Source organism: Microcaecilia unicolor, chromosome 4 (assembly GCF_901765095.1).
Source record: "Microcaecilia unicolor chromosome 4, aMicUni1.1, whole genome shotgun sequence".
Taxonomy (NCBI): domain Eukaryota; kingdom Metazoa; phylum Chordata; class Amphibia; order Gymnophiona; family Siphonopidae; genus Microcaecilia; species Microcaecilia unicolor.
The window spans coordinates 25159988-25448345 of record NC_044034.1 but is presented as its reverse complement, the minus strand read 5'-3'; the positions used below and the strand labels follow the sequence as shown (position 1 = coordinate 25448345).

Genomic DNA, 288358 nt, shown 5'->3' with positions numbered 1-288358 from the left:
AGAAAGAGGCAAAATGGAGGATGGGGAGAGAAAGAGGGAAAACAGATGGGAGGATGGCAGAGAGAAAGAGGGAAAATGGAAGGATGGGGAGAGAAAGAGGGGAAAACAGATGGCAGGATGGGGAGAAAGAGGGAAAATGGAAGGATGGCGAGAGAAAGAGGGAGAAAACAGATGGCAGGATGGCAGAGAAAGAGGGGAAAACGGAAGGATGGGGAGAGAAAGAGGGAAAACAGATGGGAGGATGGCAGAGAAAGAGGGGAAACGGAAAGGATGGGGAGAGAAAGAGGGAAAACAGATGGGAGGATGGCAGAGAAAGAGGGAAAATGGAAAGGATGGGGAGGGAAAGAGGGAAAACAGATGGCAGGATGGGGAGAAAGAGGGAAAATGGAAGGATGGGGAGAGAAAGAGGGAAAACAGATGGCAGGAGGGGGAGAAAGAGGGGAAAATGGAAGGATGGGGAGAGAAAGAGGGAAAACAGATGGGAGGATGGCAGAGAAGGGGGGAAAATGGAAGGATGGGGAGAGAAAGAGGGAAAACAGGATGGCAGGATGGGGAGAAAGAGGGAAAATGGAAGGATGTGGAGAGAAGAGGGAAAATGGAAGGATGTGGAGAGAAAGAGGGAAAACAGATGGGAGGATGGCAGAGAAAGAGGAAAGCGGAGGATGGAGAGGAAAGAGGGAAAACAGATGGGAGGATGGCAAGAGAAAGAGGGAAAATGGAAGGATGAGGAGAGAAAGAGGGAAAACAGATGGGAGGATGGCAGAGAAAGAGGGAAAATGGAAGGATGGGGGAGAGAAGGAGGGAAAACAGATGGCAGGATGGGGAGGTGGAAAGAGGGAAATGGAAGGATGGGGAGAGAAGAGGGGAAATGGAAGGATGTGGAGAGGAAAGAGGGAAAACAGATGGGAGGATGGCAGAGAAAGAGGGAAGCGGAGGATGGGGAGAGAGAGAGGGAAAACAGATGGGAGGATGGCGAAGAAAGAGGGAAATGGAAGGATGGAGAGGAGAAAGAGGGAAAACAGATGGGAGGAGGGGGAGAAAGAGGAAAAATGGAAGGATGGGGAGAGAAAGAGGGAAAACAGATAGGAGGATGGCAGAGAAAGAGGGAAAATGGAAAGGATGGGGAAAGAAAGAGGGAAAACAGATGGCAGGATGGGGAGAAAGAGGGAAAATGGAAAGGATGGGGAGAGAAAGAGGGAAAACAGATGGGAGGATGGCAGAGAAAGAGGGAAAATGGAAGGATGGGGAGAGAAGAGGGAAAAAGATGGGAGGATGGCAGAGAAGAGGGAAAGCGGAGGATGGGGACGAGAAAGAGGGAAAACAGATGGGAGGATGGCAGAGAAAGAGGGAAATGGAAGGATGGGAGGGAAAGAGGGAAAACAGATGGCAGGATGGGGAGAAAGAGGGAAAATGGAAGGATGGGGAGGAGAAGAGGAGGAAAACAGATAGGAGGATGGCAGAGAAAAGCGGGAAATGGGAAGGCTGGGAAAGAAGAGGGAAAACAGATGGCAGGATGGGGAGAAAGAGGGAAAATGGCAAGGATGGGGGAGTAGAAAGAGGGAAAACAGATGGGAGGATGGCAGAGAAAGAGGGAAATGGAAGGATGGGGAGAGGAAAGGAGGGCAAACAGATGGGAGAGAGGCAGGAGAGAAAGAGGGACAGCGCGGAGGATGGGGAGAGAAAGAGGGAAAACAGATGGGAGGATGGCAGAGAAAGAGGGAAAATGGAAGGATGGGAGAGAAATGAGAAGAGGGAACAAATGGCAGGGCTGGTGAGAAAGAAGAAAGCGAAATGAAGGAGGGGAGACAAAGGAGGGAACATGGTAAAGGATGTGGACGAGAAGAGGGAAAACAGATGGGAGGATGGCAAGAGAGAAGAGGAAACCGGAGGATGGGATGAAGAGGGAAACAGATGGCGACAGGATGGCAGAGAAAGAGGGGAGATGATTGAAAGGATGCAGAGAAAAAGGGGAGAGTGGAAGGATGTGAGAGAGAAGGACACTGAACAGAAAGGGTATGAGAGATAGACACTGGTTAGAAGGATGGGAGAGAGACCTTAGATGGAAGGATCCAGGAGACGAGGGTAGATGGGTGGAAGGATGGTCGAGGCGAAAGAGGAAGACGCTGGGATGAAGGGTAAGGCGAAAGGTGACATGGATGGAAGGATGCAGAAAGAAAGAGGGGAGGCCTATTGGAAGGATGGGGAGAGAGAGGGGGACACTGGAAGGATGGGGAGAGAAAGAGGAGAGCTGCTGCATGGAAAGGGGGAGTAGTGCAAGATTGGAGAATAAGAGGAAGGGGCATGGGGAGAACAAGGGTGAGAAAAAGATGAAAAGCCATAAGTAGATGAAGGAAATTAAAGAATGGATAGTAAGAATGAATTAAATCTGGACACAGAGAGAGGCAGAAAAATATTGAAGAAAAGCAAAGAAAAAGGAGAGAAAAATGACAAATGGCCAGGAAACCCTGGCAGAAGAGTCAAGCGAAAACGAAGGAAAGCAGAATCTAGAGACTGGGAGCAACACAATGAGAAAAAGTAAATGGCCATACAACAAAGGTAAAGAAAATAATTTTATTTTTAATTTAGGATAAAGTAATATGGTACCTGTGTTAATGAAGTTTCAGAGACCAATACTTCCTTCCTTAGGTCAGGCGAGGATACCGTAACAGCATTATACTGACCTGAGGCAGGAGGTTTTGGCCTCTGAAAGCTCATTGAAAAGGGTGTTAGGCTATTAAATAAATTGTCTGAAATCTGATGCACTGAAAAGCAGCACTTTACCCTGTGTGACAAATGCATCTGAGTGTGACTACATTTTGCTGGGGGGGGGGGGGGGGGTAGAGAGAAAATTTTGTGCCACCCACTTTGGGTTCAGGCCACCCAAAATTGGCAGTCTGGCTACGCCACTGCTCTGTCTAATACCATTCAACCAATTTTAACCAAATCAGTTACTCTAGGTCCTATACCGAGGGCACTCAATTTATTTATCAGTTGCCTTTGTGGAACCGTGTCAAAGGCTTTGCTGAAATCCAAGTATACCACATCAAGCGCCCCTCCCACATTCAACTGTATGGTCACCCAGTCGAAGAAGACAGTCAGATTCGTCTGACACAACCTGCCACTAGTGAAGCCATGCTGCCTTGGGTCCCGCATTCCATGTAGTTCAAGAAATGTCACAATTCTCCTCTTTAGAAGCGTTTCCATTAGCTTACTCACCACCGAGGTCAGACTGACAAGTCTGTAATTCCCAACCTCTTCCTTACTTCCACTCTTGTGCAAAGGAACCACATCCGCCTTTCTCCAGTCCACCGGGACCACTCCAGTTTCTAAGGAAGCATTGAAGAGGTCCGTTAGCGGAGCCGACAGAACTTCTCCGAGTTCCTTAAGCACCCTCGGGTGTATCCCATCTGGCCCCATCGCTCTGTCTATTTTTAGTTTGGCAAGCTCCTCACCGAACACAGTCCTCCGTAAACGGGTCTTGGTCTACCATCCATCCATCCCCTTTAGCTTTTGTTTTCTGCAGTCCTACCCCCGATGCATCAGTACCCATCCTGAGTACTGATGGGTTCATCTTAATTGTGTTGTAATCTGCCATGGAAAGCCTGGTGTTATAAAGATTGGAAGTGAAATTAAACTCTCCTTTCATTGGGGCACATGGAATCACATCTTCACCTCATCTCTTTTGTACAAATGGATTATTCTGTTTTGAGCATATTTCAGGGACATGTGGTTTTCATATGTCAAAATAATGAAAATAAATATTTTCTTTCATGCAGATCTCTCATTTGTTTAAACATATCTAAATGGGCTAACAAGTGGTCTTTGATAACCAGACGACCCCGTAGACCTACAGTTTCCCCTGAAGAAGCCTGCATTGGTGAAACGGGTCCCCGTTGGGATCGGGTCGTATATAAGCACATGAAAGCTAAGTGCTGTCCTTTTGCTCTATTTTGTTGCTGTGCTTTTGGACTTCAGTAATTAAGCATTTAAAATTCACGTTTGCTGCAAGTATGGTGAAAAGAAACTGAAAAATTAATCGGGAGGTTTTTGCCAATGATTAGTCCGAGTCAGTAGGCAGCTGTGGAATGGACTTGGGTATGGAACAGAGACTTCTTGTGCCCCTTTTTGATAATCTGCACAGAAACCACGACAGGGGATCTGCCTCGATACTAGTGTTGCTGGATTTCGCAGCAGCCTTAGATACTGTGCTGGCAGTACACAGGTGTCAGTGGCCCAGTATTTACATGGTTCAAATCCATTTGTCAGACAGACAATAATCAGTTCTGTTCAGCAATAGCGAATCATTTCTTGGGTGCCTTGAAAGGGATCCATACTGTCTTCCATTTTATTTAATATCTACCTCAAGCCTCTGGCTGAGCTGCTTCAGTTGATGGCACAAAATTCTCTATCTATGCTGAATGATCTGAAACCACTTATACCCGTTGAAACCGGATCTACTTACAGCTTGAGTAAACTGATTGCCTGTCTAACCGCAACTCAGGAATGGGCAAACAACAACTAACTCTGCCTGAACCCAAGCAAAACAGAGGTTCTTTGGATACCTAACACAAGTAGACAAATACCTGTCTTCAAGAATACCTTTTGGAAAGTATGAACTCCCTGTAACATCACAGGTCAGGAATCTTGGGATGGCCGCTAGACTGATCTCGCAAATTCAAAAAGACTTTAAAAATTGTATCTATCACCTGCAGCAGCTACAAAATCTCTCTCCATATATTGAAAAAACTGAGCTTGACCAAAGTGGTCCTGCCACGATTAAAGAACACACAAGGGTGGAAGATGCCAAAAATCCAAAAATGACCACTTCTGAAACCACGGTAGTAAAAGCACCAAATGAAAGTTTATTAGGACCCTACACGGGCTGGTGTTTCCGGCTAAAACACCCTTCATCAGGGGTCATCAACGACGTATACAGATATGCTTACACGATCTCTCAAGCTGAAGAAAATGTCACTTGTAGTAAGTAGTGACGAGGAGGGAATAGCACTGTCTTATCTACATGTGACATTTTCCACCCTTGTGTGTTCTTTGTTCTGTTTGTTGTGGAAGCATTGGACCTCCGTTTTTTCATGTCCATGCCATGATAACATCACGACTAGACTACTGTATGCCCTGTACACTGGTCACAACCAAAAAGACTTTGCATCAGCTCCAGCTAATTCAGAATGCTGCAGCACAACTGATAGAAAGATGCAAGTGGCGTGACCACATCACACCCTTCCTGCAAAAGCTACACTGGCTACCACTACCTTACAGGGCTAAATTTAAAACTTTATATTTGATTTTCAAGGTTATCCTATATAATAAAACACACCTCCAACATTCTGAAGCTGACTGCATGGCTGAGGCATTCCTGCTCTCTGTATCCATCTCCTGAATTGACATCACGTACTTCCAGGTTCATCACAAGCAGAAGTGACCAACCACACGAGGTTTCTCGGCTTCAGAATGTTGGAGGTGCATTCTATTAAATAGGATTGGTCAGTTCCTTGAAGCACAGCCAGAGCTCAGCGTCCTGCACAGTAACGCTCAGACACCAGAGAGAGAGAGGGGGGGGGGGGCTGACACCAGAGAGGGGGGGGGGGAGGTATCTCTGTCATACACATACTCTCTCTCTCTCACAGTCAATGTCTTTCTCTCTCTCACTCTCACACACTGTCTCTCACACACTCTATGTCTCACAATGTATCACATTCACTCTCTATGTGTCACACAGTCACTCACACACTCTCTTGGTCTCATACACTCAGTCTCACAGAGAGTCTGTGTCTCACACACACTCTCTCCTCGCACACACTGTATCTGTGTGAAACACACTCTCTCTCACATTGTGTCTCACATACGCACTTGCACACACTCTCATTCTCACACACACACTCTCTCACAGACACACTTGCAGCCAGACTCACTCTTTCTCTCACACACACACACACTCGCACATTCACTCTCTCTCTCTCGCACACAGTCACTCTCACATACACTCTCTCAAACATACACACTCCGAGGAAAACCTTGCTAGCGCCCGTTTCATTTGTGTCAGAAACGGGCCTTTTTTTTTTACTAGTAATGTTATAAATATGCTAGCTGAAGCAGAATACTATTCAAAAATGGCTAATACAAAAATAAATGAGGAGAGAGAGAGAATAGTGCTCTGCCTCTCCCTTTGGCTTTCTAATAACGTCAATATAAGTTTGCTAAAATTGTTTCACCTTTTGTGGGTTTCTATGCCTAAATACACAGCTGAGAATGCAACAAGACCAAAGATTACCAGGAAATAGGAGATTAAACAGTTTATTTTGATTGGTTCATGGGAAAGAGTTCAAATGCGTATCAATGCATTTTGTAACCATTAGGTGGAAATGGGAGTTAACAGATGACATCAATAACCAGCAATGTCTCCTTCACATCTGTTGGATGGAACCCAGCGGCATCTAAACCTTGGGAAGATGGAAAATATGTTTCTTATTTGATTGCATCGTTCTGTTATTGTTTTTCCGCTACACACAATTACATATTGAGTAAGAGGCTGTTCCCCTTTCACTGCCCATGTGGTGGCCAAGATTTTCTTATGATGGGGTCGTACAGGACTCCATGGACATTCCTGGAAAAAATAAATCACAATGAATAATAAATACCATATTGCTTATGACCGTTTGCTTTTCTAAATGTGTTCTGGTGTATTGGGTTTTCTGATGTGCCAGGCTGACTATGATAAAAACATGTTTTCAGATACAGCCCTCCTATAGAGCTCGTGTAATACTCTTAGCCAAAGTACAGGCCTCCATGGAAAAGAGTTCGCTTGTAATTTTTGTTTTTTTTAGTTGCTTTTTAGTTCTGCTCTTAGAAGGAAAGCTTTCTGGGCTAACCATTTTTCTTGGAAAAAATGGGTTTGTCCTAATTATTTGACAGCACAGCAGGCAGCTGATAAAAAAATGGTAATAAATAAGGAATCTAGGATTCAGAAGTTGGTTAGGGAAGTGACACCTCCACCCTCCTCAATATGAGGGTCTCCTTTGGCTTTAAAAAGAAAGAAAGTGAAATATGACCATAAGGAACATTCGTTGCTGGAGAATGTGGTGAAGGCGGTTAGCTTAGCAGAGTTAAAAAGGGGTTAGACAGTTTCCTAAAGGAGAAGTCCAGAAACCACTACTAAATGGACTTGGGAAAAATCCACAATTCCAGGAATAACATGTATAGAATGTTTGTACGTTTGGGAAGCTTGCCAGGTGCCCTTGGCCTGGATTGGCTGCTGTCGTGGACAGGATGCTGGGCTCGATGGACCCTTGGTCTTTTCCCAGTGTGGCATTACTTATGTACTTATGTCCTCTACTTGGCTCACTTTTATTACATAGAGCAGTGATTTAACCTATTGTGATGTCATAGAGGCTCATTCCACCAATAAGAGCCAACCTCATTAGTGATGTCACAATGGCTTGATTGTATAGAATGTTTGTACGTTTGGGAAGCTTGCCAGGTGCCCTTGGCCTGGATGGCTGCTGTCGTGGACAGGATGCTGGGCTCGATGGACCCTTGGTCTTTTCCCAGTGTGGCATTACTTATGTACTTATGAACAATGAGACAGTTAGGAGGCCAGCTCTGTGGGTGCTGTGGATGCTTGAGCACCCCAAATATTGACCAAGTTCCTTGACTATGTCCAGGGAGAGGTAATTTTCGTTGGGTTTAGCATCCCCAATAATTTTGAAAAAATGACTCCTATGCTCAAGGAGGAAAACAATATTACTTATTCTGACATTCAAGCACAATGAAGTTCCAGGATCAGGGCTTTTTTTGAGGTGGTACTTGGGGTTACTGAGTACCGGCACCCTTTCCATTGTCTGCTAAAACTGACCCATGGACCCCAAGTTTTAATGAAAGAGCTCAGGCTCTACACACCACTTCTGCCTTGTCATAGATTCTGGGACTGGTTGAAGGGGGCCTGGTTATTGTGGGGCGGGTCCCTCAGTGATCACCCCACCCTTGAAGAGTGGCCAGGCATTTGAGTACTGGCACCTTTTTTGCTAGAAAAAATGCACTGGCCTGGATATACTGTAGTCCAGTGGTGTAGCCAGTATGGGGCCACGAGGCCCCCTGTAGATTTGCCCCTGGACCCCCCTGCTGACGACCCTCTCGACCCTCCCTCCCGCCGCCAACCCCCCGTCGCAGGACGTCAGACTCACAGAAACAGAACGAAGCCTTGCAGATCAGCCAGTGAAGTCCTCTTCTTCCGGCTCAAGGCTTTGTTCTGTTTCTGTGAGTCTGATGTCCTGCACGTACAACATGCAGGACGTCAGACTAGAATGAAGGCTTGCACAGGTTTAGGAAGAGGAGGACCTCGGCTCGGCTGGCGGGGGTTGGGGTCCCCCGCCAGCAAACGTAGGCAACGGCGGGTTGGCAACGGGAGGGGGGGCGGAGGGGGGGTCAAAGTTGGTGGCGGGGGGGGTTTGGCAATGGCAATGGGGGGGTCAAAGTTGGTGGCGGGGGGTTCAGCAATGGCGGGGGGGGGGGGGGGGTCGGTGGTGCTGGAGGGGGCTAAAATATGCCCCCTCACCTCGGGCTCTGGACCCCCCTCCCGCCGAAGTCTGGCTATGCCCCTGCTGCAGTCTAATATATTATGAGGGGTACCCAGACAACGTGACACAAGTGTCAGACAGCCAAACAGCTAAACAGTGTAGTGGCTAAGAGGCTCATTCAAGTGTCTACAGCCTTAATCATTGCACTTTCCATCATATGTGGCATGGCCTCCCGGTGGGGGTTGTGGTGATGAGGACTGTGTCAGAATTTAAGAAAGCGTGGGACAGGCATGTGGGATCCCTTAGGAAAGGAAGAGTTAGTGGTTTCTGAGGATGGGAAGACTGAACGGGGCCACTTAGCCTTTATCTACCATCATATTTCTATGTTCTATGGGGTCCTTTTTCTAAGCCATGTAGGAGCTTACACGCGCCCAACGCACCTTCGTTCAGAAATACCGCCCGGCTACCACGTGGCCCGGGCGGTAATTTCATTTTTTACATGCGTCCGTTATGCACGCCAGAATATTTCCAACACACAGTGCTAATCAGGCAGTAATCGGCATTGTACACACATTGACGATTACCACCGGTTAACATGTGAGGACCAGCAGGCTTATTTTCGAAAGAGAAGGACGTCCATCTTTCGACACAAATCAGAAGATGGGCGTCCTTCTCACAGGGTCGCCCAAATCAGCATAATCGAAAGTCAATTTTGGATGTCCCCACCTGCTTTCCATCGTGGGGATGACCAAAGTTCCCGGGGGTGTGTCGGAGGCGCAGCGAAGGCGGGACTTGGGCGTGCCTAACACATGGGCGGTCCTCAATCTATAATGGAAAAAAAAGGGACATAACTGATGAGCATTTGGACGACTTTACCTGGTCCAGTTTTTCTTACGACCAAGGCACAAAAAGGTGCCCAAACTGACCAGATGACCACCGGAGGGAATCGGTGATGACCTCCCCTTACTCCCCCAGTGGTCACTAACCCCCTCCCACCAAAAAAAAGAACTATAAAAATACTTTGTGCCAGCCTCAAATGTCATACTCAGGTACATCGCAGCAGTATGCAGGCCCCTGGAGCAGTTTTAGTGGGTGCAGTGCACTTCAGGCAGGCGGACCCAGGTCCACCCCCCCCCCTACCTGTTACACTTGTGGTGGTAAATGTGAGCCCTCCAAAACCCACCAGAAACCCACTGTACCCACATCTAGGTACCCCCCTTCACCCGTAAGGGCTATGGTAGTGTTGTACAGTTGTGGGGAGTGGGTTTGGGGGGCTCAACCCACAAGGTAAGGGAGCTATGTACCTGGGAGCTTTTTCTGAAGTCCACTGCAGTGCCTCCTAGGGTGCCCGGTTGGTGTCCTGGCATGTCAGGGGGACCAGTGCACTATGAATGCTGGCTCCTCTCACGACCAAATGGCTTGGATTTGGGTCGTTTCTGAGATGGGCGTCCTTAGTTTCCATTATCGCTGAAAATCAGAAACAACCAAGTCTGAGGACGACCATCTCTAGGGACGACCTAAATGTCAAGATTTGGGCGTCCCCGACCGTATTATCGAAACGAAAGATGGCCGCCCATCTTGTTTCGATAATACGGGTTTCCCCACCCCTTTGCGGGGATGTCCAAGGAAAACTTGAGCACCCCTTTCGATTATGCCCCTCCTTACCGCTAAGTCAATGGGTGGCGGTAAGGTTTGAGGCTCAAAATGGATGCGCACTAATTTTAATTTTGCCGCATGTCCATTTTCAGCCAAAAAAGGCCTTTTTTGCAGGTGTGCTGAAAATTGAACCTGCGCGCGTCCAATACACACGTGTACACCAGAGCAGGCCGCTTTTCGGCGCACCTTAGTAAAAGGACACCTATGTTTCTATATTTCTATGTTGAAATACATTTCCATAATATGCTGGCTGCTTGCACTGGCTGACACTTGCCAAATTATAGCAGAAAATTTCAGTCTTGTTGATTGAGGTCTAAGCTGTAAAAAAAGACCTGATAAAATACGATCCATGATGCCAGCCCTGTTTCGATCACTGCTGTATCAAAGGCGATTTAATATGACAGGGTCTAAAGATCATAACTGCCAAAACATCTGAAAGGAACCTATGGAATATGCAGACATGGATCTTAGCAGTTTTTACAAAATTGTTCATAATTTAATCTTGAACACCTTCTCTGCTCTCTGTGCTGGAGATTGTTTTGCCAAACTAATGAAACAAGAGTGGAGGAGTGGCCTAGTGGTTAGGGTGGTGGACTTTGGTCCTGAGGAACTGAGTTTGATTCCCACTTCAGGGCAAGTCACTTAACCCTCCATTGCCCCATGTAAGCTGCAATGAGCCCCCCATGAGTGGGAAAGTGCAGGGTACAAATGTAACAAAAATAAAAAAGATACTATTGGAGATTCTACATGGAATGTTGCTATTCCACTAGCAACATTCCATGTAGAAGGCTGCGCAGGCTTTTGTTTCTGTGAGTCTGACGTCCTGCGTCAGACTCACAGAAACAGAAGCCTGCGCGGCCACATTGGTGATCTGCAAGGGCCGACTTCTACATGGAATGTTGCTAGTGGAATAGCAACATTCCATGTAGAATCTCAAATAGTAGCAACAGTGGAGGAGTGGCCTAGTGGTTAGGGTGGTGGACTTTGGTCCTGGGGAACTGAAGAACTGAGTTCAATTCCCACTTCAGGCACAGGCAGCTCCTTGTGACTCTGGGCAAGTCACTTAACTCTCCATTGCCCCATGTAAGCCACATTGAGCCTGCCATGAGTGGGAAAGCGTGGGGTACAAATGTAACAAAAAAAAAAAGAGTGACATAACAACTGGAATACATTTTGTCCTTTGCATCCTTCAGGGAAATGACTAACAGCAAGGTGTCAAGTCTGCTTCTCATGCCACGCCCTTTCCAGTAGTCTGTAACCTCATTGGCCCATGGTAACTTGGGACAGTGCCCTCCTCTCTCCATACCCACCCAATAGGCTTCAAGATCAAAATCATCCCACCTTGTTGATTGTAGCCTAAACATGGGAGAACAGAGTGAGTGGGGGAAAGCAGCGAAATGCTATACAACTTTAAAAAAGCCACACATTTGTTTTTGCTTTACATTGCTCTTTGTGGACACATTTCGTTTGAAAGCAGAAGTGAGGGCTGGTGCACTGGCTCAGTGGCAATGCTGCATTCCGTCCTGCAGAGAATTCCTGGTTCAATTTTCAAATCAAGTATCAGGGTCGCTTTACTCATACTACCCCTCTCCTCAGGTCGCTTCACTGGCTCCCTATCCGTTTTCGCATCCAAACTTCTTCTACTAACCTATAAATGTACTCACTCTGCTGCTCCCCAGTATCTCTCCACACTCGTCCTTCCCTACACCCCTTCCCGTGCACTCCGCTCCATGGATAAATCCTTCTTATCTGTTCCCTTCTCCACTACTGCCAACTCCAGACTTCGCGCCTTCTGTCTTGCTGCACCCTACGCCTGGAATAGACTTCCTGAGCCCCTACTTCTTGCCCCATCCTTGACCATCTTTAAATCTAGATTGAAAGCCCACCTCTTAACATTGCTTTTGACTTGTAACCACTCACCCCACCTACCCTCCTCTCCTCTTTCCTCTACACATTAATTGATTTGCTTGCTTTATTTTTTGTCTATTTGATTGTAAGCTGTTTGAGCAGGGACTGTCTTTCTTCTATGTTTGTGCAGCGCTGCGTACGCCTTGTAGCGATATAGAAGTGATAAATAGTAGTTGTTTATATTTACCTGTCCTAGACTTCCAACAAATTCAAACTAGCTCACTCACACATATATGGAAACTTCTTTAGTATCTGATGATTTTAATACTCGTGTATGATACTTTTTAACTGAAAAAAGAAAGATAATATGCCACTTATTAAAAGATGTAATACTGTTAAGTTCAAATCTGTTGGTGGGGGTGGAAGGAATGGGTCTAATGGCCCTTGTTTGATGTAATTCTGCAACAGCTTAGGAACATGCTGAGAGAACATAAACTTGGGGGAGATTCTATATATGGCACCAAAAAAAAAATCAGAACAGAAATCTGTGCCAACTAAGCGTATTCTATAAACAGCACCTTTTTGCTTGCACAAATAAATTAGGCACACTGCATTACAGAATGCGCTTAGTGAGTTGTGCACATAAATTCTAATTAGTGCTCATTGTTGCTTGTTAAGAGCTGTTATCAATGCTGATTAGCTTGTTAAGCCAATTAAGTTATGTACGCTGTTATAGAATACACTTGGATTTCAGCGCAATCTCTAGGCGCGCTATATAGAATCCGGGAGTATACCCATCACTTCCACTGGACCAAGAGACTGGGGAAGATGTGGTAAAGACAAAGTAAAAGGTAGATAAAAACATGACCTGATGAGACTGCAATTCATGGGCTAGTCAAGTTGGTATCAAGAGGCTACAGATGACTTGGATCCATTCACTGTGGACATTTCATACTCTGCTGATGTCAGCTCCTGCCACAAGACTTCAAAAGAAGTTACCTTGTCAGACAGTTCATCCCCATATGGGTGCATTAAAGGGATGCACTCATTTAATGCTTCCAGAAAGTACTCTTGTGTAGATAAGTACCGGGCTTAGGGGAGAGCTTAGAGGAACTGGGAGCCAAAAAAAGGAGAGCCCTTTGCCTGTTCACAGCTGGGTATGTCCCCCCCCCCCCCCCCCCCCACACACACACACACACACACATAAGAAAATAAGTGGCTGCCTCTCCCAGGCTCAATATGAGTTGGATGAAGCGAATCACTTGTTTATTCTTTCCCAAAACACTAGGACTAGGGTGCATGTAACAAAGCTATAAAGTAGTAATTTTAAGACAAATTGGAGAAACTTTTCTTCACTCATCATGTAATTAAACTCCGGAATTCATTGCCAGAGAATATAGTAAAAGCAGTTAGCTTAGCGAACAGGGTTTAAAAAAAGGTTTGGATGGCTAAACCTTGGGAAACAACACAGGATAGTGAGTTGATGGTGAGGAGGAAGAGGGAAGGGCTACCGAGAATGTATGACTGAATGGAAATGAGGATAACAAATGGAGAACTGTGCCTGAAATACCAATACCAGCAAGTCTACGTAACAAAAGCAAATGGTCAACCAAATTAAAGGGTGGTACTGATTTCTAATTATATCACTAGGGCAACTCTTCCCCCAAAAATTGGCGCCGAAAATGTGCTATTCCATAAGCCGTGCTTAAAGTTAAGCGCAGTTTACACAATAGCACTTATGCCCAGGAATCGCGTCTAACTTTAGGTGCGGCCATTTGCACCAATTGAAACGTGATTCAATGTATACGCCTGTATTAGGCGCGTATCTCCCCTTATTCTATAACAATGTACGTAAACCCATGACCCACCCATGACCCTCCCATTTCTGCAACCCCTTTTTGAACTTGCGTGTAAAATTTAGGCACAGATCCATGCCCTATGAGACCAGTGCGCAGCTGCAGGGGGAAGGTGGGTCACCATCCATCAGAGCACTGCCGGAGCAGTAAGTGCGACGTGGGATCGGGGAAGGAATCACGGCAGGGCTGTGACAGTACCCCCTCCTCAAAGGCCTCCTCTCCTCATTCCAGGGAGGTGTCTCAAGAAACAGAAGATAAGCAGAGTGCAGGAACGAGACTAATAGACCTCCAGAAGTTATCCTTGAAAACCGTAGGTCCCTCTGGAATTAAAGGTGTCCTGGATCACACCCTTATGGTCCGGTTCATTGGGCATGGTACATGACATTGAAGCTTGAGAAAATTCCTTAGGTAGATTCCAAGCTGAAACCTGAATCTTGAAGGCAGGAAGTGAACAAGTCTTACTCTGGGGAAGTCTCCCTCCAGAAGGAGATCCATAGCATCCCTGCTCTCCTAGCGTGGAGGATCCGTTTAAGCTCATGACCTTTGCAATCTGTCATAATTCAGGGGAAGTGAGCCTTAGGCCATAGGCCTGACCGACTACGGCAGGAGAATCACTCAAGCTAGATACAGCACTACTACTACTACTACTTGACATTTCTAAAGCGCTACTAGGGTTACGCAGCGCTGTACAAATTAACATAGAAGGACAGTCCCTGCTCAAAGGAGCTTACAATCTAAAGGACAAATGTACAGTCAGTCAAATAGGGGCAGTCTACATTTCCTGAAAGATATAAAGGTTAGGTGCCGAAAGCAACATTGAAGAGGTGGGCTTTGAGTAAGGATTTGAAGATGCACTAGGCAAAGTACTATTCAAGGCTTGGCGGGAGACCAGGCAGGACTAGGCAGACAAGGCTAGGCAAGACAAGCCAAAACTAGGCTGGAACATGAAGACAAGGCAAGACTAGGCTGGAACATGGCAAGGCAGGAGCTAGGAGTCAAGGCAAAGCATGGCTGGAACTTGACAAGATAGGAACTTGTAGGCAAAGCAAAGCAGGAACATGCAGTCAAGGCAAGGCACGTCTGAAACTTGAAGTCAAGGCTGGACTGGAACTTGAAGACAAGGTATAGCAGAAATAGGGCAACAGCTGAAGACATGACGGAGCAAGGCAGGAACTTGGAGACAAGGCATAAACACACAAGAGGAGACCTGGAAGACACAGCAAGGCAGGAGACCTCATTGCGAAGGCCCCGCAAGAGGGTCTGGGCCTTTCTTAAAAGTGCCGATGTCTGTGACATCACTCATGGAGTGCCCTCAGGAATTCCCGCCGCAAACCCTATAAACTGCGGGCTGCAGCGCATGTGTGTGCCCTAGGAGGCTAGCATCCATTTGCAGGGAGAAGGTGGGTCACCATCCACAGGAGCACCCTGGAGCGGTAAGTGCGACAGGGGAGGGGGGGTTGGAGCAGGAGTCACGACAGGGCAGTGACAGTAATGAGCATCTAGAAATATAAAACTACAGATGTAATTGTGGATATAAATACTGTCAGCATTACCTTGTGCTGTTCAAGGCCCTAACCTGAAAGTTACCCTAACTGAAGATTCAGGGCCTAGCCAGAGAGTTCACTAAAGGCATCTGGGAGATGTTGCAAGCAGCCCTGACACCCCCCCCCCCCCCCACCGTGGTGATGTCACTGTAAGTAGATAGAATGTCTCTCTACCTGATAGAATTAATTGGCCTAATGAGATTAGTTAGCCTGAAGGGATTAGTTGGCAAGGGTAGCCAACACACACACATTCACACCCCTGATATACATATACACACAGACACACCCCACACCTTCAGTTATCCCCACATTCAGACACAGAACACACACACATCCCCTCCTCAGCCCAGCAGGACAGACACACACACACAGAATCAGAGGGACAGAGACCCTGAGACACACAGAAGCAGCGCTGCAATACCTTTCAGCCCTAACGTCCCAATGATCAAAAGCCCTGCACTGTTCCAAACAGTGCTCTAAAAATAGCACTGGAACAGTGCAGGGCTTTACCGGACCTATGATCAGAGATAATCATATGCAAATTTAAGCAAGCAGTTCTCTCTGATCATAGGCAAGAAGTGCGGGAGGATTGTGGCCGAGCATGCTCTCAGACCCAATACTCCCACACTTGTTTGACAGGTCTGGACTGTCAAAAGCCCAGACCTGTCAAACACAGGGGCTGGAGGTCCATGGGACCACCAGACCCCAACTACCCTTGCCCGAACCAAGCAAAATGGGGGTTGGAGTTCCAGCGGACCTCCGGTCCCCCCGATCCTCCCCGACACAGGTTCAGGGAGGGCTGGAGATCCCCCAACCCCCCCCCCCCCCCCAGTATCCCACCAATGTCCCTGGTGGCCCAGTGGGCCACGGGTAGCTCCCCCCATACCTGGTGGTCTAGCGGCCCTTCCCCACCCCCTACTTGCTGTTGGAAGAGAGAGGTGACCTCCCTCCTCTTCCACTAAAGGGTAAATTCTACATATGGGGGTCCTTTTATTAAGGGGTGGCGAAACGTGGCCTGTGCTGGTGTAGACGCGTGTATTGGATGCGCGCCGATCCATTTTTCAGCGCGCCTGCAAAAAAGGTCTCTTTTTTTGGTTGAAAATGGACGTGCGGCAAAATTAAAAATTGGCGCGCACCCATCTTGGGCCTGAGAACTTACAGCCACCCATTTAGCAGTAAGGTCTCACGGGTTAACTGGGGTAATCATCAGCACGTGGACGCTGCTGATTACCGCCCGGTTAGCACCACGCAGTAGAAAATAAAAAGTATTTTCTGCCACGGGTATTGGACACACGTAAAAAATGGAATTACCGCCCGGTAGCCGGGCAGTAGTTCCAAATTGACGGGCAAAGGCGCCTACGCACCTTAGTAAAAGGGCCCCATGGTGCATTAAAAATCAGTACCGTAAAACCACATAGAGGGGCATAATCGAAAGGGGGCGCCCATCTCTAAGGACAGCCCTGTAAAGGGGCATGCCCGACCGTATTATCGAAACAAGATGGGCGGCCATCTTTCATTTCGATAATACGGTCGGGGATGGCCAAATCTCAACATTTGGGTCGACCTTAGAGATGGCCGGCATTGGTTTTCGCCGATAATGGACACTAAGGACGCCCATCTCAAAACCGGCCAAATCCAAGCCATTTGGTCATGGGAGGAGCCAGCATTTGTAGTGCACTAGTCCCCCTGACATGCCAGGACACCAGTCGGGCACCCTAGGAGGCACAGCAGTGGACTTCATTAATTGCTCCCAGGTATATAGCTCCCATACCTTGGGTGCTGAGCCCCCCCTATCCCCCCCAAAACCCACTCCCCACAACTGTACACCACTACCATAGCCCTTATGGGTGAAGGGGGGCATCTACATGTGGGTACAGTAGGTTTCGGGTGGGTTTTGGAGGGCTCACATTTACCACCACAAGTGTAACAGGTGGGGGGGGGATGGGCCTGGGTCCGCCTACCTGAAGTGCACTGCAGTACCCACTAAAACTGCTCCAGGGACATGCATACTGCTGTCATGGAGCTGGGTATGACATTTGAGGCTGGCATAGAGGCTGGAAAAAAATTTTGTTTTTTTTTAGGGTGGTAGGCGGTTGGTGACCACTGGGGAAGTACGGGGAGGTCATCCCCGATTCCCTCCGGTGGTCATCTGGTCAGTTCGGACACCTTTTTGAGGCTTGGTCCTGAAAATAAATGGACCAAGTAAAGTCGGCCAAATGCTCGTCGTAGCCGCCCTTCTTTTTTCCATTATCGGCCGAGGGCGCCCATGTGCTAACCACGCCCCAGTCCCGCCTTCGCTACGCCTCCGACACGCCCCCTTAAAACTTTGGCCACTCCTGCGACGGACTGCAGTTGAGGGCGGCCAAAATCGGCTTTCGATTATGCCGATTTGGCCGCACCTGAGAGAAGAGCGCCCATCTCTGGAGATGGGCGCCCTTCTCTTTCAAAAATAAGCAGGATAGTTAGTTTTATAGAATATGCTCACGCACCATTCTTGTGCCTAAAATTTGGGCAAACCCATCTAGGTCACCTAAAACCAGGCCTAAATACCTGCGCCTAAGTTAGGCGTAGATCGGGTCTATTCTATTATAGTACGCATAGTTTTTTGAAACGCCCACAACCCACCCATTCCATGCCCATGGCCACACCCCTTTTCGACTGTGCGCATTAGAATTTATATGCAACTCGTTATAGAATATGCCGAGAAAGTAAAGCCAATGAGTGCGCACAACTTAAGGTGCCAGATATAGAATTTGGGGGTGAATCTGTTAGCGTCCTTTAGTAAAAGGATCCCCAATAACAGCACTAAAGGACTCAAACAGCAACAATCTTATTTTATGAAGAGACAGCAAGGCAAATATTATTTCAGGCCCTATAATATCAATATAGAACAACACGTCTGCTACAAAACTCTACACAGAACCTACACGATGCAAAATACTACACCTTTGGTCACACAATGCAAAACACAGAATGAATTTCAGCAAATACAAAACAGAAAAACACAAATTAGTAATAGAGATATGACGGTGGTAAAGATTGAACAGGAAACCGTATGAAGACAGATTCTGCATGCAGTGCAACCCTGGAAAAGTTGAAACAGAAATGTATTTCTACGCACTGAGCAAAACATAGACATGAGAGATGCCCATTTCCCAAAGCTGACATATTCTAATTAATAAATTCAAAATAAAATACCATGTTCTCGTGTCTGGACATTTTACTTTCCAGTCACTTTAGTTCTGGTTTCTTTCTGCTTTCCTCTGTGTTTTCTTCTAATTATTTTTCAAGGATCAGCTGCCCGTTTCCTTTTTTCTTCTTCCTCCTTGTCAGGATTGCTGGATGTCAGGATGTATGAAACCAGCTTCTGATAAGTACATAAGTAATGCCATACTGGGAAAAGACCAAGGGTCCATCGAGCCCAGCATCTTGTCCACGACAGCGGCCAATCCAGGCCAAGGGCACCTGGCAAGCTTCCCAAACGTACAAACATTCTATACAATCAAGCCATTGTGACATCACTAATGAGGTTGGCTCTTATTGGTGGAATGAGCCACTATGACATCACAATAGGTTAAATCACTGCTCTATGTAATAAAATGTGCCAAGTAGAGGACATAAGTACATAAGTATGCCACACTGGGAAAAGACCAAAGGTCCATCGAGCCCAGCATCCTGTCCACGACAGCGGCCAATCCAGGCCAAGGGCACCTGGCAAGCTTCCCAAACGTACAAACATTCTATACATGTTATTCCTGGAATTTTGGATTTTTCCAAGTCCGTTTAGTAGCGGTTTATGGACTTGTCCTTTAGGAAACCGTCCAACCCCTTTTTAAACTCTGCTAAGCTAACCGCCTTCACCACATTTTCCGGCAATGAATTCCAGAGTTTAATTACATGTTGGGTGAAGAAACATTTTCTCCAATTTGTTTTAAATGTACTGCACTGTAGTTTAATTGCATGCCCCCTAGTCCTAGTATTTTTGGAAAGCGTGAACAGACGCTTCACATCCACCTGTTCCACTCCACTCATTATTTTATATACCTCTATCATGTCTCCCCTCAGCCGTCTCTTCTTCAAGCTGAATAGCCCTAGCCTCCTTAGTCTTTCTTCATAGGGAAGTCGTCCCATCCCCGCTATCATTTTAGTCGCCCTTCGCTGCACCTTTTCCAATTCTACTATATCTTTCTTGAGATGCGGCGACCAGAATTGAACACAATACTCAAGGTGCGGTCGCACCATGGAGCAATACAACGGCATTATATCATCCTCACACCTGTTTTCCATACCTTTCCTAATAATACCCAACATTCTATTCGCTTTCCTAGCCGCAGCAGCACACTGAGCAGAAGGTTTCAGTGTGTTATCGACGACGACACCCAGATCCCTTTCTTGGTCCGTAACTCCTAACGTGGAACCTTGCATGACGTAGCTATAATTCGGGTTCTTTTTTCCCACGTGCATCACCTTGCACTTGCTCACATTAAACGTCATCTGCCATTTAGCCGCCCAGTCTCCCAGTCTCGTAAGGTCCTCTTGTAATTTTTCACAATCCTGTTGCGAGTTAACGACTTTGAATAACTTTGTGTCATCAGCAAATTTATTTACCTCGCTAGTTACTCCCATCTCTAAATCATTTATAAATATATTAAAAAGCAGCGGTCCTAGCACAGACACCTGAGGAACCCCACTAACTACTCTTCTCCATTGTGAATACTGCCCAATTAACCCCACTCTCTGTTTCTTATCCTTCAACCAGTTTTTAATCCACAATAGGACATTTCCTCCTATCCCATGACCCTCCAATTTCCTCTGTAGCCTTTCATGAGGTACCTTGTCAAACGCCTTTTGAAAATCCAGATACACAATATCAACCGGCTCCCCTTTGTCCACATGTTTGTTTACTCCTTCAAAGAATTGAAGTAAATTGGTCAGGCAAGATTTCCCCACACAAAAGCTGTGCTGACTCGGTCTCAGTAATCCATGTCCTCGGATGTGCTCTGTAATTTTGTTTTTAATAATAGCCTCTACCATTTTCCCCGGCACCGACGTCAGATAACTCCCCCCCTCCCCCAGGAAGCTCTGAGGATGGCAAATGGACCTCTGATAACTCCCCCCTCTCTCAGGAAGCCTAGGATGGCAGATGGACCAAATGCTGCCCAGCTGTCTGCTAGCCCTTTTGTTTCTCAATTACCCCTGATTAACATACTTTTGTCTTCTCTGGGCATCTGGGAGCAGGGCTGTCTGAGAACAAAGAAAGCCAGACAGATAGTCTCCAAAACTAGGGACTTCAAAGAGTAATACCTGTGAAAATGGTCACCTTCCTTACATCAGGAAATTAAACTGGAGTTTGGCTGGGAAGGAAAGAAGTTATTTGATCCCTTTCTGTTCCTGAGGTATATAAAGCAGAAGCACATGGCTCTGCTCAGCTCTTCTTTCTTTCATTCTCTGCACAACACCATCTTGAGCCCTAGAGCACATGGCTCTGCTCTCACTTTTCTTTCTCTGCTCCCCCCTTCTTCTTCAGCCCTACCCCAAAGCTCTTTCTCTGCACAACTCCATCCTTACCTTTCTCTCATTGATTCCCATCTAAACCCACACCCAGATACAGCATTGTAATATTTACCTGTACTAAGTGCTGTGATCCTATATATGTAAATACAATATACTTGCTATATATATCCAAACCCGTGTGGATTGTGTATTCTTTGAAAACCCACTGCCTCTTCGGACTGGACCCAGGACCATACCTAGACAACAAATGCTGACACTCCTCACTTCTTCCATTCCATCTCTACATCTGTCTCGGAAATTGATATTTCCCTTTTGGCTTTTTCCTTTATGTCTTTCTTTGCCATCTTTCTGTCCACTCAAAATTCACCCTCCTTTCTACTTTCTAGTCCTCAGTCTCCCTCTATTTTTTAAAGTTTTTACCTATCAGCTTTCCATCCCATTCTCTCACTTCCTTCCCAGCTCATGTCCCTACTCTCACCATCTCCCATTTCTCTATCTCTTCCTCAGCCTCTGATTTTCACCCACTCCCCATTGCCACAATTTACCCTACTGTACACACCCATACTCAGCAGCCCCAATTTCTTACCTGCCTACGAGCCCTAGCTCCTTCCCTTCTGGTCAACCCCTGCAGTCTGTTTCTCCTGGCTTATATCCTCATCCATTCGCTGACTACCTCCTCTCATTCATCTCCTTACCAATCCACCTCCTTTTTGGCTTTTCTCTCATGATTCTATCACGCCTTGCATATCTCTCATCTCCCTCTCCCCTAATCCAGCTTTTCTCCCTTTTGTCTGTCTTTTCTCCCCTCTCCTAATCCAGCATCGCCCCATTTCCTCTACCTTCTCATGGTCCAGTATCTCCTTGTTCTCTCTCCCTTCTTAGTCCTACATCTATCTCCCTTTCTCTTCTCATTCACCCTCCAGTCTAGCATCTTCCCACTCCCCTCTCCAGCGTCTCCCCATTTCCTCTACCTTCTCATGGTCCAGTATCTCCTTGTTCTCTTTCCCTTCTTAGTCCTACATCTATCTCCCTTTCTCTTCTCATTCACCCTCCAGTCTAGCATCTTCCCACTCCCCTCTCCAGCGTCTCCCCATTTCCTCTACCTTCTCATGGTCCAGTATCTCCTTGTTCTCTCTCCCTTCTTAGTCCTACATCTATCTCCCTTTCTCTTCTCATTCACCCTCCAGTCTAGCATCTTCCCACTCCCCTCTCCAGCGTCTCCCCATTTCCTCTACCTTCTCATGGTCCAGCATCTCCTTGTTCTCTCTCCCTTCTTAGTCCTACATCTATCTCCCTTTCTCTTCTCATTCACCCTCCAGTCTAGCATCTTCCCACTCCCCTTTCCAGCATCTCCCCATTTCCTCTACCTTCTCATGGTCCAGTATCTCCTTGTTCTCTCTCCCTTCTTAGTCCTACATCTATCTCCCTTTCTCTTCTCATCCACCCTCCAGTCTAGCATCTTCCCACTCCCCTCTCCAGCGTCTCCCCATTTCCTCTACCTTCTCATGGTCCAGTATCTCCTTGTTCTCTCTCCCTTCTTAGTCCTACATCTATCTCCCTTTCTCTTCCCATTCACCCTCCAGTCTAGCATCTTCCCACTCCCCTCTCCAGCTCCCCATTTCCTCTACCTTCTCATGGTCCAGTATCTCCTTGTTCTCTTTCCCTTCTTAGTCCTACATCTATCTCCCTTTCTCTTCTCATTCACCCTCCAGTCTAGCATCTTCCCACTCCCCTCTCCAGCGTCTCCCCATTTCCTCTACCTTCTCATGGTCCAGTATCTCCTTGTTCTCTCTCCCTTCTTAGTCCTACATCTATCTCCCTTTCTCTTCTCATTCACCCTCCAGTCTAGCATCTTCCCACTCCCCTCTCCAGCGTCTCCCCATTTCCTGTACCTTCTCATGGTCCAGCATCTCCTTGTTCTCTCTCCCTTCTTAGTCCTACATCTATCTCCCTTTCTCTTCTCATTCACCCTCCAGTCTAGCATCTTCCCACTCCCCTCGCTCTTCCCCCCCATAGTCCAGTATTCACTTCTGCGTCATCCAGCATCACTTTCCCGCCACAACTCAAATCATGACCAATGGATAAATTTGTGACCAACGGATTTTCCCACCAAAAATTCAAATTTGTGAACAACGGGCTTTCCCAGCTCAATTTCCCACTGAAAACACCTCAAACGCCAGCTAATCAGGTTTGAGAACCCACTAAATATGAAGATAAACTGCAGACCTCACAGCATACCCTGAAGAAAGCCACCACACAATGGCTGAAACATCTGTTCCACTTACTCAGACGTGGCAAGACCCAGACAACTGCAACCATCATGATGCCAGCCATGGAAGCCTAAGAGAACAAGATGATTCCCCTTTTACCATCCAAGTTTAAGTTAAACCCCTTTTGGTTGGAATAGCACCTTCTGGCCTTGATTGATGCAGGGGCGTAGCCAGACTGGCAGGAGGGGGGTCCAGAGCCCGAGGTGAGGGGGCACATTTTAGCCCCCCCGGCACCGACGACCCCCCCGCCATTGCCGACCCCCCCCCGCCGCCACCACCACCAACACCAACTTTGACCCCCCCCCTGCCGATGGCCCTCTTGACCCCCCCTCCCGCCACCAACCTTCCCCCGCCATCGCTGTTGCCGTCGCCTACCTTTGCTGGCAGGGGACCCCAACCCCCGCCAGCTGAGGTCCTCTTCTTCCTTCGTTCTGTTTCTGAGTTTGACGTCCTGCAGGACATCAGCAAAGGTAGCAGACGGCGACGGCGGGTTGACAGCGGGAGGAGGGGTCAAGAGGGTCATTGGCAGGGGGGTCCAGGGCCAAATCTACGGGGCCCAGGCCCCCGTGGCACCACGTAGCTACGCCCCTGGATTGATGTATTGACTTGAAGGAGTGTACTGAATAAGTAGATTTATGCAGTGCATTTTTTCTAGCAAAAAAGGTGCCGGTACTCAAATGCTAGGTCACCCTTCAGGGGTGGGGTGATCACTGTGGGACCCACCCCACAATAGCCAGGCCCTCTGCAACCAGTCACAGAATGTTTGTCAAGGCAGAACTGGTGTGTAGAGCCTGAGCTCTTTTATTAAAACTTGGGGTCCCTGGGTCAATATTAGCAGACAACGGAAAGGGTGCCGGTACTCAGTACCTCCAAGTACCCCCTCAAAAAAAGCCCTGGATTTATGGTACCTTCTGGCTTCAGTCCTGACTTCACAAAATAACTTAACTGATGCTGACTGAGTGACCTTAGGGTTTACATGTAATAAGTGCAATTTCATGGGTAAATGAATTATTTATCCAAGTAAATGGGCTATCTGAAAATTACTCTCCCTCCCTGCAGGTAAAAGTACATGCTGATGGTTATTAGAGTTATCTGACTGTCAGGACCCTACTTATTTTGCTTCAACTGGACTGCTTGTTCCTGCTCTCCAGAAGTTGCCACCCTAGGCAGCTACCTAGTTTGCCTAGTGGTTAAGCAAGCCACGTATACCCCTAATCAATTGTTCCATTCTGTGCTGTTGTTAAATATTCATTGCCTTTTGGGGGGACTTATTTAGAGGGAAAAGCCTGGTATTTCAGATACCCAGAGACTAAGGGGAAAGGTTATTAACCTGGGCTACTGTTAAAATGGGTCATTTTACGGAGACGGTAACACTTGAGAGCATTTGGGAAGCTCTCCAACAACTAGACGTCAAGCTGACTAATTCAGCCGAAGAGATTGCCACATTAGTGAGTACTATCGACACATTTTCTACATCTTTAGATGGAATTCAAAGAGAATCAAATAATCAAATGACTGAGCTTAAGGAAAAGGTTTAAAAACTACAAGATTTTTCCGCTATGACCAGGGGTGTAGCCAGACACCCAAATTTGGATGGGCCTGGGCCCAAGATGGGTGGGCAGAAGTACTCCGCCTTGTCCCACAAGTGATTTTGTCTCTCCCTCTCTTGCCTGCATCCAGATGGTCTCTCAAACATCCGCCCTTCCCTGAATACCTTTTAAATAGCAGATTTTCACCGGCAGCGAGCAGCAACCAATACACACTGCTCATGTTGGCCCCACGGCCTTTCCTCTGATGTAACTTCCTGTTTCCGCAAAGGCGAGAATACATCAGAGGGAAGGCTGCAAGGCCGGTGCGAAGAGTATGTGTCAGTCGCTACTTGCTGTAGGCAAAGATCCGCTATTTAAAAGGTATGCAGGAGGGACAGTTGGGAGTTTTGGGCTGGTGGGGCTTGGGAATCCCTGCCAGCCACATTAGAGATGTGCTGCTATTGGGTGGGCCTAAACCCAAAGTGGATGGGCCTGGGCCCACCCAAGCCCACCCTTGGCTACGCCACTGGCTATGACTATAAAAGATAAAAATCTGATCCATAGGAAAATGGAACAGATGGAAAACTATAATCGAAGACTAAATCTACATCTTTTAAATTTTCCTAAATCTTTGGGGATTAGTCCCCTGGATGCATTCAAGAAACACCTTGTTGAAGTTTTGAAATATTCTTTCGAACTTATTCCTCCAATTAATCGAATGTACTATATTCCAAACAAGAAAAAAAATGGATGAAGATTTGGATGTGGAAACTCAAATACAAAGAAAAGAGCCAGAAAATTTGCATGTGACTGATATGTTAGAACTTTCTACGTCAGAAGTTTCTGATCATATCATATTGAGCCTGCCATGTGTGGGAAAGCGCGGGGTACAAATCCTATATAATAAAACTCATCCTCAACGTTCTGAAGACACTGACGTCAGTGAAGCCAAGCCATGGACGCCACTTCCTTCAACACGGGTTCGAAGGGTTCGTGGTGGTGAAGCCACCGAAATCGCCAAGTCGCCGGGCCCCGCCCTTGTGTCAAACGTGATGACATCGAGGGCGGAGCAGTGGCCTGCGGTGCGTGGAGCAATGGCGTCTGAACGACCAAGGGGTCGGTAGGTACGTAGGGAGGGAGGGAGAAGGGGGGGGGGGTGTTGGGGAGGAAAACCTTGCTAGCGCCCGTTTCATTTGGTCCAGAAACAGGCCTCTTTTACTAGTGTAATAATAATAATAATAATTGTTTCCTTCGTATTTGAACAAGGTTTAGAAGCGGTTAAATGCTTATTCTTTAGAAATTCTCAATCCTTATTCTATGGTGAAAAAGTGTGGATGTATATGGATGTAACCAGACAGACTCAGGATAGAAGAGCTTTTCTTGCTATTAGGAAGGATGTTTTGGCATTAAGGTGCTTCATTTTATCTTAATTATCCTTGCAAATGTGTAATAAAATACCTAGGTCTTAAATACATCTTTTTCTATCCAGAACAACTAAGAACTTTTGTAGACTCTAAGAAATTATCACATGCCATGTAAAATGAGTTTATCTTGTTGGGCAGACTGGATGGACCGTACAGGTCTTTACCTGCCGTCATTTACTATGTTACTCTTTGGGGTTCTACATGGAATGTTGCTACTCATTGGGATTCCGGAATCTTGTAACTCTTTAGGATTCCAGAATCTTTAGGACTTTTAGTACAAGAACAGTGCTGGGCAGACTTCTCGGTCTGTGCCCTGAGAAAGGCAAGGACAAATCAAACTCGGGTATACATTTAAAGGTATCACATACCATGTAAAATGAATTTATCTTGTTGGGCAGACTGGATGGACCATACAGGTCTTTATCTGCCGTCATTTACTATGTTACTATGTTATTAAATTAGTAACAGCTTGACGTCTGAGATTGAGATTAAGATTATAAAATCTGAGTAAAAATGTGCAAAGCAATATTCACTTATGAACCTATTCCTAAAGTTTTTCTCCTGAATAATATGTTAACTCCACCCTTATTTTTGTGGTCCAAAGAAGATTAACAGTGTTTTTCCTTATTATCTTATTCCTTTAATTGCTGTTAAAATACAGAAAATATATGTCTGTTTTTGCTTATCAAGTATTCACTTGTAACTTAAATTATAATTTTGCAAAAAAAAAAAAAAAGGGTCATTTATTGTTAAACCAGTTAGTAGCTAGGTCTAGTACATAACATGGGACTAGTGGTAAAATAACCCATCTTATTGGTAGCCCAGATGGATAATTTCTCTCCCTAAATGAAATATGGTTGAGCCTCTCAAGTGTGATGTGCCAAGTGCCTTTGCACAGACAATTCTTTTCGGTTGGTTTTATCTATTATAAAGCTCCAGAAGTAGTCTGTCAATGAAATTGCTTTTATTGGCCAGCGTACCTTTCTCTATTTCTTTCCCATTGTGTGAACAGTAGATTAGTAGTTTGAACTGTTCTGCCTTGGGGATCTTGCTTCCATTGCAGATGTGCAGAGGTCAACGCTGTTTAACGTACAATAGTACAGCAACTTACACTTTGGCGTTAGCAGAGCTGATGACTTCATGCAGGTTCCCTGCGCATTGTGTGCTCCGCAGTCCACAGTTTATTTGAACAACTGGAGATCTTGGGATTTGAACCTGCATCTTTCTGCACTAAGAGAAACCCTGCTTCCTTTGCTGATCTAGGAGGGAAACTCAATCTACACCAGGGTGATTGTTCGACCCATCCTGTCACTTCATAATCCGCTTGTAAAACACGTGTGGTAGTACCAGTGCATTGTTTTCTAGCAAAAAAGGTGCCAGTACTCAAATGCCAGGCCATCCTTCAGGGATGGGGTGGTCACTGAGGGACCCACCCCACAATAGCCAGGCACCCTGCAACCAGCCATGGAATTTATGAAAAGGCCGCATAGGTGTGCAGAACTTGGGGGTCTTCCATTAATACCTGGGGACCATGTATTAATGGAAGATAAGCTAACTTCTGTTCGTTCTTTGGAACATTCCTCCACCCGGTTTGTTGCTTTTCTAGATATGAACGAGGATTTGCAAGCATGCTGTTTATCTCATGCTATGCACTTCAAGTATTCTGAAAACCCAAATGACTTTTGGCTCACCAAGAAAGAGCTGGAAATCACTGGGCTAACCATTTTTCTCTTTGACATTTTTTTCTGACTAGCATGTTCCGGAAAACCCTTAGCACGCAGACATACAATAGCTGTATGCCAGAGAACTTTTTTTTTTAAGTATCTAAAAAACTGAGAAACTTGAGCCTAAAGGGCTGTGAAAGTTGTTCTTATCTGAGAAGTAATATGTGCAGAATATATATTTGTGGCCAGCAATGTGTCTTCAGCAGAGAGATGTTCCTAACACTCAGGGTCCTGATACGGTAAGTTTTACTGCATCTATCTAATAAACAATGAAAGTTATTAATTTTATCAGGCAATGGGAAAGGTGCTGGTACTCAGTACCCCTGAGAAACCCATGAAAATAAGCTCTGGGTAGCACTTTATATTAAGGCTGCCAAGTGGATCCAGGCTTGCAGGTCAGGGTTGATCCAGTCCTGGGTTTACCCCAGTGCATGCTGGGACTTGCAGTCTTGCTTTTCTTAGGGAATCAGAACTACAAGTCCCTGCATGCATCAGGGTAAACCCAGGACTGGATCAACCCTGTCCTGTGAATCTGGATCCAGTTGGCAGCCTTACCTTATATAGCTGTTCCAGGGTGTCCTAGCATTATATAGTAGCATTTTAAAACTGATTATTTTGTTAAGAATATTTCTATCAAACTGTTACACATTCATTTGCTTACCTAGGGGCAGATCTTCTGCCTCTGATTTCTGATTTTGCCTTTGTCATCTGTCCTACCCTTTACTACCTTCTCCTTTTCTCTTGCTTTGAATTCCTGGACCAGATGGGCAGCCCTCTCTTTTCTCCTTTTTAACTTCCACAAAGCTGGGCATCTCTGGATAGACACCTGAGATACACTTGTTACCATTTCTTTAAAGGTCGTTAATCACACTTGGAAAGCAGATCAGGGTCCTTTTTCCTTATGAAAGACAGATTTTATTTTTATTTTATTTGTTGCATTTGTATCCCACATTTTCCCACCTATTTGCGGGCTCAGTGTGGCTTACAATACATTGTAAATGGTGGAAATACAATTTGTTGCACTACGATTATGGGTTACATTGTGAGGAGTTATGGGAAGACAAAGTCAAATATCATATGGGGAATAGAACAATGGAATGTAACAATAGGGAATTGATAAGACGATCCAGAGTGACACAGATTTACAACATGCAAACCTCATCCCTTCCGACCCCCCACATATACCTCATTCGATCAATATTCAACCTTGTATTTGTTATCAACCGACTGGGCAGACGCCTTTGATGATACTATGTAAGCCACATTGAGCCTGCAAATAGGTGGGAAAATGTGGGGTACAAATGCAACAACTAACTAACTAAATAAATAATCGTTATGTTCACTCCAGACTCCGCCCCTTCTGCCTCGCATCACCTTATGCCTGGAACAGTCTCCCCGAGCCCATACGCCATGCGCCCTCCCTGCCCAACTTCAAGTCCTTACTCAAAGCCCATCTCTTCTCCCTTGCTTTTGGCGCCTAACCACCTTCCCCATTCATGATACCTACACTGACTACATAGCTTGTTACCTTTAGATTGTAAGCTCTCTTGAGCAGGGACTGTCCTTCCCCATGTTTTAACTTGTACAGCGCTGCGTAACCCTTGTAGCGCTATAGAAATGCTAAGTAGTAGTAGTAGTAATTATGTTCATGTTAAAAAACAAAAAAGGAAAGCTCAGAAAACAGTAGGGTGACCAGAATATTTTTTTTTTATTTTCTTGTCATTAGCATCTCATTTTTGAGCGGGTCGGAAAAATGTTTTGTAGTTCGCTCCCTATAAAAGGAGATAAAGTTTAGCAGACGGTTAGGGGCCCTTTTATAATTTATGAAGGCACGAAAGGGCCTACGTGCATCCAGTGCGCACGAAATTGGCATTACCGCCCAGCTACCGCATGCCCTGGGTGGTAATTCTTAATTTGGCGCCGGCTGAAAACAAGCGGTAGAAAATATTTTCTATTTTCTACCGTGTGGCGCTCACCCGGTGGTAAATGGCAGCGGATGCATGCTGCACGCCTACCGCCCGGGTAGCATACGAGACCTTACCGCTAAGTCAACAGGTGGTGGTAAGGTCTCAGTCTGAAAATGGATGCGCCCCTGGTTTTTATTTTGCCACAAGTCCATGGACTTAGATACAAATCAACTTATGCATCCAGCTTTTTGTACATAAGTACACAACTGTGGAACGCTTTGCCCAAAACCGTGAGATCTATCCATAACCATCTTAACTTGTGAAGCGTCTGTTCACGCTTTCCAAAAATACTAGGACTAGGGGGCATGCGATTAAACTACAGTGTAGTAAATTTAAAACAAATCGGAGAAAATTTTTCTTCACCCAACGTGTAATTAAACTCTGGAATTCGTTGCCGGAGAAAGTGGTGAAGGCGGTTAGCTTAGCAGAGTTTAAAAAGGGGTTGGACGGTTTCCTAAAGGACAAGTCCATAAACCGCTACTAAACGGACTTGGAAAAATCCAAAATTCCAGGAATAACATGTATAGAATGTTTGGGAAGCTTGCCAGGTGCCCTTGGCCTGGATTGGCCGCTGTCATGGACAAGATGCTGGGTTCGATGGACCCTTGGGTCTTTTCCCAGTATGGCATTACTTATGTAACTTCAGGAAACTACTGAAGACCAACTTGTTTAAGAAGGCCTACCCCCCCTGACCCATATTAACTTCCTACTTCCTGCGACACAGCAAAACACGGACCGTACTAGACTTCTATCACCACCCCCTCTTTATTTCTTTGTTGTTTTATACTTATGTTTCTTACATGCTTACTACTCAGTGGCATTCCTAGGCTGGCTGACACCCGGGGCGGATCGCTGATGCGCCCCCCCCCCCGGCAAAATTACACCCCCCCCCCAGATGCATTTTTACCTGCTGGGGGGGGGGGGGGGTGCCGCGCACCTATCGGCTCCGAGTCCACTCGTTCCCTGCTGCTCCCTCTGCCCCGGAACAGGAAGTAACCTGTTCCGCGCAGAGGGAGCAGCAGGGAGGGAACGAGCAGACTCGGCCAAGAGGCGCGCGGCACCCCCCCCCAGCAGCATGCACTGGGGCGGACCGCCCACACCGCCCCCCTTGGTACGCCACTGTTACTACTGTACGATGTATTTGTATTATTGAACCGGAGCCTACTGCTACAATATTCTGTAAGCCACGTTGAGCCTGCAACTAAGTGGGAAAATGTGGGATATAAATGTGTTAAATAAATAAATAAACAAATAATGTTGTTAATTCACACATAAGTCCTAAGCTGGTTCTATAAATGACAGTCAAATCTTAATACATAACAGAGGTTGCACTGGCTTTTGAGATAAAAAAAAATAAATGAGCCCCACCTTCATATGTGAGTACAGAAATCCATGATATGTGCTTTAGCAGGGTTTTATTTTTGCATGTCCAGTTCAGTGGCGTAGCCACAGGTGGGCCTGGGTGGGCCAGGGCCCACCCACTTAGGGCTCAGGCCCACCCAACAGTAGCACACATTTAGCGGTAGCTGATGGGGATCTCAAGCTCGGCCAGCTTGAGATTCCCCCTGATGGTAACAAAAACGCTACTCTCCACGATACTGGCACCTGCACACGCTCAGTTTTCAGCGCATGCCTGCTGCAGACTGCCAAGGTGGAAAGAAGCACTTTCCCGCCAGCTGAAATATTTTTTTTTGGTGGTGGTTTTGAGGGGAGAGAACACTTGGTGCCCACCCACTTCTTGCCTAGACCCACCCAAAATTTGTTGTCTGGCTACGCCCCTGGTCCAGTTTTTTAAATATACAGTAAGGCATGCTGTTGCTGATAATTCACGTATTGAAGCTCATCTTTTCTTCCATCACTTGGCTTTGAGTAATGACACAAAACTCAGAAGCATACAAAGAGGACTCAGTTTTTCCCAAACCCGCCCCGGTCACGCCACAGTTAGTTGGATTTCCTTGGGGGCATAGAAATGCATATCGTGATTACAGTGATGAGGTGTCTATAAAAACGAACTTTAGACACCTCACTGTTGTAATTACGAGGTGTATTTCTGTGCCCCCTGGGATTACACTATTCGGTTTTATCTAAGACGTATTGCCCAAGTCACTATGGTCACATATCTTCAGCTGTGACCCCTGGAGAAGGCATAACAGCCGAAACACGGACCGTGTCTGGTCTAGGCGACTCAAGTGATTGCTCAAGGAGAATAAACTGGAAGATAAGCTGACTTCTGTTCGTTCTTTGGAACATTCATCCACCCGGTTTGTTGCTTTTCTAGATATGAACGAGGATTTGCAAGCATGCTGTTTATCTCATGCCTATGCACTTCAAGTATTCTGAAAACCCAAATGACTTTTGGCTCACCAAGAAAGAGCTGGAAATCACTGGGCTAACCATTTTTCTCTTTGACATTTTTTTCTGACTAGCATGTTCCGGAAAACCCTTAGCACGCAGACATACAATAGCTGTATGCCAGAGAACTTTTTTTTTAAGTATCTAAAAAACTGAGAAACTTGAGCCTAAAGGGCTGTGAAAGTTGTTCTTATCTGAGAAGTAATATGTGCAGAATATATATTTGGGGCCAGCAATGTGTCTTCAGCAGAGAGATGTTCCTAACACTCAGGGTCCTGATACGGTAAGTTTTACTGCATCTATCTAATAAACAATGAGAGTTATTAATGCAACACACAGAAACGAACAGATAGAAAGAAGCGAGGAGACACCCAGTGCAAGAATAACATATTATAGACTACAAATGCATTTATCTTAATTGAGTTCCATTTTTATTTGTTTTTTTTTTATGGCTCTCTCTCAGTCTTTAGATTTTCCATAGGTGAAACATTGTGTGTTGTGATTTGTCTTACATTGTTCATAGCCAAATACGTTTTTTAAGGAGACGACTAGATGAGATGATTCCTGCATCGCCAACGTGCTAGACATTTTCTCATTTTCTTTCTATGTATCCTGATAGTTTAACTTTTTTTTGGTTTGTCAAAATGGCCAGAAATGTCTCATTTATTTTGTTTTTCAGTTTTGGAAGCCTCTCTTCCTCGTGTCCTTGAAATGTCTGGCTTGCCAGTTCAATGCATATTTTAATATGTTTGAGCTTTCGTGCAAGTATAGCATGGAAGATTTGTGTGGCTCCCTCTCCGGAGGTGCTTGAAAGCTCAATGCAAAAGAAATGGCCACAATCAAACGTGTGCTTTGACAGTAAAGTTATTTTGTTTGGGGCAAAGAGAGGAGGTTGTACCCTGTAACCACCAAGTACAGGGCAACTGCTGAATAATAAATATGGGAATTTGAGATTAAAAAAAAATGTTTTAGAATACTCTTTCCAAGTACTTTGATAATTGAACAATAAAGTGGGGAAATGCGCACTAAACTGAAGAAACAAAGGGGTCGTTTTACTAAGCTGCGCTGAAAAATGGCCTGTGGTAGCGTAGACGCGTGTTTTGGGCGCACGCAGAATTATTTTTCAGCGCACCTACAAAAAGATGTCGAAAATGGATGTGCGGCAAAATGAAAATGGCTGCATGTCCATTTTGGGTCTGAGACCTTACCGCTAGCCATTGACCTAGCGGTAAAGAATTCGGGCGGTAATGACCTACGCATGCCAAATGCCACTTGGTGCGCCTCCGTTACATGCGCCCGAAAATAAAAAATATTTTTCAGACGCGCGTATCGGACACACGCCAAAAATGAAATTACCACAAGAGCCATGCGTTAGTCGGACGGTAACTCCATTTTGGCGCACGTTGGGCACACATAGACGTTTATGCGGCTTAGTAAAAGGGGCCTAGAGGCAGCAAGAATTCTTCAGTGATTCTACAGCCCTGTGTACGTAGATGAAACCACAAGAAAGAGGCCAATGCAGCTGTTTTATTATCGTAAATGGAAAAATTGTGTAAATTCAGATGACATGAGATTCATGACCCAAGACACAACTATCATTTTTTTTATAAAGTCAGACATGAACAAAAGAAGAATCACTCGATCAGTGCTGAGTCTGCTTCATGCACCCATTGACTTAGCGGTAAGGTCTCATGCGTTAACTGGGCGGTAATCGCCAGCACGTGTACACTGCCGATTACCGCCCGATTAGCACCATGCAGTAGACAGTAGAAATTATTTTCTGCCGTCCGTTTTGGATGCGCATCAAAATTAGAATTACCGCCCGGGCCAACGGTAGCTGGTCATTAGTTCTAATTTGACAGAGGTCAAGGATACAGTTAGAGCAAGAGCCTTTAGATTGTAAGCTCTCTTGAGCAGGGACTGTCCTTCCCCTTGTCTAAACTTGTACAGCGCTGCGTAACCCTGGCAGCGCTATAGAAATGCTAAGTAGTAGTAGTAGTAGCATTTCAGCAGTAGCGATTTTACTACCTGTAACAATGGTTGAAACGAGGTCCAGTTTTGGTCTGATTTAGCAACCTGGGTAGGGCATATGGCAGCTGCTAAGCTCAGGTTTGAGTTTGATGTTGTATCTACAGCTGGGTTAGCCTTGGAAATATCGGATCTGATTCGAGCGATCTTGTTGGCAAAGTAGTCAGCTAAGTCTTGATCCGGCGGAATGACTTGCTGTGATTTGTTGGCAACCGTGGTAGTTGCAAATATATTGGCAGGATCTTATAATGTGTATAGTAACATATAAGCCTAATACATAAGTACATAAGTGTTGCCATACTGGGACAGACCAAAGGTCCATCAAGCCCAGCATCCTGTTTCCAACTGTGGCCAATCCAGGTCACAAATACCTGGCAAGAGCCCCAAAAGGTACAAAACATTTTATGCTGCTTATTCCAGAAATAAGCAGTGGATTTTCCTCAAGTCCATTTTAATAACGGTCTATGGACTTTTCCTTTAGGAAGCTGCCCAAACCTTTTTTAAACCCCGCTAAGCTAACCGCCTTTACAACATTTTCTGGCAACGAATTCCAGAGTTTAATTACATGTGTGACCTGGAGGGGCATAATCGAACGAGGGCGGTCATCTATAAGGGCGGCCATCTCTAATGACGGCCCCGTCAAGTGGTGTACCCGACTGTATTATCCAAACAAGATGGCCGGCCATCTTTCATTTCGATAATATGGTCAGGGCCAGCCAAATCTCAACATTTGGGCCTCCCTTAGAGATCGCTGGCGTTAGAGATGGCTGCCATTGGTTTTCGCCGATAATGGAAACTAATGGCGGCCATCTCAAACCCGGCCAAAACCAAGCCATTTGGTCGTGGGAGGAGCCAGCATTTGTAGTGCACTGGTCCCCCTCACATGCCAGGACACCAACCGGGCATCCTAGGGGGCACTGCAGTGGACTTCACAAATTGATCCCAGGTGCATAGTTCCCTTACCTTGGATGCTGAGCCCCCCTAAACCCCCCCAAAACCCACTACCCACAACTGTACAACACTACCATAGTCCTTAAAGGGTAATGAGGGGCACCTAGATGTGGATACAGTGAGTTTTGGGTGGGTTTTGGAGGGCTCCCATTTACCACCACAAATGTAACAGGTAGGGGGGATGGGCCTGGGTCCTCCTGCCTCAAGTGCACTGCAGTACCCACTAAAAACTGCTCCAGGGACCTGCATAGTGCTGTGATGGAGCTGGGTATGACATTTGAGGCTGGCATAGAGGCTGGCAAAAAAAAATGTTTTAATTTTTTGGGGGGTGGGAGGGGAGGTGATCCCTGATTCCCTCCGGTGGTCATCTGGTCAGTTTGGGCACCTTTTCGAGGCTTGGTCGTGAACAAAAAGGGACCAAGTAAAGTCGGCCAAATGCTCGTCAGAGCTGGCCTTCTTTTTTCCATTATCGGCCGAGGCCGGCCATCTCTTAACCATGCCCCACACCGCCTTCGGTACACTGCCGACAAGCCCCCTTGAACTCTGGCTGGCCCTGCGATGGAAAGCAGTTGAAGCCGGCCAAAATCGGTTTTTGATTACACTGATTTGGCTGGCATTAGGAGAAGGCCGGCCATCTCCCGATTTGTGTCAGAAGACGGGAGCCCTTCTCCTTCGAAAATAAGCAGGATGAGTAGTTATATTAAAATTCAGTATAAACTGATCACACAGGGATCACTTGCGGTATATCAAGTGCTGAAAATAAAAAAATAACAGAACAAGAAGTCATTGGTGGAATGCATAATCATTTTAAAATCTAATGCAAACAGAATTTGTCAGGAGAATCTCCATCATATCTAGCTTCCTATTTTATATCTATGCCACTGAAAACCTGGTATAAATGCCCACACCTAAATGTATGTGCATTCACCTGAATTCTATAACAACTCACATAAATGTGATTGAAACCTGACATGTCTACACTCCATGGCCACGCCCTCTTTTTAGCAACCTGGACAAGGGCTGGGATTGGTAGCATGGAATGTTGCTACTCTTTGAGATTCCAAATGGAATCTTGTTACTCTTTAGGATTCCAGAATCTTGCTATTCTTTGGGGTTCTACGTGGAATGTTGCCACAATTTGGGTTTCTGCCAGGTACTTCTGACCAGGATTGGCCACTGTTGGAAACAGGATAGTGGACCATTGTTCTGACCTAGTATGGCTACTCTTATGTTCTTATCAAAACAAGGGGGGGGGGGGGGGGGGGGGGCTTTAGCCCTTGTCAGGGTTGCAAAGTCTGAGAAGCCTGGAATATGCTGTAGTAAATTATTGATGCTAGCAGTGGACTATGAAAATTTTCTGATAAGTTATTTTTGTTTTTCATTCAAGTGCACGTTAGTGGAGCTGGTATTTTTTGTGCATTTTGATCTTTTATTTACTTTCAACACCAGTTTGGGATTGAGCAGAAGAATCTAATATGATAATTTGCACCTCCAACGTTCTGAAGCTGACTCCGTGGCAGCGTGGCAGTGAAGCCGTGTAGTGTTCGTAGGGTTCGTAATCGCCCCGCCCTCGAGGGAACTCTGTATAGTTGCCAGGGAAAGAAACGCGACGTCAGAAGGAGAAGGGACCAACCACAGGCCTCGCACTCGCTCTCAGTGCCCCGCCCTCGGAGGGAAGGGAAGGCTGCATATAATATTCACCCACCAGAAGTTCGTTCCCTCCCTCCGAGTTCCAGGGTCGTCATCCGTCCCCCCTCCCTCCCAGTTCCAGCGTCCTCCCTCCCTCTCTCCCTCCCAATTCCAGGGTTGTCGTCCCTCCCTCCCTCCCTTCCAGTTCCAGGCCCCCCTCCCTCCAAATCTTAAAATTTACCTCGCGCGGTAAAAAGCGTGCAGGCTCGGCACTTACTTCAGTTTTCCCTTCTCTGTCTCTCAGCTCTGGTCCCGCCCTTGTGGAAACAGGAAATGAGGGCGGGACCAGAGCTGAGAGACAGAGAAGGGAAAACTGAAGTAAGTACCGAGCCTGCACGCTTTTTACCGCTGCTGCCAGCTGCCATAACCACGACGAGGTAAGTCAGGATGACTTTTAAAATTCGGAGGGAGGGGTGACGACCCTGGAACTCGGAGGGAGGGACGACGACCCTGGAACTGGGAAGAAGGGAGGGAGGACCCTGGAACTGGGAGGGAGGGAGGGAGGGAGAAAGGGGGGAGACCCTGGAATTGGGAGGGAGGGGGGACACTGGAACTTCCCTTAAAAACATTAATGGCAGAAGGTGATTACCTTGCTAGCGCCCGTTTCATTTCAATATGAGAAACTGGCTTTTTTTATTAGTTGTATATATTGCTTAACGTTTGTGACTGAGAATGGTTTTTGAAGTAGTGGGTTTTTTTTCTCCTATGGGAGTTTTTTCACTGCTGTTTTTCCAATCTCAGTTGAAGCCAGTGATAGGAGCCCGTTTAAGGGTTTGTTAAAAAGTCTTTGACTTTCCCTGGACAGTTGAGGATTCATTTCACTAACTATAGAGTATATTAGATCTGATTATATTTCAGCTCGTTCCCAAAGGGTGCATCAGCAAGACAGTGTGAATTTTGTGACGTCTGCAATAGGTTTTTTTAGCAGTTGTTTCCAAGATATCAACTATGTCAGCAACCTGATGAGGGAAAGGGAAACGGGACTTGATATACTGCCTTCCTGAGGTTTTTGCAACTACATTCAAAGCGGTTTACATATATTCAGGTACTTATTTTGTACCAGGGGCAATGGAGGGTTAAGTGACTTACCCAGAGGCACAAGGAGCTGCAGTGGGAATCCAACTCAGTTCCCCAGGATCAAAGTCCACGACACTAACCACTAGGCTACTCCTCCACTAGCAACATTCCATGTAGAAGCCTGCCCTTGCAGATCAGCAACGCGGCTGCGCAGGCTTCTGTTTCTGTGAGTCTGACGTCCTGCAATAGGCTACTCCTCCACTAGCATACATGCAGGACGTCAGACTCACAGAAACAGAAGCCTGCGTGGCCGCGTTGCTGATCTGCAAGGGCAGGCTTCTACATGGAATGTTGCTAGTGGAATAGCAACATTAACATTCCATGTAGAATCTCCAATAGTAGCAACATTCCATCTCAAATAGGGAAAGGGAAATGGGACTTGATATACCGCCTTTCTGAGGTTTTTGTAACTACATTCAAAGCGGTTTACATATATTCAGGTACTTATTTTGTACCTGGGGCAATGGAGGGTTAAGTGACTTGCCCAGAGTCACAAGGAGCTGCAGCGGGAATCGAACTCAGTTCCCCAGGATCAAAGTCCACTGCACTACCTTGCTTATGCCTATAAAATGTAAAAGCTCAGAGCCATTACATACTATCCAAAGTTGTACAGACACGGTTGAGATGTGGGCCCAAAAATATTGTCTGAAATTAAATGCAGTCAAGACTGAAATAATTTGTCTAGGCGGTGTGATGCCATCACTTGCAAATAATATCCTCTCTCTAAGGAATGCTTGTTTGACAAATGAAATGACACTGAAAGTGCTTGGAGTGTCATTTCTTCCCATGCTAACTTTTGAGAATCACAAGTACAAAAGACCTTTTGGGAAACTGTAATGACTTCGGAGAATATGAAACTATCTTTCCCGTAATCAGCCAATTAGATTAGAGTAATCTGCTGTACGTGGGCTGCAAAATACCTCAGCTAGACTGATTTATCAAGCTTACAAACGGGAGAGAGTCAACCTTTGTTAAAGCGCAGGCATGGATTAAAGTATGTGTGTTAGTATTCAGCATTAGTTTGTTGCTATGATGGATCTAGGTATTTAGAACTTTTGTGGTCAACACTAATCTTCCAACTGAATACTCTTATTATTAATTATTAATTTATGGTCTTCTTTGGGGGGAAAGGCCTCAGTAATGGGACGACTTCCCTGTAAGGAAAGGCTGAAATGGCTTGGGCTCTTTAGCTTGGAGAAAAGACGGCTGACGGGAGATATGATAGAGATCTATAAAATAATGAGTGGAGTGGAACAGGTGCACGTGAATCGCTTAGTTACTCTTTCCAAAAATACTAGGACTAGGGGGCACGCAATGAAGCTACAAAGTAGTAAATTTAAAATGAATCAGAGAAAATATTTCTTCACTTAACGTGTAATTAAACTCTGGAATTCATTGCCAGAGAATGTAGTAAAAGCAGTTAGCTTAGCGGGGTTTTAAAAAAGGTTTGGATGGCTTCCTAAAAGAAAAGTCCATCAGCCATTATTAAAATGGACTTGAGGAAAATCGACTGCTTATTTCTAGGATAAGCTGTTTTGGGATCTTGCCAGGCACTTGTGACCTGGATTGGCCACTGTTGGAAACAGGATACTGGGCTAGATGGACCATTGGTCTGACCCAGTATGGCAACACTTATGTTCTTATGTTAAGACAGAACGGACTATAAGTTAAATGAATACATAACTTCCTCTTGCCATTGTTACAGGATCTTTCAGCAGATCTCAGGGCTGAGCATTACTTCACCCTCCAACAGATCCGATGATGACTCTCTTTCCCTCATGTCTGTCTAAAATCTGTTCTGTACTTTCTTTTGATATAATGTTAGAAAAATATCAGGAAGTATTTTTTCACGGAGAGAGTAGTGGATGCTTGGAATGCCCTCCCGCGGGAGGTGGTGGAAATGAAAACGGTAACGGAATTCAAACATGCGTGGGATAAGCATAAAGGAATCCTGTGCCAAAGGAATGGATCCTCAGGAGCTTAGTCGAGATCGGGAGGCGGGGCTGGTGGTTGGGAGGCGGGGATAGTGCTGGGCAGACTTATACGGTCTGTGCCAGAGCCGGTGGTGGGCAGCGGGACTGGTGGTTGGGAGGCGGGGATAGTGCTGGACAGACTTGTACGGTCTGTGCCAGAGCCGGTGGTTGGGAGGTGAGGATAGTGCTGGGCAGACTTATACGGTTTGTGCCAGAGCCGGTGGTTGGGAGGTGGGGCTGGTGGTTGGGAGGCGGGGATAGTGCTGGGCAGACTTATACGGTCTGTACCCTGAAGAGCACAGGTACAAATCAAAGTAGGGTATACACAAAAAGCAGCAAATATGAGTTATCTTGTTGGGCAGACTGGATGGACCGTGCAGGTCTTTTTCTGCCGTCATCTACTATGTTACTATGTTACTCACAGAATTCTGCAGCAGAACCAGACCTGGCCTTGGCTGAGATTGACAAACAACAAATCCATCCATCAGGCCACTTGGCTGCTGAGACAGTGTGCCTGCAGGAACAGCCCGAAGATGTCCTTTACACTTGTCCGTGATTAGAGAAAAGGAAAAAAAAATAATTGGTGGAAAAATGATCAGGCAGCAAGCAAGAATCTGGATTGAGCATCACACATAGGCGACTGCCATCTTAGTTCCCCAACTTCCATAATATGCGAGGGTTCTCTGCCTCGGAAAAAAAAGGCCTGATTGTGTGTTTTTTTCTGTGAAGCAGCTGTTGCCGCTGGGTGGCTGGCAAATACATGTATATTTGCCCATGTTTTAGTCATATTTTATAAATGTGTTCGGCAGAGCCTTTTATTAAAATTCTTGGGGTCCTTTTTACTAAGCCACGTAGGCACCTACGCGCATCCTACAGGCGTCAATTTTGAACTACCGCTTAGCTACCACATGGCCCAGGCGGTAATTTCATTTTTTACACGCGTCCACGAAACGTGCGGGAAAATATATTTTATTTTCCGGCACACGGCGCTAACCAGGTGGTAATCAGCATTGTACGCGTGTAGACCACTAGCGCTCGGTTAACACGTGAGACCTTACCGCTAGGTCGATGGCTGGCAGTAAGGTCTCAGACCCAAAATGGATGCGTGCCAATTTTTATTTTGCCGCACATCCATTTTCGCCCCCCCCCCCAAAAAAGAGGTCTTTTTTTGCAGGTACGCTGAAAAATGGACCTGCACGCGTCCAATACACGTGTCTACAAAAGTGCAGACCACTTTTCGGCGCACCTTAGTTATAGGACCCCTTAGGGAGCTGTGAATTGAATGCCCCAGTTCCAACCTAGACATCCTCTGCAAAATAGGACTTCATTTCAGTGACGATCCTAGGTTAGCTGCCACCCGGGGCGGATCGCCGATGCGCACACCCCCCCCCCCCCCGGGTGCATTCTTGGCTGCTGGGAGCAGCCACACAGCTCTCGGCTCCGCTGGCTCCCTGTTCCCTCTGCCCCGGAACAGGTTAACTGCCCCGGAACAGGAAGTAACCTGTTCCGGGGCAGAGGGAGCAGGGAAACAGCGGAGCCGACAGGCGTGCGGCTGCTCTCTGCACCCTTCCAGCGGCGTGCACCCGGGGCCGACCGCCCCCACCGCCCCGTCCTTGCTACGCCACTGCTTCATTGCTAAACTGATATTAACAGACCTTGTTGACTGCGAAATAATGCACAGCTCAGATACATTGATTTCAATATTTTGTTTGCTTTTACATTCCAGCATAGCATACAATTTAAAACCCAATGATTGCTTTGCTTTCTTTATATTTCAGGGTGAAGCCCTGGAGCTTTACCACTTGGATAATCACATTGACATGACCTTCAGTGTTTTGCCGCTCTGCTGAAATGCGCCACAGCGGATTCCACTTCGTTTCAGTAAACTGTTTAGAGTGAAATTTATATGTGTGGTACACAAATTACCCCAAAAAAGAAAGTTTTGTGGCCAGATGGATATGCTTAATTGTAATCAAATGTTTACAGAGCTGAAACCTACAATATAACCAGCCTGTTCCGTTAAGAAAAATACAAACACTTTTAAATGCTTAAATTGAAATCAGATTTATGAAGACCAACCCTGGTGCCTGAAAGGAAAAGCTTTTATTGAAAGAGATACGTCTCTATTTTACTGTAGATTTTTTTGTTTGTTTTACACTGAAGAAGGGGAGAGCAACTTGAATTAGGCAGAAGGAAAGAATTCACAATAATATTAGTTCAACATTTCCTAGAGATTAGAGGATTTCTTAGGGATTTTTTTTTTTTTACTAAGCTGTATCAAAGATTGGTCTTAGTGTGCCCTTACATGGAATTTTCCCATGCACTAAGGCCATTTTTACTGCAGCTGTAAGATGGCCAGTTTTCTATTTTGTGTATTAATGGCATGTGTTAATGATGCCAAATACGCAACAAAAGTGTATTAGGCCACAGGTGGAACAACCAGGCCGGCTAAATGTTCAAAGGGAGCAATCTTTAATTCCAAAACTCGACACGGACCATGTTTCGGCAAACGTCTGCATCAGGGGTCAGTCGATGGTCAAACAAAAAAACATATTTATTTATTTATTAGGTATTTATTTACCGCCTTTTTGAAGGAATTCATTCAAGGTGGTGTACACTAAGAATCAAGCACGAGCAATAGGCAATTACAGCAGTAAAAATATTCAAATAACAATACAAGGTATGACACAGTATACTACTTACAATGTCAACACAATACGTAATAGAACATTTTAATTGATAGTGAAGGGTATAGCAAAGATATAACGTATAGACAGGTAAGAGAGTAAGAGGAGTTAGAAAGTAAGGTAATTAATTTAAAGAAAGTTGATTATGAGGTCAGAGATGGTTTAATATTATCTCAGCTAGGGTAGGAGTGGATAAATATGTCCTGCTGAAGAATATGCAGCCCGTGTCACTCCTTGTGTCTGTGAGTGAGACTAACGAGTTAGTTACTTCTTCCGTTAAAGGCTTGGTTGAAGAGCCAAGCTTTCACCTGCTTTCTGAAGTAGAGATAGTCTTGTGTTAAGCGGAGCCTTTTAGGCAGTGTGGGGGCTACTCCGGAGAAGGCTCGCTTGCGGGTAATGTGTTTTCGAGAGGGTGTGGTTAGCGATGGTCCTTGGGAGGACCTTAGTGTCCTTGGCGTTGTGTGCAGGATCATCCTATTCTTCGGGTACTCAGGGCCATTTCCTTTGAGGGCCTCAAAGATCAGACATAGAGTTTTAAATTTAGCCCTGTACTGTGCTGGTATCCAATGTCTTGACAATTCTTCTCAGCAACGAAGCATACAACAAAACACAAAATGAGAGCTCCGCACAAATAGTATGCAAGTGACGGCATCGACTGACCCCTGATGCAGGTGTTTGCTGCATGTCAGGTTTTGGAATTAAAGATTGCTCCCTTTGAACATTGTGTCTGCCTGGTTGTTCCACTTGGCCACTTCCTTGTGTTGTAATTCTCTCTGATTTGCTTCCTCTTCATGTGCAGTTACCATTAGCATGTGGCCATTAATAAATTACCACATGAGCACTTACTGCTATTCAATTTGTAGGTGGAAAGGACTCACATGGTAGCAGTGGTGTACCAAGGGGGGGGGGGCGGTCCGCCCCGGGTGCACGCCGCTGGGGGGGTGCCGCGCGCCTGTTAGCTCCGAGTCTGCTCGTTCCCTCCCTGCTGTTTCCTCTGCGTGGAACAGGTTACTTCCTGTTCCGGGGCAGAGGGAGCAGCAGGGAGGGAACGAGCGGACTCGGAGCTAACAGGCGCGCGGCACCCCCCCCCCCCAGCAGGTAAAAATGCACCCGGGGGGGTCGTGCTGCACCTGGGGGGGTGTAGTTTCGCGGGGGGGGGGGGGCCGTGCTGCACCCGGGGGGGGGGGGGGCGCATCTGCGATCCGCCCCGGGTGTCAGCCAAGCTAGGAACGCCACTGCACGGTAGAAATCAGCTATTGTTGGGGTTGGAAGGGTAGAGGGTGATAGTGAGGAGGGTTATTATAGCTGCTCACTGTTATTGTTTTCTATTTGTAATTTATATACAACAGTTGCACAGCATATTGTTCCTTTTTATACTTTAATAAAAAGATTTAAATATAAAATCATAATTGTTCGAGGCTTTTGCAGATGAGGACAGAGCCCATGGAGACGGAGTGGGGACAGGGTGGGGACAGATTCAGGGTCTGCGGGGACGGGGGCGGGGACGGAGACAGAACCCACAGGGACGGGGCAAGGACGGGGACAAACTTTGTCCCTGTGTCATTGTCTACATGGGAGGAGCTGGAAATAGATGAAGAGAGGAAGAAAGATACATATAAGAATGGTCAGATCAGAGACAGAAAAGAGATGGGGTTACAAAACTTCGGTGGGCCTTGTAAGATGGACGTCCTTCAGCAGTTCTGTGAGAAACACGTCCTTTTTACTGTATTTTACACTTATGAATGTTCCTTATATTTCTCTTACCTGGATGTCCGCAACTACATGCACTGTACTTACGGAACAACCATGTACATCAGAGAAGTCCAAAGAATAGTAATAAGGACGTCTTTCTCGTTGAACCGCCGAAGGACATTGATATGAAAGTACAGTGAATGTTTTAGGGACGTCCTTTCGCGGTTCTGGAAGATGGGCTTCTTTTTTACAATACTTTGGGCGTCCCTGATTTGGGCGTTTTGAACTGCGATAATGGAATGTCTACTACTACTACTACTTAGCATTTCTATAGCGCTGCCAGGGTTACGCAGCGCTGTACAAGTTTAAACATGGGGAAGGACAGTCCCTGCTCAAGAGAGCTTACAATCTAAAGGTTACAAACTATGTAGTCAGTGTAGGTATCATGAATGGGAAGGTGGTTAGGCACCAAAAGCAAGGGAGAAGAGATGGGCCTTGAGTAAGGACTTGAAAATGGGCAGGGAGGGCGCATGGCGTATGGGCTCAGGAAGTCTGTTCCAGGCATAAGGTGATGTCTAAGGACGTCCATACTATTTTTTGATTATACCTACCTGATTTTGGCCGACTTCACGAGGGCATCCTAATTCATACTTGGACGACCTTTCGAAAATGCCCCTCTATGCATTGTTGTTTGAATATTTTTACTGCTGTAATTATCTATTGCTCATGTTTGATTTATTCTTACTATACAAAGCCTTGAGCGAATTCTTTCAAAAAGTCGGTAAATAAATCCTAATAAATAAATAAATAACACCATCTAGGCAACCAGAGTGGAAGAGGCCAAACCACAATGTCCACTGGGTTAAGTCAAAAGTTTATTGTCAAAAAATACTGACATACAGACCCAACACAGGCCGTGTTTCGGCAATCCAGCATTTCTGCTGGCTTCACTGTTTTCTACGGTTGTTTGAGTTTTATATACTACATCCTGGTTTTACAGTGTAAGTTTATAACAGCTGACTTATAATAACCCCTGATGAAGGCTGGATTGCCGAAACACGGCCTGTGTTGGGTCTGTATGTCAGTATTTTTGGACAATAAACTTTTGACTTAACCCAGTGGACATTGTGGTTTGGCCTCTTCCACTCTTGTGTGTTGCAAGAGTACACTTATTTATGGATAAAAATTACGATTGGCTTCCCATCAAGGAACGTATTGCCTTTAAAAGTTGCACCTTGATTTGTCAGATCATTTATGGTGAAGTTCCTGGATACATGCTAAATCTAATAGATCTACCACCCAGAAATAGTTCCAGTCTTTCCCGATCCTATTTAATTTTACATTATCCAGATTGCAATGGCCTCAAATATACAAATCTACCTACTCATCAAGCTTCTCCTTCATAGGAACTTAGCTATGGAATGCACTGCCTAAACTCTTAAAATCAACTCAGAATCATCTAAACTTCAGGAAACTATTGAAGACCACCCTGTTCAAGAAGGCGTACCATCCAGACGTTACTTAGTTTATTTCTTATCTGTTCAGCAGAATTTATGGACCCTAATATTTTCCCATTATCTTTTTTTATTTTTGTTGTTTTAGACGATACCTTTACGATTGATTTTTTATTATGACATTGTTTAGCATTGCATTTAAGCACTGAGGGGCCCTTTTACAGAGCGGCGGTAAGCCCAACATGGGTTTACCGCTCGCTCTTCCGGAACTATGGCTGGCCCAACGTGGCTGCCAGCAGTAGTTCCGCCCCGAGCGCACGCTATTTCTGGGTGAAAAGAAACCCCCCTGGAAATGGCTCATGCGATGGTAACCCTGCAGTAACCAGGCATCGCTGCACACTGCCTGGTTACCGACGGGTTAGCACAGGAGCCCTTATCGCCACCTCAATGGGTTGCTGTAAGGGCCAGTGTTGCCAGATTGTAAAAATTATCCCCGCCCAAAACCAGCCCCAAACCGCACAAAGTCAAACCTCGCCTCTGATGTCATCAACCCCGCCTCCGACGTTGCCTAACCCTGCCTCTGATGTCGCGGGAAAAGCGCCCAAACCCGCACCGCGGCCACGAAAATGCAGCCCAATTTTCCGTAGCCGGTCGCGGGAAACCATCCATCTGGCAACACTGGTAAGGGCTCCTCATCGCATGGCCACATGGTAAGAGTTCTTTTACTAAATGGACATGTGTGTCTGGGGTCTTTTTACCTGCTACGGTATAAAGGGCCCTGGTGTGCGGGGAAAAACAGCCCCCGCTGATAGCGCAGGGCCCTTTTTCCTGCAGCTTGGTAAAGGGACCACTCAATGAGGGGCTGTGTGCTTACTTTCAGCAAATTAAACTCTGGAATTTGTTGCCGGAGAACGTGGTGAAGGCGGTTAGCTTGGCAGAGTTTAAACAGGGGTTAGACGGTTTCCTAAAGGACAAGTCCATAAACCACTACTAAATGGACTTGGGAAAAATCCACAATCCCAGGAATAACATGTCTAGAATGTTTGTACGTTTGGGAAGCTTGCCAGGTGCCCTTGGCCTGGATTGGCCGCTGTCGTGGACAAGATGCTGGGCTCGATGGACCCTTGGTCTTTTCCCAGTGTGGCATTACTTATGTACTTATGTCCTCTACTTGGCTCACTTTTATTACATAGAGCAGTGATTTAACCTATTGTGATGTCATAGTGGCTCATTCCACCAATAAGAGCCAACCTGATTAGTGATGTCACAATGGCTTGATTGTATAGAATGTTTGTACGTTTGGGAAGCTCGCCAGGTGCCCTTGGCCTGGATTGGCCGCTGTCGTGGATAGGATGCTGGGCTCGATGGACCCTTGGTCTTTTCCCAGTGTGGCATTACTTATGTACTTATTTACCCTGCTCTTCCCTTCAACCCTCCAGGCTCATTCTTCTGCCTCAGATTGCTTTATTCACATATTTTTGATACATCAGAGTATCACCAACACAACATTCCTGAAAATGATCCCCTTGATTTTTGTTCAAATATTTCTCAGAAGTATGAGACTTTGCAAGAGAAAAAAATGAAATTAGGTGTATTATTTTTTACTAATATTGGTCAATAAGTATGTTTCCACCGAAATAAATTGAATATACACTGTTTTGAGTTTGAAGAAGCCAACCAGACGATCAATGTGGAATAATGATTCAGATAAATAATAACTGGGGATAATCAGGTTAATACCACATTTTTTCTGTTTACTGTTGTTTAATTGATCTCCTTGTCTTGTTTCATTCACTCTTCCTATTTTGTGGTCTAAGGAAGAGTATAGAATTACCTGATTGAAATAATTTTTGTGTATTACTTTGTATTTCTGGCAAGTTATTTTATTGCTTGTAAATTTAAATTCTTATAAATAAAAAAAGAAAAAAAGTATGAGACTTTGCTTAAGTGAGAGGGTGTATAGTACAAAAATCACCTTTTCTTTTATATCCTGACTCAACTCCAGGCATGGTCAAATAAAGTACTGTCAGAAATGATTAATGTTATTTTATTAATTTGTTCTGGCTGAGAAGGCTAGGGCTAGGGCTTTTCAGCTTGGAGAAGAGACGGCTGAGGGGAGATATGATAGAAGTGTATAAAATAATGAGTGGAATGGATCGGGTGGATGTGAAGCGACTGTTCACGCTATCCAAAAATACTAGGACTAGAGGGCATGAATTGAAGCTACAGTGTGGTAAATTTAAAACAAATCAGAGAAAATTTTTCTTCACCCAACGTGTAATTAGACTCTGGAATTCGTTGCCGGAGAACGTGGTACGGGCGGTTAACTTGACGGAGTTTAAAAAGGGGTTAGATAGATTCCTAAAGGACAAGTCCATAGACCGCTATTAAATGGACTTGGAAAAATTCCGCATTTTTAGGTATAACTTGTCTGGAATGTTTTTACGTTTGGGGAGCGTGCCAGGTGCCCTTGACCTGGATTGGCCACTGTCGGTGACAGGATGCTGGGCTAGATGGACCTTTGGTCTTTCCCAGTATGGCACTACTTATGTACTTATGTACTTAGTTATGTTCTGGCTTGCATATGGTTGTTTCAGGCTCAGGTTTGTGGCTAGATTTTTGAGTCAGTTGTAACCATGTTCGAACAAAAATTTTAAATTTTACAGTCAGTCTTGGCTCTATTTTGGATTTAATTTCTGAAGGAAGTCAACTTTCAATTTTAATCCCTCCTCCCCTTCCGAACCTACATTTTGGTCGGAATGGGCTGGAAATGTTTTGTCTGAATGTAGCTCAGATTCACCTAGATTACCATGTCTGGGGAGATACAAACATTCAAATATTTGAAAGGTATTAATCCGCAAACGAACCTTTTCCGGAGACAGGAAGGCGGTAGAACTAGAGGACATGAATTGAGGTTGAAGGGGGGCAGACTCAGGACTAATGTCGGAAGTATTTTTTCACGGAGAGGGTGGTGGGTATGTGGAATGCCCTCCCGCGGGAGGTGGTGGAGATGAAAATGGTAATGGAATTCAAACATGCGTGGGATAAACACAAAGGAATCCTGTTTTGAAGGAATGGTTCTGTGGAATCTTAGCGGAGATTAGGTGGCGACGCTGGTAATTGGGAAACAAAACACAATGAGTAATAATTTAATTATAACACAACACCACTTCAACTTTACTCTGAATATTTTCTTGCTTATCCATCTGCTTAATTCTACATTGTCATCCATGTACTCCATGTAACACCAATTGTATCTTTTACTCTGGAATGGCGAATGCCATAACAGAATATTGTAAGCCACATTGAGCCTGCAAATAGGTGGGAAAATGTGGGATACAAATACAACAAATAAATAAATAAATAAACTGGTGCTGGGCAGACTTCTACGGTCTACGCCCTGATCGTGACTGAATAGATAGGGATGGGCTGGAGTGTAAATTTTAAGCGGCTTCGATGTTAGCTTCAGAACTTAGTACAAGAACAGTGCTGGCCAGACTTTTACAGTCTGTGCCCCGAGAAAGGCAGGGACAAATCAAACTCGGGCATACATATAAAGTATCACATATCATGTAAAATGAGTTTTTATCTTGTTGGGCAGACTGGATGGACCGTACAGGTCTTTATCTGTCATCATTTACTATGTTACTCTTTGGGGTTCTACATGGAATGTTGCTACTCATTGGGATTCCGGAATCTTGTAACTCTTTAGGATTCCAGAATCTTCAGAACTTTTAGTACAAGAACAGTGCTGGGCAGATTTCTACGGTCTACGCCCTGAGAAAGGCAAGGACAAATCAAACTCGGGTATAAAGTATCACATACCATGTAAAATGAGTTTATCTTGTTGGGCAGACTGGATGGACCGTTCAGGTCTTTATCCGCCGTCATTTACTATGTTACTCTTTGGGGTTCTACATGGAATGTTGCTACTCATTGGGATTCCGGAATCTTGTAACTCTTTAGGATTCCAGAATCTTCAGAACTTTTAGTACAAGAACAGTGCTGGGCAGACTTCTACGGTCTGTGCCCTGAGAAAGGCAAGGACAAATCAAACTCGGGTATACATATAAAGTATCACATACCATGTAAAATGAGTTTATCTTGTTGGGCAGACTGGATGGGCCGTACAGGTCTTTATCTGCCGTCATTTACTATGTTACTAGGATTGAAGCATGTTTCCTTTCTCTCCATATGACCATATACACCGAAGTTGCCCCTTTTGGTAGCAAGTGTGTAGCCAAATCAGAGTCACTCATGACCTGGATTGAGCAGCTAGATCAAAAGTCACACAGCTTGAGTTTTGCTGGGCTGGGTCACACAAGTTCGCATTCACTTCAGGTCACATCAGATCAGATTATTGAAATCAGCCAAGCACTCCTCTTTTCTCACATGGATTTGTACAATTGAATGTGAACCAGCAATTCCATCTTTCATTTGTTATGACTAGTGTCAAGAAGTATGAATAAGAAAGTTTATTGTTAGTAGTACTGCTATAAGATTTTTTTTTTTCAAGAGAGAGAATACTTTATATTTCCCAAATTCTTTTCTCTGCTTTCCTAATCCATAAAAGGCCGAACCAGTAATCACGCCATGAGAGCACTGCATACTTGTTAAAATCTAATCACTGATCTGAAGCTGCTGGTCTTGTGATGAAAGATGGGTCAGATGGAGAAAAGGTTTCAGACAGGCCTGCAGTTTTAAGCATGAGTTCACCTTCAAAATCTGCACCTTGGTCCACAAAATTATCTACGGCCAAGTCCCAGGATACATGGTAAACCTCATCGACCTACCAATCAGAAACATAACCAGTTCATCTCGAAAATACCTAAACCTCCACTACCCAAACTGCAAAGGACTTAAATACAAACCAACCTACGCATCCAGCTTCTCCTATATAAGCACACAACTATGGAACACAGTGCTAAAATCTGTAAAAACAACCTACGACCACCTAAACAGGGCTGTGCCTAGGGTCTCTGGTGCCCCCCTGCAGACTATCAGTTGGCGCCCCCCCCCCCCTCCCCGTGTGGCACAAGATGCAAAGGAAATAGGAGCTGAAAGATGGAGTGCATCTTTGTGGGATTGCTGAACAAATAGAGGGTTTACAACCACTTAGCTTTTTGTGCTTTCATGTTCACGAAATTAGTAATTAAATCTTTGATATCTAACTGGGCACATGTATCATTCTCAATAGCAATCATGGCAAGGCTTACAAGCCTTTCTTGCAAAATACTTGATCGCAAATAATCCTATATAATAATTCTCACCTCCAACAGGATGTGCCTGGGACCATGCCTCCCTCGGAGGTGGTCTGCTAGGCAGGCACGCACTGACGTCAGTGACAGCTGATACCAAAGCAAGGGGAGGAGTAGGGAAACACACGGAGCGTGTTTCCCTACTCCTCCCCCTGTGTTACAGCCCACTGCACCCCCTTCCGCGACCCAGTCGACCCCCTTCTCGGCGAAAACCGTCCTCCGCCGCCGTCCAGTACCTGTGCTGACGGGGGACCCCAACCCCCGTCAGCCGAAGTCCTGTGCTGGCCTTCACGCCGTTGCTTCTTCAATGATCTTCGGTTCAAGTTCCTCTGCGTGCGTCTGATGTCAGATGCACGCAGAGCAACTTGGACACAAAATCATTGAAGAAGCAACGCCTCGAAGGCCAGCACAGGACTTCGGCTGACAGGGGTTGGGGGTCCCCCGTCAGCACAGGTACTGGACGGCGGCGGGGGACGGTTTTAGCTGAGAAGGGGGGGTCGACTGGGTTGGGGAAAGGAGGGGGGGTGAAAACGGAGGGACGTCAGAGTCTGGAACAGCGAGGGAAGGAGGGTGGGGGATGGCCTTGCTAGCGCCCGCTTCCTTCCCTTTTGAAACGGGCATTTTTTACTAGTTTTTTATGATTTTTAACCGTGAAAATGATCGCTCACCACTTGCCACACTGACAGGAATTGTCAGCAATATTCTTAGAAACAAATTGCTATACATTGCAAAATAAGATAGCAGATGTAAATTCTCAAAGTGGACATATTCCAAACACTAAAATGAAAATAACATGATTTTTCTCTACCTTTGTTGTCTGGTGACTTTCTTTTTCTGATCATTGATAAGTCTCTGACTCTAAAGTTTAGCAATTTCATTAAAGCAAAATATATTTTCACATATCACAGACTCTTCCCTATCCAAGGAGAATCTTTTATATAAAAACAAACACCAAAAAAACAATCAGATTTTCACTTACCAGCTGTTCTACACTAGGTCAGCTAAACTTCCTCTGAAACTACTGTTGGAACCATCAGCCAATGAAATGGCTTTTAGCTGTAGCTTTCGGGTTACTGATAATTATGCAAACATCATTGCAGTCATGTCCTCCTCTCGGTGTACAAGCTCAGAGAAAAAAAAACAAAAACTTTGAACCACTTACAGATTTTAACAATTACACTATTTAGTTTTTATTTCTCCCCAGTCTCACTTGCACACCTCCCTCCAAACCTGGCTGTTCTCTTTAATTTGAATGTTGTTCAAGCTCACCCTGAATGAGGAGTTCATCCCACACCAAAGACATAAATAGCACTGGTTGTATTCTTTCAAACAGCTTCAGCAGAGCTTGCCTGCCTCAGTGAGCACTGTGGTCAAAGAGGGGAGGGCAGGGGAGAGAAGAGAGGAGAATCACAGCTTCAGATAAAACATTTTGCAAGTGAGCTGACCTCAGGAAACGGTAGGCGCCCTCCAGAGGTCAGCGCCCCCCCTGCAGTGCCTACCTCACCCACCATGTTAGCACGGCCCTGCACCTAAACTTCAGGAAATCACTAAAAACCTACCTATTCAAAAAGGCATACCCCACCAACCCAACATAGATACCTACACTCTGCAACACAGCAAAACCAAAGCTCGAAATGGACACTATAATAACATTTCCTCTCCTCAACCCCCATTGTACTTGACACACATATACCTTATTCGACCACAATATCACCTTGTATTTGATTCTCTTCTGGACTTGGCGAATGCCTTATTCGACCACAATATCACCTTGTATTTGTTTATCTACCGGACTTGGCGAATGCCTTATTCGACCACAATATCACCTTGTATTTGATTCTCTTCCGGACTTGGCGAATGCCTTATTCGACCACAATATCACCTTGTATTTGATTCTCTTCCGGACTTGGCGAATGCCTTATTCGACCACAATATCACCTTGTATTTGTTTATCTACCGGACTTGGCGAATGCCTTATTCGACCACAATATCACCTTGTATTTGATTCTCTTCCGGACTTGGCGAATGCCTTATTCGACCACAATATCACCTTGTATTTGATTCTCTTCTGGACTTGGCGAATGCCTTATTCGACCACAATATCACCTTGTATTTGTTTATCTACCGGACTTGGCGAATGCCTTATTCGACCACAATATCACCTTGTATTTGATTCTCTTCCGGACTTGGCGAATGCCTTATTCGACCACAATATCACCTTGTATTTGTTTATCTACCGGACTTGGCGAATGCCTTATTCGACCACAATATCACCTTGTATTTGATTCTCTTCCGGACTTGGCGAATGCCTTATTCGACCACAATATCACCTTGTATTTGATTCTCTTCTGGACTTGGCGAATGCCTTATTCGACCACAATATCACCTTGTATTTGTTTATCTACCGGACTTGGCGAACGCCTTTACTGTACTATGTAAGCCACATTGAGTCTGCAAATAGGTGAGAAAATGTGGGATACAAATGCAACAAATAAATAATAAATAAATACATTTAGCAGAGTGTATGGAAAGGCCACGATTTCTGCCCAGTTTTTTGACACACATGTGCCGTGAGACTTGTGTAGTGCATGTTGTGAACAATCATCTTTTCCATTGCAGGGGTACTCACAGAAAATAGAGATCACGGACGATGATCTATCAACAAGGACAAGTTGAAAAGTGTGTATTTAGAGGGTCCATTCTATAACTGGGTGTCTCCATTAAGGTGTTCTGAGGCCGTATACTAGGAATGTATTCTATGATGGAACCTAGAAGCCTAGCGTCAGTGACTTAATGCTGACACCGGCATTACCACGTGGCAGTCGCCAGTGTAGCTTTGTAAACAGGGGGTTAGAGTATTCCTTAAGGGGCCCTTTTTGTTAAGCTGCGTAGGTGCCTATGTGCGCCCAATGCATGCCAAATTGGAGTTACCGCCCGGTTACCGCGTGGCCCTTGCGGTAATTTCAATTTTGGCACGTGTCCTCTAAGCATGTCTGAAAAATATATTTTTTTTCTGATGCGCGGCAGCTCCGCGCGTCAAGTGGCATTTGATGCGCGTAGACCATTACCGCCTGGTTACCGTGTGAGACCTTACCACTAGGTCAATGGCTTGCGGTAAGGTCTGAGACCCAAAATGGACGCGCGGCAATTTTCGTTTTGCCAAACGTCCATTTTCAGCAAAAAAAGGCAGTTTTTGTAGGTGCGCTAAAAAATAATTCCGCGTGCGCCCAAAACACAACTCTCCCACTGTTCAACGACCTTATGTGGCTGCCCCACATTAACTTTATCTCATCTCAGCATCACTCTGTATCTGGAAACACCGGAGACTGCAAACGCACCTCCGGTCCGATGTAAGCCACATTGAGCCTGCAAATAGGTGGGGAAATGTGGGATACAAATGCAACGAATAAAAATAAAAGAAATAAAAATAAACTTGGCCTGTAAATTAGCACCTTAGGTTAGGCGTGCCATATAGAATTGCCACCTTAGTAAAAAAAACATGCAAAAGCATGTGTCCTGAACAGCAACCCTTAATGTCCCATCTACTCTATTTATGGTACCTTTTTGTAGCTGGAATATTTCGAAATCCAGGTAAAAGCCAGGCATGGGAGCTCTGAGAATCATTGCTAGGCTTTCTTGTGTGTGATTTTAGCCCTCATGACTGAAGCGTTCCTGTGCAGTGGCGTAGCCAAGGGTGGGCCGGGATGGGCCCAGGCCCACCCACTTTGGGCTCAGGCCCATCCAGTAGCAGCACACCTATGATGTGACTGGCAGGGATCCCCAAGCCCCACCAGCCGAAAACTCCCAACAACTGTCCCTCCTGTATACCTTGTAAATAGCAGATCTTCGCCTCCAGTGAGCAGCGACTGATACATACTGCTTGCTCCGGACCCACAGCCTTCCCTCTGATGTATTCCCCCCACCTATGCAGAAACAGGAAGTTGCATCAGAGGGAAGGCTGTGGGGCCAACACGAGCAGCGTGTATTAGTTACTGCTCGCTGCCAGTGAAAATCTGCTATTTAAAAGGTATGCGGGGGAGGGGGATGTTTGAGAGACCATATGGCATGCAGGTGAGAGAGGGCGAGACCATATCACTTGTGGGGCAAGGCGGAGTTCTTCTGCCCACCCATCTTGGGCCCAGGCCCACCCAAAACTGGGTGTCTGGCTACGCCCCTGTATCCTGTGATCCTTTAAAAACATCTTCACAAATATTTACAGTAAGGATTAGGCAAAAACCTATATTTGACCAGCCTGTTGTTTGTTTGTTTGTTTGTTTTGCAGGTAATCTAAACAAAGTAATGGTATATATAACGTAATACAAGAATACAGGACCCAAATCCACAATCTGTGCTGACTAAAAAATTACAGCGTTTCATAAATGTGGTGGGTATCACTAATCTCCTAGGTCAGAAAAATCTCCCAGAAAAATGTAACGTTTGGTGGATCCAAAACACTTCTAAACTTGATTTCACAAACTGACATCCACCAAATCGAGGAAAAGAAAACCAACTTTTAGTTGCATCCGTTTGCAGGTAAACCAAACTGATGCAACTAAATAAAGCATATGGTAAACGTTTTGTTGTCTCACTCCTGCAGCCTTTGTAGCTACCGCCCCATTCTACTCATTGCAGGGGGGGGGGGGGGGGGGGGGGGAGAACGAGAGGGTAGGTTGGAAAACACACTTTTTGGTTACACTGAATAGATCAAACGTGCGTTTATCCCGGTGTTGGAAGCAGCAAAGCCCCAGCCCGCTTTGTTATGCTAATACAGTCTGACATCACTGCCGAGATCAAAGCGGCAGGGACCCGATAAAACCAGGTTCCATTAAGCTCGGAACTAGCAGAGCCAGAGAGGCAGCCCGAGTCGAGCCTGTTGTAAAGGGTTCGCTATCTTCTCCTGTTCTCGAACCGGATGAACCCGCCGGGGTTTGGGGATTTTGGGGGGTCTGCTGCGGATCTGGGAAGAAGGTAGGAAAGAGGAGTGACACCGGTTGCGGAATACAAGTCGATTTCTTTTGCAACGCTGATGTTCAGGACTGTGGGGATTGGAAACCTAAGTTGTTTGACCGGTGCCTTTTTTTTACTGGTCTCATTTGAAATCTGCTCGCCAGGTGGGGTAGGTCCGAGGAGCTGCGGTTTCTAGGGCTATTGCCTGAGCCAATGCTTAGCCCTGGCGGGGGCAGACGAAGTGGCCCAGATCTGAAGCCCAGGCGACGATTGTGGCTTTCGTTTTGGGAAAGGACAGTTCTTCACTGCAGTGCGGAAGAGGCCAGAGGGAATTTAGTGTTATCCTAAAGCTACAGCTGGCAGGGTGAGGAGGAGAAAAAACACTTTTATGCTTTTCTTGGGAGCAAGTTTTAGTGCGGACTCCGAAGTTTCCTGCTCCCAGGGAAGCAAATGTGGTGTTGCAAGATTCATAGTTTATCTCTTTTGTCTTGCACTACGTACCAGAGCTGCTTCTATATATACTTGTTTCATAAATATATCTGTTCAGATTTATGAGTCCTCTAAATCTTCTTTTTTTTTTTTTTTTTTTAATGCGGTTTTGTGATACGTTTACTTTAATTTTCTGGACCCAGGACAGAGACGTGGGGAACAGCTTTTAGAACATTTCATGTAAAAGTAGGATCTCTGGGTGCACGAAATGGAGTGGGGGGGGGGGGGGGGGAGACAGGGAGAGTTTAAATCTGGCTTAACAGTGCCTTTATATAGATCGGATTCCTTACGAAGCAATTGACGGAGCGGAACGGGCTGGTAACAAGCACGGTCCTTACCCCGAAGAGCTTAGGAGATTGCGTTTCCCCCACCCCCAGGTCGTGCTAGTGCCCCTTCCTGTAGCAGGTAGGTTCTTTCTGGCTGCTGATAGATCCCAATGACATAAATCACTTAGGAGAGCAAAAGTCCATTGAACATTATTAATTTTTTTTTTTTTTAGGGGGGGGGGGGGGGTTGCCGGGTTTTTGAAGCCTGGATTGGCCGCTGTCGGAGACAGGATGCTGGGCTTGATGGACCCTTGGTCTTTCCCAGTATCGCGGTACTTATGTACTTAAACAGCGTTTCAAACTGTGAATTATTTGCTCCCGGCCTGAACTGTGACCTCTAGATCTGTTACCCTTAATAAACAAGGCATCAGCGATGGGAATTATTTTGGGCTAAACCGACTTGAAACGGATTTCTCTTGGATAAAATCAGAATTCTGCGAAAAGCACCGTGTTCCCCCTTTTAAAATTCACCACCTGTGATGGATATATTCCTTTGAAACTAACGGGTTTAGTTTTAATTTAAAATGTGTGTTTCAATAAAAATATATTTAAAAAAAATGTGGAAATAGATTGGAGGGAGGCTGAAATTCGGAGACGGAAACTTTCTGTGGTCAGACTTTTAGAGATGTTTTAATTTAGTACAGCCCTGGGAATGAGTGTAAAGGTTTCAACTTTTGCTTCTTGTAAAAAGCGCTGGCTTAAGACTCGTGGGAGATTTCAAAATAAATGTTCGCGTTCGTGCTTATTTCCCCCCTAAGTGGGTAGCTCTTAAATTGAAAGCAGCAGCAACGTCGGCAAAACTTCACACGAGCAAAGGTAGCATCTAAAAAATAAATTACACGCGTGAATGCCTGGGGTCTGCATCTGAGTTTTGCTAAATTGAAAGGGGGGGGGGGGGGGGAGAGAGACCCAAGCCCGGAGTTTGTGAGCATCTCAGGAAAAACAAGGAATGTGCCATCCAGGGTTAGACGATCAAATACAAAGGGAAAATAACCCTGAATGAAATCAGAGGTGATCATAAGGGGGGGATGCCCCCCCCCAACACGCACTGACCGTCACTAACTGTCCTTTGATAAAATCTTAGAACAACAGCTGGAAGCTAAAACACCACGATGGCAGCCGAAGGGGCATCGTGGAAAAAGAAACCCCTTTCTTTCTGGGAAAGGCCCTGATTGCACTTCGGCAGTGTTTTGCTTTCTGCAGAAACCTGTTGCCACGTGAAATAAACCCCCCAGCGCAGAGTGACAAAAGGGCTTCCTTTCTCCTTGCACAAAGGAATTAGACAGTGTCAGTTCACAACCCGCCTTCAAACAATGGCTTAAAAGATGATCCTGTTACTTGTGAAAGTGGGGAAATGCTCGCTAATATTGTGAGAATGTAGTGAAATAATTGTTCCAGGTGGCACGATATATATATGTTTTTTTTTTTTTTTTTAAGAAAAAGCTTTAGCAGCCTTTCTATACGTTTTGATGTTAGTAGCGTTCTTATCCTGTTCCAGGGAGTCAAGATTTTTTTTTTGTTTGTTTGTTTAATCTGTTGTGAGCTCCGCATGGTGTCAGAAGGCTGTGCATCGTTTAATTTGGCCAACCCCTGGAAATGAAAATGTTCATCACCCCACCCCGTGACAAGACTTTTGAGATCCTGAGACCCACGTGGACTGTGTTGTAGGTGGCTGTGTTGTACTTAAGGAAGGCAAGGTCAGGTCTAAAAAAAAAAATGCCAAGCAGATGTCAACCTGCCTAACCCAAATGATTCTACACGGATTCTCTGTCTCATAACAGTACTGATTGAATAGGTGTGTTTAGATTATGTGCACCGTGGTTTGAAATTTAGGTGTTTATTATTATTAACAATTTGGACTTGAAAAAAAACAAAACAGAAAACTCCTAAAATAACGATAGTAGGATAAAGTTTAACACCATATGTAGGGTTAAACGAAAACACTCAAGTCAGGGACGGATAATTCGAGCCAGACGATTTTTGTCGCTGCGGGCAGGACACTTCTCTCCAAAGGGGCGATAAAAATTGCCCGGCAGAGAAAAGCGTTCATGACTCACCAAACAGTTTTTCTCTTTCCACCGGACTTATGTGTGATTTTTTTTTTTTCTCTTTCTCTCCAGCAGGTCACATCTCCCAGACGGGAGGACAAGCGTCTAACCTGAGGGAAGTACTTCGGGACCACTAAATCGGATTTATGATTCTTATTTTTATTCAAAGACTTTTTGGAGTTTTGATCCTGGGCAGAAAAATGAAGCTGGGACTGTTTTCCACTAGCTTTTTGTCTTTGGTGTTGCAGACCGGAATGTGCTTTGGCATCAGATGGCTGTAAGTACGTTGCTTTAACTAAGGTCCAAAATAAGGCTTATACGGATAAACCTTAATTCTTTTATCACTCTAGTCTCTGTTCTATATATCATTGCAGCACAGTGGTGATATTAATTGGATTTTAGGATCCTGGCTTTTATATACTCCCTGAAAGGCTCATTCCATCAGTTAAGTTTTATAGAGCCAGAATTTTATCTTTTAATGGGAGGGGGGGGGGGGGGAGTTGTGCTGGGGAGGGGGAGAGAGGCGTGTGATATGGTAAAGTGTAGCTCAAGGTTTCCAGTTCTGACACTGCACCCCAGGTCTATTTTTTTCTCTAGCTGCAAAACACATTTCTTGAAGACGTGTTGGTGTACAGCGCTGCGTACGCCTTGTAGCGCTATAGAAGTGATAAGTAGCAGTAGTGTAGAATCGTTCAGGGGTGGCCTGCCTGCGATTCAACTAGGCATTAAAACAAGAAGCTGCCAGCTTCCCCTGGCCCTAAGGGATAGGTAAATCGGGCCCTGGTGTCATTCTTTGTATTTTGCAGTGGGGTTTTGGGGGCTGACTTCACTTCTTAGGGTAATGGTGTGCTGGAGATTTTAGGACTGCATGCAACAGCTTGAAAAGTCTGGTTTTTTTTTTAAAGAACGGATAATAAGGCAGATCCGCTGTTCCTTCTCAGGTCTGACAGGGAGGAAAGTCTCAATTTTTTTTGTTTTTGATCTAAATAACTCAAATCCACTCTGGCTGGATTTGAGTTATTTAGATTTCTCTTCCCTTCCTGAAGAGTCGCACAAGTCTTAACTGGAAATAAGATTTGGCCTGCAGCTTTCACTTTCTTTTATTTCTGAAGGATTTGTTTTGTTTATATAAAAAAAAAACTGTATATCTATCTACACCTGATGTTATAAATCAAAGTTGGGAAGCACCTAGAAGGAGACTGAAAGGAAAAAAAAACCTAACCTGGACAGGTGCTTCCTGGGTGCAGGTTTATTACAAGGAGCGCTGAATTGAGATGATGCTGGTTGGTTACTGTCTTTAACTACTGAGGCTGTTAGAAGAACTTTTTTTTTTTTTTATTCAGTGGTTCACAGACTGGACCTGGGGGTACTACAGGCAGTCAGGTTTTCAGGACACCCACAATGAATATTCACGCCATGGAGACAGTGCATGCAAATCTTAACTCATGAAATTAATTCCGGATATCCTGAAAACCTGAGTGGCTGGGCTACCCCCAGGACGGGTTTCGGAACCACTGTATTAAATCAAAGCATCATAACATCACCAGATGGATAGTTTTCAACCCAGTTCGCGGGCACATCAGTTCGGATTTCTACAAGGACTATGCAGGAGAGATTTGCATGCACTGCCTCCTTGGTAAGCAAATCTCTATCCTGCACATTCATTGTTTTTCAGGATATCCAGCCCTTCACTTTTATTTTTCTTATATTTGTACCCCGCGCTTTCCCACTCATAGCAGGCTCAATGCGGCTTACATATTATATACAGGTACTTATTTGTACCTGGGGCAATGGAGGGTTAAGTGACTTCCCCAGAGTCACAAGGAGCTGCCTTTGCCTGCAGTGGGAATCGAACCCTGTTCCCCAGGACCAAAGTCCACCACTAGGCCACTCCTCCACTTGACTGTCCCTCCAGATTCTGGTGCTCTGACTATAACCATTTCCTGCCTGCCAATGTCTGATTTATGTATTTATTTATTAGGATTTATTTACCGCCTTTTTGAAGGAATTCATTCAAGGTGGTGTCCAGTGAGATACTGAACGCCACTTCTGGTAACTGGTCCATTCGCTTTCCTTAGTACCTGGTTTGCACTGCTTTCCTCAGAGAAAGCCAGAAAACACTTTTTTAGTCGGTGGGGGGGGGGGGGGGGGAGCTTAAAAATCATATCTACTGCCCAGGAAGGGCCAGGTAAATTTGGCCTACGTGGGACTGGGGTGCGGAGCGATGGCACAGTGCAGTTAATTCATGCATGACTTCCTTCCCACTGATATTCTGCTTACATTCCCTTGGGCAGTGTCTTGCTGTCCCCTAATAATCTGCAGGAATGTTTTCTGGTCTTTACAATTAAATCCTAGGTGAAAACCCAACTGTGAAAATAATAAAATCCACAGCAACTAGAGACTTAATTTGGTAGCAAAAACTGAAGGGAACCCTTAAACGTTTAGAAACCGAATTCGTGTTTGGCAGCCTTCCTTTGGCCTTGATGATAATAAACGGTGCCCTCCTTTATAGGAGAGGGGGATGGTCACAAGAAACCTTTCCACCAAGGTGGCATTTCACTGCAGCTAAGATAGGACCAGGATGCAGATGGCTAAGGGTGTCTGAGTGAGCGGTGCGGAGGAGGTTTTCAGAATTTTTTACGTGGTTGATTGCTTGAAATATGAAAGCTTAGGTATGGAATGGACATCTCGCTGCCAAATGTGCAAACTTCCTCCTGCCCCTCCCCCCTCCCCTTTGTGGAGCAGATGAAAGCTAAGACTGAAATGGTATTTGAAGTATGAATACATCCAGATGTCACACCTGCTTAAAACCTGTTGGAAACCAGCATTCACTGTTTTGGGGTTCAACTTTGTATTTTAGAGCAGGAAATGTCGCCTGCTGGGATTTTTACAACCCTATTTATTTTTAAACTAATTTTGCACTTCAGATTGTTCACGTCTGGTCTTGGGCACTGTGTTTTTTCCAAAACTATAGATGTCTTTAGCTAAAAAAAAAAAAAATGCATACTGAATGTTTTCATTTCCATCTTGCCTTGAAAAATCATGATAAACGTTTATACCCTGGTTATGGATTCGTTTTACTCTTTTTATTCATGCTATGGCTAAATTAATAAATGATAACAATATCTCATAAATAGGTGAAAGAACAAAACCATTCAACCATAGCACCAGCTTCAAAATACAAGTGCTCTAAAAACAGGAACAGATGGACTTTCAAAACCGAGGCTAACGTATTCGCATATGTACACTAGGATCACCTTATGTACATATCATTGGCCATTTCACATTTTACTTTAAAAATAAAGCTTAAAAAACCATCATGTCACAAAGTTCAAAAACAACATGAAGCTGAGCGTTTTAATTTGGGTGCTTCTTTTTTTGGAGAAAGTGTTTATGGTTGGATGGATAAATTAATGTCCTGCTTATTACTCCTCCTTTCCCCCTTGGCTCCCTCCACCTTCTCTGTTTTTCCTTTCTTTTCCTGTTTCTTGTCCAGTACGAATTGTAGTTCCTTTTTCTGGAGTTTCGGGAAAAGTGACTATACTGTATACTGCTATGATAACATGTTCCTTTGGTGGTATATTGCTACTACTATTTAGCATTTTTATAGCGCTACAAAGCATACGCAGCGCTGCACAAACATAGAAGAAAGACAGTCCTTGCTCAAAGAGCTTACAATCTAGTAGACAAAAAATAAAGCAATCAAATCAATGTGTACAGGAAGGAGGAGAGGAGGGTAGATGGAGGTGAGTGGTTACGAGTCAAAAGCAATGTTAAAGAGGTGGGCTTTCAGTCTAGATTTAAAGGTGGCCAAGGATGGGGCAAGACGTAGGGGCTCAGGAAGTATATGGTATGTGAAGTAAATTGAAACCTGAAACTGGAAGTGTACATCACTGTGGGCCTATTTCTTAAACTGAGTTAGCTGTTTACCCTTGGATTCTATATAGTGCGCCAAGGTTTCCATGCCAAAATCCAGGTGTATTCTATAACAAGGCACATAATTTAATTGGCTTAACAAGCTAATTAGAGTTAACGGCACTTAACAAGCAATAATGAGCACTAGTTGACAATTAGATTTTACATGCACAACTCACTAAGCACATTCAGTAACGCAGAGCGCCTCACTTCTAGCATGCACAGATAAAAGGGGGCGTGGTTATAGGCAGGGAAATGGGTGTTTCGTGGGCATTCCAAAATTTACATGCTCTGTTGTAAAATATGGCCCTCTGCGTCTAAATCTGTGCTGGGATTTATGCCATGTTTTCGTTGATGTATATTTAGGTGCATAGATCTAGGCGCTACAACTCATAGTAACATAGTAAATGACGGCAGATAAAGACCTTACGGTCCATCCAGTCTGCCCAACAAGATAAACTCATTTTACATGGTATTTGATACTTTATATGTTTACCCGAGTTTGATTTGGCCTTGCCTTTCTCAGGCACAGACCGTAGAAGTCTGCCCAGTACTGTTCTTGTACTAAGTGGTTAGGGTGGTGGACTTTGGTCCTGGGGAACTGAGGAACTGACTTCGATTCCCACTTCAGGCACAGGCAGCTCCTTGTGACTCTGGGCAAGTCACTTAACCCTCCATTGTCCCATGTAAGCCGCATTGAGCCTGCCATGAGTGGGAAAGTGCGGGGTACAAATGTAACTAAAATAAAATAAAAAATAGTAGATGACGGCAGAGAAAGACCTGCATGGTCCATCCAGTCTGCCCAATAAGATAACTCATATGTGCTACTTTTTGTGTATACCTGACCTTGATTAGTATCTGCCATTTTCATGGCACAGACTGTAGAAGTCTGCCCGCCCCCTCCCCCCCCCCCCCCCCCCCGGCTCTGCCACCCAATCTCCGCTAAGCTTCTGAGGATCCATTCCTTCTGAACAGGATTCCTTTGTTAGTCCCACGCATTTTTGAATTCCGTTACCGTTTTCAGCTAACGTCAAAACTCATTATTTACACTCCAGCCCATCCCTATCTATTCAGTCATGATCAGGGCGTAGACCATAGAAATCTGCCCAGATCCCGTTTTGTTTCCCAATTACCGGCCATACTATGCTTAAACCTAGGTGCGGCTTAGTTGGCTGTAAAAATCTAGAATACGCTTAGGTGGAAATGTATTCTGCGCAGATTTTTGGGGTGCCATATATAGAATTCCCCCCTTTAATGTGACAATTATGGCATGCTAACCACACAGGTCTGCATTAACACAAACCGCCTCCCCAATACTGTACTTTTGCACCCCCACTGCTGCTGCTGTTGCTGCCCCCCCCCCCACACACATATTACAGACTCCTGAGCCAAAGTGGGCCCTCCCCTGTCCTACCTTGAAGGGCCTGGTGGTTTAGTGGCTTCTTCTGAGGCAGGAAAGAACCCCGCTCTTTCCTGCCCACTGTCGCTACTCTGCCTGGCAACCGCCATGGTTTTAAAATGGCTGCCGAGACTTCCTGTGCTAGACTTGCGGGTCTCGGCAGCCATTTTAAAAACACTGGGTAGAGTCTCTGGGTCCCATAGAGCCTCTGGGCCCTCGGGCACTGCCTGGTTGCCCGAATGGTCAGTCCACCCCTGCTACAGTAACATAGACGTGCAAATATGTGTGTATATGTCAGCAGGCCACTTAAGCACTATTCTGCAAACACCCACCAACTTACATAGCATGTGTTTGAAGACGGACATACGCAGGGGCAGAATCAGGTGGGACGTAGGTGGGGCTCTCATTTATGCATGTAAGTTATGCAGGTAGCTGCTGCATTTAGGTGCTCGCCAGCACTGTTCCTTCTAAGCTGAGCAGGAGTCCTCCAAGTGCATTGCTGCCAGTAGGGAGCGCTGCTTCAATATTGTGTTTTCGAACACTAGGGACAGGCAGCTTCCCTGAAGTCCTGCAGAGGTTGCTTGTCTCTCACTATTGGAAATGTGATGGTGAAACAGCATCCCCCCCCCCCCCCCCCCCCCAGTGGCAGGACTGTAGGTACATAAGTATTGATGGTCCATCAAGCCCAGCATCCTGTTTCCAACAGTGGCCAATCCAGGTCACAAATACCTGGCAAGATCCCATAACAGTACAAAACATTTTATACTGCTTATCCCAGAAATAATGGATGTTCCCCAAGTCCATTTAATAATGGTCTATGGACTTTTCCTTTAGGAAGCCGGCCAAACCTTTTTTTAAACTCTGCTAACCTAACTGCCTTTACTACATTCTCTGACAACGAATTCCAGAGTTTAAGTACATGTTGAGTGAAGAAACATTTTTCTCTGATTCGTTGTAAATTTACTACATCGTAGCTTCATCGCATGCCCCCTAGTCCTAGTATCTTTGGAAAGCGTAAACAGACGCTTCACATCTACCCGTTCAACTCCACTCATTATTTTACAGACCTCTATCATATCTCCAAGCTGAAGAGCCCTAGCCGCTTTAGCCTTTCCTCATAGGGAAGTCGTCCCATCCCCTTTATCATTTTCGTCGCCCTTCTCTGCACCTTTTCTAATTCCAGTGAAGTGGAGGAGTGGCCTAATGGTTAGTGCAGTGGGCTTTGATCCTAGTGACCTGGATTCAATTTCCACTGCAGCTCTTTGTGACCTTGGGCAAGTCACTTAACCCTCCATTGCCCCACATACAAAAACTTAGATTGTGAGCCCTCTAAGGACAGGGAAAGTGCCTGTATATAATATGTACAGCACTGCATAAATCTAGTATCACTATAGTGACCAGGGATATGCATCCATTTGAAATGGTGTATAAAATATGAATGATTATTTGAAAAGAGGGCACATGATCAAGAAAGAGCACAACCTTTCTGCGAGTAGTGCACTCTCATAACGACATTGTTCCTGTAATGAAAAAATACCCCAAACAAAACATTCTAGTAAATCAAATCAATTCTGGTATACCACTAATATCCCCTTTCCTGGGTTCAGTATGGTTTACATTCTAGGTGAAACAAAACAAAACAAAAATGATAATGTTAGTGTGAGGTACATAAGTAATGCCATACTGGGAAAAGACCAAAGGTCCATCGAGCCCAGCATCCTGTCCACGACAGCGGCCAATCCAGGTCAAGGGCACCTGGCAAGCTTCCCAAACGTACAAACATTCTATACATGTTATTCCTGGGATTGTGGATTTTTCCCAAGTCCATTTAGTAGTGGTTTATAGACTTGTCCTTTAGGAAACAGTCTAACCCCTTTTTAAACTCTGCCAAGCTAACCGCCTTCACCATGTTCTCTGGCAACGAATTTCAGAGTTTAATTACGCGTTGGGTGAAGAAAACTTTTCTCCGATTTTGTTTTAAATTTACTATACTGTAGTTTCATCGCATGCCCCCTAGTCCTAGTATTTTTGGAAAGCGTGAACAGACGCTTCACATCCACCTATTCCACTCCACTCATTATTTTATATACCTCTATCATGTCTCCCCTTAGCCGTCTCTTCTCCAAGCTGAAAAGCCCTAGCCTCCTTAGTCTTTCTGCATAAGGAAGTCGTCCCATCCCCGCTATCATTTTTGTCGCCCTTCGCTGGATGAGAACAATTAGACATCACTGGTGTAGTGTATGAGACCAAAAGAGGTTTTTAGCTAAGGTAGCTATTTTCTGTAGAGAGTTTCATATTTTAACTCCAAGTATAGGGAATAGAGAGCTGAACATCTATTTTTGAATTGTCTTTTGAAACTGTGACGCTAGCATCGGTTGTTTTTTCAGTCTGTTAGACTGGACCAAACGTAGCAAAGTGGTCTTAGTCTGCAGTTCAGAGGCGAAACCCTGTAAGATTTGAAGCTTTGAACTGCCTTTGCAGTTGATGTAGAAAGGCTGGTGGCAGAGCCGTGCATGGCTTCTATCACTAGTGTAATACCTCACCACGGAGAGAAGTAACTGTATTCAAACTTTATGCACAGAAAACTTGTGGCTAATGGGAGGGGGAGTATGTTGGATGCGTGCATACAAAGGGTTCGTGAGAAGCGTGGTTTCTTTGTGTGCAAGTCAAGAAACAGAAGTGCACATTTTTGCGCTTGTTTTTTTTTTCCCCTTAAAAATTTTATGTGACAATTTTTTTTTGTGAGGCCCAGATTTAAGTGCAGAAGAACAGGCGCCGATTTTGTGCTTTTACTTCCAGTTTTGTCTGGACCTGCACACGTCTGTTACCTCCTGTTGCCTTTTTTGTTTTTGAAAACTTGCAGGCGCTTTCTTCTGATTGCAAAAGAAGACAAACTGGCAGTTAAATCTTAAAAATCGGCATGAGATCCTCTTCACAAATCCTTCTGCACAGCCCCGGACCTAGTAAAAAGTTTCTCACCTTGTCCGTGCGGCAAAAGCTCTCTGCTCTGCGCAGAACACCCCATGCATTGCATAGAACGCTTAGGGCACTTTTTACCAAGCTGCGGTAAAAGGGGGCCTGCGGTAGCATCAGCGTGAGTTTTTTTTTTTTTTTTTTTTTTTTTTGACATGCACTGAGGCCCCCTTTTACCGCAGCTGGTAAAAGGCTGTTTTCTTTAAAAAGAAGGAAATGGCCCTGCGCTAATCATAGGGATTGGCATGTGACCATTTCCAGGGACACCCATTTACTGACACCCAGTGGCATAGCTACAGGGGGCCATGGGGACCTGGGCCCCCCCCCCAAAAAAAACTGGATCAGTGCCCCCTGGTTTTGGCTGGCTGGGGTCCCCAACTCCCGCCAGCTGAAGCGTTTTTTTTTTCCAGCGTTGGTCTCTGGCACCACCACATGTCCTGCCCTGCTCTCTCTTCCCCTCACATCCGGCACACATAAAGGGAGGAGAGACCAGGGCAGGAAATGTGGTGGTGCCGGAGACCAACGCTGGAAAACGTTCGGCAGCGGCGGTGGTGGCGGTGCTTCAGCTGGTGGGGGTTGGGGATCCCCACCAGCCAAGGTATGTGTAGCAGAAGCGGCGGTGGGTGAGGGGGGGTGGCAAGACGGCAGTGGGGGGTGGTGGGGAGGGGGACCAAAATGTGCCCCTTCCCTTTGGGCTCCGGCCCCTCCCACCTCAGTCTGGCTACACCCCTGCTGCCACCTATTTTGGTGAAGGTATGGGCTCTTGCACTAAGCCGGTGCTACAAAAATACAAAATATTTATAATACTAGAAAAGGCACGCACTGGGTCTGGGATCTACCACCAGGATCCTGCGGTAGCCCGGTAGTAATTCCAAACTGGCGCTCGGCAAGCCCTTTGTAAAAGGGCACCTTAATGAGCTCACTACCATACCAACTCACGCGCTCAACCCCTATCCGGATTCTGCGGCTGATATGCACGCACACTCCACGTTTGCGGTATGGTTAGGCTCATGGCAGCTTTCTGCTTTGTCCTCTTTTGTGTTGCTGCCGTGCACTGACCGGTAAATCTGACGAGGCAGTATTAAATTCCCTGCTAGGGATGTGCTCAGGCCAAAACGTTTTGGATTTTTCAGGTGTCTCTTCAGTTCATTTCACACATGTGTTTTAATAACCTTTTCTAATGTGTGTTTAGAATTGTCACAGGCATACATGTGGTGATGCACACTCACATTTTTAAAGCATGCCAACGAACGCGCATCCCTGTTCATCCACTGGCCTGAATATCTTTTTTTTTTTTTTTTTCCCTTTCTCTCTCTCTCTGTTTAATATCCACCCTAGGACTGATGCTTCCAAGTTTCGTAAGTCTTTGGTTATTTTCATGACTCAGGAATTTTTGTGGATAGAGGGCTGTAATGTTTTTACTTGTAAACCTCTTTAATGAAAAGAAGATTTAACACTTTTTGGACTAAAGAGAGCAATAAACGACTGTGCAAAACATTGGTGGAGGAGTAACCTAATGATTAGAGCAGTGGGCTGAGAACCAGGGACTGCAGTTCATATCCTACTGCAGCTCCTTCTGATCTTGAGCAAATCACTTAACAAACCTCCCCTCCCACCCATGGCTTCAATTAGAAGCTTTAGATATTAAACCCTCCAGAGACAGTAATATCTAGCACACCTGAATGTAAATTACCTCTTCAACAATAGCAAAATCCCATTCCATCATAAACCATCTCCTGTGGATGGTATCATGGGAGATAAAGATTCTCTGGCGTGAGATGCACCCACACCTTGGAATCTGTGTCTGTGTGCAGAAGGCCCATTATTTATTTATTTAATAAAACTTGATATACCGTCGTGGCCTAACCAAATAGGCATAACCCCCCCGGATTCTATATAGCATGCCTAGAGATCGGCGTAGGTTCTATAGTAATGTACGTAATTTAACAAGCTTAAGCTAATCGGCGTTGATAGCAACACTTAACAAGCAATAGTGAGCACTAATTGGCACTGATTAGAATTTAGGCACACAGCTCACTAAGCGTATTTTGCAATGATGTGCACCAAACTTCTAATGTGCACAAGCAAAAGGAGTGTGGTTGTGGGCGGGGAAATGGGCATTTTGTGGGCGTTCCAAAATTTACACGCCTAGTTATAGAATAATGCCCAGTGCACCTAAATCTACGCACTGGGATTTATGCCATGTTTTCGTTGGTGTAAATGGATGTGTGTAGATTTATTTATTTGTTACATTTGTATCCAGTGGCGTAGGAAGGGTGGGCGCGGTCCACCCCGGGTGCACCAGGGGCGTATCTGCGTGGGGCCTCAGGGGCCTGGGCCCCCGCAGATTTTGCCCTGGACCCCCCTACCGCCATCAACCCTCCCCCGCTGCCGTTGCTTACTTTTGCTGGCGGGGGACCCCAACCCCCGCCAGCTGAGGTCTGCTTCCACCTGCCGCTGCCTTAAAAACTTCTTCTTCAGCCGGCGGGGGACCCCAAACCCCCGCCAGCCGCCCCGAGGTGTTTAAAATTCATCTTCGGCCTCCGTGGCCGTGCTGCTGTTGATAGGCGCTGTTGAAATCCACTTCGGAGTCTGACGTCGTTGTACGTGCTGCGACGTCAGACTCCGAAGTGGATTTCAACAGCGCCTATCAACAGCAGCACGGCCACGGAGGCCGAAGATGAATTTTAAACACCTCGGGGCGGCTGGCGGGGGTTTGGGGTCCCCCGCCGGCTGAAGAAGAAGTTTTTAAGGCAGCGGCAGGTGGAAGCAGACCTCGGCTGGCGGGGGTTGGGGTCCCCCGCCAGCAAAAGTAAGCAACAGCAGCGGGGGAGGGTTGGCGGCGGGAGGGGGGTGGAGAGAGTCAATGGTGGCGGGGGGGGGGCTCTGACAATGGCGGGGGGGGGGTCGGTGGCGGCGGGGGGGCTAAAATGTGCCCCCTCCCTCTGGCTCTGGCCCCCCCTACCGCCGGAGTCCAGATACGCCCCTGGGGTGCACGCTGCTGGAGGGTGCAGAGAGCAGCCGTGCACCTATCGGTTCCGCTGGTTCCCTGCTCCCTCTGCCCCGGAGCAGGTTACTTCCTGTTCCGGGGTCAGAGGGAGCCAGTGGAGCTGACAGGTGCGCAGCTGCTCTCTGCACCCTCCAACAGCCAAGAATGCACCCGGGGGGAGGCTTAATGCGCCGCGGAGGGGGCTGTGTGTCGTGCTGCACCCTGGGGGGACGGACGCCACTGTACCCGGGGGGGGGGGGGGGGGGGTGCGCAGCGGCGATCCGCCCCGGGTGGCAGCTGACCTAGAAATGCCACTGTTTGTATCCCACATTTTCCCACCTATTTGTAGGCTCAATGTGGCTTACGTAGTACCGGAGAGGCCTTTGCAGGCTCTGGTGTGAACAAATACAGGGTGATGTTGTGGTAAGATCAAGTTCATGTGGCACAGCCACATTAGGGAATCGGAGAACAGAAAAGTTGTGTTATGTCCATTACGTGCTTTAGTTTGGTTATGTTGCAGAGATTAAGCATTTAAGTTGGATCGGTAGGGTAGACCTTTTTAAACAGGCTGGTTTTTAGTGATTTTCGGAAGTTTAGGTGGTCGTACTCATTGTCAAGGCTTTTGGTAATGCGTTCCACAGTTGTGTGCTTATGTAGGAAAAACTAGATGTGTAAGTTGTTTTGTATTTATTTGTATTTAGGTGCTGAAATATCAACTAAGCGTATTCTATAATCGGCGCCTAAATCTAGTTATCAATTATAGAATATGCTTAGTCAGCACAGATTTCCGCGACAATTTTTTGGGTGCCATATACAGAATCTCCCCCAAAGCGGTTTACATTAAAAAGAAAAACAATAATGGTAAACATAAAATGTACAATGCTTATAATGAGGTAGAAGGGAAGGTTAAAGTGAATCGATTGGGTCTTTAGGGCTCATTTAAAAGTCTGGAGAGTGTATTAATGACAAATATTTGAATGAAGATTGCTCCAAAGTTTAGGACCGAGGTAACTGTAAGTGTTGTCATGGGTAGTTGTTAGCCGGAGTTTTGGAAGGGAGGGAAGGCTGTGGTCTGCAGATCAAAGAAAATGCAGTGGTGTGTAGGGAATAAGAAGATTACATAGTAACAGAGTAAATGACGGCAGATAAAGACCTGTTCGGTCCATCCAGTCTGCCCAACAAGATAAACTCATTTACATGGTATGTGATACTTTATATGTATGTCCGAGTTTGATTTGTCCTTACCTTTCTCAGGGCACAGACCGTAGAAGTCTGCCCAGTACTGTTCTCATACTAAGTTCTGAAGCTAACGTTAAAGCCCCTTAAAATTTACACTCCAGCCCATCCCTATCTATTCAGTCACGATCAGGGCATAGACCATAGAAGTCTGCCCAGCTCCCATTTGTTTCCCCAATTATCGGCGTCGCTACCCAGTCTCCGCTAAGATTCCATGGATCTATTCCTTCTGAACAGGATTCCTTTGTGTTTATCCCACGCATGTTTGAATTCCATTACTGTTTTCATCTCCACCACCTCCCGCGGGAGGGCATTCCACATATCCACCACCCTCTCCGTGAAAAAATACTTCCTGACATTAGTCCTGAGTCTGCCCCTCTTCAACCTCAATTCATGTCCTCTAGTTCTACCGCTTTCCCGTCTCCGGAAAAGGTTAATTTGTGGATTAATACCTTTCAAATATTTGAACGTCTGTATCATGTATCTGTATCATGTAAAAAAAAATTGAAGCAGTGCAAAGAAAAGCTACGAGAATGGTACGGGATTTGCGTTCCAAGACGTATGAAGAGAGACTTGCGGACCTGAACATGTATACCCTGGAGGAAAGGAGGAACAGGGGTGATATGATACAGACGTTCAAATATCTGAAAGGTATTAATCTGCAAACGAACCTTTTCCGGAGATGCGAAGGCAGTAGAACGAGAGGACATGAAATGAGATTGAAGGGGGGCAGACTCAAGAAAAATGTCAGGAAGTATTTTTTCACAGAGAGTAGTGGATGCTTAGAATGCCCTCCCGCGGGAGGTGGTGGAAACAAAAACGGTAACGGAATTCAAACATGCGTGGGATAAACATAAAGGAATTCTGCTCAGAAGGAATGGATCCTAAGGAGCTTAGACGAGATTGGGTGGCAAAGCCGGTGGCGGGAGACGGAGATGGTGCTGGGCAGACTTATACGGTCTGTGCCAGAGCTGATGGTGGGAGGCGGGACTGGTGGTTTGGAGGCGGGGATAGTGCTGGGCAGACTTATATGGTCTGTGCCCGGAAAAGGACAGGTACAAATCAAGGTAAGGTGTACACAAAAAGTAGCACATGTGAGTTTATCTTGTTAGGCAGACTGGATGGACTGCGCAGGCCTTTCTGCCATCATCTACTATGTTACTATGTCACTCCTGTTTCTCCTTTCCTCCAAGGTATACATGTTCAGGTCGGCAAGTCTCTCCTCGTACGGTTTGCAATGCAAATCCCATACCATTTTTGTAGTTTTTCTTTGCACCGCTTCCAGTCTTTTTACATCTTTAGCAAGCTACGGCCTCCAAAACTGAAGACAATACTCCAAGTGGGGCCTCACCAACGACTTGTAGAGGGGCATCAACACCTCCTAAGAAGGCATAGAGAAAAGCCTTATCTTGAAAGCTAGACTGAGGATTTTGAAGTGTATATGTGTCGATAATAGAAGTTACTGTTCGGTAACAAGCAGACGTGAAACTTGGCAGGGCTGATCTCTGACTTGCAGTGGAAAATATTACAAAGTCTACCTTTGCTACCTTGACCCGGGGACCCTTTTACTAAGCCGCGTAGGCGCTTACATGCGCTGAAAATTTCCGGCGTGCGGCGCTAACTGGGCGGTAATCGGCATTGTACGTGCGCTGATGATTACCACTTGGTTAACATATGAGACCTTACCGCTAAGTCAATGGGTGGCGGTAAGGTCCGAGGCCCAAAATGGACGCGCACCAATTTTTATTTTGCCGCACGTCCATTTTCGCCCACAAGAAAGGCCTTTTTTGCAGGTGCGCTGAAAAATGAACCTACGTGCGTCCAATATACGTGTCTATACCAGCGCAGGCCACTTTTTGGCGCGCCTTAGTAAAAGGACCCCAACCCCCCAATGTCATAACTTGCACTGCACTCTGACCCAGGGGCGTAACTATGTGGGGGGCCTGGGCCCCCGTAGATTTGGCCCTGGACCCCCCTCCCCTGCTGTCGCCTACCTTTGCTGGCGGGGGACCCCAACCCCCACCAGCCGAGGTCCTCTTCTTCCTTCATTCTGTTTCTGAGTCTGACGTGCAGGAGGGGTCAAAGTTGGTGGTGGTGGGAGGGGGGGTCGGCAATGGCGAGGGGGGTGGGGTGGGGGGGCTAAAATGTGCCTCACCTCGGGCTCTGGACCCCCCTCCTGCCGCAGTCAGGCTACGCCCTGCTCTGACCACCATCTCATACCACAGCCTCCTCACTGGCGGTGGGCTTTTAGCTCTGAATTGTGTGCTGTCCACTGGGCCTATTCATGTGGACTCAGCAGAGACACCTATGGACCCGCCTTTTTATTTATGTCATAAAGGAGGACGAGTGAGTTTGGGAGAAGGTGGTTTTTATTTTTGAGGTGTTCCTTACTGCCTTTTTTTAAATTTTTTTCTTAATGTGATGGAAAATCTTGTTTTTAATTCAGGTTAATTTTAAGCTTGTTGGCAGCTGGTATCTAATACCTTAACTTACAAACGCTGTTTTATTTTTCTCCCTGCTCATTTGTGAGAACTTCAGACATAAATGCAGGCCTTTTTCTTGCTTCAAAGTCAGTGCCAAAAGTTAGATCTGTTTATGACAGGTAATTATGGCTTTGAAAGGACCTTCACTCCCTTCCCACCCTCTCAACAGAATACACAGGGAAACAAGACTGGGCAACAGAAAGTTGAACTTGGACTAGCCTTCCTGTGAGAAGGTGCTGACAGGCAACCTTCCTTTTGCAAACAGTGACTTATTTTTTTTTTTTTTTTTTGCTTTTCTGTTTGAATTTTTTTTTATTTGAACCTTCTATTAATTGAAAGAGAGCCTAAGCTTCTGTTTTGAAAGAGTTTTATGAGACTTTTGCATAACATTTTCTTTTCTATACAGGGGAGGAGTGGAAGAAGGGGTTGATAGGAGGAAATTTGCATGTTGGGGGTAATTTTTATGATGGAGCATCTAAACAAATTCTGAAAAGGATGTATCTCTGATGCCTGGTTAATAAAGGTAACACTTATGTGCATTTATGAAGTAGGTGCTTAGAAAAATCTGCAGAAGTGGAATGGGCAGAGGTGAATTGTTTGTTTTACTCTTTCCAAAAATACAAAGGCCAGGGAGTATGGAATGAAGTGAAATCAGAAAAAATATATCTGCATGTAATTAAAATCTGGAGTTCGTTGTAGAGAATGTAAAAGCAGTTAGCTTAGCAGGGTTTAAAAAAAAAGGGGGTTGAACAAGTTCCTAAAAGAAAGGTCCATAGTCTATTAGTAAGATGGACTTGGGAAAATCCACTGCTTATTTGTAGGATAAGCAGCATAAAATCTGTTTTCCTCTTTTGGGATACTCGTGATCTGGATTGGCGACTGTTGGAAACAGCATACTGAGCTTGATGGGCCTTTAGTCTGTCCCACTATGGCAATGCTTGTGTACTTATACTCTGAGGGAAGTGTAACTGTATGTACTTTGTATGTGTACCTGCATCACAAGTTCACCCCTGCTCTACCTGATCTGTGGCTCCAAGAATGCCTTAACATGGCTGGCATAGAAATAGGCATTTCTTTTTTGGCAGGCATACTTTTATGCATGTACCCACCTGCACGGTATTACTAACCATTTTCCACGTGCAAAGCATTCGTTACATGTGAAACATGCTTCATAGAATTACTCACACTGAGTCAAGTGTAAGCTGATTTTCACCAGGGCTTGTCCCGAAGCTGGTGTAAGCTGAACATGCTGAATTAGCTCTGTTGAAACCCTTCCTACGCAGCAAAATTGGATATAGGGACCATAAGTAACGTGTGTAGTTATAGAATGCGCCTAGATTTATGGGCAGAATCGTGCATAACTAGGTGAGCTATATAGAATCTGGGGTTTAGTGCATTTCGTTATAGCGCCTAGATTTTGTTATTGAATAACTAGTAAAAAAGGCCCGTTTCTGACACAAATGAAACAGGCGCTAGCAAGGTTTTCCTTGGAGTCTGTATGTTTGAGAGAGAGAGTGTGTGAGAGTGAATGTGCGAGTGTGTGACTGACAGAGAGTGAGTGAGACTGGTCCCCTCCCTCCCTCCCTCCGAGTTCCAGGGTCGTCTCCTCCCTCCCTCCCTCCGAGTTTCAGGGTCCCCCCCCCCTCAGAATGCGACGTCACACGCATGAGGGTGTCGTCGTCCGTCCCTCCCTTCCTCCCTCCCTTCCAGTTCCAGGCCCCCTACCTCCAAATTTTAAAAGTCAATTTCACTTACGAAATCTGGTTTACGGCGGCCGACAGCAGCAGCGGTAACAGGTGTGCAGGCTCGACCCTTCTCTCTCTCTCAGCTCTGGTCCCGCCCTTGCGGAAACAGGAAATGAGGGCGGGACCAGAGCTGAGAGAGAAGGGTCGAGCCTGCACGCCTGTTACCGCTGCTGCTGTCGGCCGCCGTAAACCAGATTTCGTAAGTGAAATTGACTTTTAAAATTTGGAGGTAGGGGGCCTGGAACTGGAAGGGAGGGACGGCGACACCCTCATGCGTGTGACGTCTCGTTCTGTTGCCTGGCAACTCTGCAGCGTTCCCTTGCAGTGATTGGTCTTTACGAACACGGAAGTAGTGACGTCATTTCAGGAGATGGATACAGCAGGAGCATGAATGCTTCGGAACGTTGGAGGTGCTTTTTATTATACAGGATAACATAAGTTGGCATTTATGCCCAACACTCAGGCTGGGTCAGTATCCTTATGCCATATCAATAGCAGGTGTAAAGGTAAGAGCCTCAATGCAGCACTTTAGCACGTAATGTATAGTATTCTGCCATTATATTCCTACAGGTGCCTCAGCGTTTACTGCGAGCTAAAAACAGAATAGCGTGGTTTTTTTTTTTTAGGCACCATATGTAGAATATAGCCCTTGATAAGAACATACATAGAATATAAAAGTAGCCATACTGGCTCAGACCAATGGTCTATCTAGCCCAGTACACCTTCTTCCAGCAATGGCCAATCCAGGTCACCCAAATAGTAGCAAGATTCCGGAATCCCAAATAATAACAAGATCCCAGAACCCCAAAGAATAGTAAGATTCCGGAACTCCAAAGAGTTGCAAGATTCTGGAACCCCAAATAGTGGCAACATTCCATGCTTCCATTCCCAAGGCAAGCAGTAGCTTCCGTCTGTCTCAATTGGACTTGTCCTCCAGGAACTTGTCCAAACCTTTTTTTTTTTTTTTATAGCCAGATACACTAACCGCTGTTACCACATCCTCCAGCAAAGAATTCCAGAGCTTAACTATTCGTTGAGTGAAAAATATTTCCTCCTATTTGTTTTAAAAGTATTTCCATCCATTTAACTTTAGGTGACCTGACAATGAGGGGGGCTAATTTCAAAGTGTGTGATTTACATAACTTTGACCGGGGCAAGGGTTTGGATAGGACTAAGACATTGGACCCTGCATGGAGATTGTAGCTTGTCAGGGAAGGCTATGTGGGAGGTGGCAGGGAGGGACTAACCTTTCTGGATTCTATTCATATAATTCCCTGAGTGCTGGGAGCAGAAGAATACCCAGCAACTGAACTAGGAGAGACGTTGGCATACGATTGCATAAGCAGGTGAATAGTGGACATTGCTTGCTAATAAGACCCGGGAAGAGAGGAAAGGTATCTGTTAGGCCCTGGAAAGGCAGGGGACAGGATACCTGTTTACCCCAGAATTGAAAGAACTAAAAGACGCTTGATTGCTGGTGGTTATTTATTCACTCTCAACTGTAAAGGGAGACCCCAGACATAGACCCTACAGCTGTTGAGCTTAAAGAGTTTGAGACTGATCTCGCCTTTTTGAGTGTGAGAGGAAAACGGTAACGGAATTCAAACATGCATGGGATAAACATAAAGGAATCCTGTTCCGAGGGAATGGATCCTCAGAAGCTTAGCCGAGATTGGGTGGCAGAGCCGGTGGTGGGAGGCGGGGCTAGTGCTGGGCAGACTTATACGGTCTGTGCCCTGAAAAGGACAGGTACAAATCAAGGTAAGGTATACACAAAAAGTAGCACATGTGAGTTTATCTTGTTGGGCAGACTGGATGGACCGTGCAGGTCTTTTTCTGCCGTCATCTACTATGTTACTATGACTAGGGCAAGTCTAAGAAATGTGTATTCCCCATTTCAGAAGGGGGTTGCATGTCTTGTGTCCAAGAAGATTGGCATTTAGGATTCATACCTGCCACCTGGGCTGGTTTCAGAAAAGTAATCCCATTAGCAGTTATCCGATGGAGCGATTAGGGGAGATAACACCCTTAATCCCTGGTGATTGATGTCCCAACTCTCCCCCTCACGAATGTGAAACTGGCAAGGGATTTCAGACTCAGTAATGGCTTAGGAAAAAATAATGTTTCTACAATGGCTAATATAAACATTTGTGTAGCTATTCCAGAACGTTCACATTTGTTGTCAAGGGTGACTGGCCAGTCCAGAGCCCGACTGTAATGGTGTGGGGTGTGAGCAGCCTCCCCCTTCCGGTGTCGGCCTGGGCGTCACTGGCAGGTCATGGTGGAGGCCTTGCTCGCTCAGGCTGCTTGTACAGGAGGGGGGAAGGGAACGCGGTTGTAGCCGTACAAACGCTTTTGATTGGAAGCGTTCTTTAAATTTGTCTGTCTGTGGCAGGAATTCCTCCTTGAGACCTTCAAGGTGGAACCGGATGGGAAGACATAAAAGGGGTGGCCTCTTCAGAGCATGATCCTTCTTGCTTCTCGGAGGCGTCCTGTTTGCCCATCCGCCCACACTGGTGTTCAAAGCAGGTTGATGGTCGCAGCTTTGGGGTGGGTACCTGAGCTAGAAGCACCTTCAGAGGAGGCCCTTTGAAGTAGGTCTTAGTCTTCACCTGGTGTCAATGTTAGACCTATGCTCTCAAGCTCAGATCTGGAGGTCCAGGTCTACTTATTTTGCTCTTGTGGCGGAGCAAGGCTCTTGGTTAATCTGGGTTAATTCCTGTTTCCTTTTGCTGTTATGTCACAGCAAGGTATTTGGTTTGTCGTTTAATGGTTTATTGCTCCGGTAACATATTGTAACCACCTATAAAAAGAAGCTGCGTTCTATGTTTTATATCAATATTTATACCAATAAATATTTTGTTAACTAAAAGTTTTGGTTCAAATTGTTGTAATTATGGTAAGAGGGGGAGTTGTCTCACATCCCCTGTTAATGTGTTTGTTGACCTGTTTATTTATTTTAGATAGTAACGTGGTAACATAGTAGGTGACGGCAGAAAAAGACCTGTACGGTCCATCCAGTCTGCCCAACAAGATAAGCTCATATGTTCTACTTTATATATACCTGACCTTGATTTGTATCTGCCATTTTAAGGGCACAGACAGAAGAAATCTGCCCAGTACTAGCCCCGCCTCCCAACCACCAGTGCTGTATCTATTCCATAAAAATGGATGATTATGATTTTAAAATCAATGCTCCTGTCGCAAGTAACTGGTACCTAAATGTCCGTGTTTTTTTTTTTTTTTTTTAGAACAGTCTCTATCTTCAGATCCTGCTCTAAGATATTAGCAGTAGTACGTCTCAATTCTGATCTGTATGTCTTTCCTAAAGTGCCACTCCACAGGATTCCCATTGCAATCTGCCTTCTAATGCTTGCATATCTTTTGGGGTTTAGAAAACATTAAAATGTTTTCAAAGCTTGTTTTTAAATTGCAGAACTGGAGGGAAATTGCATGCATCTGGGGTTTTAATAAGGAAATGAGATTATTAGTGGAGGAGTATCCTAGTGGTTAGTGCAGTGGACTTTGATCCTGGGGAACTGAGTTCAATTCCCACTGCAGCTCCTTGTGACTCTGGGCAAGTCACTTAACCCTCCATTGCCCCTGGTACAAAATAAGTACCTGAATATATGTAAACCACTTTGAATGTAGTTGCAAAAACCTCAGAAAGGCAGTATATCAAGTCCTATTTCCCTTTCCCTTACTTGCTATTGTGATTTGGTCCATTTTATGGAATAGATATATTTTGCAGGGTTGTTTTTATTTATGTGTTACAAGTTTTTCAAACAAATGTCTAGAAAAGAGAGATTTCAGGTTTCTGACGGGCACTTTAAACAACTAGATCTTGTTTGGGGTTTGGGTGAATGTAATGAAAAGCATCTGAAAATTGTTAAGACACGGTTTGCACACGTGTGCATCGTACTTCACCCATGTTGTTTACTGTTCTGTCAGTCGTAATAATTGTGTTTGAAGGGTAGACATTTGTAATATGTAGGCAGATGGGGAGGAAGACAGTGAAAGAAGCTGTTTCTGCCCAAAATTCTTGTGCATTAACATTCTGACATCCCTTTATCTGGCTAGTTATTGTTGAAAGATATTGAGCAGGAATGGCAGATTAGGGTAGAAAACTTGTTTTGAACTGAGCTCCGTGCCTGGATTATCAACAAGCTGGGGTATTGGGGTGGGGGTGGGGGGGGGTGGAGGGAGCATACACTCATAAATCTATCTACCTGAAAGGGAAAGAGGGCACCTGGCCTTTGCCTAGGGCACAGTTTTTGTCCAGCCATTGAGACCAAGGAATCTTGAGTAAAACAGTGAAACACTTGGGCCTCTGTTACTAAAGGGCATAGTTTTGCAGTTATCGCGTGGTAATTTCCCAAATTAGCACACAGTAACAGCAGAGCATCTCTTTTAACTGTTAAGGTGCGTTCCCAGCATGTGCCTCACAGCTGACACAGAGAAAACTTAACTGCATTGTCGATAAGGCAGATGCACTTAAAGCCCCTTTCTGAAGTGGTATTACACAGTCTGCATTATATGCTGTTACCGTGTTATTCTGGACTGTGCATTAAGTTGAGGGATATTTTTTTTTCAAGCAACGAATAGTTAAGCTCTGGAACTCTTTGCTGCAGGATGTGTTGACAGTGGGTATTGTATCTGGGTTTAAAAAAGGTTTGGACCAATTCCTGGAGGAAAAGTCCATAGTCTGCTATTGAGGCAGACATGGGAAGCAACTGCTTGCCCTGGGATCTGTAGTATGGAATGTTGCTACTCTTTGAGATTCTGCATGGAATCTTGTCACTCTTTAGGATTCCAGAATCTTGCTATTCTTTGGGGTTCTACTTTAAGGTGTATTTTCAAAGCATGTAGACTTAAAAGCCCTTGTCACCTAACTATCATGGCGTATATTAATTAAGGTAACGAGTAGAAGTAAATCGATTTTTTTTTAACTCGTTCCGAAAGTACAAAGACTAGGGGACACTCAAGGAAGTTATATGGAAATACTTTTAAAACAAATAGGAGGAAATATTTTTTCACTCAAGAGAATAGTTAAGCTCTGGATGTCCTTGTTGAGGAGGTGGTAACAGTGGTTAGCGTATCTGGGTTTTAAAAATGTTTGGACAAGTTCCTGCAGGAAAAGTCCATAGTCTGCTATTGAGACAGACATGGGAAGCATCTACTTGCCCCAGGATTTGTAGTATGGAGCGTTGCCACGATTTGGGTTTCTGCCAGGTTCTTGTGACTGATTGGCCACTGTTTGGAAAACAGGATACTGGGCTAGATGGACCATTGGTCTGACCCAGTATGGCTACTCTTATGTTTATTCCCATTCTACAGTTGGCAGTTAACACTACTACTACTTATCATTTCTATAGCGCTACAAGGCATACGCAGCGCTGTACACCATACATGAAGACAGTCCCTGCTCAAAGAGCTCACAATCTAAATAGGACAGACAGAACAACTACGAGGTAATGGAATTAAAGAGGTGGGGATAAAAGGGTACAGGGCAAGTGAGTAGTGGTTAGGAGTCAAAAGCAGTGTTAAAGAGGTGGGCTTTTAGCCTGGTTTTGAAAACGGCCAAAGACGGGGCTAGACGTACAGGCTTGGGAAGTCTATTCCAGGCGTGAGGTGCAGCGAGATAAAAGGAATGGAGCCAGGAATTAGCAGTAGAGGAGAAGGGGACAGACGAGAGATTTATCCACAGAGCGGAGTACCCAAGGGGGGGAGTGGAGAGGTACTGGAGAGCAGCAGAGTGAATGCACTTATAGGTCAGTAAGAGAAGTTTGAATTGAATCAGTGTGCACATGAAGGGCAATTTTATAACCTAGGTGCTCACGTTTATGCGTGTGTTATATATATGTTTAGAATATTAGCATTTATTGGCTCGATAAGCAAAGCGACTTAACTGGCCAGAAATTGCTCCTGGCCAGTTAAACCGCTTGTTTGGGGCGAATTGGTCGTTTTCAGAGGCATTTAAACCATTTAGTGATGCTGATAATGACCCTGTTAGCACCAAAATGAGAACAGCTATTTTGGGTGTGTTCTGGACAGTGGCGTACCTACCTTGTATGCCACCCAGGGTGGAGCTCCCCCTCCTCTGAGCAAGATGATGCGCTGAGCAGTCATGTGGCTGTCTGCTCTGCTGGTCCCCTTACCCGGAACAGGAAGTTGACGTCAGAAGGGGCAGGGGACTGGCAGACCAGACAGCTGCACTACTGCTCAGAGCACCCCCTTTCTGCCTGCACCTGGGGCAGACCGCCCCCCTTCCCTTGGTACACTAGAGGTTCTGCGGCCAGAGTCAGCCCTTGGCTGCTTAAGTGCTGATATTCAGCATTGGCTCCCGGTCAAACAACTTATAATTTATAGTCTCCTTATCTTGACGTTTAAAGCTTATTGTTTAGGTCTGTTCCCCTATCTAGTTACTCTCACTGTCCTCTATTCACCTACCCGATTGCTTAGTTCGGCCCAAGCTGAGTCCACCCGTCGCTGTGCTTTCTTTACAGCGCCATCCTTCTGAAACTCCCTTCCCCTGTCAATTCGTTCTGAGCTCTCCTTTAGGAATGTTGAACAAGAGATTAAAACCTGGCTATTCAAGCAGGCAGTTGACTTGAACTGAACTGGTAGTTCAATGCTGTCCACTTGCCCACCACATCTTTTCCCCTAGGTGTAATTAAACTCTGAAATTCGTTGCTAGAGAATGTAGTAAAAGCAGTTAGCTTAGCTGGGTTTAGAAAAGGTTTGGATAACTTCCTAAAAGAAAAGTCCATAAGCCATTTTTAAAATGGACTTGGGGAAAATCCACTGCTTATTTCCAGGATGCTGTCAAAAATAAACGGCTTTTACTTTCTCCAATATTACTGTTCAAACTAACACAAAAATATATATAGGAGAATGTATCTAGAAACACTTATAAATTGCAAACGAGGTAGAGTCTCATACCACTTTGCACGGCTCCTTCTCACATCACTCCCGTGGTGAATCTGTGCTCGGGCACTAAACTTTAATCATTGAATCAAACCTCCTCCATCCTATGTTACAATTGTTTGCAATTCACTTATCATACTATGCTGTTCACTCCTGTGCATAGGTCTATTCCCAAGACACTTAGCTTAACGAGCTGGTGTGCCTGTATACCCCTGCACACCAGTTTGGAAAGTGGAGCACACCAGCTCGTTAAGCTAAGTGTCTTGGGAATAGACCTATGCACAGGAGTGAACAGCATAGTATGGTAAGTGAATTGCGAACAATTGTAACATAGGATGGAGGAGGTTTGATTCAATGATTAAAGTTTAGTGCCCGAGCACAGATTCACCACGGGAGTGATGTGAGAAGGAGCCGTGCAAAGTGGTATGAGACTCTACCTCGTTTGCAATTTATAAGTGTTTCTAGATACATTCTCCTATATATATTTTTATTTCCAGGATAAGCTGCATAAAATGTATTGTACTGTTTTAGGGTCTTGCCAGGTACTTGTAACCTGGATTGGCTACTGTTGGAAACAGAGTGAGTGCTTGATGGACCTTCAGTCTGTCCCACTATGGCAAAGCTTATGTTCTTATGTACCTTCCCCCCCTCTACTTCCCTTCTTTGCCCACCTTTGTTCCTTCCTCTCCTGCCCCTGGTATGTATGTGGCTCTTGACTGAATATATTCTCTTTCCTCTCATAAGTTGTAGTTTTTTCACTTTGTCATTAATGATTTGTTTTTAGTCTGTAAACTGCCTGGATCTGCCAGTTGGGTAAGGTGGTATAGCAAGTCTCGATAAACAAACACTTAACCAGCCACGGTAACCACATAAATAAACAGTTCTATCATAGTGATGCCTCATAGCTGGTAAGTGCTGAATATCGCACTTGACCAGCTATGCTTTAGCTGGCTCCGGAAACCCAGAAATTCAGTGCCCAAAGTCCAGACATGGCGTGCAACTCAAAAGGGAGAGTGGGCGTGGGAGGGACATGGGTGGGTCAGGGACACTGCCATAAATTAGGCATGATGTTATAAAATAGGGTCACTTACACACCCAACCACCATTAGTTGCATGCCAGCATTTCCACCAGACTTCTGCAAGCGTAAGTGTGGCACCCAATGTTAGACGCAAAATCCACGCAGCGTGCCCTTTGCAGAATACTAGTTTAGGCACCAGGAAGACATGCACTAACTTTGGGCACATTTATAGAAGTCCCCTGAACCATATTTCTTCTAGTGGCTAGCAGGTGGTGCATGTTTTATGTTAGCTGTTATAGAAAAGTGAATGCTCCCTCTTTTAGTTTCACTCAGTGAAGAAGTGATCTATAATACTGTGAGCAGTATACTTTTAAAACTTGTTGACTGGGCTCTGATTGGCCCAGGAGCTCTTTTCACTTGGACTGTACTGGGGTTTTTTTCCCCAGTTTCAGCCTGGGAGAAGAGAGAGAGAAAGCTCTTTGCTGAAGCCCTGTAAAAACAGTTATATGTGATAACTGGTGAGCAGCTATATGTCCTGATCTCCCCAGGTACTTTTTAGAAAGTAAACAAGTATTTAGTTAGTGTTATAATTGATCCATATTTCAGTTACCTGTTGTTGTTTGCTGATTGCACTTTTCCTGTCCACTGTTCAATATTTTTATGAGAATAAACAGTCATTTGTTCACCCTGCTTGTCTGGACTGATAAAGAATCCTGGTGGTTTGTGTATTGGGTGTATGAGTGCTTTCTGGGAATTGTGGGACCACTGGAAGTGTGGCTCCAGTAACCTAGAAATCACTGGGGATAATTTGAGAGCGGGAAACTTGCCCAGAGGTGGATGTGACCCAGTCGGTGGGAGAAGGGTGCTAGTGTAGAGCACGTGCGGCAGGGTCAGGCAGACCTGAGCTGTGCTGATAGACCCTCTAAGTGGCTGCAGGGTAACCCCAGGTGGCTGGCTAGGGGTTTTGTGACATCCCTCCCCCATGTTCTTAAAACTGCTTAGTAAAAAGTCCCTTAACATCATGTAAACTTCACAGTTAAAAACATTTGCAAATACGCCTTTGGAAAATGTAGGGGTTTAGGTCACTTTACTGGAAAACTGTGTAGGAACTTGCCACTGTTGTGTTCTTATACTTTCAAGCACTTTAAATGAATGGGTTGGCGGCATACATAAGTTGTTTTTTTAAAGAAGAGCTGACATGAACTCTGGCAGCAATTGGGTGGGTGGTGGAAGGCGCACGCAATGTAATTATACAGTGTGCTGCATAAATCTTTCCCATTTGCCATGTTTTGTGTGAGGGTTACTCATGCGATTCAGCTTCCACAGAGAAGCACCATTTTGTTTGGCTGCAGTGCTGTGCAGGGATACGCATGTGCCACAGGGTTTCTCGAAATGAACTTGGAGCAGCCTCTTGCTAGTCGCATTTTCAGAATATCCACAGTGATTTAGTGCATGAGAGTGATCTGTGTATCCAGCTCGAGAAACCCAGCTGCTTTCCAGAGGTGTTTTTCCATTACCTCTGAATAGTAAATGTGTGAGTGAGAACAAAGCAATGGGGTCAGAGCGAAGCGAGCTGTAATGCAGTTCAGTGATCGGTACAACAAGTGGTTCACTTCATACTAACTAGGTGGGTTTCCAGTGGCTCTATTTTCCCCTGGATTCCTGGGTTTTGTCCTGAACTGCATGTATGACCTTGTACTTTTGCATTTTCTGCGGCAAATCAGAACGTCAAGGCCTCCTGCAGACCCTGAGGTTAAACCCATTACTGGTTTAGCTGTCCAGGGAGAGGGCGGGAACAGGAGGGGGAGATGGGAGTCGGATGGTAACTTTTTTTAGCAGAGTTTTGTATATTGAAGTGTTTACAGAAAAGCTCGAAAATGAAAAATGTTTCATTTGACGGCATAATTTATGTTGCTAATGCTTCCCACAAGCCACATCATGATTACAGCCTGAGCTCACTGCAGTCCCTCCCGTGAGTTCTGTCTTCAAAACAGGCCTCCAGGATTGAAAAGAACAAAAAAAAAAAGAACCTGCAAAGGCAGATTAACTTGCAAAGTATACAAGTGCCATTTGTTTGTTGTTTTCTGTAGGCCATGGGAGGGAGGGGAGGGGGGGCTTCTCTTAATGTGTTTCTCTGGTGATTAAGTTTGTCAAAATATGACCTTCAAGTCACCTTTGTCCGCCTGCCTGTTTTCCAACTTCCAGGTCAGATCTGCACCATTTGTCAGTTAAGCCATCTTTCCGCTTTCTTTACTGTAGGGTTGTAGTAACAAAGGAAGTGCAGGGTGTGTTCTTTGTAGAGCTGACATCCCTCAAGGAACGCAGTGTCCAAGCCCCATATTCCTTTGTCCGCTTTGAAACCTTTTATTTATTTACCATTCATAAGGCACAGACCACCTTTATGGTGTTGTCTTGTCACAAGTGGGTGTTAGGGAGTGGTGGTGGTGGTGGGGGGAAACATTTATGCGTGTTTATTTTTATACTCGAGGTGATCCAAAGAATATAATTTTTTTGTTTGGCAGCTTCTGTTTTTCGTGCTCTGAGGACAAGGTAATTACTGCAATTCCTGGGCAATAACAACAGTGTTTTGTTCTGGGAGATGATTAGAGACTGCTCTGGTACTGGCACAGAATTGGAGCAGGACTGCGCAAAGGGAGCACGCTCCAGATCTGTCCCAGCAAGGCTTCTCGAGGTATCTTCTTGCTCATGCGCAGTTTTGCTGAATGCCACAATCCTGATGAGGTTTTGCACGGCTTGCACTTGACATGGATGTGCAGAAATAGCCCAGAGTAGAAAACCTCTATCCACGATTCTCCAGTGGGTGGTGTCTGGGCACTGTGATGCAGGGGTGTAGCCAGACCTCGGGATGGGGAGGGGGGACTCATTTTGGTCACCGCTCCACCACTGCCCCCCCCCCACGCTGCCTCACCGCCCCCCTCCGTCGCCCACTGCCGCCACTGTACATTTTGGCTTGCGGGGGTTCCCGACCTCCACCAGCTGAAGCACCACTGCCGCAAATACCCCAACCTCTGCCAGCTGAAGACTTTGTCCAGCGCTAGTCTCCAGCGCTGCCGCATTGCCTTCCCTTCTCTCTCTTCCCCTCACGTCCAGCATGCTCCTTTTAGTGAAACTGAGCGATTTCACTAAAAGTAGCGTGCCCGACATGGGGGAAGAGAGAACAGAGCAGGCAATGTGGCAGCGCCACCGCAGACCAGCGCTGGACGAAGTCTTCAGCTGGTGGGGGTTTGCGACCCCCACCAGCCAACCAGGGGCCCAGAGCAAATTTGGGGGGGGGCCCAGGCCCCCATGGCCCCACCTAGCTAAGCCACTGCTGTGATGCTTTAAATGTTGACTTGGTTCAGACTTGCTTACAAAGAAAGTTACTGTCACCAGCTTCCATAGGTTCAGAAATCATGTCATGGAGTATGGTGGTGGTTGTTCAATGAGAAGAGGACGACACGCAACTTCACATGTGTACGGAAAACAAAAATTCTTTATTCAAAGCACCAAACTTGACCCGACATGGGTCTGTGTTCCAGCGGGAAAACACCACCTCCGTCAGGGTTCGGATACAATCACTCTGAATAACAAAGGAGTGCCATGTAGGAAAAGGCTGCTGGAAAAGCAGATAGTGTGAATAAATCACAGTGTCACTTCTTCACCGTGACAAATGCAACCGCTAAGCGCCTAGCCGTTTGTCTCCTTGCTGCCCCCCCTGCATTCGTCATGGTGAAGTGACACTTTTCCTACATAACACTCCTTTGTTATTCAGAGTGATTGTATTCAACCCCTGATGCAGACAGTGTTTTTTTCTGCCGAAACATGGACTTGTCTGGCAGGGGCGTAGCCAGACCTCGCAGTGGGGGGGCACATTTTGGTCTGTTGCCTCGCCACCCTGCTGCTCCCCACCCACTGCCGCAGAAAATACCTTGGCTGGCGGGATTTCCAAACCCCCGCCAGCAGAAGTGTTGTCCAGCGCCGGTCTCCGGCGCCGCCGCGTTGCCTGCCCTGCCCTGTTTTTCCCTCACATCCTGCACGCTTCTCTACTGTTGTCCAGTAATAACAATGAACCCACGTTGAAATAGAAATGTTTTAAAGAGAACCTACTTGGATAGTCCCCACTGGATATTTTTCTCCAAGGTCTGCAAATCATGAAGGCTCAGCTCTTTACAAATGTTTCAAAATTCAGCTGCTTGAATTGTCTAAGTCAGTGGGAGAAAACTGACTCCTCCCAGTTATCTCCTGCTGATTTAAGGGCATTCCTCCATATTCAGCAGTACATACAGAATTACAAATCACAGGGTTATGCAACTGGGCACCTGCATTTACTTGCACCTTGCATGTATTAATTTACCATGAAAATGCTAGCAGGGTGCCTAAGTGGAGTGGAGGAGTAGCCTAATGATTAGTGCAATGGTCTGAGGACCTGGGGAACTGGATTTGATTCCCACTGCAGTTCCTTGTGACTCTGGGCAAGTCACTTAACCCTCCATTGGCCGCAGGTACAAAGAAGTACCTGTATATATATATTTATTTATTACATTTGTATCCCACATTTTCCCACCTATTTGTAGGCTCAATGTGGCTTACATAGTACCGGAGAGGCCTTTGCAGACTCCGGTGTGAACAAATACAAGGTGATGTTGTGGTAAGATCAAGTTCATGTGGAACAGCCACATTAGGGAATCGGAGAACGGTAGAGTTGTGTTATGTCTATTACGTGCTTTAGCTTGGTTGTGTTGCAGAGATCAGACACTTAAGTTGGATCGGTAGGGTATGCCTTTTTAAACAGGTTAGCTTTTAGTGATTTCTGGAAGTTTAGGTGGTCGTACGTCGTTTTCAAGGCTTTTGGTAATGCGTTCCACAGTTGTGTGCTTATGTAGGAAAAACTGGACGCGTAAGTTGTTTTGTATTTAAGTCCTTTGAGGCTTGGATAGTGCAGATTTAGATAAGTTTTGTGTTGATTCGGGTGTGTTTCTAATTGGTAAATCGATCAAGTCATGTATCTCGGGGCTTCTCCGTAGATGATTTTGTGGACCAGGGTGCAGATTTTGAAGGCGATGTGTTCTTTGATTGGGAGCCAGTGTAGTTTTTCGCGGAGGGGTTTTGCACTTTCAAATCGTGTTTTACCAAATATAAGCCTAGTTGCCGTGTTTTGAGTGGTCTGAAGTTTCTTTAAGGTTTGTTCTTTACATCCCGCATAAATTCCATTGCAGTAGTCTGAGTGGCTTAGAACCATTGATTGTATCATGTTGCGAAATGTTTTCCTCGGGAAGAATTATTTCACGCGTTTGAGTTTCCACATTGAGTGGAATATTTGCTTTGTTGTGGATGCCACTGGGCTCTCTAGTGTTAAGTTACGGTCCATTGTAACGCCGAGGATTTTCAAGCTGTCTGAGATAGGAAGGGTGTGATCTGGGGTGTTGATACTTGTGGGGATGTCCACGCTGTGTTGGGATGAGAGGATGTAAACCGCTTTGAATGTAGTTGCAAAACCCGCAGAAAGGCAGTATATCAAGTCCCATTTCCCTTTCCCTATTTGAGATTCTACATGGAATGTTGCTACTATTGGAGATTCTAGATGGAATGTTGCTACTATTGAGATTCTGTTGCTACTATTTGAGATTCTACATGGAATGTTGCTGTTGCTACTATTTGAGATTCTACATAGACTGTTTCTAGTGGAGGAGTAGCCCAGTGGTTAGTGCAGTTAACTTTGATCCTGGGGAAGTGGGTTTGATTCCCACTGCTTCTCCTTGTGACTCTGGGCAAGTCACTTAGCCATCCATTATCCCAGGTACAAAAACATCATAGATTTTGAGCCCACTAGGGATGTACCTGCACTAGATTTTATATAGTAGCATAGTAAGTGACGGCAGAAAAAGACCTGTACGGTCCATCCAGTCTGCTGAGGTGGAAGGAGGTGTTTCAGAGAGCTCTGCAGACTTCCAGTGGGAGGAGAGTGAGGCCTAACTCCCTCCCCAAGGATGTGGAGGGCCTCTGGGGAGCGTTCCCCAGGACAGGCCCAGGCCATGGGGCCTCTTGGGCTCAGGGACCAGAGGGTCAGGAAAAGCGGTCTCCTCCCTTGCAGTGCCGCAGGGAGGAGGGAAAGGAGCCCTGTGGATAGAAGAGGGCCAGACTCCAAGGGAGGAAGCCGGACTGGTACCCCCCTCGCGGCCGCACGACGTCCAGCAGGTGAGGGGGAGAGAGAGCTGGCGGAGACCCTAGAGAAGAGCTGGTCTGAGAAGGAAAGAGTGGTAATGGAGATCTGTCAAGAGGCCCTGCCGGAGGTGGAGGAGGAAAGCAGTGAGGATAGTGACGATCTAGAGGAGGAAGAGCTTGTGGACTACTGCCAGGATCCAGAGGACCCGGCCAGTGGCATAATTAAAGTGGTGAAGAGAATTAAAAGTACGGAGAAGGAGGTGGTGGACCTGGGGAAGCGAGTCAAAATGGCAAAAGCCCTGAGCAGGCTGGCCCCAGCAGAGCATCGCAAAACCTATATGAAAGAGGAAACCAGGCTGCTTAGGCTTCTCCAGAGAAAAGAACAGCTGCTGAGGGCCCTGAGGAAAGGCCCTGGAAATCCTCTGAGAGAACTCTATATCAACAGAGACAGGATGGCCTCGGGGGGACAGGCCCCGTCAGCCTCTGTACAGTGGAAGCAACAAACAGAACAGGAAGGAATCAGCCCAGGCTTTGAACCCCAGAACATTGAAGCATCAGGGGAGCTGCCAGGAACAAGCACCCAAAATACATTAAAATTCATGCAATGCCTTGCTAGTCAGTCTGGGCCAATGCAGGCAGCTTCTGGAGTAAGCAGGACTGAAGGTGGGGCTGTGGAAGCCTCATTGAGAGCACCTGAGTGTGGGAGAACAGAACAGGAAAAAAACTTAAACACTAAGACTTTTCACATTGTTGAAACAGAGGCTGCAATTTCAGGAGAGAGACCTTTTTCCACAGAAGTGGTGGTGGAAGTTGAAACAGAGAACTTACCTGGAGAAGAGGAGGTTGTCCTGTTCCCATTGCCTGTAGTAAAAGCAGACGGCAAGGAAAAAATGCCTGGGAGGCCTCACCCACAAAGCTCTGAGGAGCAGGATGTTCCAGCCAATCAGCCTGCAGCAGGGCTAAGGACTGAAAGTGGAGATGTTCCTGCAGGGAGCTGCCTCTTAAAGGAGAATGCAGGAAGAAAGGCAGGTGAAGACAAGGAGTGGTTTTCCATAGAGAAAGCACAGGAGGCCACACAGTGTTCCCCACATAAAGGTTCAGAATGGCAAGGAACTGCGCTGCTGGGTGGCGGGATGCCATGCCCGCCCAGCACATTGGAGCAGGAGGCGCCAGCCAATCGGGCTGGAGGAGCAGGGATGGCCGCAGAGGAGAATGCTACAGCGCAGGAGGATTCCCCATGTTTGGGAGAGCGAGTGGTGCTGGAGTGCGGGAAGCCACTCTTACTTTGCAAAACGGCAGAGCAGGAAGTCCCAACGAAGCAGGACGCCAGAGGGGAGACCAGTTCCCAGGAAAACAGCGGGCCCGCACAGGGAAAGCTGGAGCAGCACGTTGCAAGGAGGGACCCAGCACAGAGAGCAGGTTCCGGGGGGGAAGGAGGGGGGGAGGAGCGGGAGGTGTTTGCCTTGCAGTGTGCGCCAGAAGGAAACTTGACTGGTACCTTTGACTTTGCAGTTGGCCAGGCTGCAGGGGTGCGAGCCAGGGGGGAGTGTTCGGGCCGGGAGGGGAGGGTTGGCTCGGTGGGCGGGGGAGGGGGTCAGGGGCATTGGGAGGGGAACAAGTATTTAGGGGAACCTGCTCTCACTGTCTCTAGCGAACGTTTTGAAGGGGACAATGGCAGGTTTTTTGCTGCAGGGGAAATGGTACAGAAGCACACTGTGAAGGCAGGGGATGTGCAAAGTCTGCTGACAGAAGGGAGAGAAGGGAGGGAGGCTGAGAGGGGGAGGCAAGAGAGAGAGGGGGGGTACGGCGCAGCAGGAGCAGGGGGGTCTCAGTGCAGGAGATGGAGGAGGGGGACGGTGGGGGGGTGCTCCATCCTTTGCGGCGGTAGTAGGTGGGAGGGGCGGGCGCAGGGGGAATGGGGGGGCAGGAAGCATTGGGGAAGGATGGGGGGGAGAGTGGGGGGGGGCCAGGTTCCCAAAAGGAGGAATGTGATTCAGTTAAGGTGGGTGGGGGAGGGGGGGATGCCAAGTAGGGATGAGGCCCTGAAGTTGGTCTTGGGTTTAGGATTTCTCCCAGAGGACCTCTATGCCTGTATCCACCCGGTGAATATCCCAGAGTATGATGTTAGTTTTCTGACCCAGCGAGGCATGGAGGTCTTCTGGGAGAAATACGAGGGGGTAAGGGGGAAAGGGGATTGGAGAAACTTTAGGGCCGTACCGATCAGCAGACCTGACCTGGTGCAGGTAACCCTGCTGGTCCGAAATGAATCCATTTCAGGGGCGGACCTGGCCTTCTGGCTACAGCGGTACGCAGAATTGCGTACCCCCTTGTCCAAACTCCCTGACCCCAGTAGGGTGTGGGCGGGAGGATGGTGTGCGCAGGTTAGGCTGAAGCAGGCAGGACACGTGACCCAGCACATTCCCTCCGCGGCGTTCATTGGCAGGGATCGGATCCTCTGCTTTTACAAGGGGCAGCCGCGGCAATGTCACAAGTGTGGGTCATTCAGACATTTTAGTATGTCGTGCCCAGTACGGCAGTGTGGGAAGTGCGGGTCTAAGGAGCATCCTACGGAGTCTTGTGCATCTATCCGGTGTAATTTGTGTGGGGGTCTGGGGCATGCATTCAGAGCTTGCCCTTGGGCCTCTCATAACGGGGGAGAGGAGGACATGGGAGGGGGCGGTCCAGTTCAGAGGGAGAGGGGGGGAGTGAATGTAGGGCGAGATCAGGTTCCTGGGGTGGGGGGGAAAGGAGCTGCGGAGGGACAGGGAGTGGGAGGTGGGGAAGGGTTGGGGGAAGGGCGGAAGCGGCAGGACGGGGCAGATGAGGGTTGGACGCGGGTGTCAAAAAAACAACGGAAGGTGACGGGGGTACGGGAGGAAGGGGGAGGGGAGGCAGAAATGGGGATAGAAGTAGAGAACAGATTTAGGGGATTGGAAGATGAGGGAGGGGGTGACGAACTGGCAGGAGAGGAAGGAGAGGATGGGATGAGCCGGCAGGATGGGTTGGAAAGCATGGCAGACGCTGGAAAGGGAACAGCGGGTAAAAGGAAGAAGAAGAAGAGGGAGAAGGTTTTGAGGGACGAAGAGGAGGAAATGGTAGTGGAGGAGGTCGGGGAGGATGGGGGCAGATTGGGGGGGGCTGAAGGGAGGGTGGGGGAGAAAAGGAGGGTAGGACAGGAGGCAGGGATGAAGGCAAGAGAGGAGAGGGAGGATGGGCTGGAGGCAGGATTGATGGAGGGGGTCGAAGAAGGGGCAGAAGGGGCGGGAGAGGAGGCAGGGGGGGGAGGGTCAGTGGACGACTCCCAAGAAGGGAGGGAGGTGGGCGAAGAAAAGAGGAAGAAGGGGAGGAAGAAAGTAAGGAAAGGGGGGGGGCTTTTTGAGCTAGGGGTCCGGGACTGGGCGGACGAGGAAGGGGAGGGTGAAGGGGAAGGGATCCCTGGAGGTAGTATGGAGCAGAGGGAAGGTAGCCAGGAGGGCGGGGGGTATGGAACGGCACAATGATGGCTGGACTGCTGTTAACATTCGCCACACTTAATGTGGCTAGTGTCGCCTCCCAGAGGGCGAGATGCTTGGCGTTCGATGGCCTCTCTGCCGTGGCGGTGGACTGTTTTCTTCTGCAGGAGACCAGGCTGCGAACGCTGGAGGAGGTTCGGCGGGCAAGCAGGCCTGGAGATGGGGGCCCTCTATTTGGGGTCTGGCAGGGGAACGGTATGGGGGGATAGGCATCCTCTTCAAAACATTTAAAGTAGAGATCCAGAGGGTGGTGGAGCTGGGAATTGGGAGGTGTCTGGTGTTAGATGTGAGATTGCGGGGGGTGGCTTTGCGGGTGATTAACATCTACGGGCCGCAAAGCAAACGGGGAAGGGCAGCACTGTTTGGGAAAATTCGGCCGTACCTTTACACCTCACGGCAGCTAGTTTGGGGGGGGGATTTTAACACAGTCCTGAGGAAGGAGGATAGGGGGAGGAGGGCGGCGCAAGTAGGTTACGATGGGGTACGGCTAGCAGGGATCATGAAGGGAGCGGGATTGGTGGACGCGCACATAGAGTTTGGTGGTGGGACGCAGGGTTTCACTTTTGCCCGGGGCACTTGTAGAAGTAGAATCGACCGGTTTTTAGTTCGGGGAGGGGCGTGTGGGAAGGCACCAAGGGTGGTAGAGGTTGATTTCTCAGACCACAAGATGGTGCTGGTCGAGCTGGGGGGAGGGGGGATTCACGGATTGGGGAAAGGATTGTGGCGTTTAAATCAGAAATGGTTGAGGGAGGGGGTGTTGTACCAGGAGTATCTGGAGTTTCTGGCAGACCAGGTATCCATTCAGGGTGTCTTCCCTTCCCTAGGGGACTGGTGGGAAGTTTTGAAACACCGCACCAGGGGGTTCTTTCTCCGTCAGGCGAGGAGGCAGGGGAGGGAGGTCACCCGGCTAGGGACTGCTCTGAGGAAGCGAAGGGACAATTTGATTTCCAGGGGAGGGAAGAGGGAGGACATTGAGGCCTTGCAGCAGGAGGTGGAACGGGTACAATACAATCGGTACTCTTCCCTCGTCTATGAGCGGGACTTCGGGAAGCTGCTCAGCCCGAACCCTTATGACTGCTGTAAGGAAAGAAGGGAGAGGAGGGTGGTAGAGGGGTTAAGGGATGAGGGGGGGACGCTCCAGCAGTCTAGGGAAGGTATCTTGCAGGTGGTGGGGACCCACTTTGGGCGGGCCTTTTTGGACCAACGGTTGGGGGAGGAGGCCATGGCGAGGTACATTGAGGAAACCCCAGGGGTGGGTAAGGGGGGGCCTCATCTTCGGGCCTTGCTGCGGCCGTGGACGCTGCGGGAGGTACAGGAGGCCATTGGGGCCTTGCGGCGCAGGACGGCGCCGGGGCCAGACGGACTCCCGGCAGAGTTCTACCAGCAGTTTAGGGATCAGTTGGCGCCAGTCTTGTTGGCAATCTGGGAGGCGGCACGAACAGGGGGATCCTTGCCTGAGTCGATGGGGGCATCAGCTTTGGTCCTTCTTAGCAAAGGCAAGGACCCCCAGGATGTGGCAAATTGGCGGCCGATTGCACTTCTGAACACCGACCGGAAGATCTTCGCTCACATGCTCCTTGCCCGCATGAGGAAGATCTCCGGGGAAGTGCTGGCAGCCCCGCAGGGGTGTAGGGTCCCGGGAAGGGGGGTGCTAGAGGCAGTGGCCTGGGTGAGGGAGGGCCTGGAACGTAGTCGGGTGGGAGAGGGCAGGCTGGTCGTGGCCTTGGACCAGGACAAGGCTTTCGACCGAGTGCAGTGGGGTTTTTTATGGAAGGTCCTAGACCACTATGGATTCCCGGGGGAATGGATCGCGCAACTTCAGTTATTGTATGCGGGGGCGCGATTCTTTCCCCTGGTGAATGGATGGAGGGGGGCGGAGGTGGGGATCTCGGCGGGGGTGCGGCAGGGGTGCCCGTTGAGCCCCCTGCTGTACGCTTTCGCCATTGATCCCCTGGTGAGGAGGCTGGAAGGGGGGGGGGAGGACGGGCTCAGAGGAGTGGAAGTAGGCAAAGGGAATGTGTTGCGAGTCATCGCCTATGCGGACGATATCACCGTCTGGGTGGCGGATCGCAGGGAGGGGAGGAGGCTGCAGGAGACCCTTGCAGCATACTCCCAGGCTTCGGGGTCTCGGGTAAACCTGGGCAAGAGCACCAGCTTGTGGGTGGGGCCAGAGGGACGGCGGTTTAATTTAGGTGGAGGGTTCCCGGATGGGATAGAGAAAATGAGGGTTTTGGGAGTGTATTTTGGGGGAGGGGATTACGGGCGGGAAAATTGGGAACAAAGGATAGCGGAGGCGAGGGAGAAGGTGGACCGTTGGAAGGGGTGGCGGATGCCCATGGAGGACCGGGTCCGGTTGCTGAAGAGCCAGGTGGTCCCCATGTTCCTGTTCCTGAGCTACATCTGTCTCCTGCCGGAACGCTGTTTCACGGCAATTTACAGCGTGTTCTTTCAACTCCTGTGGGGGAACAGGATGAACCCAGTTCGACGTAATTTCACTTACCGGTCGCGGGAGGAAGGGGGGGTGGGAATGGTAAACCCAGTCTTGCTATTCTCCTCCCTCTTCATCCAGTTTAACCTGGGGCGGGCGGGGGGTCTGAATGCCCCAGGATGGGTACACAGTGTTGTCCAGTGGTGGGAGGGATTTTGGGGTCCTTGGTTGGGGGGAGGTAGGGTGGGACGGTTGCGGAAAGGGTTCCCGGAGGGGGTAGGCTACTATAAATCTTTGGTAAAGCTGGTTCGGCTGTGGGACATTACATGGGAGGAAGTTAGGGCAGGACAGAGGGAGATCTGGGTGGAGCGGGTTCGCTCCCAACGCTTCTCCTCTCCCCTGGCTCTTAGGGATGCTCCGGAGCCCGTGCTGAGGCAGGGCCTGCGGTTTATTTCATCCAAACGCATCCCACACAAGTACAGGGACATTGCTTGGCTGTCCCTACATGGCAGGTTGTATGTTAGGGCAAACCTTCGGTGTAGGAACCAGCAGGACCGAGACTGCCCGAGGGGGGAGTGTGCTGGCCGGCTGGAGACCATGGACCACTTCCTGAAGGAGTGTCCATTCTCCATAGCGGTTTGCCGGAGAGTGGCTGCCTTGCTGGCCATCCCCAGCTTCACGTCCTACACCTATGCGGACTGGGTGTATGGGAGGCAGGGGGAGACGGGGCGGCTAGAGCCAGGTACCGCCTTTCTAATCTCAGTTATCATCAGATACTGCCTATGGATGGCTCGCTGCGGGGTGTCCCTGGGCCAGGAGTGCAGGTCTGCTGAGCAGGTCTCCTGGGACGTTGTCCGAGCTGTCCAGGAAGTGGCCCGATGGGAACGGGTGGAGGTGGGGGTAAAGACCTTTGGGGTTTGGTGGAAGCATGTACGCTTGAAGTTGAGTTGAATGTTTGGGGGGGGTTGGGGGGGACGGTTTTTTGTGTAAAATTTGCATTTTTGTATAAAAGTATAGAGGGGCTGGCTTTATAACTGCACAGTGTAATGTATTGAAATTTGATTTTCCGCTTTCATTTAATAAAGGAATTCTCCAGTCTGCCCAACAAGATAAACTCATATGTGCTACTTTATATGTATACCTGACCTTGATTTGTATCTGCCATTTTCAAGGCACAGACTGTAGAAGTCTGCCCAGCACTAGCCCCACCTCCTAACCACTGGTGCTGCCACCCAATCTCTGCTAAGCTTCTGAGGATCCATTTTGTCTGAACAGGATATTCTATAAGCCATGCCTAAAGTTTGGCAAGTTTTATAGAGTAAATGCTTAAGTGGAGTGGTTGCGTGTAAATTTAGACGCTGCCATTTGCACCCATGGAAACGTGGTGTAAATGCGGACACCTAAAGTTTATGTGCAGAGCACCCATATTCTAACCACGCCCCATTCCACCCCGAAACACCTATGACCCTCCCATCTCCAAACCCCCTCTTTTCGACCGTGCATAAATTATAAGCACGGATCCCGTGCCTAACGTTCCACGCGTCAGTCCCTATTAAATTTTTTGCTAAAAAAGCCAATGTATTTATTTTTATTTATTTGTTGCATTTGTACCCCACATTTTCCCACCTGTTTGCAGGCTCAATGTGGCTTACACAGTACCGTAAGGCGTTTGCCAAATCCGGTAGAGAACAGATACAAGGTTATTTTGTGTTCGAATAAGGTAGATGTATTCCAAGCTCCATTAGGGTCGAAAGGAGGGAGGTTGTATATTGGCATTAATTGGCTCATTATTCTATTAAATTTGTACATGCAATTTTTGGTGACCTTTATAGAATCAGGGAGCTAATCCAGCTACGTTTTGAAAGAGATCGCTGGCCTTCTTCCGACACAAATCGGGAGATGGCCAGCCATCTGAAGCTGGCGAAATCAGTATAATGGAAAGCCGATTTTGGCTGGCTCCAACTGCTTTCGGTCTCCGGGATGGCCAAAGTTCCCAGGGGCGTGTCGGAAGGGTAGCGAAGGCGGGACAGGGGTGTGCCGGGGCATGCTTAAGAGATGGGCGCCGTCGACCGATAATGGAAAAAAGAAGGGCGTCCCTGGCGAAAATTTGGTCCACTTTATTTGGTCCCTTTTTTTTTTTCAGGTCCAAGTCCCAAGAAAGTGCCCAAACTGACCAGATGACCACCAGAGGGAATCGGGGGATCACCTCCCCCTGACTCCCCTAGTGGTCACTAACCCCCTCCCACTCTCAGAAAAACAACTTTAAAAAAATATTTTTGCCAGCCTCAAATGTCATACTCAGGTCCATCACAGCAGTATACAGATCCCTAGAGCAGTTTTAGTGGGTGCAGTGGACTTCAGGCAGGCGGACCCAGGCCCATCCCCCCCTACCTGTTACACTTGTGGTGGAAAATGGGAGCCCTTCAAAACCCACCCGAAACTCACTGTACCCACATGTACATGCTCCCCTTCACCCCTTAGGGCTATGGTAGTGGTGTATAGTTGTGGGGAGTGGGTTTTGGGGTTTTTTTTTGGGGGGGGGGGGGCTCAGCACCCAAGGTAAGGGAGCTACGCACCTGGGACCAATTTGCGAAGTCCACTGTAGTGCCCTGGCATGAGAGGGGGACCAGTGCTCTACGAATCCTGGCCCCTCTCACGACCAAATGCCTTGGATTTGTTCGTTTTTGAGATGGGCACCATCGGTTTCAATTATCGGCGAAAACCGAGGGCGCCCATCTCTAAATCCGGCGATCTCAGCATTTAGGCCGACCATCTTTAATGTTGTCCTAAATGTTGAGATTTGGGCAGCCCCAACCGTGTTATCGAAACGAAAGATGGACGCCCATCTCGTTCGAAAATACTGTCGGCCCCGCCCCTTTTGCTGAGGTGACGGAGGGTTAAGTGATTTGCCCAGGGCTTTTTTGAAGGGGTACTTGGGGGTACTGAGTACTGGCACCTTTTCCATTGTCTGCTAAAATTGACCCATGGTCCCCAAAGTTTTAATGAAAGAGCTCAGGCTCTACAAAGAAATTCTACCTTGTCATAGATTCTGTGACTGGTTGTAGGGGGCCTGCCTGGCTATTGTGGGGTGGGTCCATGCCTTCTATCTCGCTGCTCCCTATGCCTGGAATAGACTCCCTGAGCCAGTACGTCAGGCTCAGTCTCTGGCTGTCTTCAAGTCTAGGCTTAAAGCCCACCTCTTTGCTACTGCTTTCGACTCCTAACCATGACTCTCTTACTCAACACCCTCACTTATCACCCCTACCGCTGCAATTTCCCCACCCCTAGCTGTCTGTTCATCTGTCCAATATAGATTGTAAGCTCTGTTGAGCAGGGACTGTCTTTTTCATGTTGATTTGTACAGCGCTGCGTAAGTCTAGTAGCGCTATAGAAATGTTTAATAGTAGTAGTAGGGTCCCTCAGTGATCACCCCATCCCTGAAGGGTGGCCTGGCGTTTGAGTTCCAGCACCTTTTTCGCTAGAAAAAACGCACTGGATTTGCCCAAGATCACAAGAAGCTGCAGTGGGGGTTGAAACAGGCTCAGATACTGGCTTGTCGCATCTCTGCATGCTCCCTCTTACTGAGCTGGAATGGCATATGCAGACTGTCTAAAATCTAGATGTTTGTCATATTTAAGCCCATTGTAACTGCACTGTTTGTTTACTGTCCCAATTAAAGGATAGTAACTCTTGAAAGCTTGTCACAGATGTATTTAGTCCTACGAAAAGGTCTCATCTACGGCTCATTCTTTGAGTCTTGTTTCCACACATCTAAGTAGATTAACATGGCAACCACAGTTCTTAACTCAACATTTTCCCCTAAATGCTGAGTCTAGATGAACCAGGAATGAAGCTGTGAAGGAAGCGTTCATGCAGAACAGTTTAATAATGAATTGTATTTATTTATTCAGGGTGAGCGTTAGAAAGTTCCATGATACTAGAGTTGCGCCATGAACCTGGCCATCAAGGCCCAGATGATCAAAAGCAAATGCGGGTGCTAGAGGCCATTAGCACCAGACTAGCACCCATGTTTGCCTACGCCCCAGGAGCAGGGTCTTCCGTATTCCTCTCTTATGATCAGCGGGCAGAATGCCAAACAAGGGCACTGCTCTTGCTGCAAACCCTATACCAGTTCAGAGCTGGTATTAGGGTTTGCCAGCAAGGGAGGCATAGGGGAAACCAACAGGTTTGATATGTTCGGGATTTTCTCCCGACCTGTCAAACCTAAGCCCGCCCCTCCCCCCTCCCCCGAACACAAGGAGTGAAAGTCTGGTGGACCTCCAGGCCCTTCCACCCCCCCCCCCCCCCCAAACACTAAAGACCTGGTGGTCCAGTGGGACTGCTATCCCCCACATCTAGCACTAACAAGAACTCTGGTGGTTCAGTGGGACCACTAGCCCTCTACACCCGCTCTGGCACCCCCCCCCCCCCCCCCGTACCTATCTCGAAGTTGGAGGAGGGAGGGACTAGCACTCCCTCCTCTGCAGGTGCCTCCTCAAATGGCGGTGTCCTGCCCTGTCCAGTGCATCATGGGATGCGCTGGGCGGGCTGTACTTAAGGGTTAAGGATGCACTGGGCAGGGTAGGGCATCGCAATTTTGAGGAGGCACCTGCAGAGTAGGGAGGGAGTGCTAGTCCCCCCCTCCAACTTTGAGGTAGGCCACAGCGGGGTGCCGGAGCGGTCCTTGTTAGTGTTGGGGTTGGGGGCTAGCAGTCCTACTGGACCACCAGGTCTTTTTAGTGTTTGGGGAGTGGGGGAGCCTGGAGGTCCACTGGATCTCCAGGCCTTGTGTTTGGTGGCGGGGGAGGGGGGCAGGCTTAGGTTTGACAGGTCCCATTGCTTTGTCTACTTTTAGTTTAGCTAGCTCCTCACAAACACAGTCTCCTACCCTCGGTCTTTCATCCGTGAACACAGAACAGAAACAATTGTTAAGCAGTTCAACTTTATCTTTATCGGCTTCTACATATTTCTCCCCCTCAGCTTTGAGCCTCACAATGCTATTTTGGCATTTCTTCCTGTCACTTTTATATATCTGAAAAATGTCTTGTCCCCCAATTTTGCTGTATTGGCTATCTTTTCTTCATAGGCTGTCGGTGGCCCAACTGTTTGGGGAGGGTAAAGGGGGCGGGGTTAGGGGTGGGGCCAGGGGTGGAGCTTAAATCCATAATTGTCTGATAACACACAGAAAAAGTCACAGTTAATACCTTTTATTAAATTTAGATATTAGATATGTATCATATGTCAAAGAATAAAGTGGTTGCTCAAAGCATATTCTAAGCACAATCGCTCAAAACACTATGCACAACTTTGTCCAAAAACACACTCAGAACCTTACTGTACCATCAATATTACACTGGGCAGAACCTAATACACCAATATACCACCCATACGGAAAATGCAGACCGTCAACAATATGAAACAAGGATCATAATATCACAATTCTCATGTAGAGCCACAAAACATCCTAATTCATGTTTAATGTGGCATAAAATGCCATACATAAGTAAATAAATATAAACATTTAATGTTGAGCACCTGATTCTCAAAGTGGACATATTCCAAACATTATGAAAATAAAATTCTTTTCTACCTTTGTTGTCTGGTGACTTTGTTTTTCTGATCATGCTGGCCCAGTATCCGATTCTGCTGCTATCTGTCCTCTTAACTCCATTTCCAGGGCTTCCTTTCCATTTATTTCTTTACTTTCTGCTTCATTTCTTGTTCTTGCTCCCCTGCCCCCCCTCCAGCCATCCATACCCACCCATTGATTCTCTCCTCTCCTCTCTGTTCCCGGCCAGATTTTCTAACAGGAGCTGCTCATCCAATCAGAGAGCTCTATTTGAATGCAGACACTCTAATGGGAATTTTTAGTCAAAAACACTAGCTAAAGCCTTCGTTTTTGGATCAAAGTTCACATTTTCGATCAGAGCCATGCCCTAACATTAAGGCTGTAAACATTTCCAACAATTTTTACCCATAAATATGCAAATGAGAACCTCCCCAAAACGCACTAATTTGCATATGGCTTGAGCACATTTGAGTACATAGCATACCAATCCCACTTCCTAGCACCTAAATTCTGCAATTAGATTTAATGCAAATACTTTTAAAACTTATTTTTAGCACTTTTAAAATTTCTAGGGTCAGTGCAAGTCTCTTTGGTGTGAACTGCTCATGTGCAGGAATTCATGATCCTAGTTAAATATCTCCCTGGCAACCCAGGACACCTCCAGCCAACCCCCCTGCTCTGCTCTCCCAGCAGTAAGATAATCAAATTACAACTGGTTATACACAAGGCTAGAGACTGCTTTCACTGCTGCTATTTAAACCCCCCAGAGCAGCAGGACTCGCAAGAGAACTACTACTAATACTATTTAGCATTTCTATAGAAACAGCTGATCCATCCTGCTGTGGCTGGGGAGGCATAATGAGGCATATTTTCAAAGCACTTTGGGAGGCTAAGTTCCATAGGTTTCTATGGAACTTTGGGAGGCTAAGTGCTTTGAAAATATGCCTCATAGCCTCCCCAAGCCTCTTATACCGGGCGCCTATGCTTTTCTTCCATTTGTCTCTTGCTTTCCTGACAGCTTTTCCAGCTTCTCTTAGCTTTTCAAGATCTTCAGGTCTTCCTGTTTTAATGACCAGCAGGATAAAGGAGATGATAGTGCCTCTGTGAACGGATCTAGCAAGATGTCATTTTGGAGTATTATATACAATTTATTTATAAATATACGTGGAGGGGCATAATTGAACAAAAACGTCTATCTCCATGGGCGTTTATCTCCGAGAACGGGTCCGTGAAGGGGCGGACCGAACTGTATTTTCGCAAAAAATAGACGCCCATGTTTTATTCGACAATTTGTGAGCTGGGCGTTTTTGTTTTTTCAGTGATAATGGAAAATGAAAGCGCCCAGCTCAAAAACGAATAAATCCAAGGCATTTGTTCGTGGGAGGGGCCAGGAGTCGTAGTGCACTGGTCCCCCTCACATGCCAGGACACCAACCGGGCACCCTAGGGGGCACTTTTACAAAAACAAAAAAAAGGTAAAAGAGCTCCCAGGTGCATAGCACCCTTCCCTTGTGTGTTGAGCCCCCCAAATCCCCCTCAAAACCCACTGCCCACAAGTCTACACCATTACTATAGCCCTAAGGGGTGAAGGGGGGCACCTACATGTGGGTACAGTGGGTTTGGGGGGCGGTTTGGAGGGCTCCCATTTACCAGCACAAGTGTAACATGGGGGGGGGGGGGTGGGCCTGGGTCCACCTGCCTGAAGTCCACTGCACCCCCTAATAACTGTTCCAGTGACCTGCATACTGCTGCCAGGGAGGTGGGTATGACATTTGAGGGTGAAAATAAAAAGTTGTGAAACGGCATATTTTGTGGTGGGAGGGGGTTTGTGACCACTGGGGGAGTCAGGGGAGGTCATCCCCGATTCCCTCCAGTGGTCATCTGGTCATTTAGGGCACTTTTTTGGGCCTTATTCGTGGAAAAACAGGGTCCAGGAAAAGTGCCCTAAATTCTCGCTAAAAACGCATATTTTTCTTCCTTTATCGGCGAAAGGCGCCCATCTCTGATCGCCCGATAACCACGCCCCAGTTCCGCCTTCACCACGCCTTCGACACGCCCCCATCAACTTTGTCCGCATCCGCGACGGAGTGCAGTTGAAAACGTCCAAATTCGGCTTTCGATTATACCGCTTTATTCGTTTTTGTGAGATAAACGTCTATCTCCCGATTTGGGTCGCAATATAGGCGTTTTTCTTTTTCAATTATAAGCTGGAAAGTATTATATCCCCTTCTTGGAGCAATACCAGTCAAGGTGGTACACACAGCAATAAAAAAAAAGCTGTCAAAACTACTCAAAACCATCTCAACTCTAGGAAATTACTCAAGACCAGCCTATTCCGGAAGGCCTACCCCCAGGCTTCAACATAACACCCAAAGTCCTTCAAAACAGTATATAAATAGACCATTTTGGACTCTCTTACCTGTACCCTGATCCCCGTTATACTCTGTTCTTTCTACCCTATTGTATTTGTATAACTACTGGACTGGTGATAGCCTTTTCGGTCTATTGTAAGCCACGTTGAGCCTGCAAATGTGGGAAAATGTGGGGTATAAATGTGATAGATAAATAATAAACAAACAAACAAACAAACTGTTTCAGTTCTGGAGCATGCACCTTCTAAAAGATATAAACAGGATGAAGTAGGTCCAGAGGGTGGTGGTCATCATAGAGTATATGGGGACAAACTTAAAGATCTCAGTACGTATACTTTGGAGGAAAGTGGGATGAAAAAATGCACATGATGTGAGCTGCTTTCAATTGAAGGAAGCTCTGGAACAAGTGACTAGATTAGACTCGGGAATAATATAAGGAAAATATTTCTTAATGGAAAGGCTGGAGAAATCATGGAACAGCCTCCCAGTGGAGGTGGTGGTGGAGATGAGGACTGTATCTGAATTCAAGAAAGCATGGGACAAGCATAGAGAATCGCTGAGGGAGAGGAAGGGGTTGCAGAGCAAAGACTTGATAAGCTGCAAGGCCTTCATCTGCTGTCGTCATTTTCTGTGTTTGCATGTTTCTATTTTTATATTTTCATAATGGAACTACTAGGCAGTGGCGTAGCTAGGTGGGGCCACGGGGGTCTGGGCACCCCCAAATTTGCTCTATGCCCCTGGTTGGCTGGCCCAACCCCCTCCAGCTGAAGACTTCGTCCTGCGGTGGCAGCACCGTATTGCCTGCCCTGCTCTCTCTTCCCTTCACATCGGGCACGCTCATTTTAGTGAAATTGAGCATGCTCAGTTTCACTAAAAGGAGCGTGTCGGACATGAGGGGAAGAGAGAGCAGTGCAGGTAATGTGGCGGTGCCGGAGACCAGTACTGGACAAAGTCTTCAGCTGGCAGAGGTTTGGGGACCTCCGCCAGCCAAGGTATTTGCAGCGGCGGTGCTTCAGCTGGCGGGGGTTGGTTACTCCTGCCAGCCAAGATGGCAGGGGGTGGCGAGGTGGCGGAGGAGGTGCGGTGGTGGGGCGGCAACCAAAATGTGCCCCCTCCACCTTGGGCTCTGGCCCCCTCCCACCTTGAGGTCTGGCTACGCCCCTGCTACTAGGTCTATTCATCCTAGGCATATTTCAAAACACCGAGCAATACATTAGCATAAACTGGCGAAGTTATTTTTCAGGACCTCTAAAATGTGTGGCCATTGGTGGATTTTAGATTATCTACAGTGGAGTGCAATTCATGGCAGCGACCTTGATAGTCTTTTAGTAGCTGAGGGAAAGGCATTGGCCTTGACAGTAATAAAGTGGTTTCTTTCTAAGAGAAGAAAAATGCCAAGAAGTGAATTTTTGCTGTGTCAGTCAATAATATTAGTATTTATGTTGTTTCTTCAGAGCTTTGTCCAAGACCCCGTCCGCTTTGGCCTTGAATCAAACCCAGCATTGCAAGCAGCTGGAAGGCTTGGTTTCCTCTCAGATGCAGCTGTGTCGCAGTAATCTGGAACTCATGCAGACCATCATCCAAGCAGCGAGAGAGGTGAAGAAGACCTGCCATAAAACTTTTTCTGACATGCGTTGGAACTGTTCCTCCATAGAGTTGGCACCGAACTTCCAGCAAGATTTGGAAAGAGGTAACTGCCTCCTGCAAGCAGCACATCAGGCTTAAGCCGCTTTCATTTGCAACTCCCCTTGGGGGGGGGGGGGGGTGGAGGCTACACTGAAATAAATCAGAATTTACAAAGGGCTGAAAAAGGAACTAATGTTTGCATTATCCGACGCCCAGCAGTGTTTTTCTGTGTAGGGGAGGACTAACTTGTTTTTTTTTTTTTTTCCTGTAAATAATTGTCCTTCAGCCAAACGGTCAGGCTTAATAGTTACATCCAAGATAGTGTTTAGCTCTGTGGAAACATGAACAGTTTTTCTTTTCGTCTAATTTTGTACTGCTTTCCCCAGTGACTCTCATCCTCATCTGTTTTATTGGTCGAATGTAAAAAGAACGCTGTTTTGCTCTTTGAACACAGTTCTGCCTGTCAACTCAAAACATTTCTATTTTGACTATACTGGGAAAGGAAATGAAGTCAGTAAAGTGTATTAAAGCAGAGGGCTGGCTAAAATATGGAAGAAACCATTTCCAGGTGCCAAAAAAAAAACCTTTGGTGATTTTTGGTCGCCGCATCTCAAAAAAGATATAGTGGAATTAGAAAAGGTGCAGAGAAGGGCGACGAAAATTATAAAGGGGATGGGACGACTTGACTACGAGGAAAGGTTAAAGCGGCTAGGGCTCTTCAGCTTGGAGAAAAGGCGGCTGAGGGGAGATATGATAGAGGTCTATAAAATAATGAGTGGAGTGGAACGGGTAGATGTGAAGCGTCTGTTTACGCTTTCCAAAAATACTAGGACTAGGGGGCATGCGATGAAGCTACAATGTAGTAAATTTAAAACTAATGGGAGAGTTTTTCTTCACTCAACGTGTAATTAAACTCTGGAATTCGTTGCCAGAGAATGTGGTAAAGGCGGTTAGCTTAGTGAAGTTTAAAAAAGGTTTGGACAGCTTCCTAAAGGAAAAGTCCATAGACCGTTATTAAATGGACTTGGGGAAAATCCACTATTTCTGGGATAAGCAGTATAAAATGTTTTGTACATTTTTGGGATCTTGCCAGGTATTTGGGACCTCGATTGGCCACTGTTGGAAACAGGATGCTGGGCTCGATGGACCTTTGGTCTTTCCCAGTATGGCAATACTTATGCACTTATGTACTTTCAGGGGTCCTTTTACCAAGCTGCGGGAAGAAGGGCCCTGCGGTAGGTCGGGGCTGTTTTTCCCACGTGCCAGGGCCCTTTTTACTACAGTGGGTAAAAAGCCCCCAAAACAAAATGGCCTTGTGGCTAACCATTTCCAGGTCTCCCCCCCCCCCCCAGAAATGCCGCACACTCAATCTGGTACTACCGCAAGCGACCGCGTTGGGCCACCGGTAGTCCTGGAATAGCGAGCGGTAAGCCCACGTTGGGCTTACCGCCACTCAGTAAAAAGGCCCCTTAGTTCATTGCTATCCTTTGGGTACTATCATTTCTTAGTAACAGAATTGTGGGCAGATGAGTACCTCTAGGCTTACCCAGTTTGCTAAGCTGGTGCCCACCACTGACTACTGTGTCAACAGCAGACACCATAAGTTCCCAAGGTCTTCATGGTGAGTCCACATCAAGTTGGGTTTTCAGCATATCCACAGTAAATGCGCATACATGGGTCTCCTATTATTATATGCAGATTTCCCATGCATGCTTATTCTGAAAGCTTGACCATCTGTCTGGGGATTCAGTTGGGTAGGGTTGGGAGCCACTGCCCTAGTCCATGCCTGGTCATCTCTCTCTCTCTCTCTCTCTCTCTTGCCCTCTCTGCAACCTTCTGTCTCCATCACCATTTTTCTTACTAATGTCTCTGCAGGTAGACCCCTTCCATTATCATATTTATTATTTAGAGAGTACAGCCAGTGCAATGGAGATTACAAGCATGTTCAAATTAGACGAACAGAGGTAACTAGTCCGTACCCAGCAGGACTTGCAGGCTAGCCAGAGAGAGCGGCTTGCATTGGTTGTCATGCTGAGGGAGCAAACCACTAGCTATGCTAGTGGCAATCCGATGACTCCTTGATATTTTACGCACTCCTTGATTACACCTTGACCGTCTCAATGTTCTTTACGGCTATGAGACGGTCAAAGTGTAATCAAGGAGTGTGTAAAATATTGAGGAGTCATCAGATTGCCACTAGCATATCTAGTGATTTGCTGTATCGTCTTGGCATTTAAGGAGCTTTGAAGACCTGTTGGGTCATCGTTTCCATTACCAAGATAAGCATTGACTTGATCACCAGTAATGATTTGATGTCAGACTAAATGCAGGGGACTATTGTGGGGTGATGTATGTATGAATGCAGGCATGAATAGTTATGAGGTATGAATGATGAGGGAAACAAAGGTTGTGGTGTGATGGATATATAATTTTGAAAAAACGTCTTGGGAATAAATAAGATTTACCTATAAAGTTTTTTGTATATGGCATAGTTGCTGTGTAATGTTTACAAAATACGTGTAACTACAGTGGAATTAAGTAACCCAGATGGAGTGGATGCATATTCCTTAAGGATAGCCTTAGCATTTGACTTGCTAGTGGCCCTTGAGGACTGGGAGGAAAGATCAAGGGACTAGAATTTTTCAGTAAAAAGGTTTCATAGGAGCATTTGAACTAAGGTTTGATGAAGTGTAGAGGTGGGAGCTGGAGAATGGGTGGGGATTAGGAGGGAAAAGGCAGACTGTAGCCAGCGAAAGGCTCCCAGGCCAAAGAAAGGGGGTAGAGAGGAACTGGGCCTATTTGCAGAAGATCATAGGATGCAGTCGGTATCTTTTAAGAAAGAGAAACCCGATATGCCCTTGCATGGCTGTTTGGCAAGGTTAGCTGAATAGGACACACTGACTGCCTAACTCTCCCACTAGAACTTCTGGGATCCAGAAGTAGGTTGCTTGGCCTTAGGTTACTTTTAAACAAGTCCAAGCCTTGTCCCAGTCCATCCAACGTGAAATATATATACTGGCAACCATTGTTGGATGCAGAAACCCATTAAGACTAAAGACTTCACCACAAAACATGGTGAACTGAAAAGAAGTGATACACAATCCACACTTCAGAGCAGCCAGTGCTGAATGATCAAAGTGTTAAAGTTTGGCTGTGTTTCAATCTGTCCCTTGTGAATGATGCAGCCACCATATTACATAACTCATGAAAAATGTGGACAGAATGCATTCTTCTGATGACTTCTTCTATGTATTCCACTGTGCGTCGGTTATAAATCCAATGCGAGGCTGTTAGGAATTATAGTTTGGTTGACTCTGTTAACAAGTTCGGGTGTCCTCGTTATACACCAGAAGTTAAATATATTCTTTTCCCAGACAACTTTCTCGAACCGCTCTGGGGCTGATCTCTGAACTGAATAACCACTGTTTTGTTTTCAACTCGTTTCCAGGTACCAGAGAGTCGGCATTTGTCTATGCCCTCTCTGCTGCGGGCATTAGCCACACCATCGCAAGGGCCTGCACCACCGGGGACCTCCCAGGCTGTTCTTGTGGCCCCATCCCAGGTGAGACCCCTGAACCTGGGTATCGCTGGGGAGGATGTGCTGACAACCTCAACTATGGTCTTCTCATGGGGTCCAAATTTTCAGATGCTCCCATGAAGGTGAAAAAATCTGGATCTCAAGCCAATAAGCTGATGCACCTGCACAACAGTGAAGTAGGAAGACAGGTAACAAACGGGGGAAAAAAAAAGGCATTCATTGCACAGGCATTTTTCAGAAGTTCTATGACTCTGAGTTTCCAGGTTTTGAATTTCTTTAAATCTACTATTGACAGGAGAAACCATCAAAACTGCAAGAGTCACCCTTTATTTATTTATAGTTGGCTCACACCTTTTCTTTGGTAGCTTGAGGTGAATTAAGTATTTTCCTGTACGAAAGGGCATACATGCGTACTGTAGGCAAGGGAGGACAGATCATCATGGCCAAGGTCACATGGAGCTTCAGCAGAGGGAAAAGGGACTTGATATACCGCATTTCTGTGGTTTTTGCAACTACGTTTAAAGTACTTTACATAGTATATACAGGTACTTATTTGTACCTGGGGCAATGGAGGGTTGACTTACCCAGAGTCACAGGGAGCTGTGGTGGGAATTGAACCCAACTCCCCAGGATCAAAGTCTTCTGCACTAACCACTAGGCTACTCCTCCACTAGCAACATTCCATGTAGAAGCCTGCCCTTGCAGATCAGCAATGCGGCCGCGCAGGCTTCTGTTTCTGTGAGTACGTCCTGATCTGCAAGGGCAGGCTTTTACATGGAATGTTGCTAGTGGAATAGCAACATTAACATTCCATGTAGAATCTCAAATAGTAGCAAGAGAATCTCAATAGTAGCAACATTCCATGTAGAATCTCAAATTGGGAAGGGGAAATGGGACTTGATATACCACCTTTCTGTGTTTTTGCAACTACATTCAAAGTACTTTACATAGTATATACAGGTACTTATTTGTACCTGGGGCAATGGAGGGTTGACTTACCCAGAGTCACAGGGAGCTGTGGTGGGAATTGAACCCAACTCCCCAGGATCAAGGTCTGCTACACTAACCACTAGACCAGGGGTAGGCAACTCCGGTCCTCGAGAGGTTTTCAGGATATCCACAATGAATATGCAGGGGAGAGATTTGCAAGCACTGCCTCCATGGTATGCAAATCTATCTCCTGCATATTCATTGTGGATATCCTGAAAACCTGACCTGCCTGCGGCTCTCGAGGACTGGAGTTGCCTACCCCTGCACTAGACTACTCCTCCACTAGTAGCAGTCCATCTAGAACATTTCCATCTAGAATCTCAAACAGGGAAAGGGAAATGGGACTTGATATAGGTACTTATTTTGTATCTGGGGCAAGGAAATGACTTGCTCTGAGTCACAAGGAGCTGTAGTAGGAATTGAACCCAGTTCCCCAGGATCAAAGTCTTCTGCACTAACCACTAGGCTACTCCTCCACTAGCAACATTCCATGTAGAAGCCTGCCCTTGCAGATCAGCAATGCGGCCGCGCAGGCTTCTGTTTCTGTGAGTCTGACGTCCTGATCTGCAAGGGCAGGCTTTTACATGGAATGTTGCTAGTGGAATAGCAACATTAACATTCCATGTAGAATCTCAAATAGTAGCAAGAGAATCTCAATAGTAGCAACATTCCATGTAGAATCTCAAAGGGAAAGGGGAAATGATATACCACCTTTCTATGTTTTTTACATTCCATAGTATATATGGGTACTTTTATATGTACTTGGGGGCAATGGAGGGTTAAGTGAGTTGCCCAGAGTCACAAGGAGCTGCAGTGGGAATTGAACTCAGTTCCCCAGGATCAAAGTCCGCTGCACTAACCACTAGGCTACTCCTTCACTAGCAACATTCTCTGAGGTATCTCAGATAGAACATATCTTGATACTTCTTTATTTTAAAGTTTCATGCAGATTTAGTTATTACATCTACCTTTCGTAAGTTACATTATTTTAGAAGAATTGGTTCCCTTTTTGAAAGAGAACATTTTTAAATTTTAGTCTTAAGCAGTGATTCTATCAAAACTGAAGTCTTGGCTTGTATTGTCTTTTTTAGCTAATTTAGTTTCTGGACTTTTTCTGATACAGAACACTGTAGCCAGGATGATCATGGGACAAAAAAGGTTGGATCATGGTACTCTCTATTCCGAGAGTATTCCATTGGTTACCGATTAAGGCTCGTGTCTTTTAAGTGTTTGTTGGGTTTATAAGATTGTTTTTTTTCTATTTTCTTTTCCATTATCTCTGTCCTTGTCACGAGCTATAGAGTTTTGTCTCATTTTCTATCCCTCTTTTGTGAGAGTTAAATGTAAAAAAAATAAATAAATAAATAAAATAAAATGGTGTCATCTTTGTTCCCCTATCAAGCAATATCAGCTTGGTGAAAAATTTCTTTATTAAGGAGGTCTTTTCCTAAGACGCTGTAGCATTTTTAGCTCACCGTACAAATTGGCTGGCGGTAAATGCTGAGACGCCCTTAGTAATATAATGGGTGTCTTGGCGTTTAACCGCCAGCTGATTTCTTCCGTGAGCTAAAAACACTACTGCGGCATAGTAAAAGAGATCTCCATGCACTGCCTCCCTTGTAATCAAATCTATCACATGCATATTCGTTGTGGGTACGTATGCTGAAACCCAGAACGCGTTGGCGACAACTGAAACACCACCAACTGCAGACGAGCTTGCACAATACTTCAAAAACAAAATAACAAACACAAGATCACAGACGACCTACAGGACTGTGAAACACACGACAACCACACCGCAGCAGACAGAATATGGACCATGTTCAAAGTACCCCAACTAGACACAGTAAAGACACTATTGACAAAATACGCGCATGCGTACTGCCTACTTGACAAATACCCCAACTAGATGACGAAAACCACACCAGATTAGTTCATCAGGTTCCTCACCAAACACATCACGTACTTGTTTGAAAGAGGTCAATTTCCAACAGACAAAGGCGACATAATACTCACACCTATCCCTATAAAACACTACCAGCAAGATCAGCGATATCACAAATTACAAACCAGTAGCCTCAATACCACTACTGACCAAAAAGATGGAAGGTCTAGAAACACAGCAACTAACGGAATACTTGATAAAATTCTCAATTCATCATAAATCCCAATCAGGTTTTAGACTACAACACAGCACGGAAACGTTCATAACCACCCTGATAACAAAATTCAGAAACATAATATGCCAAGGACAAAATGTATCACTACTACAAATTGAAACACAACTTAAAATACTAGAAATCATTCTCGACAAAACACCTAACACTGGACAATCAAATATCAGCAGTAACATAAAAATGCTTCAGAACACTATGGAAACCGAGAATAATAGACTATTTCCATAGCATATGCAGGGTGCAAGGAAAACACACTAAAGTCGTTGCAAACAGTCAAATGTACGGCAGGAAGACTGATTTTCAAGAGATCAAAATATGAAAGAGCAACTCCACTGCTTGAAACACTACATTGGCTACCAGTCAAGGCAAGAACATTTTTCAAGGCGAGCACTCTAATCGTCAAGATATTATTCGGAATGGCACCCAAATACATTCTTAACATGATTGAACTATCGTTAAGAAATGCCAGCCCAGAAAACAGAAACTACCTACCCCTACATCTACCCAATTGCAAAAACACCATCTACGGAACTATCTACAGAGCAGGATTTAGCTACCTGGGTTCCAAATGGTGGAACTCAATACCAAAAACCATAAGAAGCATCAAAAAATCTCCTCCAATTCAGAAAGGAAGTGAAAACCTACCTCTTCAAAAAATTCTACAGCTAATCACAAAGATGTCGTCACCTTCCTTTTAAAATCTACCTCTTCAAAAACTATGAATAAATATCACCAAAACTCTACAACTGAACACAAAAGCTACCACTACCTTTTCCTCTTCAAATATATCTCTTCAAAAACTCTATGAATAACCACACAAACTATAGATGCCCTCTCCACATTGCACAGCACTATCGTAACTCTACCAAAATGCAACAATAACAAGGCGGAAAGGAACCAAGTTCAAGTGATCAGTCCACACACCAGGATAAGATGCTCCAATCAAAATTTTATTTGGACCCTACACGATCCGTGTTTCGGCTGCCAAAGCCTTCCTCAGGGGTCAATCGATGAGTGAACCCCTCTTGTTTTTGCGACTCCACCAAAATGTCAATTGTTGTAAGCCACTTTGAACCGAAACTTGTTTTTGGATAATAGTGGCATATAAGAATGCATAAATAAATAAATAAATAAAATAAATGTTGCTGTCTTGACCCAAATTAACGAGAAAAATTCAATTCGTACAAAATCCTGCTGCTAAACTGATTCATGATCTAGGAAATTTGAGAGAGCTACTCCATTACTGACGAAAGTACACTTGCTTCCTTTTGAAGCGAAAGTAATGTTTAAGGTGGCATGCTTTGCACACAAAATTTTGGTCAGGTACCTTTTATGTTTAACAGAGTTAATTATACTGCCAGATTTTAAGAAAAGATCTCAAATGATTGATTGTCATCTATTAGGTTTCTCAAGCTTCAAAGGTGTAAGTGTTTAAAGAAAGTTTCAATCAGTGGCGTACCAAGGGGGGCGGTGGGGGCAGTCCGCCCCGGGTGCACGCCGCTGGGGGGTGCTGCGGCGCGTGCCTGCTGCGAGAGTTCGCTAACTTCTCTTGTTCGCTGCAGCTCCCTCTGCCCCGGAACAGGTTACTTCCTGTTCCGGGGCAGAGGGAGCTGCAGCGAACGAGCAATGTTAGTAAACTCGCAGCAGGCGCGGCACCCCCCCCCCCCCAGCGGCATGCACCCGGGGGGGGGCTCTTTCATGGGGGGGGGGTCCGCGCTGCACCTGGGGGGCGGGGCTGCACCCGGGGGGGCGGGGCACCACCCTGGGTGTCCACTCCCCTAGGAACGCCCCTGGTTTCAATAGCTCTTTGTGCATTAGATTGCTTTTGATATGGAACAAACTTCCTATATCTGTTAAACGACAACACTCTTACTTTTTTTTTTGTAAAAGTTTGAAAAGTATTTATTGCAGAAATATTATATTTGTAAGTAGCGCTTGTTATAGCTTTTGATTAGTTCTTAGCATATTATTTAGAAACATAGAATCATGACGGCAGTGATGATCCTAGGTCGACTGCCACCCGGGGCGGATCGCCAATGCACACCCCCCCCTCCCCCCCGGGTGCATTCTTGGCTGCTGGGAGCAGTTGTGCGGCTCTCGGCTCCACTGGCTCCCTGCCCCCTCTGCCCCGGAACAGGAAGTAACCTGTTCCGGGGCAGAGGGGGCAGGGAACCAGCGGAGCCGACAGGCGCGCGGCTGCACTCTGCACCCCTCCAGCAGCGTGCACCAGGGGCGGACCGCCCCCCACCGCCCCGCCCTTGGTATGCCGCTGCATGACGGCAGATAAAGGCCAGGTGGCCCATCCAGTCTGCCCATCCCCAACCCCTCTTCTTCCTAAGGGATCCCACGTGCTTATCCCAAGCTTTCTTAAACTCTGACACAGTCCTCGACTCCACAACCTCCACCGGGAGGCCATTCCACACCTCCACCACCCTTTCCGTGAAATAATACTTTCTTAGATTACTCCTAAGCCTATTCCCTCTTAACTTCATCGTATGCCCCCCGTTCCAGAGTTTTCCTTCAGTTGAAAAAGGCTCCTTGCTGTACATTAATGCCCTTGAGATATTTAAACGTCTCTATCATATCTCCTCTCTCCCTCCCTTCCTGCATATACATTTGTTACTATATAGAAATCGTTGTATAATTTTTACTTAGGTGTGGGCTATGATTGTACATCATTTTGAACCTATTGGGATTTAGCACTTTATTTAGGCGGTTTATAAATCTTAGAGATTAGAATAATCTGCGCTAAGTGTCACGTGGCCCATAGGTATAAGATTGGACATGCAGCATTTACTCCAGATTCTATATGTGCCGCTGAAAATCCATGCGGAAACCAAATTCTATAACAATGTTCATAACTTAATTGGTTAAGTAGCTAATGAGCACTGTTAATTGGATATGAACAAGCAGTTATCAGCATTAATTGGCATTGATTGAGATTTACACACACAACTCACTAAGGGCCCTGTTTACTAAGCCGTGCTGTAGGCGCGCTAACTTTTTAGCACTCACTAAAAATTAGCGTGCGCTAATGATAAGACACCCCCCTTATATTCCTATGGGTGTCTCTATCAGCGTACACTACAGGTTAGCATGCCTACAGTGCGGCTTAGTACATAGGACCCTAAAAGTGTATTCTGTAACGGGTTGTGCCTAAATTCTAAGTCGCATAGTTGAAAAGGGGGCGTGGTCATGGGTGGGGCGCAGGCATTTCTAAAATCTGTATGCATTTATTATAGAATGCACCCGATCTGCGCCTAATTTAGACATCGGGATTTACACCAAGTAAAGCATTGCCTAAATGGGCATTACCAAAGTTGGTCATGTGGTGAGCCAGTCGGCATATTCTGTATACTGCATGGAAATTTAAGTCTATTCTATGAAATTTAGGTGTACTTTAGAGAATACGCCTAGGCTTAATTTTTTTCCGGGGCAGATTTTTCAAGTGCCATATATAAAATCTAGCTCTTAGTGTGCATTAATCTTCATTAGTGTGTGCTAAGCTTTATTTATTTATTTAGATTTTGTTTACACCTTTTTCAGTAGTAGCTCAAGGTGAGTTACATTCAGGTACTCTGGATATTTCTCTGTCCCAGGAGGGCTCACAATCTAAGTTTGTACCTGAGGCAATGGAGAATTAAGTGACTTGCCCAAGATCACAAGGAGCAGCAGTGGGATTTGAACTGGCCACCTCTGAATTGTAAGACTGGTGCACTAACCACTAGGCCACTCCTCCTCCTCCTCCTAAGTCAATTAGTCTAAATACTTTTTTATTAAATACACGGCTTTAAGAGCCGGGAAAAAGGCCAAAAGAACTGAAAATGAACCAACGTTTTTGCCCTGTACATAACTTAGCATGTTCCCTTATTCTGCTTCAACTGCAGCGTCTTTGGGCCTGTCCCATCGCTCAGTCTATCATGCTGGGAAACGTTTCAGTGTAGAATTTGGTTCAAATGTGCTCTTTGTTGGCTCTAGAGTACTATTACTAAGCATTTTTATAAGGCAGGAGATACATATGCATAGGCCCAGGGAGGGAAAAAGGAAAAAAGTTACCTTTGGCAAACACAGCCATCCGCCAAGTGCTGTTGAGGGATAATCTCAGAAGAGATATCCCTCAGCCTGACAAGAATTATTGAGAGTTGTCCAAGCATGTCGTCTGGGGTGGGGTGGAGATACGTAAACAATGAGAGGAAAATCTAGTTATGTAAAATGCAATTGTATGGTAACATCATAGTCATCCTTAATTCTTGGTTATTTAAGTCTTTTTTTTTTTTTTTTTTTTTTTCCCTGTAACATTTTAGTTGTCATTGTAGATTCACTATTTAATCATTCTGGAGGTCATGCTTCCCCCAGTCTTTAGGGCTTGAATTACAAAACTTTTCCCTATAACATAGTATCATAGTAGATGATAGCAGAAAAAGACCTGCACGGTCCTCCATCCAGTCTGCCCAACAAGATAATTTCACGTGTGCTACTTTTTGTGTATACCTTATCTTGATTTGTAACTGTCCTTTTTCAGGGCACAGACTGTACAAGTCTGCCCAGCACTATTCCCGCCTCCCAACCACCAGCCCCGCCTCCCACCACCAGCTCTGGCACAGACCGTATAAGTCTGCCCAGCACTATCCCCGCCTCCCAACCACCTGCCCCGCCTCCCACCACCGGCTCTGCCACCCAATCTCTGTTATGCTCCTGAGGATCCATTCCTTCTGAACAGGATTCCTTTATGTTTATCCCACGCATGTTTGAATTCCGTTACTGTTTTCATCTCCACCACCTCCCGCGGGAGGGCATTTCAAGCATCCACCACTCTCTCCGTGAAAAAAATACTTCCTGACATTTTTCTTGAGTCTGCCCCCCTTCAATCTCATTTCATGTCCTCTCGTTCTAATATTATTGATATAGATGGGGAGGACTGGGGTGAGTGAATGGGGAAGCCTCAGAAACAGGGCCCTTACTAATATTCTAGCTATTTATAAAGAACCAGCATACATGAAGAGTACACAAGGTTACTGCCCACTCGCCCACCCGAGGTCACGTAATGAATAGTGCACAGACAAATCAAACAAAGGTGCCCAGGTTCATCGCTCTGTGCTCCAGCCGCTACAGACCCCAGCCATCTCATCCATTTATTCAACCGTTTTATATAGTGTTTTTACAGTTCCATTTGTTGAGCTTTGCTTCTTAAATTAGGTATAGTCTGGAAGTGCCAGGGGCCTCTTTCCTGTAGTGCACAAGCAGATTGCAAGGTGAATGGTGTAGAGCCCCAGCTAGTTAGGCTTCCTGAGCCATGTTCATCCCTGGCCCTATTCAATCCAGCCTTCCCTCTACCTTTTTAGAGGATGCTTTTAAATTTTAATCCCTTGTTGTTCTGTTTAGGGACAGGCTTATGAACCTCAACATGCATACGCTGGAAGAGAGGAGATATGATAGAGACGTTTAGATATCTCAAGGGCATTAATGTAGAAGAAGTGAGCCTGTTTCAGATGAAGGAAAACTCTAGAACGAGGGGGCATATGATGAAGTTGAGAGAATAGGCTTAGGAGCAATCTAAGAAAATATTATTTCACAGAAGGGGTGGTGGAAGCGTGGAATGGCCTCCCGGTGGAGGTTGTGGAGTCGAGCACTGTGTCAGAATTTAAGAAGGCATGGGATAAGCATGTGGGATCGCTTAGGAAAAGGGAAGAGTTAGGGGTTACAGAGGATGGGCAGACTGGATGGGCCATTTGGCCTTTATCTGCCATCATGTTTCTGTGAAACTAAATCTTTCCCATATGCAGTAACTACAGATGGCATTCAACGATCTGAAGAAATGTGGAGGAGGTGGGGCAGCACTGACTAGGCAAACGAGAGACCAAAGGCAGCTAAAAGGACTTTGAAAATTCTCCTACATGGATGTTTTGGGTGTGCCATCAAAGGGTGCCAGAATCCAGTTTAACTGTAGTTCTAAAGCAGCAATTCCCAACTCAGTCCCCAGGGCACACCTAGTCCTATTGGGTTTTCAGGATATCTACAATGAATATGCATGAGAGAGATTTGCATTCACTGCCTCAACTGCATGCAAATCTAACTCATGAATATTCATTGTGGATATCTTGAAAACCTGATGGAACTAGGTGTGCCCCAAGGGCTGGGTTGAGAACGACAGTGCTAGAGGGTAGGAGGGAGCTCCGAGCTCTTGTGAGTGCTCCTAAAGCTGTAATCAGCCGCAGATGTGCAATCTGTTGTCAATATTTTGTTAAAAATAGACTTAACTGAAATGATGCATTGCATTTGAGGTACTGGCACTTGTGCATCATATTTTCTATTGTTTGTTTTTCTTTAGATCCTAAAGGCCTCTCTTGAAATGAAGTGTAAGTGTCACGGAGTTTCTGGTTCCTGTTCTATTAGGACATGCTGGCGGGGTCTTCAAGAATTGAGGGACATTGCACTAGATTTGAAAATCAGATACCTCACAGCCACAAAAGTGGTCCACCGGCCCATGGGCACACGTAAGCAACTGGTGCCAAAGGATATCGACATAAGGCCAGTCCAAGAGACGGAGTTGGTGTACCTTCAGAGCTCCCCTGATTACTGCATGAAGAACGAAAAACTGGGGTCCCCTGGGACACAAGACAGGTAAACAAAACAAATTTATTGCATTTAGAGGTGTGGTTAGAACTCTGAACTTCCCTGTTTTGATTGGTCTTCTTTGGACTTCTGGACTTTTCTCAACTTAACTATCCATGTATACATTCTGTAATCTCAGTAAGAATTCCGAGACTGGAGTAGTCTGGACAGTGATTGGAAAATAGAACAATACTAGAATGCTTTATAAAGGATATAGATCACTGCAGGCATTTTTAAGTTTCACCTGCTTTTATAAGAGGTATTTTTTTGCATGTAAATCAGAGGTGCCAGGGGTGGACTATCCCAAACAGTGAGGTTCAATGTCCCAATGAGTGAGTGTGAGACCTTGGGCAAGTGTTGTGGGTTGCAGTGGCGTAGCCACAGGTGGGCCTGGGTGGGCCAGGGCCCACCAACTTAGGGCTCAGGCCCACCCAACAGTAGCCCACATTTGGTGGTAGCTGGTGGGGATCCCAAGCTCAGCCAGCTGAAGACTTCCCCTTGATAGTAATGAAAACAGTACTCTCGATGATACCGGCCTTTGCTCATGCTCTGTTTTCTGCACATGCCAGCCAGACTCAGCAAGGCTTGCAAATCTTAACAAGAAACAAGGTTGCCTTACTTCAGCCAGGTCACAGCAACTAAATACATTCAGTAGAGGCATAGACTTGGGCTTCAGTTCTTCGTTCCCTGGACCTCCTCCTTAACCTCAGCCTGGCCCTATCTTTTAAACTCCCCAGGGACTGACTCTGCCCCCTCCTGGCTCACTTCCTCCTGGGGTGGGATCAGTGCTCTTAAGGTGGCCCAGGCTAGTTACAGAGGGATTTTCCTAAGGGTGAGGGGCAGTGTTCTATAAACCCCCTCGCAGTGAGGTCTTCTAGTGGTGCATCCGGGGTATACATTTTGAAAGATCTGCATGTTTTGCTTTCTAAGGGCCTCTTATCAAGCCACACTAGTTGTTCCTGCACGGCAATGCCAATGAAGCCCATTCAAAGGGAATGGGCTTTTGTTAGCATTACCGCACCAGGAACTCTTAGCTTGATTTGATAAGAGGCCCTAAATGTTGCTGAGACTCTAGAGCTTTACCCCTTGAGGTCCCCGGCAGCAACAGTGATTCTCACGTGCTGCCTGAATTATTAAGAAAGCAATGGAGAATTCAACAACTATGGAAACCGAGAATAATAGACTATTTCCATAGATAATCTTTCCAGATACTGGTCCAATCAACAATACTATTGCAACTAGACTACTGCAATGCAGCATATGTAGGGTGCAAGGAAAACACAGTAAAGTTGCTGTAAACAGTCAAAAATACGACAGCAAGACTGATTTTCAAGAAATCCAAATATTTATTTATTTTATTTATTTGTTTCATTTTCCCACCGATTTGCAGGCTCAATGTGGCTTACATGGTACTGTAGAGGCGATCGCCAATACCGGTTTGAACAAATAGAGTGAGGTTGTGGTGAAGTAGAGTTCATATGTGAGAGACACATTGGGGAATCGTACGGAGGAAGAGTTAAGTTATGTCCAGTATGAGCTTTGGTTTTGTTGTGCTGCTGGGTTAAGGCATTTTAAGTTGGATCATTGGGGTATGCCTTATTGAACAAAGTAGTTTTTAGTAGTTTCCGAACGTTCAGGTGGTCATATGTTGTTCTCACGGCGTTTGGTATTGCGTTCCATAGTTGTGTGCTTATATAGGAGAAGCTTTCTATATCTCTATATCACTCAATGATGGGGCCTCACCTTGAGTACTGTGTGCAATTCTGGTCTCTACGTCTCCAAAAAGAAAAAAATGAAGAGAAGGGAGGTCAAAATGGTAAAGGATTTGGAGTACCTCCCTTATGAAAAAAAATCGTGGAATTGCTATTGTATTTGTCTGTGAGTTCTAGATATGAGTGGTGTCTGGGGCTCTGGCAAGGGGGAGTAGGAATATGATTCTTGCCAGGAAGGGTTGGGATAAAAAAAAATTAAAATGTGCGATGAATCTGCTTAGGAGGTATGAGGGATGAGTGAGCCTAGCCTTCAGGGGAGGGGTACTGACCAAGGTAAAGTGAGAGGGAACCTAATGAGGGGAAGGAATTAGTAGCGGTCAAGGCAGGTCAGGTCAAGAGGAAGCAGAGAAGTACAAAATGGGGGAGTGGAGTAGGTATGTGGGGGGAGTGGTTAAACATCCTACCCCAAAACGAAAATCAAACTGCATCGGGAGAAAGAAGTGAGGGGAAAAACAGAATAAGATGAAGAGAGGAGGAAGTAGACATTAAGGCAGAGAGGGAGTGAGAAAGAAGTGGGGATGGTCTGAAAGAAAAGGAAGTGTATGGTGTGCACAGGCTACTACGTAGGGACTACTGAGGACTATCTGGGAAGGGGAGAATATGGGTTGTATATAGACCAGGGTGGACTGGAAGGCATAGTGTGAGTGTGGTGTAGATGGGCCGGGGGTTGGGGAGGAAGAGAGACTGGTGGGACTTGCAGTTCTACCCCTAGCATTTCTTTGACCCATGACCTCCCAGTGTGTGCGCCACCTGCTATGCTCTACATTTGAAGACAGCCTGGCCAGTTGTGTTCACAACCCACCATGCTTTAATTTCCTTCATATGGACTTGGTAATTTGTGCCGAATTGAGCATCCCCAGTCGTTTTGAAAAGTTGGCTCTTATGCTTGGAATAAGCAGTGGGGATTCTGTCTTCTTCTTGGGATCCTACTATGTATTTGTGACCTAGGCTGCCCATTGTTGGAAACAGGATATTGGGCTTGATGGACCTTGGTCTGACCCAGCAAGGCAAGTTAGTATGTCTTACAGTTTGTATTGCTCGATAGCACTGGTGTTTGGCACAGAGGAAATAATTTTAAAAAGTAGGTGCTAACATTTATGCACAGGTTACATGTGTAAATATTTAGAATAATGATATAGTTGGGTATATGCTAAAAATTGCCTAACAAGTATTCTGTAAATACACATATGTTACATAGCACATATTTTACAGAAGAGCCTATGCATAGGTGGAACATAAACAAGCCTCACTTCCATTATTCTAGAAGTTTTATAATGAGTGGAGTTGAACGGGTAGATGTGAAGCATCTGTTCAGGCTTTCCAAAAATACTAGGACTAGGGGGCATGTGATGAAGCTACAATGTAGTAAATTTAAAACGAATCGGAGAAAAAGTTTCTTCATTCAACGTGTAATTAAACTCTGGAATTCATTGCCAGAGAATGTGGTAAAGGCGGTTAGCTTAGCGGAGTTTAAAAAAGGTTTGGACGGCTTCCTAAAGGAAATGTCCATAGACCGTTATTAAATGGACTTGGGGAAAAATCCACTATTTCTGGGATAAGCAGTATAAAATGTTTTGTACTTTTTTGGGATCTTGCCAGGTATTTGTGACATGAATTGGCCACTGTTGGAAACAGGATGCTGGGCTTGATGGACCTTTGGTCTGTCCCAGTGTGGCAACAGTTATGTGCTTGGGATTCTGAATGGAATCTTGCTACTCTTTGGGGTTCCACATGGAATGTTGCTACACTTTGAAATTCTGCATGGAATCTTGCTATTCTTTAGAATTCTAGAATCTTGCTATTATTTGGGGTTCTACGTGGTATGTTGCTACTATTGGGTACTTGTGACCTGGATTGGCCACTGTTGGAAACAGGATGCTGGGCTTGATGGACCTTTGGTCTTTCCCAGTACGGCAGTACTTATGTATATCTCCAGCATTTAGGTTGAACATTTACACCAGCTCTGTGGCTAGAGCAAGTGCTTTCATCTAACATCATATGCGCTTATATACTGGGTTACAGGGGCGTAGCCAGACTTTGGCGGGAGGGGGGTCCAGAGCCAGAGATGAGGGGGCACATTTTAGCCTCCCCCCAGTGCCGCTGACCCCCCCCCTGCGATTGCCGACCCCGCTGCCGCCGCTACCGCCACCAACAACAACTTTGCCCCCCCTGCCAATGACCCTCTCGACCCCCCCCCCCCCCCGCCGCCAACCTGCCGTCACCTACCTTTGCTGGTGGGGGACCCCAACGTTACGTGCAGGACGTCAGAAACAGAAGGAAGCCTTTTATGAGAAGAAGAGGACCTTGGCTGGCAGAGGTTGGGGTCCCCCGCTAGCAAAGGCAGGCAACGGCGGGTTGGCGGCAGGAGGGGAGGTTGGGTGGGTCATTGGCAGGGGGGTCCAGGGCTAAATCTACGGGGGGCCCAGGTCCCCCTTGGCCCCACATAGCTATGCCACTGCTGGGTTACACTATTCCGTAAAGGTTTTCAATAGGCCTCCTTCGGGCACCTAATTTATGGTGCAAACGTTATAGAATTATCTCCAAAATGGGCCATTAATGACTTAGTTCAAAACGGTTACATCTATAACCACGCATAACACATCTCAATGAATGCCTTGTATTGTGCTGAAACACCCATAGCGGCACGTGGTGTGTTCCAGTGGCGTAGTCTACGTGGGGCCACGGGGGCCTGGGCCCCCGTAGATTTGGCCCTGGACCCCCTTGCCGACAACCCTCTTGACCCCCCCCCCCATCCCGCCATCAACCTGCCGTTGCCTACCTTTGCTGGCTGGGGGCCCCAACCCCTGCCAGCCGAGGTCCTCCTCTTCTGGCGCAAGAACATGCAGGACGTCAGACTCAGAAACTGAACAAAGCCTTGCGCTGGAAGATGAGGACCTCGGCTGGCGGGGGTTGGGGTCCCCCGCCAGCAAAGGTAGGCGACGGCAGTTTCGGGGGAGGGTTGGCGGCGGGAGGGGGGGTCGAGAGGGTCGTTGGCGGGGAGGGGAGTCAAAGTTGGTGGTGGTGGTGGTAGCGGTGGCCTGGGGGAGTCGGCAATGTTGGGGAGGTCGGTGGCGCCGGGGGGGGGGGGGACTAAAATGTGCCCCCTCACCTCGGGCTCTGGACCCCCCTCCCGCCGAAGTCTGGCTACGCCCCTGGTGTGTTCCCACTCCTGGTGGCAGTATTTGACTGTCTCAGATAAGCAACTGTGCTGAGTGGATAGGTGTTCATTGACATGGGTTGTTGCGTTTGACCCAAACTGAGAGAAAAGCACATCGTTCATTGCATTGAAAATTAAAAATAAAGGAAAGGTAATGGCTTGAAGGGTAAATGATTAAAAAAAAAATATTGCCAGCTGTTGATGCCTGGCACTTGGGCCCCGATGGTCAAAGGTAAATACAGGTGCCAGAGGCCACAAGCACTGCACTAGCACCCCCATGTACCTTTGCTCATATGATCAGAGAGGTCTACAGCGCCCACAGGGGGTGCTGCCATTTTGGAGGCAGTGCTGGAAGGAGGAGGAAGTGCTACTCCCTCCTCATCATCACAAAGTATGGGGAGGGGGCAGCTAGATCACCAGGGCAAGTGAGGGTATGTTGCCCACTCAGCCACCAGGGAGGTTTTTTTTTTTTAATGTCGGGGAGTTAGGGGACTAGAAGTCCACCAGACCACAGCCCCTTGTGACCTTGTGTTGGGGGGGCGGGGTCAGAGAGCCCCCTGTGTCTGGGGAGGAGGGAGAAGGCCACTGGGCCTGTCTTGGGGCGGTGGGTGAGGGGTGCGGAGACCTCTACTACTAATCATTTCTGTAGCGCTACTAGATGTACGCAGCACTGTACATTATATGCAGAATGCAGATACTTTCCTTGTCCCTAGAGGGCTCACAGTCTAAGTTTTTGTACCCAGTGGAAGGTTAAGTGACTTGTCCAAGGTCATAAGGAGCTGCAGAGGTAATCGAACCCAGGTTGCCAGGAATAATATATACAGGTACTTATTTGTACCTGTGACAATAAGAGGGTTAAGAGTTGCACTATCCACTAGGCTGCTCCTCCAATCCTCCTGTTTGACAGGTCTGGGCTATTTTTTTGAGAGTCCGGACCTGTCACACAACTGCTGTGGGAGGATTGTGCCTTGGGCACATGCCCAGGCACAGTCCTCCCGCAGACTTACCCCCATGATCAAGACTAATAGCATGCATGAGTTTGTATGCTATTAGTTTTGAGCATGAGGGCTTGAAACCCCCTCGCTGCTCCGGCACTAATTTTCCAGCGCTGTTCGGAACAGGGCAGGGTATTTGATCATCAGGGCCTCATCAGGAGCGTAGCCAGACTTCAGCGGGAGGGGGGTCCAGAGCCCGAGGTGAGGGGGCACATTTTAGCCCCTCCCCCGGTGGCGCCGACCCCCCCCCCCCCCCCGCCACCAATCCGCCATCGCCTACCTTTGCTGGCGGGGGACCCCAACCCCCACCATCCGAGGTCCTCTTCTTCTCGCAAAAGGCTTCCTTCTGTGAGACTGACGTCCTGCACGTTGTATGTGCAGGACGTCAGAAACAGAAGGAAGCCTTTTGCGAGAAGGACCTCGGCTGCCGGGGGTTGGGGTCCCCCGCCAGCAAAGGCAGCCGACGGCGGGTTGGCGGCAGGAGGGGGAGGTCGGGCGGGTCATCGTCAGGGGGCCCAGGGCCAAATCTACGGGGGCCCAGCCCCCCCAGGCCCCACGTAGCTAAGCCACTGGCCTCAGTACAGAGGTTGCAGGTTACTCATATTTTAACACTTATATATAATGATACCTTTTTATTGTTTGTTTTCTTGTATCCTGAAAGTACAGACATTTCAGGGATGGTTAGAGTGTGATAAGTCCTTCATTGTTGTGAACAAATTTAAATGGTTTGGATGGTTGGGCTCCCATCTTATGGATGACAAGATATAAATTTGACATCACACTGAAAATTCTTTGCTTCCTTGGTCTTGATAAGGTCTGTCTAGGAGAGGTGCTAGATTAAAAACACGTACAAGAGACTCGTTTTGGCTAGATAATTTAAATGCCTGAACCCCATCTGGGTTAGATCAAGAAACAGATTTTTTTTTAAATCACATTTAAAGGAATTTATTGCAGCATTCCTCATCTGAATTAGCCTGATGGTTGTGAGGAGATGGTGGATATTTGATTTCATAGTAACATAATAAGTTTACGGCAGATAAAAACCAGCCTGGTCCATCCAGTCTGCCCATTAAGGTGGCAAGGGTTATACTTCCCACTCGGTTACACCTCTATATGTCTTTCTTTGAAGTGTGAAAGTCATTGAGGGTCCCTTTTACTAAGCCACGTAAGGCTCTGCGCGCACCCAACGAGCGCCAAAATGGAGTTACCGCCTGGCTACTGTGTGGCTCTCGCGGTAATTTCATTTTTGGCGCGTGTCTGATATGCGCGGCCGAAAAATAATTTTTTTATTTTTGGACGTGCGTATCGGACGCGCGCCAAGTCGCATTTGGCGTGCATAGGTCATTACTGCCCGGTTACCGCCTGAGACTTTACCGCTAGGTCAATGGCTGGCGGAAAGGTCGCAGACCCCAAATGGACGCGCAACAATTTTGAGTTTGCCACACGTCCGTTTTCGGCAAAAAATGTAAAAAAAAAAGTCCTTTTTACTGACGCATTGAAAAACAGATTGGCGTGCGCCCAAAACCCGTGCCTACACTACCACAAGCCATTTTGAGCACACTTTTTTTTTTTTGCATTTGTACCCTGCACTTTCCCACTCATGGCAGGCTCAATGTGGCTTACATGGGGCAATGGAGGGTTAAGTGACTTGCCCAGAGTCACACCTAGGGTTACCATATGGCTCCAGAAAAAGGAGGACGGATTGAGCCAGCTGGGTTTTACTTCCATTGCTTTCGCAATGGAAGTAAAACCCGGCTGGCTCAATTACCTCCATTGAAAGCAATGGAAGTAAAACCCGGCTCAATCCGTCCTCCTTTTTCTGGAGCCATATGGTAACCCTAGTCACACCAATGTGGCCACGCAGGCTTCTGCTTCTGTGAGTCTGACATCCTGCACAGACTCACAAGCCTGCGCAGCCTTCTATGTGGAACATTGCTAGTGGAATAGCAACATTCCATGTAGAATCTCCAATAGTATCTATTTTATTTTTGTTACATTTGTATCCTGCACTTTCCCACTCATGGCAGGCTCAATGCAGCTTACATGGGGCAATGGAGGGTTAAGTGACTTGCCCAGAGTCACAAGGAGCTACCTGTGCCCGAAGTGGGAATCGAACTCAGTTCCCCAGGACCAAAGTCCACCACCCTAACCACTAGGCCACTCCTCCACTCCACACCTTAGTAAAAGGACCCCTAAGTCATTCATCAGTTTCCTGTTTTTTTTTTTTTTTTTTTTTGTAATTTATCTTTTGCTTCCTCTTACTGGACCTCCTTCACCTTGGATGTTCTGCCGCTGACTGGCTTTTATAATGGAGCTGTTTCCTAACAAATACTCACTCCTGGACTTGACAGCCCCTTTCAGTGTTCTGACTTGGCACGGACTCTGGGTCTTACATGTGACCCTGCTTTATCTTTTGCTTCTCATACCATATATTAAACCTTCAGCTGACGTTTTAGGCTTTGCAATTCATTCCTGCAAGCTCTTTGCATCCCTTAAGCTTGACTACTGCAGTAGTTCTCTGGCTGACCTCCCTGCCTCTGGCATCTGCAAATTCCTGCAGCTTGTCTCCTCCATCACCTTCCCTGCTTTTCTCACACCACACCTCCCTTCGTTAACGGGCATTGCTGTCTGACGGTCTGCTGCCAAGTCAAGATCATGTGATTTTTTTTTTTTTTTACATATAAAATTAGCCAGGGTTCTGATCCCTTCTATCTGTCTAATCTCACTTTTCTCTGTTCCTCCTCTCGAAAGCTCTGTTCCTGTCATCAAACTCATCTCTGTATGTCCCGTGTCAGGCAAGCTGTCTCTTGGTTTGGTGCTTTCATCTCGTCTAGGTCCTATGTGCTGTGGCTTGTTACCGTGTCAATGTTCAGCTGCTGTGGTCTGCGATCTTGGCCACAGTGGTTACAAAAAAAAAATCCAGACATTTACTATTGCTATCCTAGTAAAGTGGTAACTACTACTACTACTATTAAACATTTCTTTAGCACTACTAGACTTACGCAGCGCTGTACAAATGAACATGAAAAGACAGTCCCTGCTCAACAGAGCTTACAATCTAAATTGGACAGATGAACAGACAGCTAGGGGTGGGGAAATTGCAGTGGTAGGGGTGATAAGTGAGGGTGTTGAGTAAGAGAGTCATGGTTAGGAGTCGAAAGCAGTAGCAAAGAGGTGGGCTTTAAGCCTAGACTTGAAGACAGCCAGAGACTGAGCCTGACGTACTGGCTCAGGGAGTCTATTCCAGGCATAGGGAGCAGCGAGATAGAAGGAACAGAGCCGGGAATTAGCAGTGGGGGAGAAGGGGGACGACAGGAGACATTTACCCAGCGAACGGAGTTCATGGGGAGGAGTGTAGGGAGAGATGAGAGCGGAAAGGTACTGAGGAGCTGCGGTGATTTAACCAGAGCTGACATTGTGATGTCATAATGCCTCAGTCCACCAATGCCTAAGAGCCAACCTCATCAGTGATGTCACAATGGCTTGACTCTCCTATTAGATTGTAAGCTCTCTATTAGATTGTAAGCTTTTTGAGCAGGGACTGTCTTTCTTCTATGTTTGTGCAGCGCTGCGTATGCCTTGTAGCACTATAGAAATGCTAAATAGTAGTAGTAGTAGTAGTACTTGACTCATACTACTACTACTACTATTAAACATTTCTATAGCGCTACTAGACTTACGCAGCGCTGTACAAATCAACATGAAAAGACAGTCCCTGCTCAACAGAGCTTACAATCTAAATTGGACAGACGGCTAGGGGTGGGGAAATTGCAGTGGTAGGGGTGATAAGTGAGGGTGTTGAGTAAGAGAGTCATGGTTAGGAGTCAAAAGCAGTAGCAAAGAGGTGAGCTTTAAGCCTAGACTTGATAACTTGGTAACTATCGGCGTTATCTGGATAGCAGACTGAATATACCTGCTATCAGGGAATAAAACTGCTATCTAAATGTGGTGTAGTGTTTTGCAGTGTGTGTTGGCCTTACTAAGGGGATATCAAAACTTTAATATAGTTTTATTTATTTATTGGGCTTTATTAACCACCTTTATGAAGAGATTCACCCAAGGTGTGTACAGCAGGTACACTGTAGCATAAACCTTACAATTTTGTTAACATCATAACAACAGTAAAATGACATATGTACATAAGTGTTGCCATACTGGGTCAGACCAAAGGTCCATCAAGCCCAGTATCCTGTTTCCAACAGTGGCCAATCTAGGCAAGGGCGTAGCTAGACAGCAGATTTTGGGTGGGCCTAAGCAAGAAGTGGGTGGGCACCAAATGTTCTCCCCCCCCCCCCCCCCCCAAAAAAAAAAAAAATCTCAGCTGGTGGGAAAATGCTTCTCTCCACCTTGGTAGTCTGCAGCAGGCATGCACTGAAAACTGAGCATGCACAGGTGCCGGTATCTTGGAGAGTAGCGTTTTCATTACCATCAGGGAGAAGTCTTCAGCTGGCAGAGCTTGGGATCCCTACCAGCTGCCACTAAACATGTGCTACTGTTGGGTGGGCCTGAACCCTAAGTGGGTGGGCTCCGGCCCACCCAGGCCCACCTGTGGCTATGCCACTGAATCTAGGTCACAAGTACCTCACAAGATCCCAAAACGGTACAATACATTTTATGCTGCTTATCCCAGAAGTAAGCAGTGGATTTTCCCCAAGACCATTTTAATAGTGGCGTATGGACTTTTCCTTTAGGAAGCTATCCAAACCTTTTTTTTAAACCCGGCTAAGCTAACTGCTTTTACAACATTCTCTGGCAACAAATTCCAGAGTTTAATTACACGTGGAGTGAAGAAATATTTTCTCTGATTTGTTTTAAATTTACTACTTTGTAGCTTCATCGCGTGCCCCCTATTCCTAGTATTTTTGGAAAGAGTAAACAACCGATTCACGTCTACCCGTTCCACTCCACTTAGTATTTTATGGACCTCTATCATATCTCCCCTCAGCCATCTTTTCTCCAAGCTGAAGAGCCCTGGCCGTTTCAGCCTTTCCTTATAGAGAAGTCGTCCCATCCCCTTTATCATTTTTGTTGCCCTTCTCTGTACCTTTTCTAATTCCACTATATCGTTTTTGAGATGCGGTGACCTGAATTGCACACAATATTCGAGGTGCGGTCGCACCATGGAGCGATACAAAGGCATTATAACATCCTTGTTTTTATTTTCCATTCCTTTCCTAATAATACCTAACATTCTTTTTGCTTTCTTTGCTGCCGCAGCACACTGTGCAGACAGTTTCAAAGTATCGTCAACGCTGACTCATAAATCCTTTTCCTGGTCAGTGACTCCTAATGCGAAACCTTGCATCACATAGCTATATTTCGGGTTCCTCTTTCCCACATGGATCACTTTGCACTTGCTAACATTAAACATCATCTGCCATTTGGATGCCCAGTCTCATAAGGACATCTTGCAATTTTTCATAATCCTCTTGCGATTTAACAACTTTGAAGGAGTAGCCTAGTGGTTAGTGCAATGGACTTTGATCCTGGGGAACTGAGTTAGATTCCCACTGCAGCTCCTTGTGACTCTGGGCAAGTCACTTAACCCTCCATTGCCCCTGGTACACAATAAGTACCTGAATATATGTAAACCGCTTTGAATGCAGTTGCAAAAAGCTCAGAAAGGCGGTGTATAAAGTCCCAGTTCCCTTCCCCTATTTGAGATTCTAGATGGAATGTTGATACTATTGAGATTCTGTTGCTACTATTTCAGATTCTACATGGAATGCTGCTGTTCCACTAGCAGAAAACGTATTCACAATATCAATGTCTCTGGTAACATTCAACCACTTGTATACACAAACCAGGACTCTTAGCCACCAACTTCAAGAAAGTGCTAGCAAAACAGTTCACACCAGTATAATGTGGCAGATCTATAATTTATATGTATAGAGTTCCCTCAGATATAAACCACTGTAACTGCAGTCAATAATGCTGCTAAAAAGTGGCATAGCACTTCTTTCATTGGGTAACTCTGACAATTTTTTGGGGAGAGCAACATATGCTCATTTTTTTATGCATCCCAATCACCACAGTGCTATAAAATCACTTGTAACTTTTAAAATAGTATATACTAGGTGAAAACTGTGCACTTATCTTTTGAGTTCTTGCCTCCCAGGCAGAACTGTCTTGCCTTGTTAAAACATTTATCAGTTGCCTTTCCCTGGAACTGCCCGACTCCGCGGGGTTTCAATCTCTTTCCTCAGGGACAAGGGTTAAGGCTGCATAGATGTTATCTTCCTCCTTCTTTGTTGCTTCTTTTCTTTGTTTTGTGGATTGCTTGAACAAAGAAAAGAAGCAACAAAGAAGGAGGAAGATAACATCTATGCAGCCTTAACCCTTGTCCCTGAGGAAAGAGATTGAAACCCCGCGGAGTCGGGCAGTTCCAGGGAAAGGCAACTGATAAATGTTTTAACAAGGCAAGACAGTTCTGCCTGGGAGGCAAGAACTCAAAAGATAAGTGCACAGTTTTCACCTAGTATATACTATTTTAAAAGTTACAAGTGATTTTATAGCACTGTGGTGATTGGGATGCATAAAAAAATGAGCATATGTTGCTCTCCCCAAAAAATTGTCAGAGTTACCCAATGAAAGAAGTGCTATGCCACTTTTTAGCAGCATTATTGACTGCAGTTACAGTGGTTTATATCTGAGGGTACTCTATACATATAAATTATAGATCTGCCACATTATACTGGTGGGCTGTTCCACTAGCAACATTCCATGTAGAAGCCTGCCCTTGCAGATCAGCAACGCGGCCGCGCAGGCTTCTGTTTGTTTCGTTTTCTCCTTCCTACAGCATCTTGCATGCATCTGCAAATGGATTTTCCCGTGCCATAAAATCGCTTAATTGTCTCATTAATGTATGGTTGATGTGTGCATTTGTTGAGATTCGTAGTCTCTGAACAGCTGCTTCATCAGGATCAAGAATATATAATTGAGCAAATTGTCTTTGATTGTCATTTTCAGGATGGAGTGCTGCTGTTCTATGGTAAACAGTGCCATTAATTCGACAACAGTAACATAGTAAATGACGGCAGAAAAAGACCTGCACGGTCCATCCAGTCTGCCCAACAAGATAAATTCATATGTGCTACTTTTTATTTGTACCTGTCCTCTTCAGGGCACAGACCGTATAAGTCTGGCCAGCACTATCCCCGCCTCCCAACCACTAGCCCCGCCTCCCACCACCGGCTCTAGCACAGACCGTATAAGTCTGCCCAGCACTATCTCCGCCTCCCAACCACTATCCCCGCCTCCCACCACCGGCTCTAGCACAGACCGTATAAGTCTGCCCAGCACTATCCCCGCCTCCCAACCACTATCCCCGCCTCCCACCACCGGCTCTGTGTACTTGGCAGGTGGGTGTCCACATGGGCAGCATCTGACCAAAGCATGGGCATGGCTTTCGGCTTTCACTTATGAATGTATCTTACAGTATACTCTAAGGGGCCCTTTCACTAAGGTGCGGTAGGGCTAACGCGCCGGTAGTTCATGCCAAATTGACCCTACTTCCAGGGTAACATGGGCACCCATTGGTAATTCCAAAGTTTGTGCATGCAGTTTCCCATGGTAGAAAGTAATTTTCTACCGCGGGGGGAGCGTTACCAGCGGTAATCGGCAGCGCAGTCACATTGCCACGCACTGTCTGATTACTGCACAAATAGCGCATGAGCCCTCACTGCAAAGCAAAATAGGTGACAGTAAGGGCTCAGGCAGTAAATATCCAAGCACTACTTTTAATATTAGCGCACGGCCATTTAACTGTCCCATTTTTAAAAAAGGCCATAAGGGCCATATCCGGGTGGTGGTGCAATGTTAGCTCCCACGGAGGCAAAAGCTAAGGAGCTATTAACGGACCTAATGTTTTGTACAAAATTCTTTGAACATTCATGTTCCCCGGAGAGAAGCTGGTGTATTAATTCATTGTACCTAATTCCTGGAAGTTGTACTTTGCCCTTACTACAACATTGTGTAAATAGATTGTCAGAAGGTGTTTCATTGTGAAAATGTTTGGCATTGCAAAATATACAGACTGCGTTCATTGGACCACAACTATAGTATTGAGTTTCTTTCTCACTGATACAGTCTCTTATTGCAGTTCCTGTGGTTGGAGTTCTGCCCTGTGCTGTCACTGTATCTGTTCTTCTTGCTTTATTTTGTGCTGTGTCACTGGCAGTGGCGTTCCTAGGGGGGAGGACACCCGGGGCGGTGCCCCCCCCCCCCGGTTGCATGCTGCTAGGGGGGGTGCCGCAGCGCTTGCCTGCTGCGAGTTTACTAACTTTGCTCGTTCGCTGCAGCTCCTTCTGCCCCGGAACAGGAAGTAACCTGTTCCGGGGCAGAGGGAGCTGCAGCGAACGAGAGAAGTTAGCGAACTCTCGTAGCAGGCGCGCGCCGCGGCACCCCCCCCCAGTGGCGTGCACCTGGGGCGGACCGCCCCCACCGCCCCCCCCCCCCTTGGTACGCCACTGGTCACAGGGTTTTCTTCTTTTGTTTCAGATTTCCAATTGTTTTGCGTTTGAAATCTGTTATGTCTTGTGTAGTCGTTCTTCGTTGCTTGTCTGTCTTTTCTGCCCTAAATCTTTTCGTCTTTGTCATGTTTTGTCTCTTGTTTCTCTGTCATTTGTTTGTCTTTCATGTTCTCCTTTTTCTATTTGCTGCTCTTCTGTCATTTTTTTCAAATCTTTTGCGTTGTATAGCAGTGTGCCTTATTCTGTGTGTTTGTCTCTGTTCGTCTGTCATTTCAGCAATTCTGTGCCTTTCTGAATCTGTGTTTCTTTGTCAGTTACTTATACTTTCCTCATCAGTCATCTTTTGTGTCCTGGACCTTTTTCTTGTAGTGGCTTTTTGCCTTTCATGTGCCTTTTTGTCTTCACTCAGAGCTGCACGCCTTTTTCATTGTGCTTCAGCTCTTTTTCTTTTAACTTCAGCCTGCTCCTCAGCAGTTAGTGTTCTTTTTCTAATCATGTGATGTTCATCATGTTGGAATTTGTCTCTGATTGTTGTTTGTGAGCTACCGTACGGTACGTTGGACTGTGCCTCTGCTTCGCCTCTGTGCCCTGCCTTCCCCTCCATGTGCTGTAATTCTTCCCTACGCTCTCATCCTCTCCGATGCAATCCATGTGCGATTCTCCCATGCTGTTCCCTCCCCTCCGTCTCCAGCAATTGTGGCCTCTACATGATGTGCACCGATTCTCCTATGTTCTCCCCTCTCCTTGCCTCCCATGCCATCCATATCCTGCAATTTGCCTGTGTGTGTGTGTGTGTGTGTGTGTGAGAGAGAGAGAGAGAGAGCACGAGAGTGTGTGTGTGTGTGTGTGAGAGAGAGAGCATGAGAGTGTGTGTGTGTGTGTGTGTGAGAGAGAGAGAGAGTGTGTGACAGTGATTGCACTGTCTGTGTGGTTTGTATCCTTTTCTTTTTTAGATATCCTGTTTTTTCTGTTATATATAAATTTATGTACTGTGTCGTCCGCTGGGTACCTCGCAGTTCCGTGTCTGCCTAATGTCAACTCAGCTTGCCTCCAGCTTTCCCTTCCCTCACTGTTCCGCCCTCTGACGTCATAATGTCTTTTTGCGAGTGCGGGACAGTGAGGGGGAATGTAGCGTTGTAGGCTGCTGTCTTTCGCCTCAGTCTTGTGCCATTGCTTACTGCGTTCGCCCGCTTCCCGCCACCCTGCTGCCTAAATTGTACCTCGGGATTCCATCGCTGTCTGCCTGTCTGTTTTCGTAACTTCCCCTAACATCAGTTCAGCTTGCCTCCAGCGTTCCCTTCCCTCTCACTGTTCTGCCCTCTGACGTCATTACGTTTTGACGGGAGAATGGGGCAGTGAGGGGGAATGGAATGCTGGAAGCTGGCTGACGTCATTTGATGTTACAAACCCAGGCAGCCAGACAGCGATGAAACGTTGGAGGTTCAAATTATATTTCACTTGCTTGTTTTATCTGTTACCCCTGTTACAGCCATTTCGATGAAACATGGCTGTGTTTTATCCTCTAGAATGTTAAGAAAGCGTCTAGAAAACAATTGACAATGGTTTTGCTTCTTTTGGCTTTTGCGACTGTTCACATGTCTGTTTGCCAATGCCATGTCTGTACAATGTCAACCTCAGCCCTGCTAATCATCCAGCAGTTTCTGGATACCTGTCAAAGGCAAACAGTGGTGTTTCCCATCCCTGTTCTGAAGCTGCACCTAATCAGTCTGGATTTCAAAACCAACACAATGATTATGGCTACAATAATTATGCATGAGATTTGCATACATTGGATCTCGAATGCATGCTAGTGGAACTCATGGCTTTGTTGAAAACCAGACTGGTGAAATGTGCCTTCAGGACAGGCGCCGAAAAGCAAAAAAGTACTAGGAGCCTTCACAAGTGGGACAAATCCTTTAATTGCAAAACATGCGTCTTGTACATCAATTTTGTACCATTGACTTGACATGGGTTGTGTTTCGGCGCAAAGCACCTGCGTCAGGGGTTGTTTGATATTTCTTATCCACTCTTACCCAAGCTGAGATAATATTTAACCAGCTCTCTGACCTCATGCGCAACTTTCTTTAAATCAGTCACCTTTTTAACTCTTCCTAGTGGAGGAGTAGCCTAGTGGTTAGTGCAGTGGACTTTGATCCTGGGGAACTGGGTTCAATTCCCACTGTAGCTCCTTGTGACTGTGGGCAAGTCTCTTAACCCTCCATTGCCCCTGGTACAAAATAAGTGCCTGTATATATATATATATATATATATAAACCATTTTGAATGTAGTTGCAAAATACCACAGAAAGGTGGTATATCAAGTCCCATTTCCCTTTCCCTATTTGAGATTCTACATGGAATGTTGCCACTATTGGAGATTCTAGATGGAACATTGCTACTATTGAGATTCTGTTGCTACTATTGGAGATTCTAGATGGAACATTGCTACTATTGAGATTCTGTTGCTACTATTTGAGATTCTAGTTGGAATGTTGCTATTCCACTAGCAACATTCCATGTAGAAACCTGCCCTTGCAGTTCAGCAACGCAGCTGCGCAGGCTTCTGTTTCTGTGAGTCTGACTCCTGCACGTCTGACGTCCTGCATGTACACTCACAGAAATAGAAGCCTGCGCGGCCGCATTGCTGATCTGCAAGGGCAGGCTTCTACATGGAATGTTGCTAGTAGTGGAGGAGTAGCCTAGTGGTTAGTGCAGTGGATTCTGATTCTGGGGAACTGGGTTCAATTCCCACTGCAGCTCCTTGTGACTCTGGGCAAGTCACTTAACCCTCCATTGCCCCTGGTACAAAATAAGTACCTGTATATATATACATAACATAGTAACATAGTAGATGATGGCAGAAAAAGACCTGCACGGTCCATCCATTTTGCATGTAGTTGCAAAATACCACAGAAAGGCAGTATATCAAGTTCCATTTCCCTTCTATATGTTACATCTTTGCTTTATCCTTCGCTATCACCTATAATGCTCTATTAGGTATTGTGTTGACATTGTAAGTACTGTACTATGCCATACTTTGTATTGTTCGAATATATTTACTGCTGTAATTGCCTATTGCTCATGTTTGATCTATTCTTACTGTACACCACCTTGAGTGAATCCCTTCAAAAAGGCAGTAAATAAATCCTAATAAATAAATCCATTATTGGAAATGCAGAAACCAGCTGAAAAGCTGAATGCACATCAAACGGAAGTTAAGTCCGTGCACAATGTATACAAAACGTTCCTGCTCGTTCAGCACAGGAGCACAGCGTACCTCTTTCTCTGTGAAGGCTCCTAGTACTTTGATTTTTTTGCATTTCGGACAGCGTTTTGTGCTTTGAACCCTCTCTTTGTTGTTTTCAGGACAGCCACCACCAGCTTTGGCATCATTTGCAACACAACAAAACTAAAGAATGTAATGGACATAACACAACTCTCCCGTTGTATGATTCCCTAGTGTGGCTGTGCCACATGAACTTTCTTACCACAATATCACCTTGTATTTGTTCACACTGGAGCCTGCAAAGGCCTCTCTGGCAGTGGTGTAGCTACGTGGGGCCAGGGGGGGCCCCAATCCCCACCAGCCGAGGAGGTCCTCTTCTTCCTGCAAAGGCTTTGTTGTGTTTCTGACGTCAGACTCTCAGAAACAGAACGACGCCTTCGCGGGAAGAAGAGGACCTCGGCTGACGGGGATTGGGGTCCCCCCCCCCGCCAGCAAAGGTAGGCGACGGCGGGGGAGGGTTGGCGGCGGGAGGGGGGTCGAGAGGGTCGGCGGTGGGGGGGGCAGCAGCGGTGGTCGATAATGGCTGGGGGGGGGCGGCGGTGCCAGGGGGGGGCTAAAATGTGCCCCCTCAACTCGGGCTCTGGACCCCCTCCCGCCGAAGTCTGGCTACACCCCTGCTCTCCGGTACTATGTAAGCCACATTGAGCCTACAAATAGGTGGGAAAATGTGGGATACAAATGTAACAAATAAATAAAATAAAAATCATCAGTCCATTGGGTTACTGCCCGCTAGTTTGTACCGTGTTCTGCTCATTGTTCATTTTTTCTTTTGGAGATGAGTTTTCCTCGTCTTGATCTTTACATGCCTCAGTGTAATTCTTTGTGAAAGGAAAGATGTGACTTGTTTTCACTTGGCGTGGCACCGGCAGACCAGATGTGGTCTCCAAGAAATATTTGGTTTTACTGTACTTGTAGGAATTATTGCTTATTTTGGCATTGGTACCATTCCTATGACTAGTTCTCTTCACAAATCTGGTAACATTAAGACGATTTACTTGGCCCCCAAGCTGTGATAGTCTGGCAGAACGTTTAATGTGGTTCTATAAAGGCTAAGCACCACATTGCCGTCTTTTAAAAATTATTATTATTATTATTTAATATTGGAAGTGAAACATCAGTACTAGAGCTGCCTGGTTTCTGTCTGTTTTATGTGTATGATGAATGCTGCTGTTTGTTTTTTATGGTGTGTTTTCTTGGTCTCCGCCAAGAATTCCAAGATTTGTGCAAAATATAAATAAATAAAAGTACAGTAATACCTCGGTTTTCGTTGACTTTGGTTATCGTCGGTTTCGGTTTTCGTCGATTTTTTTTCCCACGATAAATTTGCCTCGGATTTCGTTGGCGTGACCTCGCTGCTAATTGTGTGAAAACAAAGGGCGACCCATGCGTTCTCCTGCTCAGTGTGGCGTTGTTTCTCGTTGTGTGAGCATCACCCCGCGCATTGATTCATATAGAAATAACTGCCTCGGTTTTCGTTGGTTTCGGATTTCGCCGATTGTTTTTGGACGGATTATCAACGAAAACCGAGGTATTACTGTATAGTCTTTACACTGTATCACTGTAGGGAGATCATGCAGAGTGGCTAGTGCAGCTCTGAAACATTGATAGCAGGTAATGCAGTACAGCTATGTGGCAATCATGTGACAAGATGAGAACAAAGAAGGAGCCAACCCTCACGAAACCGTTAGTAGGTACAAAAATGAGGTGGATTCAAAGAGGATAGTGGAGGAGTAGCCTAGTGGTTAGTGCAGTGGACTTTGATCCTGGGGAACTGGGTTCAATTCCCACTGCAGCTCCTTGTGACTGTGGGCAAGTCACTTAACCCTCCATTGCCCCTGGTACAAAATAAGTACCTGTATATATGTAAACCATTTTGAATGTAGTTGCAAAATACCACAGAAAGGCGGTATATCAAGTCCCATTTCCCTTTCCCTATTTGAGATTCTAGATGGAATGTTGCTATTATTGGAGATTCTAGATGGAATGTTACTACTATTGAGATTCTGTTGCTACTATTTGAGATTCTACATGGAATGTTGCTATTCCACTAGCAACATTCCATGTAGAAGCCTGCCTTTGCAGATCAGCAACGTGGCTGTGCGGGCTTCTGTTTCTGTGAGTCTGATGTCCTGCACGTACATGCAGGACGTCAGACTCACAGAAACAGAAGCCTGCGCGGCCGCATTGCTGATCTGCAAGGGCAGGCTTCTACATGGAATGTTGCTAGTGGAGGAGTAGCCTAGTGGTTAGTGCAGCGGACTCTGATTCTGGGGAACTGGGTTAACATAGTAACATAGTAGATGACGGCAGAAAAAGACCTGCACGGTCCATCCAGTCTGCCCAACAAGATAAGTTTCCCACTGCAGCTCCTTGTGACTCTGGGCAAGTCACGTAACCCTCCATTGCCCCAGGTACAAAATAAGTACCTGTATATATGTAAACTGCTTTGAATGTAGTTGCAAAATACCACAGAAAGGCAGTATATCAAATTCCATTTCCCTTTATTGTGGACAAACTGAAAAGCGACCCGACATGGCCGTGTTTCGGCACAAAAGACCTACCTCAGGGGTCCGGTAAATTTTTCTAACGTTATGGTGAAACGTTTAACAAAAAAGTATTGTCAACATCCAAGTCGTTGAATCCTCAATGGTACACAAAAGTTGAGCTGCAAAAGTCGTCCAACCGGCTGGTGTTCGTGACGTGTTGGATGGTTTGACAAGATCACTCTCAATTTCAGAGTTCTAGTTTGCAGTGTGAAGGTATTCTAGTAGTACGTTTTATTTTTCAAGCACTAAACTGGAAGAAGCAATTGTAGTGGTGAAAAGGCGTCATCCTCTCCACATTCAGGATGCCTCTGCTTTCAGCCATGGAAAAGCAAAAGAAAGTATTTATCGTCTAAAAATTATATATATATTGACAGTTCTATAGTGGCCACTGGCTCTCCCAGACAGAACTCTTTGTTTGTTGTTACATTTGTATCCCACGCTTTCCCACTCATGGCAGGCTCAATGCGGCTTACATGGGGCAATGGAGGGTTAAGTGACTTGCCCAGAGTCACAAGGAGCTGCCTGTGCCTGGCCCTTGCAGATCATCAATGTGGCCGCGCAGGCTTCTGCTTGTCTGACGTGCAGGACGTCAGACTCACAGAAACAGAAGCCTGCGCAGCCTTCTACATGGAATGTTGCTAGTGGAATAGCAACATTCCATGTAGAATCTCCAATAGTATCTATTTTATTTTTGTTACATTTGTACCCTGCGCTTTCCCACTCATGGCAGGCTCAATGTGGCTTACATGGGGCAATGGAGGGTTAAGTGACTTGCTCAGAGTCACAAGGAGCTGCCTGTGCCTGAAGTGGGAATTGAACTCAGTTCTTTAGGACTAGAGTCCACCACCCTAACCACTAGGCCACTCCTCCACTGTTGGTTACACATCTGTGTTTTATAAATATTATAGATCTTTAAGCTGGGTGTTTGGTTAGTGAAGAAAGATGGACTCAGGCTATTTTGGTAGGTCGAAGGATGAGGAATTAGCTCTTGAAAGAGTGAAGGATGGATTGTTGGAATCCAGAAACCTCTTAACCTTCTGCCTACCACTGTTCTCCAATCTTGAATTTGTCACAGTACTAGTTTATCCCATTTCTGCTAGTGGGTTATTCCAGAAATTTGTCAGTCTCTCAGCTTTTAGTTCTGTTCACCCTGAGATTAACAGGGCTATGGGGTGGGGCTGCAAAGTCCTTCCTCCCCCTCTCCTTGATATGGCATAACTACTTTCCTCTTAATTAATATTCTCCATCGGATAATAAAATGCTTTCCAATCTGCGGTATCTTCTCGCTTGACTTCTTGGGTTTCACATCTCGTTTCCTCATTCTCCGCCCTTGTCTCTTTGTTTTTTTTGCATTCTGTCTCCTTCTAGTGTTGTTCTATGTCTTCCTTCTTTGTCCCTTTACTTCAGCAGTGAGCAGTGTCATACTTTCTTTTCCTTCCCGTTTTTTCCTTTCATTTTCCTCTCTTCTTGTATCTTTCTACCTGTTCTCCTTTTCATTGTTCCTCATTCACTTTCTCTCTTCTTGTCTTGTGCTTTCTTCTTCATTCCTCATCCCCATCCTCCTGTATCATTGACCTGGATTCCTTTCTTCCCACGCAAAATCTTTCTTCATCTCCTCTCTCACCCTTGTTCGGTCTTGCTCTCCTATTTCCAGCATCTTTTCCCTCCCCTTTCCCCAGATCCTTGTACCTATTCCTCTGCTTAAAACCCCTATAAAAGTGTGGTAAGGTTTTGCAGTTGTGGTAATTCCCCCAAACTAATGCACAGTAACAGCAAAACCTCTCAACTGTTTGTGACATTCTCCGTACAGTAATACCTCGGTTATAGTCGGTTTCAGTTTTTGTCGATTTTTTTTTTTTTTTTTTTTTCCCCCGCAAAAAATTTCTCGGATTTCGTTGGCTTGCCCACGTGACCTCGCTGCTAATTTTGTGAAAACAAACGGCGACCTGCGCATTCTCCTGCTCAGTGTGGCGTTGTTTCTCGTTGTGTGAGCATCACCCCACGCATCTAGCCAAACAATTTCATATGGAAATAATTGCCTCGGTTTTCGTCGGTTTCGGATTTCGCCGATTTGTTTTCGGACGGATTATCGACGAAAACCAAGGTGTCAGTGTATTTTTAAGAGGACTACCATGCTGCTAATGCAGAGAGAATGTTGCTAAAGTACATTAGTGCCAGAGCTGGTGGTGGGAGGCAGGGATAGTGCTGGGCAGACTTATAGGGTCTGTGCCAGAGCTGGTGGTTGGGAGGCGGGGAGAGGGCTGGGCAGACTTAAACGGTCTGTGCCCTGAAGAGGACAGTACAAATAAAAAAAGTAGCACATAGGAATTTATCTTGTTGGGCAGACTGGATGGACCGTGCAGGTCTTTTTCTGCCATCATCTACTATGTTACTATTATCTGCATCAGCAGATAACTTAACAGTGTAAATAGATAACACCTCTGAGCGCAGAGTTAATGTCGCCTTATCTACCAGGTTAACTGTCTGAGATGCAGTCTTTGCCCATTCCCTGCCCCAAAATGGCATTTCCCCCCCCTAAGTCTATAAAATTCACCAAAAATTGTACATGCAGATTTGGTTGTGCACCCAATTTGCAAATGTAATTTAATTGAATAACAAGCTAATTAGGCAGTATTAGGAAAGGAATGGAAAACAAAAATGAGAACGTTATAATGCCCTTGTATCGCTCTATGGTGCTACCACACCTCGAATACTGTGTGGAATTCTGGTCACTGCATCTCAAAAAAGATATAATGGAATTAGAACAGGTACAGAAAAGGGTGAAGAAACTGATAAAGGGGATGGAACGACTTCCCTATGAGGAAAGGCTAAAGCGGCCAGGGCTCTTCAGCTTGGAGAAAAGGCGGCTGAGGGGAGATATGATAGAGGTTTATAAAATAATGAGTGGAATGGAACGGGTAGACGTGAATCGCTTGTTTACTCATTCCAAAAATACTAGGACTAGGGGGCATGCGATGAAGCTACAAAGTAGTAAATTTAAAACAAATCAGAGAAAATATTTCTTCACTCAGCGTGTAATTAAACACGCGCCAGACAAACCCCAAAATGAAGCACACATTGTCACCGCTCTTCTGCATCTTTAAATATAAGCTTTTAATTTTAATTTTTTTATTTACTTTGAAGGCTTATATTTAAGTGCAGAAAACAGGTGCCAATGTGTGCTTTCACTTTCGGGTTTCTTGGACTCTCGCACGTGACACCTTACCGCCAAGTGAATGGGTGGCGGGAAGGTCTCAGGCCCAAAATGGACGTGTGCCAATTTTTATTTTGCCGTACGTCCATTTTTGGCTAAAAAAAAGGCCTTTTTTTTGCAGGTGTGCTGAACAATGGACCTGTGCGCGTCCAATAGACATGTGTACACCAGCACAGGCCACTTTTTCAGCGCACCTTAGTAAAAGGATCCCTTAATCTCTTCATTTTCTCACTCTCTCCCCTGTGACCAAGCAACAGTGTGTGGGGTTCTTTCCTCTCGCTTTCCCTTCCTCTCCCCTAATGCTTGTGTAACCCACTCCTCTCACTCAGAAGCGGGTTCGCGCTCAGGAGGGTGGACTCCTTGAGTTAATCTTGGGTTCGGGAGACCTGGTGTAAACTACTCACTTCAGATCCCCTCAGGATCTCACAACGGAACCACTCAGTAGTCAGGAGAGTGCAAGGAATTAACTGAACTTTATTGAACAAGTATAACTCTGCAACGCTGGTCATAGGAATCCTCAGCACAGGACTTAGATGGTAAACACAGTTGATCTTATAAAGTCACAAGAGCAGTTCATCTTTCCTTACTGGGTTATGCCCTTATACACAGTCCCTTCACCTGACCTGCAACCAGATGGTGTTCATAATCAACTCCTCCATTGCTTCATCATTGCCGTCGGAAAATTGGACTTCAGCACTCGCTATCCAAGCCCTTCAGGGGTTCACTCTGAAAGAAATCACCAGCTGTGGGGCAGACAGCGTTCCTAGCTCTAAGCCCGAGTTGTGGCGAGACTCCCCAGTCTCCAGCCCGCAGATCGGATTCTCCTCACAGCTCAGGAGATTAACAGTAAAAGCTTTAATCTTGCTCCTTATTCAAAGCTGTCAGCAGGTACCTCTCTTAGTTCCAGCGAGTCACTTGGTGAGGGTTCGGTCTTCTAGAATACAGGCAACCAAGGACAAATTTAAACTGCACTGCCCCCCTTTAATTAGCAATCGCATCAGCTCCACCCCACACTGTGATTCCACGAATCAGGGCATCCTCCAGTGCGTGATGGACTCATGATGCTCTCAGTGCTGGGTTCCTTCCACACAGGGCTTAAATCAGTGGTTCCCAAACCTGGTCCTGGAGGCACCCCAGCCAGTCAGGTTTTCAGGATATCCACAATGAATATTCATGAGAGGGTTGTGGAGGCAGTGCATGCAGATCTCTCTCATGAATATTCATTGTGGATATCCTGAAAACCTGACTGGCTGGGGTGCCTGCAGGACCAGGTTTGGGAACCACTGGCTTAAATATAACAGTGGGTTACACTTGGTCTCTTCTCCCCTTACCCTCCACTCTTTTGCTCTCTCCTCTCATTCTCCCCTTACACACATACTCTTGTTCTCTCTCCCCCCCCCCCCCCCCCCCCCCACACTTTCCTCCCCCTTTATCCCCCTGGTTGCTTCCCAGCCTCTTGCTGCTGATTGGTTCTGGTGAGCAGAATGAACCAATCGGAGGCAGGAGGCAAGGGAAGCGGCAGGTACAGGCTGAAAAATGTTGTTTTAGCTCCTGCCTCCTTAGCAATCTGTCCAGTGCCAGCTCTGTTTGGCAGTTACACTGTCAGAGGTAACACAGGTCTTGATGCCCACCATCGTGCAGTGGCATACCGAGGGCGGGGCGGTGGGGGCGGTCTGCCCCGGGTGCATGCTGCAGGAGGGGTGCAGGAAGCAGCCGCGTGGCTGTTGGCTCCATGGTTCCCTTCTCCCTCTGCTGTTACTTCCTGTTCCGGGGCAGAGGGAGCTGGGAACCAGCAGAGCCGACAGCCGTGCGGCCGCTCCTAGCACCCTAGCAGGTAAGAAGAATGCACCCAGGGAGTGGGGGCTTGGAGGTGATGCGCTGAGGGGTGCCATGCTGCACCCAAGGTGGGGGAGGACAACGCTGCACCCGGGGGAGGTGCACAGCGGCGATCCGCCCCGGGTGGCAGTTGACCAAGGAACACCACATGCCTGGATATCTGTGTTTCTATTCCAGAAACCCAGACACTCCAGTTCAAACCTAGAAAGTTCTGAGTTGTGCCCCTCTGGAAAACTAAAAATAAGGAAGCATTTTCTCATATTTCCTCTGAACCACTTTCACTGCTGTTTTGTGTGCTCTGTTCTTAGAGGCTACTGCATTGTCTCATTGTGTCCTCTGTGCAGTGAAAGCTGCCATTCAGCATTTCTCAGAGCAAAAGATAAAAACTGTTAATTTTCCACTTGTCTGTCCTGGTGGGGAGGGGGGAGCGGTTTCCAAATTCCACATTGGGATTTGTACTCTGTGTCCCAGAGACTAAACACAGCACGCTAATCTGTGTCTGAATCTTAAACCCGGGTGTCCTGGTTGGTAGCCAGGAATTTTTTTTTCTGGCCTAGTCAGGTGATACCAATGCCAGGCAGATGTGTATTTTCTTTCTTTTTTTTTTTGTAAGACAAGTAAACCCTAAGCACCTGCTCATTTCCTCCGGTACAGCGAGCACCTTGTATAGCATGCCATGGGATCATGTCTAACTCCTGCCATAATCCTCTTTAAGGAAACTCTCTTGTAATTAGGGATTGGTAAAGGAGTTGTGTTTCTATTTCCTTGCTTTTGAGAAACAGAAAGGGGAAATGCTTTGGTCCGCCGCCTGTGTTTTGTCAATCGGAGATCAGTTGGATGTTGAGAGGCTGAGTGATCAGGTTTAATTCTCTTGAGCAGATGAAACGTATTCTAATCCCTACCTTCTCGCTTTATTGCACAGCTGTAGTGTAGAGCATGGGCGTCTCTATGGAGAAGGTGCAGAGAAGGGCGACAAAAATGATAAAAGGGATGGGACGACTACCCTATGAGGAGAGGTTAAGACGGCTAGGACTCTTTAGCCTGGAGAAAAGGCGGCTGAGGGGTGATATGATAGAGGTGTACAAAATAATGAGTGGGGTAGAGCGGACGGATGTTAAGCGTTTGTTTACGCTTTCTAACAATAATAGAACCAGGGGACACAAGATGAAATTAGAATGTGGTAGGTTTAATACAAATCGGAGAAAGTTTTTTTTCTTTACTCAGCGCGTAGTTAGACTCTGGAACTCATTGCCGGAGAAGGTAGTGACGGCAGCTGGCCTTGCTGAGTTTAAAGGGGGTCTGGATAGATTCCTGAAGGAAAAGTCCATTGATCGTTATTAAATTTTTGGGGTTTTGCCAGGTTCTTGGGGCCTGGATTGGCCGCTGTCGGAGACGGAGTGCTGGGCTTGATGGACCTTTGGTCTTTTCCCAGCGTGGCAGTGCTTATGTGCAAACGAACAGGCAACTATTTTGCTCTCCACATATTCCCAATTTGATATAGTGCTCCGTATGTTAGGTGCAAATTAGGCACCTAACTTTAAGCACTCAAACGGAAGTTAGATGCCTAATTGCACTTAGGCATTGATTTACAGAATAGCAACTAAGTGCTTCAGCGTGTAACTGCAAGGGAGTGTTCATATAGGTGGGGCATAGGTGGTTCATATATTAGCTCCCTAATCCTATGTAAGTCGCCAATAATTGAGCATGGAAATTTTTTTTGGGGGGGGGGGGGGGGGGGTTGCACAATTTAATTGAAAAATGATCCAATTAGTGCCAGTAATTGGCTTTTTAACAAGCAATTATTGCCACTAATTGAAATCAATTAACATGTCTGTACGTAAATCCAGGCACAAAACAGCATACTTTCACATCAGCTGGGGGGTCTCTTCCTAAGCCTATAAACTGTCAAGAGAAAGTCCTCAAACACACCATTGTTCACAATTGACTCACCAAAGTTCACAGCAGTCTTCACACGAGTACCGCTTCGGATAAAACCTTTATGTTGCTTCCTGATCCAAAGGGCAGTTTACCGAAGTCTGACTGAAATTTATGCATAACTCCTATCTTCCCTTTAAAATAAAAACATGGAATACTAAAAAGCATGTAGTAAAAAAAATATATCATATATTTCAAGGCAAGGGTCCAAAATCCTAATCTAAAAAAGCACTCAGTACAGATGCCATATGGGACATCATGGGAGCAGTGGCGTTTCTAGGGGGGCTGACACCCGGGGTGGATCGCCGCGACGCCCCCCCCCCCGGCGAAAGAACCCCCCTCCAGGTGCATGCCGCTGGGGGGGTGGGGGGGGGGTGCCGCGCGCGCCTGCCGGCTCTTCGTTTTCATGCTCCCTCTGCCCCAGAACAGGAAGTAGAGAACTATTGAGTTGAATAAACTTTTTTAAATAAGTGGGTTTTTAATAATTTCCTGCACTCTTTGTCGGAGGAGGCGGTAACAGCAGTTAGTGCATTTGGGTTTAAAAAAAGGTTTGGACAAGTTCCTGGAGGAATAGTCCTTAGTCTGCTATTGAGACAGACATGGGAAGCAACTGCTTGCCCTGGGATTTGTAGTATGGAATGTTGCTACTCTTTGAGATTCTACATGGAATCTTGTTACTCTTTAGGATTCCAGAATCTTGCTATTCTTTGGGGTTCTACGTGGAATGTTGCCACGATTTGGGTTTCTGCCAGGTACTTGTGACCTGGATTGGCCACTGTTGGAAACAGGATGCTGGGCTGGATGGACCATTGGTCTGACCCAGTATGGCTATTCTTATGTTCTATCACTGCTGAAATTTCATGTCTATTCAAACCCTGATAAACAACAACAAAAGATTTAAAGGTTTGTTTTACAAAATAAGTTGAAAAGGATATATGTAGTGTCTCCGTTAGTTCCATGACTATTTCTTTGAATGTAATAACACACTCCAGTCTCTTACAGACTTCTGATGCATTTCCAGGTGCTGAAAAAACATGGCCAGAACACTCTTGGTGTGCTTGGAAGCTCTTAAATGTGCATCCTATTGTGTGCTATGGCTTCCTTAATTCAGGGGTCCTTTAACTAAGGTGCGCTGAAAAATGGCCTGCGGTAGTGTAGATGCGTGTTTTGGCCGCGCGCAGAATTATTTTTCAGCGTACCTACAAATAAATGCCTTTAAAAAATTTTTGCCGAAAATGGACGCGCGGCAATATGAAAATTTGCTGCGCGTCCATTTTGGGTCTGAGACCTTACCGCAAGCCATTGACCTAGCCGTAAGGTCTCACGTGGTAACCGGGTGGTAATGGTCTACGCACGTAGCTGCCGCACGTCAGAAAATAAAAAATTTTTTTTAGACGTGCGTCAAAATTTAAATTACCACAAGGGCCTTGCGGTAAATACAAAGCAAAATAGCTCTGTCCAATCTGGTGTACGCAGACAGAGGTAGAGAGACGTGCATTAGCCATATACAATCTCACTTTTTCCCTGGTCTCTTTGAGTGAACTGGCATGTGTGTTCTATCCAGCTAAGTTGTCATACATGAATTTGTGCGCCTCTGTTTTTAAACATGAGAATAATGACCTCAAGGTAATACCCAGAGAGGTGGAAACATGAAGCAGCTTGCTGGATTTATGACCATCAGTAACTTAACCATAGCAATGACTACAGGGAGAGATGGTTTACGTTCGAGTTTTGGGAGTTTCTTCTTGTAAGAAAACATTCTATAACTTATCCTTAATGGGGTAGTTCACATTTCCCTGGAAAGAAGATTATCACTTCCAAATAATAATAAAAAACGAAATGCCTGACTGGACATTTAAGAATCCATTATGTGTTTTGGGGGGGGGAGGGGGATATTACTCTATCCATAGGAAGCTTTAAAATGGATTCCAGTTTAAAGACATTTGCAAGATGGGAACAGAAAATGAATGAAAGGAGATCCCTGCAGAACATTCAGAATTTCATGTAACCCATCTCTTTGAGGATTATAATTAGTGTAGAGGCCCTGGGAATCTTGCATTAGGGTGTCTGTCGAGAATGCCACGAGGCCCTACCGGTAGCAGTACAAGTTAGACTTAACCGTGACATTGCTAGTTGCTGGGGAGAAACATTACACTTTTGACCTTTCCAGCCCTGAACAAATTCTAGAAGGTAGAGGCTCTTCCTGCAGCGCCTGCCTCAGATACATAGATAGCTCAACAACACAGTGCGATGGGAAAGCCCTTTTCGGTGGTGGAGAGGGCCAGGTAGGATCAGTAGTAAGGAGCGAAGTAATGGGCAAGAGGTACTTAAAGATACATCAGCTGGCTTGGGTTGGTTAACTGGGTGGAATCGTCCAAGGAGTAGAGGGCTTCAGATGCTGGGGACAAGCCTGGTAATGGTGGGGGGATGTCTGAATGAGAGAGAGAGAGAGACTAATTGAAGACGGGGGAGAGAGAGAGGCTGTGGGCAGGTGGAGGGGGACAAAATGATTGAGAGAGAGACTAGCTGAGGGCTCAGAAGAAGTGAGAGAGCATGACCTACCCGGCTGAGGGGAGATGATTGTGAGAGAGAGACAAACTGGTCAGTCGTACGAGCATAAGCGTTGCCATACTGGGACAGAGCGAAAGGTCCATCAAGCCCAGTATCCTTTTCCAACAGTGGCCAATCCAGGTCACAAGTACCTGGCAAGATCCCAAAACAATACAATACATTTTATGCTGCTTATCCCAGAAATAAGCAGTTGATTTTCCCAAGTCCATCTTAATAATGGCTTTATAACATTCTAATTTTTTCTATTCCTTTCTTAATAATTCCTAACATATGCTTTTTAAGCCGCCGCTACACACTGAGCAGAGGGTTTCAGTGTATTTCTTTTTTTATTTGTTTTGTTGTACGGCAAGTGAGAAATCTGGAACTGATGTGTTGCATACAGCTTTTTGATATGGGGTAGGCAAATTCACACTAAACTTACAGTTAAACAATGAAATATTTAGACGTGCTTTGTTCAGTGTGTCACATACATGAACACTGTCAGATGTGTCACAACAGAAGAAAGGTCGAGAACCACTTCATTATACGATACTAGCATAAGGTCAGCATTGGTCCACCCTCTTATGCCATATCAATGGCACCTTTAAGTTGACACGTATAGTTTATAATAATCTATAACCTATATGCCTAACTGAGAGACATGTCCACGTATACCCTCCCCCTTGCAGTTAGGTGCTGTGGCATTTAGGCCCTATCTTTATAGAATAATGGCCTACTGTACATAGGTGCCTGTCGATAAGTACATAAGCACCGCCATACGGGGAAAAGACCAAGGATCCATCAAGCACAGCATCCTGTCTCTGACAGCAGCCAATCCAGGCTTCAAGAACCCGGCAACCCCCCCCCCCCCCAAAAAAAAAAAATTTAATAATGTTCAATGGACTTTTCCCTCAGGAATCTGTCCAAACCCCCCTTAAACTCCGTAAGGCCAGCCGCTGCCTCCACATTCTCCGACAACGAGTTCCAGAGTCCAACTACACACTGAGTAAAGAAAAACTTTCTCCTATTTGTTTTAAATCTACCATATTGTAGCTTCATCTTGTGTCCCCTGGTTTTCTTGTTGTTTGAAAGTGTAAACAAACGCTTCACATCTGTCCGCTCTACTCCGCTCATTATCTTGTAGACTTCTATCATATCACCCTTCAGCCGCCTTTTCTCCAAGCTGAAGAGCCCTAACCATCATAGCCTTTCCTCATAGGGAAGTCGTTCCATTCCCTTTATCATTTTCGTCGCCCTTCTCTGCACCTTCTCCAATTCCTTTATAACTTTTTTGAGATGCGGCGACCAGAATTGCACACAATACTCAAGGTGCGGTCGCACCATGGAGCGATACAACGGCATTATAACATCCTCGTGTTTGTTTTCCATCCTTTTCCTAATAATACTCTACATTCTGTGCACTTTCTTAGCCACCGCAGATGGTACCTATCTCTAGACACCACTTTATAGAATTGCCCCTAATTATTTTGTGCCGTATTTTTAGTAAAAAGATTTAGAGTATCCCACGTCTGTTTTTGTTCCCTTGGACTGAGAGGACAGAACTGAGAAGAAAAGTTCTGTGGTGGCCCTGGGGTATGAATTTGTTGCTGGACCACCCCGCAAGCCATGCAGTGGACATTTCAAGGGATTGTGGTTCTCAGTTGTTTTGATGCCTTGCTTCTTCCGTTCTCATTAAGAGACTGAAACGTAAAGTCGCCATTGAGTCTTCTAAACCATTTTCTGTTAAGCTTTTGTAAACCTACAGATCAAGGAAAAAATGCCTAGTACCTTTTTCAGTAAAATCAGTCCATTTCCTCTGGGGATGGAACAGGCAGGAGAGGAGGGATAATAGAGGGTTCTGTGATATTCTCTGGTGGAGTTTAGTTTCAAGTGGTCTACAGTCACGTCATTAGGATTCATTAATCATATTTTGCATCTTGAGTCATCCACACCAAATGCTGTCTTTTCTCCTCTTCCTCCCCTGGTGTTAATGGGTCCCTTTGTTCTTCCCCTGTCTACCAGCCTCACTTCCTGGGAAAAACGTCATTAAGGAGAGGAGATCCCATGCTTTCCTAGAAAGTTAGCCTGGTGCTCTTTTAGCTGCTTCTAGGAATTTTTGTCAAATTTGAAATGTACTCTTTATGCCATGGCATGGTAATATTTTGCTCTAATCATGGCTGGTGAAAGATAGGCCTAGCTCCATTTTATTTGAAGCAGGCACTGCAGGTGCACCATCCCAGACGTATGTTAAGCTCAGAATCTACCATGCGTATTTCTGTTGATGCAGTAATGCAATTGCAGTACGCTTAGGGTTACCATATTTTGTCCCCCCAAAAGGAGGACGTATGCCCCACCCCCTGTCACATTTTCCCCTCCCCCCATCACCCCTCTCCCCTTACCTTACTACTGCCCTGGTGGTCTAGTGACCTTTTTGGGGCAGGAAAGAGCCCCCTCTTTCCTGCCCGGAGCGCTGCCCTGCATGCTTCCTTCCTGTTGTTGATCTCGACACCGATTCAAAATGGCCGCGAGTTGCAGTCTCGCGAGGTCGCTTCAACTCTCGGTGGCCATTTTGAATCAGCGCCGAGATCAGCGACAGGATGCAGGGCAGCGCTCCGGGCAGGAAAGAGGAGGCTCTTTCCTGCCCCGAAGGCGGGAGAGGTCACTAGACCACCAGGGCAGTAGTAAGTAAGGGGAGGGGAGGCTAGCAATCTGCCCGTTTGTCTGGATTTCTATAGGATGGCCTGTCCACCAGCCTGCCCGTTTGATTGGCAAAACCCGCCCGGTTGCCCGGACATGTCCTCAAAAAGAGGACATGGCCAGGTAAATCCTATGTATGCTGATACAAGAGTTTCGGCTTTTGTGTCAGCTGGAATTTCTTTGTGGATTGAACTGTCTGGCTAGCTTCTTCGATGCTGTGACCTTAAACAGTTTTTGTTTCTGCGTTCTGGTAATTATACACGAGTCTGCTGTTTGATGCTGAGTAATGTTTTTGTATTGTGGTTGGTTATGAATGTTTTTATGGAAACCACCTAGTTATAGGTGGTATATAAGTTTTTAAAATAAGTAAATAAATAAATTTAGCCACTGGAAACAAGCAAATGCAGAATTACAGTAGAATCCTTCCCAGGGCGTTGGTTTAATGCCCAGATTTGTTACTTCAAAATATACTGAATTAAATATGTGTAAAAGGAATTTGGGAATGAATGCTACAATGTAATCCATAGTACTAGGAAAAAAATAATTAATTCAGTTGACAGGTAGCCAAATTCATAAATACCCACCTTTTTTTTTTTTTTGGCACCTGGCTAAGGGCCCTGTTTTCTAAGATGGTTAGTGTTTTTAGCATGCCTACACTTAGCGCACGCGCTAACCATGTACATAAGTACATAAGTAATGCCACACTGGGAAAAGACCAAGGGTCCATCGAGCCCAGCATCCTGTCCATGACAGCGGCCAATCCAGGCCAAGGGCACCTGGCAAGCTTCCCAAACGTACAAACATTCTATACATGTTGTTCCTGGAATTGTAGATTTTTCCCAAGTCCATCTAGTAGCGGTTTATGGACTTGTCCTTTAGGAAACCGTCTAACCCCTTTTTAAACTCTGCCAAGCTAACCGCCTTCACCACGTTCTCCGGCAACGAATTCCAGAGTTTAATTATGCATTGGGTGAAGAAACATTTTCTCCGATTTGTTTTAAATTTACAACACTGTAGTTTCATCGCATGCCCCCTAGTCCTAGTATTTTTGGAAAGCGTGAACAGACGCTTCACATCCACCCATTCCACTCCACTCATTATTTTATATACCTCTATCATGTCTCCCCTCAGCCGTCTCTTCTCCAAGCTGAAAAGCCCTAGCCTCCTTAGTCCTTCTTCATAGGGAGGCGCCTATAGGTATAGTGTAGGCACATACATGGTTAACGCACGTTAAAAATGTTAATGCGCCTATAACGCTGCTTAGTAAACAGGGCCTTAAGTGTCTCAACTTGCTCTTCTGGTTCTGCCATATTTTCCATTATGGATCTACATAGCTACCGAGTCACACACGCTTTGGGCATGTGAACCTCTCATTTGCCTGTGCTCATACGCCAAGGTCCCCTGCTCTCACCCATTCAAGAGGCAGCAAGGATGCAGAGAATGAAGATGCAGCCAGCCTAATGCCTGTGTCTTGCTATCTATGTAGACTTATCTGGCTCATGAACTGCAATTGGTCTCGTTCACTCTAGTATAACAGTACAGAGAGGGTCCCAAGTACAAAAAGCAACCTCCGGAGCAGGGGCGTAGCTATCATGGGGCCACGGGGGCATGGGCCCCTGTAGATTTGGCCCTGGACTCCCCTGCTGCGACCCTCTTGACCCCCCTTCCCAACGCCAACCCTCCCCCGCCGCCGTCGTGTACCTTCGCTGGCAGGGAACCTCCAACCCCCGCCAGCCGAAGTTCTCTCCTCGGCCACGCGGCATTGCTTGCTGAATGATCTGATCAAGCTTCTGTGCGTGCGTGCATCTGATGTCCTGCACGTTGTACCCCTGGACATTTTAACAGGGTGGATTGGGATTCCTTGGGGTAGTAAAAGTTAGCACTTGTTGGGGTTGGAAGGGTAGAGGGTGGCAGTGGGGGGGGTGGGGGGTTATTATAGCTGCTCATTATTATTGTTTTCTCTCTGTGATTTATACACAACAGTTGCACAGCATACTGTTCCTTTTTATACTTTAATAAAAAGATTTAAATATAAAATCATGTGTTTGAGGCTTCTGCAGATGAGGACAGAGCCCATGGGAATGGGGACAGAACCTCTGGGGATGGGGTGGGGATGGAGACAGGGCCCGGGACAACGGGTCAAATTTTGTCCCCCATGTCATTCTCTAGTTCAGGGACCAGAGGCTACCGGGCCACCAGGGAAATCTTTTGGGTTGGGGTTGAAGGGTTGGGGAATTTATGGAGTACTGGTTGGGGGTTCAGGGACCAGGGGCTACTGGGCCACTAGGCAAATCTTTAGGGTGGTGGGATGGAAAATCTATGGAGTGGTGGTGGGGTTTGGGGACCAGTGGGGTGAGGGGTTGGGGACCTAGTTTATGTTTTTCCCTTATGTCCCTTCCTGTCCATGGGTGCATCAGTTCTCTCTCGTGCTCTGACACCTTATTGAAGCAGTGGGCATGTTTTCTTACTGACAGTTCACATTTTTTAACACTTTTTTTTTTTTTTTGTTACATTTGTACCCCACGCTTTCCCACTCATGGGGCAATGGAGGGTTAACTGACTTGCCCAGAGTCACAAGGAGCTGCAGTGGGAATTGAACTCAGTTCCCCAGAATCAGTCCACTGCACTAACCACTAGGCTACTCCTCCACTAGCAACATGCCATGTAGAAGTCGGCCCTTGCAGATCACCAATGTGGTCGCGCAGGCTTCTGCTTCTGTGAGTCTGACATGCAGGACGTCAGACTCACAGAAACAGAAGCCTGAGCAGCCTTCTACATGGAATGTTGCTAGTGGAATAGCAACATTCCATGTAGAATCTCCAATAGTAGCAACATTCCATGTAGAATGTCAAATGGTAGCAACAACATCTCAATAGTAGCAACATTCCATGTAGAATCTCCAATAGTATCTATTTTATTTTTGTTACATTTGTACCCTGTGCTTTCCCACTCATGGCAGGTTCAATGCGGCTTACATGGGGCAATGGAGGGTTAAGTGACTTGCCCAGAGTCGCAAGGAGCTGCCTGTGCCTGAAGTGGTAATGTGAACCCTAATTGTTTACAGCATCGGGGAGCAAAATGCAGCCCTTCGTGTCATTTATGGTGTGGTGGTGGTGGGGTTTCCTTCTCGTTTTCTTTTATTGACACGCAATGACATGGAATCTGGTGTTGAACTTTCCCATGTCTTTGCGAACGACAGCCCATCCCTAGTTCGGGGTGGTATTTGGGCAGATTCACTATTAAGGCACGTATTCTATAAAATACATGTGAACAGTTGTACCTGCTCCCCACTAGGCACAAATGTCCATGGATTCAGTCAAGTTGTGATTTCTGCTGCTTTGCCCCTCGTATTTTCTGAAGTTATATGGGCACCTTTGAAGGAAGCTTTCATCAAATAGGTCAATAGAAATCAAACAAAATAAAACATGGAAAAGAAAATAAGATACCTTTTTTTATTGGACATAATACATTTCTTGATTAGCTTTCGAAGGTTGCCCTTCTTCCTCAGATCGGAAATAAGCAAATGTGCTAGCTGACAGTGTATATAAGTGAAAACATTCAAGCATTACTATGACAGTCTGACAGGGTGGGAGGATGGGGGTGGGTAGGACATTGATATTCTAACAGGATGGGTGTGGATAGGTGAGGGGTGGGGTGATCAACAGAGACATACAGCTTTATGGTTTATAATGGGCTAGGAACCCCAGATCCTTGTTAAGTCCTTTCTGTTGGGTGTTAAAATATTCAATCATTCTGACTTCAAAGGTCTTACGTTCTTGTATGGTTTTAAAGTTACCTTTCAGGATTCTCACTGTGAAGTCACTGGTACAGTGTCATGGTCCTGTATAATGTTGTCCAACAGGCGTGGGAACCCTACTGGCACCAGTATTGTTCATGTGATGTCTATGTAAATTGAATCTTGTCTTAAGCATCTGGCCTGTTTCTCCAATATAGCATCCTTCGTTACATTTTTTACACTGAATGATATATACCACATTGGAAGATGAGCAAGTGAAAGATCCCTTTATGTTGAATATCTTTCCTTTGTGGGTAACTGTGGGGTCCTGTGAAATATTTTGGCATAGTTTGCAACTGGATAGATTACAGGGACGTGTGCCCTTCTGTTCCTTTTCAGTCTGTGATGGAAGTTTACTTCTGATTAGCTTGTGTTTTAAGTTGGGTGGTTGTCAGAAGGCCAGTACTGGTGGGGATGGGAATATCTCTTTCAGTAATTCATCCTCCTGGAGTATAGGTTGTAGATCTCTTATGATTTTCCTCAGTTTTTCCAGCTCTGGATTGTATGTCACTACAAGCGGGATTCTGTCTGTGGATTTTTTCTCCTTGTACTGTAGCAGATTCTCCCTGGGTGTTTTGAGGGAGGAGGCAATATTCTTGGAGATTATTTTGGGGTTGTAGCCTTTCTGTTTCTTTTCCATGTTTTATTTTGTTTGATTTCTATTGATAACCTTAAGAGTGGACTAACACGGCTACCACACTCCTCTATCAAATAGGCTTGAAATGGTCTTCAGACCAGTTAGAAAATTATCTTCCACATCCTTAGTGAATAAAATCCTACCAGTTGGTCCTTTCAATTGTTTGATATTAGTAGGGTTACCATATTTGCTGCCCCGAAAAAGAGGACACATGCCCCGCCACACCCATGCCCACACCACACCCCCTGTTGCATACTGCCCCACCCCTTTCACACACACACCCACGCCCCCATCACACACCCCTAAGGGTGTCCTATCTTCACCTCCCGTTACCTTACTGTACTGCCTTGGTGGTCTAGTGACCTCTTCGGGGCAGGAAGGAGCCCCCTCTTTCCTGCCCGGAGCGCCTGCATACTGTTCCTTGCTGACTCCGGTCCCGGCGCCGATTCAGAATGGCCGACAGGGACAAGCAGGAGTCGATGCTGCTGCCCTTCATCCTTAACATTTAGGGGTCCTTTTACTAAGGCGCGCTGAAAAATGGCCCGTGCTAGTGTAGGCTTATGTTTTGGACGTGCATAGGTCCATTTTTCAGCACACCTGCAAAAAAAGACCTTTTTTTTTTTTTTTTTTTTTTAGCTAAAAATAGAAATTGGCGCACGGCTATTTTGGGTCTGAGACTTTACCGCCACCCATTGACTTAGTGGTAAGGTCTCGCATGTTAACCATGCAGGGTGGTAATCATCAGCGTGCGTACACTACTGATTACCGCCCCGGTTAGCGCCAAGTGCCAGGAAAGACAAAATATTTTCCGACGCGCGTAAAAAAAATTAGAATTACTGCCCAGAGCATGCGGTAGCCGGGCAGTAGTTCTAATTTGATGCGCATTGTACGCTCGTAGGCGCCTATGCGCCTTAGTAAAAGGGCCCCTTAAATGCCTAACTTTTTGAAACAAAATTGTTAGTGGAAACTACTACTACTGCTATAAATCGTTTCTAGAGCGCTACCAGTCGTACGCAGCGCTTCACAATTGAACATGAAGAAAAGACAGTCCCTGCTCAAAAGAGCTTACAATCTAAATCAGGACAGACAGACAGGACCAAGACAAGATAAAGGCTACGAGCGAGTGACAAGTTAGGAGTCAAAAGCAACATCAAACAGGTAGGCCTTTAGCCCGGATTTGAAGGCGGCCAGGGATGGAGCTAGATGTAACGGCTCAGGAAGACTATTCCAGGCGTAAGGTGCGGCGAGACAAAAGGAACGGAGTCTGGAGTTAGCGATGGAGGAGCAGGGTGCAATTAGGAGAGATTTGCCTAGTGAACGGAATTCCTGGGAGGGAGTGTAGGGAGAGATGAGGGTAGAGAGGTAGTGAGGGGCTGCAGAGCGAATGCACTTATAAGTCAATAAGAGGAGCTTGAATTTTATACGGAAACGGATAGAGAAGAAGAGAATCCTATTTTGCTAGAGTCCTTGTCGAAACTCCTTTTTTTTTTGTGGTTCTTTCTTTCCCTCTCCTTTTCTAAGTACATCATCAGAAGTGACACATGCCATGATTTGTTCACAGCCTTTGCTGCACATGCGGCGAGCAGATGTGTGCTGAAGCCATTAATGTGGCTAGGTGCTAACCGTAGAGACTTTGCCCAAAACTTCAGACACAACATTGTGGACAGAGCGCGTCCAACCAGCCTCTACTGGGCCTTGGCATTGCATGGAATAAACAGTCGTCACGTTCGAGTATTTTCCTGTTGAGTGAATGATGAGTGGAAGCCTTGCTTGCATGTCTGCTGCATAAAAAGAAACTCCATTCAATGAGGTTTTGCCCCCACATGTACAGCTATAAAGGAGGGGCACAGGAAACTTTCACTGAATGGGTCCCTGGATAACCGTATGATAGACTTACATCTCTCTAATTTAAAGAGTGAGACTGTGTGGTTTGAATAAGTTGCCTCTCGGAGGGAAACAAAAATGTTCCCTGTGGCAGAACCGATGAGTGTTTGGAGATCCATTGCTACAGCTCTGTGTTTAATGATCTGGGAGTGCGATTCACCCAGTTCTTTCTGGCCGCTAAAGAGGAACCGTCGGGGCTTAAAAATCAAACAAGCTCAAATAGCAACAAGGAGCAGATAGTTGGGAAGCCACTTGGCAATAATAAAAAGAAGATATTCTGCATCGACTAGAAAAAGCTTTCAGAGCAAAGAGGAGGCGCTATCATAGATGTTCCAGCAATTTCTGTGCTGTCCACAAAGGTCTCCAAATCTGTAAGCACTTACTCTGGGGGGGAAGTTATCAAAGCATGGTAAAGGGGGTACTTTGCACCTTGATTGACCAAGGGAGTCACCAACCTGTAGTATCTCTGTACTACAGGTTGCAGACTCGTGGCGAATGACAGATGCTGCTTGCAAGCCATTTCACAAACAGCGTTAGTCCATTAGCCCAGGATCATTGGGCCCGTCAAGCTGCGGCCCGATGCGCCTGGGACATCTCTTAAAGAGGAAGCACCTCTAGAAAAAGTCACCTGCATGGCTCCCTCCACCAAATTCCAGTCCCCCCTCGCATCCCCATGACTACCCCTCACCCATATTTTTTTTTTTTTTTTGTAATTTTATTAAGATAGTCATAATTAAATAATATGACATCTGAATCATCCATAGCTTAAGTTCAAAATAGATATAAAAAACTCGTCAACATTTAACTGTTTCCAAACCCCCTTTATCCTCACCTACCCCAACCTCCCTCGGGGGTTTGTGATAAGGGGATGAATAATCAGTTGTGGGTGTGAGGACTACGTTACTTCCTTTGGGCATCTTTTCAGGCGTGGTGAGGGTGGGAGGGAGGGGAGATATACTACGGAATAGGAGAGAGAATTACATTATGGTGGGGGGGAGGGAAGGGGATGGAGAGGGTGTGCTGGGGAGAGGGTGGGTTTCAAGTGTCTGATAAAGGGTGGTTATGAGTGGTGGGGGTGGAGGGTGAACGGAGAAGGTATGGTAGGCAGGGGTGGGGGTAAGAAAATGTCAAGATGTCAGATATAAATTTAATGATCCTGAATGTCAGGGGTTTGAATGTACATATGAAAAGGCAGCTCCTGTTTTGGGAACTGGCTTGCTTGAAAGTGGACATAGCCCTGATCCAGGAGACACACTTAAAGCCGCAACATGAATATCTGTGTAGGCATCGCAAGTATCCATTTCTATACTTTGCATCTAACCGTAAAGGGGGCAAGACAAAGGGGGTCTTGGTAGCATTTAATAACTCCCGCCCTTGGTGCATAGAAAAAACTACCCTCACCCATACTTTCATATATCTATGGTGGTCTAGGGTGCAAGCAGGAGCTTCTTTTGCTCTTCATACAGAAAGATGACCCCTAGTGGTAGTATTGTGAGATTACCTCTAGGAGTTGCCAGTCTCATTTTGGAACCTGGTGCAAGCAGGGCAGGAGCACCTAGGGATCGTTCTTGCCCGTCCCCTAGACCACCAAGGATATTTGAAGGTACGGGTGAGGAGTAGTTGTGAGGGGTGTGCTGCGTTCGGCACCTAACCCTTACCGTTCAGTGAATCCAGACTGCCCCAATTTGACTGCCCCTATTGGACCGACCGTTCACTTGTCTATTAGATTGTAAGCTCTTTGAGCAGGGACTGTCTCTCTTTGTTAAATTGTACAGCGCTGCGTAACCCTAGTAGCGCTCTAGAAATGTTAAGTAGTAGTAGTAGTAGTAGGATGGGTGGGTGGGATGACTCTTCAAGGCTTGGGAGCACATAGGTGGGGGTTGTGTTGGAGGGTCACTTGATTGGGGAAGGGTGCATGGATACCTATTTCTATAGGTGCTGCCTCTTTAAGAGATGGCCTTGAAGCATCAGGCTGTAAGCATGGTGTCCCAATGCTCATAGGTGGTAAATCAATTAGGGAGTATATTACAGTTACTTTAGCATCAATACACCGGTTGCTGATTGTGTACAGGATTAAATTTAAGGTACACACCTTGATATTTAAAGCATCGACTACTGCAGGTTCCTCTTGGCTAGAATCAGTTCTGACAAGGTTCAGGCCTATTTCGTTCTTTAAGGTCTGAGAATAAGTGTTTGTTTGATTGTCCCAAGTTTTCGATCTGCTAGCTTAGTAGGTCTTCGGGCTCTGACTTTTCAAATTGCTGGGCCTCAATTCTGGAATACCTTGCCAGTGGAAATGTGTTAAAGCTGAAATGTCGCTTAGCTTTAGAAAGCAGTTAAAAACATTTTTATTTTCAAAAGCGTTTGAGGAGGTGGGAGGTTTCACGGGTTTGTGAGGTGGAGAGGCAAGTACATGGCTATGGAAAAAAATTTTTTTGTGATTTTGTTTTGGTTTTGATCTGAGGTTTGTGATGTACTTTATTACCGTGTATGTAACTTTGTAATCTGCCAAGAATGCAGGCATAGAAATTTGAAATAAATAATTGGGGTTATTTTATCTTAATTGTTAGGGCCATAACGTGACTCGCAACGTGACCGTGTTCACTGCAAATTGTTATAGAATTTAAATGCATCTTGATACGATGTAACCCGCTGCGACTTTAATTTTTCCACATTAGGGTAAGAGAAGCTGTGTTACTGCCTCTTAACTCACCTTAAGGGGAAAATAATGCAATTTAAAGCCCTTACACAGCTTAATATTTATCTATCTATTTATTGCATTTGTATCCCACATTATCCCACCTCTTTGCAGGCTCAATGTGGCTTACAATACATCATGGATACTGGAAGTAGAAGAGAATATACATTTGGTTTTACAGAGGGTTTTGGGTTAAAGCAAAGGATAGTATAGAACATTTCTGGATAAATTGATTGTACAGTTACATGTGTTGATCTTTGTAACATAGTAACATAGTAGATGACGGCAGAAAAAGACCTGCATGGTCCATCCAGTCTGCCCAACAAGATAACTCATATTTGCTGCTTTTTGTGTATACCCTACTTTGATTTGCACCTGTGCTCTTCAGGGCACAGACCGTACAAGTCTGTCCAGCACTATCCCCGCCTCCCAACCACCAGCCCCTCCTCCCAACCACCGGCTCTGGCACAGACCGTACAAGTCTGCCCAGCACAATCCTCACCTCCCAACCACCAGCCCTGCCTCCCAACCACTGGCTCTGGCACAGACCGTACAAGTCTGTCCAGCACTATCCCTGCCTCCCAACCACCAGTCCCGCTTCCCACCACCGGCTCTGGCACAGACCGTATAAGTCTGCCCAGCACTATCCCCGCCTCCCAAACAACAGCCCTGCCTCCCGATCTTGACTAAGCTCCTGAGGATCCATTCCTTCGGCACAGGATTCCTTTATGCTTATCCCACGCATGTTTGAATTCCGTTACCGTTTTCATTTCCACCACCTCCCGCGGGAGGGCATTCCAAGCATCCACTACTCTCTCCGTGAAAAAATACTTCCTGACATTTTTCTTGAGTCTGCCCCCCTTCAATCTCATTTCATGTCCTCTCGTTCTACCATCTTCCCATCTCCGGAAAAGGTTCGTTTGCGGATTAATACCTTCCAAATATTTGAACGTCTGTATCATATCACCCCTGTTTCTCCTATCCTCCAGAGTATACATGTTAGTTCAGCAAGTCTCTCCTCATACGTCTTGTAACGCAAATCCCATTCCATTCTCGTAGCTTTTCTTTGCACCGCTTCAATTCTTTTTACATCCTTAACAAGATACGGCCTCCAAAACTGAACACAATACTCCAGGTGGGGCCTCACCAACGACTTATACAGGGACTTATACGACTTATCAACACCCCCTTTCTTCTGCTGGTCACACCTCTCTCTATACAGCCTAACAACCTTCTAGCTACGGCCACCGCCTTGTCACACTGTTTCGTCGCCTTCAGATCCTCAGATACTATCACCCCAAGATCCTTCTCTCCGCCCGTACCTATCAGACTCTCCCCGCCTAACACATACGTCTCCCGTGGATTTCTATTCCCTAGGTGCATCACTTTGCATTTCTTCGCATTGAATTTTAATTGCCAAAACTTAGACCATTCTTCTAGCTTCCTCAGATCCTTTTTCATGTTTTCCACTCCCTCCCGGGTGTCCACTCTGTTACAGATCTTAGTATCATCCGCAAATAGGCAAACTTTACCTTCTAACCCTTCGGCAATGTCACTCACAAATATATTGAACAGAATCGGCCCCAGCACCGATCCCCGAGGCACTCCACTACTCACCTTTCCCTCCTCCGAGCGAATTCCATTCACCACCACCCTCTGGCGTCTGTCCGTCAACCAGTTCCAAATCCAGTTCACCACTGGGTCCTATCTTCAGCCCATCCAGTTTATTTAAGAGCCTCCTGTGGGGAACCATGTCAAAAGCTTTGCTGAAATCTAAGTAGATTACGTCCATAGCTCGTCCCTGATTCAGTTCTCCTGTCACCCAATCAAAGAACTCAATGAGATTCATTTGGCACGATTTCCCTTTCGTAAAACCATGTTGTCTCGGATCTTGCAACTTATTGGCTTCCAGGAAATTCACTATCCTTTCCTTCAGCATAGCTTCCATTACTTTTCCAATAACCAAAGTAGGCTTACCGGCCTGTAGTTTCCAGCTTCTTCCCTATCACCACTTTTGTGAAGAGGGACCACCTCTGCCGTTCTCCAATCCTTCGGAACCTTTCCCGTCTGCAAGGATATATTAAATCTTTAAGAGGACCCGCCAAAACCTCTCTGAGCTCCCTCAATATCCTGGGGTGGATCCCGTCCGGTCCCATGGCTTTGTCCACCTTTAGCTTTTCAAGTTGTTGATACACACTTTCTTCCATGAACGGTGTTCTATCCACTTCATTCTCATTTGTACTATTTCCAGTCCATCGCGGTCCTTCTCCAGTGATAAGAAATAAGGTGGAGCCTTGGGTGATTTATTTATTCCTAGATATTTGTGGAAATGGGAGGGTCATGAGCATAACGGGGGCATTCCTAAAATGAATACGTGTTGTTGTAGAATAATTTAGGTGCGTAGATTTGCCCCTCATTTCAATTGATGTAAATGGCCACACCTGAAGTTCTAAATGAATATAGCACCCGTATGTTGGGAGGAAAAAGCCTCGAGCAAACTCCTGTTTTACTGCAACATGTAGTTTAGTTGGAGTTGGACTTCCTCATCGTCGGCTAAAAAAAACCTCCAGAGTGGAACTTGTAAAAGTATTTTATACAAGTAAATTATAACAAAAGCTTTCAAACTTAGCTTCTTAATCTTGGTCTCAATGCCTTTCTGTGAATGCATTTGCGACCGCCGGCAAGATTGAGCGGAGAATACTTGGTCTGTGGTCCTGAAGCAGAAGCAATTCGAAACGCTGGCCTGTCGTTGATCACAGTCAACGTTCACAGAAAGGCATTGAGACCAAGATTACCAAGCTAAATATGTAATATACAATTATTACTAAAGCTTAGAATGCATTAATGGATGTGTAGCATTTATCACATGCTAAGTTTTAGTTAAAAGACCCCACAGTAATTATCAGATTTAAAATTAGCCCATGATAGTGTGGAAATCTGTCTCTAGAGTACTACCGGTAAGAAGAAAAAATAAGAGCCAAATGGCCCATCCAGTCTGCCCAGCTTCATTAACCACTATCTCCTCCTTTCCCTAAAGAGATCCCATGTGCCTGTCCCATGCTTTCTTAAATTCATACACAGGCCTTGTCTCCACCACCTCCACCAGGAGGCCATTCCATGCGTGTACCACCCTTTCCGTGAAAAAGTATTTCCTTTGATTACTCCTGAGCCTATATAACTTCTTAGCTTCATCCTATGCTCTCTCATTCCGGACTTTTCCTTCATTTGGAAGAGGGTCGCCTCCTGAACATTAATGCCACAGAGATATTTAAACATCTCTATCGTATCCACTCTCTCCTCCCTTTCTTCCGGAATATACTTATTGAGGTCTATGTCTGTCCCCATACGCTTTATGACAGAGACCACTGACCAGTTTTGTAGCTTCCCTCTGAACCGACTCCATCCGTCTCCAGAGTTGCACACAGTATTCTAAATGGGGCCTCACCAGAGACTTATACAAGAGCACTATCACCTCTGTTTTTCTGCTGACCATATATAACATAAGCCGTGAAGATTCATAGAAAATAAAGCTAGCATTTTGACATATTATGTAATACTAGTAAAAAAGCCCCGTTTCTGATGCAAATGAAATGGGGGCTAGCAAGGTTTTCTTCTGTGTGCATGTGGGAGTGTGGGTGTCCCTGCCCTGTGCCCTCTCTCCCTTCCCCTGTGCTGTCTGTCCTCTGTCCCCTCCTCCCTCGGAGTTGAGTCCTTCAGTGTTAAGTTTCCTGCGGTGCTGTGTTTGTGTTACAGAGATAGTGAGGGCTTGTGCCCTCTCGCCCCTCCCCCCTCTGAGTCCTTCACTGTTACAGAGAGAGTGATTTGATTTCGTGCTTTGCTGTGTTTTCCTTCACTGTTTGTGTTACAGAGAGAGCGAGGGCGGGGCAGACACTCATGGGGAAACCGGATATCTCTCCCCCTTCACACTTCCGGCTGGAGGCTTCATTTAGAACGTTGGTGGTGCCTTTTATATATAGAGATTTCAAAGGACATTTTAATAATTATGAGACCTGCTAGAAGTAATACTTTGAGCCTTAACTTCAGTTCTTCCTCTTGATGGGAAGATTGTTGCTGTCAAACCATTACAAAAAAACAAAATAAACTTCAGTTTTGTAGGATCATCCTAAACACCCAGTTCGTCTGGTTCTAAAACAGAGTCCACAATTAATGTTACGGGAAATGTATTTCGGGATTTGTAGAGTTCTTATGTAGCTGACCAGTTAATTTGTCCATAGAGGTTTACCAAGTCCCAGCTCAGGTTTATATATCTCTTCTATATTAAAAACTAGAGGCCTAATTAAGTACCTTTCTGAGAGAGACTGAAAACTCCTGGCCTCCAGTAAGTGTTCGCAATCCAACCAACACTAAATTGCTTCTTTCTTAGAGAGGCTTCCTGTTTTCCCTGTCTGTCCCTATTAGATGAAGAGCAGATCTTTCACCAGCTCAGTATGTCGGTTGCTCTTCCATCTCAGCTGTGATCTATGGCTGCTGCTGTTTTTTGTCGCAAATTCTCCTCCCATTCAGGACCTCAACCCGACCCCCCTCCCGTGTCATTGGTAGACGGCAGCACCTTGATATTATGCATAGAGCCAATCACACCGGGATCCGAGGGTAACAGTTGAGCTTCTGAATTTAACAGATCACTGGTTAGGCTGCTGATAACATAATATTAGCATTGTTGCTGGCTTTTTCATGTTGTGCTGTTCATTTTTCCTTCCCCTTGTTTTGTTATTGTTTTTCTGATTGCACTTGTTCTTGAATGTGTCTAGATGTGTAGTATCATACCACCATGCTGTTATCTTGGATTTCAAATAGTAGTATTAATAAATGCTGGATGAATAAATAAGAACAGCCATGCGGAGTCAGACTAAGGTCCATTTGAGTCCAGCACAGTGGTTAGTCCAGGTGACAAGAACCTAGCAGATCCCAAGAAGTAGTTGAGGACTTTCTAAGAGCCTCCGTGCTTTCCAAGCAAGACTCTGATTAGCCTAAGCTTGACATTTCGTCCTTTAGATTGTAAGCTCCTTTGAGCAGGGACTGTCCTTCTTTGTTAAACTGTACAGCGCTGCGTAACCCTAGTAGCGCTCTAGAAATGTTAAGTAGTAGTAGTAGTACTAAGCTAGTTCCACTTTCTCAAAGCAACGTTCCATCTTTTTCTCTTTCATTGCCTCTAATGGCAAGCTGGGGCAGTGTCGGGGAAGAACTACACAACCTTGTAGCTGCTTATTTGCCCTCTTATACCAAGTGCCCTGTTATAAAATTACCCCAATATGTTTTGTAGGCCAGGAGGATCATGCAACGGAGAGGGACAAAGCACTGAGCTCAAATAGTCCAGAAAAAAGCGCAAAGGGCTCTCAAGAATGGAACCAATACACTTTATTAATGACCCGACACGTGCCACGTTTCGGCGTAAACCAACGCTTGCCTCAGGGGGTCAATCAGCCAATCAACACTAAGTGTTAAAATTGCTGCTCACAATGCAGTGATTCAGCACAATGGAAATCTGTTCCGAAAACCAATCCTTGGTGCGGAGTAGGACGCCCCTATCAGGTCATTAATAAAGTGTATTGGTTCCATTGTTGAGAGCCCTTTGTGCTTGAGTCTTGTAGGCCAGGAGGAACATAAAGGAAGACAGGAGATTTGGGAAGAAATGGAGTCTTCTGTGTTCATCCTAGTACACGATGTTAGCTCCTATTGTCCTTGTGTACATCTGCTACAGCTGCAGCAACGTTCTGTCTGTCAGGCCAGATGTACTGTACATTTTTTCCGTAGACAGACAGTGGGGAAAACCCTTCAGAACATCTGGTCCATCTGTGTAAGCAACGTGTGCGGACCATAAGCTCAGGAATAAACCTATGCTATCATATGTTCTGTCTCCGGTCACCCTGGACAGGCACCCAACTTAGGAAAGTTTCAAGACACGGGTAGAAACAAAAATAGGGAAAAATTTTAATATTTATTATTTTACAGAGTCTTCAAATGAAAGGCATTAAAAATGTGCTGGATTTACAGGAACTAGTTGTTTGATGAATCTATGGAACAAGTTAGAACTTTCATAACAGTCTCCATTGTGCCACACTCCTGCAGCCATCACAAGAAGACCTATCATCATCAGTTTATGAAAGACATTTTCCATCTGATATGCACAGAGTTAAAAATCCCCTTTCTCCCCAAAGCTTGCCCTTGTCTTGTGGTGCTTGCTAGTGAGGAGAAGAGTTTATAGAACACAGGTTAGACCAAAGTCCATCAAGCCCAGTATCCTGATCCCCGCAACGGCCAATCCAGGTCAAAACCAGGTAAGTCCATACGTATCCTAGGTATGAATGGTGGATTTCCCCAAGTTTACCTTAATAATGATTTAGGGATTTTTCCTCCAGGAACTTGTACAGCCCATTTATTTTTCATCCGCCAAAACAATAATAGCCTCCACCATATCTCAATTATACCACGAACCTCAGCGGTGCCTCTTACTTGAAGCCATATGAGTATGTAGGCAGAGAAATGCCGGCGTCATTTGAAATAGGGGGTGTTCCTTGATACAGCTCCAAGGTGACACGTGGAGGGGCATAATCGAAAGGGATGCCCAAGTTTTCCTGAGGACGTCCTTGCAGACAGGGGCGGGGAAACCCGTATTATCGAAACAAGATGGACGCCCATCTTTTGTTTCGATAATACGGTCGGGGACGCCCAAATCGTAAAATTTAGGTCGACCTTAGAGATGCTTATCCCCAATTTTCAGCGATAATGGAAACCGAGGATACCCATCTCAGAAACAACCAAATCGTCGTGGAAGGAGCCAGCATTCGTAGTGCACTGGTCCCCCTGACATGCCAGGACACCAACCGGGCACCCTAAGGGGCACTGCAGTGGACTTCATAAATTGCTCCCAGGTACATAGCTCCCTTACCTTGCGTGCTGAGCCTCCCAACCCCCCCCCCCCCCAAAACCCACTATCCACAACTGTACACCACTACCATAGGCCTTAGGGGTTAAGGTGGTCACCTACATGTGGGTACAGTGGGTTTCTGGTGGGTTTTGATGGGCTCACATTGACCACCACAAGTGCAACAGGTAGGGAGGAATGGGCCTGGGTCTGCCTGCCTGAAGTGCACTGCACCCACTAAAACTGCTCCAGGGACCTACATACTGCTGTCAGGGAGCTGGGTATGACATTTGAGGCTGGCATAGAGGCTGGAAAAAATATGTTTAAAAATTTTTTTTTAGGGTGGTTGGGGGTTAGTGACCACTGGGGGAGTAAGGGGAGGTCATCCCCAATTCCCTCCGGTGGTCAGCTGGTCAGTTTGGGCATCTTTTTGTTCCTTGGTCGTAAGAAAAAAAGGACCAGGTAAAGCCGTCCAAGTGTTCGTCAGGGACGCCATTCTTTTTCCCATTATCGGTCGAGGACGCCCATGTGTTAAGCACGCGCCAGTCCCGCCTTCGCTACACCTCCGACACGCCCCCATGAACTTTGGTTGTCCTCGCAACGGAAAGCAGTTGGGGACACCCAAAATCGGCTTTCAATTATGCCGATTTGGGCAACCCTGTGAGGACGCCTGTCTCGCGATTTGTGTCGAATCATGCTGGGAAAAAGTTGAAATCCAGTAAGGGGCACAGCTGAGGTTCGTGGTTAGATATGGTGGAGGCTATTATTTTGTTGGATGACTGAGGGCCTCCAGAAGGTTTGGTGTGATCTCTTTATATTTATTTATTTTATTTATTAGGATTTATTTACCGCCTTTTTGAAGGAATTCACTCAAGGCGGTGTACAGTAAGAATAGATCAAACATGAGCAATAGACAAAGCAGTAAAAATATTCAAATAACAATACAAAGTATGGCATGGTATATTATTTCCAATGTCAACACAATACGTAATAGAACATTTTGATAGACAGTGAAGGGTAAAGCAAAGATGTAACGTATAGATAGGTAAGGGAGTAAGAGGTGTTAGAAAGTAAGGTGACTAATTTCAAGAAAGTTGCACTTGGGGTCAGAGAGATGGTTAAATATTATCTCAGCTAGGGTAGGAGTGGGTAAACATGTCCTGCTGCGAGTGAGACTAGCAAGTTAGTTACTTCTTCCATTAAAGGCCTGGTTGAAGTATCATTTACTACATCCTCCAGCACTGAATTCCAGAGCTTAATTGGACGTTGAGTGAAGAAGTATGTTTTGAAAAAATTAGAGGGTCTGAGGAAAATGTTAGTGATCTACTCTAAAAGAAATGCAATTTCCTGATACTTTTCTTACCACAAAACATTAGGGACATAATTAGAACTGCTGGACTATATTTCATGCATGAAGTACAGCAGCTGTGAAATGGACTTCATGCAGTGGGTTGGTATTATCCGCAGACCAAATCAAAGTCCAATCAAACCTTATGGAAATTATAATCATTGGTGAGGCTTAACATATTTTCTCATTATTTTCAATTTTGCCATCAGTCTTTAAGAAAAGCTAAGCCAGGGACACTTTAAAGATTAGTCTTGCAGTACAAAGCAATGAAGAAATTATTTGGTCTGAATCAATGGCTGTAATTTTTATAAGTTTTGTGAGTAATACTGACGTTTTCCTCTGATTGTCTCAAATCTCTTCTTTAAGAGGAAGCTTGATTTGATTTTCTTTATTCTTAAAACTTAATATTCTGCTTATAGTCTGAGTAGACCCCAAAACAGATTACTACTGTCCCACTCTATGAAATTATGCCGTCCCTGCGACACTTTGTTCCATACGTTGTATCATCTCTGTGATGCATCGTACCATACTGAACTTAATCTAAGTAATTATGTCATCTCTTTGTTTACATCCCTGTATTATCTCTGTGATACTTTGTACCATATTTTGTAAGCCGCACTGAACCTGCTATTGAGCGGGAAAGAGCGGGGTATAAATGCCACAAATAAATAAACAGATTACAACAGTAATATAACATAACTTAATCAGCAGTACACATCGAAGAAAACAGATACAATTTTAAGAAAATGCTCGTTCGGAGAAACATGCTGTAACCGATTTCTGGAATTTCAAATTTTCCAGCTCAAAACTGGGGCGTAACATTTTGGGCTCTGATGGTTTTTGACAAAATGGTAAGCAGGTAGTGGGAAGTACTAAAAGTCCCTGCTAGGAAGATCTCAACTAGACATAGAATGAAGAGAAACACTTTAAATCGCTCTCTCTGCTCCACGGGCAATCGGCAGAACATGGGGTGACATCAGCAGTTTTTTTTTTTTTCATTTAGTTTAGTTGCTGTACGTGCAAAACTTGTAAATGTTCGATTACTCCTAATTGACCTTGATATGATGCACTGCAATAATGAGTTTGGGAAGGGGAAGGGGACTTGATATACCGCCTTTCTGAGGTTTTTGCAACTACATTCAAAGCAGTTTACATATATTCAAGTACTTATTTTTTGTGCCAGGGGCAATGGAGGGTTAAGTGACTTGCCCAGAGTCACAAGGAGCTGCAGTGGGAATCAAACTCAGTTTCCCAGGATCAAAAGTCCACTGCACTAACCACTAGGCTACTCCTCCACTAGCAACATTCCATGTAGAAGCCTGTCCTTGCAGATCAGCATTGCGGCCGCACAGGCTTCTGTTTCTGTGAGTCTGACGTCCTGCACGTACGTGTAGAATGTCAGACTCACAGAAACAGAAGCCTGCGCAGCCATGTTGCTGACCTGCAAGGGCAGGCTTCTACATGGAATGTTGCTAGTGGAATAGCAACATTCCATGTAGAATCTCCAATAGTAGCAACAGAATCTCAATAGTAGCAACATTCCATCTAGAATCTCAAATAGGGAAAGGGAAATGGAACTTGATATACCACCTTTCTGAGGTTTTTGCAACTACATTCAAAGCGGTTTACATATATTCAGGTACTTATTTTGTACCAGGGGCAATGGAGGGTAACCACTAGGCTACTCCTCCACTCATGAATGGCAGGGCTTATTCATGAATTATGGTTGCTAGATCTTGCTGGATGAGATAAGAGCATACCCGTCATATCTGCCTCCATGCCACTCTCCTTTTCAAAAAGGCATACCCCCAAAAACTGATATAAATACCGAATAATGTAACCAGGAAACGGACAGTTTCATCCCCGACACATGATCCCACCCTCATTCTGCTTGGGATGAACCACCCCAATCTATTTACCAATACTTCTTTACTGTATTTCTCACTGTAAAGGTACCCCTATACTGTATTTGTCACTGTAAAGGTACCCCTATACTGTATTTGGTCAAATAAAACATGACCTTATGGCTAGATTACAGGTCAACTGAAACTGTGTTTTCCAGTTTCGGCTGAAACAGCAACCGTTACCGAAACTCATCACTTTTACCTCCGTAACCAAAACTGCAGCCGAAACGTATCACCTGGTTTCAGCCAAAGCCAAAACTGAAATCTTTCTGTGAATGTGAACCAATGGGGCCCACCGGGGATTGTTAGAACTTGTAGTCGGCAGCCCTCTGCGAACCCCATAGGAGATTACTCTCCAGTCCCAGGAACGTCAACCATAGGCTGATAACTGGAAGAGCCATTTTAACAGGGATTTCTCAACAAGTCTGGCACGTTTAGGTTCTCAAGTCAATGCAGATGTAGTTAAGTATCTCCTTGACAGGGCCTTTCTCAGACTGTGTTTAAAAAAAGAAAAGTCATGATTACCAGCTTTTTTTGCTTACGCAAACTGTGCAAAAGTAACAAGAGAATATAGCATTGAGATGTTTTCCCTTTTGTATTTTGTTATAAAACTGATATGACAATCCAGAGTAAAAAAAAGCACATTGCTGTCACTGAATGCAAGGACTATGTGCTCTGAAAAAAATATAATCACGAGCAATACATTTCTCAAATTATTTTCTAATATATAAACTTCATTTCATTGTAATATCATCACTGCAGGTTCCTTTCTCATAGAATGTAGCTTCTGCCATAAGCTTAATTAAAATGCCTCATCTTCATCATAGCCAACAGAGCTTGGTACTTGGTAGGTGAGAGGCTGGCGCAAGTGCAGCTTACACTTCCATGGGAACCCTGCAGGAACTGCTTCCGTCCCCAGGGGAACCCCGCAGGAACTGCTTCCGTCCCCACGGGAACCCCGCAGGAACTGCTTCCATTCTCACGGGAACCCCTCAGGCATTGCTTCTCTTCCCACGGGAACCCCACAGGAACTGCTTCCGTCCCCACGGGAACCCCACAGGAACTGCTTCCGTCCCCAGGGGAACCCCGCAGGAACTGCTTCTGTCCCCAGGGGAACCCCGCAGGAACTGCTTCTGTCCCCAGGGGAACCCCGCAGGAACTGCTTCCATCCCCACGGGAACCCCGCAGGAACTGCTTCCATCCTCACGGGAACCCCTCAGGCATTGCTTCTGTTCCCACAGGAACCCAACAGGAACTGCTTCCATCCCCACGGGAACCCTGCAGGAACTGCTTCCATCCCCACGGGAACCCCGCAGGAATTGCTTCCGTCCCCACGGGAACCCCGCAGGAATTGCTTCCGTCCCCACGGGAACCCAACAGGAACTGCTTCCATCCCCTCGGGAACCCCGCAGGAACTGCTTGCGTCCCCACGGGAACCCCGCAGGAACTGCTTCCGTCCCCACGGGAACCCCGCAGGAACTGCTTCCGTCCCCATGGGAACCCCGCAGGAACTGATTCTGTTCCCACGGGAACCCCGCAGGAACTGCTTCCGTCCCCTCGGGAACCCCTCAGGCATTGCTTCCGTCCCCTCGGGAACCCCGTAGGAACTGCTTCCGTCCCCACGGGAACCCCGCAGGAACTGCTTCCGTCCTCATGGGAACCCCCGTTCCCATGCCGATGTCTAGCACAGACCCATGAGTACATGCACCTCTCCTGTACGTTATTACCACATTTGCTTACAGCATGGGCTTATTTTTATATGCAGGTTTTTCTATGCACAGCTTTCTGCATCAGCCCTCTGTTTTTGAGAAGAGCCCCTCGTAGCCATGGAATATTTTCTGGATGAAAAGAGCAATTCCTACTCCCAACTTAGCAGAAAATAGTGGCAGCCTTTATTTATTGGGGGTTGCATGAAAGATGAGGGTTTTCCCGTCTCTGCACCCCTTAAGGCAGCAGCAGTGGCTCTTTCCAGGTAAGGGAGGAAGCAGTCCACTGCCTTCCTCCTATTCTTGCTTTGAGTGTTTCTCCCGAGGTGGGATGAGGCGATTGGCTAAGGATACTCATCTCCTCACCACCAGTGGCTGTAATTCTTTTCACCGAGTTTCAGGCCTTATCATAAGTACATAAGTGTTGCCATACTGGGTCAGAACAAAGGTCCATCAAGCCCAGTATCCTGTTTCCAACAGTGGCCAATCCAGGTCATAAGCACCTGGCAAGGTCCCAAAACAGTATATTTTATGCTGCTTATCCCAGAAATAAGCACTGGATTTTCCCAAGTCCATTTTAATAATGGCTTATGGACTTTTCTTTTAGGAAGCTATCCAAACCTTTTTTTTAAAACCCCGCTAAACTAACTGCTTTTACCACATTCTCTGGCAACAAATTCCAGAGTTTAATTACATGGTGAGTGAAGAAAAATATCTTCTCCCTAGTTTTGCTTTATCACCTTTTTCCTAGGACGACGCAGCTTCTGCATATGGGGACTGTCAATTCTGCATAAACTTTATCAAAATAGTGTCTTGTCATGGTAGGCAGGTGGGTGCTTCCCATCATCTGCAAGATTTTCCACAACTATGAATAAAACTGCCCAGCCTTAAAAGCGAGTAGCCAATCATTATGTTTTACTGGCAAAATAACCAAAACTAGGAACAATTACAGGGTTAGGCTTCCTGGCATGCATGGAATATGGAATACTGTATTCCCAAAGTGAGGCTTTGCTGCTTAGAACTTTTCATAAATAATCATAACACTGGCAGCAGACTTTGCGAGAATTAAAGAGATTCATATGCAGGTAATTGACTGTCTTAGAACATTTCACTTTAAATTATGGCAATAGGGATAGACCCAGCATGCTGTTTTTTTTTTTATGGTACCAGTAATGAATTCTGTATTTAATCTCAGCATGGGGTGTGGGTGGTGGGCTCCACTTTTAAAAGCTATTCCTATTGATCTTCAAGCTGATGCCACTTTAGAAAAAAAGAAAAAAAAATTAAGAGTCAAGGCCTTGGAAGGACAAAGTGACTTGGGCACAGGGCCAGTGCTACAGTCTCTGGCGCCTCCCTACAAGCTATCAGCCGCCCCCCCCCCCCCCCCCGCCAACTATCAGTTGGTGCCCCCCCCCCCCCCCCCCCCACCGGGATCCAGCATCTCCTTTCTCTCTTCTCCCTCCTCCCAACCCCCATCTAGCCTTCCCCTTCTATCTGCCCTACTTTGGAATACTTAGCAGAGCGAGGAAGCGTCTCTTTCCCTGCCGCTGCTCTACTTCTAGTCAAAAAGGTCTGGCACGCCGGCAACTTGTGCTCCGACGAGCCACAGATGAACTGTTTCCGGTTTCACAAAACCAGAAGTAGTTGATTTGTGACTCAGAGTACACAGTGCCAGTGCACCGGACCCTTTAGAAGCAGAGCGGCGGCAGTGAAAAAGATGCTCCCATTACTCTGCTAAGTATTCCAAGGAGACAGGTCAGCTGGAGAGGGCTAAAGCCAGTGGAGTGTCATGATCCAGACGTGGCATGGGCACAAAAGGAGCTCAGTGACATGAAGACATCAGAATTAAGATGACCAAAATAGAATTATTTCAATAAAATGTTGACACACACGCTATCCCTCAGCCAGGGGCGTAGCCAGCAGATTTTGGGTGGGCCTAGGCAAGAAGTGGGTGGGCACCAAATGTTCTCTCCCCCACCCCCACACCAAAAAAAATATCTCAGCTGACGGGAAAATGCTTCTCTCCAGTCTCCACCTTGGTAGTCTGCAGCAGGCATGCGCTGAAAACTGAGCATGCGAAGGCGCCAGTATTGTGGAGAGCAGCATGTTCATTACCATGTGCTACTGTTGGATGGGCCTGAGCCCTAAGTGGGTGGGCCCCAGCCCTCAGCTATTTAAAATGCTATCAAGAAAATAAAGCTAAGGATAGACACTATGCAGAGGTCACAGCACTACACACTGTGGTGTGAAAAATTTGGGGGCTTTTAGCTACCTGATGCAGCTACTCCAGGCTTCTGCTCGTAAGGAGACCCCTAAACAATGTTCCCTCTAAGCTGTGTAGTAGTCCACCTACATTCCTGCCACTGGGGGTGCTGTTTTCAATACCACATTTTCAGTAGCAAGGGTGCAGGCAACTTGTTCAGGGCACCAGAAGACCTGCCTGTCTCTAGTGATTGAAAACATGATATTGAAACACCATTCTCCACTGGCAGCAATGTGGTTAAAGGGGGGGGGGGGGGACGAGTTAGAGGGAACATTGCTCCTAAGCCCTCTAAGCCTTTATATTGCTCCATGGTGCGACCACACCTCGAATATTGTGTTCAATTCAGGTCACCGCATCTCAAGACAGATATAATGGAATTAGAAAAGGTGCAGAGAAGAGCTACGAAAATGATAAAGGGGATATGATAGAGGTCTATAAAATAATGAGTGGAGTGGAACGGGTAGACTTGAATCATTTCTTTACTCTTTCCAAAAATACTAGGACTAGGTGGCAAGCGATGAAGCTACAAACTAGTAAATTTAAAATGAATCTGACAAAATTTTTCTTCACTCAACGTGTAATTAAACTCTGGAATTTGTTGCCAGAAAATGTGGTAAAGGTAGTTAGCTTAGCAGGGTTTAAAAAAAAGGTTTGGACGGCGTCCTAAAGGAAAAATCCATAGACCATTATTAAAATGGACTTGGGGAAAATCCACTGCTTATTTCTGGGATAACAGCATAAAATGTTTTGTACTTTTTTGGGATCTTGCCAGGTATTTGTGACCTGGATTAGCCACTGTTGGAAACAGGATGCTGGGCTTGATGGACCTTCGGTCTGTCCCAGTATGGCAATACTTATGTAATATAGTAACATAGTAAATGACGGTAGATAAATACCTGTACGGCCCATCCAGTCTGCCCAGCACTGTTCTTGTACTAAGTTCTGAAGCTAACATCGAAGCCCCTCAAAATTTACACTCCAACCCATCCCTATCTATTCAGTCACGATCAGGGTGTAGACCGTAGAAGTCTGCCCAGCTCCCGTTTTGTTTCCAGTTACCGGCGTCGCCACCCAATCTCCGCTAAGATTCCGCGGAACCATTCCTTCTAAACAGGATTCCTTTGTGTTTATCCCACGCATGTTTGAATTCCATTACCGTTTTCATCTCCACCAGCTCCCGCGGGATCTCCACCACCACCCACACTATCCAAGGGAAGAGAACAGAAGCCAGGAGTGGGAAGATGGGAAAAAGAAAAAAAAACCTGAATGAGTTATTTTTTTCTTCAAGACAGAAACACAGAGACTGATGACAGATTAAGATGGCAAGACCCATCCAGGCTGCCTACATTCCCTCCCTACCCCAGTATTACAGACAATATTTGATCTGTGGCTTGTCCTTTGCTTTATATTAAAATCAAACTGTTGTCGGGCATCTTAAAAATCTTTTGCAACAGAACAGTTCTGGCCTGTAAAAACCCTCGGGGCCTGTCGAATGGCACTTTCTTCCACTTTCTGGCTCTGGACAAGAATGATTGCTTGATACCCTCTGAATAAATATTCTGGAACAGCCAAGTGGCGCCAAAGTGTGAGCAATCATATTTTGTATGACTTTTCTAAAACATTTTCTGGAATTCTGTCAAAGCTCAGGAAATTTGATTTCTGTAGTTACTAGTACATAGTTCAAAGTCTAACATGGACAGAGCAAGCCAAAATCTACTTATTTGGCAAAAAAGCAGGCAGTGTGTCCATACTCTTTAGATAAACATAAAATCAATTCTTTCCATTATATTTATTTATTTATTACATTTGTACCCCACATTTTCCCACCTATTTGTAGGCTCAATGTGGCTTACATAGTACCAGAGAGGCCTTTGCAGGCTCCGGTGTGAACAAATACAGGGTGATGTTGTGGTAAGATCAAGTTCATGTGGTACAGCCACATTAGGGAATGGGAGAACGGAAGAGTTGTGTTATGTCCATTGCATGCTTTGGTTTCGTTGTGTTGCAGAGATCAGGCATTTATGTTGGATCGGTAGGGTATGCCTTTTTGAACAGGTTGGTTTTTAGTGATTTCCGGAAGTTTAGGTGGTCATGCGTCGTTTTCAAGGCTTTTCGTAATGCGTTCCACAGTTGTGTACTTATGTAGGAAAAGCTGGATTTTATTTATTTTTGTTACATTTGTACCCCGCGCTTTCCCACTCATGGCAGGCTCAATGCAGCTTATATGGGGCAATGGAGGGTTAAGTGACTTGCCCAGAGTCACAAGGAGCTGCCTGTGCCTGAAGTGGGAATTGAACTCAGTTCCTCAGGACCAAAGTCCACCACCCTAACCACTAGGCCACTCCTCCACTGTTGCTACTATTTGAGATTCTACATGGAATGTTGCTATTCCACTAGCAACATTCCATGTAGAAGTCGGCCCTTGCAGATCAGCAATGTGGCCGCGCAGGCTTCTACATGGAATGTTGCTAGTGGAATAGCAACATTCCATGTAGAATCTCCAATAGTAGCAACATTCCATGTAGAATCTCCAATAGTATCTATTTTATTTTTGTTACATTTGTATCCTGCGCTTTCCCACTCATGGCAGGCTCAATGCGGTTTACATGGGGCAATGGAGGGTTAAGTGACTTGCCCAGAGTCACAAGGAGCTGCCTGTGCCTGAAGTGGGAATTGAAATCAGTTCCTCAGTTCCCCAGGACCAAAGTCCACCACCCTAACCACTAGGCCACTCCTCCACTGTTGCTACTATTTGAGATTCTACATGGAATGTTGCTATTCCACTAGAAACATTCCATGTAAAAGTCGGCCCTTGCAGATCACCAATGTGGCCGCGCAGGCTTCATACGTGCAGGACGTCAGACTCACAGAAACAGAAGCCAGCGCAGCCTTCTACATGGAATGTTGCTAGTGGAATAGCAACATTCCATGTAGAATCTCCAATAGTAGCAACATTCCATGTAGAATCTCCAATAGTATCTATTTTATTATATTTGTACCCCGCACTTTCCCACTCATGGCAGGCTCAATGCGGCTTACATGGGGCAATGGAGGGTTAAGTGACTTGCCCAGAGTCACAAGGAGCTGCCTGTGCCTGAAGTGGGACTCGAACTCAGTTCCTCAGGACCAAAGTCCACCACCCTAACCACTAGGCCAGATGCGTAAGTTGATTTGTATTTAAGTCCTTTGCAGCTTGGGTAGTGCAGATTTAGGTATGATCGTGTTGATTCTGACCTGATGCACCTCCAAGAGGTAGTCCTAAACCTGCAGTGTCCCCAGCATAGCCTTGCACTCCAGCCACCAATTGGTACCGTTCCAGAAAGAGTTCAAGTTGGTTTGATGGAGATCTGTCAGGTGGGGCTTGTAAGTTGGCTCTACCCAGTAAAGTGTGCAGGGTACACAGGAAACAAAACCTGTGAGGAAAGGAGAAACGGGTGACATTATACAGACGTTCAAATATTTGAAAGGTATTAATCCGTAAATGAACCTTTTCCGGAGATGGGAAGGCGGTGGGTTTTGGGGGGGCTTAGCACACAAGGTAAGGGAGCTATGTACCTGGGAGCTTTTTCTGAAGTCCAATGCAGTGCCCCCTAGGGTGCCCGGTTGTGTCCTGGCATGTCAGGCGGACCAGTGAACTATGAATGCTGGCTCCTCACACGACCAAATGGCTTGCATTTGGTTGTTTCTGAGATGGGCGTCCTCGGTTTCCATTATCCCTGAAAATCAGAAACGACCAAGTCTAGAGATGACCATGTCTAAGGACGACCAAAATTTCAAGATTTGGGCGTCCCTGACCGTATTAACGAAACGAAAGATGGACGTCCATCTTTTTTCAATAATACGGGTTTCCCCGCCCCTCCATTGGGACGTTTTGCGAGGGCGTCCTTAGCAAAATTTGGGCGTCCCTTTCGATTATGCCCCTCCGCATCATTTACCTGTTAATCCCAATTCATTAGGCCACTTGTCAGCCAGTAAGTACACAGATCACTCGCCTGCCTTAGCCAACAAATTCCCAGATGCAGTTTACACAGAGGCTCTCTCCATAGGGTGCTATTGCAGGGCAGGGTTGCTATGGATTCACAATGTCTTGCAAAATAAATCAAGCATGGCTTTTCCATCTCTTGAAGCTTGGTTGTCTTGGTCTCTATTATCACCCACAAAGTCTGCAAATATGCACCGGATTCCTCTTCCACGATGTGACTAATGGGTTTACAAGGAATTATCTGGAGTTTGAACTGTTTCATTCTGTAGGGCCTTGGCTCAGAAGGTTACCAAATTCTTTGGTTTCTCTAAATGCAAACCTATAAAATGTGGCCGTGCAGGCCAATTGTTTCTGACTGATAACAGGAATAGTTCCCAAAGTTGTATAAAAATTTATAAGCTTACATTCTCAGATTCCTATGTCACATCCACTAAAAAATGAAGTGGTTTTGAAATTGAAGCTAAACGCTTCCAACGTTTTTATTCTCCCACAAATTCCAGCGCGAATGTTCAGAGGGTTTCCACACTGGTCAGGTTAACCAAAAGAAGAAGTGAAAAAAAAAAATGAAATTAAGTTTAGCACTTCATTAAACACTAAAATATCCCATAACTTCTCATAAAGCTGTGCCCATGAGGCATTTCCATCACTTGCTTGGATTTTATTTCCATATATTAAAGGAGCACTCAACAACCACATTGAATTCCCATTCCCCCCGCCTATTATAACCACACATTTCAACTCCCTTCGGGTCCAGTATTCATATATTTCTGTTGTTTACAAGTGTGAAATAAAACTGTTTCCTTGACTTATTTGCTCATTTTCTAAATCCTAAGTTTGCACTGAATAGCAAATTAATCAATCACGGATAAGGTACCTCATAAGATCTTGTTCCTGAGACGTTACATTAGCAAAAACTTTTCTCTTTCTAGGCAAATGCACTGTGCGTTCCCTGTCCCCAGTGCTTTCTTTCATGAATAGTTCCAGTTTCAGGCAGTGGCGTAGCCACAGGTGGGCTTGGGTGGGCCAGGGCCCACCCATTTATGGCTCAGGCCCACCCAACAGTAGCACATGTTTAGTGGTAACTGGTGGGAATCCCAAGCTCCGCCAGCTGAAGATTTTCCCCTGATGGTAACGAAAAAGCTACTCTCCACGACACCTGCGCATGCTCAGTTTTCAGTGCATGCCTGCTGCCAAGGTGGAAAGAAGCATTTTCCCACCAGCTGAGATCATCTTTTTTTTTGTTGGTGGTGGGGGGGGAGAACACTTGGTGCCCACCCAATTCTTGCCTAGGCCCACCCAAAATCTGTTGTCTGGCTACGCCCCTAGTTTCAGGATGGCACCAACAGGGCCGGTCTTAGCAACTGTGGAGCCCTGTGTAGACCAGCTCAGTGGGCCCCCCCCCACCCCGCGCCCACTTCCATAAGTCATAATGTATCAATTTAAAAGGAGGTTTAGAGCTCTTGGAACCCCACCTCACCCCATACCTTGATATGCATCCCACCACGTTTCAGTAGAGAGAGGCAGACAGTGGCAGCAATTTTCATATCCCATCAGCTGCCGAGCCCAGAGCCTCCTCGCTGCTGCATCCCGCCCTTGCGGAAGCAGGAAGTGACATCAAAAAGGGGCGGGTCGCAGCAGCGAGGAGGCTCTGGGTTCAGCAGCTGACAGGATATGAACATCGCTGCCGCTGCCTGATGCTCCCTGCTGAAATGTGGATGCACATTAAGGTACGGAGCATGGAGGTGTTCCAAGACAAGAGGACAGACGTGCCAGAGATGCAGGGCTCCTAGAAGCGCAAGGCCCTGTGCGACCGCCCCTGTTGCCCGTGCCTAAGACCGGCTCTGGGCACCAAGGTGTGTTGGGCTCGATTTTTCTATAGGATTTCTCCTGTATAGTGTCTATAACAAAAAGTGACAGAATTTAAACATGCTCGGGGAAAATTTAAACAATGGTAAGGGCAGGTAGGGAGTTTTTGGTAGAAAAGGGAGGGGTTTGTGTGTGTTTTTGGTCATATGAACTTCAGGGATCCTTTTACAAAGGCGCGCTGAAAAATGGCTTGCGGTAGTGTAGGCACGGGTTTTGGGTACCCGCTGATCCATTTTTTAGGGTGCCTGTAAAAAAGGCCTTTTTGCCGAAAATGGACGTGGACATTTGGGAACTTACAGTGAATGAGCGACAACATTGTGATGAAGGATTCAGATAAGTCCGCTCCCTGTTTGGTTCTCCATTTTCCAGGGTGGACTTTAGTTAATGAAGTAATAGAATTTCTCTTCAGTCAACCTACAAGAGTTTGTTTTGGTTCCTCCTCGAGGTGCACTCTGGAGACACCAGACATTAGTAGAACCCTTTTCTAGTTTTATTTGGCCGTGATTTCACTTTGCACTTACATTTATTCACTTCTCATGTGAGCCACTTTTGTGGCATTGTGACTCACTGAAGTTTTGCTCGGCTGTAAGTACAGCCTATACTGAACTCTCCACTTCACTTCTTAAAAATTTATTGAACTAATTGAACTAACTATTGAACTCCATTCACTGGGTAAATCTCTCTTATCTGCACCCTTCTCCTCCACCGCTAACTCCAGACTCCATTCCTTTTATCTTACTGCACCATATGCCTGGAATAGACTTCCTGGGCCGGTACGTCAAGCTCCATCTCTGGCCGTCTTCAAATCTAAGCTAAAAGCCCACCTTTTTGATGCTGCTTTTAACTCCTAACCCTTATTCACTTGTTCAGAACCCTTATTTTATCATCCTCACTTTAATATTCCCTTATCTCTTGTTTGTCCTGTTTGTCTGTCCTGATTAGATTGTAAGCTCTGTCGTGCAGGGACTGTCTCTTCATGTTCAAGTGTACAGCGCTGCATACGTCTAGTAGCGCTATAGAAATGATGAGTAGTAGTAGTAGTCTTTGAGATTCCGGAATCTTGCTACTGTTTGAGATTCCGGAATCTTGCTACTCTTTGAGATTCCGGAATCTTGCTACTCTTTATCCTTATCCCTTATGTGTCCTGTTTGTCTGTCCTAATTAGATTGTAAGCTCTGTCGAGCAGGGACTGTCTCTTCATGTTCAAGTGTACAGCGCTGTGTATGTCTAGTAGCGCTTTAGAAATGATAATGTAGTAGTAGTAGTAGAAGTACTGGAACAGCACAGGGAAATAAACCCCTGATGATCAAAACTAATAGTGTGAAAATTTATGCACGCTATTAGTTTTCATCATCGAGGGCTTCTGCGGGAGGATTGTACCTGGGCATGTGCTCAGGCACAATCGTCCCGCCCCGCAGAAGAGGTTCGACAGGTCCAGGACTTTCTCCCGGGACAGTCAAAACCTGGACCTAGGCCCCCTCATACCACCAAAGGGCCTGGAGGTCCAGTAGACCCCCGGGCCCATCACCCGCCTGACCACCCCAAAGGCTAGCCTTGGAGGCCTAGTGTGGGGAGGGGGCCTCCCAACCGAACCCCCTCCCCAGTACGTCAAATGTTGGAAGAGAAGGGAACAACACTCCCACCTCCTCAGAGTGCCACCTCAAAATGGTGGGGCCCATAGGAACGCGGTAAGACGGTATGAATGGAGGGGAGGGGGTGCCAGAAACTGCCATGCTTAGCCTGCGCTACACTACAGCCCTCCCAAGAAGACCTACCTTGATCCCTGATGGCTGCCCTGGTGGTGTAGTGGCGGGGCGGGACGATTGTGCCTGAGCACATGCCCAGGTACAATCTTCCCGCAGAAGCCCTCGATGATCAAAACTAATAGCGTACATAAATTTGGACGCTATTAGTTTTGATCATCAGGGTTTTATTTCCCTGTGCTGTTCCAGTGCTAATTTCACAGTACTGTTCGTAACAGTGCGGGGAATTTGATCATCAGCCCATCAGAAAGGCATTGGCATTTGACCATCACCCCCTTACAATAACCGTGTGGTGTAAGCAACACAGTCTCTTAATTACTCCAAACGCAGAAATTTTGCTTTTCTGAAGTAAGCTGTGAAAACTAGCTATTCTGTCTGCTGTTTTAGATTCTTTAATTTGTAATTTTTCAATTTGTATTTTGTATTTCTTATCTTATCATTATGTTTTATTCTTTAAATTTTTTTTTTTTGTGGGGGGGGGGGGGTTACATTTCAATCAAAATTTGTAATTGCAATTAATTGCACGATTAAAGATAGGTTTGTTTTTTTCCCCTCACTGTGGCTCTTTGTGACTTTGGGCAATGGAGGGTTAAGTGACTTGCCCAGAGTCACAATAAGCACCAGTGATAAAGAAATAAACAACATACCTTTAATTGTGTGATTAATTGTGATTAAAATTTTAATTGAAATGCAGCCCTAATTTTTATTTCTCTGGATTTGGTTTATTCTGTACTCAGACCAAAACAATTAGTCTTTGAGGCTCCATTTGCTGTTCAAACTCAAGCCTCTGAATACCAGCAGTGTTCTTTGGCCGTATTAACAATGTCTGTGACCTTCAAGACCTTTTGTCTTCTGATAACTGATTGCTTGAAAATGCAGGTGTCTTATGTAGACAAAGGCAGTGCTGGCAGGGCCGGTCTTAGGGCGAGTCGACCGCATAGGGCCTCGCGCTCAAGGGGGCCCCGCGCGGCGCGCCTGAAGTCGCCCTGCCCCGACTGCACAAGCTCAAGTCCCCCCGCCCTCTGAATGTTAAAAGTTACCTCGTCGTCGACGTCGGGTTACAGGCAGCGGCCAGCAAGTAGCAGCAGCAGTGAAAAGCGTGCGAGCTGCTGGGCAGCGCTTTGGGAGACTTCCTTTCCCTCGTTCAGCTCGAGAGCGGGACCAGAGCTGAATGAGGGAAAGGAAGTCTCCCAAAGCACTGCCCAGCAGCTCGCACGCTTTTCACTGCTGCTGCTACCTGCCGGCCGCTGCCTGTAACCTGACATCGATGACGAGGTAACTTTTAACATTCGGAGGGAGGGGGGCCTTGGAGCTGGGTGGGAGCTGGTGGGTGGGAGGGAGAGAGAGACAGGCCTTGGAGCGGGGAGGGAGGGGGGCCTTGGAGCTGGGTGGGAGCTGGGTGGGGGGCCTTGGAGCTGGTGGATGGGAGGGAGAGAGAGAAAGATCGGCCGGCTTTGGAGCTGGGTGGGAGGGAGGCCTTGGAGCTGGGGAGCCCAGCCCTGGAGCTGGGGAGCCCAGGGGATGGCCCAGGAGCTAGGAGGGAGGGGTGGCCACCCTGGAGCTCAGAGGGAGGGGTGGCCGGCCCTGGAGCTAGGGTGGGGGCAGGGCTAGGATGGGGCCCCATCAGATTGGTCCGCATAGGGCCCCGCACTTGCTAATACCGGCCCTGAGTGCTGAGCTGTGTTGGTGTGTTTCATTTGTCATCTCTTTTGTATCTTCTCTCTCTCTCTCTCTCTCTCTCTGTAATTTCCCCTTTACCCTTGCCCATGTGGCATCGGTCTTGCTTGTGGCCTGTTAAGATATCCTTATAGTGTAGGGAAGGAATAGGGGGGCCAGTGGCTAGGCAATTGCCTCACTAGGAGAGTTCTTCTGGAAGGAGGTCCCCTTTTTTGTAGTTAATCAAGGAATGGGCCAAGGTCCATCATAAAATTGCTAGGCAAGGTCAAGCTCTGAATGCCTGCTCTGCTCAGTGCCCAGACTAACCATAGCAATAACAACCACGAGCCTGCTAATTAGGTCAGTACCTTGGGTCCTGTCTGTTTATGCACGAGTATAAAACCTCAGTGCCTTGTACATTTTGAGGCTTGGAGCAATGCTTGAAGAGCCTCTATGATGTGTAACTTTTGTTTGAGAAGATATATATATATATTCACATTTATATGAATATATATAGGTGTCTAAAAATTTCTGGACAAAGTGCATATTGGCTGTGTTTTAGGCTGGTGAAGAGAAAGTATGATTAAATATATTAGAACATAAGAGTAGCCATACTGGGTCAGACCAATGGTCCATCTAGCCCACTATCCTGTTTCTAACAGTGGTCAAGCCAGGTCACAAGTACTTGGCAGAAACTCAAATCGTGGCAACCTTGCATGCTACAAATCCTATGTCTGTCTCATTAGCAGACTATGGATTTTTCCTTCAGGAATTTGTCCAAACTTTTTTTGAACCAAAACGCTAACCGCTGTCCGCTGTTACCACATCCTCCAGCAAAAAGTTCCAGAGCTCAACCACTGATTGAGTGAAAATATTTTTCCTCCTATTTGTTTTAAAATTATTTCCATGTAACTTCTTTGAGTGTCCCTAGTGTTTGTACTTTTGGAACGAGTAAAAAAAAAAAAAAATCGATCTACTTTACTCATTCTACACCACTCAAGATTTTGTAAACCTCAGCCGTCTCTTTTCCAATCTGAAGAGCCCTAAACTCTTTAGCCTTTCCTCATACGAGAGTTCTATCCCTTTTATCATTTTGGCTGCTCTTCTTTGATCTTTTTCTAATTCCGCTATATCTTTTTTGAGATACGGCGACCAGAACTGAACGCAGTACTCAAGGTGCGGTCCCACCACAGAGCGATACAGAGGCATTATAATATTTTCGGTCTTATTCACCATCCCCTTCCTAATAATTCCTAGCAACCTGTTTGCTTTTTTGGACGTTGCCGCACACTGAGCAGAAGATTTCAGCGTATTATTTACAATGACACCTAGATATTTTTCTTAAGTGCTGACCCCCCCCCCCAAGGTGGACCCTAGCATCAGGTAACTGTGATTCGGATTATTCATCCTTAAGAGGTCTCTGGGTGTAATTTTACAGTGTTATCTCCTGTCCATGGCCTTCATTTATCAGAACGTCTACTTATTTATGGGTGTTTATTAACTGCCTTTAAGAAGAGATTCACTCAACTACTACTACTACTACTACTATTTAGCATTTCTATAGCGCTACAAGGCATACGCAGCGCTGCACAAACATAGAAGAAAGACAGTCCCTGCTCAAAGAGCTTACAATCTAATAGACAAAAAATAAATAAAGTAATCAAATCAATTAATGTGAACGGGAAGGAAGAGAGGAGGGTAGGTGGAGGCGAGTGGTTACAAGTGGTTACGAGTCAAACGCAATGTTAAAGAGGTGGGCTTTCAGTCTAGATTTAAAGGTGGCCAAGGATGGGGCAAGACGTAGGGGCTCAGGAAGTTTATTCCAGGCGTAGGGTGCAGCGAGACAGAAGGCGCGAAGTCTGGAGTTGGCAGTAGTGGAGAAGGGAACAGATAAGAAGGATTTATCCATGGAGCGGAGTGCACGGGAAGGACGAGTGTGGAGAGATACTGGGGAGCAGCAGAGTGAATACATTTATAGGTTAGTAGAAGAAGTTTGAACAGGATGCGAAAACGGATAGGGAGCCAGTGAAGGGTCTTGAGGAGAGGGGTAGTATGAGTAAAGCGACCCTGGCGGAAGATGAGACGGGCAGCAGAGTTTTGAACCGACTGGAGAGGGGAGAGGTGACTAAGTGGGAGGCCAGCAAGAAGCAGATTGCAGTAGTCTAAACGAGAGGTGACAAGGGTGTGGATGAGGGTTTTGGTAGAGTGCTCGGAAAGAAAGGGGCGGATTTTACGGATGTTGTAAAGAAAGAAACGACAGGTCTTGGCGGTCTGCTGGATATGAGCAGAGAAGGAGAGAGAAGAGTCAAAGATGACCCCAAGGTTTCGAGCTGAGGAGACAGGGAGAATGAGAGAGCCATCAACAGAAATAGAAAACGGGGGGAGCGGGGAGGTGAGTTTGGGGGGGAAAATGAGAAGCTCGGTTTTGGTCATATTTAATTTCAGGTGGCGTTGAGACATCCAGACAGCAAGGTGGTGTACAACAGGTACAGCTTGATATAACTTGCAATTGAACAGTGTTAACAATATAGTAAAATGACCAACCTGCTTATTGTCGAAGGAGAAGGGTGCCCATCTTCCAACACAAATCGGGAGATGGGCGTCCTTCTCCTAAGGTCGCCCAAATCAGCATAATCGAAAGCCGATTTTGGGCGTCCTGAACTGCTTTCTGTCGCGGGGACGACCAAAGTTCAAGGGGGTGTGTCGGCAGTGTACAGAAGGTGGGACGGGGGCGTGGTTAACAGATGGGCATCCTCGGCTGAGAAGGGCGTCCCAGACGAGCATTTGGCTGACTTTATTTGGTCCATATTTTTTCATGACCAAGCATCAAAAAGGTGCCTGAACTGACCACCGGAGGGAATCGGGGATGACCTCCCCTCACTTTCCCAGTGTCACTAACCACCTCCCACCCCGAAAAAGCTTCAGTCTTTTTTTTTTTTTTTTAGAGTATGTCCTTTGTTATGCCTCCGTCCCTGCAATGGCAGTTGAGGATGTCCAAAATGTGGATGTTTCTGTGAGAAGGACATCCATGCCTTAACTATGTCTCTGACACCCTTTTTATTTATTTATTTGAATTTTGGATCAGAAGTAGCAGCAGTGGGATTTGAACCAGCCACCTATGGATTGCAAGACCAGTACTCTAACCACTAGGCCACTCCACTCTACTCCACTCCACTTCCTTGAAATTTGGCCATCCTTGTGGGGGGGGGGGGGGGGGGGGGCAGCATGCAGGTCCCTGGGGGGCTATGTGTGTGTCAGCGGAGGCATAACGAAGGCATGGACATCCTTCTTTCAAACATTTTGGATGTCCTCAACTGCCCCCCACAGGGATGGCCAAATTTCAAGGGAGTGGAGTAGAGTGGAGGAGTGGCAGAGTGGCCTAGTGGTTAGAGCACTGGTCTTGCAATCTAGAGGTGGCCGTCACAGGGAAGGTCATCCTCAACTGCCGTTGCAGGGAAGGACGTCCTCAACTGCCATCGTTTCCCCTCCTTAGGAAGGAAATCATGTGCAAATGAGCTAACAGCGAGCAGCTCATTTGCATGCAATTTCCTTCATGCACGCCCTTTCCTTTCCAGATCGGTAAGGGAAGGGCTTTTTCCATTCAGTTAGTGGGACCAGTGCACTACAAATGCTGACTCCTCCCACGACCAAATGGCTTGGATTTGGTCATTTCTGAGATGGGTGTCCTCGCTTTCCATTATCGCCGAAAACCGGGGACGACCATCTCTAAGGTTGACCTAAATTTCATGATTTGGGCGTCCCCGACCGTATTATCGAAATGAAAGATGGACGTCCATCTTGTTTCAATAATACGGGTTGCCCCGCCCCTTTACAGGGCCGTCCTTAGAGATGGGTGCCCCCGTTCGATTATCCCCCTCCAAATGAAAGACAAAATACAGTCCATGAAGTAAACTTGAAGATAGGCAAGTTAAGGGACCCTTTTACCAAGCTGCGCAAAAAAGTGGCTTGCGCTGTTACTAGCACGTGGGTTTCCCATATGCTGAGGCCGCTTTTAGTGTGGCTGTAAAATGGCCGCATTTTCCATTTATTCCATTAATGGCCATGCGCTAATTTTCATAATTTAGTGCATGACCATTAGTGTGTTAGCCCTTACCGAAACATCTTTACTAGGTGGTGGCTCCCGCGCTAATCAGTTAGTGCGTGGTGATGCAGCAGCTTTAATCGATTAGTGGACATGCCTACTCTCTGCCCCCAAACATGCTCCCAGCGCCAAAACAAATTTCTGTTCTTTAGAGCGTGGGAACTGCGCACCGATTCCCAAACCACTGCGGGACGCCTGGGCGTGCCCTGTGGCAGGTGTTTTTTAATTTGCGCAAGCACATGGTAGTGCTTACCGCAGCTTGGTAAAAGGGCCCTAGATACATAACCATGACCATAATAGGTAACATGGACGAACATTCAAGTAACATAGATATGATATTAACAATGTCAGCACAATACAAATGGCTCACATTAGAAAATTCAAATAACATAACAGATATGATGCTCTCGGTGTCAGCATAAGATAGATAGATAAAGTGGTCTCAGTCATAAAATATATAGAGACAGGCTTAGGAACCTCAACACGTATACGCTGGAAGAGATGCAGGAGAGAGGGAATATAATAGAGACATTTAAATACCTCAGAGGTGTTAATGTACAGGTTAGCCTTTTTCAAATGGAATGAGGGGGCATACAATGAAGTGAAGAGGAAAGAGGCTTAGGAGCAGTGGCGTAGCAGGGGGGGCTGCCACTCGGGGCGGGGCGGTTCGCCGTTGCACCCTCCCCCGGGGGCAGCACGATGACACCCCCCCCCCCTGACCAGCTCCCGCACCCTACCTTTAAAAAGAATATCGGGACGCGAGGCGCAGCGCCTTGCGCCTGCCCTGCACGTAAAAGAAATGTGGACCGTCTGGCCTTCTCTCGCTCTGTCTGTCCCGCCCTCCGCTGACGCAACTTCCTATTTCCGCAAGGGCGGGACAGACAGAGCGAGAGAAGGCTCGACGGTCCACATTTCTTTTACTTGCAGGGCAGGCGCGAGGCGCTGCGCCTCGCCTCCTGATATTCTTTTTAAAGGTAGGGTGCAGGAGCTGGTCGGGGGGGGGGAGCTGGCAGGGAGCACCCCGCCCACCTGAGCTGACACTCGGAGCGGACCGCCCCTCCCGCCCCCCTCTTGCTACGCCACTGCTTAGGAGGAATCTAAGAAAATACTTTGTCATGGAAAGGGTGGTGGAATGGCCTCCCGTGGAGGTTATGGAGAGGAGGACTGTTTCAGAATGTAAGAAAATATGGGACAGACACATGGGATCTCTTAGGAAAAGGAGGAGATAGTGGTTACTGAGGACGGGCAGACTGAATGGGCCATTTGACCCTTATCGGCTGTCATATTTCTATTTTTCTAAAATACTAGAAAGTGAAGGGGCATATTGACAGATAAGATGGGTAGGACAGAGGCATTGGGATAAAAATGGGCAGCTGAACACTCCCAGTATCCTGCACATTAACAAGTTATCACCTGGTCCAGCCATTAACAAGTGATTGGCAAATGGTGTGGAGGGCAGCCGGCTATACTGTCTACTTTTCACATGCTAAATCCTCATTTGTCTCTGAACATTCTTTCCTTGACTTGTATTCCTTCATTTATTTACCTTAGTTTCTTATGCTAATGTCTTTCCAGACCACATAACAAGAAACAGAAGAACAAAGGGCCAGATGCACTAAACAATCCTTAGAGCCCTTCCCTTATGGGGCACGCATTAAGGAAAGGGAATGCAAATGAGGTGGTCGTTGTAGCTCACTTGCATTCTCTATTCCATCGTTAAACAGTGGGCCAATCGGCCGGTCGAACATGCGCAGAGCAGTCAAGCGTTATGCGCATGCCAAATACGCCTCCCTGTGCCACCCAAAGATGCCACGCTGCTCACCCCCTCCGATGTGGCTCGATCCAGAGGACAGTGCAGTTGAGGACGCCCATCCAAAAAAAATCTAACGAGAGGTCTGTACCTCTCGTTGTGGCTGCGCGGGATTGAAAAACTGCTACAAAAGTAAAAAAAAACAAAAAAATCGGGGGAAAAAAGTCAAGTGCTCGTCAGTGCAATAATAAAAACGACTATTTTGGCCGTCATTCCCCCCCCCCCCCCCACTGAAGACGCTGCACTGCTCACCCCCTCCGATGTAAAATAAATGTGACCATATAACAGCCCATGAGCCTGTCTACAGTGGACACTTATATTTAAGCTCCTCACTAGCAGAGGCGTAGCCAGACTTGCGTGGGAGGGGGGGCCACAGCTCAAGGGGAGGGGGCACATTTTAGCCCTCCCCCTGCCGCCGCCCCCCTTCCGCCACCATCGTCGACCCCCCTCCCGCCGCGAACCCGCCCCCGCCGCCGCCTACCTTCCTAGCATGCAAGGATGAAGACTTTTTTCTGCCAGTGCCGGCTGCTGCGTTTTACGGGAGAAGACGTCGGCTGGCGGGGAGTGGGGTCCCCCGCCAGCAAAACGGAAGGTAGGCGGCGGCGGGGGCGGGTTCGCCGGGAGGGGGGTCCCCATGGAAATCTACGGGGGGCCCAGGCCCCCTCAGGCCCCACGTAGCTACGCCACTGCTCACTAGTTGTACTGTTCTGGGGGAAATCGTTTGTAAATCAAATTGGATCACCTTGAAAATGATCGAAAAGTATTCCTGACCTTTCCAGAACAGGACTTCCCTTCTTCAATCTCAAAATACAATTAAAGAAATGCTAAAACGAGAGCATACAATGACATAAACTATATCCTTCAGGAGATTAGACATTTAACTCTCTAAACATGCTCACTTTGGAATCCTTGTAGAGGATAATGGCTACCTTTTGCTCCAGTATTCTCTCATACTTTCTAAAAAAAAAAAAACCATATTCAATCCACCATACATTTACAGTAAGTACAGCATTGACCTTCCAATGGTTAATAATAAGCTTAAGAGCAACTGTTATCAGAAAATCGAAAAAGACATCTATTAGGCTTTGAAAGTTTGGTAGGAAGGGCCATCAATTTTCCACCCTACTAATTTTAACGAAATAGCAACATCAATTTGGAAACTAGCAGTAACTTTCTGCAAGACATCAGCCCGATGAATTTAAAATTGGAGCATTCAGAAATTCAGACGTGACCTTCTCTGTTAAAAAGAATACCGTTAAAGTGTTTGTGTCAGACATAATCTCAGATTTATGACATGCGTCTAACTTAGAGGCCAACGTAACAACTACCACAAGCCTAACGGCACGGTTACCACAGATTGTATACACGTTACTGACCGAACAACACAGAGGGGTTGAGCGCAAATGTCAACTCGTGTGGAAGACCAGGCCTGCATATTGTATTAAAATGAATGGTAATGAGGCCATTAAGTAGTCCAATGGCCTCTCCTCCTTCCTGTACACGTTAATTGATTTAATTTGCTTACTTTATTTTTTGTCTATTACATTGTAAACTCTTTGAGCAGGGACTGTCTTTCTTCTATGTTTGTGCAGCGCTGCGTACGCCTTGTAGCGCTATAGAAATGCTAAATAGTAGTAGTAGTAGAATCAGTGGCGTACCAAGGTGGGGGCGGTCCGCCCCGGGTGCACGCCGCTGGGGGGTGCCGCGGCGCGCGCCTGCTCTGAGTTCGCTGACTTCGCGCGTTTGCTGCAGCTCCCTCTGCCCTGGAACAGGTTACTTGCTGTTCTGGGTCAGAGGGAGCTGTAGCAAATGCGCGAAGTCAGGGAACTCTGAGCAGGCGCGCGCTGCGGCACCCCCCCCCCCCAGCGGCGTGCACCGGGGGGGGGGGTTCCGCGCTGCACCGGGGGGGGGGGTGCTGCACCCGGGGGGGCGGGGCGCCGCCCCGGGTGTCCGCCCCCCTAGGAACGCCACTGAGTAGAATGAACAGGAAATTATGGCTTTTGACTGATTCATAATGCCAGAATTTCCAGGTCCAGACAGCGCAGAAGAGTTTCTCGAGTGGATTTAATGCCCTTTTTGCAATTTCAGCGCCTCATTTCTTTTTTTTTTCTTTTCACCATCCAGAACGGCATCTTCAACTTTAGGGGGGGGGGGGGGAGAGGCAACAGCAATAATGTGTGCATGTCTGAACAAAATTGAAACTACCAGCACACATCTATGGGATTCTTCTGGACGTGAATATCAGCCTTGCAAAAATTTGCTCCATGATTCTATAAATGTTGCCAAAAATTGCACGCAGAAATTTAGGCGCAGTTCCAATTTGTGTACGCAAGTTAATTGAATAACAAGCCAATTTAGTGTCCATAATTGGCTTGTTAACAAACAATTATTGACACTAATTAGATTTAATTGGGTGTTATGTGCGTAAAGTTAGGCCCAGGATCCATGCCTAAAATTTATATGTGGCCTGAAAAAGGGAGCACGGAAAGGGATGGTCTGGGCGTTTTGAGGTGGAACGGGGGGGGGGGGGGGGGGGGGGCATAATTTTGAATTACGCACTAAGGGGTCCTTTTAGTAAGCCACATGGTGCATCCGTAAGGCAGAGTAAAAAGTACTAATAAACTTGAAACTACTGTCTCTTGGTGCTGTCATCTTCACAATGGCGGTGCCTCACTCCATGCAGTGGTATGAGCATTAAACTTCGTCACGAAGGTTAACAGGTCTTTTGCATCCTGCTGATCTCTTTTAGGTTGTAACAGCCATTCTCTATGGTTGTACAATGCTCTCTTCTTGGCGCTGGCTACCAGTTTATCTGGATAGCCACGATCTAATAATTTCAATTCCAAATTACTGGCATGCTGTTTATATTCCATTTTTGAGGAACAAATCCTTCTATATATAATAAATTGTGCAAAAGGTATATTCGTCTTGCAATGACTGGGATGCATACTATGAGATTGCAGCGTAGTATTTCTATCAGGGGATTTTATAAACGCTGATGTTTCCAACTGGTCCTGATTCATTTTCACCCAAACATCCAAAAAGGCAATAGCTGAAGCGCTGTGTTGAGATTCAGATTTAATTGTCTCATGACAACCATTCAGTTCACTGATGAATTGTGTCAACGTACCCCCCCCCCCCCCAGATCATAAAAATGTCATCTTACGGAGGAGAAGGCACTGGGATTTGGGAGATGGGCAGTGGTGGCTCTTGTCTTGCCCCTCTAACTCTTCTTTCTGCCAGCAGCTGACTTAGGCCCCAATGCTCAAAACCTTGTTGGTGTTAGTGTGCCTCAAATGCTCTTAATGATTTCAGCACAGGTGCTGAAACCAGGCAACATTTAAATGCCCTTATGTGGTAAACAGGCCCTGCCCAGTGCATCCCAGGATGAAACGGTATGTCAAGCTCCATCTCTGGCCGTCTTCAAATCTAAGCTAAAAGCCCGCCTTTTTGATGCTGCTTTTAACTCCTAACCCTGATTCACTTGTTTAGAACCCCTAATTTTATCATCCTCACTTTAATATTCCCTTATCTCTTGTTTGTCCTGTTTGTCTGTCCTAATTAGATTGTAAGTTCTGTCGAGCAGGGACTGTCTCTTCATGTTCAAGTGTACAGCGCTGCGTACGTCTAGTAGCGCTATAGAAATGATAAGTAGTAGTAGTATAAGGGAAAGAGAGAGGGAGAGATGCCGGACTGCTGGGGGTAGAAGGAAAAGGAGCAAGAGATGCTGAACCCATGGAGGGAGAGAGGGAGAGATGCTGGATCATGAGGAAGTGGTACGGGGGGGGGGGGGGAGAGGAAATGTCTGAGGGGGTAGGGGATGGTAGGGGGGGGAAGAGAAGAGGTAGGGTGGGAATGTGGGAGGAAGGGAAAAGAGAAATAGGAGGAGCTGGACATGGACAAACATAGGGACACACAGAAGACTGGGCATGGGGAGAGCATTAGAGGGACACAAACATTGATGGCCATGGGGGTTAGGTATATGGACACAGAGGGGCAATGCTGGAAAAGGGGGATAGAGACATAGAGGGCAGTGTTGGGCACAGGGAGGGATAGGGACCCTTTGAGGGGTAAAGAGGGACAGGGACACAGAGAGGAGATACTTGACATATAGGGATGCAGAAGGAAGATGGATGGTGGACACGGAGAGAGAAGAAATATCAAATGGACAGGAGACGCTGGAAAGAGAGTTAGTTAAAAAAACCCAGAGAAAAGCAAAAAAGAGACACTGGGCCTAATATTTTATATAACTTTGTTAATTTGAATATGTCAGCCTTGGGAAATGCACATTTCTGATGTCTTGCATTACAGTTTCTATTTCTCTAGTATTGCTGTACATGTAGACTCTGACTTCTTGAAGTTTCCAGTTCAGTTTTTGCCTTCATATCTCTATTATTGATCTGTGGTCTCTAGTTTATATTTGTTTAGGGTCTGTCTTTGCTTTGCATGTGTGACCAAGGTGCGGTGTTCTACCATCATGTAGCTTCTATGTAGAGATCTGTAACAGACCCATTTGTTCTGTTTTCTCACTAAATGGCGCCTTTTCATGGATAAGGTTGTTGCTTTTTGAGACCAGGGAGTTAGTGATGTTATGGTATCGTATCTCTCAGGGACAATTTCTCCAGCATTGGCGCATTCGATGACAGAAATGATCCTGACTCTTAAGCGAGGGTACAGTAAGGTTTTCATTGTGTTTTTGCTCAAGTTTGTGTATAAGGTTTTGCAGTGGAGGGATTATGTGTTTGGCCTTTCTGGGGTGACATTGAAATATTAATATAATTTTAACGTGTCAAAATCAGACAGGGTTTTAGAACATTTTGCAGAACATGATGTGTGTTGAGTTGGTTGTGTTTATAGTAGACATGTCTAATCAGCTTTAAATTAAATTATGAGACACTGCCTCTTGAGAGGATCATTAAATACAGTTGAATTCCTTCCATATGTACATAATTTCGTGTTGGTAAGCGTTTGAAATAATTGAGTTTAAAATATGTAAAGTGTCACCCATGATGCAGAAACCTATTATTAGGTGCATATGATGGCATTACTTACCAAAAAGAGTAGCCACCAGCCCTTCCTCACGCCTTAGTCTCTTCACCACCAAGCCACATTTATACTCAAAATACACTGTTGAAAAAAACCTCACTCGTTGGCCTTGTAAATGTAATTGCTTGGTATGGGCCACCCTTGGAATCTCTGGAAGACCTATTTTACTTAGGTCATTGAGAGGGGAATTGAGATGTCTAGGTTGGGATGGGCTCAATTCCCCTTGTGTGCTACAAAATGTTTTGTTGAATGCAGAGCTTTTTATCAAGTACCGAGGAGGACACCAGCCAATACACTGGCACTTCAATGAGAACAGCGATTATTTTTACAAAATGCAAAAAAACGGAAAAAAAAAACATCTGGAGATCTTTTTGTGTGTGTGTTTTATTAGAGCTCTGAGACAATGATGTCCACTATCTCTAAAACAGGCCATTGGGGGAAATGAAAGTACCTCCTGAACCCCCTGATCTTCCATAGCTCCCTGAACACCTCTGCACCCCCTCAACCAAGAGATATACCATCCAAAACCACCATGAGCCTCTCATAAATCTCCCCCCCCCACCCCCACACACACACGAGAGTCACAACTTCCACTCACAAATCTCCTCCCAGATCTTACCAGAGTGTCCGTTGTATCTAGTGGAGAGCAGGAATGAATCTATTCGCTCCTGCCCTGTCAGGCGCCTTGGTTGAAAATGGATTCTCTGACCTTTACTGATAGTATGAGAGACTATTGTTAAGGGTCAGAGACACCATTTGGAACTGGGTGCTGGACAAGCAGGAACGACTGGAGATTGCTCCTACCTCCCACTAGACACCAGGGAAACACCACAAGACCTGGGCTGGGGGTCATCTAGGCATCAGCTTTTGTTGGGAGGGTTTGCAGGAGCTTGGGGTGGTTTGGCTGTTTTCAGAGGAGGGTAGGAGTGGGTATGCCTTTTGTCAGGGGGTCTGGGGAAGGGTGGAGGGGGGATTCGATTTACCTTTGCACCCACCCCTTCATGTATTTGCCGGTTGCTTTGCCCCTAACATTCACCCCGTGTTATCCCATGTTCCATCCCCTCCTGTCACAATCCATAACTGTGCCATCTCTGTATTGTATTGTATCCTCAAGAATTAATGTAAGCCACATTGCGCCTGCTCTTGTGGGAAAATGTGGGGTAAAAACGCACCAAAATAAATAAATGTAATCTCACTGGGAGCTAGCACTTGTGCATGCCTTGGGGTAAGTGTAAAAGCCAAGGTAGATATTTTGATATGGTTTCACATTGTAAAATGGGAAGAACATGTTTTGTTTTGTTTTTTAGAAATGCCCAAGTCCCATCATCATTACATCTTTCCGTCCAGGTGATTCTACACTTGCACAGAGTGACTTTCTAAAATCACTATTTGCATGTCAGGGGCGTAGCCAGGCAACAGATTTTGGGTGGGCCTAGGCAAGAAGTGGGTGGGCACCAAGTGTTCTCTCTCCTCCCCCTGCTACCACCACCAAAAAAATATCTCAGCTGGCGGTAAGATGCTTCTTTCCACCTTGGCAGTCTGCAGCAAGCGTGCACTGAAAGCTGAGCATGTGCAAATGCCGGCATCGTGGAGAGTAGCGTTTTCATTACCATCAGGGGGATGTCTTAAGCTGGTAGAGCTTGGGATCCCTATCAGCTACTGCTAAACATGTGCTACTGTTGGGTGGGCCTGAGCCCTAAGTGGGTGGGCCCTGGCCCACCCAGGCCCACCTGTGGCTACGCCACTGTTGCATGTGTGTAGTGAAACATCAATGAACTTAAAACTGCATGTGGTACTTTTGGAAAGACACACGCGTTTAAAATATTCACAGAGACCATCAAATACTTTAGTTGATTAATCTCCTTCTTGTAAGAAAATATTCAGTTTTGTAGCTAAGATCACGAAATCTGATGCCAATTAATCTCAGACTGGAGCAAGCTTATTTACAGTTCCATAAAAACTTGGCTGTTTAATAAGTATTTTAAATCTTAGCTAGTCATTTATTGTATCCATGAATTTTTATCGAATTTTGTAAATGACAAACAAGTTATCAGCAATAATAACAGATGTAATATTAATTACAGAAATATAAAATGAAATAATATTATAAAAAGACTTATACCCTAGTTTAACATCTTAAATGAGTATTTGCTGCATATAGATTATCATAACTTGGTAAAGATTCCAAATATTTATCCACAGGAGACCAAATTCTCGCAACTCAACATGTCTTTCCTAATTTATCTGCTAAAAGGCGTTTCAAGTTTATAGATTTGTAAACTTAAGTGCCACCAAAAAGTAGAATTGAGATTAGAATTGTCTTTCCAATGCATAAGAACCATTTTAAGTGCAGCGGTAACTGAGATATTCAGCAATTTTTGTTGGAAAATATCTAACTGATCTTGAAATAATATAGAACCAATGGAAGGTGTGATTGAACCTTGTGCAGGAAGGATTTTTGTTATAAAGGACCATATTTGGCACCAAAAGTCATAAGTTAATCTGCATTCAAAAATCATATGAAGTAGGGTGCCTGGGTGTGAGCAACAGGACCAACATTTATTATTAGTGGAGAGTCCCGCAACAGCCAATTTATGTGGAGTCCAAATCGCCCTATGTCGAAAGAAATATAACGATTGTATGTAACTGCCTGATACTATAGGTCTATTTATCTTAGACCAGAGATAGGCCCATTGTTGAGTTGTAATATGGGTTTGAAGATCATTTTCCCAAACTGAATATAGACTGAGTGTGCTGTTCGCACTTTTTTGTATAAAATATTTGCATTAGGAGATGAGATTTTTTTGGCTAAAATAGAAATGTGGTGAAAGAGTCTTGAATTGTCTGTAATAAGACGATGAGGCATGAAGCCCACTTGATTTGGATGAATAATATTTCCAATAATTTTTATAAGTCCATTGGATAATATTTTTGCGTATATCTTATAATCCACATTGAGTAGAGAAACTGGTCTATAATTAGAAATTAATGTGGGATCTTTTTCAGGTTTTGGAAGAATTGTAATAGTAGCTTCTGCAAATCTGTTATTGATGGCAGGGGCGTATCTGCGTGGGGCCTCAGGGGCCTGGGCCCCCGCAGATTTTGCCCTGGACCCCCCTACCGCCATCAACCCTCCCCCCGCTGCCGTTGCTTACTTTTGCTGGCGGGGGACCCCAACCCCCGCCAGCCGAGGTCTGCTTCCACCTGCCGCTGCCGTAAAAACTTCTTCTTCAGCCGGCGGGGGACCCCAAACCCCCGCCAGCCGCCCCGCGGTGTTTAAAATTCATCTTCGGCCTCCGTGGCCGTGCTGCTGTGATAGGCGCTGCTGAAATCCACTTCGGAGTCTGACGTCGCAGCACGTACAACGTACAACGACGTCAGACTCCGAAGTGGATTTCAGCAGCGCCTATCACAGCAGCACGGCCACGGAGGCCGAAGATGAATTTTAAACACCGCGGGGCGGCTGGCAGGGGTTTGGGGTCCCCCGCCGGCTGAAGAAGAAGTTTTTACGGAAGCGACAGGTGGAAGCAGACCTCGGCTGGCGGGGGTTGGGGTCCCCCGCCAGCAAAAGTAAGAACGGCAGCGGGGGAGGGTTGGCGGCGGGAGGGGGGTGGAGAGAGTCATTGGTGGCGGTGGGGGCTCGGCGGCGGCGGCGGGGGGGGGGCTAAAATGTGCCCCCTCCCTCTGGCTCTGGCCCCCCCTACCGCCGGAGTCCAGATACGCCCCTGATTGATGGTAGGATTAATTTCAAGCAACTGAAAAAAAGAGAGTAAGTGAGGTGAGACGTCTTTGAGAAAAATTCAATAGAATTCACGAGAAATAAGTACATAAGTATTGCCATACTGGGAAAGACCAAAGGTCCATCGAGCCCAGCATCCTGTTTCCAACAGTGGCCAATCCAGGTCACAAATACTCAGCAAGATCCCAAAAATGTACAAAACATTTTATACTGCTTATCCCAGAAATAGTGGATTTTCCGCGTCCATTTAATAACAGTCTATGGACTTTTCCTTTACCATTGGGTCCTGGAGATTTTTTAGTTTTCAATTGAGAAACAGCTTTTTTGGAGTTCCTTTGATGTAATAGGAGATTGTATATGTTTGATATTATTAGCATGCCATTTATTGCATGGAAGTTTTTGTAAGAAGGAATCTAAATCTGTTGAGTTTCCTGAAAATTCTGATTTGTATAGGGCTGTATAGTAAGAGTGGAATGCTTCGAGAATATCTTTAGAAGAAGATAAGATATTATTATTATAATTAATAATTGGAATTTGTGTTTTAAGTTTTTTACATTTCAAATAATTGGCAAGAGACGTTCCAATTTGATTCATTTCAAAATACATAGAACGTTTTTGTATGAAGAGTGCATCACCAGCTCTTTGACTCCAGATTTTATTATATTCATACTTATTTTTGATAAGCGAGTTGAAGATTTCTGGTTTCTGGTGTATTTGGTATTTATGTTCTAAATCCTTCATAAGAGTTTCTAACTCATTCAATCGTTTATTGTTTTCCTTATTTTGATGTGCAGATAAAAAGATGAATTCTCCTCATAGAGCTGCTTTGTAGGCCTCCCAATTTACTATTGCATTGGTCTCTAAAGGATCATTATGTTGAAAATGTTTTTTTTATTAAATTCTGTGATTCGTTGTGAATATACATCAACTGAAAATTTAATCTCCATTGAGGAGATCTAAGGGGATTAACAGAGTTTAAATACAAAGATGTCGCCGCATGGTCTGAGAGAGCAATAGGTTCGGTATGAGCCTTGAGGACACTCCAGAGAAGATTATTAGAAATAAGAAAAAAGTCAATATGTGAGAAACTATGATGTGGGGCTGAGAAGAAAGTATATTCTCTGCCAGTGGGTGAGAATTGTCTTCAAGGGTCAGTGAGATGATATGAATCAATCAATCAGTGATTGTAGGGTAATTCGAGCTTTAGGAACCTGATAACAAGAGTTGGATTGTCTAACTAACCAAGAGTCTAATGACATGTTGAAATCACCTCCTATAATTAAGGTAATGGATCACATTCTGCAATTTTGTTGGCAATAGTATTGAAAAAAGATGGACAATTCTGATTAGGAGCGTAAACATTTAACAATAAAAACTCTTGTTGTAATAGAGATACTTTTATCAGAATCCACCTTCCGTCATTATCAGAATAATGATTCTTAATTTGACCTTTTAGATCTTTATGGAGAAGAATTGAAACACCATTTTTTTCCCAAGAGCTAAAAGTTAAGTTAATCCAATTAGTGTTCTTAGTAAAGAATTCTATTTCGGGAAGATGGGTTTCTTGTAAAAATATCACATGAGCACTCATTTTTTTTCAAAGCAAGTATGACCTTCTTCCTTTCAATGGGGTACCGAAGACCATAGATATTCCAGGAGACAAATTCACATGAAAATATTTGTGACATTATCTAAATATAGAAGTATCTATAGCACATGCATTGGAGAGAGATGGCATATAAGATACAATAATATTAAGAGATGGAATCTATAAAATTTTACTAGACATGAAATTTTCAATATGCAGATAATTTTGCTTACCCAAAGGTAGTTCAATGCAAAAAAAAAAAAAAAAAACAACTGAACAGAACTAAGTTTATATAAGAAATCATAACAGCAATAAGAGCGAGAGCTCAAGCTATTAAGAATAAAAGATGTGGGTAGAGGTGCGTGAAGAGAAGAGAGTGACGTGGAGATGGTGTACTAGATGAAAAAGATACTCCCCATATTAACAACTGATGAGATATTTGACTAATAATAGCAACAATAATAATATCAATATTACAGCTTAACTGCAGGTAAGGGATATGAAAACCTGTATTAGATAAAGAAATGGTCCCCAATCTTGATGTCTGTGATAAGATCATCAGAAGAGTTTCATTCGATCATTCCTGAGGAGATTTTTTGATCCAAATAATTTTGGAGCTCAGAGGGCGAATCAAAGGATTTAGTAACATTGTGCAGAGTTAGTCATCTTTGCCGGATATTGCAAACCGTAGCGTGCTCAAAGATCTTTAATCGCGGTCTGAGCTGAAGAAATTGCTTCCTCTTAATTGCCAAGGTTTTAGGCAGATCTGGAACAAACAAGATTTTCCGTCCCTCATATAGTATGGAAAGAGAGGTTTTGGCAGATAATAAGATTGACAAGGCTTGTGGAAATCTTAAATGTTTCTCCACAATTGGCCTTGGAAATTTGCTGTTCGGTTTAGGCCTTCCAGGAGATCTGTGCGCACGTTCAAAGTCGAGTGGAGAGTCCAATTTCAGTTTTAGAATCGCAGGAATCCAAGATACAGTGGGGGAAATAAGTATTTGATCCCTTGCTGATTTTGTAAGTGTGCCCACTGACAAAGACATGAGCAGCCCATAATTGAAGGGTAGGTTATTGGTAACAGTGAGAGATAGCACATCACAAATTAAATCCGGAAAATCACATTGTGGAAAGTATATGAATTTATTTGCATTCTGCAGAGGGAAATAAGTATTTGATCCCCCACCAACCAGTAAGAGATCTGGCCCCTACAGACCAGGTAGATGCTCCAAATCAACTCGTTACCTGCATGACAGATAGCTGTCGGCAATGGTCACCTGTATGAAAGACACCTGTCCACAGACTCAGTGAATCAGTCAGACTCTAACCTCTACAAAATGGCCAAGAGCAAGGAGCTGTCTAAGGATGTCAGGGACAAGATCATACACCTGCACAAGGCTGGAATGGGCTACAAAACCATCAGTAAGACGCTGGGCGAGAAGGAGACAACTGTTGGTGCCATAGTAAGAAAATGGAAGAAGTACAAAATGACTGTCAATCGACAAAGATCTGGGGCTCCACGCAAAATCTCACCTCGTGGGGTATCCTTGATCATGAGGAAGGTTAGAAATCAGCCTACAACTACAAGGGGGGAACTTGTCAATGATCTCAAGGCAGCTGGGACCACTGTCACCACGAAAACCATTGGTAACACATTACGACATAACGGATTGCAATCCTGCAGTGCCCGCAAGGTCCCCCTGCTCCGGAAGGCACATGTGACGGCCCGTCTGAAGTTTGCCAGTGAACACCTGGATGATGCCGAGAGTGATTGGGAGAAGGTGCTGTGGTCAGATGAGACAAAAATTGAGCTCTTTGGCATGAACTCAACTCGCCGTGTTTGGAGGAAGAGAAATGCTGCCTATGACCCAAAGAACACCGTCCCCACTGTCAAGCATGGAGGTGGAAATGTTATGTTTTGGGGGTGTTTCTCTGCTAAGGGCACAGGACTACTTCACCGCATCAATGGGAGAATGGATGGGGCCATGTACCGTACAATTCTGAGTGACAACCTCCTTCCCTCCGCCAGGGCCTTAAAAATGGGTCGTGGCTGGGTCTTCCAGCACGACAATGACCCAAAACATACAGCCAAGGCAACAAAGGAGTGGCTCAGGAAGAAGCACATTAGGGTCATGGAGTGGCCTAGCCAGTCACCAGACCTTAATCCCATTGAAAACTTATGGAGGGAGCTGAAGCTGCGAGTTGCCAAGCGACAGCCCAGAACACTTAATGATTTAGAGATGATCTGCAAAGAGGAGTGGACCAAAATTCCTCCTGACATGTGTGCAAACCTCATCATCAACTACAGAAGACGTCTGACCGCTGTGCTTGCCAACAAGGGTTTTGCCACCAAGTACTAGGTCTTGTTTGCCAGAGGGATTAAATACTTATTTCCCTCTGCAGAATGCAAATAAATTCATATACTTTCCACAATGTGATTTTCCGGATTTAATTTGTGATGTGCTATCTCTCACTGTTACCAATAACCTACCCTTCAATTATGGGCTGCTCATGTCTTTGTCAGTGGGCACACTTACAAAATCAGCAAGGGATCAAATACTTATTTCCCCCACTGTATAAGGAAGGCAATGATATCCTTTCTTTCTGCCCCTTCTGTTAAGCCTAGGATTCGTATGTTTCGTCTGCTTCGATTTGCCAAATCTTCTAGGTGTTGTTCTAGATGACCAATCCTATCTACAGTCGTAGCAGAGAAATGATTGAATTCTTTAACGGTTTGATCCATTTTCTCTTCGGTTTGCGTTAATCTGACCTGAAAATCAGATACTGCTGAAGATAAAGTTGCTAAATCCGTTTTTAAAGCACAGGTTGTATCGTAATGCTTCATGGTTAAATCTCTGATAGCTCTCAATTCCTCCGTAATTATATCTGAGGAAGAAGCGGTGTGCGTTATTTTAAGCGGCGCCATCTTTTCCAGCATCGATGGATCACACTTGGATCTTTTCGTAGCCATCGATAAAGTCGAGGATCCATCCGATTTTTGTCATTTAGAGTGAGACATCTTTCTAGTCAAAGGTTTACCAGAATTTGATAAATAGAAGCTTATCAATCCGCTATTATAACGATTTTCTGATATTAATGGGAGAGAGCTCCACGTTCACGCGCTCATCTCCGTCGCTTGCCTCTAGCGCCTCCTTTACAGGATCATTCTGGAAGGGATGGTGCCGGAGTAATCGTGATGAGTTTAATTTCTGAAATCTTAGAAGGGGGGATTCTAGGTGTCTGAAAGATAATTGGGAGGGGGATAGGTGCAAGCCTGCAGGTTTGCTTAGGGTACTTAGAGAACTCAGGATGGTGGTTTGAAGTGAAAGAGAGTATCCAGAACAAAAGCAAAGGATGCAGGATGGAAAGAGAGAGCTAGTCATTTATTGTTAGCAAATGGTATATTATTTTCTTTTACAGTAAAATATTGTTGACGATTATTGCTCTTTTTGTAAATCATTCTGAGCTAATGGTTTGATACAGTATATGCAATTCATTATGTTATTTTCTTCCATATGTAGACCTCTTTGTTCATGTCTCATGCTTGCTTTCTCACTCTTCTCTACTTTGTGGAGGCAGTGGTGTGCTGGAGCAGGCTCTCACAGGCTCGCAAGAGCCGGTTGTTAAGTTTTTAAGAATTTTGGGAGCCGGTTGTTAAAGTAGGGCCCTCCATGGCTACTTTAACAACTGGCTCCCAAAATGTGGGCTTGGGCCCCCTGTTGAATTATCTTTTACTTTGCTGGTGGGGATGCTGAGCCCTTCCAGCCAAATAAATAGACTACTGCTGCTCCCCGCTCCTTGTTTCCAGCTCTGGGCAGCAGGCTGGGACTTCTCAAGCATGTGAGAGAAGTTCCAGCATGCTGCTCAGAGCAAGACGTTGGGAGTGGTGGCAGTCCATTTATTGGCTGCCAACACAAAGGGAGGGAGGAGAGAGAGGCAAGTGTTGCTCTCCCCCCCCCCCCCCCCGGCCACCCCTGGCCCTTCCAAGAGCCTGTTGTTAAAAATTTACCAGCACACCCCTGTGTGGAGGTCACCCCTCTTTCCTACCCACAGCTGAGTTAGCCTTTCACGGGTCTCACCATCCACCTGGGCTCCAGTTCTGTACCACTAGGCTGTTCCTTTTACTAAGCTGCAGTAAAAAGTGGCCTGGGGTAGCGTAGGTGCAAGTATTGAGCGTACGCCAGGCCAGTTTTTACCGTGTCTGCACAAAAAGGGCTTTTAAAAAAAAATGGGACGGGCAAAGGGCATGCGGTAAAACAAAACCGGTGCGCATCCAGAACTGGCTTGAGCCCTTAATGCCGCCCATTGATCTAGCCGTAAGGGCTCACATGTCATCGGCGCTCGCCAACTGCCGATTACCGCTGGAAGTGACGTGCGTGGGAGGAAATAAGTAAATAAATCATCCAGGCGTTATGGGTGTACGACAAATCTAAAATTACTGCCAGAGAGTGTGGTAGCCTGGCAGTAGTTTCGTGTAGGCGTGCACCGCACATGCGTAGCGCCTATTGCACCTTTGTAAAAGGGCCCCTGAATTTGATAACAGGAATTTATCCTGGGGGAAACCTTCCTTCCGCCAGTTCCCCTCCTGGATCCCTCTTGGGTCCAGACATGCAATCACAGTCTCCTCCCCTGTTGCATCTTCTCCAGGTGCTATCCAGTTCCTACCCCTATCCTATGTGGTTTCCCTTCACAGGCTGCGTAGGCCGCTTTCCGATCTTGCGTTCAGAGTGCTCCTGGACAGGTATATAGCTCTTGCTACCCTCCTGCGATGTAGGAGTATCTGCTTTTTTAAAATTTGAGACTTGGATGGCTCTCAGGCCCTGCCTTCGCAAGCCTTGGGACCGCTTGCTGCTGGCTGACAGGAAAATGACCAAGAAAAGACACTTCCCTTCCAAAACTTGGGCCTTAAATAAGTTAAGGAAACTCAATAATCTCCTCCACTAGACACAGCCCTCTTGGGTACCCAATTAAAAAACGTTACGTAATTATCCCTTTGTGCCACTTACAGGGCAGTTTCACTCCCGAAAGGCATTAATAGAATATGCACCAAAGTATACAGGGTTGTTAGTAACACATGGGGCACACGTGTATACTGTATCAGTTAGCATAATGTAAACCTTGTTTTTCAAATATTCACATCTTTATTTTCCCTCTCTCACACACCCACATATACATTATGTACACTGTTGGCATGCTTACATATTCATTATATCACAGAAGCAATTCACATGCTGATAAATGTATTGGAATCTAAGGGACTTAAGTTCCTCAACGCTTCAGCCAATATAAACACTTTAATCTATCCTTTCATTGCTATGATATATTAGGCCAATCGCACTCAACTTTCACAAACACACACTACACACTCATGGCCATATGTAGCAGTTGAACTTGCCAAGCTCAGCGAGTTTTACTTTCAAACATACAGTGTTACTCTGTCAGCCCTCAGGAAGGCCTACCAGTTATCACACCTCAAAACTCATGGATTCTCGTACAGATGCAATATTACGCCCTTTCTAAAGCTAAATAGAAAACACCTGTCAAAGGAATGCTTAATGAGAGAGATGCTGGTCACACCTTATAGACTTACAGATTTACTGAGGAATAAACTTTTGAGGATGAATGTTCATGAAGTGGACTCTTTGTCAAAAGCTTATTCCTTAGTAAATATGTTGATCTGTAAAATGGCACAAATAGAAAGGCAAAGCGGGGTTCACGCTCTCCACAGCAATCGAACACAACAAGGAAATAGCCGAAACACGGGCCATGTTGGGTCCTAATAAAGGTTTTTCTGGAGCATCTTACCCTTATTTGTGGTGACTGATCTCTTTATATTGGGCTCTCTCTACCCCATTTCCTTGTTGTGATCTGTAAAGTGGCACCAGCTTCTGTTATTGTTAGGGTTACCATATGTCCGGATTTACCCGGACATGTCCTCTTTTTGAGGACATGTCCGGGTAACCGGGCGGGTTGTGCCATCCTGCCCGTTTGTCCAGAAATCCGGACAAACGGGCAGATTGCTAGCCTCCCCTCCCCTTACTACTGCCCTGGTGGTCTAGTGACCTCTTCCGCCTTCGGGGCAGGAAAGAGCCCCCTCTTTCCTGCCCGGAGCGCTACGATGCATGCATCCTTCCTGTTGCTGATCTCGGCGCCGATTCAAAATGACGTGACCTCGCGAGACTTCAACTCTCGGTGGCCATTTTGAATCGGCGCCGAGATCAGCAACAGGAAGGATGCATGCAGGACAGTGCTCCCCCCTCTTTCCTGCCCCGAAGAGGTCACTAGACCACCAGGGCAGTAGTAAGGGGAGGGGGGTGACGGGGTGTGTGACAGGGGAGGGGAAAATGTGACAAGGGGCAGAGTGAGGGTGTGAAAGGGGGCGGGGTGGGGTGTGTGATGGGGGCAGGGCATGTGTCCTTTTTGGGGGACAAAATATGGTAACCATAGTTATTGTTGCATAGTGGGAAAGCAGGAGAGCACAAGCATGGTGCCAGTTCATCTGCTTCTTGGTGGTTCTGAGAGATTTTTACTCCTCTCATTATTGCTTCCCTACTGAGGACAAGTACGCCATGGATTTTTATGAGAAAGAAATCAGTTACTATAGAACATCAAGGGTAAATATTCAGCTAGAAGCGGTGGGTATTTTTTTTAGGTGATGTTGGCTTTATCCCCCGATAGTCAAGGCCGGGCCTTGTTTGGGCACCAGCATTGAATATCTGAGTGTGTGTGATTGGATGGCACTTATCTGGTTAAGGTCATTTCGCTCTGTGATAGTGCTCATTCTGCACGCGCTACCTGCATGGTAGCCCTCCTGCCACTTTGTAAAAGGACTGCTAAGATTGAATGAAATAGGAGTGTACATAAAGGCAGTAAAATAGAAGAAAGCTGAATGGAAAGTATCAGTGTTGCAGGTGGATGTAGTGGAAGGCATGAAGACACAGAGAGAAAAATGTCAAATGGATAGGAGACCCTGGAAAGAATTAAGAGAAGATAGGAAAACATTAACTAGAGATTGTTCATAAAATCATTTACGGAGATGCCCCGGCCTACATGCTAGACCTCATCGACCTGCCACCCAGAAATGCCAAAAGATCAGCCCGCACATTTCTTAACCTACACTTCCCCAGCTGTAAAGGTTTAAAATATAAACTAACACGCGCAGCCAGCTTTTCCTATATGAGCACGCAGATATGGAATGCTCTGCCACGTAACTTAAAAACAATTTACGAAATAACTAACTTTCGTAAATCCTTGAAGACCTATCTCTTCAACAAGGCATACCAAATGGAGCAATAGTTATTTATAACACATCAACACTCCACCTAGTTTCTGACTATTTTCTTTTTACATCTGGCCTCTATGGAATACCAATTGTATCTTTCACCCTGGAATGGCGATTGCCATAACGGGACCTTGTAAGCCACATTGAGCCTGCAAATAGGTGGGAAAATGTGGGATACAAATGCAATAAATAAATAAATATCCTACACAATTAGAAAAAGTAAATGGCCAGACAACCAAGGTAGAAGAAAAGAATTTTATTGTTAATTTAGGGTGAAATATTGTGGAAGCCATCTTAGTTTACATTAAAGGTTAATTTAAAAAAAAAAAAAAACCAGAAAATAAAGTGGTACCTTCTTTTTGGAACTAATTTAATAATTTTTTTTTACTAACTTTTGAGGCCAAACTTCTTTCCTCAGGTAAGTGGATTATCCTGACCTAGGGAAGGAAGTTTTGGCCTCTAAACGACAGCTATTTATATCATATACTGGAAACATCTCAAGGTCAGTGGTCTAGAGCATTTATTTACAATGTTTACTCCTGGCACCACCACATCTTCCTGAGACTTCCTGTGACTGCTGAGACCCGCGAGACTGCCGCAGGAAGTCTTGGTAGCCATTAAGAAGCAGCAGCAGCAGCGCTGGGTAGAGCATAAGCAGTGGGCAGGCTTCGTTCTGTTTCTGTGAGTCTGGCATCCTGCACGTACGTCAGAAACAGAACGAAGCCTTCGCGGGAAGAAAGAGGACCTTGGCTGGCGGGGATTGGGGTCCCCCGTCAGCAAAGGTAGGCAACGGCGGGGGAGGGTTGGCAGCGGAAGGGTGGTCGAGAGGGTCGTCAAAGTTGACGGCGGGCTCGGTGGTGCCGGGGGGGGGGGGGGGCTAAAATGTGCCCCCTCACCTCAGGCTCTGGACCCCCCTCCCACCGAAGTCTGGCTACGTCCCTGATCTGCCCTACACCAAATTCTATTGACATATGCCCCTTACATTTCATATCATAAAACTCCAAAGGGGGAGTGGCCATGAGAGGAGCATGGGTGGGTTGGGGCACTCCCAGACATTAGGTACCATGACATAGAATGTCTGCATTTGCACGCCTGACTGCCACCAGTTGAGCATAAGCATTTACTCCAGTCTTTGTCCAAAGTTAGGCTTGAACCAGCAAATTCTATATATGGCTGGCAGTTGGGGTATAGCCACGTGGCCAGCAGTGATGCCCTACAAATGCTCAGTCTTCTATTCCTGGCAGTTGGGGTATAGCCACGTGGCCAGGAATGAGTGGATAGATTAGATGGGCCAAAGTTGCTTTTTTTTCCTGGCATTTCTACTATGTTACTTTGATACTTTAAGATTGATTTAGTAGAGAATGATGCTTTATAGTGGCCAAAAGTTGAGATCTGTATATTTATGAAGGGATGGATCTTCTCGATGTGCAATGCTGCTTCAGACAGTGTGCCAAAGGTTTTTGCACTGAGCGTTTCTTCACTCCCGTATAACATCCTTCTTCCATTCAAGATGCATTTTCTTCCATCAAGGATGAAAGATTGCTGTTTTTCTTCTGTTTTTCTTTTCTCTACTCATTTACCCTTTTGATTGATACACAGTTGGACCATGTAATTGGATTGGACCATATTTAAGAGTCAGTGGGGTGACAAGTGTGGACAACTGCTTTTGGCCTCCTGCCTCTTAGTTTAAATTGCTATAACAGTTAACACATTTAGATTCAGGATATTTTATTGGCATGACAATTTACATGTTCTTTGCCAGAATAAAGTACAGTGTCAGATGTACTAAAGGGATTTTTTTTCCAGTTTTGCATCTGTGGGAAAAAAGTCCTAGTATATAAGCCTCACAGTTATTAAAAATAAAATAGATGTTATCGATCTGTATATTGCCAGGCAAAAATCTACATTTTTCACCTTCTGCTGCATAAAAAATACCAGTCAATATTCGGTAAAGTAAGTTTGTTTCCCTGATCTACACAACTCATTCTGGGGGTCCTTTTACCAAGCTGCGGGAAAAAGGGCCCAGTGGTAGCAGCAGGGGCAGTTTTTCCTGTGTGCTACAGTGAGTAAAAAGCCCCTCCCCCCAAAAAAATATGGCCACACCTTAAGATAACTCTAACCACTTGGCCAAGCAGCGGGGAGCACTTACCACCACCCACTGAGGTGGCAGTAAGGGCCCCTGCGGTAACCAGGCAGCACACTGCGATTCCCGATTACCACCGGGTTATCACCATGCTAACCATTCCAGCGTTTAAATTTCTTTCCCTTGGAAAATGGTGCACGCTCGACCCGGAACTACCACTGGCGGCCATACTTGTCACTTGATGGACTTTGCTGTTGTAACTGACACATCTTGCCACCTACGGAGGGGCATAATCGAAAGGGACGTTCTCATCTCGATTTGGGCGTCCTCGCAAAACTGTCCCCATCCAGGGGCGGGGAAACCTGTATTTTCGAAACAATATGGACGTCCATCTTTTGTTTTGATAATACGGTCAGGGATGCCCAAATCCTGAAATTTGGTCGTCCTTAGAGATGGTCGCCCTAGACTTGGTCGTTTCTGATTTTCGGCAATAATGGAAACCAAGGACATCTATCTCGGAAACGACCAAATGCAAGCCATTTGGTGGTGGGAAGAGCCAGCATTTGTAATGCACTGGTCCCCCTGACATGCCAGGACACCCACCGGGCACCCTAGGGGGCACTGCAGTGGACTTCATAAATTGCTCCCAGGTACATAGCTCCCTTACCTTGTGTGCTGAGCCCCCCAAAACCCACTACCCACAACTGTACATCACTACCATAGTCCTTACGGGTGAAGGGGGGCATCTAGATGTGGGTACAGTGGGTTTCTGGTGGGTTTTGGAGGGCTCGCTGTTTCCTCCACAAACATAACAGGTAGGGGGGGGTATGGGCCTGGATCCGCCCACTAAAACTGCTCCAGGTACCTGCATACTGCTTTGATGGACCTGAGTATGACATCTGAGGCTGGCAATCAATATTTTTAAAGATGTTTTTTGACGGTGGGAGGGGGGTTAGTGATCACTGGGGAAGTAAGGGTAGGTCATCCCCGATTCTCTCCGGCGGTCAACTGGTTATTTTGGGCACCTTTTTGTGCCTTGGTCGTAAGAAAAACACGACCAGGTAACGTCATCCAAGTGTTCGTCAGGGACGTCCTTGTTTCTTTCGATTATGGGTCGAGGACGTCCAAGTGTTAGGCACGCCCAAGCCCTGCCTTTGCTACGCCTCCGATACGCCCCCTTGAACTTTGGCCGTCCCTGTCCAAAATCGGCTTTCAATTATACCGATTTGGACGGCCCTGTGAAAAGGACGCCCATCTTCCGATTTATGTCGAAAGATGGGCGTCCTTCTCTTTCGAAAATGAACCCAATGGTCAATTAAGATTATTAGGATAGTTATAGAATGTGATAGTAGCCTGATGTTGCGACGATGCCCGTACCACTGGAATCAGTTGTGTATGATTTGTCTGAAACAATCATTGTAGTCATCTGATTTAGTCCCGACATGGACTTAGACCCGTCTGGTTTTCAAAATATCCATAATGAATACGTTCAAGATAGATCTCTTAGGCTTCTGTGGCTGAGTTTAAACTACTGTATCAACAAATCTTCCTGCCTTCCAGAATCAAAGCTGCTCCAATGAAACCACTTACCTCAAACTTCAGCCAATCAGATTTCATACCACTCTGAAGAAAGCCATGACACAATGGTTGACAGCAACCTGGACAGCGGCAATCATAGGAGCCAGCTCTGTGGGTGCTTGAGCACCCCCTATATTTAACAAACTCCTTGACTGTGTCCAGGGAGAAGTAATTTCCATTGGGTTTAGCACCCCCAAGTTGGCTCCTATGGCGGCAATGATCAATGGAAATCTATCTTGAGCATGTTCATTATGGATATCCTGAAAAACAGATTGGCTGGAGGTGGGAGGTGGATGGGGCACTCCAGGACTGGTTTGAGAAGCACTGATCTAGAAGGCAATTACTTTTTGCACTTCTGCTGCTGCTAGGATCTGCTTTCATTTCTACTGGCACTGGTGTTGCTCGTTACAATGGAACAGATGGATCAGAAGGCATTTCATAAAGAGGTTAAAGTACTTTGGGCACACACTGACAGTATCTGGTATATTTATATATTTCCAGTCTGGCTTACAGTACACACACAGTGCCAGCTGTTCTGACTGGTGTTTGTCCATCACCACTGTTTCCCTAAGTCTGGGTGACTTACTTCAAGCGTGTCGGTACCACCTGCTTGATTAGCGTCATTGCCAAATTCTCTCTAAAAAGCTGCTGCCCTCCCATCCAGTTTCGGCTTGTGTGAGTCAGCGATGGCTAGGCCAACCCAAAAATAACGTTCTATTAATATTAGCAAAAACAGTAAGTAAGACAGAAGGTCAGTTCTCACCCTATGTGGTCAAATGATCTTCTGCCAGACAATTGACATGGCAGAGTCCTAAGTAAAACCACTCTACTGTTTTAGAGGAGGATAAAAATGGGGTGAGCAGGTAGACAGGGTGAGAAAAGGCTACCTTCTCGAGGACTGTCAGCTGTTGATTACACATCCCTTCAGTTTGCCAGGCTAGACAAGGCACACTGCTTTCTGTTACATGGCCTGTGCATTTTGGAACGCACTTCTATCTATGCTTCATCTTGAAGACTCCATCTCAAAATTCAAAGATTGTCCCAATGACGCACTTATCAATTAAAGTCTTTGGTGACCGACCGGGGGGGGCCTAAGGGTATCTGGAAAGTATTAGATTTCTAACTACTATGTGCGGAGCAGCTGAAGGCAGTCATCTGCCTGAGGTGAGGGATGAGCTGGCACCCCCTCCCCCAAGCATCCAATATATTGGTGGTGCCGGGGTTGCCCCAACCATTAGGCTCGACTGGCCAGCTGCCTAGGGCAGCAGATTCTTAGAGGGTGGCAGCTGCGGTCAAAGCAAAACAATAGATCCTAACTGTCGGACAAACTCAAAAGAAAAGCTCGGTTTAACATAGCATAATAAAATTAGTCATACTGACACCAATGTTCTAAGGCACTTATATTCAGTTAGCAAGTGCTGCTAAGTGGGTAAGTGCCGAAGACAGGGATATTCAGAGGCACTAAGTGGATAGTGCCGCTGAATATTTCTTCTGACCACCTCGGCACTACCTTAATATCCCTCACTGCCCATCTCTCTCTCTCTCCTTCCACAGCCTCTTATTCTCCAGTCTTCTAGTTACGCTCCCCGTTCTCTCTTCCCTATATCCATCATCTTTCGTTCTCTCTCCTCCCACTCTCATTTCCTTTACTCACCCCAACACCTTCCCTGTTATTCATCCCTTCCCCTTCTTAGGTCTTACTCAGGCTCACATTCCCCCTTTTACTTTTCACCTATATTACCTTTTATCCCTCACACTCTTCAGAGCCCGTTGTTTCTTTTTCCTCTTTCCCCCAGCAGCTATTGCCCTGCCTCTTCTTCGACCCTTCTTTCTCTCCTTCCACAGCATCCACCCCCTAATCGCCTTCTCCAATATTTATTTACCCCATCTTTCCTCCAGCTTAGCTCCAGCACCCATCTCTGTGTTCCTCTATTTTCACCTTCCTCTGCATATGCCCATGTTTTTCTCCCCTCCCTCCAATATCTGTCCTTCTCTTCCTTCTCTCACCACCAAAACCTTCCTCCCTATCCCCAGCATCCAGGGCCGCTGAGAGCCAGAGCCGGGCCCGGGACAAGGCCGCCCCCGCCCTACCCCCCACCCCACCCGAGGTCATCGTCGCTGCCGGGCCCCCCCTCCACCCGCTACGGGGCCCTGAACTAACCTTAAACGCCTCCTTCCTTTCCTTTCACCACCTTCGCGGCAAGCAGCAGCAGGGCAGACCGTCAGGTGAGGGCGGGACACGGAAGGAAGGAGTGGCCTGCCCTGCTGCTGCTTGCCGCGAAGGTGGTGAAAGGAAAGGAAGGAGGCGTTTAAGGTTAGTTAGTTCGGGAGCGACGGCGGGCGGGCCTGACTGCGGTGGCGCCGGGCCCCCTCCGGAGGCCCGGGCCCGGGGACTTTTGTCCCCCCTATCCCCCCCCTCTCGGCGGCCCTGCCAGCATCAGACTGGTCTCATCACTCCCCCTTCTCAGTGCCACTAAATCTGCTGTAGTGTGAGCAGCTCCTTTCTTGTCTCCAGCTGCTCTGGCTGATGGAACCACCTAGGAGTTGAAAGCAGAGAACAACTACTTACTGTATTTCACACCGAACAGGAGCTTCACGGTGCTGGAAGCCTTAGTGGCGGGAGCTACTAAAAAGGAGCACCTCGCTCTGCAGCGGATTTAGTGGCACCAGGATAGGCAGATAGTAGAAAGGATCAGCTGGCACAAATTTTGATGGGCAGGGACCAGCAGGCCAGGGATGGCACCCACGTGCCTCTCCTCCCTCCCAAATCAGAGACGCCAAGGGTGGCCCATCCCAAAGAGTGAGATTTACCATCACAATGGACTGAAATTGAAGGCCAATGAGTGAGATTTTCTAGCAGTGCATCTGGGGTATAAATTTGGAAAGATCTGCTTGGTTTGTTTTCTAAATGCTGCTGAGGGCAATGACTATCCATCTTTTTTTCCGTCGGTACACCCCTGATGGGCAATGCTTGCATGTACGACAACTGCATTAATGAGCCTCACAGATCTTTGATGAGACACAACATAGCAGTTCTTATGAGTTAAATGTAAATATGCTCTGCATCCACAAAAATTCAACCTCCCCACAACAAGTACAGATCAGAACTAGAATATATTTCCATGGAAGTCACCATACCAAAAAAAACCCCCATAAATAAATCTTGATTTTCATGTCATCTGAGCAACAGCAACACAAAGCTCTCCTCTACCAGGCACATTATGAAATACAAAACCTGAAAAAAAAAAAATCCTAATTCGACACATAAGTAGCAAACATATCATTCAACGGTAACACTAATCCCATGATTCAAACAGCTACAACCCTACCTATAAAAGAAAGCACTAAAAATGTTACTGTGGGCCCTAAAACACCAATACACCTACTACAGGTAAAACAGAACAAGTGGGACGGCTACAGATCTCAACACAGCAGAATAGTACGCCTCAGTCACATGCAAAACACAGACTCTCACAAAATACAGAACAAGGGATCACCAAGTATAAATGGAAATATAGAGACAAAAATTGAACTGCAAACCCCAAGAAGTCAAACTCAATATGCATTGCAACACTGGAGAAATAAAAACATAAATCATATTTTGTAAGGAATACAATACAAAAAAAATCTGCGATGAACATTTCCCAAAGCTCACATATTTCAATCAATAAATTCAAAATAAAACTTTTTTTCTACCTTTATTTTCTGGACGGTTTCATGTTCTTTTAATTTGCTTCCAGATTCTCTTGTCTGCTTTCCTGTCTGTCTTCTGTTTCCAGTGGCTGCTGTCCACTTTTCATTTCTCCGCTCTCCTCTTGTCTTGCTCCCTCAGTACATTTGTCTGATATATTGATGTTTCCTTTTTAGCTCTTTCCTTCCTTTTTTTTGTTTTCTGCCTCTGTCTACTCATATTTCACCCTTTTCCTTTCTATTTTTCACCTACCTATCAACTTTCCATCTCCTTTTCTCACCCCATAGCTCTCCCAGTTCCCATCTCGCCCCTTCCCCAATCTCTGTTCCTATTTATCTGTCACCCATTCCCCATTACCACATTTCTACCCTCTGTACTCGCTATTCTGCTCTCACTCATGTTTATGTTTATTGAGACTTGTTATACCACTCTACCAAGGCAGAGCACAGCGGTTTACATTTCCTACTAATATAATAAAAATGGAAGGAAAAAAAACACCAAAATAATCTCCTTGACAACCCCCTTGGCCTTTCCCACATGGTTTACACCATTCCTGGTATCTCCCTTCCCTATCCCTTGTTCCACTCTTGTAGCCCAGCATCTTCTCTCCTCCCCCCTTATCCTTGAAGCCTGACATGTTCCTGTCCCATCTCTCTTCCGTCCTGCCCCCCTCCCATGGTCTAGAATCTCTTTCTCTTCTGTCATCCTCCTCCATATTCCAGCATCTCTCCCTCCCTGTTCCCTCATTTGAGTCCAACATCTCTCCCTCTTTCTTTCTTTCTTTCCTCCCTCCCATTGTCCAACACCATGTCGGGTCCCTTGAACAATCAATAAAGTATCTTTATCAACATCATCTCCCGAGTTGGTCTAGTCTGTGGTCAGCCTCTACTTCTTGATCATTGATCTTCAGGACATGGAGCAGAGGAGATTTGGTGATAAGATATAATCGGGACTTTACTGCAATCTCCGCAGTGCTATCATAATGGAACATGTGAATGATTATAGTGAGAACTGATTTGAATGAAGAATTGAAAGAAAATGCCATTTATATATTGGATGACTACGAGGTTTGAATTTTGGATTATTGGAGAGACTTTTTAGTAGGGATTTTTCCCTGCTTATGGACTGAATTGGTATTAATTAAGAACAGCTGCTCTGTGTTAGGCTGATACATATTTAGAGTTTTATTGTTAGTAGGTTGAATGCTTTCGAGTGTGATAACATTTTCTAAGGTGTTACTGATAATGTGTAACAATGATATGTTTGCAATGCTTATACTGCATTTAGGATTTTAAAGTAAGTTTGCAGGAATGTTCATTCTGCTATTTTAATGGTTTGAATAAAGCATAAAGAACACATTTTAAATGAATGTAGTATTTAGAGAAGTATAGAAATATTTGGATTAGTCATGTTTTGAGTACAATAAATATGCATGCGATTAATTTGCATGGACTGCCTCCAATGTTTTCAACTTAATCTCATGCATATTCATTTTGGATACCTTGAAACCCAGACTAACATAGTAACATAGTAGATGACGGCAGAAAAAGACCTGCACGGTCCATCCAGTCTGCCCAACAAGATAACTCATATTTGCTGCTTTTTGTGTATACCCTACTTTGATTTGTACCTGTGCTCTTCAGGGCACAGACCGTATAAGTCTGCCCCGCACTATCCCCGCCTCCCAACCACCAGCCCCGCCTCCCAACCACCGGCTCTGGCACAGGCACAGACCGTATAAGTCTGCCCACCACCAGCCCTGCCTCCCAACCACCGGCTCTGGCACAGACCGTACAAGTCTGCCCAGCACTATCCCTGCCTCCCAACCACCAGTCCCGCTTCCCACCACCGGCTCTGGCACAGACCGTATAAGTCTGCCCAGCCCTATCCCCGCCTCCCAACCACCAGCCCCGCCTCCCGATCTTGACTAAGCTCCTGAGGATCCATTCCTTCGGCACAGGATTCCTTTATGCTTATCCCACGCGTGTTTGAATTCCGTTACCGTTTTCATTTCCACCACCTCCCGCAGGAGGGCATTCCAAGCATCCACTACTCTCTCCGTGAAAAAATACTTCCTGACATTTTTCTTGAGTCTGCCCCCCTTCAATCTCATTTCATGTCCTCTCGTTCTACCACCTTCCCATCTCCGGAAAAGACTGACTTGATGTGTCCCCAGGACTGGGTTCAGAACCCCTGTTCTAGAGCAAGCCTAATGGTTAGTGCAGTGGGCCAGGGCCGCCGAGGGGGGGGGGGGGAGATTCCCCAGGGCCTGGTCTCCAAGGGTGCCCGTCGCCGGGGTCTGTCTCTATCCCGCTCCTCACGAGACCTGGGTGATTATGTCCTGACAGGAGCAGGAGAGAGAAAACTCTGGCGCCATGCCCCTCTTAGAGGCTGGGGAGGAGCAGACACTGGGCTTTGGTGCCTCTGGTTTGGCTGTCGGGGGTCACCAAGCCCCGCCAGCAGAAGTCTTTCTCCAGGGCTGTTCGCCTCATTGCCTGTCTCGTGGCTGCTTTTCCCCTCACGTCACTCAGGGCAGGCAATGCGGCAGAGAACAGCGCTGGAGAAAGGCTTCTGTTGGCGGGGCTTGGGGACCCCTGCCAACCAAGGTATGTGGAGTTGTGCCCCCCTCTACTTTGGGCTCTGACCATCTCCGCCCCCCCCCCCAAAATTTTTTTTAATAGTCTGGCAGCGGGGTGGCAGCGGTGGTCCGGGGGGCAGCAGCAACAGCCCTGTCCTGGTCCCAGCTCAGTCTCGCAGTGGGCTGACAACCAGGGAAATTGGGTTCGATTCCCACTGCAGCTCCTTGTGACCCTGGGCAAGTCACTTAACCCTCTATTGCCCCAGGTACAAAAAACTTAGATTGTGAGCTCATTAGGGACAGAGAAAGTACCTGCATATAATATACGTAAACCACTTTGGTTGTACCTCTTCGATCAATGCAAAACTCTGCTGCACGACTCATTTTCTGCCAAAGTCGCTATGCCCATATTAGCCCTCTCCTTAAGTCACTTCACTGGCTCCCTATCTGTTTCCGTATTCTATTCAAACTTCTCCTATTGACCTATAAATGCATTCACTCTGCCGTTCCCCAGTACCTCTCCACTCTTGTCTCCCCCTACGTTCCCCCTCGAGTACTCCGCTCTGTAGATAAGTCTCTCTTATCCGTCCCTTTCTCCTCTACTGCTAATTCAAGACTCCGTTCCTTTTGTCTCGCTGCACCTCACGCCTGGAATAGACTTCCCGAGCCTGTACGTCTAGCCCCGTCTTTGGCCGTTTTCAAGTCCAAACTCAAATCCCACCTCTTTACCTCTGCTTTTGACTCCTAACTCACTTACCCTGTCCTTTTTCCTCACCTCTTTATTCCCTTACCCTTAATTGTTCTGTCCGTTTACCTGTCTTATCTAGATTGTAAGCTCTTTGCGCAGGGACTGTCTTTTTTGTGTATGGTGTACAGCGCTGTGTATGCCTTGTAGCGCTATAGAAATGATAAGTAGTAGTTGTACCACAGAAAGGGGGTGTATTAAATCCATGACACTTTACACTATTAATAATTTTGAGCAAATAAAAGGGGTTTAGTTCTGCATAACTCTGTAGAGAAGAACATTTGGGAACTATTACAGGGGGGGGGGGGGGCGGAGGTGCAGAACAGGAGGATCAATAGTGTAAAACAGAGAGTAAGGACTCCCGATATCGCTAGAGCTTAAGGAGGTGATTGTAGAAGCCTTATGCGGCATCTACATATATAAATAGTGGCATTTTCACACACAGATTTCATCTGCATTTAAATGCTGATTTTAGAATGCTATTTACATGTGTAGAAGCCCTGGCATGCACAAAGTCCAAGGGGGCATGTTTTGACTTGGCCTGGACAGTCCCCAAAATTCTATGATTTCTCATTTTACAATGGGAATACAAATGTTATTTTAATACATTTCCACTTCAGCTTTTTCACCCCCTCAGAGGCACACAAAAGTGTCAGCAAAGTGCTTGTTTTGGCCATGCCTTGACAAAGTACCTCATGAGAAGACTCCTGAGGAAATTAAAAAGTCATGGGATAGGAGGCAATGTCCTATTGTGGAACGGGAACTGATTAAAGGATAGAAAACAGAGACCAGCGTTAACTGGTCAATTTTCTCAATGGAGAAAGATCTGTACTATAGGTCTACTGCTTTGTAACACTTATAAATGAGGTGGAAATGGAAACAACAAGTGAGGAGATAACATTTCTCAGATGACAAAATTATTCAATGTTGTCAGCTCACAACAGGATTGCGAGAAGATGCAAGAGGTGCTTGTGAAACAGGAATGGATGAGGAAATTTATTTTGGACAAGTGCAAAGTGATGCATGTAGGGAAGAGCAGCCCAATCTCTATAGCTGAAAGATGCAGTGTTCCATTAGGGATTAGCACCTAGGTAGGGTTACCATATGTCCGGATTTACCCGGACATGTCCTCTTTTTGAGGGCATGTCCGGGCAACCGGGCGGGTTTTGCCAATCTTCCCGTTTGTCCAGAAATCCGGACAAACGGGCAGATTGCTAGCCTCCCCTCCCCTTACTTACTACTGCCCTGGTGGTCTAGTGACCTCTTCCGCCTTTGGGGCAGGAAAGAGCCCCCTCTTCCTGCCCGGAGTGCTGCCTTGCATGCATCCTTCCTGTTCGTGATCTCGGTGCCGATTCAAAATGGCTGCCGAGAGTTGAAGTCTCGCGAGGTCACTTCAATTCTCGGTGGCCATTTTGAATTGGCGCCGAGATCACAAACAGGAAGGATGCATGCAGGGCAGCGCTCTGGGCAGGAAAGAGGGGGCTCTTTCGGGCCCTGAAGAGGTCAGTAGACCACCAGGGCAGTAGTAAGGGGAGGGGGGTGACGGGGAGGGGGAGTGACGGGGTATGTGACGGGGGGAGGGGAAAATGTGACGGGCGGAGCGAGGGTGTGAAAGGGGGTGGGGTGGGTGTGAAAGGGGGCGTGGTGGGGCAAGGTATGTGCCCTCCTTTTTGGGGGACAAAATATTCCATTAGGTGAATATTTCTTAACCCTACCATTAGGGATTAGCACCTAGGTAAAGGAACTAGGCATCATCCTGGATGATTAGGAAACGAGCAGAGGATAAAACAGAGTATCTCTATATAATAATTGGTCAATCTGCCTCCCTGGATGGCTGGCTGGCTGGGTTTGTAACCATATGCAAATAAAGTTACATCAGCTCGCCTCTAGCGCTCCCTTTCCTCTCATTGTTCCGCCCTCGCGGAAAGACGGAATGACGTCAGAGGAGGGCGGGACACTGAGAGGGATGGAAAGGGAAGGCTGGATGGAGGCGACGTGAGCCGAGCCTGCCGCCTTCACTGCCGCTGCTGCGACCTGAGGTGCAATGAACGTTTTAAAGGCAGGGCGGCAGGAAGGACACGAGTGCTGTTGTGGGAGACAAGGGCGGGCAGGTGAGGGCTGGGGTTGAACTCGACCTTGGGTGCTTAAAAGGGGGGTAGGTGGGAGCTGGGGCAAGTCACTGGACGTGAATAGGATGAGATGAGAGGGCAGAGGAGAATTGCTGGACGTGGATGGGAGGGGAGGGGAGACTCGCTGGACATGGAGAGAAGGACAGGGGTGAGAGGAGCAATTGCTTACACGAGAGTCACTGGACATGGAGGGGAGAATCATTGGACATGGAGGGGATAGGAGGGAAGAATCGCTGGACATGGAGCGGAGGGCAGGGGAGAGAGGAGAACTCGCTTAGACGATACCCTTCTTAGGGCCTGTTTCATTTTTCGCGAAATGGGTTTGTTTTGCTTGTATCATATATTACATCTAGATCACTCCATGGCATGATTGCACCCCGAGAGTTTTTAAAAAATTTGTAAAAAGTTTCCACGATCTTTACAGTTCTAGGAGGATTACAGATCAACATACACAGTTTAAAAACATATAAGACAACACATACAAACTATCACTTTAATATAAAACTTCATGAAGCCCCTTTATATATTCAGATTGAAAGCTTGACCAAACTAAAAGGTCTTTAAAGGAACTTTAAATTCTTTCAAGTCCCTCAGGGACCGGAGTCTTTGCTGGTAAATCATTCCACATTCCTGCAACATAAAATATAGATGACCTATTCTCCTCCAAACGAGAAGGTAGCGCATCCAGCAAATTGGAAGCTTCTGATAGTAAAGACTGGTGTAATTGCAACGTAGACAACACTAACAATGAAATTTTGTTGATCATAAATTTGAACACCAACAGTAAAATCTTATAACGAATCCAATACTCGATCGGCAACCAAGCCAATGCAATGAAAACAGGACTAATATGTTCTCTTCTCAAACGTCCGTCAATTAACCATGCGCTAACATTCTGCGCTATCTGAAAATATTTCAAGGAGAGTTTAAGTAGAGGAGCGTTTAGAAATGCCTATTAATAAACTATGGAAAATGAACGGAGCAGATCGTTAAAAAACAAAATGTAATTTATTGATAAAAAACAATTTAAAAATATATGTATATACACACAAACAGCCCGACACAGGCCGTGTTTCACCCAACAGGGCTGCTTCAGGGGCTATACAACAATCCTTTACTGCATTTTCAGAGATATGAAACCGTCAGATTGACTTCATGTCAGCATTCCGTTTTGGCATCTCTGACTGAGCTGTTTTTTTAAATCAAGGTGATCTTCTATACATTTTGAGCCTGCAAATAGGTGGGACACAAATGTAACAAAAAAAAAATAAATAAATTTAATTTCAGCACATTCAAAATATATCCATTACACTTGACAGTAAAAGGATTGTTGTGTAGCCCCTGAAGCAGCCCTGTTAGGTGAAACACGGCCTGTGTCGGGCTATTTGTGTGTATTTTAATTGGTTTTTGTCAATAAATTACATTTTGTTTTTTAACGATCTGCTCCGTTCATTTTCCATCTTGGAGTTTGCAGACCATCTGCCTTTGTGCTTTCTTGGACCCTCCCTTTTGGGTATTAATAAACTATTGCAGTAGTCAAAACGGGGTTTAAAACCACTCTGAACTACTATTCAAAAGTTATAGTCGGTCAAAAAATGCATCAAATGTCTGATCACTCTTAATTTGACAATGTTCTGTATCTGTGCTTCCATTGATAAAGTCAAATCAGTAATCACGCCTAATGATTTAATTTTCTGAACAAAAGATGTTTCCATTCCATCAATCATGCAAGTCTTAGGGAAAATTGGAATTGAATAAGGAGCTAACATAATCTGAGTCTTACTCATTAAGTTTCAGACGATTACTCATTATCCATCGTTTAATCATACTTAAAGACAATTTGAGCAAATCCAAAGTCTTAGTAAATGGCTGTCCTACTCAAGAAATCGAATGTCATCGGCATAAATCCAATTATCTATGCTCGGTGTACTGAGCAAAATATATAAAGGTTTAAGAAAATATTGAGTTGTATGTGGTTCTGATCACTGCATTTCAGAAAAGATGAGACGGAATTCTCAATATAGAACTAAGCTCTGGAATTCATTGACGGAGAATGTAGTAAAAGGTGTTAGTGTAGCTGGGTTTAAAAAAGGTTTGCACAAGTTCCTGGAAGAAAAGTCCATAAACTGGTAAGATAGATCTGGGGAAAGCCACAGTTTTTCCTTAACGGTAAGTCGCATGGAATCTTTCTACCTTTTGGGATCCTGCCAAGTACTTGTGACCTGGATTGGCCACTGCTGGAAACAGGATACAGGGCTTGAAGGACCTTTGGTCTGACCCTGTATGGAATTCTCATGTTCTTATGAGTGATTGAAGGTGCAATATTTCTTAACCGTTTAGTAATTTATATAGCCTAAAATACATATTATGGTGGTCCCAGATCCTCAATGTTCTGGGCCTAGCTCCCGAGATGGTTTCTCTCCTTATGTGGGTAGATGTGTTGGTCATAGGCACGTAAAAGAAAAAGAAGACATTTCCCTAAAAATGAAAAATCCTGTAGGACATATCTGAAGAAGTCCAAAAAGAGGACATGTGGTAACCCTACCTTTTCCAGCACTGCCCAGCTTTAAATACACCTCTTCTTCATATTTCAGGGCAACCTTTTGCATCAGCAGGTGGACCCTTAAGCTTCCCCTCTCTTATCACTTCCCTTCTAGAATCTGGACAAGAGAGCAAATCTCCCTAACTAGAACCAAAGCTTCCTAGAAAGCCAACTCACATACCTGCAGACCTCTTTCTTCCTGGGTTGGATTTTACTCTTTTCACCCATGGACTTTTAAATACCTTAAGCAGCTGACATGGCAGCCTGTTGGAGACAAACCTCTTCTCCTTCCTGTTGTGCAGACCAGTTTCATCTGCCTGTACCTAGGTAAACAAACAAGGAGAGGGAATCTAGCTATAGTGGCTAACCACCCACTTTCTTGGGAAAATCATGCTATGCCTCTTAAAAGACAAAACCTTCTTTTAAATTCCTCTCATAGCATGAGACGGGTCAGTAATCGAGCACCTGGGAGCTTGATAATTAGCCCTCCTCCCAAGTTCCTCAAGCACCTGCTCTTTCCCAGCTTCAGCCCTATTGCCTGCTGGGAAATGTCTGGCTTTCTCCACCTCAAGCACATTCTCCTTCCAATTCCAGCTCTACTGACTGCTGGGAAATCCACTCAAAACCCCCTTTAAAAGGACCAAGCTTAAAAGTGCCTGAACTTAAACGAGGACTTCCCTGTTTTTTCCCATTTTCTGGCTGCATCCACGATGTCCTTATTCTTACCTGATTTGATTACTGTAATTCCTACTTAGAGACTAGCCACTCTATTCCTGTAGGCATCTTTGCTATCACACCCCTCACCTGGTTCAGGAAGCCACTAGAGTCCTGCAACATGACATGCTTAAGAATCCTGTGAGTGTTTACTTCCTGGTTGCTGCACTTCCCTTTTATAGCCCTAGATGACCTCACTTCCTGGCTAGGGATATATATAGGGAAGTTCTCTACACTCCCTCCAGTGCTTTGATAACAGGCTTCTAGAGTTCTACCTCTGCAGTGTTCATTGCCTGGCCAATTCCTGCTTGTTCCTGCCTGTTCCAGTCCTCCAGCCCTGCTTGTTCCTGTCACCAGCTTTGCTGTTCCAGCTACTCGCTTGCCTTGATTCCATTGGGCCAGCCCCCAAGAGCTCTCGTAAGAGCCAACCTCAAGGGTTTTCTAAAGAGCCAACCTCTAGACAAACAATTTTGTGTTCCAGCCAGTCTGCTAGGCACTGCCTATTCCTACACGTCAGCCTGTCTGAATCAGGTCCTGCATGCTGCAGCTTCCAGACTCTGTCAGGTGGTCCTGTCAGGAACCGTCAATGAGGGCTTGCATGATGCTTTACTTTTTCCATATACCCTATTCCTGTAATACAAAACTCCCTGTTGTTCCCCCACCAGCCAATATTTATCTGGCAGCGGTCAGCGAGAGTACCGCTAGAGGTCACGGCAGCCATTTTTACAATGGAGCCACTAGGGGAAAGAGCGAGTAGTAGTAGTGGCATTCACTCCTACCCCCCATTGCCCTACTGGACCACCAGGGACTAAGGTAGGCCTGGGGGCTGTTCAAATTGGGGTGGGGATCATAGGTTGTATTGGGGGTAGGAGGGATGATCATTGAATGTGTTGGGAGAGAGGAGATAGGAGACTGTGTCGGGGGGGAGGGGGATCAGAGACTGTTGTTGGGGGTCAATGATGGTGTCAGGGAAGGGGGCAATCGGAGCAGACACTGCAGGCCGGGACCTAGAAATTATGTGGGTGCTGGCTGATATTCAGCACCCCCATAGCTAACTGGGCAAAGTTAGAACCACTTTTTATGTGGTCCTACATGCGTGGTTAATTATGCGGGCACTGGTCCCTATATTGCCCCAGACCTGCCCACTTGGGACAGGTCTGATGAGTGCTGATATGCAACTAGAACTTGATATGATATCTAGAACTTTGTCTATCAACTAACCAGTTTCGGAGATTCAGCTGGACTTTTTCCCCATTCCAGGGGCTTCTGTTATATTGCCCCCTCCCTTTGGAACAACCTACCTGTCAAGCTTTGCCTTGAATCATCAATGGAGATATTTATCTGCTCTTAAAACTTGGTTTCTTCTCCAGGTGTTTTCCTCATTTCTTTCCTGTAGTCTCCATTTCCTTGCTGGCACTGGTTCTCCTTGTGTTTTCAATTATGTAGCTTGATGGGGGGAGGGGGGGTTAAAATGTGCAATTGTACTGTTAATCTGGGTTATTAGTAACTAGGTCTCATTTCATAAAATGGAACCTGTGCTATAATAGCATGAGTTGTAAAAATAACCCATCTTAACCATGGTCCACGTTGATAACTATTAATTCACCTCCCACTGGTGTCTTGTCCTTGTTTATTCACATTCAACGTGCTTTGGTTTTGTTTGTTTCATGCTGTTTTGATTTGTATACTACCAAGATGTTGTTGCGAATGGCAGTATATCAAATGCGTCATTCATATTTTGCATTTTCAAAGCATGGAGAAGTAATTTTACAGCCAGATGCTCACATAAGAAATGCAAAAAGATTGCTGTGTGCCTTTATAGAACAGGATCCTAGATCCCGTCTCACTCAGTACAGGGCTGGTCCGACCTTTAGACAAGTCTAGGCGGTTGCCTAGGGTGGTAGCTTCTGGGGGAGGGGGAGCAGCTGACAGTCACTCTAACTCAAAGAACCATTAACATATACTTTTACCCTGAATTTTTATTGGATGATTGTGTGTGATCATGATTGTTGAGTTTAATTATCAAAATCTTAGGGGTCTGCAGATTGGGGACCTGAAAGTTAACACGGTAACCAGGCGGTAATGACCTACATGCACCAAATGCCACTTGGCGCGCGTCCAATACGTGCGTCCGAAAATAAAAATTATTTTTCTGACGCGCGTATCAGACGCACCCAAAAAATGAAATTACTGCAAGAGCCACGTGGTAGCCATGCGGTAACTCTATTTTGGCATGCATTGGGCGTGCGTAGATGCTTACACGGCTTAGTAAAAGGGCCCCTTAAATTGCTTATGCAATTTTTAGCAACTTTTGTAGAATTCGGGGATATGCGTGTACACACGTGTTATAAAATGTAATACCACTTGTATCTCTCATTCTGGAATGGCGATTGCCATGACGGAACAATGTAAGCCACATTGAGCCTGCAAATAGGTAGGAAAATGTGGGATACAAATGCAACAAATAAATAAATAAAATATGCATATACATCGCAACTCAGTCTCTGCTTCACCCAAATTAGGCCTCCCCAAAATATCTACAGGCAGATTGCATAAGTGAGTGCACATTTTCTATGTTGTATTTTTTAAGCATGCATGCATACCTGGATTGGCCACTTTTCGATAAGACATTTTCAAAGGAAAATCATACAGTTCATAGACTTTCCCTTTAAGAAGTGGTTCAAAGTCTGCAAGGAAACATGCCAGTGGACTTGCGTGGTTAGGAAACTTGAACCCCTACGTAGCAAAATTCATTCGGGAAAGGGTTTTTCTTTTATTCCATGACATCAAAATCAAACACATTTGTTCTTTCAGTTTACGCACTCACTCTGATGCATTTGTTTATTAACCAGCCACAGTTCACTCTTTGTGATATGTACATTTATTTCAGAGAGGCATAAAACATTTACAATTGGGGTAGGTAAAAACGTCCAAGAAATGTTAGGCATTCATTGAAAGCTTAAGAGGATTTGGGAGTGATTTTTGTTGATCTTCGCTTTGGTCTTCCTAGAATTAAGAGATGGACCATAGTCTACAGTGAGATGTTCAGGGGGAATCAATCATCATCTTCAGTATGAAATGGTGTCTAGTAACAGAGCAAATGGCCTGTTTGATGTATAAAACATAACATCACATACTTGTGTGAGCAAAACCGCACTCTGTTTAACAGCTGTTGACCATCTTAGCCTGAGTTCAAACCGATCATCTAACCCAACGTTCATGCAAAAATCCCTGTGAATGTTTAAATAATTGAATGATGACATCAAGGGCTGGCTGGGAACTGCTCTTATGACTCTGTGATGTTGGACGCTCCATATTAATTTATTTGACACAACTAGTGACACCTACGCAGTGTGTAATAGGGATATAGGTGCTTGACGCCCTAGATATTCCACGTGATGCAAACTGATGAGTAACTATGTCTTCTGTTTCAGGCAATGTAATAAGACATCCAATGGCAGTGACAGCTGTGATCTGATGTGCTGCGGTAGAGGCTACAACCCATACATGGACAAAGTGGTTGAGCGATGCCACTGCAAATACCACTGGTGCTGCTACGTGACCTGTAAAAAATGCGAGAGGACTGTCGAGAGGTATGTTTGCAAATGAAAGACCTCCAGTTAGCTTTTGCCAAGAGATGCAGACATCAATGGAACTAAGGCACTTTCCAGCGAGGAAGGAGACTTTTTTTTTTTTTTTTGGACTATGTGTTTATTTCCTAAAGACCTTGCCGTAAGGACCGAGCCTCGTTTTGTACCAAAACTCAAAAGGATATTTTTGTGCCTTCCACACAATGCGTTGAAAAGATGGATAGCCTAATTTGTTGGCCAGTGTCTTTCTGGAAGCCCAGATATGAAGTGCTCTTAACGCCGTCACGAAAGAGTGAGTGGATTTGTTTTCTTCTTTAGAAATTTGATATTGTAAATATGAAAGGTGAGACCACAGCTCCTCATCCGTCTCGATATGAAAGAGGTATGGACTGTGCCCCTCTGATGTTCTGTGTGGTGTCTTGGTTCCACAATGGGATCGTCCAGTCAAAGAATAAAAACGCCAAGACCAAAAGAGCATCAGCAGAAGGACAATTTCTGAAAAAGATGACTGCTGGAGGAGGGTCTTTATTAAATATCGAATGTCGACCGCTCCGGGCAGCTTTATGTGGAAAGTTGCGTAGAACTGTCTTGCCATGAAAACTGCACAATACCACAACAGTGGATGTAAACATTTTCTTTTGTTTGCTGAACATACAGAAATATTTATAAATATATCATGTGCGCTTCTCTATTTTACCCTTTATATATATGTATATATAAATATATGTATATTAAACATGCTGAAAATATTATAAAATAAATCCTGAAAATGCAACAGTTTTAAAAATAGAAGCTTATAATTATTTCATGTATTTGAAATGTCCGCCTGATCTCTATCTCAGGGGGTCTTTTACTAAAGTGTGCTAAGCTTTTGCACTTACCACGCCCTAACATCAAAAATCAGCAGCGTTAAGGTGAAAAGGCTGCGTTCTAATTGTTGGGGGCGTGCCCTGCACGTCCTCTGCCATTAAAATCAAAACAAAATCAGTTCCCTCAGCAACAAAAAAACAGGAAGCAATAATCTAGGAAAATAAACAGGTAATTCAAAAGCTTCGGAGGTGAAACTTTCATCATGGATATTAAAAACCTTCCTCAACAACCATCTGTAGTGTGTACAATAAATAAAGTCCACTTTTCAAACAGAAGTACAAATGGCACTTATTTGAATACTCTGCTCAAATAATGCTACTTCTCCTTCATACTCTATCAAGCCAGGTCCCACAACGACAACCAACGGTGGCCAGCGTTTCGCTGTGCTGCTTCAGGGTCGTGCCATCTGGGCATATGAGTAGAGTATTCGAAGTTGAAGATAAGTGCCATTCGTACTTCTCTTTGAAACGTAGACTCGGGATTCAGTATACGAGGCATTGAGGGTCACCAATTGGCAGAGCAGCTCTAACACTTAAGGCAGTCTTATAATTGGTCACCCAAGTCGAAGAGGTAAAAAGGCATCTATTTGTAGCCTATTTTAATAAAAACACGTGGAGGGGCATAATCGAATGTCGCCAGCCACATAGATAGCCGGCGATCTATTTTGGTGGCGGCGCTACAGCTGGCCGGAACCGTATTATCGAAAAGATGTCCGGCCATCTTTTTTTTTTTTTGATAGTACGGTTTAGCCCGGCCAAATGCCAGAGTTCGCCGGGGTTGAGATCGCCGGTTTTGTTTCTCAGCGATAATGGAAAACAATTTCCGGCGATCTCCAACCCGGCGACATCCAAGGCATTTGGTCATGGGAGGAGTCAGCATTTGTAGTGCACTGGTCCCCCTCACATGCCAGGACACCAACTGGGCACCCTAGTGCGGTGGACTTCAGAAAAGGCTCCCACATGCATAGCTCCCTTGCTTTGGGTTCTGAGCCCCCCAACCCCCCCCCCCCCCAAAAAAAAAAAAAAAACTACCCACACATGTACAACACTACTGTAGATCTTAGGGGTGAAGGGGGCAACTACATGTGGGTACAGTGGGTTTTGAAGACCTCCCATTACCAGCACAAGTGTTACAGGTGGGGGGGGGGGATGAACCTGGGTCCGCCTGCCTTAAGTGCACTGTGGTACCCACTAAAAGTGCTCCAGGGACCTGCATACACACAGGCCTCTAGGACTTGTTGTATAACCTTGGCACACCAGTTGACTCCTGAAGACTAATCTCTTTGAAAAAGTCCTTTATTTGAATAAGCACGTTTACTCACAGTTAACTGCAGATCAGAGGTTGTGCCCCACTGGCAAAGAGTCTCCCTGGGACTGAGATTAGCAGTAGGTCAGAGCTGGCAGAATAGTGTACAATGCCCTCTTTCAGCCACATTCAAGGGAAGAACTAAGTTCTCTAACGTGGGTAACACATGAAAGGGATCTAAAAGTGGCTTACAAAAATGGCCACTACCTCATGGATGACCGGAAACAAAACAGGGCACACTCTGACCCAGTTAGCAGGGGGAAAAGCACCATGGGAGTAGAACCCACTACCCTACACCCACCACAATGCATTGCTGATGTGACTCTGTAGTGCACCAAACAGAAAAGGTGTCACACTCACCTGAGAGCCACATCACAACCAGGGAAAGGCTGTCAAAGCATAGAACACATTCTGTTGTCACAAAGGTGGGTACGGCATTTGAGATTGGCATAGAGGCTGGCAAAATATGTTTATAATTGTGTTTTTTAGTGTGGGAGGGGGTTGGTGACCACTGGGGGAGTACGAGGAGGTCATCCCTGATTCCTTCCGGTGGTCATCTGGTGAGTTGGGGAACTTTTTTGAGGCTTGGTCGTGAAACTAAAAGGACCAAATAAACCCAGCGAAATACTGCTTAACGCCGTTTTTTTTTTCCATTATCGGCGAAAGCCGGCCATCTGGTAGACACGCCCCCTTAAACTTTCGCCGGCGAAGCGACAGGAAAGCGGCGATGCTGTCAAAAATGCCGCTTTCGATTATACCGATTTCGCTGCTTTTAAGAAATCGCCGGCCATCTCCCGATTTATGTCGGGAAATGGCCGGTGATCACTTTCAAAAATAAGCTTGATAGACATCTATGGGGTTCATTTTCAAAAGAGAAAAACATCTAAAAAGTGGCATAAAGCAGCATTTGGGCGTTTTTCTCACAAAAACGTCCAAACTGGTATTTTTGAAACCTATTTTCAGAGGGTTTTTTATGCTGTCCATCTGCAGTGAGTCCAAATCTCAAGGGGGCTTGTCGGGACCATGTTAACAGTGGGATTTGGACATTCCTAAGACTTTGACATTTTTCAGCCATAATGGAACAAAACAAAACCATCCAGGACTAAAACTAAGACATTTTTGATCTAGACCTGTTTTTATAACGGCACCAAAAGGAGCCCTTAATGACAGATGACCACTGGTGGGAATCAGGGTTCACCTCCCCTTACTCTCCCAGTGGTCAGTGATCCCCCTCCCACCCCCCAAAAATGAGATTAAAAATATTACTTACCAGACTCTACGCCAGCCTCAGATGTTATACTCGTGTCCAGTAGAGCAGCATGCAGGTCCCTGGAGTAGTCTAGTGGTGGGTGCAGTGCACTGCAGACAGGTGGACCCAGGCCCATACCTCCCCCTGCCTGTTACATTTGTGGTGGAAACTATGAGCCCTCCAAAATTCACCAGAAACCCAATGTATCCACATATAGGTGCCCCCTTCACCCATACGGGATATTGTAGTGGTGTACAGTTAGGGGTAGTGGGTTTTGGGGTCTTAGCAGACCAGATAAGGAAGCAACAGTGAGATGTGTACCTGGGAGCATTTTTTTGAAGTCTACTGCAGTTACCCCTAGTGTGCCCCATTTCTCTTCTGGGATGTATGGGGGACCAGTCTACTAAAAATGTTGGCCCTCCTATATCCCAATGGCTTGATTTTCTACGTTTTTCACTTGGTCCTTTTTTACGAAAATGGTAAAAAACAAAAACCCGATTGTAACTTCTTTGGGTGCAGTGTTTCCAAATGGGTCAATTGTCCACATACCATAACAGTAATAAACATCACGCCCAAGCCAATGTATGTTGGGTATGATCCGATTTTATCAAGTTTGCTACTGATATTCACCTCAATGCTTACATTGTACCAAAGAGAGCGTCCTTCTGGAGTTCACAGGACGTCATGGCCCTCATTGTAGAAACATCCCTACGTGCAAATTGCAGTTTTAGAAAGATACTTTATTTGCCCACGGTGATCCACAACATATTTACGCCTATGTTTACTAAGGTGCGCTACAGGCGCGTTAGCTTTTTCAACGCGTGTAAACGTTTTACGCGTGTTAAACGCTAATGCACCCATAGAAACGTATAGGCGTGTCAGTATTTAACGCGCCTAAATTTTAAAGGCGCGTTAGAAACGCTAACGCACCTTAAGAGGAGTGGAGGAGTGGCCTAGTGGTTAGGGTGGTGGATTTTGGTCCTGAGGAACTGAGTTCGATTCCCGGCACAGGCAGCTCCTTGTGACTCTGGGCAAGTCACTTAACCCTCCATTGCCCCATGTAAGCTGCATTGAGCCTGCCATGAGTGGGAAAGCGCGGGGTACAAATGTAATAAAAAAAAAGAAACATACCCCTTAGATAGCAAGGGGATGCCAGGGCATGGAGAGGTAGTGGTTGGGCAGGCTGAATACACCGATGTGTATTCCCCATTTTACAAGCGTTTATGCGGTTTCCAAAGAATGAGTAATACTACCTTTCTCCATGGCTATGTTGGCTGTTTCTTGGCCCGGTCTGTTTCACAGTTTGGCTGCAGTGTCCATGAGTTGCATGGTAGAACGTAAGAGCCAATCAGGAGATAGGACAAGTGGTAGAACATGGAGGGAAGTAGATGCAAGAGCATCAAGTGGGAGACATTCTTTTGGTGCTCTAGAGATAAGGAGATCCCTGTACTGTACAGTTGACTGGGCCATGACCTGTGCACTTTATTTATTTATTTGTTTGTTACATTTGTACCCTACATTTTCCCACCTATTTGTAGGCTCAATGTGGCTTACATAGTACCGGAGAGGCGTTACAGACTCCGGTGTAAACAAATACAAAGTGATGTTGTGGTAAGATAAAGTTCAAGTGGCCCAGCCACACTAGGGAATCGTACAACGGAAGAGTACAACACAACCTTCACAAATCTACAGCCAGCAGGACTACCACCTTTCAACTTGCTTTTATTGAAACCCTTGAGTAAAGTGGTTGTGGTAGCTGTGTGGATTTTCCGATTTCAGGAAGAAGGGTTACCTTCGAAAGCTAATCAAAATATATATTGTTAGTCCAATAAAAAAGGTATCATCTTATTTTCTTTTCTGTGTTTTGATTTGTTTGTATTTATTACATTGAAACCCTTGTAATCATGAATCTTTTTTTGACACACGGAGGGACATTTTCAATAAGACCAGAAAAATGTCTATCTTTTTGTTTTGAAAATGGCCATTTGCTAGACATTGATGTGCTCAGAGCATCTATCTTTTTGGATCGTTTTTAGAAAAAAAAATGTCCAAGGGAAAAACGTACCAAAACAAGCCATTGGGATGTATGGGGGGCCGGCATTCTTAGTAAACTGGCCATACAGAAAACCCAGCAGAGCAGTGAGGGACAGGGTAATAGGACTGGCCATAACATTTGAAGCTGTCATAGAGGCTGGTATGTACTGTTTCTTTCACATCTTTGGAATGTGGGAGGAGGTCAGTAACCACTGAGGGAGTAAGAGGGGTCATGCCTTAATCCCTCCGGTGGTCATTTCGTTAGCTAGGGCACCTTTTTGTGACTTATTCATGATTGAAACAGGTCTAAATCAAAAGGTCTAACTTTTAGCCCTGGACATTTTTGCTTTGTTCCATTATATAAGAAAAACGTCTACGTTTTGGAAACGCCCATATCCTTCCCCCGACATGCCCCTTGTGAGTTGGACGTACTGCCAATGAACTTCATAGAAAATCATGTTAAAAAGTGGTTTCAAAAATAGTGATATGGATGTTTTGGCAGGAAAAAAAAAACGTCCAAGTGCTGCTTTTTCGATGTTTTTCTGTTTTGAAAATGATCCCCTAAATGATGTCAGTGGTTCCAAAACTGGCCACATTAACTTTTGTGACTTGCACAATAAACCACCAAATCTCGTCTCTTTTCTGAAGGTAAGTAACCTATTAGTGGTACTGTTTGTATTGCTTTTTCAGGGCTGTGGGAAATTGTGTGAGTGTTAATAACTATTAAATGTTTGACAGACCTAATCGACCTACCAATCGGAAATACAACCGGATCAACATGAACATATCTAAACCTCCACTACCCAAGCTGCAAAGGACTCAAATACAAATCAACTCATGCATCCAGCTTTTCCTACATCAGCACACAACTATGGAACACATTACCGAAAGCCGTGAAAACAACGTATAACCACCTAAACTTCTAGAAATCACTAAAAACTTACCTGTCCAAAAAGGCATACTCTACCGACCCAACTTAAATGCCTGAACCCTGCAACACTATGAAACCAAAGCACGTAATGGACATAACTTAACTCTTCCTTTATACGATTCCCTAATATGTCTGTTCCACATGAACCTCATTCTACCACAACATCACTGTGGAACTGTTTATACCGGAATTGGCGAACGCCTTCACGGTACTATGTAAGCCACATTGAGCCTGCAAATAAGTGGGAAAATGTGGGATACAAATGTAACAAATAAATATATATATGGAAAATTCATCGGCACAGCCGATCGGCTTGTTCCAGTAAGGTTTGTATTCCGATACCCCAAAGCCTAAACACTTGAAGCCACTGGTGAAGCTCAATAATGCAAACTGCGCTACTGGTGGTTCATAAATCATATCTAAGGCTATGAAATCATTGTTATGCAAGCAGGTAAAAATGCAGATTTACCTCAGTTAAGGCTATTCTGATGGGAAAAAAAAAGAAATTTCCCTTGGCTTTAGGATATAGGGCCGGATTCAGTTAGGCTCTGGGAAGAATCCACGCTATACGCTGTTGTATAAAAAGTGCTCCGGGTTGAGCACCCTTTATAGAAAAGCAAAAACTATCTTTCACAAATCTCTGAAGACATATTTCTTCAACAACGCCTACAATGAGAACCGATAATCTCACTAATCCACCTCAGCAACCCACTCAGTTATGAAAGCCCACCTTCCACAACTACCCTAATCACTCCCATCCTCCTTCTATCTTCCTTTACTTAATCTCTGCACAATACTAACTGTATCTGATATCCTGGTTTGACAATATAACAAAACTATGTAAGCCACATTGAGCCTGCAAATAGGTGGGAAAATGTGGGATACAAACGTAATCAATAAATTTACTGCCAGATTCCGTATAGCACGCCTAGAGAGCCACACCAAAATCCGGGAATATTCTATAACACGAGTAACTTAATTGGCTTAACAAGGTAATCAGTGTTGATAACAGCACTTAACAAGTAATAACCCTCAGCTTATTATCGACTGTATCTAAGATTATGTAATGACTATATCATATTAACACCCTGTAAGCCACATTGAGCCTGCAAAAAGGTGGGATAATGTGGGGTACAAATGCAATAAATAAATAATGAGCACTAATTAGAATTTACACGCACACCTCGCTAAGCGTATTCTGTAAGGAACTACGCCTAAATTTGAATGCCCAGAGTCACAAGGATCTGCAGTGGGAATTGAACTCGGTTCCCCAGGCTCAAAGTCCACTGCACTAACCACTAGGCTACTCCTCCACTCAAAAGTTGCATAAGCGTCTATGCACACCCAACGCACACCAAAATGGAGTTACCGCCTGACTACCACATGGCTCTTGGGGTAATTTCATTTTTGGCACGTGTCTGATACACTCAACCGAAAAATCTTTATTTTTAGAAGTGCTACCGCTAGGTCAATGGCTGGCGGTAAGGTTGCAGACCCAAAATAGACACGCGGCAATTTTGATTTTGCCGCATGTCCATTTTCGGCAACATTTTTTAAAAAGACCTTTTTTACAGGCGCCGTGAAAAATGGAGCAGTGCACACCCAAAACCTGTACCTACACTACTGCAAGCCATTTTTCAGCGTACTTTAGTAAAAGGACCCCCAGGATATCAATGAAGCGTATTCTATATACCGCACCTAAATCTAGGAGCTGCTTATAGAGTACGCTTAGGTGAAAATGTTTAGCGCGTGGATTTTTTAGGTACCTTATATAGAATCTGGCCCTTAGGGTGGATTCCTGTGCCCAACTGTGGGCGTAAGGGTGTACACCTGCTGAGCGTGTACACCCAGCGGCGTACCAAGGGCGGGACGGTGGGGGCGGTCCGCCCCGGGTGCACGCCGCTGGAGGGGTGCAGAGAGCAGCTGTGCGCCTGTCAGCTCCACTGTTTCCCTGCTCCCTCTGCCCCGAAACAGGTTACTTCCTGTTCCGGGGCAGAGGGAGCCAGTGGAGCCCAGAGCCGCGTGGCTGCTCCCAGCAGCCAAGAATGCACCGGGGGGGGGGGGGGGGGGGGGGGGTTGATGCGCTGGGGGGGGGTGTCATTGCGCCTGGGGGGGTGTCGTGCTGCACCCGGGGGGGGGGGTGCTCATTGGTGATCCGCCCCAGGTGGCAGCCAACCTAAGATCGTCACTGCATACACCTGCTGAAACTTGGTGTAAATACCGACACGTATCTCATAGCAGTTGGGTGCATAAATGACCCTATTCTATAACACTGTGCCCAAATTTTGGAAATGCCCCAGACCCGCCCATGCCTACACCCCATTTTGAGCAGCACACAAGATAATTTAGGCATGCAGTTGTAAAATAGCATGTGGGCAGATCCGTGCATAAGTTCTAAAAAGTGTCAATAACAATAATTGATGTTAACAGCTCATTGATTAATTAGTTTGCCACATGCATCTGAGATCTGCGTACAGTTGGGTGACCTTTATAGAATCCAGGAGATAGAAACTAGATGTTCTAAGCGATTTCCCCATGACTGTCCAATGAAAGAAGAATGCCTCCAGAATGCCATTTACCTCCTACAGATCTCTGATAGTCCTTCTGGTCCTGGAGAAACCTGAATTCTTTTGTAGGCTATAGCGAGTGCTCTGATCTTCAAGATACTGTTTGGAATGGCACCTGAATATATGCTTAACCTGACTGAACTATCCTCAAGAAATGCCAGCCCAGTAAACAGAAACTACCTACTCCTACATCTACCCAACTGCAAAAACACCATCTACAAAACTATCTACACAGCAGGATTTCGCTACCAGGGTTCCAAATGGTGGAACTCGATACCAAAAGTCATAAGAAACATCACAAATCTCCTCCAATTCAGAAAAGAAATGAAAACCTACCTCTTCCAAAAATTCTACAGCTAATCACAAAGATATCATCGCCTTCCTTTCAAATCTACCTCTTCAAAAACTATATGAATAAAAATCACCAAAACTCTACAACTGAACACAAAAGCCACCACCGTTTCCTCTTCAAATCTATTTCTTCAAAACTCTATGAATAACCACACGAACCATAGATGCCCTCTCCACATTGCACAACGCTATTGTAACAGCACCAAAATGTAAATTGTAAGCCACTTTGAACCAAAACTCGTTTTTGGATAATAGTGGGATACAAGAATGCATAAGTAAATAAATGTTTGTATTGGACCAATGTAAGACAACTTACCCATAGAGGAGGTGCTATAGGACCTTTCAAAACTACAAAGGTTCCTTTGTAACTATGTACTTAGTTTGACCAATTTGAAAGTTAAAGAAATTGCATATTTTTGAATGAACAAACTGATCAAAGAGCATGACATTGACAGTTTATGTGGGAATCCACTTGAAAATAAGTCCTCCATGCTATAAGATACAGGGGACAGTGGAATATATTTTTGGTTGCAAAGGCCAAACAAACCAAGCTCCAGCTCTTCCCCTAAGTTCTCTAGTTGCTGGTGTTGTGTTAGGTAAAATATTGATGGGGTCATGGCCCCTGTGAGCTACCCCATTCCACATATGAGATATATATGTGTATTGTTTAGAATTAGTTTTGCCATGAAAAGTCATAAGAACATAAGCATTGCCATACTGGGACAGATTGAAGGTCCATCAAGCCCAGCATCCTGTTTCCAACAGTGGCCAATCCAGGTCACAAGTACCTGGCAAGGTTCCAGAACAGTGGAATACATTTTATGCTGTTTATCCTAGAAATAAGCAGTGGATTTTCCCCAAGTCCATCTTAATAATGGCTTACAGACTTTTCTTTAAGGAAGTTATCTAAACCTTTTCTAAACCCCACTAAGCTACTACTACTACTACTACTACTATTTAGCATTTCTATAGCGTTACAGAGGAGGGTAGGTGGAGGCGAGTGGTTACGAGTCAAAAGCAATGTTAAAGAGGTGGGCTTTCAGTCTAGATTTAATGGTGGCCAAGGCTGGGGCAAGATGTAGGGGCTCAGGAAGTTTATTCCAGGTGTAGTAAACTAACTGCTTTTACTACATCCTCTGGCAACGAATTCCAGAGTTTAATTACACGTTGAGTGAAGAAATATTTTCTTTGATTTCTTTTAAATTTACTACTTAGTAGCTTCATTGTGTGTCCCCTAGTCCTAGTATTTTTGGAAAGAGTAAACAAACGATTCACGTCTACCCGTTCCACTCCACTCATTATTTTATAGACCTCTATCATACCTCCCCTTAGCCATCTTTTCTCCAAGCTACAGAGCCCTAGCCACTTTAGCCTTTCCTCATAGGGAAGTCATCCCATCCCCTTTATCATTTTCATCTTGTTGGGTAATCAATAGAAATAAAACCAAAATAAAACATGAAAAAGAAAATAAGATGATACCTTTTTTATTGGACATAACCTAGTACATTTCTTGATTAGCTTTCGAAGGTTGCCCTTCTTCGTCAGACCGTCAGATTATTTTACTGCAAGTCGGGTTATTTTAGCACAAGGACCCATTTTATGCAATGAGACCCTGTGCTAAGATCACCCATTTGTGGTAACATAACCTGACTTAACAGTAGCCCATATTAACTCCTACTCCCCTAAATCTTTTATTCATCCTAGCTAGCGTTCTCTTATTTTTCTTTTCAAACAGATTGCATCATTTCCACTAGACCCCTGTGTTTCTCATCTTCTCATCCTGCATTAGGTTTCTTCTTTCCCATTTTTTTTGTATCACTTACCACAAATCCTGCAAATCCTGGGCCACCTGGGACTGCTTTGGTTCCACCCGCCTGTTTATTATAAATAGCAAAATGGAAAGTGCTTTCCCCCCCCCCCCCCCCCCCCCCCCCCCCGGTGAAGAAAGCATAAAAGAGACCCTGGGAAATCCAAAACCTGAGCAAAATTAACAATGCCTTTTTCAGGACAATGATAGATGGGTCTCCAAGGGATTCATTATTTCCTGTTAGAAAACAGAGCTCAGAAGAGATGAAGGGCCGGCAAGCAACATCTCCTGTGAACGAGCAGGGCTTGGGCTGTTGCCTGAAAATACCGAATTTAAGAACCAGGCAAAAAGCTTCGCAATGCTTTCATTGCACGCGGTTTTGCTTGCGCGGTATTTTCTGTTCTGGAATTCTTTTCCCCTAGCAGAAATGGGCAGAGTGAAAGGGGCCAGAAGAGGAGCTGCTTGGAAAACGTGCAAGCGAACTGATTTGCAGTCTTATGGTAAGTTTATTAAGATTTATTTAGTTGTTACATTTGTACCTCACATTTTCCCACCTATTTTCAGGCTCAATGCGGCTTACCGGGGGCGTAGCCAGACACCCAATTTTGGGTGGGCCTGGGCCCAAGATGGATGGGCAGAAGAACTCCGCTCTGCCCCACAAGTGATTTGGTCTCTCCCTCTCTCCCCTGCATGCCATATGGTCTCTCAAACATCCCCCTCCCCATATACCTTTTAAATAGCAGATTTTCACTGGCAGCAAGCAGCAACTAATACACACTGCTCGTGTTGGCCCCACAGCCTTCCCTCTGATGCAACTTCCTGTTTCCGCATAGGCGGGAATACATCAGAGGGAAGGCTGGTATGCAGGAAGGACAGGAATTTTCAGCTGGTGGGGCTTGGGAATCCCTGCCAGACACTTCATAGGTGTGCTGCTACTGGGTGGGCCTGAGCCCAAGGTAGGTGGGCCTGGGCCCACCCGGGCCCACCCTTGGCTACGCCACTGCGGCTTACATAGTACCGTAAAGGCGTTTGCCAATTCGGTTGATAACAAATACAAGGTTATGTTGTGGTCAAACGAGGTAGGTGTGAATCAGGCGTCATGGGGTCGAAGGGAATGAGGATTGTAAATGGTTCAGTACGATCATTGGTTATGCTGTGTTGCTGGGTGTGGGGATTTACGTTGGATCGGTGGGATAGGCCTTTTTAAAAGAGGTGAGTTTTTAGTGATTTCCTGAAGTTTAGGTGGTCATGGACTGTTTTCACAGCTTTTGGGAGTCCATTCCAAAGTTATGCGCTTATGTAGGAGAAGCTAGATGCGTAAGTTGTTTTGAATTTTAGTCCTTTACAATTTGGAAATGTAGGTTTAGGTATGATCGTGATGATCCGATTCTGTTTCTGGTTGGTAGATCTATGAGGTCTGTCATGTATCCTGGGACTACGCCGTTGATAATTTTGTGGACCAAAGTACAGATTTTGAAGATGATCCATTCTTTGACTGGGAGCCACTGCAGCTTTTCTCGCAGGGGTTTAGCACTTTCGAATCGTGTTTTACCATATATCAGTCTGGCTGCTGTGTTTTGGGCAGTCTGGAGTTTTTTTTGTGAGTTCTTCTTTACATCCCGCATAGATTGCGTTGCAGTAATCTGCATGGCTTAGGACCATTGATTGTATTAGGTTTTGAAAAATATTATTATTATTACATCTTTACATTATTGTTATTACTCTATTATTATTATTATTATTATTATTATTAACAGTGGCATAACATAGAGCCCTGTTTACAAAGGTGTGCTAGCGCTTTTAGCACATGCTAAAAATTACTGCGTGCTAACCGTGTAGATGGCCATAGAAATATTATAGTCTTCAGATATACCAGGTTCTAGATATCAAAATTAATTCTTCCTCTTGCTTCTGCCAAATATATCCAGTATTATCTTTTTGAGACTTTTATATTATTTTTCCTTTACTTATAGCTTCAGCGGTGCTCATCACCAATAGTTTACAATGGCAATGGAATTAGCACCCACCTCCTCGTCGGCTACTCTTAAAACTATGTTCTCTATTTTTCATTTATTTTTCCATTTAAATCATTTTCTTAGCCTTCATTATCTTTAGTTCTTATCTTTTACGATAGTCAGACTGGGGGTTTAGGCTTGTCCGACATGCATGTTTCGCCTACTCACTAGGCTGTATCGAGGACTTCCCCCTCAGCCCTCTTTGCGAGGGTTGATCCCAAAAATAACAGCAAGGCTGAGGGGGAAGTCCTCGATACAGCCTAGTGAGTAGGCGAAACATGCATGTCGGACAAGCCTAAACCCCCAGTCTGACTATCGGAAAAGATAAGTACTAAAGATAATGAAGGCTAAGAAAATGAGCCCGGGGTCTCTCTCCCCTTCTGCTCACAGGCTGCTGGCGCTGCAGTCCCTGGTCTCCACCTGCCCACCCCCAGCCCCGTTGACAGCTCCCTGTCGACGGGGCCAGGGGCGGGTGGGTGGAGACCGAGGACTGCGGCGCCGGCGGCCTGAGAGCAGGAGAGTGAGGTGACAGTGGTAGCGATTGGGAGGGGGGCGGTGGGGGCCCCGGGGGCGGCCTTGCCCCGGGCCCGGCTCAGTCTCTCATCGGCCCTGTCTTTAAGTACAAAAGCAAGAATCATTCAGTGCTGTGGAAATTTGTCACGCACAGGACGTGAGTCTCTTTTAATTGAAAGGAAGCTGTGGGACGAGGGGGCATAGGATGAAGGGTGGTGAATTTGTGGAGCGTCCTCCCGGTGGAAGTGGTGGAGGTGAAAACAGTATCTGAATTCAAGAGAGCTTAGGACAAGTTCATAGGACCTCTAAGGGGTCCTTTTACTAAGGTGCGCTGAAAAATGGGCTGCGCTAGTGTAGGCGCGTGTTTTGGGCGCACACAGATCCATTTTTCAGCACGCCTGTAAAAAAGGCCTTTATAAAAGTTTTGCCGAAAATGGACATGCGGCAAAATAAAAACTGGCATGCATCCATTTTAGGTCTGAGACCTTACCGTCACCCATTGACTTAGTGGTAAGGTCTCACGCGGTAACTGTGCGGTAATCGTCTACGTGCGTAGAATGACGATTACCGCCCGGTTTCCGCCATGCACCAGGAAATAACAATTATTTTCCGTTGTGTGTAGCGGATTTGTGTAAAACAGTGGCACAGCTACGTGGGGCCACGGGGGCCTGGGCCCCCATAGATTTGGCCCTGGACCCCCTGCCGACAACCCTCTCGACCCCCCTCCCACCATCAACCCGCTGTTGCCTACCTCTGCAGGATGTCAGACTCAGAAACAGAACGAAGCCTTGCGCCAGAAGAAGAGGACCTCGGCTGGCGGGGGTTGGGGTCCTCCGACAGCAAAGGTAGGCGACGGCGGCAGGTTGGCGGCGGGAGGGGGGTCGAGTGGGTCATCGTCAGGGGGGGTCAAAGTTGTTGGTGGTGGTGGTGGCGGGGGTCGGCAATGGCGGGGGGGTCGGCGGCGCCAAGGGGGGCTAAAATGTGCCCCTCACCTTGGGCTCTGGACCCCCCCTCCCACCAAAGTCTGGCTACGCCCCTGGTGTAAAAGCTGAAATTACCACCAGGGCCACGTGGTATCCGGGTGATAACTCCAAATTGACGCGCGTTGGTGCATGTAGGCGCCTACGCAGCTTAGTAGAAGCGGCCCTAAAGGAGTGACGGGGAGTGTTGATGGCATGGATGGGCAGACTGGATAGGCCATATGGTCTTTATCTGTCTACATTTTTCTCTGTTTATATTCTTCGCATTGCCAGCGCTAAACAGTTAAGCACTGCACATCATTCCCCCGTTCTGATTCCAGACATCTGGAGATACTACCCTTCTTTCGAATTTTTTCATTTTTTTTTTCCAAGCCTGCATTGCAAATCTATCTGCAATGGAATCATTCACGGCACCTTTGCAAAGCGAAGCTTAAATGTGCTGGAGCCCTCTTGCTGATTTTAACTCATTTGTTTTAACAGATGTAGGTTTTCACAGTGCTGCTTCAGAAGACCTGCATGATCCGACAAGCAAATGGTTATGCAGCAAAGTCTTTTCTTAGAAAAAGGATTTCAGCTTCACTACCTAGTTGGGAATTTCTATGTAACCCTTTTTGTTACTTAACATTTTTAATTTGTTTGAAAATCTGTATAGGCCAGTGTAGATGTATCATTTCCCTTATATAGGGGTATGGTGCCATGCTTTGTTATCCAAAAATACAAGTACTAGAGGGCACGTAATGAAGTAGTAAAATTAAAATGAATCAGAGAAAATATTTCTTAACTCAACATGTAATTAAACTCTGGAATTTGTTGCCAGAGAATGTGGTAAAAGCAGTTAGCTTAGCAGGGTTTAAAAAAAGGTTTGGACACGTTCTTAAAAAGAAAAGTCCATAAACTATTATAAAGATGGACTTGGGAAAATCCACTGCTTATTTCTGGGATAAAGCAGCATAAAATCTGCTTTACTCTTTTGGGATCATGCCAGGTACTTGTGACCTGGATTGGCTACTGTTGGAAACAGGATACTGAGCTTGATGATCCTTCGGTCTGTCTCAGTATGGTGTTGTCTTGTCTCCTGGATATTTGCTTGTGTGTTTGTTTGATAGGATTTATTATCTGCTTTTATTAATAGATTTACCCAAGGTGGTATACAACAGGTATAGCTTGATAAAGCAGCTTACATTCTATTAACAGCATAACGATAGTAAAATGACCACATATCAGCATCAAATGTAGTTAAAACGACGAACTAATCTTGGAGATAGGCAGATTAAATCCTAGCATATAGAGCCCCTAACCCTCTCCTTAGAGAGTTTTTTGCAGTTGAGTGGGAGAGCTACATATTTCCTTTCAAGTAGACATTTTGGTATATGCATGTGTAACCCAGATGTTTCATCCCTATTTAGTCTCGATTCTTGCAACGTCTGTCCAGCTCTCTGAAATGAGAGGTTCTACCCTTAAATAAAGCGCCCCTAGAAAACACATTTGCCTCAGCACCTCTCACGAATAAATGTGCTGCCAAGGCTGTTGGTTTAGGGCTGAGGTAGGAACCCACTTCTTGAGGTGACTGAGTTTGGGACAGATCATAGTAATGGACGTGAGAGAAGTTGTAAGCCATACCACACAGTTCAACTCCTCGCAGCTTCAAGCAAGGCTTCCAAAGGGAGCGCACTAGATTTATAGCTGATGGCTAAGAGTCAAAAGTCCATTAAAGGGATAATCCTATAAAGGCTTTTTTTCATGGATATATACCAGTATATGGACACAGAAAAAGCTGCTTAGAAAATGACCCCTCGTGTGAAAGTATGCTTGATGACAAGCACAAGCTACAGTTAACAGACCCTGCTGCTGTAGCTGTGTTTGGCGGAGGATTTTAGGCAGAGTCATGATGAACGCATGTTGGAGGCGGTTCTAAAACGGGGCATCTCCATTTAGGTGGCAGTCAGCGTTGCGCAGGGAAGACCGATTCTATAACAGCATCTGGGCATCCTAATTTTTGTAGTGGCGGAAGGGGTGCGTGCTGGGGGTGGGAATTCCCGCTGCTGTGGTAGCCCAGCGGTACGTCCGTTTTAGTGAGCGGTAAGCTCGCGTACAGAAAATAAAATGGCTGTACGCAGAAGCAACCATAGAGGTGCCAACCTGTTCCCTGAAGAAGAATTTCGAAACCTGGCCACGTTGGCAGAGGTTTGAATTGGGAGAAAAATCGCTGCTTAAAGCCGCTCAAAGCTAAGTGATATCATTGCAACTGTTTTGAATACAAGCGAAAAAAGCAACACTGGGCCTTCAAGACTGGGACAAATAAAGTTCTTTATTAATGACCCGACACGGGCCGTGTTTCGGCGCTAAACAACGCCTGCCTGGGGGGTCAAGAAGGGTCACAGTTAGATGTACTTGAAATCAGTTCAGTGCCCCCAGCGTATAATGAAAAAAATCTATCGCCGTTCGCCGCAATAGCAAAGATGTAGCTCTATGGAGAGTTTTCTCTTTGTGCTGAAAAGTGAAAGTACTGGGGCACTGAACTGATCTCAAGTACATTTATTTATTGTTACATTTGTACCCCGCGCTTTCCCACTCATGGCAGGCTCAATGCGGCAGGCAATGGAGGGTTAAGTGACTTGCCCAGAGTCACAAGGAGCTGCCTGTGCCTGAAGTGGGAATCAAACTCAGTTCCTCAGTTCCAAAGTCCACCACCCTAACCACTAGGCCACTCCTCCACTGTTGCTACTATTTGAGATTCTACATGGAATGTTGCTATTCCACTAGCAACATTCCATGTAGAAGTCAGCCCTTGCAGATCACCAATGTGGCCGCGCAGGCTTCTGCTTCTGTGAGTCTGACTCACAGAAACAGAAGCCTGCGCAGCCTTCTACATGGAATGTTGCTAGTGGAATAGCAACATTCCATGTAGAATCTCCAATAGTATCTATTTTATTTTTGTTACATTTGTACCCTGCGCTTTCCCACTCATGGCAGGCTCAATGCGGCTTACATGGAGCAATGGAGGGTTAAGTGACTTGCCCAGAGTCACAAGGAGCTGCCTGTGCCTGAAGTGGGAATCGAACTCAGTTCCCCAGGACCAAAGTCCACCACCCTAACCACTAGGCCACTCCCCCACATCTGTGACCCTTCTAGACCCCTGAGGCAGGCGTTGTTTAGCGCCGAAACACAGCCCGTGTCGGGTCATTAATAAAGAATTTGTATGTCCCAGTCTTGAAGGCCCAGTGTTGCTTTTTTTTGTTTGTATACTTTCTGTGTACGCTGTATTACCCTCTCTATTTGTGTAACTGTTTTGAATAGAAATTAATCTGTGGACGTTGAGTTAAGAAGAAAATTATTAAGGAAAACGCTGAAAAAAAAGTAAAAGAAAAAATTGGAAAAAAGAAAAAAAAAAGATCGTGATAGAGGAAGCTGTACCGGTGGATCAATTACGATGTGAACAGCACCATTATTACATTGGAACAGGGTTCCCGGATGATGTATGTTGTTAAAAACTCTGAGGATTTTATGTGAATGTATATTTTATTTATCTATAAATAAATAAATAAATAAATAAATAAACTCTGAGGATCCCCGTTTACAAAACAAATGCTGATTTATGAATGAATATCGTGGTTAAACTGTGGTAATATTTACTATCTATGAAATTAATATGTTAGAGAGTGTTTGAGATAATATTAAGATTGCACGTTTAGAAAAAAAGGCTCTGTGTGGTCTCAAAATGTAAATAACATATTTGGATAACTCTTGTGTTGGTCTGATAAAATGTTTATAACTTTTGTTTAAAAAAACTGGAGAAGCACTGAAAAAGTGCAGTCACAATCCCTTTCCCAGCCGTTACCAAGAAGCTCGGCCTTGGATAAGTGCTTTCAACTTGCTTAAATGAGATGATTGAAGTGTAACATGAGTACGTGTTTTTGGTCTCTTACCATTAGTGGAGCTGCAGATTAGCCAAGCCTAGTGGTTAAAGCAGTAGCCTAAGAACCAGGAAAGCCAGGGTTCAAAGCCCACTGATACTCTTCATAATTTTGGGCAAGTCATTTAGAGGGGCATAATCGAACGGCGCCGGCCATCTATATGGCCGGCGCTGCAAAGAGCAGTCCCGAACCGTATTATCGAAAAAGATGGCCAGCCATCTTTCGTTTTGATAATATGGTTCGGGCCAGCCAAATGTCAGAGATGGCCGGGTTTGAGATGGCAGGCATCGGTTTTCGCCGATAATGGAAACTGATGCCGGCCATCTCAAACCTGGCCAAATCCAAGGCATTTGGTCATGGGAGGGGCCAGCATTTGTAGTGCACTGGTCCCCCTGACATGCCAGGACACCAACCGGGCACCCTAGGGGGCACTGCAGTGGACTTCAAAAATTGCTCCCAGGTGTATACCTCCCTTACCTTGCGTGCGCACCGATCCATTTTTTAGCGCGCCTGTAAAAAAAGACCTTTTTTTATTTTTGTCAAAAATGGATGTGCAGCAAAATCAAACTGCCTGGTTGCCTGGTGTCCATTTTGGGTCTGAGACCTTACCGCCAGCCATTGACCTAGCGGTAAAGAATCCGGGCGGTAATGACCTACGTGCATCAAATGCCACTGGGCGCGCATCCGTTACGCACGCCTGAAAATAAAAAAATATATATTTTTCAGATGCGCATATCGGACGTGCACCAAAAATGAAATTACCGCAAGAGCCACGCGGTAGTCGGGCGGTAACTCCATTTCAGCGCACGTCGGGCTCGCGTAGACGCTTACGCAGCTTAGTAAAAGGGCCCCTTAATAACATTTTTTTCATTAGCTTTCGAAGGTAGCCCTTCTTCGTCAGATCAGAAAGCAGATTTCTGATCTGGCAGGCACTAAAGACTGAACTGTAAAGGGAAGTTGTTGAGCATGTTACATTGAACTAAGGAATTAGTTTTAATTGCACTTGGAAAAAAATATATATTAACCCCCCCCCCCCCAGCAGTCTGGAAACAGTGAAGGACCTTGAGCTAGTTTAGCTGGTTCCTGTACTGGTGCACCCTTTCCTCACAAATCAGAAGTAGCTCAGTGTGTACAATTTATTTTAACCCACTTTGGGATAAAATTACGTCCGGAAGCCTTTATAAATTAAACATCTTTTTGGACTCTTCACCCGGGTGCCCTGTAATGAAATTACCCCCTAACTGGCTATTACAAGCACTTCAATGAGCTTTTGGATAATATCCAGATATTGTCAAATTCTGAACGTGTTTCCAAACTTTACCCAACCTGTTGCATTCCCACAACACTAACTCTTGCTGCAATATTATCTACATCCAGTTGAATCTGATGCCGGCAACGATGGAAATGTTTATTTGATTTTCATCGTAAGTGGACATTTATCCAAAGCTACTGGATAATTACAGAACTAGCCCTGCTCATATGTAATTTAACCGACTGCTGGACTCTTGTTCTACACATAATCCACAGTGGAAAATGCCCAGAGCAGATAGATATGTTTAAAATACTTTATTTTGTTTTTACAGTAACTGAATATCACACGAGACCTCTGCTCTTGCAGTTTATCCAGACATCATTCCTTTCCTGTAGCTATGCAACATGTGTGCGTAACATCCAATACATATCATGCAGTTCACGGTCTATGCCCTTCCCTGCTTCTTTGGCTACTCTTTATCAATCCTGTAGGCAAACCTCTGTGCCTAATGAGTCACACAAGAAGTGTAGGATTTGCACTGAAATACTTGTCTGATACAGAAAACAATAAACACTGATTTCATACATTTATGTTAATGCTTTTCAGGGAAACAACTTTATTGAAATTGAAAACACGAAGGGTTTCAGTAATTACAAAGAATGGAAAGATCATTATTGTAAAGAAAATTGCTGTCTTACTGTTCTAGAAACCTCTAGGGCTCTGCAAAGGTATTTATCTGTATGTTAAACTAAGGAACTTTCCAGGTCTGGGAGTGTACTTTTGGTCAGATGAGGTAGAAAGGGTGGGGGGAGTTGACAGTTGCTTAGATGCTCACAGTTTGGAGTTAGGTATAAGTACATGAGTACCTAAGTATTGCCACACTGGGACAGACCAAAGGCCCATCAAGCCCAGCATCCTGTTTTCAACAGTGGCCAATCCAGGTCACAAAAATCTGGCAAGATCCCCAAAACGTTCGATACATTTTATGCTGCTTATCTCAGAAATAAGCAGTGGATTTTCCCCAAGTCAATTTAATAATGGTCTATGGACTTTTCCTTTAGGAAGCTGTCCAGACCTTTTTTAAAGCCCGCTAAGCTAACCGCCTTTACCACATTCTCTGGCAACAAATTCCAGAGTTTAATTATTTATTTTATGTATTTATTTATTTATTGCATTTGTATCCCACATTTTCCCACCTCTTTGCAGGCTCAATGTGGCTTACAATACATCATGAATAGTGGAAGCATATAGGAAAAAAATACATTTAGCATTATAGAAGGATTTTGGGTAACATGATAATGATAGAACATAATAGTAGTTTAACAAGTAAACATGATCATGATAAAACATGTTAGTAGTTTACAAGCAAAAATTGTAAAACAGTTCTGGATATTTGTATTGGGTTCATATTTGTTGGTCTTTGTGGTATGCCTTGCTAAAGAGATGGGTCTTTAGTAGTTTGCGGAAGTTAGTTAGTTCATAGAGCGTTTTTAAGTTGCGCGGTAGCGCGTTCCAGAATTACACATTGAGTGAAGAAAAGTTTCTCTGATTCATATTAAATTTACTACTTTGTAGCTTCATCACATGCTCCCCAGTCCTAGTATTTTTGAAAGGAGTAAACAAACGATTCACGTTTACCTGTTCCACTGCACTCATTATTTTGTAGACCTCTATCATATCTCCCCTCAGCCGTTTTTTTTCTCCAAATTGAAGAGCCCTAGATGCTTCAGCGTCTCCTCATAGGGAAGTCGTCCCATCCCCTTTATCATTTTTGTCGCCCTTCTCTGTACCTTTTCTAATTCCACTCTATCTTTTTTGAGATGCGGCGACCAGAATTGAACACAATATTCGAGGTGCGGTTGCACCATGGACCAATACAAAAGCATGATAATGTTCTCATTTTTGTTTTCCATTCCTTTCCTAATAATACTTAACATTCTATTTGCTTTCTTAGCCACCGCCACACACTGAGCAGAGGGTTTCAACGTATCATCAACAACGGCGCCAAGATCCCTTTCTTGGTCGGTGACTCCCAACGTGGAAACTGGCATTACGTAGCTATAGTTTGGGTTCCTCTTTCCCACATACATCACTTTGCACTTGCTCACATTAAACGTCATCTGCCATTTAGATGCCCAGTCTCCCAGTCTCGTAAGGTCCACTTGTAATTTCTCACAATCCTCTTGCAATTTCACAACTTTGAATAACTTTGTGTCGTCAGTAAATTTAATTACCTCACTAGTTACTCCCATCTCTAAATCATTTATAAATATGTTAAAAATCAGCAGTCCCAGCACAGACCCCTGGGGAACCCCACTATCTACCCTTCTCCATTGAGAATACTGACCATTTAACCCTACTCTCTGTTTTCTATCCTTTAACCAGTTCTTAATGCACAATAGGACACTACCTCATATCTCAAATTTCTTCTGGAGTCTTTCATTAGGTACTTTGTCAAACGCCTTTTGAAAATTCAGATACACAATATCAACCGGCTCGCCTTTATCCATATGTTTGTTCACCCCGTTTTAAAAGTAGTGACAAAATACTGGTTAAACTATATATTGAGATGTTTTAGTAATGGCTGAGACAAGAAGAGACAGAGATAAATGATTCCAAATTACAATTATCAAATGCTACAAAGGATGTGAATGCAAATTAAAAGAAGCATTATTTAAATTGTCTGTATGCAAATGCCAGAAGCCTAAAAAAATACATCTGGAAAGTTAGAATGTATGGCACTAAATAAAGAGATAGACGTGCGAGGGGATAATCGAAAGGGACGACCAAGTTTTTCTGAGGACGTCCTTGCAGGACGTTCCCGTGAAGGGGCGGGGAAACCCATATTATCGAAACAAGATGGACGTCCATCTTTTGTTTCGATAATACGGTCGGGGACACCCAAATCTGGAAATTTAGGTCGACCTTAGAGATGGTCATCCTTAGACTTGGTCATTTCTGATTTTCGGCGATAATGGAAACTGAGGACGCCCATCTCAGAAACAACCAAATCCAAGCCCTTTGGTTGTGGGAGGAGCCAGCATTCATAGTGCACTGGTTCCCCTGACATGCCAGGACACCATCCGGGCACCCTAGGGGGCACTACAGTGGTTAGTGCAGTAGATTTTGGTTCTGGGGAACTGGGTTTAATTCCCACTGCAGCTCCTTGTGACTCTGGGCAACTCAGTTAGGGGTCTTTTTACAAAGCTGCGGTAAAACGTGGCCTGTGGTAGTGTAGGTGCAGGTTTTGGGCGTGCGCAGAATAATTTTTCAGTGTGCCTGTAAAAAAAAAGCCTCTTTTTCTTTCCCTGAAAATGGACTTACAGCAAAATCAAAATGCCGCGCGTCCATTTTGGGTCTCTGACCTTACCGCCAGCCATAGACCTAGCGGTAAAGAATTTGGGTGGTAAGGCCCTACGTGCGTCAGATGCCACTTGGCACACGTCTGCTATGCGTGTCCGAAAATGAACAATTATTTTTCAGATGTGCGTAGTGGGTGCGCATCAAAAATGAAAGTACCGCAAGTACCACGGTAGTCGGGTGGTAAGTCCATTTTCGCATACATTGGGTACACATAGGCACCTTCGCGGCTTAGTAAAAGGGGCCCTAAACCAGGGGCTTAGCCAGACTTTGGCGGGAGGGGGGTCCAGAGCCCGAGGTGAGGGGGCACATTTTAGCCCCCCCGTCACCGCCGACCCCCCCGCCATTGCCAACCCCCCTGCCGCCGCTGCCACCACCTCCGCCGCCACCACCACCAACAACTTTGACCCCCCTACCGACGACCCTCTCAATCCCCCCTTCCGCCGCCAACCCTCCCCCGCCATCGCCGTCTGCTACCTTTGCTGGCGGGGGACCCCAACCTCCGCCAGCCGAGGTCCTCTTCTTCCTGCAGGACGTCAGACTCAGAAGCAGAACGAAGAAAGAAGAGGACCTCAGCTGGCGGGGGTTGGGGTCTCCCGCCAGCAAAGGTAGCAGACGACGACGGCAGGTTGGCACCAGGAGGAGGGGGGTCGAGAGGGTCGTCGGCAGGGGGGTGTGGCCCCATGTAGCTATGCCCCTGCCCTAAACCCTCCATTGCCCCAGGTACAAATAAGTACCTGTATACACTATGTATATAGTGCTGTGAATGTAGTTGCAAAAAGCATTTCAAGTCCCTTGCCCTTTCCCTTTGATGATTCTTTGAGTTTCTGTGTCTGTCAGGATCTGTTGCTTTGCTTTGCCTGCACCTTCTCTTTGCTGCAGGCCCCCTCCAGAAGCTGCTGCCCTAGGTGACCGCCTAGACTAGTCTAGCGGTTGGATAAGCCCTGCATATCCGCATTCCTCTATCGGAACATGCAGATTTAGAGAGTGTTAACATTTCACTAATTAATGCTCTTTTTTCAGGGAAAAGACTTGCCATAGAAGTACCTGTATATAATATGTAAGCCGCATTGAACCTGCTATGAGTGGGAAAGCTCGGGGTACAAATGTAACAACAACATGGAATGTTGCTACTATTGGAGATTCTAGATGGAATGTTGCTACTATTGGAGATTCTGTTGCTACTATTTGAGATTCTACATGGAATGTTAATGTTGCTATTCCACCAGCAACATTCCATGTAGAAGCCTGCCCTTGCAGCCGCGCAGGCTTCTGTTTCTGTGAGTCTGACGTCCTGCACGTACGTGCAGGATGTCAGACTCACAGAAACAGAAGCCTGCGCGGCTGCAAGGGCAGGCTTCTACATGGAATGTTAAGGAGTGGCCTAGTGGTTAGAGTGGTGGACTTTGGTCCTGGGGAACTGGGTTCGATTCCCACTACAGGCACAGACAGCTCCTTGTGACCCTGGGCAAGTCACTTAACCGTCCGTTGCCCCAGGTACAAATAAGTACCTGTATATAATATGTAAGCCGCATTGAACCTGCTATGAGTGGGAAAGCGCGGGGTACAAATGTAACAAAAATAAAAGAAACAACAGCAGCAACTAACATAAGGACCACCAAGGCATAGGGGAGGCGGCTGAAGAGCGAGGGTGAAGCGACAGAGCGCAGAACTACTGCCAGACTGATGCAAGCAAGCAAAGCGGGCAAGTTGGATGGGTTTGGGGGTCTTGTTCCGACAGCTTCTGTATCTGCCATTCATGGTCGTGCATTACAGCAATACCCTGGTGCTCCATGTGGCATAAGAGGCTTTACATGGATAACTTGCAGATATTCACATGAACTTGATTTTTGAACCGCTAAGCGCTGGCGCTGGATAAAAACAGCCGCAGCCATCCGCATTTAATTGCTTCGCTTTGCATACACACTCCTCTCACCTTCAATAAAGTCTTTTGCCTGTCACTGGAAGGTTCCTGTCTCCTCCGCACAGTGCTACATACGCGGCCATGTTCTGTACATAACTTCTTTAATTCTTGGCCTCTTTGCAGGCCTCATGCATTCCACACAAGGTTCCCTCTGCAGTGTTTCCTTTTGAAACAGCTCTGGGGGCCCCCTCTGTATTTACGAAGCATATTGGCCCAATTGATCTCAGTCCAACAACTCCGAATAATTCTTCCAGGATGCATGAAAGAACGCCACAGACGGCTTGTCCAGATTCATAACATGGAAATCGCTTCTCTTACTGGCTTTTACCGACACACATGTCCTGTTATTTTTATGACTTTTCAGAAAGGCAAAGGAGGGATTATCATATTCATTCAAAAAAAACAAAACGGAGAGGTGGATTAAATTGTTGGTGATATATTAATTCCAGAATTCTGTCCATCCAAGTTAAGACCAGAGCTTCCTAGTCTTTGCCTCACCTTGTTGACTCAGAGCCAAACCCTGCAGAGAGATCCAGATGTACTGTCTTGTTTGTGAAACCCCCCCCCCCCCCCCCCCGAGGAATGCCTGATTATGCAATGGTGCTATTAATAAGGACAAATACAGAACAGGAACAAGGTGTTAATGCAGGATGCTGAAAATGAGGATGCAGTGAGGTCTCTGCAAATATTTAATTCGATGCTCCCCCGGGGAAAGGTTGACCTTGGCCTGAGGCCAAGGGTTTAACAGTGAAACCACGTGGTACATAGGAAATTCACCAATGTTGGCATGTTTGAAACTGGGAACTGCAGACCATTTCTCAATGCCTATGATAGGAAAGAGTTAACGTATGGATACTAACCTGCTTATAATCGAACGAGAAAAACGCCCAAGTTCCGACCTAAATTGGGAGATGGACGTTTATCTCACAAAAACGAATAACGCGGTATAATCGAAAGCCGAACTTGGACGTTTTCAACTGCACTCCATCGCAGAAGCATACAAAGTTGATGGGGGCGTGTCGGAGGTGTGGTGAAGGCGGGACTGGGGCATGGTTATCACCCGAACAGAGATGGGCGCCTTTCGCCAATAATGGAAAAAAAGTATGCGTTTGTAGCTAGAATTTAGGGCACTTTTCCTGGACACTGTTTTTTCACGAATAAGGCCCCCAAAAGTGCCCTAAATGACCAGATTACCTCCAGAGGGAATTGGGGATGACCTCCCCTGACTCCCCCAGTGGTCACTAACCCCCTCCCACCACAAAAATGATGTTTCACAACTTTTTATTTTCACCATCAAATGTCATACCCACCTCCCTGGCAGCAGTATGCAGGTCCTTGGAGCAGTTGTTAGGGGGTGCAGTGGACTTCAGGCAGGTGGACCCAGGCCCATCCCCCCCTACCTGTTACAATTGTGCTGCTTAATGCTTAGTCGTCCAACCCCCCCAAACCCACTGTACCCACATGTAGGTGCCCCCCTTCACCCCTTAGGGCTATAGTAATGGTGTAGATTTGTGGGCAGTGGGTTTTGAGGGGGATTTGGGGGGGCTCAACACACAAGGGAAGGGTGCTATGCACCTGAGAGCTCTTTTACCTTTTTTTTTTTGTTTTTGTAAAAGTGCCCCCTAGGGTGCCCAGTTGGTGTCCTGGCATGTGAGGGGGACCAGTGCACTACGAATCCTGGCCCCTCCCACGAACAAATGCCTTGGATTTATTCGTTTTTGAGCCGGGCGCTTTCATTTTCCATTATCGCTGAAAAACAAAAACGCCCAGCTCACAAATTGTCGAATAAAACATGGACGTCTATTTTTTTCAAAAATACGGTTCGGTCCGCCCCTTCACGGACCCGTTCTCGGAGATAAACGCCCATGGAGATAGACGTTTTCGTTCGATTATGCCCCTCCACGTAACCTTGATACTTTTTGCAACAATGGGAAGAAAAGGGCTGAAGAATGTACCATTTGGAAACCTGGGTGTGAGTTTTCAGCAGAGCTAATCCACTTAGAGATATATTGGACAAGTTGTACTTGTATGTTTATGTAAACTTTAAAAAATATATCCACATATGTCACTACTGCTGAATATACATAACTAAAGGCATGTGGATATATAGACAACTTTTCTGTATCTCTTTATTCAGGTTTCTGGAAGAAAGATACATGGATACATCAGTGGCGTTCGTAGGGCAGCTGACACCCGGGGCGGATCACCGACGCACCCCCCCCCCCCCGAGTGCAGCGCCTCCCCCCCTGGTGAAGCGACCTCCCCCCCGGGTGCATTTTTACCTGCTGGGGGGGGGGGGGGGTGCCGCGCGCCTGTCAGCTTTGCTCGTTCCATGCTCCCTCTGTAACCTGTTCCGGGGCAGAGGGAGCACGGAACGAGCGGCGCCGACAGGTGCATGGCACCCCCCCAGCGGCGTGCACCCGGGGCAGACCGCACCCATCGCCCCCCCTAGGAACGCCACTGGGATACATTTATTTGAATGACATCTGAATAGTGTTGCTAAGTGGATAAACTAAGGCACACATTATTATTATTATTAGCACGTATAGCGCTACCAGACGCACGCAGTGCTGAACACATGACACAAAGAGACAGACCCTGCTCAGAAGAGCTTACAATCTAAATAATACAGACAGACAAGACAGTTACGGGTGAGGGAAGTAATGGGAGCTAAAAGCAGCAGTGAAAAGGTGGGTTTTCAGCATAGATTTGAAAACAGGTAGAGATGGAGCTAGACGTTCAGGCTCAGGAAGTCTATTCCAGGCATAAGGTGCCGCAAGGGAAAAGGAACAAAGCCTGGAGTTAGCAGTGGAGGAGAAGGTTCCATTCAGTGCTTTTCTTTCTATTTAATGCGCTAGTTACTGTAAAGATTGGAAGTTTGTTTCTTTTTCCTGATACGGTTCAATACCCCCAAACGTGGGTCAGATGCATTTTCTTATTGATTGTTTGATTTTGAGCTTAATGAATATTGTGTGGAATTTATGCGCTGTTATGTAAATTGGAAAATTATTTCAATTAAAAAAATTTGAGGCTCCACCTCCAGAACGCACTGGTCCTTTCACAGAATATATAGGTACATTTTGACCATATGCAGTGCTTCACATCCTTCTTCATTTTTTCACATTTTTAAAATACATGAACATAGGATTTGCACAACAAGCTGTACTCTCAACATGAAAACAAATTAGTTATAGAAATATTCCAAAAGTAACTGGGGAGGAACCACCCCCTCTGTTCGCACTTGAGACAATCTTTGCAGTGTCAATAGGAGGTGAAGAACATCTCAAGATGGTGGTGTGGTGGTTAGAATATCAGTCTTGCAATCCAGAGGTGGTCGGTTCAAATCTCACCGCTGCTCCTTGTGATCTTGGGCAAGTCACTAAACCCTCCATTGCCTCAGGTACAAACTTAGATTGTGAGAGAAATATCCAGTGTACCTGAATGTAACTCAACTTGAGCTGCTCCTGAAAAAGGTGTGAGCAAAATCCAAATAAATTATTTGAGATTCTGTTGCTACTATCTGAGATTGTAAATGGAACGTTGCTACTATTTTCTACATAGAATGTTGCTATTATTGGTGATTCTACATGGAATACTGCTGAGTGGCCTAGTGGTTAGAGCACTGGTCTTGCAATCCAGAGGTGGTTGGTTCAAATCCCACTGCTGCTTCTTGTGATCTTGGGCAAGTCACTTAACCCTCCATTGCCTCAGGTACAAACTTAGATTGCGAGAAATATCCAGTGTACCTGAATGTAACTCACCTTGAGCTACTACTGAAAAAGGTGTAAGCAGAATATATGGAATGTTGCTACTATTGAAGATTCTACGTGGAATGTCACCGCTTTTTGAGATTCTGGAATGTTGCTATTATTTGAGATTCTAGGTGGACTGTTGCTAGTGGAGGCGTGGCCTAGTGGTTAGAGCACCGGTCTTGCAATCCAGAGGTGGTCAGTTCAAATTCCCCTGCTGCTCCTTGTGATCTTGGGCAAGTCACTTAACCCTCCATTGCCTCAGGTACAAACTTAGATTGCGAGCCCTCCTGGGACACAGAAATATCCAGAGTACCTGAATGTAACTCACCTTGAGCTACTACTGAAAAAGGTGTAAGCAAAATATATGGAATGTTGCTACTATTGAAGATTGTACATGGAATGTCACCACTTTTTGAGATTCTGGAATGTTGCTATTATTTGAGATTCTAGGTGGAATGTTGCTAGTGGAGGAGTGGCCTAATGGTTAGAGCATAATGGAACAAAACAAAACCATCCGGGACAAAAACTAAGACATTTTGAATTAGACCTGTTTTTATAATGAATAAGACACAAAAAGGTGCCCTAAATGACCAGACGACCACTGGAGGGAATCAGGGATTACCTGCTTTTATTCCCCCAGTGGTCACTGACACCCTTCCCCTCCCCCCCCCCCAAAAAAAAATCAATTACAAACCTTATTCACCAGCCTCTATGCCAGACTCAGATGTTATACTCAGGTCCATTAGAGCAGCATGCAGAACCCTGGAGTAGTCTAGTGGTGGTTGCAGTGCACCGCAGACAGGTGGACCCAGGCCCATACCTCCCCCTACCTGTTACACTTGTGGTGGAAATTGTAAGCCCTCCAAAACTCACCAGAAACCCACTAAACCCACATAAAGGTGCCTCCTTCATCTATAAGGACTATTGTAGTGGTATTCAGTTGGGGGTTGGGGGTTTTGGGGGACTCAGCAGACATAACAACAGTACGATGTGTACCTGGGAACATTTATTTGAAGTCCACTGCAATGCCCGCTAGAGTGCCCCCTTTGCTCTTCTGGGATGTCTAGGGGACCAGTGTAGTAAAAATGTTGGCCCCTCCTATATCTCAATGGCTTGATTTTCTACGTTTTTGTTAGGCTTCTCACAGAAACACTGGGTTTGTGAGCCCTTGGACCACTGCCATGGAGCGGCAGTGGCAGGCAAAACCACCCCCAAACCAGAGACAAGGCAGAACAGGACTTGGACCCTGGACTGGAGTTGCAGCTGAGGCAAACAAGCTGGAACAGGCAGAGCAGGAACAGCTAGATTTCACCTGCGCTTGACTGCCGTTCCCCAGGAGTTGAGCCCCTGGGTGCAGGTGGCCGGCAGGACTTACAGGGCAGGAACTGGATACCAACAGGATAGACACAGGGTCTAGAATACACAAGGGAGGCTAGGCAGAATACTAGACTAGGACTCTCAGACAAACAATACCACACTAGGTAGAAAGCAGACAGGCTCAAGAACAAGGCCTGAAAGCTGCCAGGCAGCCACTAAGAAAGAAACACAGGCAACCAAGAACTAGACATGGAATACATACCAGAAACAAGACTAGGAAATAAGCAATAAAACCAAAGCTAAACTATACACAGACTAACTAGAACCACACAAGGAACTCAGACAAGAAACTGGATTAGGCAGAAGTGCACAGAGCACACCAACAAACCCAGAGACCTTAGGTGATGCAAAGGCTAACACAGAAGTTTCCAGGTGGTTAATAAAGCCCATCAGCAGCTGAAGTTCACAGCTGCAGGAATCACAAGGCAGCTACGGGTGCTGTTCAGGCACAAACAAGAAAAGCAAGTCTGGCAGCCCGGAAGATCCGGACCAGACTGAGCTGAAGTCTGGAGCGTGTGACAGTCCATAGCAGCCATCGGTGCTGGCTACCAGAGGGCGAGGTGAGCACAGACAAGGAAACAGTCACCATCGTGACAGTTTTTCATTTGGACATTTTTAAATGTCCAAATGAAAAACTTAGAAAATCAAGCCATTGGGCTGAGGTCAGCATAAATGTATAAAGCACAAAACCTTGTTCCACGTGGTATTTAATGGGGGGGGGGGGGGGGGGGGGGAAAGATAGACATTTTTCTTTTTTCGAAAATGACCTTCTTTCCTATTCGGATTTTGGACGTTTTGTGCAAAACGTCCAAAGTCGGACTTAGACGTCATATTGAAAATGGCCCTCCACGTCTATTCCAGGCCGTAACTGCAGGACGAGACAAGGCATCATCATTTGCATTCTGTGTGATGGACTGACCACTTGCACATTACCTGTTCTACTTGATAATTAAGTTAAGTAAAAATTGTTTCCATGTTTGGGGATCCACTTGAAGTCAGTTCTGTGAAGTCAGCATTTTTACACTACAGTTTTGCAGTTAGAAGGGGGTTTTTTGGAGCCCGTGAAGATTAAACAGCCCGTTGATTTCTTTCCACCCATGTTGTTTTTAGGTGGTTGGTTGGACTTTCTGCTGAGGCTTTTTCCCCCTTTTCTTCAAAAGGAAATATTGAACTTTACAGCTAAAATATTCTGCAATGCACTTCACAGAACCATAGTCTTACTTATAGAAAAATACTTTGGTGCCAATATATGAGAGAAACATTAGAGGTTACACAGTAGTGATACTCTCTCAAATCCTTTTTTGTGATATACACAGGAGAGAACGACAACAACATGAAAGCTTGAAGACACTGGAAACATTTTCTCACACACGTTCACAACTTGAACCCGAGGAATTAAATTGCTCAACTTTTTGCAAACGGCTGCAATTTATGCAAAAATGTAAAAAACAAAATAATAATTATAAAATTGTTAAAACTGAAGAAACCTTTATTAGATTGTTCTCCAAGATGGCACTCAACCTCGTTGTGAGACGTTGAAACTTTTGTGAAGAGACAGCATTAGCAATCCATGATCTTCTCATCAGCGACTAGATATCATCAGTTCAAGAGAAAATTTAAAACAGCATCAGCGCTGTCTGGCACCTGGTCAAACATATTGGTTTGTTTCTAGACTCAGAGCGTGAGTCATGATTGAATCAAGGTATAAATATTTTGAAATATGGGAGACTCAGGAAATATCTAGGGATGAGCTGTACAAATTGGTTCAGGTTGCTGTGTTGCAGCCAGTAACTTTGAGTTTCAAATTCATGTTGACCCCACCAAGACCCAGTATAATGGTATAATCTTACAGAATGTTAAACAGAAATAAAACAAAACAAAACAAAACAAAAAGATGATACCTTTTCTATTGGACTAACAAAGCATTTTCTGCCACAACATTAACAGATAGACTCTAGAAGGCACAGCAGGGCCCAGTTCAGTTCTCATTCCCACTCACCCTCCCCAGCTTCCACCCACCCCTAGCTCACCTCTTCATTTATAGTCAATTATTCTAATTAGGACAACAAAAGGAGAGTTTTCATTAGAGTTTTGATAACATTTAATTAGTTTCAGAGGAGCAAACACTAAATAAATTACATATCTTATACAATAAAACGCACCTCCAACATTCTGAAGCTGACTGCATGGCTGAGGCATTCCTGCTCTCTGTATCCATCTCCTGAATTGACATCACGTACTTCCGGGTTCGTCACAAGCAGAAGTGACCAACCACATGAGGTTTCTCGGCTTCAGAATGTTGGAGGTGCATTCTATTAAATAGGATTGGTCAGTTCCTTGAAGCACAGCCAGAGCTCAGCGTCCTGCAAGGTAACGCTCAGACACCAGAGAGAGAGGTGGGGGGGGGGGGGGAGCCTGACACCAGAGAGAGGGAGGGAGGGGGGCCTGACACCAGAGAGGGGAGGGGGGAGGTATCTCTGTCACACACACACACTCTCTCTCTCTCTCTCTCTCTCACAGTCAATGTCTTTCTCTCTCTCACTCTCACACACTCTATGTCTCACACTGCATCACATTCACTCTCTATGTGTCACACAGTCACTCACACACTCTCTTGGTTGCATACACTCAGTCTCACAGAGAGTCTATGTCTCACACACACTCTGTCTCTCGCACACACTGTATCTGTGTGAAACACTCTCTCTCACACACTGTGTCTCACATTCGCACTTGCACACACTCTCATTCTCACACACACACTCTCTCTCACAGACACACTTGCAGCCAGACTCACTCTCTCTCTCTCACACACACACACACACACACACACGCACACTCGCACATACACTCTCTCAAACATACACACTCCGAGGAAAACCTTGCTAGCGCCCATTTCATTTGTGTCAGAAACGGGCCTTTTTTACTAGTAAGTAAATAACAGGGCTGGTTAAGTTACTATTCCCACTTTTTCCTAATTTTAAACAGATTGATATTCAGTGGGAATTATTTGGGTTGGAGAGGCTGCTCTCTGAATACATTCCACTGACTGGGCATACCTGGAGTTTCCATGGCACTTACCCGGAATGTCCCAGTGACCACTGAGGCATTATCAGGTTAGTGACAGGGAATTCTGGGGAAGGTCTAGGGTTCAGAGTAGGGGGAGGGGGATCTGGAAGTTATCGAGGCACTGCTGATAGTTAAGTATCCGGGTAGAGTACAGATATTGGCTGTACCCAGATTACTTCTGGGTTCTGCTAAAGACCTTGATATTTAGTTCTGGTGGCCAGATAGGGGCTGGCAATGAATACCCACGTGTAATTCAGTCTGTGGCAGCCAAAGTTTAAAAAAAAACAACTGACCACCACCAGCTGAATATTGACTAACAAATTAATAACTGTGAGTCCAATATACTAATACTTCCCTCATAGACCAAAATGGGAAAAAACATTTTAGGGGCTGAAAAATGGCCTGCGTTAGTGAAGACGCATGTTTTGGGTGCGCGCAGGACCATTTTTCAGCATACCTGTAAAAAAATGCCTTTTTAAAATTTTTGCCAAAAATGGACATGCGGCAAAATGAAAATTGCCGCGCATCCATTTTGGGTCTGAGACCTTAACACCAGCCATCGACCTAGCGGTAAAGTCTCACGTGGTAACCGGGTGGTAATGACCTATGCACATCAAATGCCACTTGGGGCACATCTGATATGCGTGTCCGAAAATAAAACTCATTTTTCAGATGCATGTATCGGATGTGCGCCAAAAAATGAAATTACTGCAAGAGCCACATGGTAGCCAGGCAGTAACTCCATTTTGGCGCACGTTGGGCCCCTCAGTGCATCAGAACCAGTGAGGACCTGTCTTGCAGCAGATCAACCGCCGGCAAAACTGAGCGGAGATACTTGGTCTGTGATCTTGATGCAGAAGGAATTCGAAACGCTGGCCGCCGTAGATCACAGCCAACGTTTATAGAAAGACATTGAGACCAAGATTACCAAAGGACATTATAGGTAAGTTTGAAAGTTTTTTCTTGATATTAAATACCTGGAGGTTTTTTCAGCCGATGATGAGGAAGTCCAACTCCGATTAAAGTATTAGTTTGAATACAAGAGGAGTTTTCTCGAGGCTTTTTCCTCCATGTACACACTTGTGCCATACTGAATGCGAACCCTGTTTTCATTTGGATTATTCAATTTGTCAGTGGTTCAATCCCGATTCTAAATTCATGTGTTAATGTTGCTTTTAGCGCATGGCCATTAAAGAGAATTACCATGGGAGCACTTACTGATAACTATTTCGTAGATGCTAAGGACTCATATGGTAATCCTGCGCTAACCAGTTAGCGTTCAGCAATGCGGATGTGCTAACTGATTAGCACAGGAATGCCTACTCTCTGCCACCCAGACACACCCCTTCCAACAAAAATGTAAAAATACTTTTTAGCGTGCAGGTAGAGTATGCAGATTTGGAACTTACCACAAGACACTTGAGTGCGTCTCATGGTAAGCCATTTCATAAGAACATAAGAGTAGCCATACTGGGTCAGACCAGTGGTCCATCTAGCCCAGTATCCTATTTTCCAAACAGTGGCCAAGCCAGGTCACAAGTACCTGGCAGAAACCCAAATTGTGGCAACACTCCATATAGAACCCCAAAGAATAGCAAGATTCTGGAATCCTAAAGAGTGACAAGATTCCATGCAGAATCTCAGAGTAGCAACATTTTTTGCAGAACCCTAAAGAATAGCAAGATTCTGGAATCCTAAACAGTGATAAGATTCCATGCAGAATCTCAAAGAGTAGCAGCATTCCATGTAGAACCCAAAGAATAGAAAGATTCTGGAATCCTAAAGAGTGACAAGATTCCATGCAGAATCTCCGAGTAGCAACATTCTATGCAGAACCCTAAAGAATAGCAAAGTTCTGGAATCCTAAAGAGTGACAGGATTCCATGCAGAATCTCAAAGAATAGCAACATTCCATGTAGAACCCAAAGAATAGGAAGATTCTGGAATCCTAGTGACAAGATTCCATGCAGAATCTCAAGGTAGCAACATTCTATGCAGAACCCTAAAGAATAGCAAGATTCTGGAATCCTAAAGAGTGACAAGATCCCATTCAGAATCTCAAAGAGTAGCAACATTCCATGGTACAAATCCCAGGGCAAGCAGTTGCAGTAAGCTTGTGCTAGCCCTAAGTAGGTGAACTCCCAAACAGTTCTATTCCAAAGAAAAGAGGTGCAAGCAAGCCATTTAGATTTTTTTTTTTAGATTATAGAAAGAAGAAACAAGCTGTTGAATGCCTCGTGCCTTTCCACGGTGCTAATGTTGTAGCTTTCTCATTTCAATACAGCCTTTTAGCAGCTTCAATTAAGATAGTGCTCCATCACCTAAACACAAGTAAATACATAAAAGATAGGGACAAGAGTACCCTAAAGTGATAAAAGCCAAAGGACTGATGATAATCACGTTGAAAGAATTTCTTGACTCAGTAATGTTCTCCCATATGACAATGCTTAAAGAGCGAGAGCCAGGAGTAACTCAGTACTTCCGATTCAAAAGCTCTGGCGAAAGAGAATCTGCAAATATTTAGTCTGTCAGAAAGACTGTCTCAATTAGTGGAGCTCAAGATCTGCTTGGAAGGATTACAAAACACTGAGAGATTTGGACAGAATTTAGAACTATTACTTATTTCTCGCAAGCAAATACAGGCTGAAAGCCATATGCAACGGAGCTCTCCTGGATTAGAAATTGGCTCAGTTACAGCAACCATTCTACAGATAGAATGCACTTAGGGGGTCCTTTTACAAAGGCACGCTGAAAAATGGCCTGCGGTAGTGTAGGCGCGGGTTTTGGACGCACGACAATCCATTTTTTAGCGTGCCTGTAAAAAGGGCCTTTTTAAAATTTTTGCCGACAACGGACGTGCGGCAAAATGAAAATTGCTGCATGTCCATTTTGGGTCTGAGACCTTATCGCCAGCCATTGACCTAGCGGTAAAGACTCACGTGGTAACCGGGCGGTAATGACTTTTGTGCGCCAAATGCCACTTGGCGCACGTCCGTTACGCGTGGCCAAAAATAAAAAATATTTTTCAGACGTGCATATCGGACTCGCGTGTGCCAAAAATGAAATTACCGCAAGAGCCACACGGTAGTCGGGCAGTAACTCCATTTTGGCACGCATTGGGCATGTGTAGACGCTTACGTGGCTTAGTAAGAGGACCCCTTAATGAAGCTTTGATATCAGTAAAACTCTTGCAAACTTGTATAACTCACAGTCTGTTGGAGGGGCTGCTGTATTGGTTTCCCACCTCTCAGAGAGTGCACAAAGCAGTGTTGCTCACCTGTAACAGGTGTCATCCAGGGGCATAGCCGGCGGGAGGGGGGGTCCAGAGCCCGAGGTGAGGGGGCACATTTTAGCCCCCCCGGCACAGCCGACCCCCCCCCCCCCCGCCATTGCCGACCCCCCCGCCATTGCCGACCCCCCCCCCCACCGCCACAACCAACAACAACTTTGACCCCCCCTGCCGATGACCCTCTTGACCCCCCCGCCGCCAACCCTCCTCCGCCATCGCCGTCGCCTACCTTTGCTGGCGGGGGACCCCAACCCCCACCAGCCGAGGTCCTCTTTTTCCTTCGTTCTGTTTCTGAGTCTGGCTCCTAGCTACTACTCAATTACCTCCCCTTCTTCCTTCTCACCCAGTACTGCCCTCGCCCTTAATTGTCTTGTCTGTCTATTATTTTTAGATTATAAGCTCTGTTGAGCAGGGACTGTCTCTCTGTGTCAGGTGTTCAGCACTGCGAGCGTCTGGTAGCGCTATACAAATGTTAATAATAATAATAATAATTACCTGCGACATAACGTAACCAAAGACCATAATGGACATAGCCTAACTCTTCCTCTCTAAGTTCCCCTAATGTATTCACCATACATGAACCTTAGTCTACCACAATATCACCTTGTATTTGTTCATACCAGAACTGGCTACGGAACTATGTAAGCCACATTGAGCCCACAAATAGGTGGGAAAATGTGGGATACAAATGTAACAAATAAATAAATAAATAAATAAATATAGGCACATAGTTAAAGAATTACCCTTATGCGCAAATTATAATTGTTCTCCTATTGGCAAATTTTATGGCTTCTCATTAAGAAAACCGCAGGCTCTGTAGAAAAGGGATGGCTTCTGATGCTTACCACATCGGTAGACATGATGGTGGGTCCAAAGTCAGCCAATGAATAAAATGGGCCAAGATAAACCATTGGCCCCAGATGTGGGCAGTGATCCATATGCTCAGACATCTGGAAACTGAAGAACAGCCTGGGGAGGGCTAGAAAGAAAGGATATGGAACCTACATGTAAAAATATATTAGCATGAGCGTAAAAATGCCTAAGGAAAAATTAATAAAAAGTAGGGAAAGCTGGCAAAAGAACAGTAGAATGAGAAAATAAAAAATGCGCCCAGTAATGGTAACCACATTTCGTTTATGGATGGCAAACTGGAAATTAGAAATGCACATTTTGTGCTATAAATGATTGAAAATAAAATTGCAATGATGACAATGTAGGACTGTTCATTGGATAAAGGACTCTATGAGCATTTTAACATCCCATGGTTTCCTTCAAGCCTTGAACACTTGCAGGGCAGGTTAATGTTAGCAGGTGGCACAGGGGACTGGAACCATTTATTTATTTATTTATGGCATTTATACCCCACTCTTTCCCGCTCGGTAGCAGGCTCAGTGCGGCTTACAGGATATGGTACAGAGTATCATAGAGATAGCACAAAGTAAGGTACAGGTACACAGAGTATGGTACGAAGTGTAACAGAGATGATCCAGTTGTAAGGAGTAGTACAATTGGGAGAGAAGTGGGGGAGAGGATTGGAGTATGGGTAGTAAGCTCTGTTGAGCAGGGACTGTCTTTTTCATGTTGATTTGTACAGCGCTGCGTAAGTCTAGTAGCGCTATAGAAATGTTTAATAGTAGTAGTAGTAGTGTGGTTAAGTTCGAGGATTAAGTTGGGTTATTTGGGTAAGCTTGTCTGAAGAGGTAAGTTTTCAGCAGCTTTCGGAAGGGTAGGTGTTCATTGGTTGTTCGGATGTGTCGAGGTATTGCGTTCCAGAGTTGGCTGCCTATAACGGAGAAGTTGGATGCATAGTAGGTTTTGTATTTGAGGTTTTTGCAATTGGGAAGATGGAGATTAAGGTAAGTACGAGAAGATTTGGACCCGTTCCTGGCTGGAAGATCGATCAAGTTGTTCATGTAGCTTGGAGATTCGCCATGGAGGATCTTATGGATCATTGTGGGGGCTTTGAAGTTTATGCGTTCCTTGATAGGGAGCCAGTGAAGTTTTGCACGAAGTGGTGTTGCACTTTCAAATCGTGGTTTGCCAAAGATGAGTCTGGCTGCTGTGTTTTTACAAACATGTAGACTTCCAATATAAAGAAGAGTTCTATATTATTTTTAGTTTTTTATTAATTTTCAGTTCTTACAATATCACCGAACATCCGGGATAATTAGAAAAAGAAGAAAAAAATATAAAGAACTCCAAAATACCTTAGAAAACTAAATTAAATATTCATCCACAATGTTTAAGCACATAATCCAAGATATATAAGAAAAAGAAAGGAAATTGAATTAACAAAGTGGGGTGGGGGTGGGGGTGGGGCAGATTCTATAAATGGTGCGCTTACGTCTGCTGAAACCTGATATAAATATGCTGGTGCACAAGTTAGTGGATGGAGGGGTGGCCTAGTGGTCAGAGCACCCGTCTTACAATCCAGAGGTGGCTAGTTCAAATCCTGCTGCTTTGCTTTGTGATCTTGGGCAAAGTCACTTAACCCTCCATTGCCTCAGGTACAAACTTAGATTGTGAGCCCTCCTGGGACAGAGAAATATCCAGAGTACCTGAATGGAACTCACCTTGAGCTACTACTGAAAAAGGTGTCAGCAAAACCTAAATCAATAAATAATGATTTTGAGACAAACAGAGACTAACTCTGATTATCAGAGAAATACAGAGTAAGCCTCAAAGAGACTCAGAATGCATGGGCATTTGTTAGAGAGAGAGAGAGAGAGAGAGACAGACAGACAGACAGTATGTGAAATCCCATTTCTCTTTCCCTATTTGAGATTCTACATGGAATTTTGGTTATAGAGGAGTAACCAAGTTGTCTGCGGTCATCTACTATGTTACTAAGTTAGTGCAGCAGACTTTGATCCTGGGCAACTGGGTTTAATTCCCACTGCAGCTCCTTGTGACTTTGGTCAAGTCACTTTACCCTCCATTGCCCCAGGTACAAATAAGTAAGTACCTGTATGTACTATGTAAACCGCTTTGAATGCAGTTGCAAAAACCACAGAAAGGCAGTATATCAAGTCCCATTTTCCTTTCCCCCTGTACTGTATTTCAAAGTGTAAGTCAGGGCAATTCGATGTCTTGCGTGCATTAAGTGGCACTTTAATCATCACTCTATAAGTGGTACAGCATACAAGTGCAAGGGGGTATTCACATGGGCAGGCCATGGATGAGTTGACATGCACAACCTAAAGAATACTAGAAGATACATGCATTGCATGGTGCACTTAGGCAGCCAGCTTATGCCAGCCATTCAGCCAGCATAAATGGTCATGCCTAAATGTGTTGAGTCACCTATTCACAATAAAAATCATTGTTTTAATTAATTTATACGTCTGCCCCATTGTTTGAATAGAGCCTATTTTCCCCACCCCTTTTTTTGTTTTCGCTTTTTTGTCCTGTGGGGATCAAGTGCACCTCCACACTCCGTGTGGTTTTTCTCTGTAATAAAAGTGAGCCAAGTACAGGACAATCAAGTCATTGTGACATCACTGATGAGGTTGGCTCAGGCATTGGTGGAATGAGGCATTATGACATCACAGTATCAGCTCCAGTTAAATCACTGTCATATATAATAAAAGTGAGCCAAATACAGGACATTCAAGCCATTGTGACATCACTGATGAGGTTGGCTCGTAGGCATTGGTGGAATGGGGCATTATGACATCACAGTATCAGCTCTGGTTAAATCACTGCTGTATGTAATAAAAGTGAAAACAAAAAAAGGGGTGGGGAAAATAGGCTCTATTCAAACAATGGGGCAGACGTATAGATTAGTTAAAACAATAATTTTTATTGTGAATAGGTGACTCTGCCCCATTGTTTGAATAGAGCCTATTTTCCCCACCCCTTTTTTTGTTTTCGCTTTTTTGTCCTGTGGGGATCAAGTGCACCTCCACACTCCGTGTGGTTTTTCTCTGACTCATGCCTAAAATTTGACATGCCAGTGTGGTTTTAGGCTAGTATTTTATGACGACTTAGGTATGCTCAGATGCCATTTTAGAATTGGCGCTCAGTGCCCACCAAAAGCTTTCAAACAGGTAGAAAAAGTGACGGCCAAAGCCAGAAGGATGCTTGGGTGCATAAAGAGAGGCATGGTCAGCAGGAAAAAGGAGGTGATAGTGCCGTTGTATAAGTCTCTAGTGAGGCCCCATTTGGAGTACTGCGTGCAGTTCTGGAGACCGCACCTACGGAAAGATATAAACAGGATGGAGTCGGTCCAGAGGGCAGCTACGAAATTAGTAAGCGGTCTTGAATGCAAAAATTATAGGGACAGGCTTATGAACCTCAACATGTATACGCTGGAAGAGAGGAGGGAGAGAGGAGACATGATAGAGAAGTTTAAATATCTCAAGGGCATTTATGTACAAGAAGAGAGCCTTTTCAAATGAAGGAGAACTCTGGAATGAGGGGGCATACGACAAAGTTAAGAGGGAATAGGCTTAGGAGTAACCTAAGGAAGTATTATTTCACAGAAAGGGTGGTGGAGGCGTGGAATGGCCTCCCGGTGGAGGTGGTGGAGTCGAGGACTGTTCCAGAATGTAAAAAGGCATGGGATGAGCATGTGGGATTGCTTAGGAACAGGAAGAATTAGGGGTTACAGAGGATGGGCAGACTGGATGGGTCATATGGCCTTTATCTGCCATCATGTTTCTATGTTTCTAAGTCATGTATTGCTTCCTATGTGTAATTGAGCCTCAGTCTGAAGCTTCTAGCTTGGAGAAGAATGAACATCTCCAGTTTAAAAGTAGTCTATGGCCTTCCTCTGGATGAAAAAATATCCTTTACCAAGTTTGATTCCAGGCAGAGTTTAAATGCATAAAGAACCGATAAGATTTGAAATATAGAGAGAATTTTAACAGGCTTCAGTAAAACATCAGAAAGTAGCATTTTCCATAGAATCAGAAGCTCAAGGGTCATCATTTAGAAATGAGGGAAGGATGAACAAAAGAGACGGAGAGAAATATGATTTCACTGAGACTATAGTGCACACCTGGATCAGAGGTCCAGTGGAGGATGAAGAATTCAGAATCGTTCAACAAGTGAGGATGTTATAATGCCTTTGTATCGGTCCATGGTGCGATCGCACCTCGAATATTGTGTTCAATTCTGGTCACTGCATCTCAAAAAAGATATAGTGGAATTAGAAAAGGTACAGAGAAGGGCAACGAAAATGATAAAGGGGATGGGACAACTTCCCTATGAGGAAAGGCTGAAGAGTCTAGGGCTCTTCAGCTTGGAGAAAAGATGGCTGATGGGAGATATGATAGAGGTCTATAAAACAATGAGAGGAGTGGAACGGGTAGATGTGAATCGTTTGTTTACTCTTTCCAAAACTACTAGGACTAGGGGGCATGCGATGAAGCTACAAAGCAGTAAATTTAGTACGAATCGGAGAAATGTTTTCTTCACTCAACATGCAATTAAACTCTGGAATTCGTTGCCAGAGAATGTAGTAAAGGCGGTTAGCTTAGTGGGGTTTAAAAAAGGTTTGGACAGCTGCCTAAAGGAAAAGTCCATAGACCATTATTAAATTGACTTGGGGAAAATCCACTGCTATTTCTGGGATAAGCAGCATAAAATGTATTGAACGTTTTCGGGATCTTGCCAGGTATTTGTGGCCTGGATTGGCCACTGTTGGAAAGAGAATGCTGGGCTTGATGAACCTTTAGTCTGTCCCAGTGTGGCAATACTTATGTACTTACGTAATTGAATACAAGTTTTCATGGAACAGACACACAGGGTCCTTAATGGCAGGGTAAGGGTAGAAGCTAAGCGTGGAAGTTGCCTAATGGTTAGAGCAGTGGGCTAGGCACAGGGTGGCAACAGCACAGAATGAAATGGGAAATAGACCAGGCGAACCAGAAGTAAATGAGGAGACTTCAAAAGATGATAGTTTATTGATGAAGACTTGACACAGTACTGTGTTTCGGCTGTTAGCCTGCTTCAGGAGTCTAATTAAAATAACAATAACATATAATAAAATAATGACACAAAAATGATAACAAAGATATACATCAATTATACATAAAACAGAAAAAAGATAAAAGATTTTTAGAAAAAGGCAGGATTGTAAACAACCAAACTGTGATATCTTGAAAAATTTTTTTAAAAATTTTGACACAGATAAAAATGATAGGGACAGGAAGGTCACTGTTCAAATCCCACAACAGTTCCTTGTGGCTTTGGTCAGTTAGCTAACCTTTTATTGGGGCAGGTTCTGGTAGCATTATGAGTCTAGGTCATGCCACCCCCCCTCACCCAATGTTGGGCAACAGCAACATAATGGCACCCCACACTGTGCAAGAGAAGGCAATGACAAACCACCTCCGTATCATGCCAAAAAAGAACAAAGGGGGGGGGGGGGGGGTCCGTCATTATGTGATCATCAGGAATCAGTTCAAATACTGAGAGGGGCATAATCGAACACGAACGCCCAACTCCATGGGCGTCTATCTCTGAGAACGGGTACGTGAAGGGGCGGGACAGACCGTATTTTTGAAAAAATGGGCATCCATCTTTTTTTCGATAGTACGGTTTGTGCCGGGCAAATGCATCGGATTTGTGCGGATTTGAGCTGGGCGGTTTCGTTTTTCAGCGATAATGGAAACCGAAGGCGCCCAGCTCAAAAATGAACAAATCCAAGGCATTTGGTCGTGGGAGGGGCCAGGATTCGTAGTGCACTGGTCCCCCTCACATGCCAGGACACCAACCGGGCACCCTAGGGGGCACTTGTAACAAGTTTAAAAAAAAGTAAAATACCTCCCAAGTCCATAAGCTTCCTTCCCTTGGGTGCTGAGCCCCCCAAATCCCCCCAAAACCCACTGCCCACAACTCTACACCATTACCATAGCACTTATGGCTGAAGGGGGGCACCTAGATGTGGGTACAGTGGGTTTTGGGGGCAGTTTGGAGCGCTCCCATTTACCACCACAAGTGTAACAAGTAGGGGGGATGGGCCTGGGTCCATCTGCCTGAAGTCCACTGCACCCACTAACAACTGCTCCAGGGACCTGCATACTGCTGTGATGGAGCTGGGTATGGCATTTGAGGCTGGCATACAGGCTGGAAAAAAAAGTTGTTAAAGTTGGGGTTTTTTTAGTGGGAGGGGGTTAGTGACCACTGGGGGAGTCAGGGGTGGTGATCCCCGATTCCATCCGGTGGTCATCTGGTCATTTAGGGCACTTTTTTGGGACTTGTTCGTGAAAAAAAAGGGTCCAAAAAAAGTGACCCAAATTCGCGGTAAAAACGCCTTTCTTTTTTTGATTATCGGCCGAGGGCGCCCATCTCTCCTCGGCCAATAAACACACCCCAGTCCCGCCTTCACCACGCCCCCGACAACTTTGTTCGTTCCCGCGACGGAGTGCAGTTGAAGACGCCCAAAATCGGCTTTCGATTATACCGATTTGGGCGCCTTTGCAAGATGGGCGCCCATCTCCCGATTTGGGTCGAAATATGGGCGCCCATCACTTTCGAAAATTAGGCTGTGAGTATATCAGTATGTGGAAGGAGTGGAGAACCAAGTAGGGTTTGCAGCAAAAGACAAGGCAGGTATGAATAGGAAGACTGGGTAAATCAGGGGTTTCTTTATTTGCCAATGGTATGGATATTTCTATAAAGTAACTTGCAATTTACGTATTAATATTTACAGTACCACGCCAAGCAAAGTTAGGATCAGCAATGGCTTAATGGCTAGAGATAACCAGGAAACAGAGATGCGGAGATGGGTCTGGAGATGTTTCTGGGAAACAATAAGAGTGTCAGTGAGGTATTATGTCAGCAAAGAGGAGATTCCCTAGATAGGATAAATCACAACTGAGGAGCTATGGAAGAAGAAATACAGGGGATGAGGGCAAGTCAGAAGCTTGAGAATAAAGAAAGAGAGCTGGAATAGGAAAGAAACCTACATAGATCTGCAAAAGCAGCTAGAATTCTCTCCACTCTGTTTTAGAGCAAATCTATTCGCAAAGGCCTGACTTACCGACAGTAGCCTGGTGCGGTTTAAGTATTCATTCCTGTTCTCTGTACAACATGCTGCAAGCCCTCATTCGCAGCGTAAAGTAAGAAAGCCAGACCACGAAGGCAAATATCTACTATAATAAAACTCACCCTCAACGTTCTGAAGACAACGTTCTGAAGTCACTCAGTCACTCACTGAAGGGTTCATGGATTCATGGTGGTGAAGCCAGAACACTGACCATGTCTCTCTGCCCCGCCCTCGCATGACGGACCAATCAGAAAAAACACCCTCAACATTCTGAAACACAAAGGACCATCACAACACCGTTCCCAGGCAACACTAGGCAACGTAAGACGGACCAATCACAGGAAACTACGTGACAATAAGGGAGGAGCATTCCCCAGCACAATGGCTCATTATTTGTCCAGCACGGAGAGCACAGAACCACCGCTGGAACGAGAGAAGAATATTCCTGCTGTGGGTATGTGCAAAAATAGACCGGGGGAGGGGGGGGGAAATTTTTAAATGCCTAATGCCAGTACTGAAGAGTGCCAGAGGACCTATAACACAGACTATATTTGGGATCGCTTGACATGGAGTCAGAGGAGCCGGAAAACAACGTGCCCATCACCATCTGGGACGTGGGCGAACAGGACAAGCTGCGGCCCAGCTGGAAGGAGTACCCGCGACACAGCCAGCAGCAAACAGCGACCAAGGAAGGCGCGTGTTTCCCTACTCCTTCCCTGCCTAGGAATCACTGGAGACTGGCTGCCAAACTAACGAAACAACCGCACACCAACGCACCACCTCCATCATTCGAAAGGCATCAACTCTTTCTTCAACAGAAATGCAAACTAATAATACAAAACAAACAAAGAATACATGGTTTCTCAGGCGGCTGCAGGTAACTCCCCACCCCCTTCCTCTTCCCCTTTTGCCGAAGCGGCCAAGGACGTGCCCAACCATCCCCAGCCTCAGGCAAGCTGTCTCCCACCTCGGGGATTCCCCGAGCACCCGGAAAAAGACGGCGCTGATTCCTGCAGCGCATAAATATTCCAGCATTCCCCTGCAGCCGGCCTGAAATGGACCAAACATACCGGATCACCCCTCGACGGCCCGAGACCGTGCTCGTCTCCCTTCCGCCAACTTAAAACAACCATCCCCGTCCTCAGGCAAGCCGTCACCCACCTCCAGGATGCCCAGAACCCCAGCCCAATGGAAAAAGATGGCGCTGCTTCCAACAGCACATTTCTCTTCCAGCATTCCCCTACAGCAGCCCTGAAACGGCCAAAAAATACCGACAGACAAAGGACGTGCTCCTCTACCTTCCGCCTATCTAAAATAACACTGCTGCCTCAGCACAACACAAAAAAAAAAAACAACACTCAACAAAGGCTGACCCCCCTACAACCACATTTACATTTCACCAACAGAAAGACCCCCCTCCACAAACCTCCTTGACAGACAAAACCACACACACACAATACAACAGAAACACACCCTCAAAGCCACACACCAATCCAACCCACTTTGCCAGCACAGCACAGCACATCCCCCAACCCCCAAGCAAAAAACAAAACAAAACAAAAAAAGACACACATCAACAACCTGCACACACACCGCACCCTCACACACACACACACAAAATAACTCTGTGACACATACACACACAAAAAACCACATGCTAGCGCCCGTTTCCTTGGTTTCGGAAACGGGCCTTTTTTACTAGTGTTATACTAATGGCACAGAGAGTTCTTGCAAAGGTATCATCAGGGGCCTGGTTTCCTTTGCACAGTCTCAACCATTCACAGTAAAATACTTTTCTCTTCACGCCTCCATCATTCACTTAGCAGCAGCCAGTTGCATCAACCTTACCAGGGGGTTCCTGTCCTTTCATGCTAAGGTTCTAAAGACACTCAGCATTGTCATTTTCAGAAATTGAATAATTTCTTTTTATTTTCCTCCAGAATCATAATGGAACACACATGATTTTAGAGAAGAGTCTGGTTGTCTGCTTTGTACTTCATTTTTTTTTTGTACAATTGCATATTTTCTTCGCCTCTACTCGCTTAGAAAGAAAATCATATCCTTTTGTCTTATTCTGCACTTTTTGCAAAATATTCATTCTCAGGACAATGGTGAATGTTTTATCTCTGCAAAATAACCTTGGCAAGTATCATATGGCAGTTATCAAAGCATGCTGTATAATCATGAACAGACTTTCTGTGGAATAAATGCATTCCAGGCACCTTGGCAGTTTAACATACTATATCATGCCTAAATCACGCCTAATGGCATTCGGGTTTGCACCAGGGACTCAATGTTGTTCCCCATGCTGTTTTGGGACTGTCAACCAGGGGCGTAGCCAGACTTCGGCGGGAGGGGGGTCCAGAACCTGAGGTGAGGGGGCACATTTTAGCCCCCCCCCCCGGCGCTGCTGACCCCCCCCCCCCCGCCGCCATTGCCGACCCCTGGCGCCGCCACCACCTACTTTGACCCCCCCCCCGCCAACGACCCTCTCGACCCCCCCTCCCACCGCCAACCCTCCCCTGCCACCTACCTTTGCTGGTGGGGGACCCAACCCCCACCAGCCGAGGTCCTCTTCTTCCTGCGCAAGGCTTCATTCTGTTTCTGACGTCCTGCAGGACGTCAGACTCACAGAAACAGAATGAAGCCTTGCAGATCAGCCAGCACGTGCAGGACGTCAGACTCACAGAAACAGAACGAATCCTTGCAGATCAGCCAGCGTTGCTGGCTTCGTTCTGTTTCTGTGAGTCTGACGTCCTGCACGTACAACGTGCAGGGCATCAGAAACAGAATGAAGCCTTGCGCGGGGAGAAGAGGACCTCGTCTGACGGGGGTTGGGGTCCCCCGCCAGCAAAGGTAGCCCATGGCGACGGCGGGGGAGGGTTGGCGGCGGGAGGGGGTCAGGAGGGTCATCGGCAGGGGGGTCCAGGGCCAAATCTATGGGTGCACAGGCCCCCGTGGCCACATGTAGCTACGTCACTGTTGTCAACTCCCAGTAAACCGGTTCAAAGTGGGTTACAAGCAGCAAAAAAGAAATACACTAGTTAAATCTTTGATTTCTGAAAAAGACAAGTTTTCAAACCTTTACGTTATCAATAGAAATCAAACAAAATAAAACATGGAAAAGAAAATAAGATGATACCTTTTTTATTGGCCATAACTTAATACATTTCTTGATTAGCTTTCGAAGGTTGCCCTTCTTCCTCAGATCGGAAATAAGCAAATGTGCTAGCTGACAGTGTATATAAGTGAAAACATTCAAGCATTACTATGACAGTCTGACAGGGTGGGAGGATGGGGGTGGGTCGGAGGTATGCATGGGGACATCAAAGCATATCATTGATATTCTAACAGGATGGGTGTGGATAGGTGAGGGGTGGGGTGATCAACAGAGAAATACAGCTTTATGGTTTATAATGGGCTAGGAACCCCAGATCCTTGTTAAGTCCTTTCTGTTAAGTCCTTTACGAAAAGACAGATACGTTGGCATTGTCCTACATCTAATGGGTAAAGAACACCAAAATTGAACAGCCCAATATGCAAAAGTTGACCACAAAGAGCTTTTATGTTTGATTCTATGAAACGGTGGAAAATAAAGGAGCCGAGAATCCCCTGCCCTAGAGATGGTAGGTGATAATGGAAAAGAAACTAGCTTTACTATGTAATCAGAACAAGAGGCTTCAAAAATTTTATAAACCCAACAAGCCAATGTAAAAGAAACTTGGGCTTTTATAAGAAGCCAGTGCAGCCCTGTGAGACACGGCCAAACCGCCTCTTGCCAAATATCAGTTTTGCTGTAGTCTTCTGCAAGATCTGCAATCTAGCAATGAAAGAATCAGATAAAAGAATATATAAACCATTACTATAATCTAGATAGGATAAAATCATAGATTGAACCACAAGTCTAGTAGCCAGGCAGAAGTGAAGACAATCTCTGGGGGCCAGACAGGAATAAGGAGACTGCAAAGGTTTTTCCTTAAATCTCTCCTAGCATAATTGCTTCTTCTAATGACTGGCTGTTGCATAATATGATGGAAATCTATCATATTTCAGCCATATTATGCAACAACCCAACTCCCTAGAAAAAGCAATTATGCTAGGAAAGGTTGAAGGAAAAATAGGGTGTGAAACACCAGCAATAAGATGGATTGACACAATCACAACAATGAGTGCTCCGTTAAAAAAGCCTCCGCACACAAGCAGAAGACAGGACATTCTGGAGAAAGTCAATCTAGGACTAAGGGGCACGCAATAAAGCTCGAAAGTAGTAAATTTAAAACAAATCAGAGAAAATATGTCTTCACTCAACATGTAATTCAACTCTGGAATTTGTTGCCAGAGAATGTAGTAAAAGTGGTTAGCTTAGCAGGTTTAAAAAAAGATTTGGACAGCTTCCTAAAGGAAAAGTCTGTAGACCATTATTAAAATGGACTTGGGGAAAATCCACTGCTTATTTCTAGGATAAGCAGCATAAAATGTATTGTACTGCTTTGGGATCTTGCCAGGTATTTGTGACCTGGATTGGCCACTGTTGCAAACAGGATGCTGGGCTTGATGGACCTTTGATCTGCCCCAATATGGCAATACTTATGTACTTATGTGGTTGCCAGAAGTCTGCTTTGATTTGATGGCAATTAACCAATCAAAAAGGGTTAAACAGGTGAGAATGCAGAGATTCCAGGAGTCAGATGGAAGTCAAGAAACTTGCCAGCTGATATTCAGCGTTATTTAAGCAGCTAGAAATGGCCGCTGACCAGTTAAACAGCAAAAACTATAGGGACAGGCTTATGAACCTTAACATGTATAAGCTGGAAGAGAGGAGGGAGAGAGGAGACATGATAGAAATGTTTAAATATCTCAAGGGCATTTATGTACAGGAAGAGAGCCTTTTTCAAATGAAGGAGAGCTCTGGAATGAGGGGGATTATGACAAAGTTAAGAGGGAATAGGCTTAGGAGTAACCTAAGGAAGTATTATTTCACAGAAAGGGTGGTGGAGGCGTGGAATGGCCTCCCGGTGGAGGTGGTGGAGTCGAGGACTGTTCCAGAATTTAAAAAGGCATGGGATAAACATGTGGGGTCGCTTAGGAACAGGGTTACAGAGGATGGGCAGACGATGGGTCATATGGCCTTTATCTGCCGTCATGTTTCTATGTTTCTATTCCACCAATGCCTAAGAGCCAACCTCATCAGTGATGTCACAATGGCTCAATTGTCCCATTCTTGGCTTACTTTCCCCCCTTAGTGTGAAGAGTTTCAGTCTCTGGTAACCAGAGCTCATATTGTGATGTCATAATGGGAATAGGTTTAGGAGTAACCTAAGGAAGTATTATTTCACAGAAAGGGTGGTGGAGGCGTGGAATGGCCTCCCGGTGGAGGTGGTGGAGTCAAGGACTGGGATAAGCATGTGGGATCGCTTAGGAACAGGAAGAATTAGGGGTTCCAGAGGATGGGCAGACTGGATGGGTCGTATGGCCTTTATCTGCCGTCATGTTTCTATGTTTTTTTTCTCTGTTTCAGTGGCTAACTGCTAATATTCAGTGTGAGATAACCAGTTATCTTTGCCTAATATTGCCAGATAGTGCTGAAATGATAATCTGCTATTTTGTGCAATAACCACTAATATTCACTGCCGACTGGCTAGGTTTAGAAGCCAAATTGGACCACCTAAATAGCAACTCTATCTTTAGCCACTATAACCTCAACTAGCCAGTGCTGAATATTGACACAGCAGGTTAAGTTTGAACTGGCCAAAAAAAATCCCCAGATATTCAACGCCTGTCACCGGAAATGGCGTGGCATTGAATATCTAGGAACATCGCCAATTGTGGCGCTTAAGCGGGCTGCCTCCCTTGGGCTGAATATCAGCTTCTTCGGGTACAGAAATACAGATACTCTGAGAATCTGTAAAGAGTGGGTGGCAGTGAAGAGGATCTAAGGCTGAGATGGTTGCTGAAACACACCATGGGTCAGATAAGAGCCAAAAATACTCAGGGAAAGGGGGGGTTTGGTGGAAATTGAGAGATATAAGAACATAACAGTGGCCAATCCAAATCACAAATACCTGGCAAGATCCCAAAAATGTACAAAACATTTTATACTGCTTATCCCAATCTATGGACTTTTCCTTTAGGAAGTCATCCAAACCTTTTTTAAACTCCGCTAAGCTAACCACCTTTACCACATTCTCTGGCAACGAATTCCAGAGTTTAATTACATGTTGAGTGAAGAAAGATTTTCTCCGATTCGTTTTAAATTTACTACATTGTAGCTTCATCGCATGCCCCCTAGTCCTAGTATTTTTGGAAAGCGTGAACAGACGCTTCACATTTACCCGTTCAACTCCACTCATTATTTTATAGACCTCTATCATATCTCCCCTCGGCCGCCTTTTCTCCAAGCTGAAGAGCCCTGTATCCAACAATGGCCAACCTTTGACATAAGTACCCGGCAAGATCCCAAAACAGTACAATACATTTTATGGTGCTTATCCTTGAAATAAGCAGTGGATGTTCCCCAAGGCTCAGTGTGTTTATTCGGGCTTCATCAGGGAAATCTTTCCATTGTAGCTCTCAGTGATCCAATCGAATATTGTTCAAGCTATGCTTCCATTGTTATTTGCGTGATAGATTCTCAGCAGACTGAGAAAGAAGAAGATGAAGCCCGAATATACAGAAGGGCGAAACGGGACCCGTTGGTCAAATCCATTGACAGATAAAGATTTAAGATAAGTTGATAGCTTATGTACTATACTCGCTGCTAAATATATGTAAAGAAAAAAAAATAGAAAAATAAAGAGAAAGAGATATATGGAAATAGAGGGGTTTTTTGCCAATGAAGTGTGGCTGTTCAGCGAATCTGTTAAGACAAAAGTTCAGACCGCTGACTAACAGAGGCATTTTCCCTCTTTTAAATCTCGTCTCTCAACAACAACAACTTATAAAAATTCAGTTTTGAATAATAAAAAAGCTAAAAAAATAAATAAATAAAAAATCAAATAGTATTAAATAGGCGGAGTTACACAGTATTATTAAGTAACCACTATAGATTGGGAAAAAATACTTCCTGACATTATTCCTGAGTCAGCCTCCCTTCAACCTCAATTCATGTCCTCTAGTTCTTTCACCTTCCCTTTTCTGGAAAAGGTTTGTTTGCGGATTAATACCTTTCAAATATTTGAACGTCTGTATCATGTCACCCCTGGTTCTCTTTTCTTCTAACTACAGAACAATAACAAAATATACAAAGATCTTTCCAGTTCTTCACTTCTGTTTTTTCAGCAATGCTTTACTTCTATAAACTCCTACGTCCTATCACTGGGAGTGCAGGTGGCAAACAAAGTTCTGTTTAGCATTGTACCTACTGTTGGATGAGGATAGGATTAGTTATTTCCCTTTAACAAGATTAACAGTGCTGTTGTCGGTTAATTATCAATTATAGTTGACAAGCAACCTGGATGATACTCAGGCACCAGGGGCGTAGCTACGTGGGGCCACGGGGGCCTGGTCCCCTGTAGATTTGGCCCTGGACCCCCCTGCCGACGACCCTCTCGACCCCCTCCTGCCGCCAACCCGCCGTCTACCTTTGCTGGCGGGGGACCCCAACCCCCACCAGCCGAGGTCTTCTTCTTCCCGCGCAAGGCTTCATTCAGTTTCTGAGTCTGACATCAGAAACTGAACGAAGCCTTGTGCGGGAAGAAGAGGACCTCGGCTGGCGGGGGTTGGGGTCCCCGCCAGACGGCGGTGGCGGGGGAGGGTTGGCGGTTGGAGAGGGGTCGAGAGGGTTATCGGCAGGAGGGGGTCAAAGTTGTTGGTGGTGGCGGCGACAGCGGGTGGTCGGCAATGGCGGCGGGGGGGGGGGGGGGGGGGGTCGGCAGCGCCAGGGGGGGGGCTAAAATGTGCCCCCTCACCTCAGGCCCTGGACCCCCCTCCCACCGAAGTCTGACTACGTCCCTGTCAGGCACCAATGCTCAAAAGCAAATAAGGGTGCTAGAGGTCATTAACTCAGGACTTGCACCCGCGTTTGCCAGCACACCATGCTAAAAGGACCCCACCGTGGGGAATAGTGAACATGCCGAGGGATTGTGCATCAAGCATGTAAATGCTAATTCCCTATTCCTTCCCAATACTCAGCGGGCAGCACACCAAACAAAGGCGCTTCTCCCATGGCAAATCCTATGCCAGCTTGGAGCTGGCATTAGGGTTGTGCCAACCACTGGAGAAGAATGGGGAGACCAGGAAAGGTCAGAATCACTCCCCCACCCCCCCAAAGACGTGACAGCCTAGTGGTCCGGTGGACCCAAGACTCCCCACCCAAAGACATAAGGGCCTGGTGATCTGGTGGACCCCAGACTCCCCTGAAAATAAATAAAACCCTGGTGGTCCAGGACCCCTGGATAGGACCCCCCCTAAGGACTAGCCCCGGTGGTCTAGTGGTGCCCCCCATCCCCTCCTACCTTGAAGAAGGAGGAGGGACTAGGACTCCTTCCCTCCTCCTGCTGGGCGTGTCCTTAAAATGGTAGTACCCTACCCTGCCTAGTGCACCCTGGGAAAAACAACAGACAATAAATCCAACTTTGTGAAAGCCTTCTCTGTAACTGGATATCATGATGAAGATAACGAAGATGAAAATGCAAATAATGAATTAGACAGCACTATGTAATGCAGGTGTTAATGACAATGACGATAAAGGATTAGTTGTTGTAAGGAAGTCAGGTATTTCATTGACCAATATCTGCAGACCCAATCAGAAGTAGTAATTTATCAGACTGAACTTTTTAGCTGTGCTGGTTTAATAATGACTCACAAGTGCATCTGCACGAGTGCCAATTATTTTCAGAATTTACTTTTACTAAAAGCAAAGTGGATTGAATTGTAGAGCAATAACATTGATGGGATAAACATGTCGACCGCAGTTGCATTCATTCTAGTTGTGGTACTTTTACTCAAAAAGTATTAACATATATTAGACAATAATTTTTTTTTACTTTCACTTAAGTAAAATTAATGTGTTCTTCGCTGTACTTTTACTTAATTATTAAAAATATGCATTTATTTTTATTTTTTTGCTTATGCACTTTGACCTAGTACTTTGAACGACACTGGAAATATTGCACCATACATACTGGGCACAGTTTTGTGTGTGCATGTGTGTTTTGTTAGATTTTTTTTTTTTTTTTGCAAATTGCTCTTGTATCTCTGCTGAACCCTACACAAAAGAATATATAGTAACATAGTAGATGACGGCAGAAAAAAGACCTGCACGGTCCATCTAGTCTGCCCAATAAGACAACTCATGTGTGCTACTTTTTGTGTATACCCTACTTTGATTTGTACCTGTGCTCTTCAGGGCACAGACCGTATAAGTCTGCCCAGCACTATCCCCGCCTCCCACCACCGGCTCTGGCACAGATCGTATAAGTCTGCCCAGCACTATCCCCGCCTCCCACCACTGGCTCTGGCACAGACCGTATAAGTCTGCCCAGCACTATCCCCGCCTCCCAACCACCAGCCCCACCTCCCAGCACCGGCTCTGGCACAGACTGTATAAGTCTGCCCAGCACTATCCCTGCCTCCCAACCTCCAGTCCTGCCTCCCAGCACCGGCTCTGGCACAGACCGTACAAGTCTGCCCAGCCCTAGCCCCGCCTCCCAACCTCCAGCCCCGCCTCCCACTACCGGCTCTGCTATCCAATCTCGGTTAAGCTCCTGAGGATCCATTGACATCTTTTACACTGCTCTACATTACAAATACATTAGAGAGAATAGGATGGCAGATAACGGTACAAGGCCCATCTAGTCTGCCTGATTTAATTGCTGCTGTAATGCTGTAGAGACTCCACTTGGTCTCTGAACTACCTTTTACTTCTTTAAGGTCAAACCTAAACTGCGAAAAATTTCCGGAAGACGTTCACAAAATTTCCACCATCCCTCTCAACTCTTTCCCCATTACTCCCCCACAGGTCCTCCACACACTCTGTTTCATCTACCCACTTCCGTTAACTGCTGTGTCAAAACCAGATAAAAAGCCATTAACCAAGCCTTGCACGGAAAAAAAACAGGGAAAACAGAGATAATGAACAGAAAACTTCCCTCTCCCACCCTCGCTCACATACACAATCTCTTCATTATTATTTTAAGTCTGAATTACTACTAAGTAAGTAGAAGGTTGCTAGGTTGTATAGAGAGGGGTGTGACCAGCAGAAGAAAAGAGGTTTTAATGCCAATGTACAAGTCGTTGGTGAGGCCCCACCTGGAGTATTGTGTTCAGTTTTGGAGGCCGTATCTTGCTAAGGATGTAAAAAGAATGGAAGCGGTGCAAAGAAAAGCTACGAGAATGGAATGGGATTTGCGTTACAAGACGTATGAGGAGAGACTTGCTGACCTGAACATGTATACTCTGGAGGAAAGGAGAAACAGGGGTGATATGATACAGACGTTCAAATATTTGAAAGGTATTAATCCGCAAATGAACCTTTTCCGGAGACGGGAAGGCGGTAGAACGAGAGGACATGAAATGAGATTGAAGGGGGGCAGACTCAAGAAAAATGTCAGGAAGTATTTCATCACGGAGAGAGTGGTGGATGCTTGGAATGCCCTCCCGCGGGAGGTGGTGGAAACGAAAACGGTAACGGAATTCAAACATGCGTGGGATAAACATAAAGGAATCCTGTTCAGAAGAAATGGATCCTCAGGAGCTTAGCCGAGATTGGATAGCAGAGCCGGTAGTGGGAGGCGGGGCTGGTGGTTGGGAGGCGGGGATAGTGCTGGGCAGACTTGCACGGTCTGTGCCAGAGCCGGTGGTGGGAGGCGGGGCTGGTGGTTGGGAGGCGGGGATAGTGCTGGGCAGACTTGTACGGTCTGTGCCCTGAAAATGACAGTTACAAAGCAAGGTAAGATATACACAAAAAATAGCACATATGAGTTTGTCTTGTTGGGCAGACTAGATGGACCGTGCAGGTCTTTTTCTGCCATCATCTACTATACTATAAATCACTTCTATAGCGCTACCAGTTCAATATGCTCACGGAAAGCTATAGCCACATCTTTCAGTCAATTCAACACACCAGTTGAAGAAACGTCTCATAAACTTCTTTTCAGGTCTATTTGACATCAGTTCGGTTGGTTTCTTCTTGTTATAATTCCTTCCTGCTTTTCCTGTGGACATATATCTTCAAGAAGTCTCTGGGATCTCCCCCCGCTGGACAACACTACATTGGTTTGTTGATTGATTGATCACAACCAGTAGTTGAGGGGTTTGAGCCTTTCCCCATCAAGTCTTAACTTCCCTGCCGAATTCTGCCCCATCCATCCAACACCCCGGAGTGAAAAAGCTCATGATTGCTCTTTCATTATCTATCTGTGTTCCGTTTTCTTGCATTGAACTAGGGCTTTTTCCTTCTAGAACTGCTTGCTAGAAACTTTATATCTAACTATTAGGGATGCGCAGGAGGAAAGTTTCGTTGATTTGTATTCATTTATTTGCCCTGTGTTTCAGTTCATTTTAGCATGAGCTATTTCATGTCAACATGACATAATGCATGCCTATTTGAAATAACACTTATTTTATTCCAGCACATATCATTTCATTTTCACACATGTTACTTGCTGTGCGCTAAACAAGAGAGCATGCTAAAAGAAAAACATATGCAATGGAACAAAAAATGCTCCACCGTCCCCAAACTATGCAATATCTCAGGTACTATGATCTGTATTTTTATTGTAATTCGTTGGAATAAAAATGTATACTAAGTGCATGTGAAGCCTCTGTTCACGCTTTCCAAAAATACTAGGACTAGGGGGCATGCGATGAAACTACAGTGTAGTAAATTTAAAACAAATCGGAGAAAATGTTTCTTCACCCAACGCGTAATTAAACTCTGGAATTCGTTGCCGGAGAACGTGGTGAAGGCGGTTAGCTTGGCAGAGTTTAAAAAGGGGTTAGACGGTTTCCTAAAGGACAAGTCCATAAACCGCTACTAAATGGACTTGGGAAAAATCCACAATTTCCGGGAATAACATGTATAGAATGTGTGTACGTTTGGGAAGCTTGCCAGGTGCCCTTGGCCTGGATTGGCCGCTGTCGTGGACAGGATGCTGGGCTCGATGGACCCTTGGTCTTTTCCCAGTGTGGCATTACTTATCTACTTATGCACATATGGGGTGAGCAATCTTAGCTGTGTAATTAGTCATTTATGTAAGTAAATGATCCTAAAGGTCTTAGAAACAGTTGCTAGGAGGTAGATTGTAAGAAACTGGAGCTCGAAAATGATGCCTTCAAAAGAAGAGCTGCTAAAAAACATTTTTTACTTTTGTACCTTTAGATGTCTTGTAGAGGAAGATACGAGATATTCCACAAAGTCTACGAGTCCAGACTAAAGTTTTGACACGTGTTCATTTACATAGTAACATAGTAAATGACGGCAGAAAAAGACCTGCATGGTCCATCCAGTCTGCCCAACAAGATAAACTCACATATGCTACTTGTGTATACCTTACCTTGATTTGTACCTGTCCTTTTCAGGGCACAGACCGTATAAGTCTGCCCAGCACTATCCCCTCCTCCCAACCACCAGCCCCGCCTCCCACCACCGGTTCTGGCACAGACCGTATAAGTCTGCCCAGCACTATCCACGCCTCCCAACCACCAGCCCCGCCTCCCACCACCGGTTCTGGCACAGACCGTATAAGTCTGCCCAGCACTATCCCCGCCTCCCAACCACCAGCCCCGCCTCCCACCACTGGTTCTGGCACAGACCGTATAAGTCTGCCCAGCACTATCCCCGCCTCCCAACCACCAGCCCCGCCTCCCACCACCGGCTCTGGCACAGACCGTATAAGTCTGCCCAGCACTATCCCCACCTCCCTTGATGTTTCTTTTTGTTTTATACAGTACTGTAGTGGTAATAAATAGATTTTTTAAAAATTGAAATAAGGTGATACCTTGTTTATTGAACAATACATTTTTGGCAAGCTTTCAAAGGCACAACATTCTTCCTGGGGTCAGGAATAAGCAAATGATGACAATATCAAAATATATGAGCAAAAGATAAAAAGCGTTCCAATGTCACTCTCACGGGGAAAGGTAGGGATGGGATGGAGGGGAGGAGAGAGAAACAGGGAGAGATGATCGGAAGGTGACAGAGCAGTATTTTTTATGGATAATGTGATAGGAATATCAGTTCCTTGTTAAGTCCTGTCAGGTGGGTGTTAAAATATTTCCTCATCTTAACTCAAAGATCTTACATGCCTAGAGTGTTTTAAAGTTACTTCGTACTATTATGACCACAAGGACAGTAGGTAGTCCCAGCGGCAGCGTAGAATTGTTCAGCGGGAGCCTTACGGCCAGAGTCGATGTAACGTCTCCATTTATCTATAACTCCACCATGAATCTGCCTCAGATCTGGTTTGGATTTCCCCTCTGATTCACTGCAGAGAGATTTTGATTCATTTCCCCTCTGCTACCACCCCCAGCAATTTGGGTGGACAATCTAAAAATTCCATTGAAATTGAACCAGGCTGAAATTCACCTGGTTCCAGTCCAACCGCCTATCATTCTGTACAAGAAGAGAGAAAAAAAACCACACACACACACACACACACACACTATTTTCTCTTGTACCCTTGTCAGCGCTGCCCTAAGATAAACATACTTCAGTTCAACGTCCTACTGCCTGCAGAACTTCATAAGAAAAATTTCTCTCTTTGGTCCAGAGCAGTTAAATCACTACTTTGCCACAACTGTGTTGGGTAATGTCTAGTACTAAGTAAGCACTTCAAATGTTATCTTTTCCCTTTTTTAAGACAAATACTGTTGTAAAGAAAGGGAACAATATTACCGTACCTTCCTTAAAGAAAAATGTTGTTTCAGTTTAAGTGCTAATATTCTATTTTCATACATGACCAAGGACTTTTTTGGTGGTGGGAGAGGGAAAGAGAATGGGGGGAGGGGAGTGGCGAGAAAAGATTTTACAGGACTTGATTAGAGGGGAGCTATAACACTAATGAATAGTGATGTAAACCACATACAGATGAATGTTCATGGGCTCGGTGAGGACTCTACCCTTTCCCCCAGGGACTCAGGTTAGATTACTGACATGCTACATTGTCCGTTGTGTTCAATCAAAGGAGATTTAAGACAGCTAATAAACGCATTCATGGAAGATTAAATCAACAATCCCCCCTCCCCTTCCTGCACCCTGTACTCCTACCCCCCCCCCCCCCCAACGGTGTACACTGTCTCAAGTATGGGAGCCAAATAAAGATAAATGAATGACAGAGTTCATTAGAGTGACTGCAACCCAAAAATGGAACGCTGCATATTTCACCAGAATTATCCCAGGAAATAAAGATAAATTCCCTCACTTCATATTTTAGCTTTCTTTGCTTATCATAATAACCAGTAATGACAACCAAATGTTCTCCATCTGTGATGTTCAGGCGCTTTACAAAGAAGGGCCGGGGAAGGCGTTTTCCTGTTCTGGTGCAGAGGCCAGTCCACTTGGATTCAGTGTCAAAGATCACATTTAATAGCCTCGCATGTTTTGCCAGCGCTGGGTTTTTAAGTCCAGGATTCATGCATAGAGAGTTATTTTTGGAGAAAGCACTGAAGATTAAAGTGAATACGGAGAGATCCTGGCACAGATTCAATACACAAGAAAGACCCATATAGACCCCTAGTACTAGCAATGACTCCGGGGTAGGGTTTATGGTAGAAGGACTGAGCTCTAGGCCTCAGGCGTTCAAAACCTTTGCGCATTCTGTCGCTCTTTGAGATTTGCACAAGCTGATCTTTCTAGGTATATTCAGGTCCCTTTCCTATCCAAGTAGACATGCAGCTAGTGCTAAGAACTGCTGAAAATAAATTCCACGGGAAAACTCGAACGTCAACAGGAAAAAGACGAGACATCTGTAGGAAAATCTAACTGTGTAGTGTTTTAGCATAATTTTCTTGTTTCTTAATTGTAAACCACTTTGTTGTTCTTTTACTAAAAGCAGTGAAGCATGCTTAAAAATTAACATAAACCTTGGGCTTCAGGTAGAAACTTGGACTGTATTAATGAGAACTCTATGTACATTGCTGGGATGATGCAAGCTAAATGTGAATTCTATAGAATATTAGTCTAAGTCGAGGGGGAGGAGTTAAGATGGTAGCATGTTGGGCATCCTGAAATCCAGTGAGAGTGAGCTCTGTTAAAAAGCTTTACCTTTATCTTTTTTCCTTCGACAATTAGCCTCATAAACGGGCTCAGTGCCTACCGTGCCTTTAGCGTCACAGTCACAGATAGATGGGTTTCTGACTCAGTATTCGACCAGAGTCATTAGCGATGGCCAAGTATTCGACCAGAGTCATTAGCAATGGCCAGACCCCTGATGCAGGCATCATTGGTAGAAATGCTGACCTGCTTGGGGGTAAGGTTTCCCTCAGCCCTCGAGAGCACTTGACCCCAGCCCGCTCAACTGAGTGTGCTGATTTGGGTGGAATAGGTGAATCCAGCTCTGGTGTTACTCTGATCCTTCCCCATCCTCCCTCCTCGAGCAAGGTTGAATCGCAGCTTAACACAGAGGGAGCCGTTCAAATTTCTCCAACAGAGAGGCACGTGGGGTCATGAACGTCTGTGGTTGAGATCCCTATCTTTTCATCAGAGGAGTTGTCTAAGTTACCATCAAGGAGTGAAGCAGCTCACCAGGCTGAAGAGGTGACTCTTGGAGCTATGTGAGGCCTCCTCACCGAGTTGGAGTCTACTATTGTAAGTTGTTCATCTGATATTGCTGATCTTAAATTGTCCTGTAGAACTTTGATGCAAAAGTTTGATACATTAGAGGCTGGTCGTCGTGAGAAGCTGGAAAGTATGGAGAAATCTTTGAAAGATAAAACAGAAATAGTGCAGACTTTTGTCAAGGATAAACTTGTGATTCATTGTAAACTGGAGCAATTTGAAAATTAATCTAGACACTTGAATCTCCGGTTACTTCATTTCCCAGAAGTTTGGGGTTTACTGCCATTGGATATCTTTAAAAAGTTTTTAACTGAGGTTTTGAGTTTACCATCAGAGACAGTTCCTCCTATTTATTTTATTTGCATTTTGCTCACACCTTTTTCAGTAGTAGCTCAAGGTGAGTTACATTCAGGTACTCTGGATATTTCTGTGTCCCAGGAGGGCTCACAATCTAAGTTTGTACGTGAGGCAATGGAGGGTCAAGTGACTTTCCCAAGATCACAGGGAGCAGCAGTGGGATTTGAACCGGCCACCTCTGGATTGCAAGACCAGTGCTCTAACCACTAGGCCACTCCTCCACTACAGCAACATTCCATCTAGAATCTCAAATAGTAGCAACATTCCATGTTCCACTGCACTAACCACTAGGCTACTCCTCCACTGGCAACATTCCATGTAGAAGCCTGCCCTTGCAGATCAGCAACGCAGGCTTCTGTTTCTGTGAGTCTGACGTCCTGCAGGACGTCAGACTCACAGAAACAGAAGCCTGCGTGGCTGCGTTGGAAGGGCGGGCTTCTACATGGAATGTTACTAGTGGAATAGCAACATTCCATGTAGAATCTCAACCAGTAGCAACATCAACACTCCATGTAGAATCTTCAATAGTAGCAATATTCCATACATTTATTTAGATTTTGCTCACACCTTTTTCAGTAGTAGCTCAAGGTGAGTTACATTCAGGTACTCTGGATATTTCTGTGTCCCAGGAGGGCTCACAATCTAAGTTTGTACCTGAGGCAACGGAGGGTTAAGTGACTTGCCCAAGATCACAAGGAGCAGCAGTGGGATTTGAACCGGCCACCTCTGGATTACAAGACTGACCAGTGCTCTAACCAGTAGGCCACTCCTCCACTCCCAAGGTTCCATGTAGAATCTCAAAAATATTTATTTATGTAGATTTTGCTCACACCTTTTTCAGTAGTAGCTCAAGGAGAGTTACGTTCAGGTACTCTGGATATTTCTCTGACTTTCCTTTATTAACTGCTTTATTTATTGTTAATTAAGTTTCACCCTTTTCTTTCCTACCCCCACTGGGTGGTTTGTGGTCTAACGGATTTGCTTTAGGGATGTTGATTTCTTTTAGAATTTAGCTTTCCCTGTAAGTGGATTGTACTTCTGAATCAAGTGGATACTTGTAAGACTATGTTTATAATTGTGATACCCCGAGCGAGGGTTGAGGGTGGGCTTCTGGATTCGAGTCTGGAATAACACAGCCGGACAAAGGGATATAAATGAAAACAAGTG

General features: G+C 45.6%; 1 protein-coding gene across 6 annotated transcripts; it reads left to right on the top strand.

Annotated features, from left to right (window-relative positions):
• Window positions 1-55736: 55736 nt before the first annotated feature.
• On the top strand, window positions 55737-227344 carry WNT11 (Wnt family member 11). Of its 6 annotated transcripts, none has more exons than XM_030199329.1 (6): window positions 55907-55992; window positions 58907-59111; window positions 105017-105252; window positions 108637-108914; window positions 118222-118514; window positions 226412-227344. In XM_030199329.1, the coding sequence occupies exons 2-6, from the start codon at window positions 58981-58983 to the stop codon at window positions 226584-226586; spliced, it is 1113 nt and encodes a 370-aa protein (XP_030055189.1). In that variant the 5' UTR covers window positions 55907-55992; window positions 58907-58980; the 3' UTR covers window positions 226587-227344. The 6 variants fall into 6 exon arrangements, with proteins under 6 accessions (XP_030055194.1, XP_030055189.1, XP_030055191.1 ...); XM_030199331.1 differs by having other exon boundaries at window positions 55916-55992; window positions 58910-59111; XM_030199332.1 differs by lacking the exon at window positions 55907-55992 and adding an exon at window positions 56249-56335.
• Window positions 227345-288358: the final 61014 nt, after the last annotated feature.

Coding starts and splice junctions, on each gene's coding strand:
- WNT11 (XM_030199329.1), top strand. CDS start 58,981: ATGATTCTTATTTTTATTCAAAGACTTTTTGGAGTTTTGATCCTGGGC. Junction 105,253..108,636: donor CCAGCAAGATTTGGAAAGAG/GTAACTGCCTCC, acceptor ACTCGTTTCCAG/GTACCAGAGAGTCGGCATTT. Junction 118,515..226,411: donor TCCCCTGGGACACAAGACAG/GTAAACAAAACA, acceptor CTTCTGTTTCAG/GCAATGTAATAAGACATCCA.